Genomic DNA, 263928 nt, shown 5'->3' on the forward strand with positions numbered 1-263928 from the left:
GCTTTCTAGTCATTAATTCAAATATATTTAATATTTTTTGACAAAATTTTTCAAGTTGTAATTTTGATTGATACACAAGGTAATTTGGATGCATATATATTATTATTTTTTTAAAGAAGTCGTTTTTATTTATATCAGTTGGATGACGTGGAATAAGTATGGAAAAGTCATGTAACTGATTATTTAATCTACTGTTATTTATAAAAAAGGCAAGTAGAACTTAAATGCAACAAATTTCAAAACTCTTAACAATGAGTGCATAAGGCTTAATAAATATTCATTCATATGTTCCAATTATAAAAGAAACTATTATTTCCAAAATTAAAAAACTCCAAAATTACCTTAAGAAATATTAACAAAGCAAATATTCTAGTTTGAATTATTATTATGAAAAGCCATAAAGTAAAAGCGGGGTCCTTCTTTTATGAAATAATTCTATAATTTCAAACTATTACTAACATATTGAAAATGGTTTCTAACTTCCTAAATGTTTTACTATTATTAAAAAAACATTGAATAATAGTTACTTCTATTAGACGGAGAAAAAGTTATATTAGAAATACAGTACTGTTTAATTAAGACATTTCTGGTAAGAAAACTAAAATATATGAATGGTATTTAAACCATTCATATGGTAACGGTTTTCGTTCTTATGAAAACAGTTTACCAGAAATTCTGGTTTTTAAAATTACAGTTCTTATTGTCACACATTTAGTAAAAATACAAAACTGAAAAGTAAATTTAACCGAATATATGTTTTTTATGCCTTTCTCGAAAGTATCATGAAAAAAATTACCAATTTTTAATGAATATTTTAAAATAATACTTTATTATAAAATTTGTTAAAATTATTACAAAAGCACTTCGGTAAATATTACCGTGCTTTTTGATGCTCCCATAGAACTAGAAGCACAGCAAATTTTATCATATTCTGGTAATTTTGGTCAAACTATTTTTTCAATTTATAAACCTTTACGATACTAAAACCGAAATATATGGTAATTAAACCATTCATATGGTAACGGTTTTCTAGAAATTCTGGATTTTAAAATTCTAATTCCATTTGCAACAAATTTAGTAAAAATAGAAAACAGAAAAGCAAATTTACCAAAGTAATGGTTTTTATGCCATAACTTAAAGTAATATGATAAAATTATGACATTTTAATTCATATTTTAAAGCAATATTTTGTTGTAAGTTGTACCAAATCCTTACAGAAGCACTTCAGTAAAAATTACCGTGCTTTTTTGAGTTCCCATAGAGCCAGAAATACTGTAATCCTTAACATATTCTAGTAAGCCGACCAGGTGGCTTAGTGGTTAGCGTGCCTGACTGTGGAGTCGATGGTTGCTGGTTCGAATCCTGCTCAGGGCATGGATATTTCTTTCTCTCTGTGTTCTATGTCCTTTCTCCTTTGTGTGATTGTGCGAATGTGACCCGCCCTATAAACGGGTTTGTGGTCGTGTGACGTGTGCGACGGTGCTCCACCGCCGTGGCTTCGCCACAGGTGCCCACCATTAAAAAAAAAAAATTTAATATATATATATATATATATATATATATATATATATATATATATATATATATATATATATTCTGGTAACTTTGGCCATTCTTTATTTCAGTGTAAGTTTTATATAAAACTGTGTGTAGTAAACATAGGTAATTAAAGTGATGAATACAAGGTTGTATACAAAATTGAATACAAAATTAAATTTGGAAGTTGCGTTTGTAACCATCAAAATAATTAGGTTTAAGTTTGATCTGAATCTTTGAAACCACATCTGTGTTAACAAAATAATACAGTTTGTTTTCCAAACCTTTTTAATTTTAATGTAACAATCTGTCTATAGTCAAGGATCAAAAAATGATTGCATATCAACTAAGGGTTTGGAGAGCAAAGCAAACATGGTACAGACTCCCCTGGTATTAAAATTAAAACAATTCAGACCTGAATTAAATAAACTCAAGTTCAACTATTTATGCAATTTCTTGAAAGCTGTATAGGTTTCTGTCAACTTCACAATTCAGCGTTGTCAACTCTTAAAATCATAATTACTCACAATTCTCAACTGAAAATTAATGAAAATATATTTGCAGTAAAAACTTCCAAAGCAAATTAAGTACTATAAAAAGTATCAGCAATTAAGATGCCGGTACTTTTTACACGTAAATCTTAAAATTTTACGGAACAAAAAATCGGATATCTGATTTCACAGTAATATTTACTATAAAATCACTAAATCTCTGCAATTAAATAAATGCTACTATAAAAATTACGGTATAAAATGTTATGGTTAAAATAGATTTTACGACGAAAGTCCATTTTACGCACTCAGGGAGCCAGTACATTGTACTGGAATTTCTTACAATGCAGTTATTGTCATCTTTCGATACAAATAAGTGATTCTGAACATTGTTGCTGAGTCATATGGGTCGAGTAATATGACACAATGCCACTACTGTATTTATGGAATAAGAGTGCTTCATTATCCGAAACAAATATTTAATCCTCAAAAATCATTGATATCATTTGGAAGTACAGCTCGAATACGTTCAAAAGGTAAAAAGTGGAGACAAAATTAATTTTTTCCACATTCAGCATATAGCAATTAAAACATTCGTATTTATTCTAAATTATAATAATTAAAGTGCATTTAGTTTAAAATAAACGATGTCATGATATTTCTTAAGCTGAAGGAGGGTTTACTTTATTATAATTCAAACGATAGATAGAAGTATTAAAAATCAATACATTTTATAAAAAAAGTTGTTACAAGTTGTCTATATTAGATCATATTAAATTAAAAATTATTAAATTAAAAATCTCAATTTTTATTTATTAATTCTTTTTTTTTAAACTCAGTTTTGGAATATCTCCTGATTCTATTGCGATAAAGTTTAAACAGTTGAAATAAAAATTAAATCATTTTCCTGGGTTACCATAGCAACTTCATCAAACAAATGTTCTTTTTTTCTTAATTCGTATTTAATTTTTAGTTACAATCAAAAAACGGTTTAAAAAAATTTTTCGAAATACATTATGTAGTATTATTGCAGATGTTTATTCCTGTTAATGCTTCTCAACTTCGCATGCATTATTTAAATTACAAACGTTGACTGGGCATAGTCTCATATAAAATGTATTATAAACGTAAACATAATTACTGTTACTGTTACTGTACTGTGCATAATTACTGTTCAGTTACTGTTTCAAAATTGCAAAATTGTTTAAAAAATTGCTCACCGTTTTTAATACGTTTACTGTAAAAAGTTACTTGATAAGGTAATACCGTAGAATTTTTTTATAACTAGTAAGCAAAACAGTTTTTTTGTTTTAAGCCATTAATTTTGAATGAAAATAAAATTAAATACGTGATAATAACAAAAAATAATGCGGAAAAAGGATGGTAAATAAATATTAAAAATTTATAAAGCTAAATAAGAGATAAAGAAATATTTTACGAGTAAAAATTCCTATATAAATTTTAATGTTTTTATGTCGATGACAGGCAAAGAAATCTGGATGTTCTTTCTTAATTAGGGATCCTATTTTTATCCAATAAAAATGCCAACGACAACAATAACGAACAATTTTATATCATTATCTTTTTGCATTACTTAGAGATACGATACTTGTTTTGTTTTTTTCGATTTATTTTGACCTTAGAATATCGTTACTGTATTTTTCGTCAAAGGACATCATTTTACAGCCTTGATTGATCCTGTGCACTTTTACATAATTTATTTATTTAGTACCTCATGAAAAGAATTTATTTTTTAATATAAATATTTTTATACAGATTTATTCGATTATGTTTCGAAAAATATAAAAAACAAACAAAAACATTCAACACGTATCTCAAATTTATTTTTTTATAACTCTTTTATCTTGAATTATAATATATCATGCAAAGAGATCTTTTGTATGAATGCACATTACTCGTAACAGGATAAAACGTGACTGAATATATTAATAACACATGATGTGACTTTTTTTAAAACACCTTGAACAGGAAAATCGCTTGATTTGTAACTCACTCGTTAAAAATAACAAGTCAAATTATTTGTAGAAAATCGAAGAAAATAATGTTACATTTCATTCCTGTCTTGAATGAACATATTTAAATCATTAAAATTAATTAAAATAGTAAATATTGTTGTCTCTCATTGCAAGGAAGTCTCCGTACTGCGAATATTTTCTTATTAGGTCATATAAGTAAGCATGAAAATATTTTCTATAGAACGAAGTAAAATGTCTCCCAATAACAATTTTTTCCAGACGTTTATCTTTTGGAATTTTTTTTTTTTTTTTTTTTTCATTGTTGGGAATTTTTCAGACGTCTATCTTTTCCATTTTCGTTACTTTTGGGGAGTTTCCTTTATCTTCTTAATTTTCGTCATTTTGGAGCATTTTTCAGAAGTTTATTTTATTTATTTTTTTAAATTTATTTATTATTATTTTTTATTATTATTTTGGTCATTTTTGAAGAACGTTGCGATTAAAAGATGGAATGTTTCAATTTTCTCTCTCGTATGCTTCTATACCTGTATCTGGAACTACTCTTACTATTTATTTCATTGTTTATCTACTATTTACTATTTATTGCAATGTTTATCTACTATTTTCTATTTATTCCATTGTTTATCTACTATTTACTATTTATTCCATTACTATTTATTCCATACTCTTACTATTTATTCCATTTGTTCACTCTTAAAATTTTAACATCATGAAAAGCAAAGCAATGTGAAGTAAACGTAAAATAAACGTAAATACAATCCTGGGGTCTGTTTAGAAGAAATTTGGGTCCGTTAACGGACCCTTCACAAAATATCTTTTCATGAAAACGGACCCTTCACAAAATATTTTAACTTAGAAACGGACCCTTCACAAAATAATTTATCTTTTAATCGGACCCTTCACAAATTTGTTTATCTCCATTATTGTTTTGTTAATCGAATAAACCCTTCCCAGGAAGGAGGGAGGGGGGAAGAAAGACAGATGTAAACGAACTAAATTTTGTCTTCGGCAGATGCTTCTTCCTTTATTCGTCGCTCAGCAGTATAGGCTAAATACCAAATATTTGTATGTTGCATCGCTAATTTAGTAGCTGCAATTGCTGTTTATTTTTTAAAATTTAATTTTTTTAATTATAATTTTGCAGTGTTGAGCATAATCTTGTATGTCTTTACAATATAGAAACTCCTTGAAAAAGTTTTTTTGCAATAACGGACCCTATTTGCACAAGTTCACAAAAGAGGACCCTGGTTGAAAGAATGCGATTTAACGTTTATTTTATATTCACAAATAACGAGTATTTTTTTACAATTTTACAAAAAACGAACTTTTTACAAAATGTCTGGACAGAACCCTGCAATCTAGTACATGCTTGTCTTTGCACATCTGCAATTTTGAGCATTTTGTTTATACAATAAAAATAAATTGTTTTGATAAATTAATAATAGATGTTACTTCACTTTTAATTTAAAGTCAGAATTATTTTTAAACTCATCCTATCGACTAAATTTTTTTAACATTTACTGAATTAACAGTAGACTTTCATGTATCGAAATTTTGTTAGCGAGTTTTTCAACGAGATCCACTCCTTTTCGTTATAGAGAGTCTCCATGGTATCAAGTATGTATCTTGAAATGCCTTATTTGTATTTTGAATCCTAGCTGAATGTTTCAGGTTTTCTGGAATTTGGAGTTCTGGTATCATAAATATATCCAATTAAGCAAATATTGATGATAATGAATGTTTCATTATAATTTGGCTAAATAGAAAATAGAAAGAAAAAAAAAAGTAATTTACATTTTCGAGGAAAATAGAATGTAATCAAAGCCTTTCTGGAATTAAATCCGTATGTTTTCTCGGAAAATTCTGAAATAATAACATTAAAAATTTAAGTGCAATTAAATTTAAATCAAATATTTCTTACAATTCTACGTATGAGCATAAAATCATCAAAAACAAAATTACTATTCAGAGCAAATGCAAAATCATTCCACGCATTTACAATAATTTTTTTTTTTTTAGAATTCCTTTAAAATTCTTTTTAAAAAGTTAAAACAACGATATATAGAGTCCCATTAGACATGAAAGGGATAATAAAATGTTTTATTGTTATTTTGTGTTTAACATTCGTTTAAAAGACTAAGATGAAGGAAAAAGAAATTTATTCATAAATAAATCGCTGTGCAAATAATAATAATAAGTATTCAGAGAAAAGGCTTTTCATAAAATTTTCAGACAATGTTGCAAAATTTAATGATAAATTAGTTAGTTTGCATAATAAATTAAAATTAAATCTGATCTCAAAACGGTTAATTCGCAGAAGTATATACATTCTTACACGTAAAAAAAATTCTGGTACAGTTACTTTTCTCTATGGTATAGACATTTCTGGTAAAAAAAAAAGTCATAATTCTGGTTAATCAAACCAAAATATACAGTATACAGTTACTCCTTCTGTAATGATTCACTGGAAATTCTGGTTTTGAAAATAATGTTCTTATTACCACACATTTAGTAAAATATACGAAACTGAAGTATAAATTTTACCGAAAAAATTATTTTTATGCCACGCTCTAAGGTATCATGATAAAATTACCAAATTGTTCAACATCTTCCAAATTTTATCACTTATTATAGGACTATATTTTATTGTTAATTTTACCAAAATCATTATAAAGTGCTTCAGAAAATATTACCAAGATTTTTGTTGATCCCATATAGCCAGAAACATGTTAAATTTTACCATATTCTGGTAACTTTAACTGCAATTTTTTTTCAATGTAAGCTTTACATTAAAACTGTGCGTAGTAAGCATAGGCAATTAAAGTAATGAAACCAAGGTTGCTCGAAATTGAATACAAAATTAAATTTGGAAGTTTTAATTGTAATCAAGCAAAATAATTAGGTTTAAGTTTGATCTCAATGGACTGAAAGATTAAATTTGTAAAACCACATCTGTGTTAACGAAATAATCATACTTTTCCTCAGTGTATCGTTCTAGCTCATGGTTCTTTCCAAGAAATAGGTTTTTACAGTTCACATCCAATTTCATGTTATCAATGGAAATGATATAAATTTCACTCTTCGAATGGAAACCTTATTTAAATACCTTTTTGAATCCCAGAAGAAAAAAAACATTGAAAAATAGGTTGGAAAAGAGTATATATTTGCACAAAACAATAACGGAAATTCTCATTTTAAATTTCACAGGCTAAAATAACACGTTTTATAATCATGTAAATGTTTATATACCTTGCGAAGCTGAACTTGTTGACTGTTAATAAACAACATTATGAAAAGTAACAAATCAATGCATAAAATATTATTTTTTACATTTTCGGTTCTACGACACGGAGCTTTTGGAGCCCACTCCAAACTGTTTTACCGATCCCGTTCGAAAACTAAGAAACTTTTATATTCTATTTTCCGAAGCTACATCGTCCATTTTTTTGTCACTTTTCAACGAAGTAAAAATTTATATAAAATGTGCATTAGAAATCGAGAATTTGATTAGTGTATTTAAAGTAGAACAATTAAACCACAATCATTAGAAATGTACCCCAAGTTTGTAAAAATCGTGAATAGTATTTTGTATTTTTAAGAGTTTAACCTTTTTTAATTGTAGTTTACCTTTCTGAAAGAAATATTCAGGATATATATAAAGAATTATTATCAAATAAGGAATAATGACTTCACATGAAAATTATGAATTGGATCAATCGAAAATTTAACAGTAATCAACAATCGTTAAACGATGCACTTCCCAAAAGTTGAAGAAATTTGAAGTAGGCTCCCAAAGCTCAGAGTCGTGGAACAGACCCTTTGAATTAACTTAGGACTAACGAATTTTATAATAGTGAGTATGCAATAGTAGCTTCATTTAGAAAGTTATTTATCTTTTTCATTTCTTTCTTGAAAGCAAAAAGATATTTTCAAGATTGTAGCATATTTTGCTTTAAAAAATACGTTTATTAAAAAAAAGTTTGTTTTGTGACGGATTTCGCAATTTAACCCTTTTGAAGGCCGTGGTAAGTATACTTACCACCACGTTTTACCACTTTTAATTTAGGTTTCCATTTTTCAATAACTTCAGCTTTCTTGAAGTGAGTTTGAATAAAATTGGTAACCATTTGTCACTTTTAAAAAACGTATAAAAGTTATAAAATACATAATTCCTTTTGAAGTTCGTAGCATTTAAGGAATTTATTTTATAAATAAAGAAAAATAAAAGTCAGTAAGTTCCTAATAGGTCATGTTAAATATATTTACCACCAAAAAATGGCATTTTTATAAACTAAATGAGTTTTTTTTTCTTACATCAATTACTGTTCTTAAAACAATTTCAATTCCAAAAATACTTGAATTTACCTTTACTAGAAATAAAGGGCCCGTTAAAGGGTTAAAGTAACGTCTGCAGAAAAAAAATTTAGATTAAAGGTCTTTATTTAAAACCATTATTATTATTTTTTTAATTATTATCATTATTATTATGTTGCATGCTGTGCGGCATTAAGTTATTATACATTATAACTGCAATTTCAATTTTCACACTAATAGTAACATGGTACCCGAATGCACACTGTGTGTCTGTGTGCGCACTGTAAAAAATTATTCCGAATCGCATTGCGGTATAAAGTACAGACATTTTGGTTGCATCATCAGTGAAATCCATTTTTACCATAAAGTATTACACCGTAATTTTCATAGTAAAATTTATTGAATTAAAGTGATTATGTGATTGTACGGTAATTTCTACGGTAAAAATTAAGGTGTATCAGATTTTTTGTTCCGTAACATGCTCTGGAGAAAATGAATTCTACATTAAAAAGTACCGCTACCCTAAATGCCGTTATTTTTTACCGTGATTTGATCTAGAATTTTTTATGTTGGAAGCACTTTTTACTATTTTCTTGTTCCGTATTTGAAACTAATGTCACTTTTTTTAAAAAATAAATTTATTTTTCACAAAAAAAAAATTCTACATTCAAAATAATAGTGTGGTCAAAACCACCAGAAAATGGAAAAATTTAAAGTGTTTCTGATTCTATTGGAACACCAAAAAACTCTGTAATTTTTTTCCGAAGAGCTTTGGAAATGAGTTTGGTAAAATTAATAATTAAAATATGATATTTTAATGATCGGTAAAATTTCATGGCACTTAATAGCATGCCATAAAAATCAAATTTACTTCTGAGGTTTTTTTTTTTTTTTTTGCTAAATGTGTGGAAATAAGAACTATAATTTTAAAATCCAGAATTTACGGTAAGTCTTTGTAATAAGAGCGGAAAAATTACCAAATGAATGGTTAAATACCGTATATTTAGGTTTTTATTACCAGAAATACGCTTTTTTTACAAGAAATATTATTACCAGAACTTTTTTTTTATACGTGTACTATGATTTTAAAAAAAAGCCACTAAAAAATAGGTGTTTTCAATTTATTTTCTAGCGCTGAGGTTGTTTCAAGAAGTCGAAAATTTTGAATACAAATGATACAATGTGACATATTCTTTACACTTCTTCTTTTATCCTAATATTTTTTTCTGAATATTTCACAACAGAGGCTTCCTAACCAGTAAAAATTAGCAATTCGTTGAGTTCCCTCCTGGTAACCTTGACATTGAATGCAGTCCTTTGGAGCAACAAAAACAAAAATATTGTCTACATGTTGAACGAGATTCAGACAAATATACAATATAAAGACCATTGAAGCTATAGAAGTAATGAATAAGCTTCATAACGAGGTTTTGAAATTGATGTTTTTTATCAGGTGTAATAAACATGTGGCCTACACGTCACTATTGTCCCCCTTCCATTGCAACTTATAAGCATTTTAATAAAAATAATATAAATTTAGCATTTACTTTGCTTGGCAACATTTTTTAATTGTTAAAAAAAATAAAGCACTCTTGCAACAGATGATTTGTAGCCCAGGGGTGCCATGATGATGAAGGCTCCATAATTTCAATAACAATGGCACCGACACTACTTCCCAGACAAGCGGATGGTACCCATTCAATATCCTCAGCGATAGACGGATTACGAGTTAGAATCCCCTTTTCCGTCTCCGAGAAGTTTCCATGATTTTTCTCTCTATGTAACGCAAAAACGGGTAAGTTACATCAAAAAGTCCTACGGGAAGGGCTAGTTTGCCCCAATGATTGATCCAGAAACTTCCTGCCTCCTGAGTTAGGTTCTACAAAGATACGGAATTGAGCGTTGATAGTCGTAAACTCAAAAATGGGTCGGCAACTCAACTCCAGTTACAGTACATCATAACTATTTTGAAGTAATACCAAATATTTTATCTCAACTTGCAAATACACTGATGTAGACTGTACTTAAAGTGTCGAGTGACACTTTACGTACGCTGCGAAAGAAAACGATATTACTCTGAATAACTTTTCTAATGATCGGATTTTCATAAACTGTGAGTCATAATGGTTTAAAGGGGAGACCTCAAATGTGGTAGTGCAGACCATATAAGTTACGATATTCATTAAAATTCATGTGTGAGTACAACTAAAAGCATAGAAAAAATTAACATTGTATTTTAATATAGTTCAAGGAGAAAGGTAGAAAGAAGCAGATCTAAGTTGAGAGATTGGGACGAAGTACTTATGCAGCAAAAAGCAGAAAAAATCAAAAAGTGGATTAAAATTAAAACAGGAGGAAATGTTGGATTTGAAAAAGTTCCCTTTAAAAATATTGTTCACTTGTTCCCCTTAAAAAGGTGCGATTTGAAGTACAAAACCTGTATTCGATGATCTGATCAAAAACATCACTCGCTTCAAAAATATACAAATGGGAAATAAAAGTCGACGTGTTTCAAGCGCTTCAAAAATACTCGCCCAATTACAAGACTTGCCAGATGTGAACGAGAAAAAGCAAGTGATTTAAAAAAGAAAAAAAGAAGAAGAAGAAAGCGTAAAGTTGCTAACGAAAAATAAAAAAAATAAAGATGAGATATTCGATGAGTTCATCTTCATAGTTGGGCAGACAGCCCAATGTGAGCCAATGCCTTCCTCTGAAGATTTCTCCATGACGACTTCCGATTTATCTTCGATCTCCAATTCTTTTCATTAATTGCGAGAAAATCAGACTCCACTGAGTCAGCCCATCTCAAACGCTGCCTTCACAGCTTTCTTTTTTCAGTGGGTCTAAACAGTATCTTTTTTATTGTATTCGATGAGTTAAACTTGTAAATTAATTGTACAGTGCCCCCCCCCCCAAAAAAAACGGACCGCCCTGAATAACTTTTGATCTAATGATCCGATCTTCACTTTTTAGGACTCAATTTTAATGGCTCGAGAGGGTGACCTCATAATATGCTAATTAATAAATGCAGACGATATTTTAAGTTACGAAATCAGACACAAAAACGTACTTTCTCTGAATAAACATACCTTTTTTTCCGCACGGATTCTGATTTATAACCCCCAGATTATGGGGAGGCCGCAATGTGGGAAATATAGTCCAATAGTTCGGTCAGGAGAGCACTCCAAAGTAAGGACCCCTTTAATTTTACGTTTTGCTGTTTCGCTATATCTCGAGAACTTTTAATTCGAATTGAAAAATTTTTGCAGTCAATTATAAAATTCATTTATCCAAAGATAATTCCATGTAAAAATAGCTTTTATTAAACATTTATTATTTTTTATTATTTCATTCGAAAAAATTTTGAATAGTAAGGAACACAAATTTTTGCATCATTTTAAAGAATATAATTTTACATGGCAAAATACAAAATTAGAGCATAATCGATCGATTAGTTTCTGAGAAATCGAATTTTAAATATTTGACTTTTTTAAAATTCAATTAGTTTGCGCTTATTAATTAGTATATTTTAATTTTTTTTGCACCCTGAACATTGAGTCAAAAAAATATACCACCCAGAATGACTTTTGCTCTAATGGCTGAATTTCTACATACTAAATTGCCAATTCCAATGGTACAAAGGGCTGCATTCTGGAAAATATGGTGCCAATAGCTTAGTCAAGAGATCAATAAGTTAATTTCATTTCTGTTTACTTTGAAAACTTTTTTAGCTAACAGAAAAAAATTTGCACGCAATATTAACTTATTCGAGCTTAATTCGGGCAAACAATATATTTAATAACTCTTTATAATTTTATTTAATAATAAATTATTTTATTTAATACAAATTTTGTAATACAAGGAAAATAAATTTTTGCAATTTTAAATTATGTAATTTTAAGACAAAATCCAAAATTTGAAGGATATAAGCCGAATTAAAATATTAAATTTCAAAAAAAAGTCTTATTTTTAAATTTTAATTTCTCAAAAATTATTCATTCGTTTTTGTACAAATTTTGATTACTGTTATTTAAAATTGTGAAATTTAAAATTGTTTAATTTAAAATTGCATAATTTAAAATGATGCGAAAACTTGTGTATCTTACAATTCAAAATTTCTACGACACTTTAAAAAATAAGAATAAATGAGCATTAAAACTATTTTTATAATTATATATATTTAAGCAGCAAATGACTAAAAAATCGGTTTGTAATGTTCCATTTTGCGAACTCTCATTTGAACAACAAATTACTCAGATTGAGTACATGATGTGTCTTTTTTGAAACTATGATTTTCGCTCAAAAATGAGTATAGTATTGCTATTTCTTTTTTGAGCATAACACTATACTCAATAATAGTTAAAAGATTTGTATTAATTAAAGGGATTATTTATTTAACGGGACATTTTATCAAAGTTCCAAGAGTTCAGTCTAACGTTCGAAGTTCAAATGGAGCTATTTTGGATTCAATCAAAAACAATACATTTTTGCTCAATTTTGAGAAACTTTCTTTTTACGTGTACTTCCATTTCTTGTAAAGCATAATGAGAGAACGAATTGAAATCTGATGTTATGCCGTAAGAGATAAGCCTGCCATTACTAAATTTTGGCATAGCTTTTAGCTATGCCAAAATTAGCCCCGCAGTGGACTGATCGTTAAGAGACGGTTCCCAGCAGATCACCGAAATCAAGCATCACTGACTGCGGTCAGTGTGCGGGTGGGTGACCACTTGGATCAGTCTGCGTAGGGACCGAGGTTGTGCGGTATCGGTCCTCGTTGAACTGTTCTACCGTAAAGTGCTCGACTTCGGGTGCAGGTCGTCGAGCTACCGAAGCGGGGGTGCCATCCCCTCTGCAGAGGATCAAAATTGTGATGGCATGTCTTCGGATCATCCTCAGGGATGTTTTTCAGACCGTCGCCAATATCCCATTGTACAGCTCTAGTGCGACGTAAATTCCTACAACAACCCAGAACGAGTAATTAATAATTTTTTGGAGATTTATCCTTTTTCTGAGTCAAAACTCTTGGATCTGGTATTCTTGTTTCGATAAATATTTTAAATCAAGAAAATGCATATCAGTTAAAGTAGTTTCTATCAATATAATGAAATTTAATGATCTAGAAGTTAATTTTTAAACAAAAATCAACTAAGTACAATTCAAAGCTGCTCTAACAACCTCAATTTCATTCTCCTAAAAATAGATAAAGATATTCAATGACAAATTTTTACAATTAAAAGAAATCATATGCTTAGTTTCGTATTTTTATTTATAGTTGGCGATTCAAATTAGTTTGAATTCGAGTTACAGACAATAGATCACCTGGACAGTTTCTAACAATAGTATAATTTTCTTCTGAACTTTTAGTCATGTTCTTCTAATTTTTACGTTTGTAAATTATCTTACCTGATTACTTAAAGACCCCCATCTTTATTTTGACTATAAAGAGAGCTTCAGAACGCATACGTAAAATCATTCTTTATCGCCAAGCTTCAAGGAACGAACAGCTTAGTCAGTAAGCAGATCCAAAGGCATAATTACTTCAAAATAAACGAAATCTCGTAGACAAAAATATTTAGAGGATAGAGTGGCAAGCCAGACCTCCAGGCTTGAGTCTCATCGAGCATATGCTGGAGGTTCTTTGCAGAGCAGTTCCAGCTTTCCATCTCCCTCCCAAAACCCTTCCGGACCTAAAAGTTATGGTCCAGAGCCGTGAGATTTGTTGTCCAAAGACCATAGATGTACAGTCCAAAAACATTTGGAAGCAATATGAAAGTTCCTTGGTTACCCACATTGCCATCTGGGGACCGTAACCCGCATTAAACTCTCCGCAGCTACAATTTGGCTACATCGTTTTTTGACCATCTACTCGTAATCTTGAATTCATGTCATTACCTTTCCGTTACCTTTATTTTTGTCAAACTTTGAAGCATTTTTATTTAAAAAGATCAAAGGATTTGGTGCAAAAAATTTATTTTTAGATTTATAAATATTTAAAATTGCCTCAAACTTCAGCATTACATTTGTTTGAAGATTTTATTTCTGCCTACCTAAAATACTTTGCCAAATATTTACTTAATAAAAAAATGAAGTTCATAATAAAATTATTCTAATGAATTTAAGGTTTAAGTGTCGATGATTGATAGACACTTAAACTTTAAATTCTTTGTCCCTAAACGCCATTGTGCTAAATTCTGTAAAACATGAAAGTAGAGTTCAAACGAGTTGAAGGTAGCGGGTTCGATCTTGACGTAAATCTAGCTATGTTTCGGTAATGTCTTTCAATTTATTTTGCTGTGTGTTCCATTTAAAAGGCTTACAAGATTTAATTTGATCCAAGCAAATAATCAAATTTATACTTGCTACTACCTAATTAAATTTATACGAGCAAGAATTATATATTTTTAGTTTGATACCTATAATGTGCCATTAATTACCTGAATAGTGTATCGATTTATACATGTTTTTTTTACTTAGTAATTATATTTTAAAAACCAGAATTTGTTATACAATTGAAAAAGCGTATTATAAGTAAACAAATTTTGTTCAAACTTGTAAAACATTATAACTTTTTCAGCTTGTTCACTATTTTTCTTTCCACTTTTACTTTGTATTCTACTACATATAGCTCAAAATCTGTCACATTAAATAGAATATGAACGTTCTTGTCATTCTTCGAAACAAATCCATTCGCTGAATCCACTATTATATAAAGAACTATCACATTTAAACTTTTATTATGAACATTTTTTTTTCGAACGGAAGTTTTCTATATCGGTGAAACGTGTTTAAAAATACGCTATAATGACACGACTTAATTCGATACGCTTCTCAGTATCTTCTCTCACGCTGTCCAAAGCCTAACGGGATTGAACTGAATGAATACACCTTTCAAATCGTCTCTGCGAACTGAGATTCAAAAGGTGTTCTGTTTCAAGGATTACTTAACAATCATGAAGATGAGAATTCTGCGCTTCCGGGAAACCGCTTTGTTCCATGTAATGGACATGGTTTGTCGTTTTCTTTTTCTGTCCATTTGTTTTGAGAGCTTCGTGTAAAAACAAAGGAGAAGTGACAAGTGTGTATTTTAAAAATACCATTCAGCTATTGCTATAAGAATCGGTTTCAGTTCAAATACTTTGAAATCATTGGAATATCATAGAGAACTTTAAGAACATCTGATCAAATTATCGTTTGCAAGCAATTTCAAAAGTAATGTTCCCAAAATCAAATTTTATAGATCATTGAAATTTTATAAGCATTATTATGATACGGATCCAGCTTTCTATTTTTAAAAGGAGTTGTGAATGTCTGAAAATGTTCTTCACAAAGAATATAATTTTTTAATAATTAAAAAAAAATTTCATACAAGCTCTTAGAACAAAACCGAAAAGATGTCAAACCGAAATTATGTGAAGCCGAAATGATGTGAAAACCAACAAGATTTCAAACCTGAAAGAGGAATTAGAGTTCCTTTTTTCCAAAAATTATGCTACTTTGAAAATAAATAGTTTGCAATGAAGGACGAAATACTTTACATTGTAGCCATTTTATCGAAATTATAGTTGTTTCGAAAGCGAAATTTTTTCTCTTTTTAGTCAAGTTTCAGATATTAAAATTAATAGCGCGAGTTTTATAGCGATTTTGCAAAAAATAGAATACAAATTGGAAAAAGAGTAGAATGTTTTTAGATTAGATTTGAAAACTATTAAGGCACATTATTTCCTTCCCGTTTTTTTTTCTTTTTTAAACTTTGTTAACTTTAAAAGTTATATAACATGTATCGCTTTTCTTAGCTATAAAGAAAATATGCTTATATTTTTCTTTAATTAAACAACAGGAGAAATAAAATAAAACAGTTTTTGAAATTATAAGTAAACTATTGTATTGCTTTGAGTATGAGTACCAGCTATTATATCAAATTGCGGTCTAAGGATTGTTTTGCTTGAGAGGAAATAAGTAAAAAGCGGTTTCCTACTTAATTTTAAAAAATAAAATTACGTTGAAAAGCGCTTCTCGAGAAGAAAAAAAAACAAGGAATTGCCTTTCACCACTTGCTCTTAAGATAATTATGTGTTAAGCATCATTCTTCCAGACCATTATCGTATGACGCATTTCTTGCTTTATTCAATTGGTATTTAAGAAATCTATCTAAATAACCTTTAATATATTCTTTCCCATTTTAATGCGTAAAATTATCAAATAAGAAGGGAAATAATAAATATATTTCTTTGTAATAACAGGGTAAGCCCAAGTGAATGACTGGATTTTAAATTTTTATTTTTTTCGAAATTATTTCACACCATACAATAAATGATACGTAAAAAACACCAAGTTCTTTTTAATTTACAATTTTTTGATGCATGACCTTTTAATTACAGATCCACATCTAAACTTTAATCAATTTCATTCGATACATTTTGTAGTTTTCACACTGTCAATAATTCCCAATTCCGCACAAATTCATTCTTTGAGCTCCTACAGTGTTTTTGGTTTCGGTGGTTCATCTTGTGAGTGTGGGAAATAAATGATTCATCCTCAATCACGTGGCCACCAAGATTTCCGGACCCTACATCGTGCTATTTTTTTTTTTGTTTGTGAGAATCTTGTGAGTGCAGATGACAAATGACTCATCCTCAATCACATGGCCACCAAGATCTTCGGACGCTACATTGTGCTATTTTTTCTTGTTTGTGAGTATCTTGTGTGTGCAGATGACAAATGACTCATCCTCAATCACATGGCCACCAAGATCTTCGGACCCTACATCGTGCTATTTTTTCTTGTTTGTGAGTATCTTGTGAGTGCAGATGACAAATGACTCATCCTCAATCACATGGCCACCAAGATCTCCGGACCCTACATCGTGCTATTTTTTCCAGTTTGGGATTCAACAAACACATTGTTTATCGATGTGAAAAACACTACCCCATGGAAACCCATAACAATGTGAAACTACAGAATGTGTGAAATAAACTTGATTTGATGGTTTTGTCGAATAAACATATATGCACACTAGTTATATAGTTCTGAATAGCAATAGTTCTGAAAGGATAGGCATTTTAAGTTCGGTTATTTATTTGTACTAATCATGAATTAAATTTTTCATGAACTTATCTAACAGAATCTTACATGATACACTTTCTTTATAACCATATAACAGGGTTTCTTAAACTTTCATTTACGAAAACTTTTGGGGACCCCATAAGCATTGCGCAAATCCGACAAACACTGATAAGCATTTTCAGTTTCTTCACTTGTACTATAACTACTATGCTGTAATATAACTACTGCAGTTTGAGGGTTTTAAGGTGAAACTTTTAATTAAATAACAAACTTAAAAATGTAATACAATAATAAAAATGCGTCGAAACGTTTTCGTTTTTTCTTTGTCTGTTTTGCCTTATCTTTATCTATTTTCAGACACAATGTGATAAAATATTTGAAATTATAAAATTATTATAATATTTTAAGGAACTATCAAAAATGCTAAAATTCGGAACCCACTATTTAAGAAACTCTGCGAGGCGTATTTTTAACCATCTAAATAGATTTAAAATTATTAGTTGCTGATTTACACAATTTCATGACTAGAAATTTAAAATTTAATTACTAGTTCAACTTTTTACAGCAAATTCATTCTAAGTTCATTCACTCTAAGTCACTGATAAATTTTGCTGATCACCATTTATAAACAATTCATATAGTCTTATAAATACTTATTATTTCATTTATTTATGTCTTGTAAAATCGCTCTGTTATTATTTTGAACACAGATTATTATAAAATGCAACTTTTCTGATATAGATCAATATTCTAACATATCACTGTAATGAATATTCATTAAAGAATGAATATTCATTAATAAATATTCATTCAAGTTAACTGAATTTTTTAAAAAAAATTTTCAAATCTGTTGCTTATAGGGGTATAAATAATAAATTTTAAAAAATTTCTTCCTTTCTTTACATTCAATTTAGAGACTATATTCGTTTTAAATATGTTGCTGGTGCTGATAATAATATCAATATTGGTGTCGATAACAATTTTAAAAGTAAATTTAAAAATTTTCTTGCTTTTCTTGTAAATTCCTTTTTAGAGACGAAACCCACGTTAATTTTAATATAATACAACTCACTGTAATGTACTATTTTAATAAAATTTACTCCAATTGAAATCTGAAATACGATAATAAGTCGTTATTGTAATTTCTTTCAGGTTTCAAGTTTGAAATATGTAACTATATAACTTATGTTTATTTGAAAGAACAAAAACTTGCAACAATTTGGAAGCATTGCTTAATTGAGTTAACTGCAATTTCAAGACAAGAATAAAAGAAAGAATAAATAAATAAATAATAATAAATAAAAACCAAACACATTTCGTATGAAAAGTGGGAGGACACGAAAAGCATCCCTTTCTATGCGTAAATGATACCTAAGGACATATGCATGGCATTTCCTGTTATATGCACACTATAATTATAAAATGACTTATACATGTCACGCCGTGGCTTAATTATCGTGTGTTATCTTCAATTTGCACAGTTTTTTTGCTCGACATTAATTCATTATCATTGGTACTTAAAAACTACGCAGCATTTTGCTTTTACTTATACAACTTAATCAAAGAAGTGTATTATTTAAATATTAGTATTAAATCAATTTTTAAAAAGTACTACACAATCCTTGTTTTAGCTCAGCTTAAGAAAAAAATGTACCACTTATCAATTATGTTTTTTTCCCTTCCTTCTTTATTAAATAAACATAGAATCTTGCACTAACCCTCCATAAAAATTCTATATATCCGTTCATGCATCTGTATAGCATAAACGATATATCGAAACCGTTTATAATTTTTTTAGCTCATTATTACAGGACACTAAACCACATGTTACGATTTCTTAATGAAAAAAAGAAGATTCAAATTTCTTTGGTTGTCCTCTGCATGAAATTAGCAAAAGTTATGAAAGTATTTTTATCAATAAATTCTTATTTATTTAGCAGTATTCTCGTATTATGTTTCTCATCAATTCGTAGTATTATTCTCTGTTAATATTACGTTTTTTATTTAGATTATTATTTCGAATGGAAGGCTTAAAACTAAAAGCGGGGTTTCTTTAAAGAAATTCAATGATGTCACCTTAATACTCAATATTCTATGATAAACATATTTAGAACAGGAAATAACTTAGTAACAATTTTATAATTGTTAAACAAAAAATGTGTAATATTTACTTTTATAATAAGCTTTATAAAAAAAACTGTTCCCAGTTAACAATAGCGAATTTAAAATTATAAAACGTTATTAAGAATTAACTTTTCACACTATTACTAAATTATCTTTTCGGCGAAAAAACATTTCATGGATTTTTATAGCAAACAAAAATTAAGTAAAAATTGAAAACGAGAAAAAAAATTGTAGATGAAGTTTTATTTTTGATTTGACGATATGTATGTTGTTGCGAAATAAAAATGACACCGGAGGAATGATTGTAAGGGAAGTTGAGCGAAGCGAGTCGAGGGAGGAGCCCTCGATTATTACATAAGTTATTGCATCAAATCATATCCATAATAACTACTATAACATAATGAATCAAACGTGCAACTTGTGAAATATCACAAACCTGAACTGAGAAAAAAATTTGGTCCTAACTATCAGAATATGGTACAATTGTCAGTATTTATTGCTCTATGGGAACACCAAAAGGCTCGGTAATTTTTACCGAAGAAGCTTTGATTAGGATTTATCTAAAATTAATCATTAAATACAGTGTTGTAATATGTCAAAAAATTAGGTAAATGTGGCAAAATTTGGTAATTTTATCACGATACCATAGAAAATGGCATAAAAACCATTTATTCGGTAAAACTAACTTTTCAATTTGTATTTTTTACTAAATATTTGGTAATAAGAATTATAATTTTGAAAACTAAAATTTTGGTAAATAGTTATCATATGAATGGAAAAATTACCAAATGAATGGTTTAGTTCGGTTTAATTACCACAATAATGATTTTTTTGTTCACAAGGAATGTCATTACTATACCGCATAGTAATTTTTCCAGAATTTTTTCCTCTGTGTGAAATTCCTATAAAATGAAGACAGCATAAGGAACAATGTAACTATATTTACATATTTTACAAAACGAAAAGTAAAAAGTTTGAAAAAAATAGATGATTTTAAGTGTTTTTCGCATTATTTAATACTTTGGGTAGAAAAATAGCCAGAAATAATGTTTATTTTAAAAAAATTTATATATTTTTATTTAAAATTTATTTATTTAAAATTTATATTTATAGTTTAAAATTTATAGTTTCTTAAATTTATAGCTATTTAAAATAAATAGCTTTAAATATAATTTTTATTAGTTTCAAATGTAATTTTTATTTTTAAATATAACTAGTGGGCTGCGCCCCCTGCTCGCTAACGCTCGCCAACCCCCAAAAATTGCTACGCAATCTTATATGGTTTGCTTCGCAAAAATCAAGCTCGCTTCGCTCTCTACTAACTTAGGTACATTGCAAATGCACAAAATTCTAAGAATTCAAAACAGTCATTCAAATCCATATAACAACTTTTTTTAAAAAACAAATTACATCTTTTAAGTAAATACTAAGTCATTAAAATAAATTTTAATTCAAATAAATGACATGCAATTCGTTAAACCAATTAGAAATGTGCTATAGTATAAAATCTTAAGGTAAAATTTCTAAAACTGATATCTCTTTAAAAAGGTTAAAATTTTGGCTATAATTTAGTCTATTAAAAATTGAAATAAGTGAATTGCAATGGAAAAACCTGCATAAACAAATAAATTCTAGTAAAACAAATAAATTCGTGACATAAATCAAAAATCGTCAAATAAATTCGTAATATATAAATTCGTGAAAAAAAAGCGCTTTCGACAAAATACTAAAATAGTGATCTATCGACAAAGACTACCCACTTCTGCCTAGCTTATGCTCTCTCTGGTTATTTCAGTTTCCGGTTTTAAAAGCGCTATATGTTGAGCCATCTCAGCTAGATTTGGCATGTGACATTTTTAGCGGCAATCATTGGTCGATTTTCTATCGTTGCCATTCGGGGAGTTGTAATGAGGCTTTTTTTGTCGCCCTGTAAGAGAAATATATATATACGTATATAGATTGAGATTTTTCCGTCATTAACATTTAATAGAATATGAAGCAAATAAATGTACCTTTTATCCTCTGGTGTGCCCAATGAGATGTATACAGTTTCTTTTAATTTTTTTTATTTTTTATCTTTAGGTACTAACCTTCGCAATTAAAGTTCCTAAAGAATAAATAAGACTATGTGGTAATAATTTAATTTTCACATTTTATAATTCAATGAAGCAATTTTTATTCTAAGTATTAATTTTTGTTGTTGTATTGTCCAGATAAGTATTAATTCCCCCCCCCCATTGATAAAAATTACTTATCGATTAAATATCGTTACCATGTTTCCCGTTCTTTACTCAAGCACCAGCCTTCATTCATTACAATTTTTAAGCTGTGAGTTATATAAATGATTTTCTTACATAACTTATTATCTTATAACTTATTAAAAAATTTTGTTATTATATTCAACATTTAGCTGAAGAAATTTTAAAATGATATATGACTATGACACGCTCTTTAAATTATACATTCAAAGAAAAATGTCAGTGATAAATATTGAATAAATAAACAAATTTGTCATTAAAATTGTTCTTTGTTCATTGCATGGATTCGCTGAATTTAGGAAATTTTCTTATTTTCCTTTATTTCACAAAAATAAGTTTATGTTGCCTTAAAAAATAATAATAAAAGTATTTACATTTAAATTCCAATGATTACAACTGCAAAAAAACATGTATACTAAGAAACTGTACATTTTATTGATGTGAAACCGACAATCAAAAAATTCCCAACATTTTTAAAGGAAAGTAGTTTATTTAATTTTTTCATAATATCCCCAAGATAACTGTCCTCTTTTAATAACTTTGAGTTTCAAGTAAAAATTACCGAGTATTCTACATAATTTCTTCGAAGAACGGCGGCTGTTTCGAAACATTTTTCAATGCTTTCTGAAAGGCAAAAACAAATTGGAGACATTGACACCTTTTAGCGTGAAATCGTGAATTCTTAAATATGCTCTTATTGTTTGAAAGTAATATTTTCAAACAAGAAAGAAAAAGACGTTTAATAATAAGCAAAAACACATAGAAAATAAGATTGTTTTCTGTTAAAACTATCAATGCAGAACAAAAATTGTTGAACTTTCCGATGACTTCTGTGAAGCTTTCATCTAAAGTCAATTTTATGTTTTAGAAATCAACATCAACAAACATTCCTGAACTTAATATATAAAAAAATCTGTAAATATAATTGATTGTTTTAGTCGTCTACAATAATACTTTTCACCACCTATTGAAAGAGTATTGCCCTATCATATTTCTAAACAAAAACTATAAAATTAATCAATTCTTTTCATTTGACAATAGAAAATTTATTTTAAACTGACTTAATGATTGATTGACATAAGGACAATGACCAAGCGAAACATTCCCAGCAAATAATTTGCAAATGCTTGATTGGGAAGAAAGTATTTAATAATAAAACAATTTTTTGTTATTAAAATGCCTTTCTCCCCTAGACTGAACTCTACTGACAAAGGGGTGAAGACGGGGAGGGAAAACTCTAAATATGTTTTTAATCCTTCTCATTTAACACGTTGAATGCCACGCTAATTTTACATGGCTTGCCCGTCTGGCCAAACGGTAAATAACTGCAAACTAAGTTTGTAAATATTAGACAGATTTTGCTAGTTTTTTAAAAGGTTTAGCATGACATATCTGAAAAAAAAGTGGTGAATTATATAAGCCTACGAATTGTTTAGAAATAGTGGAGGATAAAAATCTACTAAATTGAATTTATGAAACCAAGAATCGCAATAAATAAGCTACCACTTGAAAATATTTATTCGCTGTCTGGAAAAAGTTGGCATCTTTGTGTATGTAAATAAAACTATTTTTGTGTGTTCTATATTGCATTAATTTCTTCAAACCATTTTAGTAACGATAATAATATTTAAAAAAATTGAAAGCATTAAAAATTTACCTTAATTATGTGTTTCTAATAATCTTGGCTTCGCCGGTCACCGTTGACCCCCGTGGCGCTACGAACAAACTCAGTGCCGGTCACCAGTGACCCCCATGGCATCCAACGTGTTAATTTCCACAAATGAACTAATGGTGGATAGATACTTTATTTAGCAGTATCGTGCGATGCATGTAAAATACAGGCCACTCCTAATCAGAACTTGAGTTATAAAGCGAGCGGTAATTTAGATACTCTTTTAATTTCTAATGACAATATTATATCAATTTAGTTTTAAAATCAGTAGTTTTTGAAAAGAACTTAAATAGTATACATTTACCTGCCTTAAATTGTTTTCTAATATATTTGATTTTGTGCAATTTACGTTGTTCATTACGTTGTTAATTAAGAATCAACCAAATCGGTTTTCATTAGTTTAAACTGTAATAAAATTAAATTTCAATTAAAAAAGCAGACAAATGTATAGTTTTAAATTGCTGATTCAGAACCACAAATTGCAGATTTTCACTGCTTTAAAGTTTTGAGGAACATTTCATAGAATTTCTAAAAATTATCAAATTCTATTACTCCTAATCTAAGAAAGCGACCCCTTTATTTTCCAATTTTTTTTCTTCCTTTTTTTTGAAAGAACTTGCGCTGCTGAAAAATACTATACCATCAAAAGTTTGCTTACAAATAAAAATATGAATTTACAAAAAACAAAAATTTAACCTTTATTCCAAGATGGCGCGGGGAGAAGCCTCTTATTAGTTAAAATTCACCTGCTATAATCATTGGACTTCACGCTATAATCATTCGAAATCTAATCATTTTAATTAAATTCATTCATTCAACTTTAAAGTTATGTTCGAACCTTACTCATTGTCTGTACCCTTTAATTGAGTAATTTTAGCTTTGAAAAGTACCAGCTGTTTTACGTCCAAAAACAAAAATCGTTATGTAGTCAATCATGGCTTAGGTGGAATGAAGATAGAACGTAGCCACCTGAATTTACTTTAAAACATTGAAATTTCAAAAAACTATTTTTATTTCATTCATTTCTAAGGATGGCACGCTTTCAGTTTCATAATCATGCATTTGGGTACTGTACTTCAAGAAATAGAAGATCACGGATACCCACACAAGTGACCTATGAAGTCAGCGCCAGCTGATCACTTATAAGTAAAATGGCGTGTTAAAGTTGAGCTAAGTTTCTCCACATAAGTTAGAATGTTAATTATTGTGAAGTTAATTAAATATAGCGCCTTATCGCACATCGAATTTGTTGAAATGTAATTCTTTCTCTTCTACGTCTTATACTAAGATTACGTCAACTTAGATTTATTATTTGTTTATGTATTTTATTGTAACCATGATATATTTTTATTTTGTGTGAATTGAAATCTTTGTGAAAGAATATAGAATGTGTCATTTGAGAGAATTGATACTTGACGGGCTTAGCTTACTCGAAATAGAATGGAATGACCAGTTTCCAACATAAACAAATGCTACGCTTGAACAACCTATCGGAATCGAGATACCCTCTTTACGTCACTCGCAGGTTTCCCATTATAAAACTATCGACCATCTGATTTTAACTTATGCATTACGCAAAAGCTAATAATTGTATTTATAGAATTTATTGAAGTGGTGAATTAAAGAAAGATGTTGGGGATAAATTGAAGGGGAAGATACAACGGTCATAACCTGCCTTCGAAAAATTAAAAAACTCAACTTAATATGCATTAATAGAATAATAGATTATGCAATAATAGAATTTGCATTAAATAGAATGAAAGTTTTGTATATGTTTGCTTTCAATGTGTTTCCCAAAAAAATAGATTTTTCTTTTCTTTTTGTTTTTATGATTAAGGTATTAAAAATTGCCTCGTTTAAGATTTCCTCAAATAAGGGAGAAATTTTAAAGTCTCATTTCAGCCATTGTGAATTACAAAATATGTACATTTTGCTGTTCTTTTTACAGTGGTTTTTGAAGTAATGAAACGTTTATCACATAAAATATTGATTGATTGGGACTATTTGTTACATTTTTACAGTCTTGCGCCGTTTTTTTCCTTCCAAATTTTCGGAACACATAGTAAATTAAATAATGCTTTAGAAAAATAAATTACCTACTTGTATTAAAAATAAGGTTCGGATAGTTGATTTTTACAGCTACTGCAATTATTGTATCGTCTAAGTGAACTATCAGCGATATGCTTCCAATACTCCACGGGAAAGATATACATCTAACGTGAAATGTCACGTAAAACAAAGATTTTAAAATTTGAAAAAGAACACAATTTTTTAATCAAACGATTTTACAGAAAGCGAATTTTCTTAAATCGTTTTCTAATGTTCAATTTAAAACTAGAGCTTTTGAATAAAATATAAAGCATGAATACATTGTTTGAGTAATAAATTATTCCTCAATCATAGATAATAGTTTTTAAAAGATTGAATGCAAAAAAAAAAAAAAAAAAAAAAAATTACCATATTTTTAAGGAAAATAGGAATGTAGAGTTTCCTTCCACCGCAAAGAAAAAACAGTTTTCGTGTCCAATCATCACCATAGCAACCAAGTCAAGACTGAAACGAAAAGCAGACGAACCTTTGGAGGAACAGAATTTGTTTGAATATTTAAGAAAATGGACTCAAACTCAAATGTATCTTTAGAACTGACAAGTTCTCAGTTTGAAAAGTGTAAATTTAAGATATTTCATAAGAATTATAAAATATTTGAAGATAGTGAATTAAAGGATTTACTCGCAAAATGGTTAGCTAAACATTACAAAAGCTATTCATCGAAAATAACTCAAATCATTATTTATTTGAGATAAGTATTGTAAATAAAAGAGTTATTTATATTTTTTAGGGACATGTATGATGGTTTGAAAATATTAACTTTCTCCTTCTATGGTGAAGTAGAAGAGATGGATACCTACTCTTTCATTCAGGTAAATTCCATGAAACGACAATTCATGTTTGAAAATATTAAATTATAAAACCATTTGCATTAAATAGTTTAATTTTAAAGTGATATTTTTGTAAAAATGTCATGCTATTTTGATTGATTCTAAAAGTATATAAACTTTAACCAATTTTATAAAAATTAACTTATGTTAATTATTAATACGTACCATAGGTTATAGTATTTTTATTTTTTATTTTAAAGCGTTTATTTGTACATTTATTGTTATTATAATCTTTCATTTGGGTTTTAAATAATTAATAAGATATTGATTTAAATGATTAATATGACATAAAGTTATAAATAAAATGCGTTAATTATATCTTTTTTTTCCATCTTGCTTTAATATATATATACACACACGGGAGTGGGCAAAATAATGAAAACACTTCTATACTACTTTTTCATATTTCTTCAGAAAGACTTAACGAATTATTTTATAACTTCAAAAGTGTTTAGAACATGCGATTTCTCATACATATCAATGAAGTTTAAAGATTTGAGGGACAGATAATAAATTACAAACGGAAAATAATGCGTTTAAACACCTTATGCCAAAAAATGTAACAATAGATTTGTAACTTGTGACAATTAGTTTGGTTATTATATGCAATGATTACACAAAATTTCGTAAACCAAGTTTAAATATTTATGGAAGTATAGACATTTTTATAAATAAAAAATTTTTTGTCTTACGTTTTTTTAGCTATAACTTTAAAAATATTCCATAAAATTTTTAAAAAAAATTGGTCTGAAAGGGAAAACTTAATGAAAAAAGTATCTGTTATATAAATGTAGAAATACTTACAGAATGGATGTAAATTGAATCTCTGAGGACGCAAATAAATTGTAAAAATTGTATTTCAAAAAAATATTAAAATGCCTTAAAGCTAGTCGTTTCTGAATTTTCAACTGTGTAAGAATTAATGCAATTTAATGAGCAAAATTTGGAAATAATTGTAAAAAATTTATGCTGTAGAATCCCATTTAGAGAATGAATGTTCTAATACGTGATTTGTTAGTCAAACCACATTATTATCACAGAAAGCTTGATATTGGCATGCTGGTGACTGTTGTAACGGTTTTCGAAAGTTTAAAATATTCTTACTGTTCATATATTTCATTTCAATTTTCAAACTAGTTGTTAACTTATAGCAGCTGCAGGTTGTTAACAATAGAGCAAAAATCTTATACAAATTTTACCACAAAACATATTTATAATGAAACTACATGAATTATTTATGCTAGGCCTTTATTAGTGTGATTGCTTTCTTTCGGCTTTTATTGAAAAGATTTAAAATAATCTCATCAATCTTTAGTAATTTGTTCCTACAAAGTAATGATCTGGTTTTTAAGTTTTTTGATAATTCGTACATCGTATCCTTTCTCAAAGGTTAGGAAAGGAAAAGAAAGCTTCAATTAAAAAAAATTAGAGAAATTTTTTGTGGTGGTGCCATCTATAGAAATGTTAACAAAATATTTTAATTTCGAAAATGTTGTGTACTCCCTTCAATAAATTTGTAACTGAATGCATTGAATTAGGGAAAAGAATGCAAACAGAATCAAACAATTTTCAAACAATTCGAATTAGCTAATTTCATGCAAAAAATTCCTTCCTTTTGTTAATGAATTTAATCAAGTCTTCTCATTAACGATAAAAATATGGGCTTAAATTTTTTTTAAAGCTTTTTAAATTCGTCACTTTGTGATGAGCTCAAACCTCCCTCAAATATGACGAAACATTTACCTACACTGAATAAATAATAGAGTTTTATAAATAATAGATAAATTTGTAAGTGAATGCATTCAATTACGGAAAAGAATTCAAAAAGAATATGTTTCAAACAATATGAATAATGTTAGTTAATTTCCTGCAAAAAATTCTTTCCTTTTGTTAATGAATTTAATCAAGTCTTCTCATTAAAGATAAAAATATTGGCTTAAAACTTTTTTAAAGTTTTTTGAATTCGCCACTTTGTGATGAGCTCAAACCTCCCTCAAATATGACTGAAAATTTACTTACACTCAATAAATAATAGAGCCTGAAATCTTATATTCTTGCTTAAACTAATTTAGCCACATGCTTTATATTTTCCACATTTATTGTTTTCATGAAATATTTCTTATGTATTTTTCATTAAGTAATTCTGTGAACACTTTATTGAATGAAAAATGAGTGAAAAAAATCTTGTTGTTGTTGTAGTTAATTTACGTCGCACTAGAGCTGCACGATGGGCTATTGGCGACGGTCTGGGAAACACCCCTGAGGATGATCCGAAGACATGCCATCACAATTTTGCAGAGGGGATGGCACCCCCGCTTCGGTAGCCTGGCGACCTGCACGCGAAGTCGAACACTTTACTGTAGAACAGTTTAACGAGGACCAATACCGCACAGCCTCGGTCCCTACGCAGACTGATCCAAGTGATCAACCACCCGCACACTTACCGCAAACAGTGATGCTTGACTTCGGTGGTCCGTCGCCAATTCCACCTGCAATCGCCACGTTTATAATCTATGGTATGGTTTGGCAATTCGCATACTGTGCGTGCTTGAAAACGTGCCTCGAAAGGGGATCTTGTTTTCTATAGGAACATTTATTTTATTTTATTTTATTTTATTTTATTTTATTATCATTATATTGAAAGGTCTTCTTCAGGCAAGAAAGAGATCATCCATATTAACGTACGGAGAATAATATGATTTTAATTTACTAAGAAACTAAATAATATATTTTATTTCATTTTATTCATTAAACCTTGTTACTAAATTTTAATTTCCGAGGTTGTAAGCAGTTTCAAAACTTTTTCCAAATTTAAAGTTTTAGAAATATTTACAAACTTAAGATTTGAAATTTGTCGACTAGGTGCAATAGAACATATTTATTTCAACGAATAAATAGGGAAAAAAAGTGTTCGAAAATATTGACTACTTAATTAATAATTTGAGGAAATAGAGGCTACAAGCTTTTTCAGTTATCCTTTGATTTCCTGTTTAAATATTTATGACAACAAGATTTTTCAATACGATATTCAATACAAATTCATTTTCTGCTAATGTTTTACTTTTCACCACTTTATTAATTCAGTTTCCCTTTAAAAAGTACTTAAAATATAGCTCATATTGATTGCGTTATGCAAAAAATCTGAAGAAATTTATAACCTTATAATCTAAATATATAAAGAACAATCCAGATAAATTATGTAATACAGGTAAATACAGGTATTTTAAAGTAACTTAATGAAATTCAAGTACATAAATACTGTTAAGATTGCTTTCTGAACAAGAAAACAGAATTTTGAAACATTTTAAGTCCCTTCCATTTGTTTCAATCGTGCCGTTTAACACACTTGTTTAAAATGTTAGATATTAAGCGTCGTAAAAAAAGTGTCTTAAAATACATAAAATAACAAATTTTAAAAATAAAATCTCTTTATTTTTCAGTGTTTTTTCCAGTCACCAATTGTAAGAGAGTCTCTTAATTGTAGTTCATTGCCAGAGGATTTCTCAAAAGACAACTCAATGAAAATTGATGTGAAAGCTTTGCCTTGTACTGTTTTGAGTATGGATTTCTTTGACAAAATATTCATGGCAAATATTGCTATTTCCGATGGCACAATAAGAAAGAGCTATGAAGAATATGTAGATGGCATTGCCATAGCTGATGAACTGAGATCGATGTTATTACTTCAAGAATCTGAGCATTACTCCTTGTATTCTGAAGAGGAAAGAAATGAATTCATTTTTCGAATATTTAAGCATTTATGCATCGGGGGCAATATGAATCAGTATGAAGATAATGTAGAACAATACATAAAGATGACTAAAATGTTATACAAAGATCTCATTTGGTATGATCATTATTCTGATAATTAATACTATTAATACTATAATCATTATTCTGATTATTAGTATTCATCACAAAATTTTGAAAAGTGAAAAAAAAATGTTTTGTTCGGAAGGTAGCCATTTTTTTATTGTTTACGTTTCCCAATGTTAATTATATAGTTTAAATAATGACGTTTTCCACGCAGACGCAGTTTACTAAAGGTTTAATTAGAAAATAACAAAAAAATATTTATACTTTATTTTTAGCCTGTTAGCTTGCATTCTTCATCTTCAATTTCTAACTGCATTTTTCAAATGTTAGTTCGAGTTTATAATCATTCAAAAGTAGGCTTAAGACAAGTAAATTTTAATGCATTTGACAAAGTTTTCTCTAACTTTTCAAACTAAATTTTTTATACTTAAATTTTATTTCCTAGCCATGCAAGCAATTGTGCGTAAAAACTGACGATCTATTTCCCAAAATTAGTATTGGAATTTTTTTTAAAAGTCGTATCATTTTCATTTGCATTTTTGTTACTTGCTCAGTTTTTTAATCAGAATAAACAACAGTTCCATAAACTCACATATTCTGAAAAAATAGATAAATAAAGATGAAATGTGATAGTGAAATTCCGATTACTAAATCTTTTAAATTTATACGAATATAATAAATGATTTAAATTCTAACGAAATATTAGGTTTCTCGTCAAAAAGGAAACTCAAAAGCTCATCTCTAATGGCGAATAATTTTTTCGCCTTTGTATAGTTATTGAAAAATTTGACTTTCATTGTTATTATTAATTTTTATATCTTTTAACACAACAGTCAACTGCATCAATAACATAAAATCATAAGAATGAGTTTTTCGTTATTTACAGTGTTCGAAAATGTGGAACACAGAAGAAGATATCGATAAAGTCAGAGGTTTTTGAAATTACATGCACAGTAGGTATTTAGTTTATTCATTATTATTAGTAGTAATAGTAATAGAAGTTGTATTAACGGCGAGTACTGAACTTTCGCACTTCGCCTCACAAGATGCCGGAAATGTTGCTCATTTAACGTTACCCAGTGGGCACCTGTGCACCTTAAGTCACAGAGGCGAGCTACATTACCCAAGCCACAATGTCACATATATCCGTCCATAGAGTGTGCCACATTCACATATGACTCACAACAGAAGACAACACACAGAGAGAAACATCCATGCCCTAAGCGGGATTCGAACTCTTCATTATTATAAATTTTACAATATTAGTATCATTATTACTGTAATTATTATTAAATACTTTTTTTTATTCTTCCATCTTCAGATGGATTGGCACCAGCTTGCCTGGGAATTGAAGGGCGGCCGGTGCGCAATGCTACTTACAATTTTTCAAAAATTTAAATTAATGATGCTATGTGTTGTACTTCAATATGATTACATATTGAAGTAGTTGAATACTAGGTAAAAGGAACCAGTTCTAGGAAACTTTCAATAAATAAGTAAATTAATAAATAAATAAAATAATTCCAAGAAACTGAAGTGGTAAGATATTACTTGATTAAAAAACTTCATTCGTTTCAAAAATATACGACGTATTTCAAGCGCTCAAAAATAGGTGGCTATTTTCAAGACTTGCCAGATGTGAATGAGAAGAAACAAAAGTGATTTGAAATCACTTTTATTTCTTTTGATTAAGTGATTTACAAAATTACTTTCAAATAATTTTTGTTTCTTCTCATTCACATCTGGCAAGTCTTGAAAATGAGCACCAGTTTTTCAGCGCTTGAAACATACTGTTATTTCCAATCTGTGTTGTATCAAAAGAAGTTTTTAAATCGAGTAAATAATTTACAAATTTTTATAAATTGACACTACATTTTCCTAAAAATACTATAAGCTGAAACTAATGTAAGAAAAAAATATTAAAAAAATGGAGGAAATTTTTTTATTGGAAAAAAAAAACGCTTATAAAAACTATATAAATCAGCATTTCTGAAGCTAACGTCAGCTTAATAACTTGAATTTTCACCCAATAAAATTCCAGGTTTTCTTAAAATTTCTTTGAATTCTTTTATAGTTTTTGATTAATTAAATAATTCTACCAGAATTTCAAAGCATCTTTTTCCAATATGTCGTCATGTTGTAACAATTATTAGTACACCATTTTAGAGCAGAGCATACAAAAACAAATCTGTTTTTAAACAACTAATTAAAAATATAATTTATTGATTATTAATGTAATGACTATAGAGTGAACGGAAAAATATTTTTTTTATTCCTTTTACTTTTCGCAATCTTTAAAATAAAAATATTTGAATGAAAAATCTCCCGAACAGTGATAGAAAAAAAAATATAACTGTATAATCAATCATACAGTATACTAAACTTCAAATTATTTGAACTCGATTTTTCGACAAAAACAATGATCATCACAATTAAGAATCAAATCGTTTTAAAATCAAAACGTTTAAACTTTTACTTACGCAACAGCAAACTTTTTTTATTTTTTTTTCTTATGACCGGTTTTTAACATCCGACTAAATTTTGAGTTTACTTCTATTACTGTTCAACTCCGTAGCCTTGTAATTTCGAGCCCAACCCACAAAAACCTGCCACGGGTAGATAGAAAGCATGGGGATTCTAACCCATGTTCCGTCTACCGTAGGATATTTTACATCAGCACGGTAGATGATGCGTCCGGGAATAAACTTCGTATCAACCAGCCACAGCTGGAATTTGAACCTATGTTGCCTAAGTGGGAGGCGAACCCTCAATCCCTGAGCCACCGTGTCTCTTAAAAGCCCGTTTGTAGGCTAATGTTTGAGTAGGCTGATTGTTAAGGCCAAAATTTCAAGACAAATGGCATAGGTGGCAATGTGAACCAGCATTGTGCGCCAGTCGACTTTACTTATCATACAGACGCTGGATAGGCTTCAAGCCGTGGGAAGAGAATACTGGTTTTTCAAAATGAGAACTCATGGTCACTGCGCCTGATATCCCAAGTCAAAATTTTTGATGGTTTTCCATTAATGGACCAACATAATCTTGATGGTAACGATCAATAATTCCATCATATTATCAAACCATCAACCCAAAGTAGGAATTCGGATTGATTTATAATGGTCCAAAATAAAAATAGCAACTCGTTGCTATGGTTTTTTCATGTTAAACCATCAGAAATTTCCATCATAGTTTCTTAGAAATCAAGTGTTGGAACGATCATGAACAACCATCATCCCAATGTAGAAATTCGAACTGATTTATGATGGTCCAATATAAAAAATAAAAAAATAAAAAATTTTTTTGATGGTATATTCCTGATAACCAACAAGAATTCCCATTAAATCATCATGGTAATGTATAGCTGGAACCATCATGGATTGTTGGTCCATGAGAATCAAACTTCTCTTGATGGTTAACTATTACACTGAAGAGCCAAAAATACTGGTACAGCCATGAGTATGCAAATAAAGGGGTATGCAGCCAATCAAAGTACAGCGCTGCAATCGGCAACGCGTATATAAGACAACGAGTGTCTAGCACAGTTCTTAGATCGGTTACTGCTGCTACAATGCCAGGTTATACAGATTTAAGTGAGTTTGAACGTGGTGTTATAGTCGGCGCACGGGAGATGGGACATAGCATCTCCGAGATAGCAATGAAATTTGGATTTTCACGTACGACCATATCACGAGTATACCGTGAGTAACGGAAATCCGGTAAAACATCAAATCTACGATATCTCTGTGGTCGGAAAAAAATCATGCAAGAACGAGATCAACGACGATTGACGAGAATCATTAAAAGTGACAGACGTGCAACCCTTCCACAAATTGCAACAGATTTCAATGCTGGGCCATCAACAAGTGTCAGCGTGCGAACCATTCAACGAAACATCATCGATATGGGCTTTCCATACGGGCTTCCCTACACGATATTAGGCAGGTATACCAGTTTTTTTGGCTCTTCAGTGCATAACATTAAAGTATCATTTTCAATCATGGAATGATGGAAGTTTGTTGGCATATCAAAAACCATACACACATAATGGGAAATGTTGGATAATGGTGACCATCAAACGACGTTGGACCATCATGAATCGCTCTGAAATCAATATAAACCATCAAAATGTTTTGCTGGGACCATCAAGAATTTTGACTTGGGATACCACAGTAAGTGAGTTAATAGTTAAACTATTGCATACTTTCATTAATATTGAGTGCGTAAAATTTTGTCTTTCAAACAGCATGTGTTTTTATTAGGTTCTGCGGAGAAAAAAGTTGAAAATAAAGGGAAATAATAAAAATAATAGTAATAAAACAATCGATAATTAAAATTTTGTCCGATCAGTATCAAATATTTTACTCTAGTTATTCTGACTATCCTATGTTTTAACATAATTCAATTATTTATTTATTTATTTTCTATTTCAGAAAAATGGCTGTCCTGTTTTTCCAAATAAGAAACTTCATGAACAAGATTTTGCCTACTTAGTCATTAATAATATCGAAAAATACACTGTACTTTTATATCACTCGTGGTAAAATTAATAAATATCTTGAATTTTTGAAATCTTACGAAAGTGTAAATATTCTACTACTAAAAAAAAAAAATACTTCATTGCTGAAATTATCTTGGAGTGTTAGTTTGTTCCAAAAATCAATATACCTTTTGCTTAACGAACTGAGTTTCTCGTAGACCAATAATCATAAAGAAACTGAAGCATAGATTGGAAATCGATGTGAAATTATCTCTAGAGTCAACAATTTTCACACATTTTTAAATTTGACAAAATAATAATGATAATATTAGCCTATTTTCTGATGTACAAGTTGACCTAAGTTCCCTTTCTTTTTGAATTAATTGTAAAAGCAAATGCTAGTTTTAACGTCTGTGGAAATAAATAGAAAGCCCTTAGTAAAATTTTTTTAGCTTTATATACTGATGAATCAAAACATAATAAAAACACCGATATTTTTCAATTAACACGTCTAAATGACGTGAGGGCACGTGATTAAGTTGGTACTTAACTGTTGTTGGAGATCGTTATTTCCAACAAGCAACTACATGATCATCTCATGGACTTAACACTTATTGCTCCAACTGAACCGACTTATTTTCCCTTTATTCCCATAAGCAACCGAATCTCTTGGACTAATATTTGATAATAAACGACAACACTCTAATGGGTTGTCATACTATCACTGAGTTTTCTAGTGATCACGTTCCAGTTATTGCTACACTTGGTGATGTTATACAAGATACGCAACCATCCACTAAACGCAATAGATGATATTGACAATGCCATTAACACCCTAACGAAGGAAATCTAAGATGCACACTCTGAAGCTACAAAAACTAAGTTAAATAAAAACAACTATATGACTTTCCCACAAGAACTACGAGAATTAATGGGCTATAAAAACCATGTTTGAAAGAAATGGCAAGAGTGTAGAAATCCCAACCATAAGACAGGGCTGAACAGACTTATATAAGATGTTAAGAAAGATATTAAGAAAAAATACCAACAACAAATATATGGACAATGGCACGACTAAGTCACCGAACTTTGCTCTACAGATCACTCTGTCTACAGAGTAGATATCTACAGAGTAAAGATCTACAGAGATGAAAAAAAATTAAATAATTTTGCTGATACTATTCAAAATCAATTTCAACTAAGTCCGACCCCTTCTAATAAAGAAGAAGACCTAATCATGGATGAAACCTATGGTGAATTTTGTTAAAAAATAACCAAATGTTTAATATACTAGACGAAGTTGATCAAACTAAACCTATTAATATCACCAAAAGATTAAACAACGAACAGAAAGACACCCAGTATAGAACAGTTTAACGAGGACCAATACCGCTCACCCTCGGTCCCTACGTAGACTGATCCAAGTGGTCACCCACCAGCACACTGACCGCAACCAGTAATGCTTGTCTTCGGTGATCTGCTAGGAACCGCTTCTTAACGATCAGTCCACTGCGGGACCGACCCGATCTTGGATATACGACTACTAGTGCTCAACTTCATAGCCTTGTAATATTGAACCCGATCCAGAAGACAAAGGAATTCCTGGATCAAGTTTTGGGAGATATTTGCCCTCGTTGAAGACTTTTTGAGGGAACTAACCCGTAATTGCGTTACATGGAGAAAAAACTAAGAAAACCTCCCATAGTTAGCCTGACGGGAAGAGGACTCTAACTTATGATCCGTGTACCACTGAGGATATTTTACGTCAGCACTAAGGTCGGTGCGAGTCGAGTGCGAAATTCGTATCTACCAGCCATTGCTGGGATTCGAGCCCAGTTCACCTCATTGGAAGGAAAACGCTCTATCCCCTGAGCCACAAAAATTTTAAAACATCATTTCTAAATCATTCCCTACTCCATTGGATAACCAGAGGCCACTGGAATAGGATTTGCTTGGTCCTCCTTGTCTCTTGTTCTAAACATTTCTGACTTATTTTAGTGAGGATAAATTAAAGACAAAATCTGTACAAATTATCTCGAAAAACCTTACAGAATTCAAAAATGCCATCTAAGAGATCATTGCTCTTTTGACACTACAGAATTTTGGTATTTTTCAGAGCGAAAATTTTTTGAACTAAACAGTTTTTGTGAAAATTTTCTTTTATTTTTCATGTAGCTCAATAAATTTCACACTGTGCAGTGAAGAACAAATAATAAATTATGATGAGTAACAAAATATAACACGAATATCTGATAAAGTATATCGCATTGTAACAAATATTTATCCAAGAACAAAAAGTTAACAATGAATCCAAAATTGTTCTTACTTAAATTAATAAATTCAAAATTTCTGTATGAATGAAAAATTAACTAATTCTCACTTGATGACAGTATGTTAAAAACAATCTGTTAAGGCAGTTATATGCATTAATTTAAAAGTGTAGAATTTTTTTTTTTTTAATACATTTATTTACATTTTCAAGACAGGAAAAGATTTTTACTATTTTATTAGAAATATAAGCTAATTTGTATGAAAATAATCACTATCTGTTAATTATTAAAAATTACTTGCTAAAATTTCTAAGATTTTTTGTCAAAATTTCTAATTTTTTGCTAAAATTTCTAAGATTTTTAAGGGGGAAGTATGGCTATATATCTCTTTTGAAGTATAGATTAGATTTCTGATCATTAATTAAATAAGGAAAACATCGTTTAAGGGATGAGATTCTCTTAATTGACAATTTCAGTGATATTTATAAGATCCCTTTGGTCCCACAATTTAAGACTGAACTCGCCAAAAAAATATCAATGCAAAATGAACTTAAAATGAAAAAAGAATTCTAATAATTCAACATGAATGAAAAAAGAATTCAACATGGCAGCGCGTGCGATGACGACGCTTGCACATTGTTTGCTCTTGAACATACTCCCAGCATTGAAACCTTAAAAGTTTGAACACAAATACAAGTATTTAAAATTTAAGACAATAATATTTACTCGATACATACAAAAAGCATATTTAAAATAATCTTAATGTTAAAAATTGAATGACATGTATACACGCATTACAATATCTAATTACTATCGATATCTCTAACATTTCGTTTCAATATTTTACCATTTGGAAGCAGGATATTTATTACTCGTACTTTACTATCCTTACCACAACTATTTCAGTAATTCTCTTTCTTTGCCATTTTGTACAGGGTATATGATCATCTTTGATTAACACAAGTGAACCACAACCAACTTAAACATTATTCTTTTTGAATATCCACTTAGAACGTTGTTGTAAATTATTTAAATAGTTCCTCTTCCATAGCTTCCAAATTTGTTGACTATATGTACTTTGTTATTTTTTGCCATTTAGTAAGTTAGTTCTCTTGTAATTCAACAATTAAAGTCAAGGGTCTCCCTATTTTTTATTTATTTATTTTCACTCAAATAAATGCATCGTTAAAAGGATTACTGCTGCTGCAGCTCTCGATCCCGTATCGCGGAAATTGCCCACATGAAATGAGATTGTTAAAAGTGTCGAGAATGGTTTGATGTTGTGGAAATTCGAAAGATCAGTTAATTAAATTTAACAATATTTATTAAAACAATAACGAAACATATATATTGGAAACGCAGAGAGAATAGCGTCCTTGAGTGAGTCTTTGGTTTATGAAAAAAGTGTGAGGAAAATAGGAGATGCAGCCTATTAAGATGTTTTCAAATGCATAAAAGTGTTCAATTGCGAGTATATCCTCCGTTATTTACTCATCGTTTTCATTACTATTATCTGGAGCGCAGATTAAATTTGAAAAGTAATGAACTATGTGTTGCAGTTGATATACGCGTCATCGAGTTCGGAAACTTTTCTGAAGGGCTTTCACGTTAGATACAGAACTCTGCTTTATTAAACCTATTTGTAATGCATAAGTCAGCTCTTTGCAAGGACCGCTTGTAAGCAGATCTTATCCGGCCAAGATAAGACACAATTGGCAAAAATTGAAATTGGAGTTGAAAGAGCACTCTCAACAATCGTAGTTCTCAGCTGTACGCTAATGTTTTTGTTTTGTTTTCGGGATAGAATTAATCAAGTTTAATTTGGATGCAGCACTTCGTAGTTTTAAAGAAGCGGATCTGCGGAAATTTTGCGAATATTTCTACTTAAAATGGTGGGGGGGAAATGCAATTCCGTTCTTCAATTTGTTCATACAATGATATGCGCGTTGGAGTTGACACATTTAGCGTGAATACCTACACATCATATGGATTTCCTGTAAATCTCATCCAAATGAGACTAGAAAACTTCTTTGCAAGGGCGTGTTCTTTAACTGTACTGCATTGTTAAAATTCACGTTTGAACAACTTGTTAAAAAGATTGTGCGTCAGTATAAAAGTCATTATAAAAGGTGTTGTTCTTAGAAAAATTAAAGACTGTATGTTCATATGATCATTAAGCTATATCAAATTCATCCACAAAAATCAGAGATAAATTTGTGTAGGTAAATTATTATTAATTTATTCCTTATTTTTGATTTAATGTTTAATGCTGCCTTAAATAAAATATGAAGCGTATAAAATAATAACTGAAGGTTAATTTAGGTACAGAATTTAAAAGAGATACGATTATGCCACATTAATTATTTTTTGCTCATAATCGACATAATTGCTGTTAGCTACATTGTGTTTATATGCGTTTTGTGTTCTGTTCATGAAAATGCTCAGATGATTTTTTAAAATTTAAAAAAAAAAATATATATATATATAATATATATATATATATATATATATATATATATATATATATATATATATATATATATATATATATATATATATATATATATATATATATATATATATATATATATATATATATATATATATATATATATATATATATATATATATATATATATATATATATATATATATATATATATATATATATATATATATATAATTCGCATTAGCAAATTTTTTGCTAATGCGAATGCAAAAATAGGGAGAGTGAGAACAGTCCCTATGTTTATGAGAACGGGTCTTCGGCTGCCTGTAACGCCGGGTAGGCTTCTAAGTTAAGTGAGGTAATGAGTCGGACAGAAATAAGCTGAGAAGTCAATCAACAATCAAAATTTCAAATTATTCTACGGTCGGATATTTAAAAAAAAATCTTTAAAAATTCTCATGTTTTCATTCCACGTTTTTATTTAAAATGCCTAAAAAAACGAAGTTTAAAATTAATGATTTTGTGTGGGCGAAAATGAAGGGATATCCTCCATGGCCAGGAAAAATAATAGGCGCTAAAAAACACAGATTCTATGTTTACTTTTTTGGTACAGAAAATTACGGCTGGGTGCAAGTGAAGGATTTATATCCATATGAAGAATTTGTGGAAGTATTTTCCTTTGGTATAAAGTTGCCAGCCCTCAAAAGAGCTGTAGCAGATATTATTAAATGTTATGATGAAGAAAGGACTAGTAGTGACGAAATTGATGACGATATACCGCTGAGCCAAGTCGTGTCATCTGTCTCAGATGAAGATGTACCATTAAGTTCTTTTGTCCAAAATGAAACTGATAACTTTCAAAGTAATTCTAAAGTCCAGCAGTCTGATGAAATGCGATATGTGCTAGATAGGGGTACGGGTACCTGTAAACTGGCACGTGTAAAACACACCAAAAGAGTCTCGTACGAAAATGAAGATCATAGATATATAATCTCTGTTTCAATTAATGATGAGGTCGCCATTAAGAGTTTGATTCCTAAAGAATTGATAGTTTGTCTCGATCGTTGTGATAAATGATTGTGTAGTCTACTAGCACACCAAAATCAACTGCCATCAGTTTTCAAGTATTTGATGTATTTCCAATTTTATAGCAACAAATTTGGTTTACTGTTAATTTGTGATAGAGATTGGGGAAGACATTTTTGCTGAAATATTTGATATCTAATAATTAGATTTCTTGAGCTTATTTTCTTAAAAGAACATCCCTATTTTAATGTTTTCACTTGAAAATGAACTCTTTATTTAATCAAGGAATAACTCATTAATTGAATTGTTTATTTTATATATTGTATATAGTTTATGGAAAATCATAATTTTTCATGAAGGTTTTTTTTTTTTAAATCATGTTCACAATTTATCTCACAGTACTTTGGCAATCAAGGTAGGAGAAAATCATTTATTTTTGGTCTGTACTTTACTTTTCCTAGTATGGTGAAAAAAGATGATGAGCCATTTTATTAGGTTTGTTAATTTTGTATTGTTTATTTATTTTTTTAACTGCTAAGTTGTTAGACATAACTATGTGTGAAGACAATAAGTATTTTTTGCACTCCAAATGTTGAGATATATTAGTTTGACTCATTGATTAATATTAGGAAAATCAGTTTTTTTAAGACAAAAAAAGTCAAAATCAAAAGTTTCTTTTGAACAAATCTAAAAGTTCTGCAACAAACAGCTTCTCCCATTATTAAGGTATACTATTTCCATTTTTTTATCCACAGAGACATTATGTTACCGGGTAATTAAGGTAAAAAAAAAGTTACATACAATTTCATAAGTCTGTCCACATCAACCTATCTCTTTATTTTAAATCAAAGAAAGTTGGATACAATGGAAAAGGTAAAGCCATGACATCTGTAATTGTATCAGAAATAAAAATTATATGTGATAAAAAGAAAACTTGTATAACAAGATTCCTTGTTTTACAAGAAGCATATTATGTGGTCCTATGGCAAATGTCATGAATAAATAAACATATTTCATATCTGTTGTCAATTTTAAGGAACTAGTACAGTAGGGAACCGATTATTCGGGACCATCGCTATTCCGGATAACTGATTTTTCCGGTTTTCTGAATCGCTACAAAAAGCCGTTTGTTTATTGTTAAACCCAACAAAAAAAATATTAATTTTTGGAAATAATCTTAAAAAGAAGAAAAAACGATAAAGGAATACACTAATGACTATTTCCAAAATGATGGTCAGGTAAACATCTTTCAAAAAAGAAAAAAAAATCCTAAAATCTTATGAGGAAAAAAAAAAATTTTTTTTTAAATGGCGCAAAAATTTATCAAATTTCGTTCTGGTTTTCTGATTTCCGGATAACGGGTTCTGTACTGTAATACTATAAATATGTGCAAATATTTTTGAAATTTAAAGACAATTACATTTTATAATATTTCAGTATATATCTTAAAACAGTATATCAAAAATGTAACTAACTAACAATTTCAGCTTTTCAAATGCAACCTGAATAGTTTTTTAAACTTTTTTTATGACAAGAAAAATTTTGATAATAATCACTGCTTCTTAAGATGCATTTTAGTATATCACTGACCATATCAATATTGTACATTATGTATATTAATATGCTTGCCTGTAAGCATCATTCATATAAACACAACAATGGATGTCAAATCATTTGAGAACTGGTACAGCTTGTCTAAAAATAATTTCAAACTATGATAAAAAAATAATTGTAGTAGTATTTGTTTATTTCAGCATTTTATTTAAATTTTTTAAAACTTATTTAACATTTTAAAAATAGTTTTAGATCACTTTTAATATTATGTATAAAAGTTTTAATTTTTAGAGCTGGTATCTATGTGCTAGTGCATATTGTTCAAATCTCATAATTTTCTTACATTTTTTTTTATTATTTGTATTAGCATACGTTTAAGGTTAAGGCATAGTGGACAACTATATCTCAGGTAACGGAAGATTGATTTGTGGTGTTTATGCTTAATACCTATAAATCATAACTCAACTCATGATAATTACTTCTCTTTATTACCTCTATGGGTCAGTCTCCTGACATGGAGTTTATGGAGCTTGCGCCAACATATTTTAGCAATCATGGTTGGCATGGTTTAAACCATGGTTTTTTCCCAAGAAACTGGTTGGTTTTTGGGGAAATAACAAAAAATGGTTTTTTCCCAAAAAACCTGGTTTTTTGCCAATCCTGTTAGCAATAGCGTACAGAAGCAGGCAAAGAAGTTTTATCGGTTTCAATCTTGAGAAGAGTTGATTTATTCCATATAACCTTATCTTTTTGTTATAAGCGAACAATTTTGTGTTGAATTAAAAACAGCCTTTTCATTTTAATACAAAATATTTTCTAACACTGTACCGACAGTATTTGTTATTGTAAATTTTTCATCAAAATAAAAATTTATGTAAAGCATGTGTTTAGAAATTGAAAATTTGATTGGTGCATTTTAAGCAGAATGATCAAACCAGATGCAGTAAAAATGTAAGTTTAAAAAAAAATCATGAAATGTATTTTATTATTCTTTAATGTTTGAACATTTTTTTATTGTTCCTTGTTTTTTCTGATGAAATTATTTAATGAAATAATGCCTAAAGAATTATTATTAAGTAAAGAAGAATCAAGTGAAATCTTTGAATGGGATCTTTTTTAAAAGTCGACCGTTAAATGACTGTTGATTTTTCAGATATTGAAAGAATTAGGAGCGAACTCCAAAATTCCCATGTGGTGGAATGGACCCTCCATCTCTTTACTAACTACTTTTTACTGTATGATAACTACAAAAACTTTCATTTCATTGAAACGGCATATAATGCTTTTGATATTTGCGTGAGTTTGTTTACTTTGATACACTAATCAAATTGCCTAATATTAACATTTTCTCCATCACAGCCTGGAAAATTCTTCATTCTCCTTTTCATCACACATTCACATCATCTTTAACTTATTGAATTTTTAGATATATCAATTTCATTTCATAAAGGATGCAAGTAAACTGAATTGTTTATACCTTTTTTTCATGAATTCAAACTGTATCAGTTGTATGTCCTACCATGATCAAATGTGATATCTGGTAACTATAAATAACTTTTTTCTTTATATTTAAAGGTTCTGATATTTAAGAAAAAAAATTAAATATTTTGTAGAGTGTATAAACGTTTACATCAATATTGTTAATCATTTGTCTAGGAAACTAGTTAAGTTTATTTTTAAAATATGATTCAATTTTAAATAATGCAATGCTTGATAATTTTGTACATATAATTGTTACCATGAATTCGAATAAGGATGTATTTAAGCCAGGTAATTTAGATTTAATTTTAAAAAATGAAATCCTTGATTTAAATCTATTTACGATAAATTATTGTTTTTTGTTTTAATTGAGAAAAATATTTAACTCAAGTTTAGAATTTTTTTAACTTTAATGTTTAATTAAACTTTACATGTTATTGTTTGATGTTATAAAAGTGTCACTATTAATATGTTTATGCAATGTGCATTATTGATTTGCTTCAAACTAAATGTTATTTGTATTTCAACCAATTCACTAGCTTGATTTAACTTTTAGACTTGAATAATTATTGCATTAGCTTTGTTTTGCAATAATATTGATAATTTCTAATAGTATATGCAATAATTAAAACTAACATTATTATTTTTTGAAAAAATAATGTTTTATAATTTGAAGATAAAATTTGAGATGTGCCTCTCTTTAGTATTTGAACAATAAATATTTTCATCATTTTTTTTTTTCACTCAAAGATAATGCATTTTAAGAAAAAAAAATATCCTCTTTTTTTTTAGCTTTTTGATAAATCAAAAAAGGGTGATAACAGTAGAAAACATTTCATATAAATATTTAATAGTTTTCACTTTATTTTGATAATATTTCTTGAAAATGAGTAATTTATAAATTAAGTACAAATTTTGATTGTAGAGATGTTCAAGTTTTAAAAATACACATTTTTAAAGTTTGTATAAATTTTTTTCTAAACTAACTGCTTTTATTGAAGCTCTCTTGTGCTCATAAACACTTGCTTTAGAATATCATGTTAAATTGATAGAATAATCTACATCAGGTGAGTTGCAATACAACTTGTTAATATACAGTCATTAAATCTTCCTCATTTTCATGGAATTTTCTAAATTTGAAGGTAAATGTCTAATAAATCTAATCTTTCCGATAATTTATTTTTAATTAAATTCATTTTGAAAAGAAAAATATTTAAATCCATTAAATCAATTTTAAGTCCATTTAATTAGTAACTTTATTTTTACAAGAATAATTTAAGTAAATATAAATATTGTGTGATACTCTTTTAAAACGTTATTAGTTACACCAATTAGTTATAAAAGTTTTAATGTAGGACCTTATCTTTTATAATGTTGTAATATAGGGGTGCGCAACCTGCGGCCCGCGGAACAAGTGCGGCCCGCGAGAGCTTCTAAACACAATAAAAAAAAAATTTTAAAATGGCAATTTTTAATCGCATTTTTAAGTCATCACGTTTTGACACAATCAATTTTAACAGATTCTTTAGTAAATGTACTTTTAACGCGCTTTCTTTAAGCCGATTTTATCCTAAATAAAAATAAAAAAATTTAACAGTTATTTCCGCTTTTCTACGTGATTTCGAAAATCCCGAATTTTTATTACGACACGAGTTTCTGATCACAAATTTAAATAATCACTTTTTGTGCACTTTATTTGTGACGATTTCATCTTAAATCTAAGTGATTTTTAATCTTTTTTTTGCAATTCTTTCTTTTTTTTTTTTTAACAATTTTTTTCGGCTGTTATTGCTATGCGTTCCCACATATTATAAAAAATGCCAGTTGTTCTATTACGACATACAAATTTTAAATCATGCATTTGACATGCTTTATTCATGCTGAGTTCAGCATAAATATATTTTTTATTTCTGTACTTTTCCACATGATTTTGACGATCCCGTTATTTAACTGTGATGTTATTACGACACGTGATTGTTAATCATGCAATTAAATAATCCCTTTTAGATACTGTATTTCGGTACAGTTTTATATTAAATCCTAGTTATTTTTCCTTCGTTTTTATTTCCGCACCGAATATGATTTGGTCGAATATGGTAATGAAATGTGATTTGATCAAATATTCGGCAAAAAAAAGAAGAAAAAATCGACTGAACGCCGTACACTTGGGGCCAAATAGCAAAATCTTTTAGCAGCATAGCAACACTGAAACTAAAATTTCAATTTTCAGAATAATATTTCCTGGAAAAACGAATTCATAAATTAACTCTAAAAATTAAGGCCAATCAAGAACGTTTTTAAAAATGTTGAAAAGCGAAACAAAAAACATATAAATCAATCTTAATTTTTGAAAAAAAATTTTAAAGCTGAACATCTTAGTTTTTCAATTACCAGAAAAAGCCAAGAAAAAAGAATTAAGAAAGAAATGCTATTAAAAATTACTATGTTATAATGAAAACGTCTAAAAAAAGTTTTTTTTTTATTTAAAGAAAATAAAAAAGTAGAAAAAAAGCGTTCTTAATTTTTTAAATGAAAATCTTATGCCGAAAATCTCAATTTAAATTTTTCTCATTGCCATAATTTTAGAAGAAAAAAAATTGCTATAAAATAAATTTTATTAGTAACTTTATTTTTAAAAAAAAATGCTGAGTCATAATAAAAATGCCTAAAAAAAGAAAAAACAAATTTTTCTTAGTTCCTGAAACAAAACTTTAATACTGAAAATCAAACTTTTCTATGTTACTGGTTATTTATATTACAGTACAGGGAAAGAGTTATAATAAACTCAATTCTCAAAGTATTGAAAAAATTACAAAATTGTCTTGTCTGATTATAATTAAAAAAACAAAAAAGTAATATCCATAAAAATTCAAAAATAAAAAAAGCTTGGAAAAATACATTTCTAAAAAATGTTCTGCCGAATATTTGACTGATCATTCAACCAACTGAATTTTTCACAGAAGGGCCAAATACTCGTTACATCCCTCCCTAATTTAAATGCAATGTTATTGCAACTTGAGGAATTCATAAAATGACAGAAAATGTGAATTTTTAAACTGCTCACTGTTTGTAGTTTAGGTTTCAATTTTTTGTTGCTTAAGTGATCTTTTTCGATAAAAAAAAGGAAACTGTTTACGATATAAAAAATCTAATAATTAATAAAATGAAATAATAAAGCACATTACAAAATAAGCATTGAATTTTATTTTGAACTATCACAGTTTTGTTTTTATTTTAGGCTTTTGTTTAAAACCTATAAATTTTCTTCAATTAAAATATTTAATTTGAATTTATATTGCTTAATTATGACTAAACTTTTTCCTACTTTCATTCTGTGGGCATTGCAGTTTTTTTTATTTATTTATTAGAATTTAATTCTAAAATGAATTTTCGTATTGCATGATATGATTAAAAAAAAACATTTCTTTTCTTCAATGTTTATTTATTTTGATAAATCTATTGTTCATATGATAAAAATAGCAAGTTTTTTTTTTTGTAAAAAAAAAGTATAAGTTTTTTTATTTTTAAATGAATTCTAATAATGGAACACTACTAAGTTATTGATATTACTAAGTTTATTGATAAAAAAAGTGGAACGCTAATGTTTAAATAAACATTACTGCATTTGTCATTAACATCTGCGGCCCTTCGTTAGCCAACCTGCTGTGCAAGTGGCCCTTCACTCAAAAAGGTTGTTCACCCCTATTGTAACATAATAATTTCTCTTGGTCTATTATAAATATTTAGTTAAAATGAGTCAGGTTTTTGCTAAAACAGCATAAGTTGATTAATACTTTAAGGGAACCTACTAAAAAATATAATTTACATATCTGAAATTTTTACACACAGTTAAAAAAACTTGTTTATTCAAAGATAATTCCGTGCAAAAAATAACTTTTAGTAAACATTTATTATTTTATTTAAAAATAGTGGAAAATTTTTTTATTGTAAATTATAAAAAATTTAATAGATAATTCCGTGCAAAAAATAACTTTTAGTAAACATTTATTATTTTATTTAAAAATAGTGGAAAATTTTTTTATTGTAAATTATAAAAAATTTTTACATCATTTTGAAGAAAGTAATTTTACATAGCAAAGTACAAAATTAGGGCGAAATCAGTCGAATAGTTCCCGAGAAGTCAAATGTTAAATATACTTTTATTAAATTTTTATTTATTAGGAATTATTCGAGTCTTCTAAGTATCAACAATTTATTTTGAAGTAAAAATAATATAAAACCTGTTGCCTTGCCTCTTGGAAGAACTTTTAAAAAACCAATCCGCCAGACGTGACTCACTCCACATAGAAAAATATTCTTTTTTTTTTAACCCATTTTATGCCTAGCATAGAAATTTTATAAAATGTATTATTTTCATTGAAATTGCTTAAATTACAGTCGTTTAGACACAAAAAAAATGTTTCCTGAATGAAAAATACTTTAAAGAAATTAAATTGTGCCTATATGCACTAATGACCAAATCATTTAGTTGAACGCTAGTTTTTTTTTTATATCATTTGTTTTATTTTATTTACTGAACTTGTAACTTTAATCCATCATAGAAACATATATGGTTTTATAATAATGTTTATGTTTTTTTTATTCTTGTTATGTTTGCTTTTTGTTCATGTAATGTTTATGTTTTTTATAATCATATATAATTAATCTCAAGTGAAATAATTGTGCAGCTTCAAAAAGTTTAGTTTGTCAGTAACTGTCTGTTTTGGTGATTAAAAAAACTAGCCTCATTTGAAACTTTCTCATCAGGAAGTCTTTATTCCGATTGAATTACTGATATTTTATAAATGTCTTCAGAACTCTTTAAAAATAGTAGAAAAATAAAATTAGTGAATGTATGTCACAGTGATAATAAATAAATATTTATTGGAATGGTGCGTTTACGCACCTTTAGCTGAAAATGGGTTACTCTGTCTCAAACTAATAATATGCACAGTTTAATAAAAATTATCACATCATATTTCCAGAACAAAAAATAAAATAAGTAACCTACAAAATTCTGTTGATAAATCTTAATTATTATAAATTAACCTAGTTGATTAAGTAAATTGAGTTTATAACGGCATCGGTGGTTAATGAATGTATTAATTTCTTAGTATTTTTTTTATGTATTGTAGAAAATATATTTAATTAGTAATATATATGAACTTTTTTTAAATGGAATAATTTATTTAATCTTATTTCAGTACAAGTACTTACTTTATGTTATTTTAATTTTAACAATTCAAAATCAATGTTTTCTTTGGAACCTAATTGTTGATTTTGTTTCAAAATAATTTTTACATTCTTGTTAGATGTGATAATAACTACAAAATAATTGAAGGAAATTTAGTTTATTGAAATAAGTTTATTTTCTCTGATTATGTAGTTTTTTTTAATGACCGTTTAAAAAAATATGAACTAAAACCTTTAAATTTAGTATTAAACATATTAAAAATTTAATTTAATGACAATTATGAATTTAAAAACAATACGATAATGCATCAAATGCTTTAAATTTACCTATATACATTATTTATAACTAATATTACAATATCAAAATAATTCTTTCTAGTAAGGAATTAGAATTTTTAAACTCTTTATTTTCTTTTGTTTCTCTAAGCTATTGTATTTTTTTTTATTTAAAAGAAATCAATCTAACAAGGAAATATAATCTCTGCTGTGATGCTAATTTTGGTTTGACTTTATTCTCAATTTTCTGGTTTATTTGAATCATTAACATTTGTTGATTCTATAAAAGAGTCTGAACACATTTTTGAAACTAAAAAATAATTACACGCAGTTTTGAAACTTTTTTTAAAAAATGCGTTTAATTTTTTTATGCTGTTGTACCACACAAAAAGTGCTTGCAAATTTCCCTATAGTCTCACTTTAAAAAAATTATGTTTTCAATTTTTGTTGCTAAGAAAAATATTATGCTTCAACATACATCTTTGGTTTATTTTGAATAAAAATTTCCATACTTTAATTAGACTTAATTTATTTTTTGCTATTAGTCTTTTTATATTAAAATACAATCTTAAAAGGCCGCTGCTGTGTGGTAAAATGGTGCTAATTTGTTTAAGAAGAAGGTAAGAAATCAAACTATTATGGACGCCAATGATGCTTAATTAGTTGTGGAAGTAAGTACTAACTGAATTGGGAAAAAAAATATATGCTATGTACTATAAAGCAAAGTTATAGAGAATTGATACTAAATCGTTTCAAAAAAGTAAAAAATTGCTGTATTAATACAGTGAATTCGCGATAACTCGAATCTGATAGGACTGACGAAAAACTTCGACATATCGGAAGTTCGACTTACCGTTAGTTTCGGTTTTGGACTTTCAAAATATTATTGTCGAATTATTTAATTAATGCTTATTAATTACAAATATATATATATATATATATATATATATATTTGTAATAGCTTCTAATATACTTGTAAATGCTTACAATATTTAAGATCATTTTTCTGACAAGCCATTTACGATAAGACTGTTTGAAGCACGTTATGATACCCTGGTCCATCGGCTGCAACTTTGCTGTTGTGTTTGGCGGGAGAAATTGCAAGTTTACTGCTTTCAAATTAGGTAGATCACTATGTGCTGTGCATTTATCCATAAAGAGTATCACTTTTCTTTTTTTAGCGAAGAATTTCCGATCCAATTTTCTTACATAGTCTTCAAATAAAACTGACGTCATCTAAAACTTTTTGTTAGACTTGTAATCCAATGGATACGTTTTTACATTCTTGAAACATCGGGGATTTCGGTATTTTCCGATAACAAGTAAGGGCATTTCCTCCAACTAGGACAGTCAAACGGTCCTTGCTCATTTCACCCCCTGAGCAGTTTTCATCCTTAACATAGTCTTATTTGGAAGACATGTAAAAAATAAGCCCATTTCATCAATATTGAAAACATCATTTTAACTGTATCCTTGAAGTAAATTTGGTAACGTTTCATTTAACCACTGTTCACATACTTCAAGAGGGACAGCTTTAGCTCCTCCATGAAGATTGCGAAAGACATTGTGTGTTGCAAAGGAAGGGGCATGGGGAAGGGGCTCCTAAGGTTTTTTTCTTGTTTTAAAAGATCCCAAAAAAATTCGAGTTAAAGGGAGTAAAATTCGAGTAATCGAATCGAATCGAGTAATCGAAAGGGTCGGGACCTCATAAAAAAATCGAGTTATAGTAATATTCGAGTTATCGTACTTCGAGTTATAGCGAATTGACTGTATTGACGCCCTTGATTCTTAAGTTTGGTAATAATTACTAATTGAAACTAAAAATAAGCTACGTTAAAAGCAATTTTAATGGAGAAATGATGCTATTTCATTAAAGAGAAGCGTAAAAAATCACTAAACTATTATTGACGCCTATGATGTGCTTAATTAATTTTGGTAATAAGTACTAACTGAAATAAAAAATAGATTTTTTACGGTCCCGCTTAAGTGATAAGTAACCAGCAAAAATTGCTTGATGGTAAATTTGGACTACATCATCACGCCGAAAGATTTTTAATACAGTTAATCTTTATTTTGATAGGATGAACTACTGAAAATGTGCTTTGTTTAATTTAATAACATAAAGCCACCGGGAAGAACAAAAATGGAATTATTTTTGCTTTATTAAGTGTGTTGGAATATGTCTTCCAGTTTTGAGCTGGATTTAATAGTGATGTTCAGTACTGATGTATTGATTCCTTACTTTTTTCCAACACTTACGAAGAACGAAAACTCAGCTAGTTGAAAATATTATTAAAAAATCGAAAATCAGACTTCGTAAATTGTTTACAATTATACTGATTTAGCTTTATGTTCAATGTCGTATTTTTAGAGCCTACGGCTATATACAGCCACGCACACAAACTCTATTTTATTACTTGCTGAATGCCTGTTCTCCGTTCAATTTGAGAAAATAAACATCAAGATATCAGTACTGAACTACATTACGAAATCGTATAGAAAACGGAAATACCGACACAAATAATAAATGTAAAATAATTCCAATTTTTTTTAATTTTAATTGTTTGCTGCCTTTCTTAGTGGCTTTACGTTATTTGATTAAGCAAAGCGTGTATTTAGTAGTTCATCCCATAAAAATAAATATTAACTGCATTCAGTATCATTTGGCATAATGCTGTTGCATTTATGATATTTAAAATTTACCACAATCAGGATACTTTGTCCTGTTCTTATATCTTCGAGAGTAGTAAAAAATTCATCATAAAAATTTTATAGTATTGGTGCTGCTGCAATTGTCATCAAATTTGCTCATAAATCACTTTGTACCTTTATTATTGGTACTTATTAAAACTGCACCAATTACCATGATGACAGTAGGGCATAATACCAAAATTAAGCATCATTGGTGTCAATAATTGTACGGCTACCTTTTACGGTTCTCCATAACAAGTAAGTACATTTTCTCCATTAATTTTGTTTTTTAGTTCATAAATTATTTTTATTTCGGATTTATTGCCAAAATTAATTAAGCCTCATTTACGTCAATTGCAATATTCTGAATTTTTACAATCTCATAATCAAATCAGTAACGTTTCTCCATTAATTTTACCTTATAGTACATAGCTTATTATTTTACTTCAATTAGTAACTATTACTAAAAGTAATTATTTGTATCCATAATAATGTTTTTTTTTTTTAACGAATTAGTTCCGTTTCTCCACTAATTATGCTTTTCAGTATCAAACTTATATCAATTATTTCATTTTATATCAATGTATTCATGTCAATTATCAACTTATTTCAATTACTGTTGATTTTAAATTATTTTGATTTATAGTAACACGTTTTAAAAACAAAATAAACATGTCGTTTCAGGCAACCTAGCATGATGAATGAATAATAACTACGCATTATAGAACGCTCAATAAACAACTTTTTTGATTAGAGTTATAAGCTAGCAAACATCACTGATGTTATCTTCAAAATATTTGAAAAAACCCAAATCGGTAATAGTTTATTTTATAGCAGCGGCTTTCTCTAAGCTAATGTGAAAATTATGAATGCGAATAAATTATGGAGGTTGGCTAGCAAAGCTTTCCAGAGTTTAAAAAAATAAAAATAAGGTTTTATACTATTTTTGTTTTATTGTTTTTTTTTCTTTAATTATAAAATAAAGAGTTTTCTGAAAACTAAATAAATGTAAAATAACTAAAATACATCACACAAGAATAATTTCATATTTATTGCTATTATCTGTAATTGGGTATATAGTCGAACTCGTTTATAACGAGCACAAAGGGACCGTAACATGTACTCGTTAAATCCGAGTGCTCGTAATAAACGGGTCCTTAAGGCAGGCGTGCAACCAGAAGAGGGGGGGGGGGGCTTGGGAGGTCAAATGATTGAGTTTACTTAAAATTTAATTAATACTTACTTACTTTAACTACATTAATTAATTTAATTTAATACTTTTCTTAATTTAATGACAACTAACCCCCTTCCCTCGCATTTCTTTATCATTTTGAAAAAAAGATAAGACAGAAAGATGAGAAAGAAGATTGCAAGACAGAAAAATATTGCTCGCTAAAACCGGGTCTTGCTCGTTAAAAGCGACTTCTGTTCCATAGACTTAACATTGATCCAACCAAAAATTCTCATTTCCCTCGGTAAATCCGAGCTCGTTATAAACGAGTTCGACTGTAATATGAAAAAAACACAACTACTTCGATTTAGTAGGAACAACATATGACGCAATGCTAAACGAATGGAATTTAGTTGCTGTTTATTTAGTTATTGTTATTAGTAGTTGTTGTTGTTTATTTAGTTGTATTTAGTTTCAATAACTTTTCTTTATAATGCAATAAAATCTGGCGAGCAGCTATTTAAACGATCGAACACTTCGTTTGTTTATTTGTGGCTTGAAGTTAGGCTCGCAGAAAATGCCGTTCATGGGTTAAATTTAGTAGGAACAACACAACCTGTGACGTAGGCTATATTATACCCGATTGGGAGAAAAGAGCATTTTTTGGAGATGAAACCAAGTCTTATTTTACGTTCTGATGGAGATAGAAACACTATTTTTTGTTCACATTTTCAAAGATAATTTTTTGTAATTAGTGAAAAATGCTTGTTTTAAAATGTTTGTCTATTGGACTCCCATAAATTGAATCTGTAACTGATTCTATTTTTAAAGGAAGAAATTTTTGCATCAAATTTCAAAGCAAATGTAATACTTATTTGTGCATCACAAAACAAACTAGAAAATCATTTAGTAACTTCGCTGAAGAGATTAGTAAAGCCTCATATGTGAAAAATCATCTCATCATTGTTGTTGATTTGCTTAAATTAATAGTATAGATTTTGTTATTGAGTCTAATAATCATTAATACTTTTCCAAGCAACATGCCATATTTGTACTCATGTTTTTTATGTACTGTAAATCTTATAAGCTGTAAATAAAAAGTAAACCATTTAAATGTGTTTGTGTTCTGTACAAGTAATAAGAAAAAACTGTTTCAATAATTTGTTATTATTTTTAAATATTAGTTATAGTTTTTTCGGGGGAGGGGGGTGAGCGGTATGGAATCGTTATTTTTTCTTCATTAAAAAATTATTTTTGCCTTTATTGATTTTTTTTTTGTAATTTTTCGTTTAAAGTTTCCTTTGGATTGTAAGAAAAGGGTTGATAGTGTTTAAAGAAATGTCTTGATAAAGTACTTTTAAGAAATGAGTTTTTATGTTTTGCACAGTTCAAAAGATTTCCTATACGAAATTTTTTATTTAAAATATTTATTTTTAAATGTCGTAAACTTTTTTGGTGTATTTAATTTTTTAATTGCCGAGTGTTTATATGTTTTAATTTAGGTTGGCCGCGAGCAATAACATTATGTCAAATTATAACTGAACATAGTTAATCTTTATTTTGATGAGTTGATCTTTAAAAAATGTGTCAATTTTATATAGTGAAATTACAAGAAGATCCAAACGATAATAATGAATAAAGAACATTGGAATTATTCTTTTAGCCTTTTTAATTTTGTCGGTATATGCCTTTCAGCTTTGAGCATGATTTCGTAGGGTTGAAAAACATTTATTTACAGATTTTTTTCACCCCATACGAAGAATATGTAATAAAAGAGTAGAGGACATTTTAAGTTAGGAAATCAGACACCAAAATGTACTTTCTCTGAATGAATGTAGATTTTTTCAACGGATTCCGATTTCTAACCCCCAAAATAGCTGCAATCTGGGAAATGTGGTCCCCATTCCCCATAGTTTGGTCAAGAGAGCGAATATACGGCTTCTTTAAAATTTGATTTCCCAACAACAATTCAAGCGATTTGGCTCAATTTTTTTTACGTTGTCGTTTAAAGATACTTTCCTTAAAATGATGTAAAGCATTGCATACCGTACAGCTCAAAATAATTATATATATTTACTAAAATTTAATTTTTTTTTATAATTATCTTCGAATAAACGAAATTTATAATTATAAGCAAATATTTTTAAATTCACTTAAAAAGTTCTCGAGATATAGCGCAAAAGGAGTCAAATTAACTTTAAGGAAGCCCAAACTTTGGATCGCTATCCTGACCAAACTATAGGGACCGTATTTCCGAGATTGCGGCTATCCACTATATTTTGGAATCCTCTGGAAGAAAAAGTAAGTTTATTTAGAGAAAGTACGTTTTGGTGTCTAATTTCGTAACTTAAAATATCGTCATGCACTAATTAATCTGCATATTTGAGGTCACCCCCTCGAACCATTAAGACTGTTCATTTATTTTGCAATGTACACTGCGGATTTTTTAAACTTTTTGCAATGCGTAAATCATGTATAATACCGACTTATTTGTTAAACGGTTTATTTGCTTTGATGGATTTAATTTACTAAATAATACCGACTTATGAAGAAAATTTTCAAATTTTAAAGAAAGGCTTGTTTAATTCTTAACATGCTAATTTATGAGATGTTTTGATAATTTTTTTTTGTAATGCGTTAATTATTTGAAGCTTGTTTCATATTAAAAAGTGTGTGTCAATTTGAAAATACCCATATGTATATTCAGAAATACTTATAGAAAATTTAAAAGAAAAGCTATTTATTCTGAAACATGCAATTCCAGAGAATATATCGCCTACGTAAAGTATGCTGTGCAAATTGTTTATAATTTTTTGGAATCATTTAAAACTTATTTTATATGAAAATGCGGTCGTCAATTTGATTTAAAATAGTCATTATGTCAAGAAATATCGATAAACATTTTTAAGGAAAAGCTCGTTCATTCTGCAACAAGCTAATTTCAGAATATAAATCGCTATTGTTAAGGCAATTTGCTAATTTTTTTATAATTTTTTATGATGTGGAGATCATCTGTAAGTTTTTTCATACTAAAAAATGAGCTTCAATTTATTAGAAAATTCCCGTATATGCTAAGAAATATTTATGGAAAATTTTAAAGAAAACCTTGTTTAGTCTGAAGCATGCAAAGTTCTAAAAATATATCGTTGACAGAAGCTATGACACTTTGTTAATTTTATAAAATTTTCGTAATGCAGAATTAATTTGAAACTTGTTTCATATTAACAGTAATAAAACGGAATTTGGGCCCCTCTCGTTTTTTGTTGCCCTGTAATTAAAAATAATAACTTATAATAAAAAGCAACTAAAACTATTGAGTATTTCTGACTTTTCGTAATTTGATCCAATTTAAGAGCTTATTTATTAATTTACGTGTTAGCTTTATAAAACTTTGTACCTAGAATGACGAAGGTGAACCGAGTGAAACTTGTTTCATATTAACAGTAATAAAACGGAACTCTTTAAAAAAAGAAGCAAGAGTATTTTAACGCAGCTTTAATTATTATTTATAGAGAAAAGGAAACTCAATTATCTATGAGTATAAGTATAATGGAAAAGTCAGTGTTCTAAACAGAACACTGACTTTTCTATTATACTTATACTCATAGATAATTGAGTTTCCTTTTCTCTATAATAATAATTAAAGCTCAATCAAATATTTTCGTTAACCGAATCGAATAAAATACCATAGAATTTAATGGATCAAGTCTATAATAGAATTTCATTAAATTAATTATTATTATATTTTAAGAATTCGGTTGTCAAATTGATCTATGCACAAACATTCTGGGAGGGGCCCCTTCAGTCTTACTAGGTATACAACAGTATTCATCATTTTTAGCCCCTGTTTGTTATAAAATACCTTTATGTATCAAGATATATTTATAGAAATGGTTTTTGAAAAATTGCTATTTAATCTGAAACTTGCTAAGTTTGGCGAATAGACCGCAATTTTAAGAGAAAACATTTTGCGAATTTTTCATAATTTTTTGTGAGGCGGAAGTCATTTGAAACTTTTTTTATCCAAAAGTAAGTGTCAATTTGTTTTAAAATTACCATACATGTAAAAAAATATCGATATAAAATTTTTAAGAAAAGCTTGTTTAGTCCATAAAAGCAAATTTCAAAAAAAAATAAAATCTATCACTAACATTAGACAGATTATTTTGCGAAGTTTTTATATTTTTTGAAATTTATATTTAATTAAATTTATAATTTTCAATATTATTTTAGGGTTAATAAAAGTAAGAATTGAGTAAAGCTAATCAAAATTTAATTTATTTAGAAAATTTCTCAAAATTTTTAAGTTAAAAGATGATAAACGAATTCCGTCGAGACGATTCAAAAACGAATTCCTTTCTCTACAGTAAATAATTATTTTCATAAGATCTTTTATTTAACTTTAGTACTCATCTCTGGTGAGATCGACTCGAGAGGACAACATAACACAGTAATACTGGCCCTGTTTCGTAATAGGTCATATATTTCAGCAATATTTGTGATAGGATTTGATTTATTGAAATTACATACATTTGCTGACTTGTGTGCTCAATATATAGGCTTATATATTGAGCCAGGGAGGCCCCTTGTGATAGGAGTATTGAGTATAGTAAAGTGCGGCGTGCTCTCTGCTTTCGCTTATAGCACTGCGTTTCAATAGGAAAGGCTTAATTTAGCCTAATAAGATTTATTTGAGCTCTGAGGCTCTTCTTCAAATTCCTCAATTACATTATCTCTTGTGATAGGAGGACCTGTTTATCTCTTAACTATAAAAATGTTGGGTTAGACACAGTGGCGTAGCGAGCTTAACTCGCGCCCGGGGCACAATACCCTTTTAGCGCCCCCCCCCCCATTCGAAAACCATATAATATTATATGTAAAATATACTCGCAAATTAATAAATAAAGTAAAATAAATAAAGTCATAGACTCAAGCTAGGCTTTAAATTTGAGACAAAAAATGTAGTTGAGAGAACAAGACTAGATTTTGAAACGTATATCATCATCTAGAATTAGTTCAAAAGGTACCTATTATTTATTTTACATATTTATAAAGAAATATTTTAAAAACATGCAGTTTTAAAACAATAAAAAAGTAAATATTTATTATCTCTAAGGAGATATATATATTTAATAATCATATGATTATAATACATTAATAAAATTAATTACTATGTCTAAATTTTCCGTGCTTTTGATGAGGCAAATGTATCAATAATATCATCAAAATTGATCATTTAAAATTTTTCTCTTTTCACACTTAAAAATGCTAGGTCACTTAAGCGATCTATCAAAATTAATTTTAATTTGCTGAATGAACGTTCGCAGCTAGCAATTGATACTGAGATAGTCTGGAGTATTTGAAGTGCCGCTCTCAGATTTGGAAAAACATCTTCTCCATTCGAGATTGATTATAAAAGTAAGAAATTCTAATGGAGTTTTAGGTTCAATTTCTTTTCTACTGCGGAGTAACATTTTGCTGTCACATATTTTGATAAAAAGTTCTATTACATTGAAATCTGTATTGTAAAATTCACCCAAATTTTTACAATTTTTTTTCAAGGTCGTTATCAACATTATCCGTGTTTAATAAATTTTCAACGTCTAGTAGAAATCCAAATTTGAAATTAAGGTCACTTAATCTTGTAAATCGTGTACACATTTCTTGTTGGAGACGATCAAGAGTGCTTTTCATAACGCGAGAAATTTCACTTTCTGCGGAAAGACCACCATAGCCAATTCTCCAGGCACGTATTGCTGTATCCATATCCCATTTTTCACAAAGAGACTCTGCTTTTTCTATTGCCTATTTACAGAGCTTGTCTCAAATTTCGGCTAGTTTAGTCGCTAATGATTCAAGATCATGGAACACTTCTTTAAAATTCATTCCAGGATCTTGTAATCTGAGCTGCACACGATCAATCCTTCTTAAGATTTCATACCAGAAATGAGCTAAAGTTATAAAACTATAGGTTAGTATATTTTGCAACAGAATTGTAGCTTCACTTCTGTTGTCACTTGTAGTGGTAGTGTACTCTGCTAATTTTTCTAATAGTTCTTTTATATTCTCTAGCCCATAGATGATAACCGCTTGCATTCTGGCGCTCCATCGCGTTTCAGATGTGTGACCTGCCATCACGGCAGCATTATCGCAACATTGTGATCTGCAGTTTGATTAATGAAATTTAATCGTAATTTAATTTCTCTAAAATTGTATTTTCGATCGAGGCTGCATCTTTAGCATGTATTTCAATAAAACCCAAAAAAGATTCTTTGATGGAAATTTTTTTATTGATAAAATCAGCATCTACGTACGACTTGGGACATTTGCTCTCGAGAGATATTAGGAGTTGAATCAAACAAAAGTCCATAATATTTATTTCTTTTGATATCGTTTATTAGCTGATTTCGATATGTAGATGCCAGAAGATGAATGAATTCATTTTGAATCTGTGGTGACAAATATGAGAACAACAAATTTTTCTGTTAACAAATTTTTTCATACTCTATTCACTTAATAATAGAATCGTCGAGTAGATGTAGTAAGTAATCTTATTTGATTTATTACTTACCAAGAATGCCTTGAACTTGATAGGTAGTAACATAGTGAAACATACAATATAATTTATGCTGACATTAAACTTATATATAACATTTAATATTTAATAACATTTCATTTTTATTCTAATCAGAGCGCGATGACAAGGACACAAAACTGAAAAATGCACGCCCAAAATAACTTAAAAGTTACTATTTCGGGTATTTCACTAATTTGTTGCGGGCTTCCACAACCTGTCGCAAATGTCACGGATATGTACTGTCACTGAAAAAAGTATCCGGAAAGTAACAAATAATCTTTTTTTAAAAAAACAGATAATTCTCAGGCACACAACAAATACGGCGTTGTTTGTGTCCTTTCCTAGAAACGACAAAACGCTGTATTTGTTGTGTGTCTGAGAAGTATCTATATTAAAAAATAGACGATCCTTTAGTTGTTATTTTCCGGACACTTTTTTTCCATGACTGTACATATAAGTACGTTAGAGCGTTATTGTTATCGTTTTAAAATAACATGCGTAAGCTACATTGCGTTTATACAAATAAAAATCAATAGTGTTCTGAAAGAAAGAATGTTTGTACTTTGTGCACTGCAAATATTTATTATTACATATTATGAGATAATTTATGTAACCACACAGCGTAGATGCCATAAGGAAGTGCTGACAGACACAGGTCGAGTTGGACAGACACAGGTCTGCCAGTAGAAAAGACGTGCCATTTCTATTATGAATTTTACTTATTACAGTTTGATTTAGACTATTAAAGTGACATTATGAATTAAATATTATAAATAATATTTATGAACTAACATTTATTGTATTACACTGGCACTAAATTTAAAATATATTTTCCAGAAATCAATTATAATAAAAAAAAATTATTCTGCAATTTTTTGTTTTGCGGACCATTTGGCGCCCCTTTGTGAGTAGCGCCCGGGGCATGATGCCCCCCCTTTCCCACCCCTCGCTACGCCACTGGTAGACACTGTAGAACTTGGAGCTCTTACTAGCTATAAAATCTTCCATATTGTTATTATTTTTTTCGTGAATTTCTATTATTAAAAAGCCTTTTTGTTATTTTCCCATTTTTCTGCTCAAATATACAATATTGCCAAAACAGGAGGGACATTAGGAAATTTATTCCGAATGTGGATTACCAGTTTCAATTTCCGAAGTCATCTTTGAAAGAAACTTTTATCTGATAAAAACTGATTTATGATAATTTTAATTTACTTTAACGTTTCATACTTTGATTGATATCAATAATGTGCTTAAGTTTTTATGATTCAATTTCTTTTTAAGAATTCTAAAAATATGTATTAAGTGTGATGATTACATTACGGTAGATCCCGTTAACAAGCAATGCACGTAAATAATAATTACAAAAAATCAAACAGTTTAATGTTCATGTTTTTTTTAACTGGTAGAGATATGCCTCATTTAACAGTGCAAAAAAAGCAAAAAGAAAATTGTTTAGCGCGGATCTTTTCGTTTTATAATTTTGGTTTCGTTATACGATCAATGTATTCAGGTAATGGGGACATATGTAGTTTACATCGGACAGTCCGGCTGAACTGTCCGTACGTAGTCGTTCGCGAATAAAAAGTTAACAAAGATTTGTGGATCGGATCGAACTCAAAAAGTTGGAAAGACTTGATATATAACTTTCCAGTTTTATTTACGAACTTAAACTACATTTCCGGGAGACCGGTTTAGACTGTAACCGTAAAATAACTTTATTTACAAATAAAATACAAATATGGCTGTCACAGGAGTGTTACCTTTCGTCAGAGGAATTGATTTTACTGGAAATGATTTTCAGGTATGAATATAAATACGATTTAATAAGCGCTTTTAATACTATGATTTACTATCCTATATTAGCTTCTATCTTTATCTTTTAATAGTAAAGTGCGATTGATTAATTTAACTTGCAGACGTCATCATAGTGTTATTTATATGAAAAACTACGTTTTTTTAGCAAATTACTTCAAGTTTATAAATAAAGGAAGCCTCTGCTTACCTCAAATTTTAAAATATGGGCTATTCAACGTTGAATCATGCATTGATTCCTTTATTGTTGCATATACATTAAACCCCTTCCAAGTATGGATCATATATTAATCCCCTTTTACGTTCCTCCCTTTAAGAGCTTTATTATAATTAATATGTAAGATTTTTTAAAGATTTGTATCAATTAATTATATTGACAATAAAATAACTTAATTATTAATGTTTGTCAAAATAAATACGAAGGGGCAATCTTGATTATTTGCTTCATCAATCTTTTCTAATAGATGTTTATTGTTTATTGACTGGACTGTTATATTTTTAACTTTATCAAAAAGATCATTCTTGAACAAGTTATATGGCTTTTACTACTGTATTTTTATATTGATTAAAGAATTAAAATTAAATAATCTTTAATTTCTTTCATCCTTAATGTTACTTGTTTTTAAAAAAGATCTGAGCTTAAGTATTGTTATTGTGGTTCAAATTGCATACACAATCAAAATTATTATTCATTGGAATTATTTGCTTATGTTTTCTTAAAACTAACTGTAAGCGTTGTTGATAAATTTTGAAGAATAAATAAAAAAATTTTACTAAATTTTGAATTTTAATTTTTAAAACTTTTATTAAGATTTATATACCTATTTATATTAATTTTAGATGGATTAATATTTGTTATAAATTTCAGCTGATAGAAATTCTTACTAATTTTAGAATGACCTTCCTATCATATGTTAATTTTTTTTTTTTTAAATTATCAATGAAACTATTAATTTCAAAAATTTGTCGGCAATAGTTTGTTTTCTACGTAACTACTCAATATGTCAATTCTGTCAAAAACCTTAGCAATGCAATAACTTGAATAAAGTTACTTAAAAAAGTGACAAACAGAGATAAGCATAACTATTATCTTATAGTTTTTATCTCTTTAATTTTTATATTTTTATATCTGTTGTTGAGCAACCAACCCAATTTTGGGTTTACGACTACTAATGTTCAACTTCATAGCCTTGTAATTTTGAACCAATCCTGAACACAAGGAAACTCCTGGATCAGTACCACCAGAGGTATTTATTAGTTATGGGAACATGGAGGACTTTGCGACGTGACAGATTTAACATGTACCAGTCACCATTTACTACATGGGGAGTCTTCGGCCGGTATCCAGTATCTCTTTAATTGTCATTATTGTTAATTATTAGCCCTAGTAGCAGTGTTTTAGATAGGTCTGTCATTTAGATATTTTGTGTAAAGTTTTTAGGCTAGGCTGGACAAAGATTTTCCAAAAACTGAAGACAAAATTCCTGGCTCTCTTCCTCAAAAAAAATTAATGAAATTTAAAACATTTTTAAAAAGTTATTTTTTTTTCTAAACAGTTATTTGCACTTGAGAAATTTTTTTTCTAATTCTTCAGATGAGCTTTTTGTAACAAATTTCTTTATATAATTTTTTTTCTTCCTTATTATATTTAGTAGTGAGGCATAAAGGTTATTTTTCTTTGTGCTACGCAGCTAAATCTAGCCTGTGTTATATAGTTGTCTAAACATAAAAACAAAAAGATGAATAAAAGTACTACCTCTTTTTCATCATTTGAGTAACGTTCTGTATGTAGGCTAATTTTAAATTATTGTAATGGTCTACCTGTTTGACTGTAATGTATTATGTGTTCAAATACAAAAGAGTCATTGCAAAAGAGATCAGGATTAATAAGTTGCTGGCCAATACTCAATTATTTCATGTTTTTGGACTTGGTCAAATATCCTAGTATAATTTTAACTGTTTTGCATTTTGAACCATAACACACTAGGTATGATGAGGCGCTAAAACTAACTCTAATAATTTCGTTTTAGCCTACCAAATGTATGGATAATTTTTATGAAAAATTCTAAAATCACTTACTTTATTTTTTAGAAGCATTGTACATTTATTCTTGTTGATACTTTTATTATTTATGTTGTTATATCATAATCTTTGTAATTTCTGTAAACAGTGCATAGTTTGTGTCATTTACATAATCTTAGTAATCATTTTAAAATGAAATAAATATAATAGTTTAAATAGTAAGGACAAGTGAGAAGTGTGAATTTGTATATTAGTACAGGGAAACCTGTCCAGTTGAGTCAACCTCTTATATGGGGTACCAAATTTATCCCATATAATAAAAATAACCAAAACCATTTTAACCTGACCACCGATCAATGCATCAATCTTGTATGTTGACCACAAATATAAGTTAAATTTGTCTTAGGTTGCTATTGAATGCTATTTTATAAACCTTTATAAGTTGAATGAAGAAAAAAGTTTTCCTCAGAAAATTTGCTGTATTTTAACTGTTAAAATTTTATTGAATGAGTAAAATTTTATTAAAAACTAGTTTACAATATGAGAAATTAATAAAAGATTTTGTAACAAAATGATTTGTAAATATAACTAAATAAATTTTATTATTAAACTGGCATGAACTAACTGAATATCCATATTTATTTTTTTTTAACCAATCAGTTCATCAAATCAAAGTGGAAAACTGTAATTCATTCTTAATTTTATCTCATTTCCCTAGGCATTTGAAGTATTTACTAAATAAAATTTTAAAATCATCTTAAAAAAGGTTTAATTAAATTTATTTTCATTTGTAAATGTATGAGAAAGTTTAACAATATGATTTAACAAAATAACATGATACACGAAACAATAATAAAAAATGCTGACTCAAAATCCTCTTATAAGTTGACTAACCTGTTTAAGTTGACACTAAAGTAAAGAACTGTACCTGGTCAACTTACACAGATTTATAAACTTATTTAACCATTGGTCTTTTCAGCATTAAGTTAAAATTCAAAATGAAAGTTTACCTTTCTATATATACTTGTTTATTTTTCAGGAAGATTATTTTCCTAAAGCTGTGTCTGAGATGACTGGTCTAAGATGGCTTAAATTGAATAAAACAAAAGTTGATTGGATTCCTGATGAATTATGCAACTTACAAAAACTCGTAATTATATATTATTATCCCTTTCATTTTCTTGTATTGAAACAATGGTGTTTAGAAGAAGGGATATTTATCATTCTTATTTATTTACATTTTTAAAATTTTTTTAGGAAGTATTGTCTTTAGTTCGTAATAATTTGGTCACCATTCATGGAGAAGTTTCAACTTTACCCTGTCTTCGTTATGTCAACTGCCGTTTTAATAAACTGAAGAACTCTGGAATTCCATCTGATTTATTTGAACTTGAAGATTTAGCTGTTGTTGTAAGTTTTTGCTTATTAATTGTAAATTTGATTTATCAATATAGATATCCTTTTTTTGATTTACTAATTATAATTTTGTTCTAATTATTCTTCTGTTCTTTGATAGGATTTCAGTCATAATTGTTTAAAAGAAGTTCCTAGAGATTTAGATCATGCAAAAAGCCTACTTGTTCTTAATTTAAGTCATAATGCGTAAGTAACCTTTTTAATGGCTCTGTTGTTTAATTTATTTATGTACTTAATAATAATTTATAGGTTACATTTTTTTTTATTTAATTAAAGAATCTTTATTTTTTAAAATTAAATAGTTATTATTTTCTCTATTTATACAGTTAAGCTGTATTTTTTATTTTTTTTTTCATTTATATTACTAGGACTAAAACAAAGGTTGTATTCAGTTTTGCACATTTGTAAACATGGTGCTGATTAGAAAATCACTCTGTCTGTGACCTTGTTATTGAATTTATATGTTAATATTTACTTGTATGTATAATGTAGTAATTTAAAGAAAAAATGAATCCAATTCTTATTTTTTTTTCAAGCAACAAAATAATTATCGTAATTTTATTTCATAATTTGTTGTATTTTTACCTAAAAGTAGACCAACATTAATATGCAATTTCAAATACTCAACAAGATTTTTTTTTTTATTCTTCCTATAGAATTGAAAATGTACCTAACCAATTATTTGTAAACCTCACAGATCTACTGCATTTGGATTTAAGTAATAACAAATTAGGTAAGATTTTTATATGGAATATATCTTGGAATATTTTTGGTATATATCATGGAATATATTTTTAAACAATATAAATAAATTTATTTTTGCTTAATTGTCTTATATTTTTGCATTTCAAGCTAATTTAAAAGTGTCATCAATAGCATTGAGATATTTTTTAAAATAAACTTTTATTTATTTTATTTTTATTTACTTTGCTTTTTTAAATCGGTGCAACTAACTCACTAAAAAATAGCAACAAAGAAAATAAGCATTTCATAGCATTGTTAAAAATAGAACATCTTTTTGAAAGTGAATATCCCTTATTTTTGCTTTGAACTTGATTTATAATTAATTTTAAGCATTACTTATGATATGGCTGTTTAAATTTTCCTCTTTTACTGAACTATTGCAAAAGTGATTAAAATATTGGGGAAGTAAAGAAATTGTTGATAGAATGTTGCTGTTTTTTCTGGATAATATAGCAATTTTAAACACCAGATAGTATTGCTCAGTAATTTTAATGTAAACTGAAATTAAATAAGAATTTAAAAAATTGGAAAATTGTGAAATTAAGGAAGCATAACATGCTTAAACTTTTTTAAATTTTAAAAATTGCCTCTCCACAAATCACTTATATTTTATCAAATGTATTGCTTTGGTTTTGTTTGTTAATGTCACCCTAGAGCTACACTTATATCAGATGTATAGCATTAGGCTGATTATTTTGTCATTAGTAGAGTTGTGTGCGTGGACCATAGAATAGTCTTTTTTTTTAGTGTTGTGAATGATTTACATATTGACCAATTTATGTTCTCTAAACTGTATTTCTGAAATACTACTTGCATTTTGTGACTTTTTTATTTAAAAATTAAATTCCCATTGATCATCAAATATTGCTTATAAACTAAATTTTTTCTTTTAATTCTTGTGAACATTTTAGGCTATATTTGTTTAAAAATATTCAAATATATTTTTCCAATAAATTAGTTCAATATTATTTAAAAATCTTTTAGAGATATGAGGTTAGGTTTGCAATAAATATTTATTGACACAAAATAAATTTATGAAAATGTCTATTTAGTAAATAACAGGAGTAAGTAAGAGTACAAAATATATTTGAAGATATAATAAGAGCAATATTTTTAAAATTCCTTTAAAACTACTTTTATATTTTAAGATTTATGTTCATTTTAAATTGAGTTGTCATTTGAAACTTTTTCTAGATTAAATTCTGTTAATTTGGATGTTTATATTATATAGGTGTTTTAAGTTCAACAAGACTAGTTTTTAATTTTTAGTGACCTTTTTTCCTTCCTTGTTTTAATTTTATATTTCTTTCTTTTTTTTCCTCTTTTTTTTTCAGAATCTCTCCCTCCTCAAATGCGCAGACTTGTTAATTTACAGACTTTAAACTTAAATAATAATCCATTAGGTCATAATCAATTTAGGTTTGTATCAATATTAATTTTTTTAAATAGAAAAATTTTGTTAATAAATTTTTTTTTTTACTTTATAATTTGGTGTTATGTCTTTTAGGCAATTACCAGCTCTAGTTGCTCTGCAAACTCTACACTTAGCAAACACACAAAGGAGTTTATCAAATATACCCACTTCCTTGGATGGCTTAACTAATCTACAAGGTATTTCACTTCCACAAATTATTATTATGAATCGAACACTGTTTACCCAGATATTGAGTAACCTAACTGTCCAATTAATTGGATTGACATTTATTTTCTGCCTTGTTCAAAAAAAATTTTTTTCTTTGAAAACTAAAAATTTTCAGATTTGTTGAAAGAGTTCAGAAAATTGCTTATACTATCTGTATGTTCTAAGAAGATCTGCCTGCGTTCAAAGAGGGTGGGTCATACTGGGAACCAATTTTACCAACAAAGAAACGAATATTTTCTTTTTCCAAGAAGTTGCTCCCCCAGTTGCATTTGCTTTAAAAACACAGAGAATACACATACTATTTTTTTAGTAATTTTAGTTGTAATTTAATTATAATTTTGTTGTTGAAATAATTTTTGTTCGGAGCTGTTTTTAAGCTTTCTGGACTTGTTTTGTTTTAAAAAATGTCGGAAAAATAGAAAAGGGTCATGTAATCCGTACATCCAGGAATTGTTATTTTCAAAAGATTGAAGAAAAATGGAAATAGAAATAACATAGCACTTGAATAGGACATAAGCCTATCAATTGTATAAAATATTTTTTAAAAAAAACCAGTTATTGAAATTTAAACTTAGTTTCAATTCTGAATAAAGAAGCAATATAATGCTAAAATATGCACTACTATAGTTTCCAGTCCTGGAAACAGTTTTCCCTGGAAAAAATAGGAAGGGAAGTTACCAAAATAAATTTGCTTTAGCCATTTTTTAAATTGTCTGATTATCTGTTGACCTGATGGTCTTTTTTCCAAATGATCCACTCTTAATTGTATTTTCATTTTAAAACAAAATTATTATTTTAGACTGATTAACAACATAACAGAATTTCTTTAATAATATTGCTGATTGTTATTCCAGTGACATAAACAAATTTAACATTTATTTCTTTAGAATCTTTTCTAATAAAAGAGTTAATACATCTTGTCAATAGCAGTATCTCTTATCTGCATGGGAGAAAAAACAATGAAATGTTAAGGCAATTTGAACTTTCAATTTAAAGTTGAAACTGTAAATTATTTTGCATTAAAGTTTGATGCAGTTGGTAAAATTTTATTTACACAAAAACAAGCTTCTTTCAAGACAAAAGATAAAAATGTTGTATTCTAAGTAAAAGTATTTTCAAATAAAAAGTAATGAAATTAATATTTTGTTTTAAAGGGTAAAAAATATTTTTTATTAAATGTTATATCTATTAAAATTAATTCTAAAAGATGGTTATCTATAAAAAAAAAATTAGCTTTTATTAAAAAATGCTTTATATTTCAGTTAAAGTTAATCTTTTAGAATATAATTTTAATAGCTTTTAATTAGATCTAATATAATTTTAATTAGATCTAATAATTTTAATAGCTTTTTTTTCTTCTTTCTAACCATTGTTAGATTTTGGAGTTGAATACAAATTAGTTACTTAAAGTTTGAGTGAGGTAAAAGACTATTGTAACTAAAACCTATAATTCTTTTATTTTTTCGAATTTTCATTATTCTTAAAAATGTCTGTTTTATGAGTTCACTAAAGAGGTGACAACTACTAAAATACAAATAAAATTGGAAATTTTTGAGCAAAAAATTTGAAGTTAATTTATACAATACACATGCCGAAATAGTAACCAGATAATATTTGAATTTAAATTGCACATATTTTTAATATGTATGCTTTAGATGTTGACAAAATAATGATTCTAGATAAGATATATTCAAGCTGTTTTGTGAAATAGGTTTTACTCAATTATAGCCAAAAGTAACTATAATAATTTATTTTTTTTAATCTTAATACAGATACAAGGCACTCTTAGCTAAATATTTCTTACTTTTAATTTTGTAATTAATGTTTTGTAGTTGAATCTAAGTATTGTAACATGACTAATTTCAATTTTTTCAAATTTTAGATGTTGATTTATCACAAAATAGTTTACCTAGAGTTCCAGATGCTTTATACACTCTTCCAAATTTGAAGCGTTTGAATTTAAGTGAAAATTGCCTCATAGATATTTCACCTGATGTTGGAGGTAATATATTCTCATCTTTATGCTTATATTTTTCTAATATGGTATAACTTCTAAAATGTGGACTTTTTAAATCGGAAAATCTCTTTAACCTTGACAATCTTTTTTCAACTTGGGCCTGGAAGAAGAGATTTGCATGTCATAATAATATTGCCTCAAATAAAGTGATTTTAAAACTACATGGAAATTCATAGCCATAACTGGTGAAAAAGCAATCAAGAAAATTATCTACCTAAATTTGCAACAGAATTATCCCAGATCAAGGTTGGCATTTTATCTGGTAAAAACCTATTCCTTCCAGGACACTGTCAATAAAGAGTAAAAAACTTTATTGAATGGAAAGAACTAAAATTGATCAATGCAACTGTTTAAGAATAACATATAAATTAATAGTTCAAATTTAAAACAAATAAAATTTAGTATGGTACAAAAGAGAAAAAAGTGCACTTATAATATTTTTAATTTACTGAATATTCTTTTTAAAGATTCAATTATATAAAATAAAAATACTACTTGGTAAAATATTAATTCAAAAATCATTACTTTATAAAGAAAATTTTATTTGTTAATTTTTTATTGCTTTTTTTCAAGCCTATGTATTTTATAGTACTTTTAAATATTAATTTTATTTAAAACTTTTCGTCTTTCTAAAAATAAAAAAAACTGATTTACGATTTACTTAACTGTAAAAATAGAACTAGTTTTTCTCCACTGTAAAGTTTTAAAAATGTTAGGAAAATTTTTTTTTGGTTTAGCATTCATAATTGAAAACTTACAATTTATTTTTTAAAATAAAACTATTTCTTGCATAACAGCATTTTTTAAATTAAATTATTTCCTACTCAATAGTATTTTCAAAATAAAACTAGTAAGTTTTGACAAGATTTTCAGCTTAAATATAAAAAAGCCGTTAATCCGTAGCAAGAACTGCTGAGAAAATAGCTAAAAAACCACTTCAATTTACCATGAAATTTGAATGCATTAAAAAAATTACTCAAAAACATGATTCCAAGTTCTTGTGCTGTAGTAGTTTTCAATTGGATTTTAGTTAGGATAACCTAATAATTTTTAATTAGGATTTTAAAATCTATTTGGAAATCTGTTTTAATAACCATCAAAAAAGTAAATGAAAAACTGTGAATTAATCAGCATGACTTCACAAATCAAACTCATCAACAAAGGAAATGGTGTGTCCAAAATTTGTGTGCATCATATTAAAATATTGAAATTTTAAAGAATCTGCTGAAAGTAAATTTAAAAGTTGACTTTGCCTGAGGTCCTGCAAGGTCTAGTGATGACCCTGTCTGTTTCTAGCATTTTTATTAAATGTTTATGTCCCAAAAATGATGTAAATATATATTTTTCAAACTAATAGTTTAGTTGCAATGAAATTTAATTTATTTATTTTAGATTTATGGAAAAATTTAGAAACATTGAATCTTTCCAGAAACAAGCTAAAAGCTTTACCTGTAAGTTTTTAATTTTTTTATTAGCTTTAAAGTAAACCTGTATCAATAAAATAATTAGTTTTTACACTTACAATAAGATCTCTTGCTTTCTTATTTTTTTAGATTTTTCTCTAAAGTTGTTCCCTTCTTTTATATTAAGTTTTGTTTTCAAAATATAATATTGTTTGAACATGATACATAGAACAATCACCAATTTAATTCATAATTGATTAATTTACTTTTTTAAAAAACAATAATGAAAGCAAAGAAATTAACTCCAAATGTTTACCATTGAGTTTGCTGTTTTAGTTTTTTTCTTCATATTTTCATAAATTAATTTGGTAGTAATTTAATTAAATTATTAATTCAGAAACTGTTATATCTTGATATAACACTTGAAATGGTCATTTTCAGATCAACAATTTTTTTAAAAAAATTTTGTTTTATTTATTCATATATTTCATTTCTTATTCAGTTTATTTATTATATATATTTCTAATTTTAAGAAAAAAATTGATTACAAAAATCTAAGTAAGAGCTTCTGTTCAATTGATCGATATAATCAAACTTTCTCTAACTATCTATGCTTCGTAACAAATCTCCTGTATGATTTTTCTTCTGAACTCATTAAAAGTATAATTTTTAAGTCGCAATTACTTGGCTAATGACATACTAATTACATAATTATATATTTAATTTTATAAGTAACACTTGAAATGAATACATTTTCTGCATTTTACTATTCGATGCACTTTTTTCTTATTACATCTTTCTCATTACTTTACTATGTCTTCAGTTTTCTGATATTTCTGTAAATAAGTAAATGATAGTTATATAATTTCATATTATAAATTTAGTTCTTTTTATGGAGTAAAGCATTTTACCTACTACATGCTTACTTTTTATCTTATTTAACTTTGAATGATATTATTTAAAAAATGGAATTAAATACTATTTTTTTATCGGAATTTTATTCCAAAAACAAATATTGTTATATTGATTTCAGGCTACCATTTGTAAACTTTCAAAATTAAGAAGATTATATATAAATGACAATCAATTTGATTTTGATGGAATACCAGCTGGAATTGGAAAGCTGTATAGCTTAGAAGTTTTTATGGCTTCTAACAATCAACTTGAAATGATACCTGAAGGAGTTGTACGGTAAGGCATCTTACAAAAAATTCCAAATTATGCTCTAAGTATGTATTTCTCATAATCATCAGGAGTTGTTATAAATGCGTAATTATATAGTTATTTACTATTCTTTAAAAAATCTAATCAACTTAAGACATGTTTTTTTAACAACGTGCAATAAAAATTATTACAATCTAGGGTTTTTAAAATATTATTTCTTTCGAAAATTTACTCCATGAATACAAAAATATAATAACCACTTTTCTTCTAATTAAATTGTTGCTTATAAAACTTATAATAATTCTTTATTATTTTTCTTTTGGAAAAGTGTTAATTTTGATATCTTATTTACTAATAAATTTAGAGTAATATGGTACTTTTTTCCCTAATACTGAAGTCATGAAAATTTTCAGTTACTTTTACTTAAATTTTACCTCCTTTCTTCATCCTTAGTTTTATAAAAAGTCTTAACCTTGAGTGCAGAACTAATTATATAAACAAAGTTAAAGTTATAATGGAGTTTGAGATATGTATGCAATATAATATTATACATATTTGAAATTAAATTTTCGTTTTAACATTTTTTAGTTAAATATAATAAGGAAAAGACAATACGGAGTTTATAATAATAAAAATTCTGCTTTCATATGATAGGTGGTTGAGTTCTTTTACTTTCCTTAAAATGTAAGATATACTAAACTGCTAAATGCATTTTTTAATTTAAATTTTATCAGTTGCTAAAATTTTTATATTGTATAGTATGGTTGCATAAAGCTTCACGACCAATTACTCTATATTCCTTAAGATAAAGCTGTAACAGAGTTGGAAATATGTATGCAGTATAATATGCATGTTTGAAATTAAATTTTGTGTTAACTTTTAAACTATAATAAGGCAAAGACAATAAGAAATAAATAGTAAAAAAAAAACTACATTTTTGCTATTATAGGATAGGTGACTGAGTTATTACTTTCATTAAAATGGAAGATACACTAAATTCTTTAACATTATATAGTATGGTTACATAAAACTTCAGACCAAATAATTATTCTTCATTCCTTAGTATTTATAGTATGTGATATTTTACATACTTCATTTCTTATGCTATATTCAAAACAATATGTTTAAAAACTTTGTAAAAGGTCTAGCCCTGTCAAAAGCTCCCTTGTTCTGACATTACATTGAGTAATGAAGTGTCAATTACTATATTAGATAAAAGGGTATTTGATGTGATTTCTTTTTCTTTTTATCACTGTAAATATAAAAGTTTACATTCTTTGAGATAGAACTGGTTTGTAATAATTTTCATTGATGTTTTACCCTACAGTTGTGGCCGATTGAAGAAGCTTGTGCTATCCAATAATCGACTTATCACTCTGCCTGAAGCAATTCATCTTTTGACTGACAATGTAGTTTTAGATTTGCATGGAAATCCTGATCTTATCATGCCACCTAAGCCTGATGAACTAATTTTGGGCAGTGGATCAGAATATTATAATATTGATTTTTCACTGGCAACTCAATTGAGATTAGCTGGAGCGACATCCAATAATCCAGTTACTGCTCCTGGTAATAATGATTTGTTAAATTTTAACTCGCAAAGAAGGTACTAGAAGTGTCACCCTCAAATCAAGCTGAATTTTATATTTTTTTAAAAAAATGTTTATAAAAATTTTATTTTTAGTTGCAGAAACATTAATTATTGAAAATGTAAATTTGGGAGGAAATGATTGTTCAGAATTGTAAAAATTTCTTCAAATTACAAATACAGTTAGGGGAATCATTTACAAGATACATTAAAGTTTAAAAATAAAATACAAAGGATTTCTTGTTAGTACTCTACTAAGCAAATAATTTCAATTTATTTACTTCATTTTATTGTTAGTTAAAAAAGAAATAATGAAGATTAAAGAGTAATGTAAAATGAAGAGTTATGCCAAAACTTTAATGTATTATTAAAAACAATAGAATTTAAATAAATTTTTTAAAATTTGATCTTTTAGTGATTACGGGGTTGAACTTTGACTGTTACTTTTAGATTTTAAGCTTGTAGTTTTCAAATTTTTAGAATAACATTTTCCATTTGTCTAATTATCTTTATAAAATATAATATATTCTGATACTTTAGCATTCTTTCCCAGTGAAGTTTCCCAATGACTCTCGTAAGTGTTATAGGAAAAACAAAAATTCACAGTTATATTTTTCATATCCCACCAGCACAGGATAATTCAGGACTTCTTACAAGGATTCTGTTTTTGGAATTTTGTGGAATTTTGGAAAAAAAAATTTTTCCAAATCTAAACATAATAAAAATATATAATTTTAAAGAAAATTACATTTAGAAAGTATGAAATTTTAAAAAAATACAAACAAATTAAGAGAGTAAGCACTCTTGAAATTGAGAAATGAATACTTTGAAATCTTATTACAAATCAAATCTTTCAATGTGTGTTAGTCAGTAATTCGCTTGAAATATATATTTGCTTACATATGAAAATTTCCTTCTGTATGTAAGAATGCATACAGAATAGAATAGAAATCGTACAGTTTTTAAAAACTTTTATTTTACAAGTCTAGATTTTGCGTTTTATTATTATTATTGGAATTTTTGTGAAGTGTCCTTTTTAGAAGATTGTTTTTTTGTGAAGGATTCCTTTTTATACCTTGAGTTTTTGTAAAGGGTTCCTAAATGGGCTTAATTTCCTTCTAAATTAACCAACGGCAAGTTTAGTGAGTGCATTGGCATAATGTAAAATAAAATTAAATAACTCTTAAAAATGTAATGCTATAATACAGTCATATAATTCTGTGACAAATAAAGAAGTTCAGATCAATGCTTTGGTTTTGTACAATTCTGTTACTGACGTATTTTATGAGTGCTAAAATTTATCAATCATAATTTACTATTTTTAAACTTAAAACTTCTGCTTAACTTTCAAATATGTAAAATATGCAAGTGAATTTCTTTATTTATATTTTTAAAGCACATAGCAAGGATCCTATTGCCCGAAAGCAGAGATTACGAAGAAAGAAAGAAGATGAAGTTGATAGTGATCAAGCTAAAGTCTTAAAGGGAATGAGTGATCTAGCTAAAGACAAAAATAAAGACATGGCTTTGGATGATAAAAATGTTTCTTTGAAGTAAGATATTTACACAAACTTAGATACATAAAAATGCATGTAAGAAATTTTTTTCCCCACCAAAGCAAATGTGTTAAATTTATTTTTTGTTTGTTGGAATGAATATTTAGCAGTGAAAAATAAACTTAGGTTTTCATTTTTAAATTTCCATTCTTCTCTTTTTAGGTTATTAATCTTAAATAGCATTTTTATGCATTCCTTCTAAAAATTGAACTCTGTATACATATCATTGGTACTATGCCAAATCATGAATCTACATATTTGACAATTTTATTTAAATGAATTTTTTATAACTTGTCTCCTGTTTAACAACCCTATGTCAAAGACATATGATGCATGTCACATCAAGTTGCTCATAAAATGATTTTTTTTTTGTTTTGTACTTATAATTTTTAAATCTTGTAATACATTTGTCTCAAAAGAACTTTTTACACTTTCTTAATGGCATTTGCATAATCTATTATGTCGCCAAAATAATGTTATTCAATATCTGAATTGTGTTTGATAATTAATTTTCGTTAAGGTAAAAACTATAAAACAGAAATTTATAATTTTTGTAAGTTGTGAAGTAAGTTTTCATTTGCAATTAGTATTTAATTAAATAATAAAAATTTTTTTCAATATGAAAATTGTTTTGTTGTTTCACTTTTTTTAGAGGTTAATATGTTTTTATTTAGATTAGGAAAATTTTGTATTGTAATGCAATTTTGTATTGTAATGCAAAATTTTATTACTATAATTTTTGCATTAAATAAAACAATTACTTTAAAGAAGTTTCTACATACAATCTTTCAGACCTAAAAGATGGGATGAAGCTCTAGAAAAACCTCCTCTTGATTATAGTGATTTCTTTGATGATGAAGTTGGCCATATACCTGGTATAATAATAATTTTTTTTTCTGGTTGATGTTTCAAATTTTAAAATAAAAATTGCTAGTTTCCTCATATTTTTATTTTTTAAAAACATTTTTAAATAACTAAAGTAAAAGTAAAAGAATGTATTCTATAACAATACTAAATTACTTAGTATTATCTAATGTATGCTTTTAAATTTTTGTGTCTCATTGTGTTATTTAAAAATATTGTTAATGTTTAAATGTTTGCTTTGATAAATTATTCAAAAATGATTTTTAATTGCTTAAAAATTTAGTTGTTCATTCTTTAGAAAAATGTTGATTGATAGTAACAAATTGATGATATTTTTCAGTTTAAAAAGAAAATATCTTATGTCTATATTTAGCTCAGTTTTTTTTCCTTCTTTTTTTTAACATTAAACAGAAGAGCTTAATTTAAGTTAAGCAGTCATTACACATATAAATTGTATGATAAATCAACTCATTTTCTAATCAAGTTCTTATTTTTACCTCTGCAATAGATTTCAAATTTTTTGAAAAATTATAGTTTTTTCATTCTCTATTTAAATAATTAAAATGTGTGCCATTTTGAATTATAATCACTATTAATTTTTTTATCAATAGTTAAGATAATTTAAGTTTTTCCTCCTCTACTATATGAATTTTCTTGTTCGATTTATTTTAATTCAATGTATCGTTTTCTTTTAGGCTTATCTTGTTGGGAAATAGAAAACTTTGTTCCAAATCAAGTAGATGAAGGTACTCCTTGATTTTATGCCATTAAATAATTTTATTTTATGTTAATTTAGAATGAACTCTTATGAATGTTTCTTTATGAATTTTTTTCCGTAGCATTAATTGGAAAGTTTTATGAGGGAGACTGCTATATTATTTTAAAAACATTCCTTGATGAAAATCAGAGTTTAGATTGGCAAATTTTTTACTGGATTGGATCGCACGCAACTGTAAGAATTAAATAACATATTTTTTCTTAATTGTAATAAGGTAATTCCTCATATTTATTTATGTTTTGATTTTTCACAGTTGGACAAAAAAGCATGTGCTGCAATTCATGCTGTAAATTTACGTAATTTTTTGGGTGCTCAGTGTCGCACAATTCGTGAAGAGCAAGGAGATGAAAGTGATGAATTTTTAGATTTGTTTGGCACTGAAATTATATATATTGAAGGTGGGAGAACAGCTAGTGGCTTTTTTACTATTGAAGAAGTGGTAGGTATTAAACTTTATTGGATGAGTTATTGAGTATATCTTTCCTCATTACTTGTTATTACATGAGAAAAATATTAACATTGTGTATTTTTATATATTAAGCAATTATTTTTTATTTATATACTAAGCAAGCAAATGCATTGATACAATCAAAATAGCTTGAATATGTTTACAAAATCAGATGTTTAAGTAACATTATAAAAGATTTCTTGAACTAGTTTGAATTAGGTAGTTGTAAAATTATGATGTTTACATTTTAGACTTTTAAAATCCGGAAGAAATGATTTGTTATTGTCTACTGCAATTCACATGTGAAATTAAGGTTTAAAATACTTTTTTTTATATTTTTTTTTATAAAATTCAATCAGTTTACTTCACATGTATCTCTATGTTAAAGTAAAATTTTAATTTTGGTTTGATAACTATTAAAATCAGGTTTGATAACTATTATATTATTTGAAATTAATAAATAATTAAATGTTTGGTATATGACAATCAAGGAATAAAAATTTTGGTAGTTTAAAAATTAATTAATTATAAATTTGAATTCAAGAATCTAAAGAAAGAAAACTACTATTTTTCATAACTTAAAAAACTGATTTTTGTTTAAATTATTTATTTAAGTTGAATTGAAGTTCATTTCTAGATTACAATTAAAACAATTCATAAACAGGAAAAACCCATTTAAGGAAAATTTGGTATATTTTGACTCAAATTAATAAAGTAATATTCATTCTTTGCTTCTAAAATATCAGTGAAATAAAGTTTTGTGAGGCTAATAAATTCTTAGATTTATTTTAATATTTTTAAGGATTCTATCTGGAAGAAGAACAGAAATCTCTATAATGAAATATCTATAAATTTTCAAATCAATTGACTTATTGGTTATTATATCCTTGATATTTCATCAATTATTTTTCTGTGTTTTGAATTAAAAACATTTATATTTGCAGGAATATATATCACGTTTATATCGATTGGAGACACATAACCGCATTTTGCATATTGAATCAGTGAGTTTACAATCATTTCTTTTAATTTTTATGAACTTTTTTACTATTACTAATGCAATGGTTTTGTTTTAAGTTTCCTCTTTGCTATGATTCTTTGGATCCTCGCTATGTCTTCCTTCTTGATGGTGGAAAAAAGATTTATATTTGGTATGGAAGAAAATCAAAGAATACAGTTCAATCAAAAGCGAGGTAATTTTTATTATGAAATTTTTGCTATTTCAAGAACTATGTCATGGTTGGTGTTATTTTAAAATACTTCTACATGCTTTTAAAATCCAACCTTAATATGACCTCATATTAGGCCAGTCTTATTTATATTAATATACTTCATCTATTTATTCAAAACTACATGTACAAATGTATAAAAAGTATCGAAAAGGACAAATATCGTGAGGAATTTTATTAAATAAAAAAATCTAAAATATTTATGTGAAATATTTTATATAAGAATCATTTAATGATACAGAACTTAATCTCCAGCCACACCCCAAGGGGTTGGGGCGATGAACTGATATAAAATCTTAAATCGAAACTTCTTTTTTTTTTTAAATTTAGATACTTCAGGAAAAAGTAATCAATTTTGATTCACAGATGGTGTTAAAATCACAAATCATTTAAAAGAAAGATATCTTGAGAAATACAAATGAGATAATGTATATTGATATTTTAAAAAAATTATCTAGGGACATCAACTTTGACCTTTAGCCTAAGCCGGCTAAGGCTATGGTGACTCCCTGGGGGTGGGGGCAGACTTTATTATCATTGAGTGTATTTTTAAACTCTGTTAATTTTAAACACTTATCGTGGTTGTCCTTTTCCCCCCTCTCTCTTAGACTTTTAGCTGAAAAAATGAACAAAAATGAAAGAAAAAATCTCTCAGAGATATTTACTTTTTGTCAAGACCAAGAAGTACCTGAATTTTTTAAAGCTTTAGGAGTGGAAGGAGATAGTGTGCCCGATTCACCTAGTGAAAATTCTGATGATACATTTTCTTTATTTCATCCTAAACTCTACCAAGTTGGCCTTGGTATGGGCTACCTGGAGTTACCTCAAGGTAAATGTCTTTAAATTATTAATAGTGTTCTCAATTGTTCCTAAAATGGATTACATGATGATCAGATAACATAATAATTTCTTTAAAGTTGTATTATACATTTCTTATTGTATTATCTAGATTTCATCATTAAATTTCTCTAAGCTTATAGATATTGACTTGAATGTAATCTCTACATAAAATAAACAAACTAACATTATGAAATATATTATAGTATTTTTTTAATGAGAAATAGTAACTAGAATGAAAATGTAAATTTATCAAGGATGCAAAACTGAACTTTTGCTGTATTAATTATATTATAAAACTTTAAAAAAAAAAAAAAAAAAAAAAAAAAATTGATGCAAATTGAATAACTGAAAAAAATTTGAAGAAAAATATATATAATTCCACTTTTTTCAAATGTTTTTATTTTATATTAGATTTAATCAAGCCACTTGCTTAATAGATATAATCAAGCTGATTAAAAAGAGGCATTTTACTTTGCTTTTAGGTATAGTTGCTGCCTGCTTGCTTGTGTATTTTTTTAATATGCATTGTGAATATGATTGCATTTTGTGCAACAAATCAATGATTACTTAATTTTTATGTTAGTCAAATGTTCTGTTGAAAATAAGTTTTCTTTATTTTTTGTTATAATTGATATTGATGATGTGTTTAATAGTATTATGTAAAAAGAAAACAGTTATAGTACAGCCATGGTACTGACATATATATCACAATCAAAATATTTTTGCTGCATGCTTAAACAATACATTTCATTTATTTCTCCTGGTACTAAATTACCCTGTGAATATTTTTAACCATTAAAAGGATTTTTGTAAATTTCTTGTACATTTGACTTCACTAAGTCAAACTCTTTTTAATAATTATATTAGTTTCTCTTAAAGTTTGTATACCATTTTTTTCAATTAAAGTTACTAACTAACTTAAAAATATTTTAGTGGAAATCAAGCAAAATAGATTGGAGAAAACTATTTTGGAGACCAAAAATGTGTATATTCTTGATTGTTCTTCAGATGTATTTGTTTGGTAAATATTCTTATTTCTTTTATTTATGCTTAATTATCAAAATTTTATCATTTCTTTATTTCAATTATATCGTGTGTCTGGTAATAAAATAAATGCTGTAGATAAGCTTTGTCTGTAATCTAAAAGTGAAGATTTTATTATAGTTAAAATCAGGATATGGAATTTCAGTTCTAAAGATTAACGAAATTGACTTAATTTTGTACTTAAATTTTTGCTTGTCGCTATTTTAATTTCATGAAAAAAATAAACATTTTTCAAAATATATGAAGTAAATAATATGAAGAACATTTTGATGACTGAATGTAGAACAAAAAATATTTAATGCAATAATAATAATTATAATCTTAAAGTTGCTATGTTGCCAGAAGCAATGGTTTCAAAAGTGAATGACTCAGCATTATTTATATTTTTTAAGTAGGAAAAAAAATTTGGTCGCTTCATTTCAAAACACTTCTTTGTCCCTTTTTAATGATACAGGATCATCTTAGCATGCATAATTTAATTAAAACTCAACATTTTAAAAGATGAAAACCAGCCTTAAGTATGTTATCTTCAATGGCAAGCTAATGAGTGGAAATTATGTGTCCTGGTTGAACATTGTAAAATTTGCTTTAATTTTTTACTGATTAAAACTATCTACATTTTTAAAATAGTGTGTGGGTTCGCTTCACTATCTTTTTCTTTTATATTCTCAACAAATAACAATATAAACTTTTGTACACCTTTCATATTATTTCAATTGGTCCATAATAATATGATAAAATTTGTTAGTACATAATTAATTATTCTAAATATTTGAATTAAATTTATTTAAAATTATGTTCTCTAAGTTCCTTCAAAAATGACAGTTGAAGTTTTATTTTGAGCATGTTTTCAGGTTAGGACAGAAATCAACTCGTCTTGTTCGAGCTGCTGCCTTGAAGCTGTCTCAAGAATTGTGTAGTATGTTAAAAAGACCAAAGCATGCTATTGTCAGTAGAGTTTTAGAGGGGTAAATATTGTCATTGTTATATAGATTTTATAAATATTAATATGTATTGTGAATTCAGAAATTGCAAATAATAATGCGGAATAAATTCACACATAAATGAATGAGAATTGTTCTTATGTATAATGTATGTCTTTTGTATATGTATAATGTTCAATGTATGAGAATTGTTTTTTAGAAACTCAAACTTATGATCCTTTTCAGAATGTCACTTAGCTCCTTCTTTCGCAAGCTCTTAAATTATCTAATGGACTGATTCATATAGTTTTTATTGATCATCTATCACTTGGTTATCCTGCATCTTCCAAATTCCATATAAACGTATTTGAAAATTGTGCTTTTAACTTAATTTAAAATTTCTAAAAAATAAAAATTTAATACTATTGAATTTATTAAATATTATTAAATTTAAACCTTTTTAAAAATATAGTACAACACTCCTTTATTAGGTTAATGTACCTCTTCTGTATGTGTTAAATTATGATTTTCCATATTGAACAGTCATTTTGATTTAAATTGTGTAATTTTTTAACTGATTATTGCAATAAAAAAAAGCATTACATTTGTTTTTGCATATCTTGTGATTAAAGAATTTCTGTAAGTCTATTAAAATCTATGACTAACTGAAGCAACTTGCTTGAATATATTATTATAATATAGCATCTGAGAAGCAATTATTTTAAGCTTAATCTTTTTTAAATATTTTATTTCATTCTTTGCTATGCTGTATTATTTTGTTGCCCTTCGGAAGATAAGAGGAATTACTGTACTACTTTTATGTTTGTACACTTAGAGCACCTGCAAATGTCCCTTGATTATACAATAATTTCTGATATATGTGAGTGTCCACTGAAAAAGTCTTGCTGCGTTTCAAAGCACTTTAAACAAATTACATAATTTTCTTTTATATAATATTTCCGTGTTTTGTTAATGATCTAATTTTTTTCAGAACTGAACCTCAAATTTTTAAATCTAAATTTTATGGTTGGGATGATGTGATAGCTGTTGATTTTACAAGAACAGCTCAATCTGTTGCTAGAACTGGTCCAGACTTAAAAGTGAGTATTTTTATGATTACATTTTATTATCAACATTTAATAAAACTAAATAGATATCAAATTGTTCTATATTATAAAGCAGACTGGATAGCTATGTATTTTATGTATGATATACAGGGATCTGTCCAGGTCAAATTTACTGCCGTTGAGCGGTAGCTTCACAAATTCAATTTTAGGAAAAACGGTAGTTTCACAAATTCAATTTAAAGAAAAACGGTAGTTTCACAAAATACTTTTGACATATTTTTGAAAAATATTTAAATATTTTCTTATTTTACCATATATTTGTGTTGATTTTTTAATAAAATTTTTAAATTTCACAAATTATGTCTAAATTTTCACAAAATAGGTATCTCTAAAAAAGACCTAGACAGACCCCTGATATATATATATATAATACTACAATACAAACGCAAGGAACTATGTATCCATCGAAAGAAGTTCAGTCGCTTTTTCACACTACTTCATAGCAGCCTTATGTCTGAGATTGTTTTGTACTTGGTTTTATTTTTTGAAAATTTGTTTTAATTTCATTTAAGCTTCATGCAATGCCTGTCAAAAGATATTTTGATATGCTTTATTATCTACATATTTTTATTAAATCTTAATAGAAAACTGACCTTTTTGATACTATCTTTGCTATTGATGTATTAAATAATAATTTAGCTGGGTGCCAGGCGAAGCAAGGCAAAAATCACCATCATTAATGTCTTATCTGGTTTTTATTTCATTCTGATTGATATTTATTTTTATTATTTTAAATTCACTCAATCATTGTATTATGTAGCCCATCTTAGTATTTTAATAAATAAATAAATTTTTTTAAAAACTAAACATATTTTTATAAAATTCTTTAAAGGTTTTCACTGACAGGTTTGAGATAGTTAACTACAGTACAGAACCCGTTATCCGGAAATCAGAAAACCGGAAAACCAAAAAACCGGAACGAAATTCGAGGAATTTTCCTGCCATTTTTTAAAAAAAAAATTTTTTTTTCCTCATAAGATTTTTTTTTTTTTTTTTTTTTTGAAAGATTTTTACCCTACCCTCATTTTGGAAATAATCATTATTAACCATTCATATTATTCAATCATTTGGAATAATATTACTTCATCGTTTTTTTTCTTCTTTTTAAGATTATTTCCAAAATTTTTTTTTTAGTTGGGTTTAACAATAAAAAAGAAACGACTTTTTGTAGCAATTCAGAAAACCGGAAAAATCAGTTATCCGGAATAGTGATGGTCCCGCTGGTTCCGGATAATCGGTTCCCTACTGTATATTTATTTGTAACTATGCTTCTTCTTTATGCTTAGAAACTTGGTGATCATTTTGGTGCTTGGATTTTTTTTTTGTTTGTTTGATACTCAGCTAATGGTTAAATACCCTTAGCTGTTATTCTGAAAATCTCAATTAGTGATTCCTTTAAATACAATATTCATTTGTGAATCAGTGTTGCTTGAATAAAGAGTTTTTTAAAACAATATTTTTTTATATTATCTTTTAAAAGCAGTATTTAAATGTAATAATTATTCACTCAGACACTATTGAAGAGTAATAATTTTTCAATCAAACAGTATTTTTATGTAGTACAAATTAATTCCTGTTAAAATGATTTAAAAGTTTGTTTGTTGTTGATTATAATTTGTAATTTTACTTTATATTTTAGTCTTTTAAGAAAAGTGAACAATTTGACTTTACAGTCAACAGTTTTGATCATAAAACAAATGTTCTCTTAAAAATAGTGTCTGACAATTTATATTTTTATTACACATGTAAGTAAAGTTTAGTAGCTCTCTAAATTCCTTGATTTAAAAACTGTGCTTATTTTTAGAAATGGATGAGTAAGCAGGAGACAAAAGCTGACCTTTCGGCCCTCTTTATGAACAGGCAACCTCCTATGAGTAAAGAAGAAGCTGTGAGTATACTTCATATTTTTAAAATTTCTCCAAGTAATTCATAAATAGCTTTTCTTCCTTATATTATAACATAAAAATGTTTTATTCTTTTATGCTCCTTCTTAGAAAACTCTAATGGAAGAGTGGAATGAAGATTTAGAGGCCATGGAATCTTTTGTTCTAGAAGGAAAGAAATTTGTTAGATTGCCAGAAGAAGAAATCGGTATGTTACAATGAAGTTTGCAATTCTGTTAACATAAAATATCCTCAGTATTAGACAGATCAGGAGTTAGAATCTCCTTGCCATCGGGCTAACCATGGGAGGTTTTCGTGGTTTTTCTAATGCAAATGTAGATTAATTCGATCAACAAGTCCTCTATGAAGGTTAGTTTGTCTCAATATTTGATCCGGGAGTTCCCATTGTCTTCTGGGTTGCATAGAAATTACCAGGCTACGGAGTTGAACATTGGTAGTCGTATTAGTAGTATTGGCTTATAAGATTGATAATTCTCAAAATATAATTTAGAAAATAAGATTTTAAATAAAAATATTTTTAACTTTTTAATAACATTGATTGTTTATGTTTTAAAAGATAGTGGTAAATATTTTTTCAAATCAATCTATATTTCGTGTACAAATTGAAATCCCTTGCAGATCTTTTTAAAGGGAATTTCTTTAGCTTTTCAAATATGAACTGTTATGAATTGATACAATTGAACAAAAACTCAATTAGTAAATTATGAGCTAGAAACAATGCTTATAGAGCCTCAAGTCCTGATAAAAGAAAAAAAACACTCTTTATGTTTATTTAATGCTAGTATAAGTCAGATAAAGTTTAACGAAATCTCAAAGCAATTAAGATTCCGATAATATGTGCCTATTTTTTGTTTCCTTATACTCAGTTTTATTTATTTATTTAAATTGTTCTATGTTTATCTCAGATTTATTTCTTTATCCTAGGTCATTTTCACAGTGAAGATTGTTATGTATTTTTGTGTCGGTATTGGGTTCCACTTGAAGTACCTGAAACAGAAGAAGGAACGGAAGAGGAAGAAGTTCAAGAAGATGGATTTCAATGTGTTGTATATTTTTGGCAGGGAAGAGATGCTGGAAATATGGGATGGCTTACATTTACTTTTAGGTAATTAAATTTCATTTTTAATTGATTATTTTTGAATAACTTAATATCAATACAATACAGTTCAATGTGTTTAGTTGAAACTTAGTTAAGTTGAAAATTCTGTAATATTTTTACTTAGACCTTGAAGTCTGTGGACAATTTGGATCATGGAGTAAATCTTATTTTTTATGTTTGAGAGAATATATGTAATTTAGATATCTGGGCCCTTCTATTTCTAACTATCCGAATTTGTCTTTATTAGTTTATTATTTTACAGTTTTATAAATTATTTGTGCACAATTTAAATTATCAAAGTCGAAAGTCACATATTCTGATAAACATTTCGATTATATCTCAATGAAATAAAAGCATTCAAAGAAGTTAATCAGTTGTTGTGGAAGTTTGAATCATCTTGAATTGGTTCTTTTGAATTTATTCAACGTTCTTTCAAAACAAATGATTGTAGTTTATCATGTAAATTTTTCTACTCAACCATCTATTATCTTATTGAGGATTTCTCTGTTTCCTTAGATTGGATAAAACTTTTGCATTTTTTCTATTAAAACTTAAAAAATTTTTACTAATTGCAGTATCATGTTATCTTTTCTGTACATACAATTAATGCCATGGATTGCCTTTTTAGCTTGCAGAAAAAATTTGAATCTCTGTTTGGTGATAAACTTGAAGTTGTGCGAACCTATCAAGTAAGTTGATCTTAAAAAAACTTTTTTTTTTATTATTTTATGTTTGTAAAATATTTTGTTCTTGAATTAAAGCAAAATATTTTAAGAAAATAGTGAAGTTTTTTATTTTTATTTTAATTATTGATTATTTTTGATTTCTTAACACCATAATTGTCGCTCACAGCAAAATGACGGAGTGAAGTTTCACTCATTATTTCTTGTGCCCATGATATTTCTGGACAGAAGTGTTCAAAAGTAATGCAAATAAGTCCTTATTGTCATATAATCTAGATTTTAGTAAAATGCACGCAGTGGCTTACTTATATTCTAATTAGGTGACTCAAAAATCCTAAAATTATTATTTTTTAAATTTTTTTTATAATTTTCTTATTATTTAATATTAATTTTCTAATATTAATTTTGCAACTTTTTATAATCCTCCAATATTTTTTATAAGTTTTTTTTCTCATTTTAATTATTTTAAAAAACTGAACTCAGAGAAGTTTTCTTTCTAAAATTTCCTCTAAAATTTAAATTTTTGATTAAATTGTGCAGTGATGTTTTTACTTGAAGAGTATTTATTTTTTAATATGTGTTCTTGCATGTTTCAATCATTTGAATCACATAAAAAACTGGGTTCAAATCTCAGTGATGTTTGTTTCCTAAATTTCGATGAAAATCATACTTTTTGTTAAAATTGCGTAGTTATGCTTAGATTTTTTTTTTTAAAAAAAAAAGCCCATTAGATACATTAAACCTTTACTAAGAAAATTCCTGTGTATTCTTTTACGGATCATTCTTTTATGTCTCAAAAGTGTTTCACGTGTGTATGTTTTTGTTAACTTAAAGACAGTAACTTTTACTTAAACAAAAAACAATTAAGTATTACTAAATAATCTATGCAGTGCTAAAAAGCATTACTACAGTTGCGTTAAATCAAGTTTTACTCAATATTAGTTTAGGGTTCTATTGGTTGTTTTTATATGAATCGAATAACTTTATTGATGTTATTTAATCTGGAAATAATGCTAATCTCAATTTTGTTACAGTTGTTGGTTTAATAAATGCGACAAAGATTAAATTCAATAAAATAAAGTTAAGTTTTGCCATATACTTTTCCTCATATTCATATTTATTAGTTTTTTCTATTTTAAGTAACATAACTTGTCAGGGACATTCAAAATGTTCTCTCAGAAATATTAATCTTAATGCTCACTTTACGGAGAGAAAAAAATTAATTTCTAATATTCTTAAAAAGAATAATTTCTAATTAAATTCTATTATTAATTTCTAACATAATTTAAGAAAAAATATTAATATCTTTAAAAACCACAAATCTTGATAAATTCCCATTATCTCTTCTAGTTTTTGTATCACTGTTGATAATTGTGAAGAAGTTCAAAATAATCTTAAACCTTTCTTGTTTTAAAATTTACTCAAAATATACCCCAATAGGGTTGGAACCTATTTAATTCATACAGTTTGTTGAAATAATGCTTATTATGAGTAGAAATGTAGCTCTTGATATCTGTCTATATATTGACTAGTTAATATCTGAAAATGCTGGTTTTGTTATCAACTGAATAGATTTAAACTGTTTGTATTTCAAGCTACTGCAATATTTTTTACTATTTTAAATTTTATGTGAAAGCCTGGTACTGTTTCATTTAGTTTTCGAATAGAACATGCTTGATTGAAACTTGTACTTGTTAAATTTTCTTTTGAATTCCTTATAACTTTCTCTTTCAAAGTCTAATTTTGTCTTTTTTATAATTTTTCTTAATAATAATATAGATAAATGTAATAAAGAGCATTTTCCCCCTTTAATTTGCAGCAACAAGAAAATTTGAAATTCCTTTCTCACTTTAAACAAAATTTCATCATTCATAATGGTAGGAGGAAAGATTCAAAGAAAAGCAATGCTGTTGAGATGTTTCATATTCGATCAAATGGAAGCCCAATTTGCACACGTTGCGTTCAAGTAATTATATTTTTATTTATTATTATTTAAATGAAACTGAAATTCTATATTAAATATTTTTAACAATTACTTTTTTTTTACCATTTTTAACTAAGTTGAAGAATGTAAATTAAATCCTATTCAGTATATAAATGGAATAAATTGGAAATAAAACATAAGGCTGTGGTCAGGTATATTGCCATGAGCTAATGAAAAAGCCACAATGGGAAAATGGAAATACTATATTCATATATAGTATAGAAAAAACTCAATGACCTTCTACCGTCCTGGTGTAAACCATAATAAATTAGGAGTCTTTGACTTTTTGCCACTTATTTGTACTCACACTAGAATTAATTTCAGTTTGAAGAAAGCTTGTCAGAAGTGTATATTACTTAATTTAAGTTTAGTGAATAAGTTAATTCAATAAATGATGTAATCATGAAGGCATAAATAATTCATTTACCCAATCAAAAGTTGTGTATGCCCAGGGGTGATCCAGGACTTCATGCGGCACCCTGCTTTACACCCAAAATTTGGTGGGGAAAAACCAACATAACAAGTGTAAGGAATTTTCCAACTAATTTTAGTAAGCAATTCTTAAATTTAGTGGTACAGTAGAGAACCAATTATCCGGGATGCTCGGGACCATCGCTATCCCGGATATCTGAATTTCCCGGTTTTCTGGATCGACCAAAAAGTGTCGTTAATCGATGTTTTATCGAACCCGAAGTACAAGGAAAAAGTGTAATGCATAAAGTAAGAGAAAAAAGAAAGGTACTCCTAACTTTAAAAAGAAAAAAAAATGGTAGAAATATAACATTTAAAAGAACAAAAAAATTTGCAAGTTTAGACAAGAAAATCAAGTTTAAAAAATACAAAATTCTCATATTTATTTTTTAAAAATAATTACAATTCCTAAATTAAATAATATAAACAAAACCAATGATTAAATAACGCAATATATTTCATACCTAATTATACGGGGGAAAAGATAAAATAAAAGGAAAACTTATTAATCTAAATAAAAACACTTGAAAATTATCGAACCGAAACGATAATTAAAAAAGGCACCAGCATAAATATTAAAACCCGAAACAAGGCAAGATCAACGGAATTCAAAAAAAAAAAAAAAACCTAATGATAAAATTTATGAATAAAAAGAATTAATTTATTGAGTGCGAAATTTATCGTGAAAAGAAAAAAAATCAAACGTAGTGGAATCAGAAAAACAAAACTGCAATCTGCTTCATAAAATAATCCTATGTTTAAAATAATAAACAATTCTCCTTTTATTTTATTTTTTTGTGGATAAAAACAAGATTTTTAATTACAGCAGATGTGATTCCACACCAAGAAAAACTTGTAATTGATACCGCACTTCCAAAGAATAAGAATTTATTCAAAAGAAAAAGATTTTATTTTTATTAGTCGATGTCAAATAAATATATTTTTCTCTTTTCTTTTTCTGTTCACTGATACGCATGCAATGCATTTTCCCCACCCCCCTCGTAAATCAGCATGCCACACCCTTGAGTTTGATTGACGGCCTAAAGGAAAAAATAAAACATTCCTCCCTTGCCTGCCTTCAAGGTCACGGAGGAAATGACGTTTCTCTGGGTAAACGGGGAAAAAAATCTTTCCCTTCCTTACATTTTCCTCTACTCAACTTCAAGGATGAGTCCAATTTCCGCTTTTTTCGTTCTAGTTTAAAATGGCGGGAAATTCGAGCAAAATTTTTCCCGGTTTTCTGGTTTCCCGGTTATCTGGATACCGGATAAATGGTTCTCTACTGTACTAATTAAAGGTGTCAAAAGAGTTGAATCTTTCCACTTTTTCTAGGGATATTTTCTTTGACCAAAATATGTTTAAAACAATTGTAATTCAAAGATTTATTAGAAAATAAAATATATTATTAATTTTTTTACAAAGAAAATTTTTGAAAAAACTTCTGCAATTTAACTTTTTTTGAAGAAGTTGAAATGTATAAAACTTTTATTTATAATATTCTGTATTTTTTTCTTTTTTTAATTAAGATAAACTGATGTTGTTTGTATTATACAGAATAATTAAGTTAACATAAATTAGTATTAAAAAAGATTTCTTTACTATACCCTTTTTTTTGCCGTTTTCTTTCGAAAGAGGTTTTGTACACCCTAGTGTAATGCATATGATAGAAATGGACCTTTTAAAATATTTCTTAGTTTCTTAAAATGTTTAATGTTTGTTTCTTGTTATTTTGCAGATTACACCTGATGCATCTATGCTAAATTCTGCATTTTGGTTAGTAGAGTTACTTTGTTTATTTAAATTCAATACTTAAAAGTGTAAATAATTTTATTCATTTCTCATAAGCTAAATAATTTATATATATTTTTTCTAGCTACATTTTGAAAGTTCCCTTTGACAAACAAAACAATTCTGGTATTGTTTATGTGTGGATTGGTTCTAAAAGTGATGGAGATGAAGCCAAATTAACAGAAGATTTGGCAAACAAATTATATAGTACAGTAAGTGTTTTAAGTTGTTAGTTTTTTGCATCTATTATATCTTGCTTAAAATTACAATTATTATTAGATCATGATCATAAAATATTTTTTTCTGTTAAATAAGTTAATATATAAAGGAAATTTAAAGAAATATTTTTTATCTAAATGCTAAATATTTCTTCTAACTTTTGAATTAGTTAAAACAACTGTAAAAGCTTCTCATTATTCTATGTTTGGTTATTCTGTAAATTCAGTAATTTATAGAGATTTTATGTTAATTGTCTGATTTACAGTATTAAATAAGTACTATTTCTTCATATTTTAATATTTAGATAATGATTTACTGTTGTATTTCTGGAAAAAAAATATTTATTGTAAATTACTAACAATAGCATATTTTAGCAAATAGACAACTAAATAGATTTCACGAAAAACTTTTTACCTAAATTCTAAAATGTGTGAAAAACTCTGTAAGTTGTTTTGTTTTAAATTTTAAAAACTTTACATTTTGCAACTTTACAATTTGCAATTTTGGGTGCAATGATTAATTGTATATTTAACTAAAAAAAATCTTATTTCATTCCTGTCAATCTTCTATAAAGCAATATTTAACCTTATGAAATAATTAATAAAATTATTATAAAAATTCTGTAGAAACTGATCACAGATAATTTAAAACTTATTCTATATTCATATTTATTGTGTATAATGTTGTTGGTGTATCCTTTTTATGAGAAATCAAATCAGATATTTCATATTGTACACAGATATAGAGTATTAGTGTTTCAAATATATTCTTATGTATATTTTATGTTTCTTTAAATAATACTTTTGAATAATTTTGTAGGAAACTCATAGTATTCAAGTCTTGAATGAAGGAGAAGAACCAGAAAATTTCTTTTGGGTTGCTATCGGGGGACGCAAACCATACGATAAGGTAAATAATATATTGTGTTTTATTACATTTTTAAAAATAACTCTTATTGCTTTTACTTTATTTTGACAGTTTAGTGCATAATTAAACCAATATTAATGTTTGTTTTTTAACAGGATGCTGAATTTATGAATCATACTCGCCTGTTTCGCTGCTCAAATGAAAAGGGCTATTTCTCCATTTCTGAAAAATGTGCTGATTTTTGTCAAGATGATCTTGCCGATGATGATATTATGATACTAGATAACGGAACAGCAGTTTTTATCTGGGTTGGTGCTAAGTGCAGTGAAGTTGAAATTAAACTTGCCTACAAAAGTGCACAGGTTAGAAATTATTTAAAATAATATTTCACCTCATAATTTCTTATTTTACATTTTGTTTCTCTGATTATTATTATCTAAAAAATATCTTAATGCATATCAATTTTGATTGAGGCCGATAAAAATTATATAAAGATTTTATATAAGTACCTGTCTGCATATGTCTGTAAGTAGGCTGTCTGCATATCTGTAAAAACTGGAATATTTGAAATTCCTTAAAAAAAGTTTTCTAAACTTAAGTTATTTCATGGATTGCTTTGCTTTGTTTCATTCAATTCTTAATTTCTGTGTTTTATTCTAACAACTGTTTTGAATATTTGTAGTATATATGAGTTTTTAATTATTTCTGTTTGAAAATAATTATTTGTTTTCATTTGCAGCTCATGTTACGACTTTGAGTTCAAACAAAGGGTTGTTTAAGTTATTAAACTATGTTTGAATTATTTATGCTTTCTGTCCTTTTTAGATTACAGTCATTTTTATTTTGCAGCAATTGAATTACAAACAGAAGTAAAAATTTAATTTCCTTTTACTTGTAAAACTAGACATAATTTCTTTTTGTATTATTAGTTAATCATCTTATTACCTAACAAATACCTGAGGAAAAAAAGTCTGAGCATTGCAATGTAAAAAGTATATCTAGAAATATGCTTTGAGTGTTATTGTTTAAAAATTTCTAGAATAATTTTGATTAAAAAAAAATACTGTTATTTTATTAAGGTAATAATACTTACTTTAAAAACAATAAGAATTTGCCATTATTGATCTGTCACAGATATTTAAAAGCTAATGTAATACTTACTGACAGATAAAACCAAAATTTTTAACGAAAAGCATCATTTCCACACTGCAATAAACTTTTGTTATACCATAACTTATATGCCATAAAGTGTTTTATTTTATTCATGTTTATATTCAAACCAACATTCAAATTTTGGTAATAAAAATATTAAACAAAATTTGTTATAGATTTTAAAGCGGAAATTTATAAGAGAATGGTGAAAATATTCCATTAATCTTATTATTAATTCTTAAAAATGTGTGCAATGATTATTAATTGTATGGAATATGTGAATTGACGTCATTGAAATGTTTTACACTATTCAAAATCTTTAGTTAACATTTTAATGCAATTTTGGTATTTTTAGTAAAAGTTTCTTGCTTTTTAATATCTGATTTACATTTCCCCCATTTATTATAGGTCTATGTGCAGAGTTTAAGAGCAAAACAACCTGATAAGCCTCGAAAACTAATGCTCACATTAAAAGGCAAAGAGTCCAAAAGGTTTACCAAATGCTTTCATGGCTGGGGAAAGCATAAGACAGTTGTAGAATAAAAATGTATAGATTATACAAGTGCATTTATTTTTAATTATATTTATAGAGTGCCAAACCGAGTGAGAAGATCTAAAACATATACAAATTTGTATTTTAAATACACGTATATTTTTTCATTCAAAACTTTAGCAATGATTATAGTTTTTTGGGAATAAATTTAAGTGATTTATCACAGTATTTGCTCTCTAAATTACCAAACTGTGCAATGTGATACTCATGTTTTACTTAATTGGTTGGTGCTTACCTCTCCATCCATTTTGAATGTGTGTTCGTGTCAATACATAGGCTCTAAAATGTTATGTATTATTTATTTGTATTCATAAAAAGTTTTTGTAAATAAATTTGTTGTATTTGTTATTTTATAAAACAACAAACAAAGCATTTAAAGCCGTGGGGACTCAGGAAATAGAGCCAGTGAATCCCAACAGAGGCTAGTCAGTACGAATTGTGCTCCTGGCTCACACCGACCCTATTGCTCTGTGCAATATTGTAAAATGTCCCTACTATATAATAAAATATCCTTAGTGGTAGGCATATAATGGCCTAGGGCCCCCTTGCCGTCAAGCTAACCTTGGTAGGTTTTTGTGGTTTTTTCTCTCCATGTAACATAAGTGCGTTTTAGTTCAATCAAAAAGTACTCCATGAGGGCAAATTTCTCCCATTACCTGATCCAGGAGTTTCCTTGTCTTCTGGATTGGGTTCAAAATTACAAGGCTAAAGGGTTGAACACTGGGTTGTCGTAAACTCAATATTGGGTCGGATGTGTGGCTTAACTACCACTACAAATAAATACCAATTCACTAGTATATAAGACATGCTGACTGGATTCTATCTTGAGGTACCTTTTGATAGATGAAGGTTGACATGGTCGATGAACAATTCCCAACAATGGTGACCTGCGGACGCGACATGAACTCACTAACATGATGGATGATCCACATTAAGCAGATGATTTGCTTTTAAAAAAAATATACTGCTCAAAGAAAACTAAAAAAAATGAAAAATCCGGTGAAGTGAATAAAGTCTCCTAGTTAATAAACAAAGATTAAGAAGAAAAAAATATAAAAAAAATTAAGAAGGAAAAAAAAAAGGAAATGCTATAAAAAAATGAAAGAAAAAAAATAATGAGCGAAATGCTTCGAAAATGAAGAAAAAATATAAAAATTGGTATAAATAAATAGCATGAATCAACTAGTGGTATTCGTTAATCGAATTCTATCACAGATAAAATTCTGGTGGGGGAGTAATGTGGCGTAACTACCACTACAAATATTAAATACCAATTCACTAGTATATAACACATGCTAACTAGATTCTGACTTGAGGTACCTTTAGATAGATGAAGGTTGACATTGTTAATAAATAAAGTCTCGACAAATGTTAAACGATTGTTATTTAAAAAAAAAAACATTTATTTTTCCTGGATAAAAAAAATTATGTAATAAAAATAATACATAGAAAGCATAATGTTGTCGGTGAGCTTTTTACTTTGGACATAGCTCAAAATGTGTGTTGAAGAAAATGGATTTGTCTCAAAATGCATACAGTTACAAATTTAAAAAAATGGATACAGTTTGAAATGTGCCTCTGCGATGTTAAACACAAATTTTTGCAACTTAACCAGTTTTCGCTTACTTTTTTTAAATACTATATAAACATACTCATTATGGAGCATAGACATGGACGTCAAGGTGGCGAAGTACATTTAGTACAACATTGCAACTTTTTAGATGATCTTCTTGTATTCACATCTCTAAATGATAAACTGGCATTAAAAATTTGAATTTCTGTGAATATTTTGTTATTATGCATTTAAAAGACCTGTGTTAACCATTTAAAAAGTACACAAATAGTTATCTTTGAGAAAAGAGAAAATTATAAAAAATGTACTAAGCAATTTGTGCAAATGAATGACTTTGCTTTTGTAATTATTTTGATTTATTAATCAATTATTAAAAAAATGATACTCATAAGAGTAGTTTGAAAAATGGTATCAAACATTATGTCCATTTTCTTAAATACACATTTCGTGTTGTATTAATTTTCATTAATATGCACTTCAAGCTATGTCTATTTTCTTAAACAGACTGAGCTATGACTAAAATCAAAACGTCGAAATAATTTTCATGGATCAGCTTCTAAATATCAAATGTAACTTATTTTTAAGTGATTTTCTTTTATGCTTTGAAAACATCTAAACCACATCGCCTGTTGTTAAAATTTCATTTTCTACAAGCCAATTAATTAATGGTACATGTTGTAATTTATGCAGTTTTATGTCCATTAAAAATATCAAGCCTAACCTTGTCCTCTAATATTTTTTTAACTACCTTTTACAAACTATTATTCAACAAAATATACTACTGTTTGTTATAACTGAAGAATCAATTGAACGGTTAAGAGTATTTTTCCTGTCTTATCAATAAATCTTAACTACTATTTCTATAACTTGGAACGTGTATATACTACTATAACCTACACATTATTAATTACTTAATGAAGTTCGGTAAAAAACAAAGATATAAGAAACTATAAAAGAATTATGAAAATAAATATATCTAAAACCGAGTATAAATATTTCGTAAAATCATTTAGAATCATTAAATGTTGAGCTGACTGGAAAGAATTATTTTTAAATAAGCATGCATTAGAACATTTCTGACAACAAACAAAAAATTTGTTTGTAAAACAGAAACGATTTTTGCTCTAATAAGATAGTTCTGTATTTTTGAATATAGTTATTTTCTTTTGAATTGGGAAATATTAAGGCAAATGTTTATAAATGCATTTTCTTTGCACAGTCAGTTCAATTATCTGAAAATAACTATATTTTTTAAAAAAAATTCTGACATTTTACTCAAATAAAATTTTGCAACAATAATATAAATACTAAATGACTAATGGATTTTTGCTTAGATAAAATTTAATAGAGAATTCAAAAATTGTTACCAGTTTAAAAATAAAAAAAATTTAACTCTAGGAACCCCTGATAAACTTAAAGTTCCATTCTACGGTACACATTTTTGGGAACTGCTGTTCTATACTATAAAATACAGCAAGTAATCTCCAAAGTTTAAACACTTGCGTATAGTTTGTCTATCTAAAGAACTCCCCTAGCCATTCGTCTGAAATAGTGGCGGTGACTATGGTTACGTGGTTTAACTATTTCAAGTAGAGGTGTTAAGTCATTATTTAAGACAATTTTTGACTCAAGTCGAAGAAGGAAAGGGAAAAAGAAGCCCCCCTCTTTGAAACTCGCTACTTCTTGTTTCCATGGCAACAGATGGCCTTAGACTTCATGGCAGGGTCGGATTGACAGTACTTTGTCGTAATTTGTTTTATTATTGGCATTATGAATAAAATATTTATTTAGAATTTTATTGAATGAATTAGTCTGAAGCTACGTAAGTGCTTCACTATTTAAATAACTATAGGGAACTGCATCTTCAACTTGATGCAGTTTGTGTATGCATACTTTTGATTATACATACTTTTGAGTGCACATGATTTTGAGGATGCATACTTTTGATAACAAACCTGGGTCTCATCTGCAAAAGACCAAAGGGCCCCTTACAAATCAGCTCTAAAAATAATACTTCAATTTCGTAATGATGAATAATGAAACAAAAGCATACTTACTATTTCGGCAATAATATTTATTTCTATTTCGCATTTGAATGGCCATTTCTATTTTACATTTTAATATTAAACAGAAAAAAGTTAAATATATTATAAAATTTATGCATCTTTATGAACTCTAACTTAAAAAAAATCTATAAGTTTAAACTCCGTGAAACAAATTACATCATTCACAGCGAATTTTGCTTAATTAATTGGGGTACGTGCAGATCGGATACCTCCCCTTATTCCCCAATGTATTTAAAAAAATATAAAGTTAACAGATTTTATAATCTTTAATCAAAGTTAGTTAAAATCCGTAAAAGTCAAAGCAATAAATTATTTTGTATTTCTTCCTATTTAAATCTTTCTTCACTTGTTCGTTTTGGTCAAGGTAATTAACACCTTTTCAAAGAGAAAGGGAAATAGAGTTCTTACCGTGTTTCTCGGAAATCAGGACCCCCTATGCCCTAAAAGAATTGCTTAACTGATCAGATCAAATTTCCAAAAAGTTTAGGTCAAACTTGAATGGTACAATGTTTTACAACTGTTTTAGAATTTTCTCACACATATCGACGTGTGGGCAGTTATTTTGAAGACAGTTTGTATAGTATACTTTGGGGTCTCAACATTCTTTTAATTCCACATTTTTCATCTTTTTTCCTGGACTTATTTATTGGCCATGATTATGACTCCTGAGCAGCTAAATATTGTACTTGAGTTGAAAACAGTTTTTAAGCTGTTTTCATTGAAAATGCTTTTAATGTTTTTATTTTTGTCTTTCTTAAATACTTATTTGGTTTTTTGACGAAATATCCCCCTCCCCACCATTTAAGCAATTAGAGACCCCTATAATGTGTAACTGTATATTTTATTACGGGTGTGAACCATTATGCAACATACAATTCTTGCCAGACTACATTTTACATAATATTTTTCACGTACGTACGTACGTAAGGGAGAGTTGGATAAAACGGGATAGTCGGACAAAACGGGATACGTCACCTAGGGACCAGACTATTGCAGCTATCGAGTGGACAACGACAGAAACGTGTTATTCGACCGTTATTATATCATTCTCGGTGCGTCCCGCCTCGAGATCACTATTTGATAGAAAGTTGTAAGTCTCAGAACTTTTTTACTCTATTTTTTTGCCATTTTTTACATTTACGTGCGTTGTTTTTTACATTGTACTGCCTACATATATGGGAATAAAATTCCGGTGAGTATTAAATTTAATTAACCATTTATTTACCAATATTTTTATGTGCAGTCTATCTAGTTTTCTTTTCACATTTAGGCAGCAGCCATGTTTGTTTCAAAAAGTGTCGGAGTCGGACAAAACGGGATACTTATTGTGAGTTGGATAAAACGGGATAGAGTTTTTATGTCCCGTTTTATCCACCTATTTATTTGTTGGATTATTACATTTTAAAATAGCCAAATATAAATGTAGGCCTATTAATGTAGGCCAACTTATTTATATTAGCTTTGAAAAATTTAGTCTCTTTATATAGTAATGCAAAATTTGTTTATTAACGTTCATTATTAAGCATTTTATTTTCGACTCTAGGATTTTGTATCTTTCTTTAGAACTAATTGTAATGTATTTCTCTGATGATGACTTGAGCTTTTTTTTTTATATATAAAGAACATTATTTATATATTTGCATTATTTATAATTTTATATTTATATATATGCAAAAAATTAAACATTGTAAACCCTATCCCGTTTTATCCAACCCAGGTATGCTAAGACGGGATATGTAAGAGTTTGGAAATTAATTTTTTTTTCTATTTCACAGTCATTAAAATTAGTTTAAAATATGTTTTTTGTGTGCTTCAATAAATGTTGTAGCTACAAAAAAAAATAATGTATGGTTTTCCTTAACAGATATTCCGTAGTAAATAAAAACAATAATGGTATCCCGTTTTATCCAACTCTTCCCTACATAATATTTTACAGTTCTGTTAAATCACGCAGTGAAGATGGTAAGAAGCAACGTCTTTCACATGCGAAAGGCTAACAATTATAAAATATATTTCATTTGCAATTATTTTGGAATAAATAAATTTTTAGAAATTTTTTGAGAAGAATAAAATTTGTATTAATTAAATAAATAATTGCTTTTATGTTATTGTGAAATTAAGATTAAACATTTTAAATTCAAACATATTGAAACAGAAAATATTTAAATATGAAGTTTTCATATTTAAAAATGTTTAGATTTTTTATTGCTCGAATGAGATTTTACCTAAGCACTTTACTTAGAGTGATTTTAATAAAAATAAAATAAAAAATAAGTAGAAAAGATATTTTGCTGAGACGAAACAAATGTAAACCAATTTTAAAAAATTTTTTGAACAGTTAAAATTTTGAAAATGTCTTATGCCGTATATATTAATCCCTCTCTTCTCAGTTGTATGGGAATATATTGCGATGTTTTCCCCCTCCATAATACTTTTCGCATTTTAGTCAAAAACGCTTCTTAAAATTTCCACAATGCTTTCTTTAGAGGAAGCATAGTTCTTAATTAAGAACTATGCTTTCTTTAGAGAAAGCATAGGTCTTAATTAAGAACTATGCTTAATGCAGTCTTGAGCTATATATTTTCCTAACTTAAATTTTTTTTATCTGATTAAAACTCAAGACAGAAACTACTTTATTACCTCATCCTATGCATCCAATTCAAGCATGTAGAGTATTGCCATAGGTAGAGACTTCTGTCTTGCGCCTCCCGTAGTCCATTTCTTTCGCCATTAGGCTACGTAGGAACAACAGCGCTATCTGTACTTAGTTCAAAATATGAATCGTCAATTGATAACGAATCGTTTATTCTTTCATTTTCTTAGCGCCATCTGTGTGTAGTTTCTTTCTGGAATTTTTACTTTAAACTGTGAAAGTTTATGCAATAAATTTTAATTTAATCTTTGTTATGATTGATGTAGGAAAACGAAAACAAATACTTGAGTCTATGTATACGTGACATATTTATGACCATATTGTTTTAAGCTAATTACTTCTTGCATCCTTTTTTATGTTTATTTTATAATTTTGAACTAATATACTGAATATCTCCAAAAAGCATGAAAATGGGAGAAGATACTCCTGTTTCAGCCCTTGTGCTGCCTATACTCGTTGGGCCTATATTAGAGAAGGTATTAAATTGGCAAAAACTTGTCGTTTTCAAATATACTCTTAATTAAATCATAGAAATTTATGAGAAATACTTTTGGAAACCTGTATTAAATGTCGTAAAGCTAGAAGCTTTTTATGTCGCGAAATCGCCAAGTTACGTGTACCATTCAGCAAGGGATGAACATGCTTCTTATACAATTTAAGAATTAAAGTGATCATATATGTTATTATTATTTATACCATTTATATCTACAAAAGTTATACAAATAAAAAACAGCAATTTACATCTCTAGTTCTGAAGCTAATCAAAATTTTAAACATCCAACTGTGTTTTGTAATACTAAATTAAAATCTGCATTACGATTAATCTATAGACTACCTTGTATAAGTTAAGCTAACCTTATGGAATATCTTGTTTAAGTTAAGAAACTTTGTATGCGTTAATTTATTTGCGAACTGAAAGTTGAGCTGTAATTTAAAAAGATATTATACTCCACTTAAATATTAAAATGAGAATCAGATATTTCATTCTAATAAATCTTGCAATATCACTGTTTATTTTATTCTAATTTTAAAATTTCTTATTAAAATTAATTGAAAAATTTGGGTATTCGAGTAGGTTTTAAAATTTATTTTTATTGTTACTTACATTTTATGGAAGTTTACTGACTCTCAAATAATTTTTGCTTAACCAATTATAAGACAATATATCCTAAATATACGGTGTACACTTAGACTAAGAAATGCTTAGATGTGATGCTTAGACGAACATAAAAAATTATTTTCTTAATTATAAATATTATATCAATTTCATTGAAATCTTAATTTTTTAAGATATCTATCTTATTAACATATCAATCAATAAACCAATTAAAATTTTTTTTGCATCAAATTGTTTTGTTATTCCTTGCTGATTTCTTTTAGAAACTTATTTAGAAATTGAAAATAAATATAATTTAATAATTTTCTTAATTTAAGAATATAATTTATAGGTAAACCTATAGGTTTACTTGAATAGAATGTAAATGATTTTCGTTATGTGTTAAAAAACTATGTGCAAAAGCAATTGTTTGATTTCTTTTTAATTTTTCAGCTTGAGAGAAAAGATATTTCTGCTGCACAGACTTTAAAAGCTGCTGTTTCAAAGGTATTTTTCATTTTATTTAACAAACATTTTCCTTTGGTACTTAATCATTAATATATTTCGGAGATGCTTTGAATGTATTTGTTATAGTTATTAGGATTCAAAATATTTATGCTTTTTATTTTTAAAATTTTTTTTAAGCTAATTATATTGCTTAATGTATACAACACATCAACAACTGTGCCGTAACTTTGTAACTCGGGGCCCCGGGGCATAAATTTTTATGGGCTCCTTTAGTTTAAATATCAATTATAACCATTGTTTTGAAAAACAACAAAAGTAATTATTAATTAAAAACATATTTTAATTGCAAAAATATTTTAATAGATTTAGTATTTAATATTTTTAACTATCCAATATCATTTAATATAATTATTACAAAGGTTATTTTTTGAAGTGTGTACTGAAACTGTTTGTGTGAAGCATGAATTTTGAAAAAATGTATTTCCCTTATTTGGGGGCCCCCTGGATCATAGGGGATTAAGGGCATCGCTTGAACTGTTCCGGCATTGTTAGCCCTGATCAACAATAATTGTTTTCTTTTTTAAAATTGTTTTCAAATTATGTTAATGATCAGTGAGTTTTTCCATTTTCTCTATTTCAAAATCACAATTTAAAGTTTCTGTTTAATCTTTTCATAAAATTTTTCTTTATGATTTTATATTATCATTTGAATTTTGTTTTATTTCCTATTAACTTTGTTCTTCTGAAAGAAATAGTCTATTATTTTTCATTTCTTATGCACGACAATGCCTATGATTTGTAGATTCTTGACTGCTAATTGTAATTTACTTTAACACTCTTTTAATGATATAAAATTCCTTGTTAAATTAAATGGAGTGGGTTATGATTTCATTTCAACATGATATTGATAAGAAGGAATGTGTTTTTATTCAAATATTGAGATATAGCAATATGAATGTTATCTTTTAATACTTATATAGTTAAATAAATAAAATGAACTTTTTTTTTTGTACTGATATTCTCTATTTTTTATATTTTGTTTTTTAATGTTTGTATAAAGCTTTTTCTTTTTAAAATATGCAGGTAGAAAATGTTCATCCTGGATTTTTATATGATTTAGTCATGGGTTTAGTGAAACAAGCTGATCTTTCCGTTAATATGGCAGAAAGTCTTCTAAAACTTCAAGGTTCGGTTCCTGATTGTGAAGGTATGCTATGAAGCAGGTTGTGATAATTATGCATATGCTTTAAGTAGATTTTATAATGATACCTGTTTTCAGGGTTTTATTAATATTTTTGTTATACTGAAATATGCATTTATATAATTTTTTGGTGTTTATTTTAATTGAATTTTAAATTTTATTTTATAACCGTTGCTGAACAGCCTACCCAATTTTTTGAGTTTATGGCTACTAATGTTAAACTCTGTAGCCTTGTTATTTTGAACTGAATCCAAAAGACAAGGAACTCCGGGGTTAAGTATTGTCTTTGTGAAGGACTTCTTGATAGAACTAACCCGCATTTTGCGTTACATGGAGAGGAAAACCACTTACGGTTAGACTGGCAGCAAGAAGACTCTAACCATGATCCGTCTACCACTGAGGATATTTTACGTCAGCACTGTGGTCAGTCCAAGCTGAATGTGGAATTCGTACGAACCAGCCATTGCTGGGACTCAAACACAGTTCACCTTATTGGAAGGTGAACGCTTTATTCCCTAAGCCATCACGGCTCTGAATTTTAAATTGTCATTTCTGATTTAGACAGATCTATGTAAAAGAAAAAGAAAAAAATGCTTTATTAAATATGTATTATATTTCTGAATCTAAGCCCACTTGTATATATGCCAGGAGTAGGACTGGGTGATATAGGAAATTTTATATCGTGATGCATCGTCAGTTTTGCATCGCGATATAGTATTTTTGAAATTCATTTACTTGTAAGGTGCAGAAAGTCGGATTTCTATCAAAACTTCATACTCAGATTGATTTAAATCAATTTATGAATTTGATGTATATGTTTTGCTTAAGAAAGATATTGTTATATTTTCTAAAAATGATTGCGCAAATAACGAAAGATTTCCTAGTTTAAAAATAAATAATAAAAAAAATTTACCTAACAATATAGAAAGAAAATTTAAAAAATAAGTTTGTTAAAAATTATTTGTATGCTTAAAACAAAGTGCTAAATAAATTAAACAAAAAAAAAAAAACACTTTTAAAACAACACTATTTTTTATCATTATTATTTCACATAAATAGTAAAGTTAAATTGAATAATTACCGAATTCTGAACGAAAAAACAAAGTAAGGTTTAGTTTCTTAAAAATAAAAACAAATTATGATATTCGCTAATATATTCAACTGACAATATTGAAAGAAAATTAAAAAACTACTCTTAATAAAACGAATTCATAATACTCTTTAATAAAACGAAGTGCTAAATGATTTTAAAAAAAGAAGTTGCAATCGCAAGAATTACTAATTTTTTTGAATAAACAAAGTTGATTGACTTATGTCCAAATCCAAAAGAGAAAAATAAGTTTTGTTATAATTTTATTTATAAAAATGAAAACAACTAAGGATTTATAAATTTAAAATCAGTAATAAAAACCCATTAAATTATTATTTTACTAAAAAAGTTTTTAATAAATTAAAATAAAGTAAAAAATAGCCTAACAAATTTAATTACCTTTTAATTTAATTCTTTATGGGCACCTTAAATTAGATTTCCGTTTGTAATAAATTCAATAATGTAAAATAATACTTAAACATATACAGTAGAGAACCAATTATCCGGGATGCTCGGGACCATCGCTATCCCGGATATCTGAATTTCCCGGTTTTCTGGATCGACCAAAAAGTGTCGTTAATCGATGTTTTATCGAACCCGAAGTACAAGGAAAAAGTGTAATGCATAAAGTAAGAGAAAAAAGAAAGGTACTCCTAACTTTAAAAAGAAAAAAAAATGGTAGAAATACAACATTTAAAAGAATAAAAAAATTTGCAAGTTTAGACAAGAAAATCAAGTTTAAAAAATACAAAATTCTAATTTTTATTTTTTAAAAATAATTACAATTCCTAAATTAAATAATATAAACAAAACCAATGATTAAATAACGCAATATATTTCATACCTAATTATACGGGGGGAAACGATAAAATAAAAGGAAAACTTATTAATCCAAATAAAAACACTTGAAAATTATCGAACCGAAACGATAGTTAAAAAAGGGACTAGCATAAATATTAAAACCCGGAACAAGGCAAGATCAACGGAATTAAAAAAAAAAACCTAATGATAAAATTTATGAATAAAAAGAATTAATTTATTGAGTGCGAAATTTATCGCGAAAAGAAAAAAAAAATCAAACGTAGTGGAATCAGAAAAACAAAACTGCAATCTGCTTCATAAAATAATCCTATGTTTAAATTAATAAACAATTCTCCTTTTTATTATTTTTTTTGTTGATAAAAACAAGATCTTTAATTACAGCAGATGTGATTCCACACCAAGAAAAACTTGCAATTGATACCGCACTTCCAAAGAATGAGAATTTATTCAAAAGAAAAAGATTTTATTTTTATTAGTCGATGTCAAATAAATATATTTTTCTCTTTTCTTTTTCTGTTCACTGATATGCATGCAATGCATTTTCCCCACCCCCTCGTAAATCAAGCAGAAAACGAAATCAGCATGCCACACCCTTGAGTTTGATTGACGGCCTAAAGGAAAAAATAAAACATTCCTCCCTTCCCTGCCTTCAAGGTCACGGAGGAAATGACGTTTCTCTGGGTAAACGGGAAAAAAAAATTTCCCCTTCCTTACATTTTCCTCTACTCAACTTCAAGGATGAGTACAATTTCCGCTTTTTTCGTTCTAGTTTAAAATGGCGGGAAAATCGAGCAAAATTTTTCCCGGTTTTCTGGTTTCCCGGTTATCTGGATACCGGATAAATGGTTCTCTACTGTAATATCAAAATTAATTTTCAAATTAAAAAATAAAAAAGTTTTGTTTCAAGAAAAAATTTACCTAATTAATTAAGAAACACTTCTTTATATATTCTTTTCAATAATGGATTACGTTTAGAACAAGGTAACGATGGCGATCACAAAGTCAGTCCCATTGAAAATAATCTACAAGAAACGAATCAAGTCGCGACAAAGAAAAAAAAAACTAAGAGGTGCGGAAACGAACATGCGAGATCACGATATATGTTCTCAAAACTGATTCTGATTCTACCGCTCATCAATCAAGGCCGTTTCAATATAACGTTAGGAACATCGTCTTCCCCAGCTCGAGTTGACATCGGAGCGTAAGAGATCCTTGCGTGTCTTGTATCGCTATGTCGTATATCGCTATATCCTTCGTCTTCTTTACTCGACGGCTTAAATCAGATTTCTAATGCATCGCCTGGAACAAAAGTCGCTGTATCAGCCTGCCGATACAGGCGTTGAATCGATATGTCGCGATATATCGATTTATAGCCCAGTCCTAGCCAGGAGTAGGCTTTTTCTTTGAAAAGATATCTGAAATTCAAAATCTGTATCTAAGCTGATGTGAAGAAAAAAAATATTTGCAATCTTTTTTTGCAATTTTCGACTTTTCTTTTGGACTAACCATCCATCTAAGTTTATTTGTTTACATTTCTTAAGAAATAAAAACCTATTGAATGCTTGTTTCACTGATTTTTTGTTGTTGCTTACTTTAGTTTCTCCTATACTTCTCAATATACCAGTTTGGATCAGATCAACTATCTAAAAACAGAAGTAAATCAGACATTAACAATGAGAACTGTCTAAAGCTGAGGCATGTTTAACTTTTTCTCTTTGTTTGCTGTCTTATGAGAAAATTTTAGTGGCAAGAGAACATTTATGAAAATATATTCCTTTCTTATTTTTGATATTTTTTGGCAGTTTATTTTAAACTATAACTTTGTGTTTTGTATGTGCTGTTCTAAAATATTTAGCGATTTTATTATTTATGCTCCACCAACAGAAAATTTTTTGTTGGTTATGTTCCTTTGAAATTTTGTTAAGTTAACAGTTTGAAAAGTTATGATCTAAGCAAAGTTAAGCTTTTGAAAATTTTTTAAAAATTCTTGGCCTATGTTTTTAAATAAACTCTCTCTATATATGTGTTTATATAGCTCTATATAATTAAATTTTATATTAAACTATCATCACTAAAAAATTTGCTATAATGACAATTCATAATAGCAAGTAGAATTGTTGTGGCAAGCATATATACATATTTAATATTAAAATAGCCAATAATTAGATAATTCAATTTTTTTTAATTAGACTTTTAATTTTCTTTCTCTTTGGCATTCTAAATTTCAATTACCTTTGAAACTAAAATTACTTAGCTATGACAAGTTTCTATAATGTAACAAATTTATATTATATATTTTGATAACACTGAATGTTGATTTTAATAATAAGTTTTCATGATGGGAAATAATGGTGTTATCAGAAATGAATTTTTGGAGATTTTTTTCAATCCTCTATTAATTTTGAGGAGTAAAATTCAAAATGGTGTACTACTTTAAAATCGATATCACGCTTTTAAATTATTGCATTTTAAGTACACAGTATGCTCTTCATATTGATTTGGAAAGAGAACGTATTAATTATGCAAAGTAAATATAATAACTAAAATCATTGAATGAATAGTCAAAATCTTTATTTAGCATTATTTTAATTTTTTTTTTTTGCACAATAGAATAATTAGAGCAAAGTCTCTTAAAAAAAGACACGAGCGAAAAATAATAATAAAAAAAAATTTATGACGAAGATTTTAATTTCGGGTAAAATTTTTTAAAGCCGGAAACTCGAATAAGATGTTTGAAATCTGCGACTAGATGCGTATTGGCCAGATCTGAGTGAAGTCATCAACTGTAGGCTCATTCATTTGAAGTATGCAATAGGATTCCTAAAAACAACAGAAGAATCTCTTCTATAAGGAGGAAGATATCCTGGCTGGCCGGCCATGTGGCAAATGCTTTTCTTGCGCATGGGAGTGAAAAAAAAAAAATGCTGGAGATTTTTTGGTTCTCATTTGAGAATAATGAAGTAATGAAGTAAAAAGTTTTTTTTTTTCTGCAGAAAGTTTCTTTCTATTTTTATGCAATTATTACTATTGATTTACGCATAGTTTTTAAAATCAAATATTTTTAATACTGTATTATTACAACAACTGAATCTCAAAATGAAAACAGGCATTTAGTAACCTCTTTTTGATGGGTCTGATTTGCGTGATTTTGCTGTCTATCTTTTTTGGTAGTTACTACAACGGATCTCACGTTTTTTTATTTTTTTTACTGTTATGATGATTTACAAAAAAGAAAAAAATTAATTAGTGTCTTATCCCCCTACATAAATGCAAAAATATCGATATATTATTAGAATGAAAAAAAAGTTACATATTCGATTAAAAAAGTTTTCTTTTTCTTTGAAGTTGATGCTTCTGTTACTTTAAATTAGTAACATGTATGTTTGTTATTTTCAAAGCTATCTTGCAGAAAGATATTAGTATTAAAGAGGTACATCGCAGAAAGCCCGAAAAAATTCTACCACAGGGTTGGCCGGTGATCGTCCACGCATTTGATTTTTAAACATATGGCGTTAAGCTGGTAAACAGGCAATGAAATAAAAGATGCCCATTTAATTAAAATGTCTTTCAATTTGCCTTTTTTTAAAAAAAAATTTAATATTGCTCATTTATGTAGCAGATTTATTACTCCTTAAAAAAACAATTGTTAAAATAGCAGAATACTAGTAGTTTTTAAATCATTCAATTGCTGTCTGTACAGAAATGTGACATAACAGTTGATGTTTTTGTTTCAGATTATAAATCAACTCGCCATGAAGATGCATTTCAAGAGCTGAATAAAAAATCCTCTTCTTTGAAAAGAATATTAAGTCGCATACCAGATGAAATTAATGATCGAAAGACATTTTTAGAAACAATAAAGTAAGTATAATTCATTTATCTGAAAATGTTTATATTTTTATAGTTATTTAAATACAAATAATTATTTTGTAAATTAAAATATTTAAATTTTTTTTTGCTGTTGTATTGAGTTTACAAACCACAAATACACAAACTACATGGAATTTTTATTTTAATAATTTATCACTTACAAATAATCTCTTAATTTCTTAGTTGGGGTTAGTCAGGTGAAAAAATCCTCCTCTTATTACGACGTTTTCTTGCTGAAATTCATCCCCCACATAGCAAGTGAGAGGTAACTGCTTTAACCAGTTATGAGTAGGAAAATGTTGTTGGAATTGGTATGTCAAGTTTTTTGGAGGGAACGGTAGCAGGGTTGTAGAATGCGTCGTAATTTGCACATATTTTGGCATATTTTATTAGTAATGTCTAACACGTTATGAGAAAAAGTTATAACTTTTTTTAGCTGATTTCTGTAAATTTGTACTGAGCCAGAAAAAGATCAATCTCAAATTCAGTTGGTAGATTTAGGTTTAGATTAGACGTAGGATTTGTTTTGGGAATGTGGATGACTTTGTGACCCAACTGGTCGAGCATGCACCAGTCACCATTTACCGCACAGGGAATCTGCGGCTGATGGGGATCAAACTTAGGACCACTTGGACATGGGTCCAATGCCCTACCAACCCAGACTATCCCAGCCCTGCAGGAGATTCTTGAAGAAATGACAAGTTCGAAAGCAGTCATTGAATATAAGGGGAAGAGAATTACTGGCACAAATGCTGATCCAGCGCTGCAATGAGAGTAGTTTTTTGATCGGTACCTAAGCTGTACCGGCCACAAGCAAAGGGTTAGTTTTTCCTGCTATTATATTTCTTTGAAGAGTACAATTTACTAAGGTATGGAAGGATAAAAATTGTAATTTTATTTAGTATTATTTTAGTTTATTATTGATTAGACTTTTTCTTCTGTTGCCACAAATATTTTACATGATTGAATTATCACACAATAATTTTTTTTTTCTTCATGCTTTTGTATTTCTCTCTTAAAAAATTTATGAAGCACTTATCAGGAAAAAAGTTTGTGTTTGAAAATATAAATTTGACAAAAGTTTAGTAAAGGAACTTATATTTTATTAATTATATTTTCTTTGCTTTTATCAGGTATAAAAATTTTTAAACTTTATTCCATCTAAAAAACTTTTATCTGTGGTCTAATTATTTTTTAAAATTATTTTCAAGTAAATTTACCTTTTTCATGCAGAAAGACACAACTCAAGGGACACGGAAGATCTTTGTTTTGTTGTTCATTTCTTATCCTCAGAACATCATATAATTTGTATTTTTATTTGGAGTTTGTTTCAGTTCAATCTTATTTTGTTGCAAAACTCATTTAGCTATTAAACCTAAACCAAGCAACCAATTTCCATTAATTTTGTAAGGCCTAAAAGGAATCAGTCCTAAGTGATGAAACCATCATAAAATATTGAATTACTGCCCTCTTCAGACTTATAGGATTTTTTAATATGGCAGACATAATAGCTTTTAAAATTGGTAATGAAGTGATTTATAATGCACTCACTTTATTTGTCTTTTCCATAATTATTTTTTAAATGACATTTTATTTAGTGTTTTGTTAACAGATACTTTTTTATTTTTTCTTGTAGAGAAATTGCAAGTGCCATAAAAAAACTACTTGATGCTGTTAATGAAGTTTCGGGATATATTCCATCACAGACTGGAAAACAAGTAATTTGCCTGTTTTTTTTAAAAAACTTTTTATTTGGTAATATTTTTCTACATGTCTTAATATTCGTGGGTAATTTTAGGTTATTAATGCAATCCTGATGTTTTGTTGAAAGTTCTAAGAGTTAGTATTTGGCATATTTAAAAAGTTTCCTTCCACCATTAGTGCATTCTAGATGACTTCAAAGTTTTTTTTTTTTTTGTGCAGAAACAAGACAGCTTGAATTTTACATGCTTAACTTACTTTATTTATTTTATGTGCTGAAATCAAAATAAAGTATAACAGATTCTCCATTGTTCAACTTTTCAATAAACCCATTTTTCCTGTATGAAAAGAAAAAAAAAAGAAATCAATGTACTTAAATAGCAATGACCAATAAAATACACAACCCATGAAAAAATAATTGCATCTACCTTGCAAAGCCCCTTAACAATAAATAACTCTGGTTCACTAAATTTGGATGCGATCCATACAATTGTTTACTGCCTAACATAAGTTTAATTCAGAAAGGGCCAAAAAATGCTTAAGAACGTAATGTCATGTCACAGATTGCACTCATAAGATAAAAAATCCATTCTAGGAGGTAGTTGTGTATTAGAAAGCTGTGTGGGTGATTGAGCATTTTTCATTTAAATATATTGCATTTAAATTTAAAAGTTGCTTCTATTTATTCATTAAATAGCACGCTTTTGAAATTAATTCAAATTTTCTATAGTGCAGTTTAGGTTCAGTCTAGATTAGTTAATTATGGAAACTCTATTATAATTGAATATTTAGAAATACTTAATAGCCTAGCTACATATGCTCTAAGTGGATTGGCTGTTTATTGATTTACAAAACAGTGATTTGAAAAATGCAATATCCATATTGTAATTGTGAGTTTGGTGACATATTATTTAGGAAATGATATGAAAGTTTCTTTTTGTCTTAGTTTTAGTACTTTTCAGTAAAATGCGGCTTTGGTTTATGGTATGCGGCTAATGTTTAATGCTAAAAGGGAGAAAATGAGAACAATATTAAAAGGATTGCATCTCATGCAACCTATAACTTAAAAAAGTGTGAAAAAAGAACCCAACTATTATTTTACACTAACTAATAGGTCATGTAAACTATAAGTTAACATAAACAATATAGTTTATGGGGAAACTTTAGATATAAATTTATATTACAAATATCTCAAAAAGTGGTACTTAGTTTTATAAACTGTTTTGTTTGATTTAGTGGACAATGAGTAGTTGACTTATTTTAGTAATGAAATTTTTTTCATTAAACCTTATAGTTTTAATTTTATGTTAATAATATTAATTCTTTAAATAAAAACAACCCACTCTTTATAAGATTTTAGTAAAATAAAATATAAAATATTAAGTAAAATTTCTTCACAATCTCTCCATTATTTACTGAGACTTTTATTGCAGAGAAATCAAAATATTAAGTGGAAATTGGTATTCAAGCAAAAAAAAAAAAAAAAAAAAAAAACAATTTGTAGTATTAAGATTTCTAAAAAAAGGTTTGCCTATATTTTTCTGAAAATAAATCACTTCAACTTTCTCAAAATTTTTATTAAATGGCAAGTTTTTTGTTTTAAATAGTTGATTTTTTTTCTTAAATTTCAGCTTATTTTTATATGCAGCAACCTTCCATATTTTTCATGATTTCTAAACACTTTAATTTTTTTCTTATTTTTATATCTTTTAAAGTTTTAGCTTGAAAACACTTTTTTTTTTTGTAAAATTTCAAAAATAATAGAATGCTGTTTAACTGCTTAAAAAGGCAAAAAAATTTGGACATGGAATCTTATCATTAAATTGTCATAAAATTTTTTGAAAGAATTCTAATCCCTAAACTGTTATTAATACAATTAATTTATGCAAAGTGTTTATTATATTTAAAATTATTTCTTTTTTTTGTGTCATTTAACTTAAAATATATTAATTTATACTATTTTATTCACAAATAATACATTAACATAGTTTTATATTTGAAAACAAAAAGAGATAGTTTTATTTGAATTACAATTGCGGCATTGTGTTTATATTATTAATTTTTGTTTTATTCAAACAGGATACATTTTTCTAGTTTTATATTTAAATGCAAAAACAAATAGTAAAATATAACAATGGACAAATCAAGTATATATTTTTAAATATATTAAATTTGTCAATGATTTGTACAATATGAAATATTATTAATTCAGATGCATTATTTAAAGTAAGAAAGATTTGTTTTTTAATTAATGTACCACATTTTATAGGCTTTGGATCAGAGGAAGAGAGAATTTGTCAAATATTCAAAACGCTTCAGTAATACATTGAAAGATTTCTTTAGAGAAGGACAGTAAGTTTGATTTATTTTTCCTGCTATGTAAATTTTTAATGCTATGTTTTTTGTAATTAACTGTTATGTGAGGGGCCATTCCAATATTACATTAGTATGTTTTGGGTGATTTTTGATTCACCTTGTCAAAGATTTAAGCAAAACAACAAAACTCTTCCCGTGGTTACTTAAACAGGGTTCGTAGTGTTTTTAAAAAATGCTTATTTTCGATTTTTAAAAGCCCTTAAAGGTGTTTTTAAAAAGCGCTCAATTTTCCCTTTTCGAAAATGAGATTTTTCCTTTACTATGTTGATTTTTGCTTCTAATTATGCAAAAAGACACAGTTCACATTGTTCTATACAACGTTTTCACAATTAATTCAACCCCAATCTATTTCGTCGCATTGTCAGTCCGTAGCGTATGAAAACTCCATCCGTTTCACATGACTCAAAATTTCATGATTTTTGACAATTGTCAAAAACAATACAAAAGGTTTTTTTTTTTCCTTTGACATGAATGTTAAAACAAGATAAAACCGTCAAATGTCAAAAACTTTCCAACCCTTCCTAATTATGATATTTTTTTAAAATTCTTGAAAATATTTTTTGAGTGCTTGAAAAGTGCTTATTTTTTGTTGAATAATTTGGCTATGCACCCTGTTAAAAAGTTGCAATACTTCCCCTTGTTTTTTGCTCTAATTTGTACTTTTACTGTAATAATCTAACGCTGTAATAATAATAAAAAAATAAGTGTCAATTCGTTTTATAAAATTTTAAGTGGGATAAAATAAAAAAAGTGGGATATAAAAAATCTTTTGTCTTTCCTCTTGTGGTTACAATTCTCGACCTCCGAAACTTTTCAAATAAATTTTTGTCTAATTTTTTCTTACTCCAGACTTTTACTTCAAATTTTACCAAATGTAATTTTTTTCCTCATTTGCATTTAAAAAAAAATATGACAATGTGGTTTTTATGTCTTACATAATTTATTGCTCATACCCTCCCTTCAACTTTTCAGCAAAGACAAGCAAATCTCAAACCCTTCCTGTCTGTTGGATGCTTTATGTAATATTTGAATGATCCCATGTAAAAATATGCAATATTTTATGGGTTTATTAACGTTTTTAATGTTCTTTTTTTCCATCTTAGATCACAGGCTGTTTTTCTCAGTGCCATTTGTTTAATTCATCAAACCAACCTGATCATGATCACTGTCAAGCATAAGTGTGATTGATTTTCATTGTGCTAGCTTTAATTCTTCCTTCATTAAGTATATTTAGAAAGTTTTTCATTTTATCTCACACTTATTTGTGAGGCTCTCATTTGTATAAAGGAATATTTTAAATCTTTTATGGATACTAGTTTCTTAATTTTTCTTACCTATGACTGGTTAAATAATATATAGGTAAAAGATTTAACTATTATTATAATGTTATACAAGTCAGAATGTTTGGTGTAATATAAGTCTCTGTTGTTTCATTATAAAATATTTATAGAGTTCTGTTACTTTTATTGGTGCTTTGAAAAGCCCCTGTGTATAACATTTTATTTGTAAAAACTAACGTTAAAATAATTATATTTTGATTTTTGAAAACAATGTATAACAATTAACGTCCAAGGTTTCTGTAAAGGTTTTTCTATCAATTATTAAAATTTCTTGTGCCATAAAGATAAAACAAGTGTTTATTGCTCTCCATACTAATTATAAAATGTTTTAAATCAATTTCTAATTTTTAGTGTAGTTTTGTCCAATAGATTAATAATGCATGGAAAACTTTTTTTTAAACGAGTTTACATAAAATTATAAATCTGAATAATGATTTATATTTTATTATCCTATATAATGTTAATAAAGTTAGCAATAGATAATAAAAATAGTTTTATTGGTAGAGATAAAAACAGGTGGTTTTTATTCCTTATAATAAAAACTTTAGTATAATTTAATATTCTCTTATGGTTCTAAATCTTATTATTTTGATTTGCTTTTTAACCTCTATTTATTAGGATTGCAACATAACATTAAAATTTTGGCCAGATTTATAAGAAGTATGTTTTAAGCAAATAAAAAACATTAGCTGGAAAAGGTTTTACACTCATAAATTATATCAAAGAGAAAATCTAAAAATGCTTGATAAAAAAATATTGTTTTTGCGTCTTTAACAGAACTGCGTAAGTTTTGTGAGATGCTGCTAGAATCTTGACTATATCATACTAATAAAATAGCTTATACAGCGATTTCCTAATATTTTCTATTGGTGACTTTTTTTTAATTTTTTAGTTGATTGTTCAATGCATTCTAAATTAGTTCTAGTAAGAACAATTTGCAAGTTAGTTACAAATGTTTTTGCATGCCCTGTTGGGGTAGTTAGGGCAAACTTGGGACCATTGACTTAACATATTCTTCCAGAACATATTGCATAATTGGTTAAAAGGTAATCTTTTCTCTCAATGTTATTAAAGGCACCAAAAATGGTTCTCTTGCCCAAGAATTTGTTTTTTATCTTAGGGAGAGTGGAAAATTTAAACTTCTAATCAAGTTTAAATGTACCTTTGTGTTAAAATTTTCATATGCATTAGAATTATTTTTTGACATTCGTTATACATGATTAACATCAAGAGCAGCATCTTTTTCTGCTGATATTAAGAGCGGAAATGGGTATCCATCTTGTCTACTAAATTATAATCATTAATGTATTTATTTTTGGCAGAATTTTTTTAAAATGATTTCTTAAGAAAAATACTAATTTACATTAAGCTATAACTAATTTTGTAATTAGTTTCTTCCTAATTTTTAAATTTATGATGATTAAATAAACTATGACATATAATTTTCATTGTATTATTTTAAAATGGTATCTCTAAAGTAATGATAGAGAAAACTGGTTGATTCAAACTATTTTTTTGAAAAAATATTTTGTTTATTATTCACTGTGATGAATTTTTATTTTACCTAACATATTGAATGTATCCAAATCATTAAAACTTCATCACTTAATATTGTTTGATTTAACATATGTCAGTATGTTCCAAATAAAATGTTTATGCATAGACATTTGTACAAATTATATATATAATTTTTTATTTAACTGATACTGGTTTGATGGTAAATACTTTGGCAATTTCTTTTTTATAGTAAACTGTTGTGTATTTACTATATCAAAAATATATTAACAAATTTTGAATTATTTGAAAATGTCTATTGCTGTCCATTTAAATAAATTATTTAAAGGTATATATTAAGTTTTGCATCTTTGTATATAAAGAAGCTAAAGCATATTTTGTTATTTGATTCCAGTATTTGCTAAAGTATGTACAAGGTGCTGGATATTTTACTGTAATGTGTTTTATGGGATTACCTGTGATAATAAATCATAATTTTAGAATTGCCGTTTTTAATTTCAAGTATTCAGTATAAGCATCATTCACATAGTTTTAAGAACAGTCCACATATATTTAACCTTAAATAACTGATGAAGGAGCCATAAACCGCAATATTTAATAGGTTTCGTGACATAATTATAAATTAATATTATTTAGTTATAAAATAAAAAATTGTACTCTCAAAAATAATGCAAAACTTTTTTTTTTGAGGCCTCAATGAATTCACTTTTTGTGTCATTAATAAAAAATTTCCTTAGTTTAATAAGAACAATATCTGTTTTAAAAATTAAAAGACAAGTAGAACAAATTGTTAAGAACTATAAGTTATGAGTAGACTATTTTCTAAGCAAAAAAAACAAATCAGTATTGTTATTATAAATGTAAATAAATTAGAATTTTTTTTTTCTGTGTATAAACTAGTACCCTCTTTAATTTTAAAATTAATCATTTTGCTAACTGTTGGTTAAAAAAATTCAAAAGAGCAAAAGCATTATATTATATTTTGGAGTTTTATAGCTATAATCTTTTTTTATTCATGGTAATAACTACATTATTAATTTTTTCAGTTGTGTATTTTTATATATTTTTTTAGCTAGAAGTTGGGAATATTGACGGCTGTGCAGTTCTACAATAAGCGGTAGTCTATTTGCTCAATATTGGTTAATGTAAAACAAGTATTTTTCAAAAAAATAAAATGAATTTTTTTTTTTTTTTAAAAGCTTCAACATTTTCTTATGGAAAAAAAAATTATAAGCACCAGAAAGTACATATAGGTGTAGGAAAATTGGAGTTATGCTTCAGTACTTTCTTTTTCTCAAATAGTAATATCTATTTTGAAGTACCACCATAAACTCTGCTGAATTCTGTTTTATGAACTTTTATTCCAATGGTGGGGAATACAAATACATGCAACAAAGAAAGAAAAATAAACATCTAAACACAAAGTAGAAGAAAGACAAGTCCTTGTTCCAGAAGCTCTTTCACATGCTAATATCTTGTAGTCTTGTGACAGTTAAGTCTGAGGAGTGTTTTGCGGCAATGGAGGTGCTTTTGATTCATAGGTTATTTTGAGTTAAATAGGACACAGTGAGGGTGATCGTATATCGGTAAATGATATATGGTATAAGTGTTCTACCAGCCAGTCAGAAAAGGGCTACTGCAATTCTGACTGGCAGCACTGCAAGCTAACAACTAAACTTAATATATCAAAGTTTTTCGTCAATTTTTTTAAGAATCAAAATAAGAATATTGTGGTTTTTATTGAAATATATTTTATACAGATGATTGCTTTAAATGCTCGACTAACTACTTTACAGAATATTTTTTCTGTGATGTGCATGCCAAACTTATTGGTTAAATGACTTTGAAAATTGGGTGGGGTTAAATTACTAGAAGGGGAAAATAAACGATTTTAATAAAAATCGAATCTTTTTAATGTGTGAAAAAACACACAATAAGATATATTAATCAAAATCTTATTTCATATTTTAGATTCATTTTTCAAGTAAATTCAAAAGTAATTATTCTATGGTAAAAATTATTTAATATCCTAAAACTTCATTGTAAAATTTGTTATTTATAAAATCATAGTTAATTTTCACTAAATTTCCATTTAAAAAATCTAATTTTATAATCAAAATATTTGCAAGTTTTTAATTTTTAGTAAATAAATTACAGCTTTGAAGTTGCAAGCATGCTGTTTACTATATAAAAAAAAGTAAATGCTCAAATTAAATTATACACTGTTTTGTGCATAGAGTAACATTACATTAGAAGTTTGAAAATGCAAAACAGATATTTAAAGGTGTCAACAATTTCACTACAACTAAAATAATTAAACTTATGGAAATATTTATTGATGAAAATTAATGTAATAACTAAGTAAACAGTAGACATTTTAAAGGAAATTTAAAATAATTTATTAAGAGTATGTAGGGAGAATGGTGCCAATATACTTCAGAAATTAAAATCTGTATAAGAGTCTAATTCTTACAGGATAAAGTGACAAGGATTAATATTTTATCTTATTTCAGTCTTCGTTATTGGAAGTGGAATAAATCCATTTGGAGCTATAAAGTCGTTTAATTCTTATGATCTTAATAATCATTGTTTGAATTTTCATGTTTTATCAAATTATGTGTAAAATAAGTTGATCAACATTCACAATAATTTAAATTTATTGAAACACTAACTTAAAAGCCTCAGATTTATTTAACCATAGATATAGAAGTATGTGCAATTAAAGTGCTAGAAAAATGGAAGAAAAAGTCAAAAATTTATTCAAGACATGCTTGATTACAAGGTGTTATAAAACTATAATTTTAATAGTAATTTTTTTTCTAAGAAAAATGTAAGAAATGTTTTTTTTTTTTTTTTTTTTACAAGAACTCTGTGTACATCAATTTGTAGTGGAAAAATATCAAATTTTTTTTTTAAACAGAATTAAAACCCTCTACAAATTTGTTTTGACTAGATTTATTTAATTTTTTTTTTTTTTTTAAGATTTAAAATAGAGGAAAATATCAGATCTTGGGAAAGGAAATTTTTAAAATGGGAGAAAATAGAGTAACCATCTTTTACATGCACTTTAAAATTGTATGAAGTTAGTAAAAATCAAAATTTTAAATAAGTTCAGAAGTTGAAAATGATGTACATTAAATTTTTACAAAATTCAGACCAAAAATAAGTAATCACTTTTAACGAATATGAAACAATATGTATACTGAGATTGATGACAAACAAGTTTTTTTAGAAAATTTTTTATTATTATACTTGCAAGGTGCTCCAAGGAACACTATAGATAGTAGCTCAGATTTTATACTCAACAGGAATATGGTACAAGCGTGACTTTAAAAGTCAGAGTCGAAAATACAGAGTTATATTTAACGACCAACTTTACCAAGTCGAGTATCAGTCTTGGGATTAGCTGTAACATTCTGAACACTTACAATAATTTCATTTATTTTGGTTTGCAATTCTCTAAGATCATGTACAAAACATAATCTCAATATTTTTGCAGCCTTGTTAAGAACTGGATCACTGCTTTCAAACTCTAATGAACTGTCCAATACAGAGGTAGATTTTCCACTTTTTTTGCTTTGTCTAGATTCAAGTGCTGTTTTCGAGTAAGAACTTTTAATGACAGAACAAACAGCACTTAAAGTTTCTAGATGATCAGGATGCTGAGCAATGTTTAGGGTGTTTGCGAGAGATTTCACTAAACCTTTGAATTCAGCACTTTCAAAATCTAGATTATCTAAAGGATTCTTTGCACTAATCTAAAATAACAATGAGAACAATTAATAAAACAGAACAAATAAAAATTAAACTTGAACAGAATTTGAAAATGATCCAAATTATAAGAACAATGAGTTTTATATTTCATTGAGGTAATTTACACGATTTTTAGCATATTACACTACTTTCTTTTCAGATTACAACATGTATTGTGAACACAGTGAATCTAGTGTTACAATGAATCAGCAGTTGCAATAGCAGAGTTGTCACCTGAAACTGATTAAACCTAACTTAAACCCCCAAAATTTGGTGTCTTTTTTGTCACAGATATCGACAAAGAAATCTTCTCACACTTAGCATAAATTAAATAGCTTTTTTTGGAGATATTTCTGTATCGTGATTTTTCACACCAACTACAATCGCCAAGTAGGTTTTAAAATTGCAAATTAGTTTAAAAAAAATAATGTATATGATTGCCCAGGGGTTCTACCTTTTGAGTTAGTCCCTTTCTGTGATGTTTTTTCTTAGTTTCTTGTGGGCTGCTTCCAGAAGTTACCAATTATTCTGCCACAGATCATGATCCGGAAATCTCCGTTTATTTGGAAGATTTTTGTATTATGATCTGTAGCAGAAAAAAATCCAATTTTCCAGCAGCGGTTTGTGAGAAACTAAAAAAAAAAAAAAAACAACAAAAACAAACAGCAAGAAACTCCATGGGTGTAACTAGCACCATCCTCATGTAAACATTTACAAGTTTTATTAAAAAGATATGAAAGTTATAAATCCATTTGGCGTCATGGCAGTTGAGTTGTAGTTGGCGCAACAGATCACGATACGGAAATATTTTAAGCGCTATATTTCTGATGCTAAACTAAGCAAATAAACTCTCAATAGAAGACATTTTAATTTAGCAAATCTGCTATTGCATCAGCATTTCATAAAATACAAAGATATTTCAGAGTTTCTAAGCAAATATAAATTTCATTGCTACTATTATTACGTGAAAGTAGTCTGAACTATAGACCTTACCTGTGGGTTAGCAGATTTGACATCCGAATTTTTAGTGTTGATGCTTTTAAATTTATCTACATTATCCCCATATTCTAATCTTACAGCCAAACCTAAGAGCCAATCACAAATTTCTTCTTTTTCGGTAAAAGGGCATGCTAAATCTGCTAAATACACTTTGAATGCATCTTCCCATGCGGCATTCGTGATGTTACGAAGAGGTGATCTGTCTTCTATAGGATACTGACGTATAACCTGATCTTCTAACCAAACAACAAGACTTCGAAAATCATCATCAGAAAATACATTAAATTCATTGAATTGCTTGTATCCTAATGCTTCTAATTTTCGGCGATAAGCCATAATTAATTGTTTTTTTATTTTAATCAAAAAATTCTAAACAAATAAAAGAACATTTCGACTTCTGCTTCGCTGTCTGCGAAAAATGCGAAAAACGAAAATTAATGCAGTTGCCAATCCAATAAATTCATCCTTAGAAAAATGAATTATTCGGAAAATGATTTCAAAAACTTAACAAGTATATAAATTTTGAGATTTAAATAAATAAGGTTTTCAAGATTCAATTATTTGTAATACATTTTCAAGCTTAGCTACAAATTTTTTTTCTTCTAAATGTCAACAAATAGTTCAATTAACTGCAACCGGTGGTTTTAATTGTTTTCACTTTGCAAATTTCTTTTTTTTGTAAACAAAGAAATGATTTCGGAAGTGCGTTTGTCAAATATGATAAATTGAGTTTAATTTGAGTGGTAATTCCTATATTTCCTGTTAATTTTTTAAATATTTAATGCAACTGCAAGAAAAAGCTTTTCTGTTCTCGTTTTCTCTGATTTCCTTAGAAATGAAAATTAGTTATTCAACTTGCATTTCAATTTAAAGTGTATTATTTTTTAAATCTTATTAGTGTTTTGTATTAGTTAAAATTTTTCTTATTAAAAACCATCTGATTCATTTTGAGTATTTAATACTTGATTTTTGTGAATATCATATTTGGATGTGATTTTAAATTTCTAAGTATTTTTTACCTCCATCTCTATCTTAGTCCCATACGACTGATAAAGTATTTTTAAAGTAAAAATACTTTATCAGTCGTATTTTTTGGTTGCTTAATTGAAAGAAGTGCTTTAAATTCAATGTTAATCTTTCTTTCTGATGCTAATCATTTAGTGAAGCAAACGTAGATTTTCAATATTTTCTCATCAGTCTTTCAGAACAATATTTAATCATGCATGCAATTTTCTGCATTCTTTCACTTTCGGATTATTATTATTATTTTTTTTTCAGTGTCTGAATTTTTATTTTTTTGTATTTCAGGAGAAGTTTGAAGTTCTAAATGTTATTACCGGAAGCAAAAGTTGTTATTCTTGGTGCCCAAGGTAAGACTTATTTTGATTTTGTTAATTTTAAAATTTTAATTTAGGGCTATTATTGTTTTTCTTACCGAGTATTACGTTATTGCCTTGTACTTAAATACATTTACATTTTATAAGTGATGTTTAGGTATTATTAATTTTCAATACATTAATCTTAGTACTTGATTGATATTATTTGAATGATTGATTATTTTTACTAAGTTATTTATGGGGAAATTAGTTTACAACAAATATAAATGAACATGAAGTATATGATAAAAATGCATTGATTAGTTGACTCAACTTTTAGGCAGTTAGAGTCTTGGCAATTAGGACTATGTTTAACTGTTTTTATTTTGAACTTTTTAATGTCTTAAAAAATAAAGTTTATGAGTTAATGGTGGCTGTTTGTTTCTTTAAGACTAGAAAAAAATAATCAATATTCTTAGCTACTTACTTAGTCTGTTTTAAAGGTGATTATAATTACTATACTAATTATCACAGAACGAAAATTTGGAGTTACTCTGTTCTGACCATATGTGTTGGAATTCTGACCTTCTTACATATGTCTTTGGTATTTTTCTACAATAAAACAGTGCAATCCCTCCCATTTTGGTAAAGAAAAAAAGATAACTATGATTATATACATTTAGATACTAATTTGTAGTATAGACAGAAAATAATTATCAAGAGTTGGAAAAAAAAATGAGTTTCAAACCAATTTGTCCCTACCATGAAAATTTTCCCAACTATAACTGTTAGATTACAGCCTACTGTTACATTGAATTATCTTTATAAAGAAATATCTTTACTGCAATTATAATTGTTTTTTACATTGCAGGAGTGGGGAAGACAAGTTTTATAAATCGATATATTGGTCAAATATTTGAACAGCACACCTCACCTACTATTGGAGCTTCCTTTTTCTCTTGTACCACGTATGTTTTTTTTTAAAATCTTCTTTTGTGTTAAAAATACTATTTAAGTATTATACTTTACTAAATAAAGATAACTTATTAACCCCTTATTCTATCATTTGTCTATTTCCGTAGAAGATATAAAAACTTCTTTACTAATTTAAACACAAACTTTATTTTCTATAGAATTTTGTGTTATCATTTGATGTATCATTAAACTTACCTACTATGTGTATGGAACAAATCAATATTAGTGCTTTAAAATATTTGCTAAATAAAAAATACTTAAAAACACAAAAATATGCACTTAATTATTTATTATTTATAGAAAAAAACTTAAATTATCAAAAGCTAGAAACAAATGCCAGCAAATTCAGAGATTCTAAGTTAATGCAGTTTATATGGAGAATTGCATTTCATAGACCTTCTACTGTATTACTGTTATGTTGAAGGTCTGTGAGTTTATATTAGCTTTTATATTGTGACTGTAATTTATGAAATACAGTTAAAAATTATACAGATATTTTAATATATTTTTAAAATAGTAAAATAAGTTGGGAAATATTTGGTGTTTTTCAAATTTTATTGATGGCTTCTCTTGCCTTAAAAGTATGAATTAAATAGACTTTATTGTTAATTAATAAGTTTAAAAAATACCATTCCTTAATTCTTTTGACTAATTATATGATTATTGAAGATTTTTTATTTGTTAAACTTTTTGTCTACATTTCACAAAGGTTAAGATATAAGCAGAAATTAATAGATATCATTGCTGTACTTGTTCAAATAAAAAAAAATATTTTCGAACTCTTTTTTCCCCCCTCCTCAAGTGAATAGTTAACTAAAAAGGAAAAATAAAATAAATAAATGGTAAAATTTTATTCTTGCTTAGGAAAGTTTTTAGAAAAATTTGTCTGATCTGAAATTTACATTATATTTTGTAATAACTATTTGTTCAAGAACATAATATTTTGTTTTTATTTATTTATATTTTGCTATAAAACTAAACACAACAGCAATAAGAAACAACTAAAAAAAGGATAATTTATTAAACAGAGGGATTTCTTGTTTATTTTGTAGCAGTTTAAGAAGGTTAGTTTTGGAAAAAATGAACGGCAATTATAATACTTATAACATTGCTGTAATTAGCTGAATTAATTTGTATTTATCCAATTGCTGATCTGTATTTTATTTACCAATCTTTTTTTAATTTTATTTTTATGCACGTTTTAAAAATAGTCACTCAATCACTTTTTTTTCTAAGTGAGGAAAATAATTCCAATAATTTTTTTCTCTTTTACTGTTTAATTAAAAAATTACTTAATAAATAAATTTCTTTTAGGAAAGTTGATGATAATGAAATAAAACTTCTGATATGGGACACTGCTGGCCAGGAAAGGTTTAGATCAATGGTAATATACATATATATAAATTTCATAATGTTTCATGATTTGTACTAGAATTGTAACAATGAAATATGAATATCTTGATAAAATTTTCCTACACACTTTTCTCATTATTTAGAAAGTACATTGTAAAATATGAACTTCAAATAATAAAGCAATGAAGGTCAATGTAAAAGTATCAAATGTGATGATAAATGAATAAAAAAAATATCTGTAAATTGCATTTCATTTTTGTTAATTTATGTTATTTTCCCAAAACTTTATCTGGAAGAAATTATATAATTTTCTCTCGGATTTCTACAGATTAAAAAAAATATATACTGAGACATGTATTTTATAAATATAGGTGTTAGTTACGAAAGCTATCACATTATTAAGACCAAAAAGAGAGATATTAACATAATATTCTACAATTTTGGTTATGCTTCTTCTTCTAAGACTTTATTTTTTCTTTCAAAAATTCATTTGCAATTAAAAGTTTTTTTTATTAGATAACATGCCATGGTTTTTGAAATAAGATGACCCATGTACTTGCTAAAGAGTAAAGCTTTTCATGATTTTCTTTAAATATGATATGCTTTATATTCAGCCATTAAAGAATTTGTTTGCAAAATATGTTTCTAAATTCTACATATAGACTTAAATTTGGTCATAGAATGCAACTTGACAAGTGCAAAACTCTCCCCATTCAAAAGCCGTAGATCATAATTTATTTGTGTATGTTTCAGGGATGAGATTCTTCCGCGGATTCGCGGATTTCCGCTTTTTCTCAGATTTTTCCATTTTTCCCGCTAATTTCCGCCGAAATTTTTTTTGGCGCAAGTTAAAATATTTTATGAGGAATTTAATTTTCCGCGGAGCGAAATTATTGAAGTCCTCATTCCTCCCTCTGAAGTTTCTCTAAAAATCATTTCCTTGGGATAAAACTGGTTGATCTTTATGCAGGGATGAGATTTTCTTCGGTTTTTTCTCTCGAATTTCAGCCTTTTTATCAAAAACTCAGATTCTCTAAAAGTTTCGTTTTATTTATTTATAAATATCCCGTTTTTTTTAAAAAAAATTCAGTCGTTGAAGTCAAATTATTATATTTATTTACGATTTTCAAAGAAAAACAGACAATTCAAACTACGTCCTAGCTGCTAATCCTTCCGCATGTTTACTTATATTAGCTATTTTCTCCGATTTCACGCACAGAAAATAAGATTTTCCGTATTTTTTATCCGTCGGCCGGATAGCTCGTATTTTTGTAATTTAGACGTCGCTGCTTCTTGTATTGTCGAGAGAAAGCAAACAAAAAAAGCGAAAAAAAATAGAGGTGGAATTGTGGTGAAAATATTTATTTGCTCATTCAATTAATCTTGTAAATTTTTATTTATTGTGTAAACAAAAAACAATTCAAACAATCCTTTTAGAAATCCCAAGTCCCGACTCTGCAAATATCTCGATTTTTATTCACGCGATTTTAATATCAATCATCGATTTTCGTATTTACCTGATTTAAAAGTTGCGCATTGCAATTCTTATTTACGCTTTTTAAATATCGTACATTATGACTCGTATTTACGAGATTTAAAAATCTAATATGTTGCAACCCGAGCTTAAAATCCAATGTCGTGATTCGTTTTTGCGGTTGTAATATCGCGCGATTTTAAAATTATGCATCTTGATCTGAAAATTACGCATCATGATTTGTATTTTCGCATTTTTTAAATCCGATGTAGAGTTTTATATGCACGTGATTTAAAAGCCTCATATCGGGATTTGTAATCACATGGATTACAAGTTTTTAAAAAAAATTAGACAAAAAAAGTGCGATTTATATATATATATATATATATATATATATATATATATATATATATATATATATATATATTCTTGGATTTCCTCTTTTTTACTTTCTGACTACTCTCATCCCTGATGTTTTGATATATTTATTGATGTTTTATTCTGTTTTGATTTTTTGTGAGTCCAAATCTAATGACCAAGGTCTAAAATAGTTTGAAGTCATTTAATCCAGGTTAATGAAATGGCCAATTTTAAGCTATAAATTTTACATATGATAAAATTTTGGGTCAAATGACTGATAAAAAATATTTTGGAATCATATGGCAGGTATTTTTTTCATGATAAAACAGAGATTTGACTTAGATAACTTTAATATTTTTAAATGCTCCATTTTCATTTGAATACTGGTTTTTAATGCTTTCCACACTTAAAAATAATGGAAAAAAGTAGCTGAATGGAAATAAATTGGTATACTTTTATCTAATTACTAGGTTATAAAGAAATTTGCTTTAATGTCAACAAATCCTTGTCCTTAAGGTGGATAAAAAGTTATATCTGGCACTTAAGAATTTAATAAAATTTAACATATAAGCAAACAGTTGTTGCATTTTCCTTTCAATAGCATGCTGACTCCTAAAAATTTGTACAACCTTTACAGACTTAAAAGTTTTGTATTTTTGCACAACAATTTTGCTTTAATATAGTTTTGATTACAAAAAATAAATTGGCAGTTTGAAGGAAATATATCTCAATGTAAATGTTTTGTAATATACTATTTTTAGATTTTTTTTTTTTATCTTATCTTTGTTTACAGGTTTAACAAACTTATCACTGTAAAATCTCGTTATCGATTAATGTATTTAAATAAATATTCTTAAAATTTTAATTTCACTTTATTTTGCAATTTTGTTTTGTTGTTAAATTAGTTCACTGGTTTTTTATTGTCATGTCTTTAATTTTAAATTTTTTGTTTTAGGCACCTATGTATTACCGAAATGCAAATGCTGCTATTTTAATGTTTGATTTGACCTGTTATGATAGTTATGAATCAATGAAAGAATGGGTGTCAGGTAACTATATTGTCTTTGTTTTATTGTTTTTTTAATAGGCTTAATTTTGTAGAAAATTCAGAACTGGCAATTCATGCTTCTGAGATTCATTAAAAACATGAATATTATTCCTAAACTATTGATTATGATTGAAGTTAAACTGAATATTTTTTATTTAACTAATAACAAAATTAATTATACGTTAAAATTGTGTTATTTTAATTTTATTGATAGCTAACTCAAATATGATTTAAATTTTTTAGCATCCATTTTTAGTTATTATTAAATAAAAAATATTTCATTATGTAATTTATTTTTAAATATGGTTTAGTAACCAATTCAGAACTGGCAAGTTAGCACAGATTTTATGCTTCAAATATTCAGATTTTATGCTTATAATTTAAAAGTATGTGAAGTATTAAATACTTTTTATATAAAAATTAAACCTTTTTTTTATGTTTCAATAGTTTTATACACTGTACAACACACTGCGGGATAATTTAAATGAATTCAAGAGGTGGTAAGAATTTTATTTTGCTAGATGAGTTTTTTTTGTTGCTATTCACAACGTTGTAAATGATTGAGAAATACAGATTTTTTTGGTGTGATATTGGAAATTTTTTGTTATTGAAATTCGTGACATTGAGCTTAGAGTGTTATGATCTGTTTGTTCAGATCTTCATAAAACTGAAAATTAAATATTGATTAGTAAAAGACATAGTTGATACATTTATGTCCTAGTATGAGCAAAATACTTTTATTCTAATTATCATTTAACTGAATAGTTTCAATTTATATTTATTGTTAAAAACTGTTTGTTTAATTTTTTATTGTAGAGTTGAACATGCGATTGGAGGATTCCATAATTCTTTGTGTGGTTGGCAATAAATGCGACATGAACAGTATTCGTCAAGTAGGATTCCGGGAGGCATCAGAGTATGCCATTTCAATCGGTGCTCTTTATCATGAAGCTTCAGCCTTGAATAGTGAAGGTAAATAGCTAAATACCTTATTTTTAAATATTGTGTAACTGATTAAAAGGCATAATTTAAGCTGTCCATGGGGTCTACACTTAGTCTTACACTGCATTAAGAGGACGCCTTACCCAGATAAAAAACCGGAATTGGCAAAATCAGAGTTGTAATAGTCACACTTTGGGGGCGTCGCTTTGAGGGAGCAGTGAATTGGTACAGTGACAGTGATATATGATAGAGGGTCAGTTAAACTATCCCATCCTTCCTTAGCAAAACTGAACAATATAAGCATTAGTTTCGAAAAGTAATTCCGGGTACGCGGTCTTTTATTTTTAAACCCATTCTTAGTTTCGTTGTGAAATATCCAGAATAGACATTCTAACTATTTATTTGTATGTAAATAGGTGTTTACAAGATAATGGAGATTACTTATATCTTACAATTAATTCGTTTCAAATTAAAACACCAAGAAGAATATAAATTTTTATTAATGTGTGTGGAATTAATTAAAGTAACTTAGTTTTAATAATCGGAGCTAGAACTGCTAATTATATTGAGCTGTAAATATATGAAGAAATATAATTATAAAAATTCTGAAAAATACATAATTTCTTAAAACGTAGGCAATTTATTAAGTCATAATACAGAATTAAAGAAATTATTAAAACTTATACTAATATAATAAAAAGTTTTAAAAATAAAAAAATAAGAATTAATTATAAAATATGATAAAAGAAAAATCAAACGCTTTTTAGGTTGCATCAAAGAAAATTTTTGTTTTGATGTATCTTTTTTAAACTTACATTCACCATCCGGGAAAATTTTATTTTCTGTAAATAAGTATTATAATTTCTCAATAAATTTTATAATTTATTTATATTGCTTTGTAATTTTGCTGAAGTTTATGTTTTGTATTTGTCTGAGAATTTTTCTCCTTTCATTTTTAATAGTTTAAGACACATACGTATATTGGAATATGGGTGTGTGTTTGTGCAAAGGAAAAAGAAAATTTAAAAAAAAATATTTTTACACAAAAATAATTTTTTATTTTTTTCCGTTTCAATAATTTTATATTCTTTTCTGTTTCATACATTTCAATCTCCATTTGAATTATTAAAATTTCTGTTTGAGTATTACTTATTTTTGTATTCTAGTATTATTTATTTGCTCTCCTTTTTTTAAGTGAATTTTCACCACATGTTCCATATTACTTCAGCCTCAGAAAGATGGAATTCAGATGAAACATCTGTTAGCGTGTAGTTTGATAATCAACGAATTAAAAAAAATTTTCCCCTAGATTTTTTTTTCTGTGATTCTACTTTGTTCTCTACAGTTTTTAAATTTTGTGTTGATCACACCTTGAATTCTTTACTTTCATTTTAATTGTGTATCTATGAGCACACACCTGTTCATACAGATACATATAAAAGCTAAGAGACACTATATTTTAAAAAAAAAATGGTCATTGTGTTATTTTGGGGGTTTAAATTTAGTGAAAAAAAATTTCTCGAACTACTTTTTTGATGTATTTCTTACTTACGTAATGAAATATAAACTTATTTATAACGCAGATAAGTTTGTAGACATATGTCAGAACTTCGCAAACACAAACATAAATAATAAATCAAAAATAGAGAAAAAGACTGTAATATTACAAAAAATTCCAATTTTGTGGGCAAAGTATGCAATTAAAAAAACTCTCTAATTAAAAGCATAAAAAATCTTTATTTATAACCATCCCGATCTTCTACTTCCGTATAATCAAAATAAAAACATAAAAAGGAAAAAATAAAAAATATAAATTACAAAATAGAGCAAATATAAATAGTTTACATGTGTATGCGCATTACAAACAGTATAACTTGAGTCACAAGAAATGTATAATTGCAATATATTTATTATGTTTACATATGGTGACAAAATGAGGGCTAAAAACAAGAGCACAACTCTTACTTTATCACAGATGGAAAAAAGGAATGTAATATCAAAAAGTTAATTAAAGGTAAAATTGGCATAGTAAATAATACAATGCTAATTATGGGCATTTTGTAGTAGTTAAAAGTTGAAGCAAACATTTATTTTCTTAACCCACTGGCGGTTAAGGAAATGGGCAAAATTGGGAGAATGTTTCTCCCCAACACACAGTTCCCCTATCAGTTAACATGGGAAAACCAGTTTTGCTATGCAGAGAAGACTGCAGGTTAAAATGCGACTTTTTACGTGCAGAACCGTCAGTGGGTTAAAGTGAACATTTTCCTGTCAATTTTAAATCATCGAAATATACTAAAAAATAATTAGAATTTGCAAATGTGGAAGTATTACAAGAATCATAAAATTTATTGACACAGTCAAGAAGTATCTTTTCGAATAAACACATAATGCTAAATAGTGGCAGAGATTTGAAAATGGGAAAATAAAACGTGAATAAAACAAATTATACAGGGAAAAAAAATTTCCTTTTCAAAAATATACGTGACGCTGCACAGTAATAAAAATTAGATTTGAAAATACTAAAATAAAATATGACGTATTTCAGACGTATATATGACGTATAAAATGAAACGTATTTTCAGAAAAACTCATTATTATTGAACAGTTAGGAAAATTTACGAAATGGAAAAATATAATATTCATATTTAAAACTAGCAATCTATATTTACGAACATAAGAACCTGAGTAACATTATATGATGCTTAGAAATAGTTAGCATTTGCTAGTGAAGAAATTAAAATATAAATCACATATTGGTTATTATATCGGATTATTTAAGAAATAAATAAAACAGAAAAGAGAGAGAGAAGGAAATATGAATTGCCTGTTATGCACATAATTTCAGCCAAGGAATTGCCCGAAATGGATTTGCACACGGTAAAAATTGTATAAATTAACGAAGAAGTTTTTTAGTAAATTTATTCACAATAACATACAATTGACTTAATGTTTTTATATAGAATTTAATTACTTTATTTGGGTAACCATTGTTTTTTTTTTTATCAAATTTTGTCTATTTGTTTTTTGGATAACTAAACATTACTACATAATCTTTTAATTCTACACATTTGATTAAAAATGGTATTAAAATAGATATTTTTAAGAACGTTAGAATTCCAAATAATTTATTTACATTAAAATAAAAATAATTTCTTTTATAAAATAGACCAACAAAGCAGATATTTTCTTCTTTTATAATACCAAGATAGTACCCAAAGATAATACCCAAATCCAAAAAATTAAAGCTATCATTATGATTACGAAGCGAGGTTAATTCCTAGGGGTAAATATCATTAAATAAAAGAGTATATTCATGAAAATTGAAGATAATTAAATCATCAATAAATCTAAAAACAAATTTAATATTAAGAGTACAATTTCTCTTTTTTAGTGCGAAAAAAAATTAGCTAAGAGAGATGAAACGTTAGGTCCTTCCGGTATTCCATTAACTAGGAAAAAAAATATCTTTTCCATTTTAAAGATAATTATTGAAAAGACAAAAATTAATTGGAATTTCCCAATAATCAAAATCGCAATGAAAGATTTTTTCAAAACATAGTAATAATTCAAAAGAGCATCTTTTAGTTTAGAAAGGGGAATGCTATTGAAAAGATCTTGGAAATCATAAGTGGCAATAGAATTAATTTTATGTTTAATAAATTCTAAAATCGGTGGATTATTAGTGATAATCCAAAAAAATCCTCTTTTATAATATTGTTGATAATTTTATTTAAGTAGTTAAAGAAAAAGGTGCCAAGTTTAATTAGGAAAGTATTAAACCCACATGTGACTGTTCTGAAATTTATAGTAATTTTATGAAATTTAGGACTGATATTTAAGTAAAGAAATTTCATATTGCTAGTTTCAATTTTTAACCTCTTATATAAAGCTAAAAAAAATTTAATGAAAATATTATAATTTAAATTACGAAGTTTAAAATTTTTACTATTTTTTAACTCCGTATTTAAAAGTGCTACATAAAATTTTTTACAGAAGATTGCATAATTATTGTTAGCTTAATTGATATATATAATTAACTAATTAAATATATTTATCCTACAATGTTTTGATAAGTTGTTATTGCCAAAATTAAGAAGAAAAAATAATAATAAAAAACATAAGAAAATTCGAAAGAAAGTCTTCCATCCTAACTCATTTTAAAGAAAGAGAATGAAATAAAAACTGTTTTCAACCACAACAGAAGACCCCAAGGCTATTTAACCCCTCAACTATTCAAACAAAGTAAAGAGGCTTTTCTCCTAACCCCCCAAAAAATCCCACCCCACTAGAACTTTTACTCGTATTGGTAAATGAAGGGAGGACAGATGGGAGGCGTGGTTTAGGCTCTTTTCCCAATTTTTTAAAGAATTTTTTCATCTTTCTTTCCTAATAACACATTTCATAATTGAAGAAAATAATTACTAGTTATTTCTTCTGGTAGCTTGAAATGTATAGTTCGAGTAAGTGAACTCAAAAATAAGGATTTACTGAATGAATTTTGATAAAAAAACGGATTTCTTGAAGATGTCTCTATTACCGATATTTAAACTCCATTAATAATTTAAAATTTATGGTAAAACAAAAAGTGATTTCATAAAAGCTTAGAGTAAACTATGAAGTTTCAAATGCTGAAAGAATTTTTCCAAAATATCAAAATGCGAAAAAGTTATTAACAAATGAAGCTCCCATAGAGAAAGCATTAGCAGCTGGTATTGAGAGGGTAGGTATTGCGTCCTCTTAAAATCAAATGACATTTAATGCAATATATTCTCCATTATAATTTACAATTATTGTCAGAATAAATGATGTAAGGGTCCACAACCTACGGCCCACAGACTGTTGATGTGCAGCTCACAAGAGCTTCTGAACGCAATAAAAAATATCTTTAATTTGGTTTTTATTTGGTTTTTCGTTAATTAATTTATTTAATTCAAATTTATATTACTCTATAAAATGCATATTTTTTTGCAATTTCATTCTGTAAGCTTTTTGGTTAAAATTTATATCCCCTCCTAATATTTTTGTGTATATATTTATATATATTTGATAAATTATTGTGAGAAGGGGAAAAAAAAATTATCAGTTTCTTTATTTTTAAATATATTCAAATAATTAAAAGTATTTAATTTTCTGAAAATATGTTATTTTTATTGATAAAAATATTTAGTGCTTAGAACACTAATGTTTATATAAAAATTATCATATTTGCCGCTAACATGTCTAAATATGCATGTGGCCCCTCGTTAATCTACCTGCTGTGCAAGTGGCACGTCTCTGAAAAAGGTTGTGCACCCCTAAAATAATGGAAAAGTTTTTTTTTTCTTTTTTGACAATATGTATGAAAATATGATATTTTTGAACTTAAAATTATTAATGTTACGAATTACCTAAGATAATTTTTATTTTACTAATTAATATGTCACAATTTTTTTCGTGCTCTTATTTATTGAATTGTTCAAAAAAGTTCAAAAGAAAATATGAGTAAATTTTATCTTTTTTTTTACTAGTGACTCAATAAATAGTTATTTAAATTTGAACTTAAATAAGGATAAATAATTTTTCTAAATATAGACTCATAGTGAATTAATAACTTAACCACAATATATAAAAAGAAATATGATTTTTTTTTATTAACACTAATTATTAGGAAAAAATTATAGATTATAATCCTATTTGCATTGTGAAGTAATCCAAAAGATTGTTGATAGTTAATTATGTGTAGACTAGAAATAAAACTGTGAAGAAGTTTTTACATTCTGCAGTGTTCTTTGGAAGTTCTAAATTATTTTTTTAGTGAAAAAGTTACGGTGGCCCGCTTCACCTGCCCTTTGATTACTATAAACTGATATTTGATTACTTGAAACTACCCTCTGTTAAAACTCTTTTTGGTTCAGTTGATGTGTGTAAAATATATGTATATTTTATATAAATGATCTTCTAATTTTAAAGACAGTTTCTATTTGTTTTATGTTACACATGAAACAAATGCTATTACAGTAGAACTTTGATTGATTATTTTTCATGAGACCATTTGTTGTGAATGATAGATATGAGGAAAAGATGAATAGGGATCAAAGTAAAATAATGACTTCAAAAAATATGTAAAGTAATACAGAAGTAAGAGAGTTGAAAATTAATTAATTTAAATATAAAAAAAATTATGTGCTTATTGTAGAAGTATTTATGATGCTCATGAGAAAAATCACATTTATTTGTTTGAAAATATCAGTTTGAACGCACTCTTTTTTTTTATTGAACACAAACAATACATTTTTAACATCTGTAACAGATTTTTCTCGATAAGTTTGTGTAAATACCAGAAGTTCCTCATTGTTTTAAAGGGTTTGAGGCCTACCTCAAATGTTGGCACTGCTTGTGGTTCCATTTCATCAGTGTTATTTTACCCTTTCTTCAGGATCCATTTTTTAATCAAGATGACATCGCAAGTTTCAATATTTTCAACAAATAATGCATAAACATCAAATATTATGTTCGGGGCATTTGCATTAAACTGTAATTAATGATTTTATTTTTTGCTCTTAGCATCAAAAGTTATTGTTTTTCTTTGCTAATCAAAATTATTTAAATTTTTTATCAAATGTCAGTTAAATTTTCAAACCATAGACGTGGAAATCCGTTAGTTTCAAAAACAAACTAAACAGGTCTTTTTAAAATTAGTAGAGTACGTTTATACAGCAGGAACGCTAGAACAAGTTGATACTTATCAAGGGTCTGTATAGGCCAGATTTACTACCGTTTAAAGATACCTTCACAAATTCAATTTAAGGAAAAACGGTAGTTTTACGAAATACTTTTTCTTAAAATTTTATTTTTGTATCCTGTAAGAAACGATAAATCCATGTTTTTATGCTGATATTTTAATATAATTTTTAATTTTCACAACTTATGTCTGAAGTTTTCACAAAATAGGTACCTCTCAGAAAAACCTTGACAATCCCCTGCTTAAGGGAAAACAGAAAATGGGGGATCGGTGGATTTAGTTTAACTGTATCAAATCAGGGGTCTGTCCAGACCGAATTTACTACCGTTTAGCGGTACCTTCACAAATTCAACTTTAGGAAAAATGGTAGTTTCACAAATTTAATTTTATTAAAAACGGTAGTTTCACGAAATACTTTTTCTTAAGATTTTATTTTTGTATTCCTTAAGAAATGATAAATCCATATTCTTGTGTTGGATTTTTAAATATAATTTTTAATTTTTCACAAATTATGTCTAAATTTTCACAAAATTGGTACCTCTCAGAAAAACAAAGACAGACCCCTGCAAATATTCACTAAGCAAAATTTTGTACTTTAGACAAAGTCATTCTTTTTGAAGTAATTTTTTGCATGTTCTAGGAGTGGAAACTGTTTTCTTGGACATTTCTCAGGAATTGGTAAAGCAATATGAAAAGAATTCCAATGCCATTTATCGTAAAGAACGGTTTCAAGATGGTAAAGTTATTCGGGTATCTTCTAAAACGCACAAAGCACTAGAAGTATCAGAGGAAGAGAGGTCTTTCTTATGCTGTTAATTCTTACAATTTAATATTTGTATGGAAACATTTACAATTGATTTTATCTGTTTTTTTTAAATCAAGGAGCTTGTACATTTTAAACAGATTCACTGAGCTTAGCAACTTTTGGTGCTGTGACATTAGCATGTTACAAAACTACTATTTTTCTTTTTAACTAGCGTATGGTAAGGGTATTAATGTAAATCTGATGTTTCAAATGTCTTGTTTTTTTCCCCAATTTTACAGTTCACAGTGATGTATATATCTATCAGTTTTTAGTTCCTTTTCTTATTAAGAAAAAAAAACATGCTCATTCTTCTGAAGTGTAAATGTTCATTTGTTTGCTCTTTTTTGTGCGGTTAATTTTTTGCTAGAATATTATAAACATCCTGGTTATATTCTGGTCTTTTACAAATGACATATTTCTGATAAAGTTCCTTCGTATACACTAGGGGCGTATAACCTTCCGCCCTCAAATGGTTAATCTACAATCCCTCTTTCTAGCCCAAAAATAACTAGAAAGATTATAATTGTTTTAAAACAATTTTAATATATTTTTTTAAATGGCAATAAAAATTTTCACCATGAAGTGCTGAGGTAAGTTTTTTTAAAAATGCTTTCTAACTAAAATACATAAAAAACATACATATTTTAAGAAATTTTTTTAAAATTAAAAGTTGTATTATTTCCTTCAGGAAAATGTTAACTTGTTATGTATGTTTATTTATAGTTCAAATTTTACCAAATTTCATTAAAACTTAATTTATTACGCCCTTTGAAAGCACAAAAATTTTTTTCCTGCGTCAACTATACTTAATATTTCAAAAAAAAAAAAAAAAAACTTAGCAAGAAAACACTTACAGCAGATTTTACTGCCCACAACTTTTCTATTAATTAATTATAAAGAAAAATAAATTAAAGAGTCGTTACATATTGGATAAATTTTATAATTTGATTTGCTAAACTATTGCAATTTTTTGTTGGCTTTTAAATTTTTAATCGTCATTTTCATGTTTTTTTTCTTAAGTTTATTTATTGTAAAGCTCTGTATATTTTATTTACTGTTAAGTATGGTTTTACTGCTATGATTGTGATTCTTTGGTATTTAAGCTGAGAATTTTTGCTTATTTTAACGTTCTTCTCTTGGCTTTCATTTTTTTATTCATAAGTAGTAGTTAAATCAAGAAAACTATTAAAAGGCTACAAATTCAGTTATTGGTAATTTATTCACATTTACATAACTTTTCTTTTTGATTTAATGGAAAAAACCTTATTTCTAAATATTTATTGGAGTTTGGAACAGTTGTTCAAAACAATTGAATACATATTGCTCCCATATGAAGTTATGAGTGCAATGGACAATTAAAATTTTTTGCAGTATTAAAATTGAAAAAAAATCTTCATTGATCAACACAGCTTCCTTCATTGAGATAAGATTATTGAATTAAATTATTATATGCACAATAATTTTCAAAGCAACTTACCTATTAAAATGTTGATCCGTCTACATCTACGATTGGGTTTATTGCTTCATGTGATACTATTAAAATGAGTTAAATAAAAGTAATAAGTTTAAATATTGCTTTTTAATCAATATTCTTGTTCAATTGAGAAATCAAAATATTTTATGAATTCTTTTTAAAAGTTCCACAAAACTAAAAGTATGATTTCATTTACAAAAAAAAAAATTTAATAATTGCGTGGAATAAATTTTCAATTCGATTTGTATGTAAAATTTTTTTTTTTAAACGGAACTTGGCATGCATGTCTAATTATTATGCCTTATTATTTGTAATTGTGATAAGTATGTAGTTTTATGTATACATGTATGAATGTGTTACAAAAAAGGGAAATATTTTATAATGAATTTTTTAACTAAATAGATTTTATTTATCAGAGGAAAAAAATGTCTATGCTTATGGTGCTAACACCTTGTTTTTATCTAGTTATACAAATATAGAAAATATATATTTATTGATGCTCAAATTATATGATTAAAGTGACTTCCAGAAACTTGAATGCTATTTTATAAAGAACATTATTTCTCTTGGATCAGTTTTAAATATTTGTATAGATTTATTTATCAAGCAAATAAAATTATATGATTGTTTTTGTGTAATATTTACGATTAAGTTTTCTTTTAGTTACTTTATTGTTGCTTATCTATGCATAGAATCAAAATATCTTTACCATCTGAAATTAATTTTTATGCCAAACATATTAATTACTTGGTAATTTTGGAACCTAGAATTAAAATGAAATATTTGATTTTTTTAAATATAGTATATTTTATTTTAAGTTAAAATGATGGATTTGTAATTGTTAGTGGTTAATTATGCAGTAAAATTGAAGAAATGCATCTATTTTAAATCTCCCGTAAACATCGTAGTTTAGTGCCTTTTGGGTAGAATTTTGATTCTATTTTACTATCTATATATGCCTGTATTTTTCTTGAATAGTATCAATTATACAAGTTGCATGCTACATGTGTAAGAGCTTCTTATATGACATTTTAAGACAGCATATAGTCATTTTATTATCTATTCATATCAAGCAGGTTATTAATATTTTTGTTGATATTGTGCATATTATAGACTAATTAATGGGACCATTTGTATTTTATCTGAACTGTATTTTTTTAACGCTGTGAATAAAGCTATAAAGATATGTTAGTCACTCTCCTGTAATGCTTTAAAATTGCTTACAAACATAAAAAATATATATATTAGAAGAAAATAACACTTATACACATGAACTTTATATTAAAATACTGATAAACCTTCCTGTTTTAGGGTTTGTAGATAATATGCAACCAAAAAAAAATATATTTACTCATAAAATTGTTGCTGTACTAAAATATAATTTGTGCTTAATGAACAGTTGACCCAAATTTGAGTTCATGGCTAGTAATGTTCAACTCCATAGCCTATAATTTCCAGAAGACAACGGAACTCCTGAATCAGTACCTCAAGAGGTATTGATTTGTTATGGGAACTTAGAGGACTTTGTGAGCTTAACATATTTAACAAGCACCGGTCATCATTTAATACACGGGTATTCTTCGACTGACCGGATTCAAACTGCCATTCTTAGAAACCAGAGTCCAACGCCCTACCAACGAGGCTATCCTGGTACAACTCTATACTTTATTGCAAGTTAAGAAAAAGAGAATTGCAGTATAGGATTTATATCCACGACTTCCCATACTTTTAATTCAATAGCAAAACGCACATGTTTCATTGTTAAAATATGTGACACTAACATTCAATTTTTGTTACTATTTAAGAAAAATAATTTAGAACTTTTGAAAAAAAGCATATTTTTAAATTTAATAAAATCTAGTTTGGCAAGTATCTCCATCAAAAAAGAAAGCATCATGCATTGAAAAACAAAAGTAACCATGTAATATTAATTTTGATAGGTATGATTGGAACATGTGGCTGTGTGGCTTGTCGTCCGCCTTCTGAGCCCAAGTCTGTGGCTTCGATCCCTGGCCCAGACATCGGATTTTCAGGATGCAGAAAATCTTCAGTGGCCATGTCGTATGATATTGCCGCATGTAAAAGATCCCTGGAGTGCCTCATTGGCTCTTGGCATTTCCGGCAAAATTAAATTCCTAGTGCACTTTAGCATCCAAATAGTCTCGGTGCTGCCATCTAGTGTCGCAGAAACTAGACGTCCAAATTAACATGACCAATGGTATCTCACCCATTGTGGTGGTCCTGAAAGAGTGGATACCACCTCTGGAGAACGCACTAGGTCTGCTCATCAGCAAGACCGATTGTGGAGCTCATTGGAAATAAAAAAAATGATTGGAACAGTAAAAATGGTGCGTTTTTTACTGATTTGCAAGATGAATTTTTGCTTTTACTGTTTTTTTTCACTGGTAGAACATTGTTAGAAATGAGTAATTATTTTTTCTATTCTTTTATCAGTTTTTTTAAGCAATCAAATAGTTTGGTCTTTTATTTGGATTTTCAGAACAAATTTTTTGGAAAAAATGGAGTATTAATAATTTTTTTATTAGAAATTGATTTTACAACTGTAATTGTATCTTGTTTGGATATGCAAAAAAAAAAGTCCCTTTTTTACGTTGTTTAAGTTGACAAAATAAATGGCCTAAAAATATATTAAATATTCATTTGAAATATATTAAATTTTCATCATCAATATTCTAGTTGACAGCTTTTAATAACTAAAAATCGCAATTCTGAAGATAGGAAAACAAAGTGTTCGAATTTCACACAATAGTTTCTGTGACAGAAAAATCATGAATGATTTTATAAAAGTTATGTGTGATATTAAAATATACTATTTGAAAAAATTTTATGCTTGCACTTTGAAGTAAAAAAAAAAAAAAAAACTATGTTAATGTCAATTATTCTATCAGTTTCATAATTGTTTTTAATATATGGCATGTTTTTCTCAAAATAAGTCCAGCATTTCTGAATCACAGGTAAGACACAAAGCTCCTAGTTTTATGTCTCCATGATATAGTGACTTCACGTTATAACGCCTGTTGTCATATCAAAATTCAAATATATTAATTTCATAAACTTTGACTATAATAAAGTCCTCCCATTTTATAATTAAAAAAAAGTTTTTACGTTTGATTTCAAATACAAACAATATCATGTAGAGAAAGAGAATAATTGTATGTTAGCAATGTTGATATTTTTACTTTGAGAATTTAACATTGAATTATAAGTAAGCTCTTTATATAAGGAGTAAGCTCTTTATATTTGAGTCTTTTGTAACTTTTCAAATTATAGCACATTACACTAAATAAACTAAAAAGGATTTAAAATTAAAACAAACATCAAGTTGGATTTAGAAGAACTTGCAGTTAGGGAGATGAGTTATAACTGGTAAAATAAATTTGTGTTCCAGACTTCATGACTTTAAATTATTGATAGATTTTTTAAAAAAATAGAACTGAAGTAATTAGCCTTTTCTTTTAGGTTAGAAGAATCTTTGAGTAGAAAATATATCTAAATGGCAATGTAATGATGCAAAATAGTAATAAATTGCCCTTTATTTCAGATTTAAAGACATTTTTTGCTTATCTGATAAAAAGTCAGTAATTAATTTTTAATTTATAATTTTTTTAAATTTACATAATAAAAATTTAATAAAATAAATTGATATGCTTTTAGTATTTAAAATTTCTGTAAACTAAATTAACACAAAGAAAAAGTTTTTGCACACATCAATTATATCTTAGTACTATTTTTTTTTTTAAATTTTGATTTCCTTTTTCTGTTTATTATTAAATATTTATTTAGGATGCAATGTTGGGAGTTTCCAAAAAAAAGAATATACTTATATATTAAATATTTAGTGAAGTTTAAATCTCAATTCAAAATAAAAGGTAGATGTCAAAATACAGAAATATTTTATAAATTATTGTTTTATATATTGAAAAATATTTGATTGTTAACCAAACTTTCAGAAAACCACAAAAGTAAATACTCTTTATTTTCAATACAACAATCAATTTTCATCTGTACCTTGTATCACTGTATAACAAGCAAAAATAGTGCCAGCACTAACAAACAATAAATAGCAATCTTTATAAATAATACCAATAAAATACCAAACAAATAAATGCTACACACAAAAAAAAAAATTGATCAGTTTTTGGTTTGTTTCATTAGACAATTTCCATAACAGATTTTAATTCTTCTTCTCCTTCATTGATATCTGTTGGAAGCTGGTATGTCGTAGCATGCAGCATTATAAAAAAGAAGGAAGCTCCTAAAAAAATTTTCTCGTCACTTTAATTTTAATAAATATTCAGCACATTTACAAATTTGACTAAATGACTATGCGTACAGTGGAAAATAAATAATGCCAAAGAGAGTTGATATAAATAAATTAATAATCATAGCAATAATTTATACAGGAGCCATTTGAAGATCAAAGGTATCTTCATCTTTTGGACTTTGTTCTATTGAATATAATGTTGCATGAAGCATGATAACGAAAAAGGAAGCTCCTGAAAAATATATTTTATTTTTTAAATCTAAGTTAATTGTTTTAGTTTACAATTTAAAACAATGAATATTATATTAAGATATAAGATAGACTTTCATATCCATTAATTATATTTTATATATAAGTTTAAGTTAATATTTTAAAACTCTATTTATAAAAGTTGAAAACAAACTTTGAGCCTACTTAATATGTAACAATTAATATAGTATTTTCACTTTTATTCTCATGCCCAAATGAAGGGCAACACAAGACGTAAATTCCATCTCTGGATCTAAATTCCATTATATTTTAATCTCAGTCAATTTTTTTTTGTACTTTGATTTTTATAAAAAATATCTATCAGATGCTTGGTTTGGTGGTCATCACATTTCCACATGGAAATTCTATTTGAACAGCAAATTTTATTGGACAAGCAACAAATATAGTTAAGTTGTAATATTTATCAAAAAATTTATTCAGATGTTAGTCTATCACACAAAAGAATTTTCTGTTTTCTTTTATTTAAAGTGAGAAGATTGCAGGAATTGAATATTAAGTAAGCAGTAATATTTCTGAATTATCATTAAATAAAATACAATTAAATATGCCCCACTTAAGTAAGACACTTATATATATATATATATATATATATATATAAAAGGAATTCCTATTTATCTGTTACAACGGCATCTTTCCTAATATAATTACTTACAGAATTTTTTTTTTCCTTATATATAAATACATTTGCATGGATTTTAAATCTAATTACCAGTTGTAACCTGGTTAAATTAATTTTTTGTGCATTTTTAAAAAAATTCAATTTAAAAAAAAAGAATCAACTGTTAGTCTTTTACATTGCATTTGCACATCTGTTCATTCTTACATGTCCAAAGAAGTTAGCGCCTTCAAAATTTGACGTTCCCGTTAATTTATTTACATAACAATCATGACACACATTAATTTTTTTAAAAAAATAAACATGAAGTTTTTATAATTGTGCCACAGATGGTATACTTTTAGATCATTGCCTTCTTTATTGAGTTTGTAAAAGTATTCTCAGGTCTCACAAGAGGGTTAAATTACTAGGCTTTGATGACTTATTGATTGCATTTCTATAACTTAAGATTAAATATCAAAATTTTGAGAGATTAAATTAAACATTTAAAAATAAAAAACAGACATTTATTTAAGAAAACAGCAAATCATTTAACTATACAATACCTAAAATCCAGAAGACTACTTGACCAGCACCAGCAAGGTAAAACAATGGGAAGGATATGAGTGATACTAAAGCATACTGATGAGCAAGTGTCATCTTTTGCCCTGCAAGATCAAGATGAGTATTATGTTCTAGAAAAATATATGCTTTTAGGTAGCCAGAATAAGAAAACACTTGTAACTGTACATAACTAAAACATAAAAGTGACTTTCATCGCAAGAGAAATTTGTGGTAACAAGTTCAAACTATCCATTTTAAGATCTTATTATATTAAGATGTCAGATTATACATGATAAAGTGGTTACAGAGCCTACAAAGGTACAAGCACTTGGTTACCTAAAAATCCCATCTCTCGGGGCATAAGTTTCTCGAATGTAATGCTTTTATTTTCTATGCAACTTCTGGTTTAGTAATCTTGTGTACACATTCATAAGGATACAAATGTCTTTTTATTTTTATTAGCAATTTATTTTATTATTAATATTTTCATTATTAATAATTTAATTTTTTTTTGCAACATTCAACTATCAGTTAATAACCTTAACAAGTATTTTTTAATACATTTAAATGACAAAAAAAAAAGATTAAAACACTTAAATAAGATAGATGTTACCAAATAAAACCATTAAAAATTTTTACAAAATAGTTTTGTATAAACAATAGAAAAAAAATTGTTTAAACACTTTTTCTTTGTACATGTATTAAAAAATAAAAAAAGTAGCTTTTTTTTAAATAAATTTTATTTTTTACAAGATAGAAATTAGTTTTAAAATATTTTATAAATTGGAATTTATCAACAAAAATTCATCAAAGTATCAACAAATAAATAAAACATATTTTCAAGAGTTACATTAATAGAGAAATTACATTGTTAATCTAGTAAAATATCATTAGTATTACAAATAAATGTTACCAAATAAAACAATTTCTCTTGAATCATTTTTCAACTTGATAATGTAGCAAGATCCAAGGAATGCGGCAATAGCTATTAACAGTAAGGGAGATGTTAAGCTGAAAGCAAAAACATTTACTCAATTACTGTGTTCATAGAATAAAAAGTTATTAATACATACATTTTGGTATTAAAAAAAAGAACCAATAATCACACAATTTAAGTCTATTTTATCGACATTAACATAGCAAAATAGAGTTGAAAAAGAACAAAATTATTTTAGTAACAGAATGTTCAAACATAAATTTTATTTTATTTTCAACAATACCTGTACTGATTTCTAACAGGGACAAATTAAAACAAGTAGTATTGAACAATAGCTACAAACCCTGAAAATTCAAAAATTTATTTGCTTTGTTTTGTTAAAAAATATAATATTTTTAAAAATGTCTTAAAATGCTTATGGTTAAGAATAACATTTTAAGAATAAATGGGATCTTGTATGAACGATTTTCATTTACAAATAGTATTGAATATGATATTTCTTATAGCAAATAAAACTATTTTTGTTATTAGAATTATATACTTGATAATAACTTACATGCAATAGACAATTAGTCCAATAAAAATGATAATATAATTGCTCTGGAAATATTCAACGTTCTTAACAACTCTGCTAGTACATCTAGGAAAAGAGTTGGGAATATGGAACATTTTGAAGTCCAAAAATTGACTCCATGGTCGTATTCTGTCTTTCCTTGTTAACAACCATTCTTTTGCAGCAGGGCTACTGAGATTAATAGGAACCACACTCATGTTTCCTTCTAGATAAAGTACCAAATCTGAAATGATATACATAAAATAAAAGCATTATTAGCATCTTTTAATCATAATATTAAAACTTTCACTACCTAATAAAGTAATAATTGTAAAATTAAATAATAATAGTAAAAAAATATGATGTTCACTGATTGAATACTAAATTTAAAACACAGTAGAAGAATTGGTGCATATTCGTTTTAGAGGATCATGAAAAAAAAGAGCCAAAAGTATAAACAGATTTGTAATTAATTGTAGTAATAGGTGCTGTGGCCGGCTTGACAGCCCAGTGTGGGCCACAGATTTCTTCATAAGAACTCTTGAGGCATCTCTTTTTGACACAATAGTCCTCTGATTTTTTAACACATAGAGTAAGGAAGTCATATTCAACATCATCAACTAGTCTAGGTCCTCTTCTTTATCAGGTCACTTTATCACTTGCAATATGTCACTTTAATCAAACCCTGCAGACATGTATGATGACATCTAATGTTGGTTTGGGGTTCATCTTAAAATACCACAAGTAGGGGAAAGTAGGGTAAAACTGGGTAGCTAAGAATCGAATCCCTGCTGGTGTTAAATTGTTCATTTAGTTCTAGTTGTCTTAGTTTCCTAGGGCCACCAGTGCATTTAGCAATTTAAAAACACTAGAACTTCAGCGAAAAAGTAGTAGACATTTCTATTTAATATGACAATTTAAGAAAACTATAAACAATGATTAATGATGAACTAGTGGAGGAAAAAGGGACAGTTGCATATTTGCAAACATAAGAGAAATAAAATAACGAAGATTTTACTAGCAAAATTTTTTAGGCTATGAGTTAAGTTTTGATTCATCAAAAAGAGAAATGCAAAATTACGAATAATATAAGCACTTACATTTAGCGAAGTAAAAAATATGTACATAATTCTTAACTTAAAGAAGATATTTACATACTGCAGCACTGGCGATAGCATTATCTGTTGAGGAATAAGAGAAGTATTGTTGCCCTCAACAGATATTTTAACACCAGTTTTTTTACTTCTTTGAAATTTCTTCAACAAAAATGGAGAAATTTGAGAATATACAGACTTTTACAAGAGTCTTCATTGAAAAACAGGATACTTGGCAGGTATGCAATTATCCCGGGGTTATAGTGTTTATTAATTAGTATTTTAGTAAAAAAATTTCAGAGAACTTTTATACATCTATATAAAATTTCAGATATTTTAAAATTCTAAAAATAAGTATTCGTGTGCTTTGAGAAAAAGCCCTACAACAAACTTTGCTTATGGGATCCGTAACAGATTTTTTCAGCCTTAGATATAGCGATTTTCTTCCTCCACTGCAGTACAGTCTTTGCCAGCTCATCATAGACTCATATCAAGTGGGTAGGAGCAAAACCGGGAAGTACCCGGTCTTACCCCGAGAGCAGAGGTTATTGAAAAGTAACAGAACAGTGCTATTTGTGCACTAAATTCTTATTGGTTGTTAAGGTATGAATTTTCAGTAACGTACAAGAAATAATAATAATTTTTCTAACAGTAATGACCAATATATAAAGTTTTCTTAAAAACAAAAAATACGAGAGCTGTTACATAGTAGAACAAACTCATTTTCACAGACAAAGTCTTTCTGACTAAGCAAGAAATTTTGTATGCAAGAAAACAGAACTAATTTCGACCCAATCAGGTAATAAATATCACAACACTGCTTATCCCACTCTCCCCAATGTAATTTAATTCATATGCATAATTTATTTATATTAAATGCATAAATATGAATAAAATAAAAATATTTACAAAATAAACAGAACATGTTTTGCAATACTGGAGGGGAAAACTGCCAAACATTATGTTTGCTCTGCACAGAAGTCAAAAAGATGCAAAAAGAAATCAAGCCTAAGTTGGAATCAAATATAGGGACCGCCAAATATAGTTAGATATTTTCTTTTTTTTTCAATATAAAATATGTATAGCTGCTCATTGTCAAAATTATAATAAAAAAATATACCGCATTTATCAAATTACGTTGCGAAAAGATAAAAAATAATTTTGTACAATTTTATGGTTTTATACATATTAGCAGACCTGCTACGTTGTCAGCAAATATTAATGCAATTTCCCCATGCAATTTATTAAATAAGGGCTTAGATAAAAATTTAAACTATAATATCAGACCAGAGTACTAGTAGAATGTAAGATCTATATCAATCATTTCATGAGAACGTATAATCCAACAATTCGACGTACGGTTATTAGAAAAGTAAATAAATAATCAAACTCTGGTCCTGTTACGGTTACAAATTAATTAATTATTTATTAAATTAATTCTTAAGTTTGTATTACTTGAATTGAAAAATCTTCAGTTTGTTTCTTTAAAAAAAACTATCAAAATAACTTTAATCAATGAAAAATCTTCATTTTTCCATACTTTAAAAAATGTACTAAATTTTAACCGCAATAGGATTTGTTAAAATCGTACAGAATTTGTTGACGTCTGTTGTTCATAAATCCAATCCGGAAGTTCGCGGCTCAAGTCTTTCTTTTTTTAAAAATTATTTTCATAGCTGTCATTATTTCTCTTTCCCATCTGTTTATTCCTCTCTGGGACACATCTTATAGTCGGTAGTGTCAGTTCGTACTTAACTCTTCGAGGAAATGCGGACATGATCGAATATTTTCGATCTAATCAAACTGCATTAGTTTCCGAATTTTGTTTTTCTAATATTTACTGGAGATGGAAACAACGAAGATGATACTTTTCGCTATATTTTTATATTCCAGCTTATGCCAGATTGGATCATGTTATACTACAGAAGATATGGAACTTTTTGATTTGGTTGAAAACACACCTCAAAATTTTTATGATCTGATGGGGGTACATGAGGTAGGTTCATAAAAATTGGAACATCTTTAAGAAAATACACGCATTTTAAATTTTTAATATAAGCCTCGAAATTTGAATATACAGCACGTGTATTTATTTAATGAATCTATATAAATTTGAAATAAGTATACATTTGAATAAAGTATTATAATTTAAGATACTAAAATGAGAACAGAATGAACAAGTGCAACGAAACTAAATCACTCAACTGCCTTTTCCTTATTGATTCTTTTAAAAAGTATTTAGCCGTTCCTTTTCTTACAACATCATTTGACATCAATTTTGTATCAGTTAATAAATATGTGAAATCAATTATATGTATAATTTATTAACATATTGTATTAGTCTTATGGTGCAATTATTTTTATAATCAACAAACTAATAAAGATTAAAAGATTTGTAGAATTGAATTGGTTATTTAATATCTATTTAGTGAAATTTGTTGCTTAGCATTGCTTATATAATTATTTTTCATTAAATATAATTTTAATTTGAAAACTCTTAAATTTATATATTTTTTAATCTATTATTATGAGAACTTTTCTGTGGTGTTTGTTATTTATACTTAAAGTGATATCCAGTAAAGAATGTAACAGTGAATTTATTTATGTATAAATCAAAGGATTGAAAGCAAGAAACAGTATTTGTATTATACCATTCATCTAAAACACCATAATTTAGATTGATTCCTATTCCTTCAACTCTTTATCTCAAACATAATTTGAGGTAATGGTCTGCCCTAGTTGCCAGCATGTTTGATAGCAAGTTAGCCATATTCAATAGTAGCCACCTTTTTGTGTGTATAAGTTGCTCTGTATAGAAGTTATTTTTTTATTCATTATTTATATAAATAGTTTGAATATTAATATAACCAAATAAAAAAAAATTAAATTTTCATAAAATGTTCAATTTCTGAGTATTTCACTTATTTCTTTAAATAAACACAAATATATAATTTTTAGATGTTATAGCTTTCCTGTAAAAATATCTATAAAAATTAAAAATAATATTTTTTTAAAAAAAAAAGACATATTCTGTTTGTTACAATCAAAAGCATAAATGGAGATGATGTGCTTATCTAAGTTTATTCTTTACTTTTTGGTTTATGTGTAGAGTTTTTTCTGTTATCAGTGTAAATTAATTTGTATTGTCTTAGATTTTATTCCCATTTTTTAATGTTTTCAAAATGCATTTTTTGTATTACCAAAATAATTCGAACAATAAATATGCAGAATTCATTATATTTTATTTTATTGAATACTGCGTTATGTTAATCTAATTTCAGTCCTCTTTGTAAGCTAAAGAAAAAAAACAAGCATATTTTTTGGTACAGTATTCATGTACCAGACTTCTTTTAAAAAGGACAAACAACAAACTGAAAGTATAATTTTCCCTACTTAAATACAATAAAGACAAATTTTATTGCAAAAAAGTAATAAAATATACTATTTTCAATTCCAGAGTTACTTTATTCTGAAAAAAAAAAAGATATAATAATTTCTCCAGTAAAATTCATGGAGTACCTACTATTGTTCGATAGAGCACTGAAAACTCATAAGAAATGAGATCAATATTTGAAAATTTTTAATTCATTAAAATAAAATCAGCATCAATTAGTTAATATTCCTTCATATTAATATTTATCTGAAATTTGTAATTGAGTTTATGACTTTTTTTAATCAAATATTTTAAAGTGGGATTTCAATAATTTAGAAATGAAAATGTAGTGAATATAGGTCTTAGCATTTGTGTTCAAAAGTAATTTTCTGGATTAACTATTGATTAAAATATAGAGATATTAAATCAAAAATCCATATCTTTCGATTATTCAAACCAATTATTTTAAAAACTGCAGAGTTCTGCCTAAGAATAAAAAAGGACAGTACACTGCCTCCCCAAAAAGGGCACATAAGTTTTGAAAGGGCACTGATACAACACCATAAAAATTTATCAAAATGAGTAATATTATTTAATTATGAATTTTATTTTCAATAATTTTTAAATTAACCACTTATGCTATTTGATGTGTGTATTTTAAAATGATTATCTCTCATTATCAGAATACGAGAAATATTTGTGGTTTATAAAAATAAATAAAGGCATGCTCTAAAGTAATCTCTGGACATAATTTTTTTAAAAAAAAAATTTAAACAAAAAAAAATTATTAATTGATAAATAACTTTAAAGATTTTTTTTATGTAAAACTGAAAATTATGAGAAAAAGAATATTCAAAGTTGCATATTTTTTTGGTAAAAAAGGTATTTATTTAAAAAAATAATTTTAAAAATTAAAACTCTTAAAAAGTCAGCAGCTTAAGAATAATCCTAACAAAGTAAATATATTTGAAATAGTTATCAGAATTAAGCCTATAAACACAGATAATTTTACCAGTGTGTAATTATTATTTAAACAGTGAATTTTATTAAAAATGGAATATGAATAAAAAGGCAGTGTTTTTAAGGGTTAGGCGGCTTATTTTTACAAAAAGGACAAAGAAGGCTCATTTATAAGGATCAAAGGGCAAGCAGGGCAGACTGCCCTTTTAAAAACGCTTTAGGAGATCATTGTGTCAGAACAAAGTAATTTTAACTAACTAAAGTAATTCTGAAATTAAATATAGCACTTTTTGTTATTCTCTTGTGATAAACTTTATCTTTATTATACTTAAGTACACAAATTATATCTTTTTCTAGTTTATTTGAATATAGTCAAGTATATGTAAAAATGTCTTGATTTTTTTTGAAAATTTTTCTGAGTTTTTCTTTTGCTAACTAAGAGGCCTCATATGTTATTATTTTGTCAATTATATTAATACATTTAAATTAGAATTTTTTATTTTATTTATTGCCCTTTTTTTCTACTTATAAGCTCAAATTTCCCCTGAGTTATTTGTTCTAGTGAAAAAATAATGTAAAAAAAATATTTAAGAATGATTTTTAAAATCAAGACAAAATGTATATCAATAATGTATATGATTAGAAATTAAAATAAATATGTTATATACAATTCATTTGTAATCATCAAGCCATAAGACCTGATAATAACTTATGTTTTATTTTAGGTAAATTTATTCTGCTGTATATGATACCGGACAAAATATGACAAAAGTTCTTAGAATATTAGTTTTTAAAATGATATTGCACTTCAAAGTTAATAAGAAAATTATAAAAATGTTTCAAGTTCTGGTTTAACAATATTGCCTTAATTTTTATTTTTTTAAAGATGATTACAGAAATGGAAAAAACAGGAATTCTTCTTTTATTTTATAGGAAATAAGAATTTTTCTTTTATTTTTTCATGTTAAAAATCAATAAAAAGCATGTTTTTTAAAGACACTAGAAACCATGAAAAAAAAACAGGTTTTTCTTAGGGTGGTAAAAATCATGGTTAAATCTGGTAAAAACTACATATGTTAAATACTGTGCCAGCCCTGGAATTAGGTCAGATATTAGTTAACTTGTACAGTGGTAATTGACTGATAATTTATTAATTAAAATATATAAAAAAGTTTGCATCTCATAAATCTAAAAGTTTATTCAATCTAAAGTTACTGTTTTGAAAAAAATGGTTTTAATTTTTTATTTTCATTAAAATTTTAAAATCTTGTATAAAATGATTATTTATTGAATTAATTAATTGTGTTAATGGAATGTTTGGGTTGCAGCATTAAAATTGAGCTTTGTAATTTAATTTAGCTGTAAAATATTTAAATGTTATTTTTTCCGATAACTAAGTTAAAGGAATTATTCTTTTTAAAATATTTGTATAGCATAAAAGCAAAGCATTCCCACAACAGCCCATTATAGACCAGGGGGTTATGGAGGTTTAGGCTTCACAGTTTTGTAACCAATGCCATGATTGTGGCAGTGGGGTCAGCATTGCGCACAGGCTGCCTTTACTTCCTAGGCAGGCTTCTACGCATCAATATGAAGCTTGGTGGGCTTCAAGTCACCCCTGGGGATTGAACTCCACTTCTTTAAATTCAGCCTTGTTAAGCTCAATATTCATATAAAAATATTTTTCCCATAATTAAATTGATATTAAAAAGTTAAATATTTTTTCTTATAATTTCTTTAGTATAAAAGTAAAGCATTTTCACTACAGTCTGTTGTTGGCCAGGGAGCTCATGTCAGTTAAGGCTCCACAATTTTCTTTCTATTTGCCTGATTGTGGCATTGCGCACAGGCTGTCTTTACTTCGAAGGCAGGTTGGTGCCTATCAATATATGAAGTTGGGTGGGCTTCACTAGGGATTTAACCCCCAGTTCTTCATAATGACAATTCAGTGAGGTGTGGTGGTTCAGGGGGTGGAGTGCTAGCCTACCAATGAGGTGACCTGAGTTTGTATCCCAACGGTGGCTGGCCGATACAAATTTCGCAGTGGGCTGGTCAGACCTAATGCCAACTTAAAATATCCACAGTGGTAGACAGATCATGAGTTAAAGCCCCCTTGTCATCATACTAACCATCAGAGGTTTTCATAGTTTTCCTCTCCATGTAATTGAACCAGGAGTTCCCTTGTCTGCTGGATAGGATTCTAAATTACAAGTTGAAAGTTGTTAGTCGAAAACTCAGAATTAGGTCGGCTGTTCAACCCTGGTTATAAAATATGAAAATGGCAGTTCAGTGTCTTAAAAACTGAGCCATCACATCTCATATATATAGTATATTTATATAGTACATCTCATTTATTTTAATATTCTGAATTCAAGAAATTAAGTTTTACATTATGTTTACTGATGGTTTGATAATGATATTTTTTATCATATAAAAGTGATAATTGCTGCCAAAGATTGGATAATGATGTTTTTTCTTCTTTGGTAGGAAAAGTAATGAGTGAGCTTTAATGAGTGAGCTTTAGCAAATAAAACTTCCAATCTGTGTAAACATAACCAAGAAAAGGAACTTAAATTATATTTCAGTTTGTTGACTCAACTGTTTTCACTTTGTTTTTTCGATCATTTAGAAAGAATTTTCAGCTTTTGTTATTTTTTGATCAGAAGATAAACTGTAATTGCAAGTAAAAAAGTAGACATTTTTATCCTTGGCTCGTTAGCTTTATATTTTAATTTTTAATAATTTATTTTGTACTATATTTTGTTTTATTCTTTATAAGCATCTTTTGTTTTAAATGCAATTTTATGAAAGCCTAGCTTTTACAATGTTTAAATCATTTTAGTTAAATTTAAATTGTCCAAGAATGTCTAAAAATCATACTTATTATATATTTTTTAAAATTTTTATTATCATTGAAAAGTTAAAAAAAGTTATGAATATTTTTTATTGACTTTTCTTATTGTTCGTTGTATAAATAATCTTAAATGTTTTTAAGGTTTTTAATAACAGTATTAGTTCAGTAAGTAACAGTATTATGTTTGATATGAAATTGAGGAAAGCAAACAAATATTTTAAATAAATAAATACATAACGTTAGTTGCCACACTTTCTTTTTGTCTAATATGATCTAATTTAAAAGTATCTAATTTTTTCTTGTTTTTTATTCCCTTTTTTTGCAAGCCTTGGAAAACTTTTTTATATTTTACAATTTAATTTATCTATTTTATGTATTTTTGTTTTATTTATGTTTGATTTTTATTTTAAATAGAAAGCTTCAGCGAGTGACATTCGCAAGGCGTATAGAAAATTATCAACCCTTTATCACCCTGATAAAAATAAAGATTCAAATGCAGAGGAAAGATTTAGATCGGTAATGTTTTATTTTTATTATAATTTTTTATAATGTTTTATTATATTATACTCTATCTCTCAGTGTGTATATATATGCATTTATGTATAGTACACACTCTCTCCATTACATAAATTTAAAATATATCAGAAATATGATTTTTTAGCGTCCTGTTGAAATATCATTTCACAATTAAAAAAATTAACAAAATTTTTGATTTATATTTTAGTTTTATAATAAAATAAACTATTCAATGAAAAACATGCCTAATAGTTATTTATTTTCTACTTTTTTACCTTATTATTGAAATTTTGTTATTTCCGACTAAAATTATGTAGTATAAAGCAGTATGTAAATAAATTTAAATTTTAATAAATTTCTTAAAAGACGATCTTAATAAAATTTTTTGTTTCAAACTTGTTAAAAGAAATTATAAATTGTATTACTTTTTTTTTCTTCCAGATTTTTTTATTAAGTTAAATGGGAATAATCAGGCCACTATATTTTTATAGTAAATTTTAAAATTATTTTTGCTATGTTAAAAGAAATTCTATCTCCATGTTGTTTCATGTTTAAAAGTTCATAACTACTGTTGCCTAAAATTGTAATTTGTTTTGCTATTTTTACTATTTTTATTTATTTATATTGTAATGTGTATTACAAATTTTGCGTGGTACTTCTTGAGAAAATGGTTCTGGTACTGTAATATTTCCAACTTTTATTTGGTTGTGCTATTTGTATTATGAATAATATAAGATAGCAAAGCTAGAAATATTTATGGCAAAGATAGGTTATCTATATGTATCTTGTCTATCGATTTGCAAATATAAGAATAACATATATGTCATTAATTTAAAACATTTTTATGCTTTTTTATTATTCCTCGCAATGAATGAACTAGTTTTTGGAAATTGCAACATGTGTGCATATTGAATTTGATCAAAAAATTTGAATGAAAGTTTTTTTTATATATATTTTCTTATCTGATAGGTCTGACTTTAACTGTGCAAATTTATTACACTCATTTTAGTATAAATAAAAATGTCAACTAACTTTTCACAGTTAATTAGCATGATCATAATAAATTTCTTATAATATTTGATGATATGATTGAAGATAGATGATGATGATATGAAGATGATGATATGATAGATTTGATGATGATATGACTTCTGATTTTATATTTTCTTTTTAGATTTATTTAAAAATTTTTTATTAGGGTTACAGTGTTACAATTTTAAAATATATTTAAAAAATATACTAAATGAAAGCTGACGTAATTTATACACCTGTTATAAAATGATATTCCATTTTATACTTTATATACATACAAAGTATGCAAAACGCTGACCAAGTCATCAGTAAATTTTATGGAAAAAAATAAAAAACCTTTCTGCAGATTTACACTAAACTTTAACAATGTTTGCTGCCTAAGTACTAAGTATTTTCAAAAGTTGAAGAAAAAATTGGAGTTAATGAAGGTTTTAGGTGTCTGCAGACTTCGATAAAATGACTACCTTTCTGTGAATACAAAATCGTAATTAAAAAACTTTCTGCACACATTGAATAACTCTTGAGACTAGTTTCTACCTTTTTGTCGCTGCCTCATTTTGGTGAAATTTGTTTGAAAAGCACATATTTTTTTAGAAATGTTTAATTTTTATAGAACTCTATGTTGGTTCATGCCACAGGGATGAGTTTTGTAAAAAACCAAAAAAACTGAAAATAGAAATCAAAAATGTTTTAAACAAAAACACTTTTTAAGTAATTGAAAAAATACCTTATATTTGAGCAAGAAAAAAGTATGTAGGAAGCATTTATCCATAGATTGTTATCCGCGTTTTAATAAAAATATCGATGTGAGTACTTTATTTATTTATTAAAATTGTGTGTATGTGAATCTCAATGTGTGGTGATTTTAAATTAACATTAATACAAATCTCAATGTTTGTCTTTAAATTAGCCTTAATTTGAATCTTTATGTTTGACTTTAAATTAGCATTAATTCAAATCTCTATGATTTCTATGTTCTCTATGGTGTCTATATTTTCAGTTAATTTTAATGTAAAATGCTCTTGTTTTTAGATGGCTGCTGTGGCTGAAGTTCTACGGAATGAAGAAAGGAGAAAAATGTAAGCATATTATATAAAAAAAAATTATTTTTTCCTTCTTTTTTTTGCAGAGTATACTTTTTTCTGCTTAATGTATTTTCATTTATCTTACAATTTTTTAAATATGTAATTTGAAAATAAATTAATTTAGTTAAGTGTGTGTCAAAAATTTAAATTTGTTATAAATACTACACTTTATACAAAATTTTGGTACTAAAAATTGTTTCATCAATTTAAAAGGGGAAATTTTCACTTCAATCTTGGTTTTTAAATTAATTTTATCAGAATTTTGAATTTGGGCATACAATCCAAACACTTATAACTAACAATGATGAATTTGAGATTGATTTAAATGATTTATTTAATTATTTTATTTAAAATTAATGTACATTGTATTAATTTTAAAGCTATAAACTTTGCTATAGATAAAAAGTATAGGTTTTAAATGAAACTGTCTCGAGCTGTAATTACGTTGCATTTGCATCCCTCTGAGTCTAATCTTGAAAAAGATGAAAGAAGAGTTTTTAAATCAAATTTTAAACTTTTAAATACCACATTTCTTTCTTAACAATAATTTTTATTTTTCATTGTTTATTTGATAACAAAATTCTAGTTCTACTTTAACTTTTTGGTTGGATGAGCTGTAGAAAACTGACATTCATATTCAACAGAAACTGATATTTATATTCATGTGACTTTTGTTTAATGTTTACTTTAAATTTTATTTATGTGTTACAAAGTGAACGAGTTTTTGTATTTTTCCTTTTCAACAAGGTATGACCTTATACTTAAAACCGGATTACCAGATTGGAGAGCTCCTATTTATTATTATCGACGTGTTAGAAATATGGGTCTTCTTGAAATGTGCATTTTTCTTGTATGCCTCTGTACTTTCGGGCAATATCTTTTTGCATGGTCATCCTACCTGGAGAAGAAATATGAAATAGTAAGTAATAAATATATAATTTTATTATTTTCAAATTCATTTTTTATGTATCCTCCTTGCAGGATTAAATTAAACAGCTATAATTTTTATTAATAATTTTAATAATAAAATAATATGAATAATTTTATTAATTTATAATAAAATGAATTCATAATAAAATAATTTCAATATTTGTGAACAACCCCTTACTTGTTCACAAATATTGAAATCTTAGATTTTCACATAATATTTTAGCCAACTGTATAAAATTTGCATTTATGACTTGGCCTAAGAATATGCAACAAAATAAGAATTGTGTGTGCTAGAGTATTTCTGAATTTTCTTGGTTAAAATCAAACTCCCACTAACAGACCAGATAAATTTATCTAAAATATGCCAATTTAAATTTAATTTTATCTAAAATATGCCAATTTGAATTTAAATCAATCTAAAATATGCCAATTTAAGCTAAATTTATCTAGTTTGTTAATGAGAATCTGGTATTTAGTCTGGTAATGAGAGTCTTATCAAAGTCTGAATGGCCTCAACTTTTCACTCAATCTGTAATTTGCTTTTAGATGAATTATTTAAATTATCTTTTGAAGTAAGCAATAAAATTCAACACAACAAACTCTTTTTTTTTGCACTTTGGCTTCAATGTGATGGAATGGTTGGATTTTTGATTTATAATTAAAATAAAAATAAAAGGGGGAGGATGAAAGTTAGTTAAAAAAAGAGAAAAAATATATAATCTGTAGATTTTTAAAGAATTATTTAAAATTTTCCTTGAAATCAACATTTTATTTAAAATTTTAATAATAAAGGCTGAGAGTTTTTACTAATAACCATTTAAAAACTAATCCATTATTAAGCAACCTCTATAAAAATTTAAAGGAATAAATTGGCTCGATGTACAATATAATTTGTATGCGGTTTGCTGAAATAAAGTTGAAGATACTTTAATAATTTGAAAGTGCTTTCAATATTTGCATTCAAAATAAAATTTATGTATTTTACTCTTGGAAGGAAGAGCTAAAAGTGGTAATAACATTTAACATACATAATATTTTGTGACACTATGTAAATTTTTTAGAAAGTTGGAAACACAAATCAAGCAAAAAAAGAATTTTTAAAGATATGGATTTTAGCAAAACCAGCTTATCATCAGGGGACACACTGTCTGCTAACACACAGGAACTTTTCTGTTTACAGTGGTAATACCAAAAACTGACTGTGACCCGAGCCCCCTAATGGATAAACTAAATAAGAAAAAGCAATTAAAAATTCAAAAATTCAAATGTAGATGCAATGAAAAATTAATGATACACAAACACAAGTCAAAAGTACACAGAGAAAAAACTAATAATGAAAAACCCACTTATAAGAAAAATAAATAAAGATAAAGTAACAGTTGGAAAAACCAGATCAAAATAAATAAAAATTGTCAAATCTTTAAAAAAATTGCTTTGCAAAACTTGGCAATACATTGTAAAACTTGAAAGAACTATGTCTAAGCATGAAATCTTTTTGGTCTTGTTTTTGAATTCTAGATTTGAATTGCCCTTTTCTTCAAAATAATAAAATAAAAAAAAATTTAATTAAGTATTTGTATTTTCAATTTTTTTTTTTAATTTTTTGTGTTTTTAAATTGACTAATTTTTTTAAAAATTGGCCTATTTGTATATTTTTTACCATTGCTATATTTCTAAAGAAGTTTCTACATTTTCTCAGCATTTATTGATTTAATTGAAATGTCTGCAAAATTTTGTTATAATTAAAGTTAATTAAAAAATCATTTTAGAGTTTTTTTTTATTAAATTCAGCTTATTGTTTGTCTTTATAACTGAAATTATTTCATTTATAAAATGTGACTGGAATAGAATATAATAATGTTATTGCTACTACAGTCGAACCTATAGTGAACCGTCTGCGGACTCAATAATGTGTCCACTATAGCCGATGGTTCACTATATCCAAATTTTTTGAAGAATATTTTTTGCATAAGAGAGTTGAATGATTGAAAATTGGCTTTTTAATTTTACATAAATTATTTATAAAATTATTAACTAATTAACTGATAATAAAGCAAAAATTGATGGAAAAAGTAATTACGTCGCTAAATATTAGTTTTATTTTCACTTTTTATGAAAAAAAATGTTTGATTTTTGATTGAACATAATTTGATTTTAAATAGAGTTCATCAATTTTCTTATCTACAATGTGCAAAGAATGCAAGATTTTTACATTTTGAACAAGATTTCGAACCATCTTAACAAAGCATCTTCTACGTTTTCTCTTTCAGCTCCACGCAGTTTTTCCGATGAAACCATGTTTTTGTTGTCGTATGCCGCAAGAATTGCACTTCGATTTTTCAAAATGTTTTAAACTGTAGATTTTGACAAGGAAAATTCCTTATACAGTGCCGATTGATTGGTTCCATCTTCAATCCGTTTTACAATTTTAACTTTGTCCTCTATCGAAAACGCCTTTCTCTTTGGAGAATTTGCCACTTTCACTGCTTTTGAAATAAAAATCTTGTCTCAAATAGATAATGTTAAAATATGAAGAGAGTAGCTGTAGTTAGAATGAGTTAAATTGTTCCCCTTCTTGATTGTCAAAGGGTGATTTGTAAAGAATATGGTTTGAACAGATAAGAAAATTCCAAAAATTCAGCAGGTGGCCAAGTTAGCTAGTTGTAGAGCAAGCTTGAGGAAAAGAGACAAAGCGAGGCTTGTCAGGGAGGGGGGAGTATAAGATAAATGATCTGTTTGACATTTATTACAGTATAGTTAAAAGTGATAAGCATAAAGGAATGAAATATGACACATTTTATAGGAATGCATTTATTTTCAGTCCCAACACCTACAAGTTTAAAGATGGAGGACTGAAAAAGATATTTAAAGAAATAAAATTAGAGTCCACTATAACTGAGTTACCAAGCTCTAAGCTGTTCACTATAAGCGTTAAAAATAACATTATTTAAATAGGAATACGGACGGGACCACTGAAAAAGTTCACTACATCCGAGTGTTCACTATATCCCAGGTTCACTATGGCAGGGTTCGACTGTATTTTGCAATATTGTGAAACCTACAGGAAACACCCTCTCTCTGTGGCTACCTCCTCTATTTAGGACCACTTTTGGGAGGCATGCAGTTTTTCCCATAAAATTTGCGTTTAAAGAAAACCTTTGGGTGGTGGGACCATCAAAACCTCTCCCAGCAATCAAGAAAACCTCCACACCAAATGTGGAAAAGTTCAAATAAGGAAACGCAAAAAAATATCAGAACAAAAAATATTAACAAAACAAATTAGTAGATTCAAATATATTAAAAATATTGGTAAATGCATGGCTCTAATTTAGAGAGCACTTTTGAGAATCTCTGAAAGAAATTGTCAACCTCATGTTCAGTCAGAGTGCACTGAAGACAAGAATTTCAAGAATTTATAATTTACAACTCTAAATATAATAACAACTCTAAATATAATCAGGAATTTATATTTAGAGTTGAAAGTTAAAATTAGAAAAAAAAAAAACTATTAGCATCTTAAGCAAACAAACCTCTTCACTAAGTGGAAGCTAACTAATGCTTCTAAAATTAAAGCTAACTGATTTTTATGATATAAAATTAAATGCAAACTTAAACAAAAAATATAATTGTTTATATATTTAAACTAGTTCTATCTTCCATAATACGAATTTTTTTTTTTTGAACACCCAATTATATCATTAGGGGTCATTTTTATTGAACACGCTAAGTTTTATTAATCAATCCCGTTTTCATGATGCCAACACAAGTGGTATTTCCTCACCAAGGAAATGACACTGAGAAAAATTAAAATCACTTGCGAAAAATCATGCACTTTTGATAACATTTTGAAGTCAATGGAGGTAACCCCAAGAATGACCAACTTCTATTTATGACCATTTTACTGTGAATCAAAGAGTGGTCATCCCTGAGAGGTTTCACTGTATTTGTGTTTTTACTTCAATAAAACTTTATTTTGCTTTAAGTTGCTTTATTTCCCTTTCCTTAAAAATCTAGATGCTTAAAAATCTGGACTCCTGAAGCTTTCTGATTCCTTTCTATGAATTTGTTTGATATTATTCATGTCGAATTTCCTAAAATATAAAAATAAAAACAGTTTAGTAAAATATAATGTTGTGTAAATCAGTTAACTCTGATATAATTTTTTAGATTTCTGAACATTTTGTTTACAATTAAAGTTTACTGCATTTTGTTCATAGGAAGAAGTTGTTCTATCAAAAATCAGAAGAAAAGCAAAACATCAAAGAAAAGGGAAGAATGCCAAAATTGAAGAAGAAGCTCTTGTATCTGAAGTTATGTCTGATCTTCACAAACCTAGGTTTGACAAAACTAACTTAATAGTCATAATTTACATATCAACCCTCATTTTTGTGTAAAAAAGAAATAAAAAAAATAATGAATGATATAAATTATTAAATTACTTTTTTTAATGAAATATTAAGTTTAGAGTACAGCAAAAAATATTAATTTTTGTAAAATACTTTTTTTTTTTAATTCTTATAAAAATGTAAAGAGATTTACGAATGGATTTAAAACTTAAAACTAATAAGCTTTCATTTTTATGTAGTAAAGGAGAGAGCAAAGTTCTTTAAATGAATGATATGAATGGTTTACCGTAAACCGGGGCGAGTCTACCCATCCAGGGGCGAGTCTACCCATTTTAGTTTTATTTAATTTTCTCTATTTTAAATTGCAAATAAAATTTTTTTTACCGACGGAGGACTTAGTTCAGACTCTAAGGAAGATGGCGCTGTAGTAGTTTGATCCGTTTTTACTTATTTGGTGTCTTTTTAACCGACCTGTTCAAACGTCTTTTGAGAGATTTGTATTGAAAATCAGCAAACTTTTAGTTGGTGATCCGTAAGTATATTATTATTATTACTATTTTCACTTTGGTTAAGTGATAAACTTATCTAAGACTAAGATTACATTAATTTTATATGAAAAAAAACCCCCAAAAAGAATGTAAGTTTTGCTGTTGTAAACAAAAAGCCAGAATTCGCGGGGGGAGTCTACCCATTCATATTTAGTTTTAATAAAGCATAATAATATAATTTAGAACTTTGTTTATATTAAAATTAAGTCATTTTAAATGAATTTGAGTATATTATTTTAATTCTGCATTGATAAATTTATCATTAATAAGAAAATTTATAGGTTAAATATAAATGTAAATATAAAATATGTTTATTTTACCTATTTTTTCAATTTTTATATTACAAAATTAACTTTTTTTATTTAATGCAAGTTAAATAAATTATTATTTATAAATTATTATTATCTCCCAAAAGAATGGGAAAAGGATTTTTCATGATTCCCAATGTTTGAATTTCGATTTTGTTAATAATCTTTAATTATTATTATTTATTAATTAGTTAATTGTAAATTTATATTAATTTTAATTTATTTTTATCAACAATAATCAGAAAAAAATGTTATTTTATAATGTTAATGATTATAAAAGCAAAACTGTGATCAAAATGTGATAATCGATCAAATACTCAATTTGTGTTATTTTATGAATAAAAAAATGGAATATATAATAAAGTTATGAATTTTACTTCATAAATATCCTATATAGTAACTAAAGCAATTTAATAGTAAAATTTGATTATTTACAATGTTAACATTCATTTTAGTAGAATGGGTAGACTTGCCCCATACGAGAGATTTGTCAGCAGTTCTATAAAAATATACAGTAACAGCGTAACTGTTAATATTTTCTAAAATCAATTTCACAGCTTTAAAGAGGGATAAATAGCCATTCCGAAACACCTATTAAAAGCCTTTTTTCTTTAATATTTACAAAAGTTTGACCACTTGAAAGTTGACAAACTGAAAAAATGGGTACACTCGCCCTGGTTTACGGTACTTACTTTTTTTTAAAAAAGGAAATATAACCATAAACTTTTGTGTCTTGTAAAAAATCTTAATTTAAAAAGAAAAAAAAAAAATTGTCTAATGTTTTTGTTAGTTCTCAAAAATATAAAGGGACTCATAAAAGCTTTTTTGTCTAGTGAAAAAAAATCCTAGTTACAGTTAGTTTTTGTAAAATATCTTTGTTAGTTCTTATAAAAATGTAAAGAAACAACAGTTTAAAAGTTTAATTAAAAAAACAGGTTGTGAAATATTTTCTGATGCAGCTGCATAATATTTTTATTTTATTTGTTGTGTTGGTTATGGTTCAATTAAAGCTAAAAATTGTTACAAGTAAATTCAAACAAAATAAATCAGTATATATGTACTGAATCTATTTAACGTCGTAGTTCAATGCATTGTACTGAATATATTGAACATTTATGTACTGAATGTATTGATCTGCATGTAGGTATCCTTTATTGTAATGAAAAGAAATTTTTAATTTATTAGTTCTAAAAGCTGTTTTTAAAATAGTTTTTAACTTTGGGCCATTATAATGCATCTTTAGATTTTTAATAAACGTTGTCTTTAAGTTTAAATTACATATTGAGGAATTTTTCTGTAGTTTATTAAATGTTTAATAATCAGTTTTATAAATATTGTTTTAGTTCAGTTACATAGCTAAAGTTTTAATGTTTTTGTAATAATTATTTTTGCTAAATAAAGACACATATTACATACACACCTGGAATTACCAAATTCTATATTAGTTTATAGGTTTTTCTCCCCCCTCCCTTTCTTCTAAGATTGAGAGCTGCCATTAAGTTTTAGGATCGCTAAAAATGGTTTCATTTTCAATTTAATCTTTCCAAACATATTAATATTTATTGTTTTAGAGAAAACAAAGTTGTTTAGAGTTTAAGTAATTTCATTAAATTAGTTTTATAGTTTTTCCATATCTAGCTGCAAGCCTGATTTGCTTTTATTCTTAATTGATTGGTCGCTACGTTATTTATCTATGTTTTAAGTTTTTGTGATTGTGCATTTGCTATCTAACTTTTAAGTGTTTTGTAATAATGTTTATAACATGTTTCTGAAAATATTTGATCCAACATTTATTGCAATATTTCAGGTGCCAAGATTTATTTCCTGTGCTTTTGTTTTATTTCATTATCAATTTAATAAAATCCTCACCATCATATGTTGCTTCATGTAAAGAATTTCTGAAATCTCGCAAGATAGAAGAGGAAGAAGAAGAGGAAAGTGAACCAATTCCTAGTAAGATACTTAGATAACTTTATAATGTAAAATAAAAATAGAATGTTTTGCTGTTTATTATTGAAGTGATTAAGTATTTCTTCGGACACTAGTATTTTCTTATTCCTCAGCCTAACTGTAGGTAATTGCAAACTGTGCTTTTATGAAAGAATTCAGAGTTTAGAAGGAACTGAAAGAAGTCTTCTTTATTTTAAAAATTATTTTTCCTTCATTCGAAAAATTTTAATTCAATTCTATTTTTAATTTTATGAAGATTATTAACAGACTTAAGATTTATAAACAAGGATTTATAAACAAATGAACTCGTTTTTAATGTCTTTTTTACTTTGCATTAGATTTATCTTAACCCTCTTAAACATATATTTTTCTGAGGATTAATGATCTTTTTTTCATAGAGCCTACAGAATTTACATTGAGCATATTGCTAAGATAAATTATTAAAATTTTATTCACTATCTAAAGCATTGTGATATTTTTTGAAGTCTATGGTAGACCGTGGTGTATAGTCCAGTTTTAAAAGAAAATGGTCTACAGACTGGAATCAGATTGTAAGAAAGCATAAGTTTGTAAGAATTAAACTTAAAGGTATTATACTAGTATCTATTTCTGCCAAATAATACCTTTGTTAGAGTGTGTTAGTTTTTCTAAAATGATACTCGAGTCATTAAGCATTTTAAATTTTTTTATTATTTATTAACAATAAAAAGTAAAATTTTGCGATTATAAACTCGACAGAATTTACTTTGATAAATCAGAAGTAATTTGAAAAAGGTCTTTATTTTAAAAGCTTTGATTATTAACAGAGATTCAAAACTAAGGCTGTTTACAATTGATTTAAGTATAGAAATCTTTGTGTGAAAACAAAACTAATTGATTATTTTATAATTAATAAGAAGAGTCAGTTTAACTCAAAATTTTATATTTTTTGCAGTTTAAGCGCCGCATAAGAAAGCTGTTTCTTTTTATCTTAGGATTCTGTAATTGATATGTTTTGTTTTAACATGATGCTTATTTTTAAATTTGATAAATTTTAATCACTGCATTTAGATCAACGTGTGAAAGTACGCAAATCTGTTAAACCTAAGATTCCAGACTTTGCTGATATTCCTTCTTATGAAATAACTTCTAATGGCTCTACACCTACAACATTAAATGGAAATGTTGTTGAAGAAAAGAAAGTTAGTATCTTTTCAAGTCTTCAGTTTGCTTGTGTTTAACAATATTTAGTGAATTTTATGATTTCTTGTTAAGTAGAACCAGTGTTGTTATTTTGGGTACTGTTCCATTTTGGGGTAGGGCATTAAAACATTATTTGGGAACCTGAAATCTGAAATTACCCCTGAAATTTTGAACCCAACTCAGAATACAAGGGAACTACTATATAAAGCATTGGAGCAAATTAGCCTTTGTGGAGGACTTTATGATACAACTAACCTGCATTTGTGTTACATAGAGAGGAAAAATATGGAAATCTTCCACGGTTAGCCCAACAACAAGAAAATCCTAACTCGTGAGCAGTCTACCTTTCAAACACCAGAGGGAGAAAGAAAAAGAGTAGGACCTAAAACAAGATTGGTAGATAGAGAAATGATTAAAGGACTTAGGAGTTAATAGATGGAGAAATATAGTATCCAATACATCTAGATGGGGTAAACTGACTGAGACTGCCTTGGCCGGTAACTAGCTGTAGTGCTTAAGAAGAAGAAGAGAAAAAACATGAAAATTTCCGACGGTTAGCCTAATGACAAGGGGACTCTAATCCATGATCAGTCTACCACTTAGGATATTTTACATCAGCACTATGGTTAGTGCGAGCCAGGAGCAGAATTCATATCAACTAGCCTTCGCTGGGATTCAAACCTGGGTTCACCTTGTAAGGCGAACGCTCTATCACCAGGTGCTGAAGGTGCTAGTTCAAGGTGCTGAAGTTTCAAGAAATCATCTATCACATTTATGTATAAAAATTCTTGTATATTTTATTCAAAAATATTTGAACTATAATTTATACTTGGCATCTCTTTCATTTGTAATCTGGTAGAATAATAAATTTGATTAGATGTAAGAGTAAACTTATACACAATTATTCGTTTAAATTATGCTGCATATAATTTATTTAGAATTTCACGTTCTGAAAATATCAATGATTTAAATTTATAAAGACATTAATTTTTTGAAATGCGTCATTAGTTAATTTACTCTTGAAATTTTCAGGATTTTTGAGTTGGGCTCACAATCACCCCTGTTTATGTGACAATATAATATATTTATATTTTTCTATCTGTTTTTGAAACTGTTTTTGATATATTTATTTGAAAAAGTATATTAATTTTAGATTCAGAAATGGAATTATGAAACATTGACAGAACATCAGATGGGAGAATTTAAGAAAGCTTTGAAAAAATTTCCTAATGGCACCCTGCAGAGGTGGGAGAAAGTTGCAGCTTTTCTAGGTTGCACTGTTAATGAGGTAAATTAATTACCAAAAAGTTCTTTTAAAATAGTTAATTGCTTGTTATTGTACAAACATGGTTGAAAGAAATTTTCAGATACTACTTGAAGTTTACTATGTTTCTAACTTCTAAGTTGTATTATTTTTATATTATAAGTTTGTATTATTGTCTTTATTCATATCTTAAACAATTCAAGTTTTTATTTATATACTATTCATCGTTTTAATTAAAACTATTTCTATTAGGAATATTTGTTGCCCTATTAAAATTTTTTTAATGATTTTTATGTGTTTTGTTATAATGCCTTTTAGGTTGTCTCAATGGTTAAGTTATATAAGAACCAACAATTTACAAATGGAGTTCCAGCTTCATTGCAAGGTATGCATAATATATGTATAATATCAATCAGTGTTGTATTTTCTTATTCAAAAATAATGGTTTAGTTTTTTAGCTTTTATTATTTAATTATAATTAAATAAGTTTTTGACCCCCCCCCCCAAAAAAAAATGAAATAAAAATCTTAATGATAAAAAATAGTTTAATTTCCTTGTACAATATGGCTAACTAAATTATTTAACATTAAATAAAAGGTAAGCCTTAAGTTTTGTGTTTTACCTTTTAATGGAAAATTTGACTACCTATGACTGTTGTTTGTATGACTTATATACTTTTGTTGTAGCAGTGTCACACAGCATAAAAAATATTTAAAAAATGTTTGCTACTTCTTTTAGTACTTCAGAAAAGAGAAATGATGCTGTACTAAATAAAGAAAGCGTCACAGTATTTTTAAAATGTATTTCTGCTGAATTATTTCTTTCTTCAAATTTTTTTTTCTTATGACTGATAATATAATTTTAGAAGATAGGGCAAAAAAGTTTGATTGGAGAAACTGAGAACAGTTGCTTATTTTGTATTTTATAATAATGTAATAATACTGCTGATTAAATACAGTCTATTTTAGTTACTCTATGAAAGAATTTATACGATTGATTTGTTTTGAAAAATTTAAATAGTTTTCTGTAGAGCCTGTATGAAATTTTTTGAAAATAAATAATAATATTTTTAATAAAAAGTTATATTTTCTACAGTCAATTAATAAATTGAATATTTTATTTTAAAGCAATTAAATATTTTTTAAAATTGAAGATTTTTTTTTAAAATAAAATTTTTTATTTTAAAGCATTGTTAATTTTTTTCTTGAATTCCAAGAGGCAGTTAATGTCTAGTTGGTCATTTTGTTCATTTCAATAATCTTTAATTGTAATTTGTGAATACCATAAAATATTTATTCCTTATATTTTTTTAAAATTATTTTATTTGTACCGGGTATTGTTCATTTCAATAATCTTTAATTGTAATTTGTAAATACCATAAAATATTTATTCCTTATAATTTTTTAAAATTATTTTATTTGTACCGGGTACTACACTTTATAATTATCAAGGAAAAAGAAGGTAGCAAGAATGCTGCTTTTAAATGTTGTATTTACTCTGTATTTTTTTCTTGCTGTATTTTTTTTACTATTTTTGTTACTTGCTGTATTTTTTTCTTCTTTAATTAGTTCATTATCTAGTAAATTGTTTTTACTAAGTTACTTAACATTATTATGAGAGCAATGTCACATTGCTAGGAAGCCTTCTGACTTTTTAATTTTTTATTTATTTATTTTTTTTTGTGCAGAAAAATTAATTATCTTTAAGGCAAATTTCTATTATGAATCATACAAAATTTGTTTTTGAAAAAATATATGCTTATGAAAGTAATATTTTTTCTTGGTTTTGTAGGAATAAAATTTTATTATTTAAAATTATTTCTGTGTAGGAGTGACTGGAACTGAGAAAGAGAACTTTGGTTCTGAAATGTACGAAGAAAAAGATTCCACACGCAAAGAAAGTGAGAATCTAGCAAAAGAACGAATGCCAAACGCACAGAATGGTCACAAAGTAAATGGACATGCTAGCGATCAACAGAAAAGTAATGCAGCTTTGGAGTCTGATAAATTCTGGAAGCAAGAAGAACAAAGGTCTCTAGAAATAGCTCTACAAAAGTTTCCTAAAGACACTCCTTCTCGTTGGGAGAAGATTTCCGACTTTGTTTCTACTAAAACCAAGGTATGTGGTATTTGACTCTGATGGATTTATTTTCAGTTTTTGTTTTGATAAATAATGATTACATTAGACTTTTTTATCAAGGACAAAAAAAGTCTGTAGTTTAAGTGTCTTATACTTGAAACAAAGCTTTAATTTGAAAGTATATATACTGTCTTACTGAAAAGAACAATATGTATTTAAAAGCTTATAATCAAAAAAATTATCTAGCTTTTTAAAAATTTCTTACTTGATTAAATTTTTTGCCTAGATGAAAAATATTAAATTTAGCGAATAATTTTCAGTTTTTGTACATTTTTAACAACAACCCAAACAGTGCAGCATTGGTGTAATTTTTCAAACATGAAAAAATAAAATCACAAACACTTTTCATTGTCACTAAACTATGGCTTTTTAGCAATTCCAATTTTTTGTAATTAGTTCAAAGGGCATTGGTTAAAAATGGACAAAACTTAACCAAACAGTGATGAATAACTTTCACTCACAAAATTTCTAGAAATAGCAAAGCTATTAAGAATTATTTCATAAGATGAGAAAAATTAAAATAGGCAGTCTTAATGTCATATCTTATGATATAAGTTTTCATCTAGATGAAAAGAATTAAAATTAGTGAATAATTCTCAGTTTTTTTGTATATATTTTTTATGAGCTAAAACAGTACAGCTTAGGTGTAATTTTTCAAAAATGAAAAAATCAAGACACAAACTTTTTTCCTTATCACTAAGCTATGGCTTTTTATAATTTCTTACTTTAATTAGCTCAAAAGGCACTAGGTAAAAAGGGATAAAACTCGACTCAACAGTGATGAATAACAGTTACAAATTTCAGGGATGAGATTCTTCCGCGGATTCGCGGATTTCCGCTTTTTTTAAGATTTTTCCATTTTTCCCGCTAATTTCCGCTGAAATTTTTTTTTGCCCAAGTTAAAATGTTTTATGAGGAATTTAATTTTCCGCGGAGGGAAATTGTTGAAGTCCCTTTTCCTCCCTCTGAAGTTTCTCTAAGAATCATTTCCTTGGGATAAAACTGGTTGACCTTTATACAGGGATGAGATTTTTTTTGTTTTTCGAATTTCAGCCTTTTTATCAAAAACTCCAATTCTCTAAAAGTTTCGTTTTTTTAAATAAATATCCCGTTTTTTTTAAGTTCAGTCATTGAAGTAAAATAATTATATTTATTTACGATTTTCAAAGATAAACCGAAAATTCAATCTACGCCCTAGCTGCTAACCCTTCCGCATTTTTACTTATTTTAGCTATTTTCTCCGATTTCACGCACAGAAAATAAGATTTTCCGTATTTTTTATCCGTCGGCTGGATAGCTCGTATTTTCGTAATTCAGATCTCGATTTTTATTCACGCGATTTTAATATCAATCATCGATTTTCGTATTTACCTGATTTAAAAGTTGCACATTGCGATTCTTATTTACGCTATTTAAATATCGTATATTATGATTCTTATTTACGACATTTAAAAATCTAATATCGTGTTTTGTATTTATGCATTTTTAAAATCTCGATTTTTATTATCAAATCTCGATTTTCGTATTTACCTGATTTAAAAGTTGAACGTTGCGATTCTTATTCAGGCGGTTTAAATATTGTACAGTGCGATTCTTACTTACGAGATTTAAAAAATTAATATCGCGATTTGTATTTACGAGCTTTTAAAGCCCTATGTAGCAATTCGTATTCACGTGAGCTTAAAATCCAATATCGTGATTCGTTTTTGTGGTTGTAATATCGCGCGAGTTAAAAATTATGCATCGTGATCAAAAAATTCAAAAATCATGATTTGTATTTTCGCATTTTTTAAATTCGGTGTAGAGTTTCATATTTACGTGATTTAAAAGTCTCATATCGGGATTTATATTCACATGGTTTACAAGTTTAAAAATCGCACTTTTTTGACAAATTTTTGTTTATATATATATATATTTTTTTTCCTTCTTTTTTTTGTTTTTTGGATTTCCTCTTTTTTACTTTCTGACTACTCTCATCCCTGAAATTTACTAAAGTTCAAGTAATAGCATATTATTTGCTAGAAAGAGTTATTTCCTAAGATGACACAAATTAAAAAGGACAGTCCTAGTCTCATATATCATCTTATAGATATTTCACTTAATACTCTCAAATTTTCACTATGGAGATTTTTCTGAAAATATTTGACCCATATATTCGGTTTATATAAAATCACTTGAATAACTGGTTTACTTACATGGTGTTCATGATAGACACAGAGCTGATAAAGGGTCCATTTTACTTATCTGGTATTAAATTAATACAATTAAACCTTGATCTATTGTTTCTCACGAGACCTTTTATTGCGAACGATGGGAAAAAGATGAAAACATGTCAACATAGAATGTGAAATAATGAGTTAAAAATCTATGAAAATTATTTATAAAGCATTATCCAATTAATGGAAAAATATTTACCATGCTAAAAAAAGATAAATGAACACATATTTTTATTTAAATTATTTGAAAAGTTTGGTTTGGCAAACATTAAATTTTCATCATTTGTTACCGATTTTTGTTCATTTTCTGTAAGTTTGCATAAATGCAGAAAGCTCATTATTGTTTCAAAGGGTTTGTGGTTGAATGTTAGTTACTGGTTGTGATTTGTTTTAGCCGTCATCATCACTTTTCAGTTTCTGCCATCATTTTTTGAACCAACAATATCACAAGTTTCAACATTTTCATCAACTGATGCATAAACCAATGCAATGTTTGAAGTGTTTTTTCCAAACTGAACTGTAACAAATCCTTAGCCTTCTAAACAAATCATTATTTTTCCCCCTCTAAACAAAATGTATTTAATTGTTTTAAATGTCAGTACAATTTTTGAACAATAGACAGGGGAATTTGATAGTTATAAAGATGAGTAAAACGGATATCATGAAATTATAAGAACAGCATTTGTGACTGGACTATTGAAACAAAATGATACAAACGGGAAAACAAATGATGTGGGAATAATGGTTTGAGGTTCGACTGTATCGCAGTTTTAATTATCACCCATGATTTGTTTTTCAATTTTTGCATGTTTTAAATTTTTAATTGTTGAATTGTTGATTTGATTATTTGTTGATTTGTGCTGTTAAAAAGGCATTTTAGGTAGTTAAAGAAACCAACGAAAGAAATTTTTTTCTAACAGAAAATATTTTTTAAAATTGAAAATTAGTATTCATCGATAAAAATCATTTTCCTTTCCATGTAATGAATAATTTGTTCTGTATTCTGCATTATATTGTATACTGGATTATGGAGGTTTATAAAATCTTGGTCAATGATGCAATTTTTTTAGTACAGTAGAGCGCCGATTATCCTAACCCTTATTATCCGAACGTCCAATTATCCGAATTATGTCCGAATTCTTCTTTTCTTTCTTTCCCCCCCTTTTTTTTGAAGTTTAGAATATTTTTTAACTTATCGGCAATTTTTCTACATTTAGAAGAATAAATAATATCCACTACACTTGAAGACCATATTTAATTTACAACCTTTTTTAGCAGTTTTCTTATAGTAGCCATACATACATGTATTGTTATACAGTTAAGCCTACATAACCCTTTAGCCCTCTTCAACTAAAAATTATCTTCCAAGAATAAGCTTCATTTTGACAGTCTACAATAGTTGGGATGCAGAAGGAGTTTATGAATAGATAAGTGCTGAAGTTCTGCAATTGGGGAATGGGTAATTGTCACTTATGGTTAATGATTAGTGATTATAGTGCTTGGAATCTTAAATCTTGGAATAAAATTCTTAACAGAAAAACAAACCAAACTGAAGTTTCTGAACCAGTAGATCTTCCGAATGAAAAGATGCCAGGTTATACAGCAGAAGAAATAGATGACTGGTGTCGAGACACTGAAAACGACCCAGGATTTAAAATTTTAAATGATGATGAAAATGTTGCTGAAATTTTGAAAGAAAATCGGAAATCCGCAGACGAAGAGGAAGAAGTAGGTGATCAAGTTCAAGATAGTGGACCTTCTCATATAGAAGCATGCAATTCATTAGATATTGCAATGAATTGGCTAGAACGTCAAAATAATGTTGATCCCGTTCAGTTGATTTATTTAAAAAGAATAATAAGGGATATATCTGCTCAAAAAAGAGCATCTTCTTTGAAACAAAACAAAAGGTCTTTGAAACAGAAGTCTTTGCTGGATCTCTTTTGTAATGGAAAATAAAGGAAAATGTAGTGAAATCAGTAATTGACAAAAAAATTATAAGCTGAAATATGACAAAAATGATTCAAAATGAAAAAAAAGTTTTAAAAAAATAATTAAATAGAAAATATTTAAAAATTGAAAAGAAAAAAAACTTTTAAACACTCCAGAGCTATTTTAGATAGTATTGTCAGTTCTAAGCCCAGAAAAAGTGTGAATGGAAGTTAGTGCATAAATAATAATCATCTAAACTAAATTTTAAGCAACTTTCCAACTATCCGAACTTTTCATTATCCGAACAACGTTCGGTCCCGAGCAGTTCGGATAATCGGCGCTCTACTGTATATGAAAAATTTCTAACTCTCCCATATCTTCAGATTTATAATTTATATATAATTGTTATTTTCTTTAAATTACATTTTGAAGTTTGATTTTGTATACATTTAATTTATTATTTTAGGAGGAGTGTGTTGAGCGATTTAAAATTTTAGCGCAACAAGTTAGAATGAAGAAAACCAAAGGACTTTGATGTTCGCTTTTACCCCTAGCTATTATTTGAATCAAAAGGTTAATTATGTATATATGACTATTTATTGACTATTTTTATTGTAAAGAAAATCTTCCATTTGTATTATATAACAATTAAAATCTATGCAATAAATGATCTCTTGCTTTTAATGCCATTGACTGAAATTCCTTTTAAATATTTAGTAAGTTGAAGCTTGTTCTTTCTACTATAGTGCTGCTTTGAGGAGAGCTCTTCCAAACTAAAAGTTTGGGACTGTCTACTGCTATAGTAACAAGCAAGAGCGCATTTCTAATGGGGTTCAAAGGAAGAATGATGGCGTTGATTGGTTTACTCACACCGATCTTTGCCAAGATTAAGACAAAACTATTCACCCCACACCCCTATTCAAAGTGACTTTCCCATATAACCATAGTACCCGTCACTCCGTGAAACTGATGTCTGGTGAAGTTCTCCTGAAAGCTGCGCTATATATTTAGTGCTATTCATCCTGTTTATTTTATTGTATAAAATTTAAACTTGTTAAGATATTTTTTTAAAATCGAAATCACTTATTTAATTTTTCATGATTGTGATTTTGTTAATTTAAAAGCATTTGTCTAATGGTTTTTCAATCAAAATTAGAAATCAATTTTTTTTATTTGTAATAATTCTCACAAAAAAAAACCCATTTCCAAAGGATAATTTTGAGTTGCAAAGATACTCTTTTTCATTTAAGATTAACTTTTGAGAACTATTTCGACAATTTTCTAAAATAATTTTACAGTTCTACTTTAAAAAAAAAAAATTATATTAACCTAAAATACTTCTTAATAGACTAACTAAATTATCAATGTAAATTTTAATATACTTTCCAAAATTGTGGTGAATATCACTTGTTTATCTTTTTTAATAACAACAATAAAACAAAATGTTGAGTATATCCTTTTTTTTTTAACTTCTCAGAATTTTATTAAAATTGTTACAAATGTTCACTTAAAATAATAATTTATTCAATTTATCCTGATTATGAAAAAAATATGGATGCTCACTATTTGTTTTAATTCAAAGATAATCCTTTTTTTTTTGTTATTTTGTTAGTAACAGTTTAACTGCGGAATGAGCTGATGAGCTCTATCATAAGAAATATTATCATATCATAAGAAATATTATTATATCATAAGAATTGCTTAAATTTTGACTAATTTCATTATTGAATAAGGGAAGCAACTATTAAAATAAATTTAGGATGTTCTTATAGTGGTACAATTTTCAATATTTATTAATATATAATATTTTAAAGAACATATATCTCTTTAGTACTAAAGTAGAATTGTTTTAATCTGATATGTAGACAGTTAAACACCAAGTTCTTTGTACATTTTCGTTACAATTCAGCTATTTGAACAAATAAAATGTAATAATATTGTAAATCATGTAATTTTTTGAGATGTCATGCTCTCAATAAATTGTATGAAAATTTATATAAATCCAAGTTTTAATTGTGTTATATATTTTTATTCGAAAACATGTTTATTAAGCTAATTATTGATTTGTGTATTAGGACTTTTACATGATGCTTTCTATCATAGCAAAAACATAGCCATCAAAAAGTGGAAGGATTTGCTTATCATCTGTCAGTTCTTCATACACAATTCTTGTTTCAAATTCGTTGCAGTATCTTTTAAAGTAATATCTGCAAATATAAAAACAAATATATATTGTTAAAAAAAAATAAAAATCTAAAAGAGAGGTAGCAAGTTTAAGCAGCATTTTCTTAACATGTTTTTTCCCCAAAAAGATTAGGATATACTTTGCGCAAAGGAAGCGAAAAGCAATTAAAATAGAAAAAAGTATTAAAGTATTATATAAGTACTAAAGTATAGAATTTGACATACTATAATTTTGGTTCTCTGAACAAGAACCTCCCACAATGTCTAAATGCCCAAAACTTTTCTTACAGTTTACTTCCACCCCCCAGATTGTTTATATATTATGAGTATAAACATTTAGTGATATATCAGCTACTGGCGAATCATTCACAGGAGAATATTATGTATAAAAAAGAACTTTGTGACAAGGTGCATTTTTTTAACTTTAATGTGCAGGAAAATATTAGAACAACATAGTTATTAATTTAGTAATAGCACATGTGTATTAGTTTTCGCAGAAAGAGATCAAACTTAATATGTATGTTAATTGTTTTACCTAGAAAGATTTAAATTTAAATTTTGTTATTTTTTGTTATGTGATAATTCATATCATTAATTATAATTAATATCATTTGTTATTATTAACTGTTTATTGATATTCATTTTAATAATTGCTGTGACACATTTGTTAGATTAAATAAAGTTACACAATGATTTGGTAATTTAGTAATGGTCTCCTCCAGACAGGAAAAGGATTCTGCTTTCTCCATCTTAACCTATGAGGAAATATATGTTTGGAATTTCCTTATTTATTCAGTAACTAATCAATATTTTTGAATAAAATCTGTTTTATTTTATTCATGCCATTATATGCCCTCTCAAACTTAACCCGGATTTACCCTTATGACTGGATTAAAAATTTTGGGATAGTAACTATTTATAAAACTTCTTTAAAATTCTTCATAGTTCAAGTTTTGGAAATTGTTATCACATTTAAAATTTTTTAACCAAGATTTTTGATGAATAAAATAAAAATCATTCAAAAATATGAATTAGTTACTTTATAAATAAGGAAATTTCGGGCAGATAATTTTCTTAGTTATCATGGAGTAAACAAAATCCTTTTGTTTGTGAGAAGAGACCCTTAGAACCTAACAATCTATTTTAAAATTTATATATTTTTATGATAAATTTTTCAAAATTATCTTCACGGTTGTTTAGTGCTGTATAGGAGCATAACTCAATAGAAAGTATATTAATTTCTCCTATCACACCATCTTGGATTCCTGTGGTTTTTTTTCCCATGAAAGTATTAGTAGTTAACTATCTTTAAGTAGCAAATTGTTTTATGAAGCAGAGAAAATAATAAAATCAGTCTATTGAATTGTGAACAATATTTTAGTTTTGTTTAAATTTTTTCTCAACTATTCAATAAAAAAATATTTTTGAATTTAGTGCTTCTGTCTGATAGAGTTTATAAAAAAATAATTTAAAGATGTAGTTCCTTAATATGCCTTTAGATTTTTTACATCATGGCAAAATTTTTTTTTAACAAACATTTAAAACTGAAAGGAAAGTATTTTTTTTAATCTTTTCTTAAGTATTAATCACACAACATTGTTCTAATTTTGAAAGAAAATGTAAATTTTTGAAATCGTGTGTTTAATTTAAGCCATTCAGATGTTTTTATTCTCTTTTATTCTGCATATTTTATTAAATAATAATAAAATATTTATTAAAATGTTAATATAATAAATATAATTATTAGTGTATTGATAAAAACTGAATTGGGGTGAATATAAATTAATTTAATTTTCTTGCTTTTCATCATAACAGGCAAACAACGGATTCTTCTAAAATGAAGTTAAATTTAGATTATTTACATGTGTTAAATACAGAAAATATTTTATACAGTTCATATAAAACTTTAATAAAGATTAAAAAATAGATTAACGATATGAAACCACATTCCATCTCACAAAGTACTGGTACTAAAAGTCCCGCACGAATACATCGTGCCGGTAACGTTCCAGTTTCCATGGCACCCATGAGATGGTTCTAAATCATTCTATAGATAGTGATTCAGAATAATTGTTCCAAAATTAATATGTTTTTCAATAACATGTTAACACGTACGAATCATAAAGGAATATATGATCACAAACGCAATACAGGACTAGAAAACCAGAGACTGACAAATTTGAGACAAATAATGATAAGTGTGTGAAATATTTTTTTTTTGTTTACTGTTGTGTGATATTTTTTAACAGGTCTTTGATATTTTTGTATCGTTGATTTCAAATCTGCTGTTTCTCTCTCCAATCTAAAATTTTTTTTAACATGATACTTTTAGTCTTTTTGTTGAAATGTTCAAAGTTCGAAACTATATATAACAAAAGTGCTGCGACAAATTTTTAGGGGAGCTATGGCACATCTTTAGGATTAAAATTGCATAGGAACCCATGCCCGTAAGCAATTTTCTAACCCAGCGGCTTTCTCTCTTGTTTGGTATTTTCTTATATGATAAGAAAAAAAATTTAATTCTTGGTTTCGTTGAAATTTAATTGTAAATGCCGTGTCCGGCTAGGGTTGTTCCCTATTATAGCCTGTTCAGAAACACACGAAACAGTTCATAATGGGGGAAGCGCCTCTAGCCGAGTACGACGACGTTTCTGGGCATGGGTTCCTATGCATTTTTAATTCTGATAATGAACCCTAATTTCTTTGAATTTTGTCGAAATATTTGAGCGACATCCTATTATATATAGCCCCTAGTTTTTAAACTTGTACATTTTTACATAAAACAATAAAATTTCCATTTAAAAAAAAAAGAAATCTGTAGTCTTAGGGGTAAAACTAATTTCAAAATTGAAAGCCTCCACACCGGAATGAGGCAAGATCAAGTATTTGTATGAATGCAACAAAAAATTGGTTACCCGGAATAATTTATTACACAAATACAAGTTTAAACTGCAATTTTATTGAAGAACGTTTCAAAGCAGGCGTTCGAAATTGCAGGTCGACGTTCCCTTGAATGCAATTTTGAATGTAAAATTTGCGGGCTTTGCGTTTGCTACCTTGTATTCCTGTTTGCCTTATTCTTGACCAATAAGTCGATTTTTGAATACTAATTCTGAATCCCCTTGCACTAATTTCTAATTTCAAACGTTACATTTTTACAGCATGTATTACACAGTATTGTATAATATATATACGTACCTAAACACTCCTTTTCTGCATAAAATACTTTTAAATTGTCCTAACGTAATTCTTTTTCCTTTTACTTTCGTGCAGTAAGGCGCTATGTCTCCCCGAAAATAGTAGCCGACGCTTGTAAAATCGTCTTTTACTGTTTTGCTAAAAGTAACATGTTTTGTCTTACTCTGTGATTTAAAAGATCTGTAAGAAAATATAAAAGTTCAGATTTTATAGATATTCGTAAGCTTAACTTGTATAAATTTCCAAACTAGAAATTTTTGCACTTGTAATCTAAAAAATTCTTTATTTTGAAATTTATTTTTTATTTTTATATTCTAAATGCCAACTATTTATTTACTGAGAACTTTACTTATAATCACCGACTTATAATCGAGTGAAGTTAAGAGAGTTAGTTCACATTCTAATGATAATAAAAAAGAAACCTTAATATTAACTTGTTGCTAAAATATCCATTCGTAATATGGACATAAATTTTTTCCTGTTTGTATCTGATTTTTAGTTACAATCGGTTCTTGCTACTTTTTTTTATCGCTGCTTTGATGTAATGCTTTGATTTAATACACCAGCTGTAATGAAACCAAGAAAATTCTTTTATGCTATTTACCCCATCAGGTTGATGTGATTAGGTACACATAAGTAGGAGATAATGTAATTAATAATAACTTCAATTAAATCGGGAGCAGTATAACAATTACATTTAAATGGCATTATTGTGAAGTTACTGTGACTACATATTAGGAGTGATTACTTCCACCTATGGATTAAAGCAGTGGCCCCCATCCCCCCAAGCTCTTAGGCGCATTCTTGGGCAAATTCTAAATCCCCCCCCAAACTATTCGTTTTATTTAGTGTAAAAATTCCCCCCCCCAAGCTAAAAGTGGGCGCATTGTGCGCCCACCTCCTCCCCTGGTGGGGGCCCCTGGATTAAAAAAGAACACGTATTTGTGATTCTTGATGTGTTGCCATACTTATCTGAACTCATCTGTTGGCTGTCTTGAACATTGCCAAATCTCTCCTGTAATTAGAACAATGTCACAAGTTGCAGACGTTTTAACTCTCTTATTTTGGTTGTAGGAGTTGTTGCACGGTCCCTAAATTCTACCATGATCACTTCGAGAAATAACCGTTGGTTTACGCGCCGCCGTTAGTCAATGTTCGTACCTTATGAAAAATCATTTTAATTTGAAATATTTTGTTTAAATATATACTCTACTGTTGAACTGCAACTATAGAAAATTCAGCAAAACGAATATTCAATCACTTTACATTGTTGTTGCATATGCCTGTTTAGGTAAAGGGGTGCGATTTTTCTTGTTTTCCAGTGGCGCCATCTGTTTTCAAGAATTTGACTTCTGCCACACCCATTCTTCGCACCCGTTTATAGAGGGGATACATTCATTCATCCACCGATGTATTTTTGACCTGAATAAGAGAACGATCGATCTCCATCCAGCAGTACCCGCAGAGGTATTTGTTATGGGAACATGGAGGACTTTGCTACTCGACAGATTTAACGTGCATCAGTCACCATTTACTACATGGGCAATCTTTGACCGGCGGGGTTCGAACCCACGAACTCTCGGACATGGGCCCAGCGCCCTACCGACCAGACTATCCCGGCCCAATCACTTACAATGCAAAAACAAAATAAAATAGCTTATGTTAGAATACAACATTCCTAAAGTGTTCTTTTTTCTTTAGTTTAACAGAGTTCCATGATTCCGAGGGCGTCAGGCTTACTTATAACACCGTTTGGTGTCTTTATTTTGAGTACTTAATATAAAGAAGAAACTGAAACAGTTTTATAATTATCAATGCGTTTGATTTCGTTACTCTGATTACTTTATCATTTATTATAATTATTATCGATTTGGTGTTATAGACGATTTCAGCTCTTGTTCCATTATTCAAGATACTCATAATTTATATTCAATTGAATCTACCTGGCAAAGGCAAGCAGCAAACGTATAAAGCATAATTCAAAAATTTATAAATTAAAGTCTAGTAATTAATTAAGAAAGTTTAAAAAAAATGTTTTTTTTGTTAAATTTTGTTGGAAATAATACTGTCTAATTAAAAGACTCCCATTCCCAGTTGCCCAGAACAGCGGTTCCCACAACTTGTTTCGTGGAACCCTAGGGTTCCGTTCAATGCATTGTATAAAAATACGCTTTATGTATAAGAATAGATATGTATAAGAATATGCATAAGATTTGTATAAGAATATCCCCTTATAAAAATGAACTTTATTTACCATCGAAATTTTTAATTGAATAAAATATGAAATGATATTTTACAAAATATGAAAAGCATATGTATTTACATAAAATAGCATTAGAATTTTCATTGAAATTTCATGCCCATTTAAATTGTTAATTAAAAACGAAATAACTAAATTCAACAATAGAGAAATGTGTTCTCTTAATAATCGTTGTCAATGTTAACAACAGATTAAGATTTTAATTTGATTTATTAAGATTTTAAGGAGATTTATAGTAAAAAAAACTATAGTGTTAATTTTAGAATGTTCAAACTATACTCACTCCTTCGGTTGTTTAATTAGGGCTCTTTTTGTTATTGTTGGTACATTGCATTGCTGTGTTTGCTTAATTGGTTGTCCAGAATCCTGAGCTCGGCTCTTTAAAGTTCGTTGCGATTCTATGATTTCAAAGTAAAATGCCTAAAATTAAAGTAATAAAATTAAATCATGATTAAAAGAAAACTCTCATTCTCGTACTTTAATAATCTTGCAATTTTTTTGTTTATACCAAATATCAAGAAAATGATATAAAAGTTTAGTTGACAGAATTTTCGAAGTTGATTAAAATTTTATAATAATAATGATAACAATATCAAACTGTGGAACACTCGCTATTTACTATTTGGCCTAGAATTAGCATTATTTTTTTAAAAATATTTTAAGAGTTTTTATAAAAATGTTTTAAAAAATTACATTGATAAACGGCTAATAAAGAAAATAAATGACTATTTCATTTTGGTAACTATTTTTTGTGAAAAGGAATATGTTTGTAAATTTTGCTTCATCCGCTTTTTTTTTCTTCCAATTGCACGGCAGTGAGCCCTGATGGCTCAGGGAATAGAGCTTTTGCCTTCCAATGAGGTGAATCGGGTTCGAATCCCAGTCAATACGAATTCCGCATCCGGCTTGCATACACCACAGTGTTGACGTGAAATATCCTCTGTGGTAGACGGATCATGGGTTAGAGTCCCCTTGCCGCCAGGCTAACCGTAGGAAGTGTTCGTGGTTTTCCTCTCCATGTAACGCAAATGGGGGTTAGTTCCATCAAAAAGACCTCCATGAAGGCAAATTTCCCTCAATACTTGATTCAGGAGTTTCCTTGTCTTCTGGATTGGGTTCAAGATTACGAGGCTACGGAGTTGATAAGCATTAGTTGTCGTAAATCCAAAAATTGGGTCGGCTGTTCAACGATGATTATAAAATTTAAAATAAAATTGCACTGAAGTATGGGATTCAATGCAGATTTTATAACATTTTATGCTTTTGGATTGCTTATTACCTGAAATATGTATATGAAGTAAAGCACATCGCAGTACTCGTTGAAAATAAGTACAAAAGAATACACATAGAAAGTATTTATTAATTTGTCTTAATGAGAAAAGAATATAATTACCTTGAAATTTTCAAGATAAGGTCCTAGAGCTTCTCGAACTTCCTGGTCTCGTTTAATTTTGTTCAACTTTTGTATGAGCTCTGATGTAAACGGATACTTCATTTTTCACCCTGCTTGGAGTAAAAAGAAAAAATAATTTCAAATTATGCTTCTCAAATCAATAAAATCTAAATGTTTTCTTGTAATAAGATAGCAATAGCTACTTTTAATATATTAAAAAAAATTTTTTTTTTAAATTTTTCAAAAAATTCAATTTTTTTTTTTGCGCGCATAAACTCTTGAGTAGACACAAAAAATTAATTTAATTTGTTTATTGTTATTAATGAAAAAAGTGAAATCAAAACAGAACTAATTTTAACCTTAGAAGAACATACCTAGCAAAAATTGTTTTATTTTATAATATGGGGAAGATTGGGGTTAAATCGGGTACCTCTATTTTAGCAAATTAGTTCTGATTTCTAGCGAACAAACTCTGAATTTCATCCTACTGCTCAAGAAGGATCTATCCTTTTGGCGTTGATTCATTCATGGGGTCTGTGTAGATAAGTTTGTTTTACTATGTCAACTCTCCAATGTTCTCTTGTTATTAAGCTCTCCTTATTTATTGGTCGTTACAGTTATGAAAATTATTTTTAATCCTGTTTATTATTCGTTTACTAAAGTTCCATACCCTAACAAACAATAAGGATTTATCCCTATAGCAGCACTGTTCTGTTTCGTTTCTTTGTTCGCTTGGTAAGACTGGGTGCTATCCTGTCTGGTGCCGCTTACTCTTGATTTATGTCTATGATGGGCCCACGAAAGCTGCAGTGCAGCGGAGGAAGAATATACATGTATCCTTAAATGAATAAAGATTTTACGAACCCCAAGACAGAACCCCTTTACAAAGCACAAAAAGCCATTATTTCATATTTTGTAGAATTTTCGAAGACCTTTTATACTAAATTGTAGTTCTTATTTAGATATAAAGAAATTCTCTGACATTTTCTTCTAAAAAACATTAATAAACATTATATTTTTCTTAAGGAATTTCGGTCGACTCCTCAGCATTTCTGGGCCCTAGGACAATTGTCCCTCTTTATCCCTTTACCCCACTATTGGGATAAGACTGGGTGGTTTGATTTTTTATTGGAAAAAATCATTTGTAAAAAAGTAGTACATCTATGACTTTTTGAGAATGTTGTATTGTAGACAACTAAACAATAAATATCTTGGTCAAATCTAACAATTTCTAAGTCTAACTGTTTAGCTCCAAAACGCGGTCGAAGCTTAGCCTCCCTTCCCCTAAATCAGGGATGGCGAAACAATGGCACGAGACGCAATATTTTGGTCAAGCCACCAATCACAATTGTTATTACACAAATGTTATTACACTATGAAGTACATGTACCAATTAAATTAAAATTCACAAAAACAAACAAAATGATAAACAATTATTAATAAAAAAATTAACAATTAATGGTAAAAAAACAATTAATAACCATAAAAACAAGCTAACAATAAATAACTAGCAAAAAAAAATAATAACAGTCCTGCTTAAACTAACATCTTACTACTTAATATAAGTTATTTGACATCTAATCTGCAACAACAGAAGTCACACTGGTGTTACTTTAAGTTGTTTTAAGACATGGCAAAATGTTTTTTTTTTCAATGTCAATAAAGAGTTTTGAGTTGATAGTATTTAGTATTATTATTTTCCCAATAATCACGAACTCAAAATTTCTTGACGGCACAGCTATGACCTCATTAAACAATTTTTTAGAAAAATTGGCACGTTGGTGTATAAAGGTTCGCCACCCCTGCCCTAAATGTTAATTTCATATTAAGAACTGAACTATATTTAGACAATGCTAAAATATATTTCAGAGGCAACCTACCACATTAGAAGTCAATTTTAAATATTTATAAGGTGGAAAAAATATTAAATAAGTGGAATATGGCCTTATTTTGTGAAGTAACTTAGCAAATCAATATTATATGTCAGCTAACATGCCGAATTTATCAGTCATGTGCATGAAGCATTAAGAGAATTTTGGAAGGACACAATTTTAGAAAAAATAATGTAATTGCATTGGCAATCAGCATTTTGAATAATAATAGTAATAATAATAATAATAATAATGAAAAACTGAAAATATATTTAAACATTAGTCTCTCTATAAACTTTGTAAATTAAGTTTAGTACTAAAAGTCTAAAATGTTGAAACAAATTATAAAAAAAAATAACTACTTCACAAAATGAATCTAGTTTAATAAATAAATGTTCTAATATTTGAAATGTTAGAAATTAACAAACATTAGTACAGATAGCTCTATATAGATATGTTGACCTTGTCCACAACTAAGGGGCCATTATAGTCCCATATGGAATCATTCGATTATTTAAGCCTAATAGAATGATTATTAAAATATGTAATAATCATAATTATATAATATCGCATAATTTTTTAAATTGATGAATAAACGTAATCTAAAGTAGCGATTAAAAGGCAAAGCCTTGCAATTTTGAACCCAATCCAGAAGACAAGCGATTTCCTTGTTCAAGTATTGGGAGAAATTTGCCTTCGTGGAGGATTTTTTGATGGAACTAACCCGCATTTGCGTTACATGGAGAGGGAAAACGCGAAAACCTCCCACGGTTAGCCTCACGGCAAGGGGACTCTAATCCATGATCCGTCTATCACTGAGGATATTTTATGTCAGCACTGTGGTCGGTGCGAGCCGGGTGCGGAATTGGTATCGAACCCGATTCACCTGATTGGAAGGCGAACGATCTATCCACTAAGCCACCACGGGGCTCCGTCTAAGTTTTTAGAGAAATTTTGACTGATTGCTTAAATTATTATTGAAACCACCCACATTAGCACCATCTACATCCATACTGGTCTAATTGAGCAAATGATTAAAATGAAGTGTATTTTAATGTCAATGCTCAGCATGTTTATATGAAGATTATTTTAATATATGATGTTTTATGGGCTAATTTTTGAGAACTTTTCTTATATATTTATCATGAAACATTGGAAGAGAATTGCTATTTTTTAAAAAAATGAAAGGAATGTATTTTTTAAATGACTATTATTCAAAAAGGACCCGAGATTTAAATTTCAGCTTACATATTAAATCTTAGTTTTACGCAACTGAAGTCTTGACCATGCTTTAAAATTACATTAAAAATAATTAACTTATAAATTAAATTTTAGTTGAAAATATCTTTCAGATAATTGAAAAAAAAGTTAAATTTCTAAAAATTATTTTCATATTGCAGTTTTGCATTACGTAATATGATGATTTATATCTCACTCGATTAATGTGTTTCAGGTTACTTTAACTGTTTATTAAAATTAAGGCTTATTATAATAACTTAAATAAACTTTTAAAGTTAATTTATAAAGTTAAAACTTAAATTGTTAAAAAATAATTTTTATGTTCTATTTCATATGACATAATATTACGCGCCTATGATAATGCCTGTAATGACATAGGAGGGTGATTCCGAGGTTTTGTTCCGTTCATGACGCATACAATTAAAAAATATATATTCGTCAAGAAAAAAAAAGTTTCGTAAACACCTGATTCTAGATTGCAAAAATTTCGAGTCAAATTACGATAAGAAGTACTGGCACCCGAATCAGTAAAACCCAATTTATTGTAAAATCCATCCCTTACGTAAAATTTTATACCGCAATTTTTACAGCAATATTTATTTCATTACAGTTATTTAATAATTTTGCAACAAATATTACTGTAAAAATTACGGTACACATTTTATCAGATTTGTTATACCGTAAAATCTTACCATAAAAATGAATTTTATCATAAAAAGTACTGGCATCCTGATTGCCGGTATTTCTTGCCATAATTTGATCCGGAATTTTTTTTACAGTGTATGTCTCCAACATGTGAATTCATAAAAATTATTTTAATGCTGTGTTTATTCATGTGCAAATGTATGTTACTTTAAACTTATTTGTGTGGCAAAATAATACACTTATTTCAATTTTCAATAATTTTATAAGATTCATAGAATAAATAGTAAATATATGTAACGTTAAATCATTCTAACTTTTCATAAGAGACATTAAAAAAAAAAAAAAAAAAAAAGACAGGAATGAAAAACGAAACACATTTTAAGAGTTTTTGCCAATTACGGTAAAACACTAAGAGTTTTCGGAAATTTTAAACTTCTTCCTGAGCCAAAATAACATATTTTCATAATATTTCAATAAATTTGCAATATTCACAGAATAAATAGAAAATATTTCTGAAAATTAATCATTCTTACCTTTCATATTTCAAGCAGCGAAGACTACGGCTTCTGAAATATATGTTAAATCATAAATTTCCACCAGGATAATTGGCGAACTCTTTATCATAGTCCGCCATGTTTGATATCTTGATCATTCGACGACAGATTCAGAATACATACCTCATACGGATCAATAAGTCAGTGGCGAAAGCTTGGATCTCCCTTTGGGATTGGGGAGGGGGGAGTCATGTGGGTGGAAACACCCATTCCCCCTTCGCGGTCTTTTTAAAAATTCAAAACTCAAGTGCCTTTGTACAAAACAGATGGGAACTAGGGATTACATATAAAGGGTGTGTAAAAGCGTTGAGTGGAAAAAAATTATTCCTATGTAATTGTAGGTTTTGCAGGAAGAAAAGTTTATAAACTCATCTGTCGGCTTATCGTGGGCTTAAGCCTCTATGGAACAATGAACAAAAAGAGTTTTTAATCAAATAAAGTCATATTTTAATAAAGCCTTTAAGATTAGTTGGGAGGGTATTAAGGATTAATGAGGAATTTTTTAAATCTATGTGTTCTTTTGTTTTGTGAAATTGGAATTGGAATTCTAATGTTCGGATTAGTGGCTGAGATGTTTGTTTTAAATAAAAATAGAAATTTTTTTTTTGGTAATTAACAAAGAGGAGTTTTCGAAAAATTAAAGTTGATCTTTATTTGTTATTTTAGAATAACAATGTTTGTGCTGAAAAAAAGCGACTTTATTACATGAAGAACTATAGATTAAAATTTAAAAAGGGTATGCACCATAAAATATATTTAAAAATAATTAGATGTTATTACAAAAAATTAATTTTTTTGCTTGTAGCTGTTTTATCCTACACTTTTTTTATAATAATAAAAAAAAAAAAAAAAAAAAAAAAAAGGTTTCTCAAAATTGAGCAAAAATGTGTCAAAATAGTTCCGAAACGAACACTAGTCGAATTTGAAAACCCCAAAATTGAAACAGCAGATACTAATTTTTGAACAAAATGCATAATCTCAAAAGTGATGTGGATAATTGATATTGTGATACACAGTCACAAAAGTGATGTGATTACAGTACATAAACATATCTCTAAAAATATATTTTATTTTTGAAACAAAATTTATAATTCATAAATGGTTCACTGCAGGAGCTGAAATACATAAATTTATTTTGACATCTTAATTAGTTTTATATTTCTTCATAAGAAGATGAATTAATTAGTTTCAATAAATTAATAAATCATTCATTTTGTTAAAAAAAGTTTATCATGCCACAAAAAAGTGTATTTCATTTTTAATTACAATTTTTACTTCATAAAATGTCTCTATTAATTTCAAATGATTTTAATAAATTCAGCAAAATGGTCTTGAATTTTAATTATTCAGCAAAAAACGAATTTTTAACTTGAATTAACTTACCATATTAACTTATAAATTAACCAAAAATGAATTATTAATGAATGTTGTTTAAAACTAAACAGTATTCTCCCTGGAAAGCATTGTCTTGAATATATATAGGAATAAGTTAATCTATTCCGTAGGAGATAAAATAATTAAATTTTTTTCTTGAAAATCGGACAAAAATGTGTCAAAATAGAACCTATTTTGACACATTTTTGTGTCAAAATAGGTGAATAGGTGAATTTTGTGAAACAAATAATTATCAAAATTGAAACCCCAGATACTCATTTTTGAGCAAAATGCAAAGTCTCAAAAACGATGTGGAGGAAGATGTGTGTAAGAGGGAGATGTTCATTGGTTGCCTGATGGATTCGACCCGAAGATCTCCAGAATTTAGGTGAACATTTGGACTACGTATTTTGTTCAAAAATGTGTATATTGTTTTAATTTTGAATACACGGTTTTTTCAAATTTGACTATTATTTATTTCTGAGCCACAAATTTGTTAATTTTTGAGAAACTTTTTTTTTACAGTGTAGGGCAGAGGTAAAATTTTCATTAACATTTCTTTTTATGAAAAATGTGCTCAAATTAATATAAAACTGATGAGAAATATTACAACATAATGCTGCGAAATATAATCATAATTATTTCTCGCATATCATATTTTTTAAAAAACAATTAATTTAAATTTAAAATAAGAAAGCCATTTCGAAAATGAGCGAATTATAAATCGTTTTTATATAATTGGAAATAGTATATTAAAATGTGGAAAAGTTTTTTTTTCTTCTTCCACAATTTAGAATACTATTTCGATTAATGTAAGAGCAATGCATTTCTTTACTAATATTTTTTTTTCAGTAATAGTTAATTCAAATTAAAATTTGTGTTTAAGATATTGAAAATTTAAATGCATAGTTACGCCATACTTTGACATAGGGAAAACTAATCCTTATGTTTTTAAAAATCCATTTTTAAGTTTACGAGAAAAAAGATATAAAATACTTGTTTATCAATGAAGGGACATACATAAATGGGAGTAACATTAAAGGTTGGCTTGAAGTCAAGAAGAGATGCCAACATTGGAAACTATTTTCTCACGTGCGTTGTGATTTCTTTTGTTTGATCATTTCTCATCTAGTCAATTTGTAGTTTGAAACAAAAGATATACAAATTTGGTTATTTGTAAGTACAGTAACAGTAGTATAACCGCAGTAAGTACAGTAATTTGGCACAGTTTTGAATATCCCACCCATCTTTCCATGGATGCAGCTTAAGGGAGTAATGATTTAAATGCATTTCTTTTTATAAATATATTTCAAACCCAATTTTAAAGAAGCATTTTTAGAAAAAAATGACTCCATAAGAGGTTAAGATGGCATACTTTAAAACTAATTTAATATAGGAATTACATTTAGATTGTTGTTTAAAATTGTATTGATTTATCTTTAGTTTAAGAACCTTAGATTAGTCTTAATTATGAAGCAAGGAAAAAGCCCAGGAAAAATTCATGGCAATGAAAGTCATCTCACTGGACATATATTATTTAACTTACACTGTAAAAAATTCCGGATCAAATTACGGTCTGAAGTACCGGTATTTCGGCATCCGTAAAATCCATTTTACCGTAAAATATTACGCAGTGATTTTTAAAGTAATATTTATTTAGTTACAGTGATTCAGTGATTTTACCGTAATTATTACCGTAAAATTTACGGTATATCAGATTTTTTGTTCCGTAACTTGTTACGGTAAAAATGGATTTTACAGCACCCTGAATGCCGGTACTTTTTACCGTAATTTGATTCGGAATTTTTTACAATGTAGTTGGTCATAGTTTCTTACATGATATTCAAAAATCGTCATTACAAAATACATTTCCACACAGAAAATAATTAATTATAAAGTGTTGTTACAAATTAGTACTGTCTAGTTTATATGAAGTAAGTGTTCTTGTGCCCAATGTTTTAACGAAAAAGTGAAAGAGCCCATACAGTTTTTTAATGTCGTCACAAGTTTTCCACCTTCCACCTCCCTACCATTCAATTCCACCTTCAATTAATATATAAGTGGATATATTAATATCACATAGAATTAGTTTATGTATTATATCTAATCGTTCTAAAAAGTGTATAATTCCCTACATATTCAGTGACGTTTTTAGAAGCATTTACGTGGGCTTTAGTGTTGCTACTCAATTGTATTGAGTAGTAAAATTGTATTCGAGATGTCTATAATGGAACAAAACTAATTTGAAGTTATAAAATTGAAGTGAAGAATTTTTTCATTAAATATGTTTGACTACATATATCTAAAGGACATAAATCGTTGTAATCAGAAATCATAACGCGGAAGACTGAGATGTTTTGATGAATTTTCAGAACATATCCGTCCTAAAAAGTGCAATCTTCTCAAGATCAGTGGCATTTGCATGGACCTTATTGTCGCCACTGCATGTGCTCATGCTCATATATATCACTGTTCATACTAATATTACAATAAAATTCAGTAAAGAACTCAACTAGTGTTGAAGTTATAAAATTGAAGTGAAAACTTTTCCAATAAAAACAACATGGATTCCATAAATCAAAATGAATTTTAATACAAACGAATCGAAGTTATTATTTTCTCTAAAAATTCATTTATCTAAAAGAATCTCTAAAGATAGAAATGTTTTCTAAAGTATAAAAGTGATGAATAAAATAAAAGGTAAATTCTTGAACAAACTTAACCCATGGGAGTAATAAAATAAGAAACAAGACATAAAATCGCGATACATTATTTCTCTGGAATAGTTGCCTTTTGTTACTCTTGTGTCTCGCTATATTCTGAATATTACAGTCAAAACTTTACTTTAAGTCTCAAGTAAAAATTTCTTATTTTTCTCAAAGGAATTTGTTTATCGTGTAACAGTTTAAAGAATATTCTTTACTAGAAGAAACTTTCGTAACATCGTAACTATACATTAGCTTTATGATTGATGAATATGGAATTGCTAAAGAAATGTATTTTACTTGTTTTTGAACATCTGAACTTGTGAATTTTCTAATCTTTTTCTGTTGTAAGCACATGTATTTCTTACGATATATAATAATTTGAAATATAATAAACTAATAATTAACACAGTAGAAACTTGAATCTGAACTAAATGGCTTAGTTGTTTGTTTGGTTTACGGAAGTTTTCCATTTTTATGAAATTCCGGTTACAATTGATGTATCAATTGATTTTAATTGCTTGTGATTTGCTTGAAAGAAATAATTAAAAGTAATTTAAAGAACTTTTCATACTTTTTGGATGTTTATTTCAAAATATTTTAATTGAATGTCTTAAATTACTGAAATTCTTAATTACTGTCAGAATCCGATTTTTTAAAACTCGGTTTAATTAATTTCATATGTAATTTTATAATTACTACTTTCCAGCTTTCCTATTGTAATTTGATATAGTTTACGGAAACTTATCATTCTAATTAGATATGAAACACTTTATAAAAAAATAAGAAACTTTGTTATAAGAAATAGGTTTAAACACATCTTATATTATTTCTTTATAATTATTTATAATAATTATTATAAATAATAATTATTATAAATAATCATTATTTATTAATTTATAATGATTTGTAAATAATTTATAAATTATTTATAAATAATTTACAAATAATTTATAAATAATTTATAAATAATTTATAAATTATTTATAAATAATTTATAAATTATTTATAAATAATTTATAAATAATTTATAAATAAATTATATGTAATTTATAATATTATTATAAATTATTTATTCTGTTGGAGAGAGAATAATTTTCTCTTAGAATTCAATAAATTTTTAATTATTATTAAAAAGGAATTCATTATTTAAAATATTCGCAAAAATTATCCATTTCGTTAAAAAATAAACGTTTAACGTGACTTCACAAATATATTCTTTTTTAAATAAAATTTGTTATTCATATAATATTCTTTAATTTTAATTATTCATATCATATAAATCTAATATAATAATAGCATATGAATTAATCAACTAAAATAAATTTATAAATTATTCATGCTAATTCATTTTGCTAAAAAGGTTTGACATGCCACTCAAAAAGTATATATCATTTTTAATGAAATTTTAAACTCACATAATATTAAAGTATTTAATTTAAATATTCAGCCGAATTAAAACCAATATAAATGGAAAGCATTGTTTTAAATATATATAATAATATTATAAATTAATCTATTCCATAGAAACTAAATTTTTCTTTTAAAACTGAGTGAATTTTCATTTTTTGTTTTTGATTTAAATATTCAGCCAAATTAAAACGAGATGATAATCCAAATGGAAAGCATTGTTTTAAATATATATTATAACATTATTAATTAATCTATTCCTCAGGGGAAAATTATTTTAAAAAAGAAAAAAAATTGAGCATTTTTTTATTTTTTCATAAGAAGATGAATTATTTAATTAAAATAAATTTATTAACTATTCATTAATTATTCATTTTGTTGAAAAAGTTTGACAGTTCACCAAGAAAGTATAAACCATTTTTAAATGAAATTTTTAATTCATGTAATGTTAAGGTCTTTAGTTTTAATTATTCAGCCAAATTAAAACGGAACAATAATCCCAATGGAGAGAAGCATTTATCTTCATCTTATCTGTTGCTTACATTACTCATAACAGTTGAGTTTATGCATTAAGTTTTCAATTTTAAGTTACAAATTGTTCACTGACTCGCGCAATATATTTCTCACGATTGTAATAAGCTTTGTGAAATAAAGGGAAATAAATTAGGATTTTAACATCACTATTCAAGTAAGAAAACTAATTTCGATGCAAGGCGTGGGGCATTTCAGAGATAAATGTTTAGCTCTTAGCTTGCATCGATTACTGAGTTTCACCTTAGGCGAGTGAGTGCAATTCTTCTCGTGAAATTGCGTTTCTGTCGCTTTCGTTTTCCTCAAATGTTTTGGAATAGAAATTGGATATTAAATTCAATTTACTTTCAAAACCTAGAGGCTGTTTTCTACTTATGATGGAAGATTGATAATACAAAAAAAGTTTTCGTGTCAATAATTTAAACAACAAAAAAACTTTTATGCGAAGTTTGTTCAACTTGTTTGTTTTATATTCAAAGAATTGTAAATTCGAAAGGAAAATAAGAATTGAAACGAATATAAGAAGTTGTCCCGAAGTCTTTTTTAGAATTTTCTATTGGTTGACTTTTATCTTTCGAATTGTGTGTTTTTTGATTTTTATGTTTGCTTTATTTGATATTTCCCAAACCTGTTATTTTCTCTTTTCAGTAAACAGGGTGTCCAGTATCTAATAAATTCTAATTCTTCGTGATTGAATATCCAAATTTTTTTTAACATAAATATTAATTTACCGATTGCTCATTGCTTTTACACTCATTTTTTTTAATTAATATTCTATCCATATTTTCATATTAATGTAAGAGTTCGCCATAGCTGTCCATAAAAGATGCAACACTTTGATATATACATTCTTAGTACCCTTTTCTGAAAGAAAGTCCAATATACACGCACATTTCAGGGGATGCAAATTAAGTGGTGATCAAAAGTTTAAGTGTTTAAGTGGAGACCAAAAGTTCATAATGTGTTTGATTGTTGGAGAAAATTGAGCGAATGTAAAAGATGGCTATTGGATACACTTTCGATTTCTACCGGTAAGCAAACTCCCTTTGATTATTTTTGAAAATTACGCAATTTCTTGATGGTGATTCGTTAGACTTTAATATCCGTTTTTTTTAAAAATATCGTTTAAATGTTAGTCAGCAACCCCAAATGTGTCTAAAATTGTGACATAATACTGGTTATTATTAAAAATGTATACGTTAAGGGAAGTGATTATGGAACACCCTGGATTGCATCCATTGCATATAAGCATGTGTAAAAATAAGCATCTATTGTATAGAAGCATGTGCAAAAATAAGCATCTATTGTATATAAACACGTGTGTTAAGTTAAGCATGTATTCGCATGTGTGTATATGTATTTCTGTCTGTTTGTGTCCATGCATGTATGTATGTAGTTGGACATTTATCTGCTATCGAGAAAAAAGATTTATGTCTGGATTGGGTTCAAAATTACAAGGTTCCGTCGTTGAACATTGGTAGTCGTAAACCCAAAATTGGATCGACTGTTCAATAATGGTTATGAAATAAAATATTTATTATCATACCACAGTGCTGACGTAAAATATCCTCAGTGGTAGACGGATCATGGGTAAGAGTCTCCTTGCCGTCAGACTAACCATGTGAGGTTTTCGTGGTTTTCCTCTTCATGTGACGTAAATGCTGTTTAGTTACACGAAAAAAGTCCACCAGGAAGACGAATTTCTGCTGTTACTTGATCCAGGAGTTCCCTTGTCTTCTGGATAAGGTTCAAAATTGTAAGACTACGAAGTTGAACATTGGTAGACGTAAACTCAAGTTAGGGTCGGCTGTTCAATGACGATTATAAAATAAAATACATATTATCAACATTATGTAAGCATCATTGTTGTTATCTTGCATAGATTACCTAAATTAATTAAGAGTCACTTGGGTCAATATTAGAATGGTTTCTCATTGCGATATTAATTGTAACGGGAGTTTTTATCAAATCATATTATCAGTTAGTAAAAGAGTAGCCCTGTTATATATATAAATAAATGATTACGGCTTTTAAATAGTAAATAATAAATAAAAATAGTGCGTGGAGTCCCTCCGCGCGGAAGAAGTTAAACTTCGCAACCTGCGACATTAATTGTAGAAGAATCAGCAGTCGTAGAAGGATCACTAGTTCTATTCACCGACTCTTTTTCCTGCTCCACTCGCTTCCGTGCTCTGTAATCACGGTAATATTGTGCATTTTTCCCTCGTGGACCTCTTGAACCAGTGGAAGTGCTTGTGGTTGCCTCATCGTCTCGCCCTGGAAAATGTATTTGTATTAATAATGTATGTGAATGTAATTTCAAAAGAGAAAACCTAACAATCAATTGATATTCACAAGAGACGTACCTAGACATAACCTTAAATCCGTCGCATTGTCCGTGGGATTGTTTTCACTCATTTTTTACAATTGTTATCCACTAAATTTGAAAATAAAAAAATACTACCCTATTAAATTATATGTGTATCAAAACAAACTAAAAAAATATTTATAGAAAAACAATACTTTTATTATTTTTATGCTAGTGAGAACCAAAACAATATGGAAACGAATGAGGGAAAACTGGATCCTACCACGTGATTTCCCGGCCAAGAAAAATGTAGCGTTGAACGTTTAACGCAAACTTGTTGGAAGTCGCATAAGAAGTATAACTTCAATAAGTGTAAAGTTAATCAATAAAAATCTAAAAGCTAATAAATGCAAAGTTTATCATTAAAAATCTCAAATTTAATAAGCGTTAAGATTATCTATAAAAATCTGTAAGTCAATACAGGTTAAGTTTAATTAACTTTTAAAGGTATTTTCAGTTAACTATTAATGTCAATTCAGTACAAAATACTCAATAAAGATTTATAATTATTAAACAATTTATAAAAAAATATCATGATATTGTAAAAGTTCTTGCACGATCTGAGTTACATTTAAAAAAAAAAAAAAAACGCTGATGGAAAAAATGGCTGAGGAAAAAAAAAAGATTAATGAAGAATTGAAGAGATACTTTTGAAGAAGTTTACTTTACGTGGAAGCCCATTCCAAGTATCACTTGGCTAATCTAAAAGGCATTATTTTCTCACTCAGTAGACACTAAGGAATGAAGGAAGAAACTCTGCGCATTTATCCGACCTTTCAAGTAATCAATAATTAAGTCAACTCAAGTAATCATTTATGTAGCCTTTTGTTTTTGAGCTACAAGTATATTTAATAGAGAGAGTACTGGGAGATATGGTGAAGTGTGGTTCTTTATAACTAAAGGGGTCAAAAATGTTGAAAACTCTTACATTAATATGAAAATATGGATGGAATATTAATTAAAAAAATGAGTTCAAAAGCAATGGCAATCGGTAAATTAATATTTATGTTGAAAAAAATTGGGATATTCAATCACGAAGAATTAAAATTCATTAGATTATAAATTCATTTTCGATAACTAAGTTAAACGCTGCACGAAAATTGCCCTGAAATTCAATTTTGCAAATCTTTTTTTTCTCTCAATAATTTACCATATTGCGTGCACGTGCTACGCTTTTATCATTATTATGTTAGAGAAATGGTGACCATAATTGGTATTTTACGCCAGGGGTACACCAGCGATAAAAATCACAAATCATTAAATAGAAAAAATAAGTTTTACCACAATTAATGCTAATGAAACGAAAACTTTCCGCCTAATAGTTTTTATGTAATTATGACAATGAAGTTTATGGCTAATTTGTTGCGAAACAAATTATTAGCTTGATACTTATAATCACATTTAATTAATTTAGATTTTTTTTTTATCCGTTTTCTGTCTTCTATCTCGCTTGGTCTCTTGATAAAATAATTGCTTTCAGGCATGATTTTTATCTAAGTTTGTTGACTGTATTCAATTTGTTGAGCACTCTTTTGCATCGAAATATTTCATTGATTTTCATTATAATTCTTAATTGACTTTTTCACGCATTATCCAATTAATAACTGAGATAAACTTTGGAGAGATGTTAAGCACATACAATTATTCTAGACACGTTATCGATTGTCTATCATACTTCATATTATCTATTCATAATATGCTTTATGGTTGGTAGATACGGATTCTGCATCTGGCTCGCATCAACAACAGTGCTGACGTAAAGTATCAGTAGAGGTAGACGGATAATGGGTTAGAATCCCTTTGCCGTCAGGTGAACCGTTGGAGGTTTTCGTGGTTTTATTTTTCATGCAACACAACTGCGGGTTAGTTCCATTAAGTCTTCCGCGAAGGCAAATTTCTCCCAATACTTGATCCAGGAGTTGCTTTGTCTTTTGGATTGGATTCAAAATTACAAGGTTCTGGATTTGAATATTGGTAGTTATAAATTCAAAATTAGATCGGCTGTTCAACGGCGGTTAGAAAATAAAGTCTTATCAGCTAAAGCTCGAAGAATCTCCAACTTTGAACAGCTTAAAATTGGATCTAACATATCTCAGTCTATTAATTCTCGAAGCTAGTATCTAATACACACACTGTGTAACGGGAAGTGACTTTTTAACCTTGAAAAACACCATTGTTGGAAATACCGGGCAAGTGTATATCGAACGACGGCTCTTAATCTTAGAAAACATCAATGTCAGGAATATGGGGAAACATGGCCTTTACCTTTAAGAAACATCAGCATAATGAATCCTAATTAGTATAGGACGTGTTTGCACTATGCCGGATAAGAGTTAAAATTTATGTTTTATTTGCCTTTATTACGTAACTGCTGGTTTTAACTGACCATGGCTGGTTAAAATAAGTTTTTTTCAGTTAAAGTTGGACACGTTTGAAATTCTATGACATTTAACTGATTAAGATTGGAGATCACCACTTTATCTGGTTAAACCTCGGTTTTTCTTCCTTTTTTGTTTCCTTCTTAACATGCATATGCATGCATTAAAATGCTTTTTATAACCAGTAAAATTTTAATTTCATGAAGTTGAATTTTTGCGTTTAATTTCTACTTTAGTTTCAGTAATGTCACTTTAATCTGAAATTTAATTTTATGAAGTTGAAATGTTTACGTTTAATTTCCATTTTAGTTTCAGTAACATCACTTTACTCGGAAATTTAGTTTTATGAAGTTGATTAAAAGGTTTACTTTTAATTTTTCACTTTAGTAATGCCCCTTTTCTCTGAAAATTATAATCCTGAAAATTAAAATTATCCGAGATGTAATTTAAAATTGTCAGATTAAATTTTTTGTATGTAGTTAAGTATGGTTAAATTATAAATTTGGTTACTAGTTATAAAAAGAAGTGGGTTTTAAGATCCTTGATGTACCCTCGATGCTTAAAAATTTATTTTATTCCTTAAAGTTGTGTCTTGAATAAACAATTGTGAAATATTGAATTTGACGCTTTATAAGAAATAATTAAAACTAATAATGTTCAAGTTTTAATAAAAAAATTGAAATTTTCGTAAACTTAAAAAAAATAAATTTTTCAATCATAAGAAGTATCATTAAATCAAAGAAAGGTTATTTATTTAACTTTCATTTTCAGCCTCTCAATTATTTGAATAATGCTATTTCGTTTTAATATTATTTGATGCGACATCAATAGCAATGCAAAGGAAATGCACACCACAATAGTTGACATAATGCGAAATAGTTGAGAAATTCACAGAGATATTGCATACTGGCCAGAAAATTAATTCCAGCATATATCATTCTGCCCAAATACCTTTGTATGCTTCAGATTCTTCTACTCCTCCATACATTGATTTAATATTAAATCCATTTATTTGAATCTTATCTTACAACTTCAGACTGATTTGTGTCTAAAATGATCGTTTTTTTTTAAAATTTCGGATAACTAATATTATGCCTTGTCATTTACAATTATAATTATTATAAAGTGTAATATTTTTTCATTAATTCATTTATATAAACAGAATTTAATAAATTTTTTGAACGCATTTGTAGCTGTGATTATGATTTCATTTGGAATGCTTCTTCTACTCCTTTATACGTTAGTTTAATATTAAATCCGTAGCATTTATTAGAATCCTATCTTAGCAAAAAATGCAACATAAGACTCATTTGTGTCTAAAATGATTGTTTTTTTTTTAAACTTCGGATAACTAATATTATGCCTTGTCATTTATAATTATAATTATTATAATATGTAACATTTTTTCATTAATTCATTTATATAAACAGATTTTAATTAATTTTTTGAACGCATTTGTAGCTGTAATTATGATTTCATTTGGAATGCAGATTCTTCTACTGCTTTATACGCTAGTTTAATATTAAATCCGTAGCATTTATTGGAATCTTATCTTAGCAAAAAATATAACCTAAGACTCATTTGTGTCTAAAATGATTGTTTGTTTTTTTAACTTCGGATAACTAATATTATGCCTTGTCATTTATAATTATAATTATTATAATGTGTAATATTTTTTCATTAATTCATTTACATAAACAGATTTTAATTAATTTTTGAACGCATTTGTAGCTGTAATTATGATTTCATTTGGAATGCAGATTCTTCTACTCCTTTATACGCTAGTTTAATATTAAATCCGTAGCATTTATTGGAATCTTATCTTAGCAAAAAATACAACCTAAGACTCATTTGTGTCTAAAATGATTGTTTTTTTTTTTTTTAACTTCGGATAACTAATATTATGCCTTGTCATTCATAATTATAATTATTATAATGTGTAATATTTTTTCATTAATTCATTTATGTAAACAGATTTTAATTAATTTTTTGAACGCATTTGTAGCTGTAATTATGATTTCATTTGGAATGCAGATTCTTCTACTGCTTTATACGCTAGTTTAATATTAAATCCGTAGCATTTATTGGAATCTTATCTTAGCAAAAAATACAACCTAAGACTCATTTGTGTCTAAAATGATTGTTTTTTTTTTTTTTTAACTTCGGATAACTAATATTATGCCTTGTCATTTATAATTATAATTATTATAATGTGTAATATTTTTTCATTAATTCATTTACATAAACAGATTTTAATTAATTTTTTGAACGCATTTGTAGCTGTAATTATGATTTCATTTGGAATGCAGATTCTTCTACTGCTTTATACGCTAGTTTAATATTAAATCCGTAGCATTTATTGGAATCTTATCTTAGCAAAAAATACAACCTAAGACTCATTTGTGTCTAAAATGATTGTTTTTTTTTTTAACTTCGGATAACTAATATTATGCCTTGTCATTTATAATTATAATTATTATAATGTGTAATATTTTTTCATTAATTCATTTACATAAACAGATTTTAATTAATTTTTTGAACGCATTTGTAGCTGTAATTATGATTTCATTTGGAATGCAGATTCTTCTACTCCTTTATACGCTAGTTTAATATTAAATCCGTAGCATTTATTGGAATCTTATCTTAGCAAAAAATACAACCTAAGACTCATTTGTGTCTAAAATGATTGTTCTTTCAATTTCGGATAACGAACATTATGCCTGGTTATTTATAATTATCATAATGTTTAATATTTTTTTTATTAGTTCATTTGTATAAACAGATTTTAATAAATTTTTTGAATGCATTTGAAGCTGCAATTATGATTTTATTTGGAATGCAGATGCTTCTTCTTTATACATTGATTTAATATTAAATCCTTAGTATCTATTGGATTCCTGTCTTAGCAAAAAATACAACCTCAGACTGATTTGTGTTCAAAATAATTGTGTTTTTTTTAAACTTCTGATGACTGATATTCTGCCTGGTTATTTATAATTATAATTACTTTAATGTTTAATATTTATTTATTAATTCAATTATGCAAACATATTTTAAAAATTTTTTTAAGAGCATTTGAAGTTGTAATTATGATTTTATTTAAAATGCTATTCAATATTAAAAAAAGGAGAACTTTTCCAAAAAATAGGATAAAAAATAATAATAAAGCATGTTACTGCATACTAAATGTTTTTGTGTGTTAAAAATCATTTTATTTAAGACTTACAGAAGCTTAATGTTTATCTAAACAGATGAGACATGCTTATAAATACAAGATGCTATACATTTTCGGAATATCACTTTACATCTTTCCATAAGCTCTAGCACTCAAGTTAATTTTCCATCTGTGTTTCGGAATTTATTGCTGATTAGATGAAAAAAGAAGATTAATCATTACTTAGCATCGAGTAATGAAACGAGTGATCATTTCGTAGAATAATGGCAAATAATATGAAAAGATTAACGTATATTTGCATTGTCATTTTGTGAAATGTTTAACCTTTTACTTACGGCTGGTACAACATGTGTACCGAAATGACGGTAGAACATTGTATACCGTAAGCAAAGGGTTAAATATACCAGTTAAAATACTGAAGCGTATGAGTCTAGTTTACAATACATGATGTTTCAAAATTATCTCCTAAGTTTCTCAAATATAGTTCATGAATTAAATATCAACATTAATCAACATCATTTAGATATCTATTTTAGATGAGACATTATTGGACATAGAAGTTGGAAGTGTCAGTTTTTAATCACAATGTATTTTCACCCTTTCGGTCACACCGGAACATAATGTCCCGCATTGGAAAATACTACTGGGACATATGTGTCCAGTCTAAAATCTCGTTGGGACACATATGCCACGTTTCTTCAATCGTCCAAACAGTTAATTTTGTTTATTTCATTTTGGAACAATATTGTTAGTCGTAATTTATCTTTTTATTGTAAGAAAACTGGTCTTGAAAGGGCAATTTTCACATTATTTGTTTATCTGTACAATATTGAGGGTCATAATATTGAGGGCGTTGTGGAATTATCCATGTAGAATATTAAATGTGCTTGACGCTAAAAAACCTTTGAAAATGAGTTACAGAGTATATTGTTGTGAGTCTTTAAGCATAGTCTATTCAATTCTATTACAGTATTTTACTTTAACCTGAAGAAATCAAATATGATAATTTTTATTCTCCAAAAATACACTTGGTTACGAAAAGCATGAAATTAAATAAATTGTTTGAAGTTATAAATTTCCAGCATTTCTTTATTATTCTTTTTATCATTTTCGACTATATGCGTGTTATAAAATATTTGCGGTGTTTAGGATTAAAAGAATTCCGAAAATGAGTTGTAAAAGGTACTGTGAGATCAGACGTGAATTTAAACTTAAAAGTAACTGTGAGTTAATTTTAAGGAGAGAAACATTATTATTAAAATGACAAAATAAAATTGTATCTTTATCATTTGCGAAAGTATGAGTGTCGTTAAGGCAATGTTTAAAGGTTGAATCTTTGTAATGTCTTATGCAAGGATAACTGCATAAATTTTCTCAGAGGGGTGCAATCAGGAAAAAAATTATTATTAATTACTTTCATTTTATAATTACGAAGTATATTTTTATTAACGTACATCAGAAATTTTCATACACAATTCTAATAGCCTAATTAAAGTTGCGAAACTATATATTTTGACAAAAAATTTTATTTGCATTTTTAGAAGAATTAAATTTTGAAACATAAATAAAAAATAAAAATCATGCTTTACTTAAATTTTAAATTATTCATGATATGAACACAAAAGAAATATCACAGAATTCTGATTATTATATCATTTCACAATATCATATAGTATAATTTCATTATATATTTTATTTCTCAAAAATATAAATTAATTATAGCATTATTAATATATTACATTTCTACTAGAGGATGCAAGTTTACCCTCTTGACCCCCCTACATTGTGAGCAGCCAGGGCTAAAATTTTCGTGTTATAAGATGTACACGGAGAAAAATAGTCTGGTAAAATTACTGTAATGTACGGTAATGACATTTGTGGTTGAAAAAAACCCCATAATTCTCTTAAAAAACCCAAAATAAATGGCATTTATTATTCATTTGGTAACTTTTCGGTTCATATATGTTAAAGGTGTACTGGAGATTCTGGTTTTCAAAATTATAGCTTTTATTACCTCACATTTAGTAAAAAATACGAAACTGAAAAGTAAATTTAACCGAATAAATGGTTTTTACACCAAATTTCAGCATTCATTATAAAAATATATTTTATTATTAATTTTATCAAAATCATTTTAAAAAGCACTTCGGTAAGAATTGCTGAGCTTTCTGGTGTTCCCATAGAGTCAAAAACATGGTGTAAATTTTACTATATTCTCGTAGTTTTGACAATACATCTTTTCTTAGTGTGTCTATGTATAGTAATCTTTGTTTATTTATTTTAGTAATTTAAATTAAGAATGTGTAATAATATTTATTTCATCTGCGATTTATAATATAAATAAGCACATTAAGTGAGCCAAGATTTTACAGTTATTAAGTTGTTATTGTGAAGAACTAGGGGCTCGATTTCCCTTAGTGGCTTGAAGTCCACCCATCACCTTAAGTAAAGGCGGCTTCACCTCCTTGACCTGAAATTTGAGTCCGAAGTTATTATTTAGGTTACAGATTAGTTAGAGTTGGTAACTGTAACGAACAGCTTTCGTTATATTAGTCCAACCTTGGCGAACAAGGTATTCTTTGGCCAAGAGTCCAACACTATTCAATATGCATATTTCTGGTAACTGAGAATAGCTATATAGTTTAGAACCAATGAAGTTTCGTTTAAACTCTAAATTAAGTTTGTGTGTTTGTGTTTTTCTGTTCATCTTAAGCTTTCGCCTTAAATTTTATTACTGAAACTGGTTACAAAATATAATTTTATTTCATATAATGTGTAATTTAATTAAAACCATAAGAATTGTAAGTTTTCCCAGTACACTGATATTTTGTACTAAAACGAAAAGGAAAAATTGCGTCTGAATAAAAATTGATTTTCGAAATAAACGTGCCTCGCAACCCCAAATTTAACCTTTTATTGATATAAGCAATATTTTAAATATGTTGGTGAAAAAAAAGCACTGACTTCAATTGAAACATTTAAAAATTTAATAAATTTTATACATTTGTACAAAATACAACAACATCACAATTTAAATTCGGTGACGCCTCACGCGACATTTTCTAAAGATCGTGAAAACAAGACATAATGTCAAACAAACACAAACTCCTAACCCAAAACCAATAATCCACCAATAAAGTTTAAAATTGTCTCTTGGCAACATGCATAAGGTAGTATCTTCATCTGCCGTAACACCTATACCAGGACAATTGCTTACACCATTACACACTAGGTCTCTGGTTAAGCAAGCCATGGAAGTTGTGCAAAGGAAATCACAGTCTTTGCCAAGTGACATTAAACTATCAGGGCTCGTCCTAGTTGGAAGCATTTGAAGTTGCGTCCACCTGACTGTAAAGTTAGATGTCTTTTCGGACATGCGCAGACTGACGGTGACGTCTGATTCGAAGATGTCTTCTTTGTGAAGAAGGACCTCTTGAACCTCATCGCTCGGGCAGAGAACTATGCTGCTTACAATGGCATGGTCAGTACTGCAGTTGCCTTCCTCGGCTAAACTCTCCACTTTTAGAAGAACATCCATTCTGTGGAAGATCGGGATCTTCCACTGGCAGAAAATAGGACCATCTAGGCACTGTCCATCTGGACAATTTCCGATTGTTGGTATGAGTGGTGGGAAAGTGAGTATACCTTGTATATCTAGTTCCAGACGTTCGGCTCCACATCTGGATTCGGAATAGAAAATGTAACTTCCGTTGACCACATGTTTTTGTGGAAGTTTCTTATCCCACGCAGATTCAGCATGTAGTGATAGATGCATCAATGGACCGAAAGAAATCAGGGTATGACTTTTATGAGTAGAAACCTGAAAATGAAACAAAACTATAACTAGTATTAAAGTAGATAAATGCCGTGTGTGCTCGAAAATTCGCATGATAAGGAATAGGAGAAAAATTTAAAATTTATTTCAATTTTTGTACAGATCTTTCTTTTTAAATTTAACAATTATTATGAAAACTTATTGATTTAATAGTTATTTATCAAACACTCAATTTATTTTAATTTTTTTAGTTACAAATAATACAAATGAGAATTGGATATAAATTAAAAATTTGTTTTAATTTTAAAATCTAAAAAAACCCAGTAGTGTTATCCCTATTAAAAGAAAAAAACTTAATAAAAGTACAAAAAGTTTTTTATTTCTAAGTTACATTTTAAGATATTTAAAATGCATTCCAAAAAATATTTTAAGTTTAAACAATTCGTATTCTACTTATTAAATGTTTTGTTGTGATTTAACGACATGAAGGTAACTAAATTTATAGTAAGTTTAAAATCCTAATTATTATGTGTGCAGATCAGAACTAAATAATTACATTAGTTACTCGAAATGTATATAGATAATTTATTACATATTTTGACTACCTTCAGTTCATCTCAAAATTAATGAATGATATTTTTCTACAATATTTTTTTAACGTTTATGAAAAATACACTAAAGTTTTTGTCACTGCTTGCTTTTTTAACAGTTTTTTAACAGTTAAAATTTTAGGTATGAGATAGCGTTTGCATATTCTATCAGTTCTATTAATGATGCAAAAACAGAGTAATCTTAAAAGAATTTCTGCGTTTCGGAAAAATTTACATTGTGATAAAAACAACGATTTAGGCTGGTATGTAAGGAATAATCTCTCTTAATTCCAGCTTTATTTAGTTTTATTTTAGTATCTGCTTAAAGTTCATGCTTTAATAATTTACTTAAAGCAATATTAAAAAAAATATGAAATGAACGAATGTGAATACTTTCTTACTTAGAAAATTTAAAATTTAATCGTTAATCTTATTCAATTTTATATTTTTCTACAATCACTCTAATTTTTATTCAACAATTCTAATTCTTTATAAAATACTATCATTTTTTTAAGCACTATATTTTATTATCACTTGGATAAATTTATAATCCAGTTATTAATTCTTATTGAACTCTTAGTCCTATTTCAGTCTTAATCTTATTCAAATTCAATTATTGCTCAACTATTCTCATTTTTATTCAACTATTCTAATTCATCCTAAAATATTATCGTTATTCAAGTATCTTTATTTGTTCTTATTCATCACTGGAATAACGTTATAATCTAATTGCTTATTCGTATTTAAATCTTATTCTTAATCAAGCCTTATCTTCTGCAACTCTTATAATTTTTCAGCGATTCTTATTTTTACTCAACTATTCTCATTTTTATTTTTTTTAAACATATTCAACAATTCTAATACTTTATAAAATACTTTCAGTTTTTAAGCAACTTTATTTATTCTTTCTCATCACTTGGATAAATTTATAATTAAATTGTTAACTCTTACTCAATTTTTATTCTTATTCTAGTCCAAATCTTATTCAATCCATATCAATACTCAACTATTATCAATTTTATACAAACATTCTCATTTTTATTCAATGATTCTCTTTTTAATTCAATGATTCTCTTTTTATTTCAACTATTCTAATTCCTTAAGAAATACTATTTCTACACAAGTATCTCTAACTATCTCACCCATCACTTGGATGTATTTATAATCCAGTTGTTAATTCCTATTCAACTCTTATTCTTAATCAAGCTTTAATCTTTTTCAACTCTTATTATTATTTAACTATTCTTATTCAAATATTATAGCGTATATAATGATAGTTTTCCAATCTTTCTTACCTTGCAGAAACACATTTTTTCTCCAATGCCAAATAAAACTTGAAAAAACAAAGGTTCTTGTCGACATTCGGCGCAGTTGGCGGATTTCTTAAGAGAGGTGAAAATGACGAGCCTCACTCTTCCTTGAGGTAATCGTGAGGCATCAAAAGTATAGTTACAAGTAAGAGAAGAAATATTTGTCTCGCCAAAAGAATGTCCAGTTAATAGTCCTGTCATGCCCCCTTCTGGAGTGAATACTCTACTGCAGCTGTTGCCATTAAGGGTGTTTCTGCGAGCTACAACATTTACAGGCCGAACCTCAAATGCGTAACTGATAGAAGAGCCTTCTAAAGACCTGTAAAAAAGCACATAAAGTATTACAAAATTAAAAAGAGTATATAAAATTTAAAAAAATATAAATTTCGGTTCTGGTATTTATTAATTGTTTTTTATTAATGGCTGTATCGTTGGAGAAATTTGTTTAAAGCAGGTTAAGCTAATCTAGCATCAATATAGTTTTTTCTGTGTTGTGTAGTTTGTTTTGCATTTTTTGTATTAAACTGAATTAAAACATACTTATTTGTACTATATTTAAGCAATTACACTGTAAAAAATTCTGGCAAAATGTACCGACATTCAGGGTGCCGGTACTTTTTATAGTAAAATTCATTTTTACAGTAAAATTTTGCAGAATTTGATCCGGAAATTTTTAATAGTGTACTTTGTTTAGAGCAGTTGTGTAAAAAAGTAAAAATATTTTCATACTATACGTAGATTAATGCCTCAATTAAGAAATTGTTAATAAGGTATGAATATACTATAAAGGTGGTTTAAGGGAAAAGTATCTAAATGCAATCGCGTCAGAAATACAGCAACTATAGCAACACAACCATTCAGGGTTATACAGGAAGGCTAGAGAAACGTACTGCAAACTGCAACTAACTGATTAAACTGAATTTATATGAGATCATTTAAAATGAACATAAAGTTGATCTAGGAAGAATGCGTCCAGAGCAACAAGAAGTAGTATAATTTTTAGTGGCTTAAGGTTATTGTATCGTACCAATTATTTTTTCATGCCAGACAAAGCGTTGCATAAATGTTATACCTTCTCGTAACTCTTTAATCATATCGAATTATTTCATCAACATCAGTGATATATCACTGGAAATCATGGCGTTTCTTGTACTTGGTCTTGAATTTGATACTGATGTACACTCTTCACAAAAATTTTCGGGTTCTCAGTCCCAGTTTCTTTTCTCATGTATAATTTCTGTTAAGCCTATTTCTATTTCGTCTTTACATTCTTTCTGTGCAACGTGTATACAAACTAATTTTCTTTTAATAATTTGTGTTGAATTTTACTCTATATTGTAGTGTGAAAATATTTTTACTGACTCTTACGTGTATCATGTTTTACTGTAATTATAAATTTTACTGCTAATGAATGCAAAAAAAGTGGAGGCGGCTACTTTGAACCAAGAAGTGAACCACTGGCCACTGGAGTGTTACATAATTTCCTAATTTTGCTGAATAGAATGTACTTTCAAGCAAATTGATTGCTTAATTGGACGCAATCTGTGGCACACTTCAATTTCATTAATTTCTTACCCAAATGCGTAGCTCTGCTATTGCTAATATATTTTTTATTTCTCGATTTGAAATCGGTGTCAAATTTTTTTTAAGGCAACCATTACCTCATTTCAAATAACTTTAGTACTAAAAAAAAAACCTTTAAAATATTTAAATTTTTCAAATGAACCATTTTAATACGTTTTTTTAAATGTTTGAACGTTTAAAATATTCTGCTATAGTTAGTTTGGTATTTTTCAACAAAAAATATCACAATTACGATTTTAGAAAAAACTAATTGGTTTTTCCTTGTCTTACCCCATTTTGCTGGAGAATTCTACAAAAAGTCCTGGTCCTGTTGTCTCATACACAGATTTCGGTTGTTCGGTTCGTGGTTTATTGATGTCACACAATTTCGATATGATTTTGGAAGGATCGTTTAACGAACTATCGTAGAGCTTAAGAGACTCGTTGCATAATGTGACCCGCTCCATGCGGAAAAACTCAAAAGTCAATTTCAGAACCTCGTCATCTGGAGCCACGAATCTGAAAGTTAAAAAATAATTTTTTAAAACAAGTACTAAAGGTAAGGAAATATTTAAAGTCTTGAATTTCATTAATTATGTTCTAAGTATTTTTTTTTAAAAATTAAAACAAAAATGTATTAAAATAGTTGAGTTCGTTGTTACAAGGCAATCAAAATTTTCTTCAAGAAATCAGTTTATTTTTTGAGAAATTGTTAAGTGTTGTAGGTATTAGAAAAGATATTTTAGAAAATTTATATAAATTTCTGCTGCATGTAAATGAAATTAAGCAACGTGAAAAAAGTAAAAATAATGCATTAAAAGCATACAAAGGTTTGATTCTGTAAAGAAGAACTTTTTTTCGTGTTCACAAAATGAAGAAGGGAAACACGGATATGTAGAAAGAAATTACAAACAAGATACAACAAGGAAAGGAAAGCCAGTTGAACAGTAGGATAATAAGAGGTTAGTGGCTAGTGGCTGTACACTGTTGAATGATTTTAGCAGTCCTAAAAAGAGATACAGAGCAATTCAGCTAAGTAGGACTACGGAAGGTCATTTAATATCCAGATATTAAATTCAAGATACTAAAAGACAACGATACATTTTAAATTATAATATAAGGAAAAATAGGTGCAGCTTTAAAAAGATGTTAAATTGAATTAGGTTGTCATTGAAGTTGACCCCCTAGAGCTATATAGTCAATTTTAAGATGGTTTTAGCACCGTAGTATAAATGCTGCAGTTAATTTTAACGATATGGTTTTAATAAAGCCATACCGTATTACATGTCACTGGTATCAACGATATGGTTATAATATACTATATATTACGAAAAATTATTCCCAGAGATAATTACAGATTATTTTTAGTAACAAATGCACAGTAATATTTGGCAGTTAATGGTAATTATAAATTAACCATAAACTAACTTGTAAGTGCAAGTTGTGTTTACTGGATACCAAGAACGTAGATGGCCAAATGTAGCAACATCTCCCGATCTCATGTACTTTGTAATTGAGCAAGTTCCGTTGCTGTCTAACTTAGGATACTGATGTTCTGTTTCGCTTTCACCATGGATGCTTTCGGCCTTAAAGTGGAATCCTTTGTTGAGTAGTGGCCCAGCAGCGGATGTTCCGAATTCGACCAGCATTTCTGAACCTGAAGCTACAATCTGAGACTTTAGTCTGCCACGACCTGCGAAAAAAAATATAAATTTGTTTAACATGAGACAACAAATATTAGCAGGCTACGTTCACAAAAGGTTCACCATGTAATTTAGAATTAAATACATTTAAAATAGAAAAAAAGAAATGTTGCAAATTTTGTGTGTTTGTAGAAACAATGTTTTTTTTAAATTTTGGGGTAATTTGTAATTTAGAGCATATTCTTAAGAAAAATATCGTTGGTATCTATAGGAGAAAGTTTCTAGAACAGCATCCTCTTATAAACTCATGACATTATCAGAACTGTGAATGTAAATGTATACAGAAATCTTCAAATTTCGGCCACCCAGTCGCCACTGTAGTAGAAAAAGCGCAACTGACGCACATTTATTTTTATAAAATTTAAAATATAGGAAAAAGTTGTTTGCGCTAATTTTCACTCCATAACGCGTAAGCTCCAAAAATGGTCTCATCTCCTGAAAATTTTGTATTTTTGTAGACAAAACTCGATATTTGTAATTAAAAACGCTGTTTGTAACATTTTAGAGCTTACATGCTCTATATTTATTTATATCTACATAAAGGTGGTACAATTTTATAAAATTTATTTACTTCAATTTAACTATTGGAAATTTATTTATCTTATATTTGATAAATACTGATGAAAAAAACTTATCGTTTTAAAAAATATAATTTTTTTAATATAGATATCTTTCAAAATATAATATTTCAATATATTTCGTTAAGATTTCAAATAAAATTTATGCCACTTTAATAAAATGGAACTAGTATTAATAAAATAAAAACTATTATTAAAATCTTAAAAAAAAGTTTTTGTTAGTGATGTAAAAACTAGCCTTTTTGTACATAGTTTCTTTTCTGTTTCTGTACAGCAAATTAATGCATTTTAATGCATTTCATAAGTACTTAAAATAAAATTCATGCTTCTTTAAAGTAAAATTATCATAATAATCTTTAAAAACAGTTTATTGTTTTTATTTACATAGTAATGGTATAGCCTGGTCGACAGGGTACTAAACTCAAGTTTGTGTAAACTGGAGTTCAAATCCAGCCGTCCGAAGATTCCCCGTGCAGTAAGGGGTGACTGGCGCACGTTGAATCTGTCGGGTCACTAAGTCCTTCATGTTCCCATAACAAATCAATACCTCTGGGGGTACTGATTTGGAGATTAATCGTTCTCTGGTTCAGGTCAAAATTACTATCTGTGGATGAATGAATGAATATATGAATCGCACCCCTACTGCTTTAATGGCTAACGATACCAACAACATTTACATAGTAATACACACACTTTATTAAATCATTCATTTCAATTTCATTTGCAAAATAATTAGAAGACCCAGCTTCTATAGCCTGGTTAGTAGGACACTGGGCTCATGTCCAAGAATTCGTGGGTAAGATCTCCGCCGGCCGAAGAGCCCCCTTGTAGTAAATGGTGACTGATGCACGTTAAATCTGTCGAGTCGCAAAGCCATCCATGTTCCCATCACAAATCAATACCTCTGGGGGTACTGATCCAGGAGTTTCCTTGTCTTCTGGATTGGGTTAAAAATTGCAAGGCTACGGAGTTGAGCATTGGTTGTCGTAAACCCAAAAGATTAGGTCGGTTGTTCAACCACGGATAAAATAGTAAAAAAAAAATACCTAGCTTCTTCATATTACATTTTAATACGCAGTGTTTTTTCTGTAGTTAGTTATAGATATACAATATAACACACATAGCAGGAGTTATTTTTATCCATAATATTTTAAAGGGTGACATATTTTGTAAGAACTGCTTTTTTCAAAATGTTTTCTTACCACATAAAGTAACGATAAGAGGACTATCTTCTGAAGTTCCATCATATATTTTGACGTAATCAAAAGGGCATTCTGAGTTATTTTTCGTCACAGGTCTGGGAAAGCATAAAAGTAGATTGTCACATCGCAAACCATCCACATCGAAAGAGTTCATGTCCAAGGCAACAAGACTGCGTGTCACACTCAAGGTATAACGGCAGCGTAGGTTTCTAAAAAGATTAAAGAATCACACTTTAAAAAGAATTCTTCTCGTTTAAACTAAAAATATAGCGTGAGAGAAAAAATATTTGAAAGTTATGTAGCATTAAAGTATTAGTGTATAGTATTAATAAAATGCATATCATGAGAAATAAAATTTTAAAGAAATTTTAAAATTGTATAGATTGTTATCCATTTAATTTATCGATGGATAACAATCTATTGATAAATCAAGTTTGAAGTTGTATGGTATCGTTTAGTGCATAAAAATTGATTTAACGATGCTAAAAAAAGTCTAATTAATTGTTTAGTTTGACTTTTTGTTAACATCACAATAAGACTACACTAATGAAATATCAATGGGATTAATCCTTTAAGCTTAAGCTTTGTTTCTTAGGATGTATGCTTTTGCTAGACGAGAACGTTTCGATTATGTCTTATGACGAAAAAATTAGAGTGTTTAGATTTTTGTGATGGCCCTGAAAAATTACAACTCTCTCCTGATGAAATTGGGCGAGAATTCCATTATCTGAAATTTGAGTTCCATTGCTAATGTGAAAAAATAAATAAATGAAAGTTGCTATTTAAGTTCATCATGAAAATATACCTGCTGTTTTGTACTCTTTCAGATTAAGCTTCTCTTGTATTATAAGTAATATGGCAATTGAATTTACACTTGCAAAAAACATTATTTAAATTTCGTAAACACTTAATGTTTTTTAAATTGTTAAATTATAGTATTTATTAATTTTAAATAAAATAATTAATTATTTACTTTATTTATTTTATTAATTATTTACTATTATAATTATTTATTTTATTAATTATTTACTATTATAATTATTTATTTTATTAATTATTTGTTATATAATAAACTAATTATTTTATTAAATTATAATTTTATCATAATGATGAAAACTTTTGTTGAGTTCTTAGAGTGTTTAGATTTTGGTGATGCTGTTGGAAAATTACAACTCTCTCCTGATGAAATTGGGCGAGAATTCCATTATCTGAAACTTGAGTTCCATTGCTAATGTGAAAAAATAAAAGTTGCTATTTAAGTTCATCATGAAAATATACCTGCTGTTCTGTACTCTTTCTGATTAAGCTTCTTTTGTATTATAAGTAACATAGCAATTGAATTTAAACTTGCAAAAAACATTATTTAAATTTCGTAAGCACTTAATGTTTTTAAAATTGTTAAATTATAGTTTTTATTAATTATTAATAAGACGTAAATTAATTATTTTATTAAATTATAATCTTGTTATATTGATGAAAACTTTTGTTGAGTTCTTAGAGTGTTTAGATTTTGGTGATGGTATTGAAAAATTACAACTCTCTCCTGATGAAATTGGGCAAGAATTCCATTATATGAAACTTGAGTTCCATTGCTAGTGTGAAAAAATAAATAAATGAAAGTTGATATTTAAGTTCATCATGAAAATATACCTGCTATTTTGTACTCTTTCTGATTAAGCTTCTTTTGTATTATAAGTAATATAGCAATTGAATTTACACTCGCATAAATGTTATTTAAATTTTGTAAACACTTGATGCTTTTTAAATTGTTAAATTATAGTATTTTTTAATTATAAATAAAATAATTAATTATTTACTTTATTTATTTCATTAATTATTTACTATTATAATTATTTATTTCTTAATTTTTTACTATTACAATTATTTATTTTATTAATTATTTACTCTTATAATTATTTATTTTATTAATTATTTACTGTTATAATTATTTATTTTATTAATTATTTGCTATATAATAAACTAATTATTTTATTAAATTTTAATTTTGTCATATTGATGAAAACTTTTGTTGAGTTCTGAGAGTGTTTAGATTTTGGTGATGGTATTGAAAAATTACAACTCTCTCCTGATGAAATTGGGTAAGAATTTTGTAAATCTGAAACTTGAACTCCATTGCTAATGTGAACAAAAATAAATGTAAGTCGCTATTCAAATTCATCATGCAAATATACCTGCTGTTTTGTTCTCTTTCTGATTAAGCTTTTTATTGTGTTATAAGTAATATAGCAATTAAATTTACATTTACGAAAAATATTTAAATTTTGTAAACACTTATTGTTTTTAAAAATTATAATAATTTATACTTTTATTGTTAAAATTTTTATCGATTCATTTAAATCATTAATATATAGTGGTGGTAAAAACTTCTATAAATCACCTTTGTTAAAGCTAGATAAATATATTGAAACATGCGTTTTGCTAACATTTTAAAAATAGAAAGGAAATATCTCGATAAAATCTCTAAATTCAGCAGCCATCTGCATGCCAGAAGGCTTCGATTGTTTCATGACAAAAGAAAATAAGGGATTTAAAATTTTTGTTGTTTTATTTCTCTCCTTGCTTTTATAAAGAGAATGCCAGAAAAAAGTTGCAATAATTAGATTACAATAATTAGATGGGCTCCGAGATATTTTCATAATTGGATAGAGTTTTTTTTTGATTCCATCCAAATTATCAATTTCCTCCACAAGTAAATGCTTCAGTAAATGTTCGTAAATCCTATGCAAATAAATAGTATTTATAGATTCTCCATTATAACAACTTTTTCAATTTAAAAATAAATAAAACATAAGAGACTGAAAGAAAAGAAGATGTAAAGCCATTAAAAATTATCGGAATGGCTTCTTTGTATTTCATAAATTGAATTGTTTATTGTTTGTTTTATGCATAATCAACTTTTTATGAGGCTGTATAAAAATAATGTTACTTTGTTGTGTACTTTTTATTTAGAAGTACGAACGGAATCTTAAAATTTAATGGCCAATTACAAATCGTTGTTTCTTTACTCTAGATATAAGATCACTTTTCTATGTTCATCTTTAATAATTTCAATTCAGGAATGTTAACATTTATTTTATAGGATGAAATTGGAGATTTAAACTTAAAAAAGTTTTTTTTCTATGTTTGTTTATTTCCAAAAATTGAATTTAATTCTCTTATGCATATAATTTAAAATTTCGCCGAAAAGAAACACTTAAAACGCATCGTTATACTTTGTTTTCTATTAAATATTAAGATTTAAAAAATATTGCTTTTTTCTTTTATAATTAAATAAATTGCATATAGTCATTAATAGATATCTATGTCTCTAACACATAAAAAGTTTTTCGTTTAAACTTTATTACCTAAATTTCCGAAATTGTCTTTTTTTACTATTATTTTTTTGTTACTGTTTCTTGTATAAATTAATTTATTGATTTTCGTATACATATTTAGATAAGTTTATGTATTGCAATTTGACAAATTTTTCTCAAATTCTACATTTAAAAAAGCTTTTCAAAAATAAAGTGCTATTTTTGTGCTCAAAGTTATAAGAAACTGTATTGGGGAGAGTGGGGTAAGACCTAGTAGTGGGTTTATATCTGGTACTTGAATTGTGTACTTCTGTTTTCTAGAGGACAAACTGTGAATTGACAAACTATGACAAACCATGAAACTATGGGGACCGGATTTCTCAGATTTGGGCTACCCTCAGTACTTTGGGTGTCAAAAATCAAAATCCATTGAAAAAAATATGTTTATTCAGAGAAAGTGCGTTTTTGTGTCTGATTTCGTAACTTAAAATATTGTTTGCATAGCATATTTGAGGTCACCCTCTCGAACCATTGAGTTTGAGACTTGGAACGTGAAGATCAAATCATTAGATCAAAAATTATTCAAGGTGGTCCGTTTTTTAGCACTGTTCATCAATGACTTTTATTAAATGATATATTGTATTCAACTAAACAATGAATATCTTGTTCATAACTGACAGTTTCTAGGTCGAACAGTTTAGCACAAAAAGGCCTTCTAATATTAGCTGCCCGGCCTTACCGCATATTCCCCAACATACTTGTTTCATTTGAGGTTTTATCAAATACTCTGAGTTTGTCTACGCTAAGAATTCCCCCGCCACAAAGTCTGAGGCCGTCTGCTGGTATGGAAACCAGAATAGTGCATTTCAGGGAGGGTAGCTCTTCACTCTAGGGCTGACACAATAGATCGAAGAAAAATATTCAATTTCTCTCGCTAACCCGAGCCAAAACCTGTCCTAAACAGTGACCCCACATCTCTACTTGAAATAGCTATACTTCGTTACCATAGTCAGACGAATGGCTAGGGGAGTTCTTACTTTAGACAAACTATATATCTTTTCGTTATTTATATTCTGATGAAAAAGTGCCTTGCTGCATCTTTATATTAATTAATGCATCTGTATTTATTCTATTGTATCTACCATCAAGTTTTAATTTTTCAGAACTTGAACGAAATTTTATGGTTCTTTAAAAAGTAAAGTTGTGTGAAATTATTTAAAAGTTGTTGAATAATATCTAATGTATTGAAAAATGTAGAAATATAAATTTTTTTTTCATAATAAAAACGACTTTTGAATAGTATTTATATTAAAAAGTAATTTTATAAGGTGAATATCCTCTAGGATAATTTGAACCAAAAAGAAATAAAGTCAAATTAATTAGTGAAGAAATATTATTTTCCAATAAAGATGCTAGAATTTTACATAAAATAATACAAAAAGAAAAGAAATTAACCTGAGCTCACAGTATTATTTTTGACTATATTAGTGGCGTTTTCTTTTCTCTGAAAGGAGAAAAAAAACTTAGAAACTTATAATTAATCCATTAACTAGGAAAGCATTATAAATATTCATTTCATTTATTGGAGAATTCTAATGCATTCTTTTTACAGTTGCTGAAACTTATCTATTATCATAAAGAACTAAAATAGAGAAGTTCATTAGAAATTTGATTAGATTACCAAAATGAATGATGATGTTGTTTTAAAAAAAAGATAAGTCAAAAGTTTAAAAATATTTTTTTTTAAAAATTATAAGTAAAGTTGGTAGTTTAAGGAGGTAAACTTTTCAACTTTAAGAGAGGTAAAAACGTTAATAAAATCTCCAGTTCCTGATAATGATGATATGGTGTTGAAAATTAAGTAGCTGTATTATTTATTTAGAAGAAATTTCAATTTTACACGGCTGTTTATTTTCAGTAACTCATGTGTTTTGAATTGTTTCCTAATGAATATTTATATTTATTTATTTATTTGAAATTGTGACTTATGATCGATTACCTAGTTCAGTAATTTTCCGATCTTAAAATGTCTAAATATGTATTAGGGGGACCAGAAAGTAATGTCGTTTCGGCGCATTAAATAATCATGAGTCTTAAAAACCAATTCATTTTTTTCGATCCATTTTGATTCATTTTGGATCCGGCATCGAAAGATTGTTGCTAACGAGGGTGAAGACATTATTGATTAAAAATAAAATCTTGATAACAAATATCAAATGCACAGAAACGATATTACTTTCCGGTCCCCCTAATATATTTTAAAATATTATCACGCTTAAATTGTACCTTTTATAATTATTTTACAGTGCATACTTTTAATTAGAATTACTTTATTTATTATTTAGAATGTTTTTGTATTTGAAATTTCAGGTGACTACTTTTGTATGACTCGCTGATTTACGCGATTAACGAAAGATTCGGAAAAACTTTCTTTGCCATAATAAATTAAATCACACGTTAAGTTTGATAAATGAAAAGCTTGAATTTCAGAAATAGTTGTTTTTCCTTTTTTTAATAGATTTAATGAAAGAAAAAAAGATTCAATACAGTAATAATATTGCAATTCTTCGAAATATTCTGTTGTAACTATTTGCTCTTAAACTCCATACAATCTGAGTTACCATACAAGTGCGGTAAATTTACCATCATTTTTCTCCCCCGTGTTGCAGAATCCAAATATTATTTTAAAATAATTTTTTTAAAAGTCTATATTTTTTAAAACTTCATGAAATAGAATAGATTAACCTAATAAATAATGAAATTAATTTCTGTCTATTTTCATTTAAACAGTTAAAAATATTCAGATTTTATTTGAAATTTTTGTTAATCAATTCTAAAATGTAAACTTTTTAAACGTAAATTTACCAAAAGCACGAAACTTTCTTTAATTAATTTTTTCGTTTAATTAGAAGAAACATTTAAATTTCTAGTTAAAATGGAAAAACGTTTTTGAAATATTTTTTGAATTAAAATAAGCTTAGTCATTAATTAATATTTTCGCAAGAAAATTAAATAAGTTTTAGTGGAAGAAATGATAATAGTATTTTCGTGACTCAATACAACAGATTTGATTAAAGGGGAGGATTCTACGTGAAAAAAAAAACCTTTTGTGCAAATTACTTTTATCTGATGAAACGAAGAAATAAGAGCTCAGCCAACTAAAAATAAGTTTTGTAAGATCAATAAAATGCTGGTTTCCTTTAGAAATTCTTCTTCGCTTTTAAGAAGCGAGAATTTCAGTTATATTTGTTGCATATCTGTTACAAAATATTAAGGAATTTTTTTTTATCAAAAAGTTATTAACTTAATTGCAAGAAAAGAAGGAATAATGATTTATTAGTTAATATTTGCTTTTTAAAATAATCCAGTTAATGCATACAGAATACATTAACAAAAATAATGCAAGTTTTGTATTAAAAATTTTTTTTTTCGGATGACTTAACTATTTTTCGGGAAATTTTAATTTCATGATTATTTTTCCTTAGAGGACATTCTCTTGCAAACAATTTTGGTGTATGACTTTGCTAAAGGACTCATGGATTCGGATTGGAAACAACAACAATAACATATAACGAACTATATATAGTGATAATATTATATGAACTCATTAATGAATATATTTTAACTACTTAAACTTTAAGTTGTCGGCCTTAATCTAACATATGTTCGAAGTTTCTATTAAACACGAAGAAATAGTATGAAATATTGTAACCCATAAGCTCACTGTTTATTAAATAATTTTATAAAAACTGATAATTATGTTAAAGCAGCTAAATACAGTAAATAACTGAAATCTGGTTAGATGAGAGGAATGATCAAAATGTTTTCTTCTTTTTTTTATTTCCCATGAGCTGCACAATCAGTCTTGCCGATGAGCAGACCTAGTGCGTTCTCCAGAGGTGGTATCCACTCTTTCAGGACCACCACAATGGGTGAGATACCGTTGGTCATGTTGATTTGGACGTCTAGCTTCTGACTCACTAGATGGCAGCACCAAGACTCTATTTGGATGCTAAAGTGCACTATAGTCCATTCCACCTTAAGTTGGCACTGGAGAGAAAGGTAGGAAATGTAATACTCCGCCTTTGAAAAGTAGTTCTTCGCTATTTTGGAATTAATTGCAGTTTAAATGCGCGTACAAATATAAATAAATGTTGCATAGTTAGAAAAGTATATCTTGAAACATTCATTAGAAGTTTTTCATGTTTAAATGTATTTAACTTATAAATACCTTCTCAGTAAAGCGAATGTGCAAAGAAGAAGGAGGTGCTTTAGTTTGGCGCTGAATTAGCTTTCAAGGACAAGGAATTGGCTCATTGGCTATGTTTCTACACTGGTCAGTCAGCTTTTCCATTCGCCTTGGCTTTGCTTAAGTGTCCTATCTCTTGTGCAGTTTTTTTTTTTTTTTTTTTTTTTTTTTTTTTTTTTTTGTATTTGATTATTTAATTTTCTGAATATTAACCTCATCTGTACAATATTTAATGAAAAAATTTTTTCCCTCAGAATAAATGAAAAAAAAAAAAACACCCCAATAGACAGATGAATATTATTAAACTGATGACAGTTGAGCATATTTGCTGTGTTGTGTGAACAACGCAGCAAATTCAACATGTGATTTTATTATTATTTTTTTACGACAAAAGAAAAAATTGTTTTCGCTTTATTCGATCTCTGTAAAGATTCAAATCTCGCGTCTTTTGCGCCATGTTTAGTTCTGAAGTACAATTCGCTTTTTATAGGAACTTAAATAATGTAAAAATTTAAGATTTTTAGTTTGTTCAATTAAAGGGACTTTTAAATGTTATCTGAAATACAATTTCCATAATAGAAGTGTTAATCCGTTAGTTATAAACTAATAAAATGTATAGGAATTGAAATAATTTCAAAAAAGACGCAAAATTTGAATAATTAATTTTTTTTAAACATCGAAAGGTTAATTTAAACCAATCAATATTTTAATAATTACTTTTGAAATACAAAGCCCAAAAAGCTGAGAAATCCTTTCTCTTATGTAGAAAATATTAAGATATTTCAGTATCTGACAAAATATTTCGAGACTAACTAATTCTACTGTACTTAAATAACAAATTATGGGGATTTTTCTCTTAAGCCTCCTTTCACCTGCAAAGATCCTGAAAAGTAAAGGAAAGTTCTGATATTTCAAAATATGTATTTTCTTTTGAAGAAATGCGCCTACCCATCCAAGTAGAATTTCGCCTGATGAGAAATTGTGGATTGAATTCAATTCAGGGCTACCCCACAAAGAGTTTGCAGAAGGAACTGTCAACTGTTAAAATATTAAACGAATAACATGATAACCACCAGGATAGGTGGTTATCATGTTATTCAAAGAGTTCCTGTTGAGTCTAAGAGGGTGGGATATGGCAGCTGAAAACATGGGGGGGGGGGGGCGAACAAACAGTACGCCCCCCATATGGATAATACTAATTATTTTTTTTCAGGTAAGTTCTTTTGTCTCTTAGAAGCAAATATATTTCAGGAAAAAAAATTTTTGTAGTAAAAAAGAAAACTTTTCTGAAATTTTTTTTTTAATTTTTTATTTATAAAAAAAAAAAGAACAGTAAATATTAAAAAAACATAGGTATGATATTTTTCATGATCAATGATTTCCTGCCTATGTTGACTTTTTCTTCCCCAACAAAACACCAATGAGGGATAAATTAATGTACATTAATCTACAAAAAATAAGCATATAAAAATAAATATTTAAAACAAAGTATTTATGCGCATCTATGCATTTCGTTTTTTTTTTACTTAGATTTCATCAAAAAAGAATCTTTTTAAATATATTTTTCTTTAATTAAAATTAGTTTCGTTTAATTAAAAAATTATAATAAGAAAAAAAAAACAGTAAGTATTATAAGACATAAGTATGATCTTTCTCATGATCAATAATTTCCAGCCTATGCTGACTTTTCCTTCCCCAACAAATCACCAATGTGGGATAAATTAATGTACATTAATCTACAAAAAATAAGAATAAGAATATAAATATTTAAAACATAGTATTTTTGCGCATCTATGTATTTCTTTTTTTTTTTTTTTTTTTTTTTTACTTAGATTTTAGCAAAAAAGAATATTTTTAAATATATATATTTTTTTCTGTTTAAAATTAGTTTCGTTTAGTTAAAAAATCATAATAAGAAAATCTGCTCTTTAAATACTAATTAAGAAATCAGCTTACAACTAGTATCTTAAAATAATAATTATGAGAAATGCTCTAAAAAATCGTGCTCTTTTCCGTATTCTGTACAAAATTTTAGTACGATTCTTGGTTTTAAAAAAATAAAAATCGGCGTTTTGCTTTCTTAAACGCCAATACTGACCACTTTCTCTCCCTTTGTTGCTACCTCATCCCCGTACTGACTTAAAGAGTAAGCCAGTTTCCATGTAATCCGGTCTACCTACCTTTCTCTCCAATGCCAACTTAAGGTGGAATGGACTATAGGAGGAATTTATTTCTGCCGGAAATGCCAAGAGTCAATAAGGCACTCCAGGGATCTCTTAAATGCCGCATAATCATACGACATGGCAGCTGAGGATTTTCTGCATGGCGAAAATCCGGTGTCTGGGCCGGGGATCGAACTCGCAGACTTGGACTCAGAATGCCGACGACAAACCAACTGCACCACCCAGCCACTATGATCAAAATGTTAATAGCATAAAGTTGAAAAAGGTTCTTCAATTTCCCATCATTGGTATTGTACAAAAATTAGGACAGAATCTTTTTTTTAATGTTTTGTCTTCTGATAAAATATTTAAACTATATCTAAGTTTTTCCCGTAAATTTTGCTGTGTAATTAAAACTAAATTTTCTCTCATTTAAAACTGCAACTGCAAATGTTCAGATAATGTATTTAGTAGATTTTTTTCATGGAAACTTTGGTTTTGTTTATGAAGACTTAAAAGCGTTAATTGAATATTCCAAAGTAATATTATTAATCAAACATATAACGTTTTCGCACTGTTATAGTAGTAAAAACTTTGAATAACTTTGAAAAGCCTTGACTTAGAAAAAAAAGAATGATCAAAATTACCAGAATATGGTTAAATTTACCATGTTTCTGGCTTGATGGGAACACCAAAAAACTCGGTAATTTTTACCGAGGTACTTTGGTATTGATTTTGGCAAAAAAAAACTAGAATATGGATTTTTAATATGTGATAAAATTTGGTTAATGTCGTAAAATTTTTTAATTTTTATCACGATGCGTCAGAGTAAGGCCTAAAAACCACTTATTCCGTTAAATTAGCTTCTCAGGTTTGTACTTTTTAAATAAGTGATAATAAGAACTATAAGATTAAAAATTAGAATTTTCGCTAAACTGTTGCCATAAGAACGAAAAAATTACGGAATGAATGTTTTAAATACTTAGACTTTACTAAACATAATTTTTTAAAACCAGAAATGCCATTACAGTACAGTACAGTCGTTATAGTACGGTAAAGTATAGTTCAATGTCATTATAGTGTGATAATTTTACCAGAATTTTTTTCCCCGCGTAGTTTCAAAGAAGCCATTTTTGTACAGTAAACTGAAAAAATTCTAAATGCCGAAACGAAGATGAATACATAAATATTATAGAAACAGTGATTTGGAACAAGAAGTTACAGCGAAAATGTTTATCTAAAATGAAATTTACAAATCGGACAGACTACTTGTTAAAGCCATATTTTGAAGTGCACTTTAAAGAATTCTAGACCAAATTTCCTTATAAAGTATCGGTATTTTATGTCGGCACTATGTTCTTTTTTACCAGAAATATCATTACTATACAGTACGGTAAATTTACCGGAAGGTTTTTTCTCCGTGTATGAGCCAATCAGTTAGTGATGTTTTTGAGCTTAAGCTTTTAAGATATGAATTATTATTGGAGTTTATTGTGAAAAGAAATTTTGGTTTTAATACAGATTTGTATTTCGAGTTTTGAAGTTAATTGTAATTAAACGCAATTAGTTAAATATCCTTGAGTAGAACAGAGATGATGGAATACAATTCAGTTATGATCTGGCTGACCATCGGCGTTTTTTTTCTTCATTTCCTTTTTAATGTTACTTTTAATCTAAAAACCTTTCATACAACGATTTCTTTTAAATTTTTGTCCCCAAAGTCTTTTATTTTCTTAGTTTGATTCAAATTCACACAGTTATATATTTGATTATAGAAGCTCGTACATCAAAACTGTAGAGCGGTTATGATAAAAGAAACTAATAAGATAAATTAGCTAAACAAATTCCGAAGTTATTTACGTAATTAGTAATTTTCACAAGCTTCCTTCTAAACTAAACCTCAAAAGATTTTTCGAAGGAATTTTTGATTGAATAATAAAAATGTTTTCATAAACACCACATTTCCTAAACTTCCTAACAAGAGAATTGCTCACATTAAAAGTACCAAATAAATTAACATAATTATGTTACTTATTTTTCTATCAATTTTCTTTTCAACTTTATTTCCAATAATTTAATTTCAAAATTTATTCAGCTCCTATAAATGGAGTTAGAAAACCGGTTTATAAAATAATACATCATCTGACAAACATTATACTTCAACTAATTTAAAAAGAGTAACTATATTAGATATTCAGAGCCTTAAGTATAAAAGTCTTTAGTGTATTATGACAATGCATGTTTGTCTTGTGACTTTTCCGTCAATTTTAATTGAAAATGTTATTTCAAAATTAGTTAACTCTATAAAAATTCAATGATTGTTTGAACAACGCAACAATCGAATCATTGTGAATAGTGTAAAAATATTTTACTTTTCCCAAACATTCCTGACTCAAGGAAAATTGCGTTTGAATCTAAATCGAAGCGAAACACTTAAAATAACAAATTACTGAGCAAACAATGTAACTCTACCGAAACACAATTTCGTCTAATTTATTTAGTGAAATTTAACTAATTACTAATTTAATACATTATGTTTGAATTGAATGTAACTATTTTTTTGACTTGACAAAATACTTACTGGCTAATTAATAATTCGTTGATGAACATTATGTTTAAGAAAACTAATTTGCGTGAAATGTGCGTTTGAAAAACATGTTTACAGATGAAAAGATGTGTTGAAAAGAAAATGAATTAAGAAATAGATATATGCACGAGGTGTATAGATTTAGAAAATGTTTGATAGGAATTAAGAAATAACTTGATATGCGCATTTCAAAAATAGGACATAGCTCATTATGCATAGTTAAAAAAATAAAACAAATACCTTAAAATACAAGCTGGAAAAAATGTGGTTTGCTCAAAAGGGATGTTAAGAAAGTAAATTTTTCAAAAATTTAAGAATTTAAAAGAGAACTAAACGAAGCAGAGGCTAACTGTAAAGTATACACCTCAAAGTAAATGGTAAAAAGTTGCATGATCTTGCGTATTGGGTTTTGTCTAGAGCAGGGGTTTCCAGCTTACATGAGGCCGGGGGCCACAATTAAAAACACAAATCAAATGACGGGCTGTAACTTTATCATAATTTTATGTAGGACTCTTTTATGTTTGAAGGAACATTAAATATTACTGTCAGATTTTTACCAAGTTGTACAAAACAAAAGTACTGAATTACAAATTAAAATAAGAAGTAGATTTTTAAAAATATTTAATGGCATATTAAAAAATTCGGGCTGCAATAACTTTAATGTGCACCCATGTATTAAACAATTAATGTGCAACAGATATCTAATTGTTAAGATATAAAACTTTAAAAAGGTTGGTATTAAAACTTACATAGTAGCACACGAAATGTTCACTGACAAAATTGGGGTTTGTCTGCTGCAACCACCAGAGAATGCATATTTACATTTAAAATTTACAATTGTGTGTGTAAATATTTTCGTCCAAAATGAGTGGTTTCAAAAAGTTAAATTGGAGAATTTCTACGAGAAAATTTCTGATTCATACATGCTAAATTATATTCACAAAATACAGAAAAATGAAATAAAAAAAAGAGCAACATACACGATTATTTTTGTATTTGAATAAATATTTTCTTGGATGCAAAACCTGAGAAATAATTTTTTTTGCACCGTTGGTATGATAAATTTCACAGAAACGAAGAAATTAGGTTTTTACTAACGAGAAAAGTATTTTAAACCCATATAGATTTTTTGCGAAAATCGACCGCAAAAAAATGACAAATAATATACTTTAATTCGCGGGCCACAAAAAAAACTTCGCTGGCCGGATGCGGCCCCCGGGCCGCCAGTTAGAAACCACTGGTTTAGAGGATAAAAAGTGGAAAATATGGGAGGAAACTAACATACTTCTATTAAACATATGTTTGTTTCCGATGAAGTTGAATAGAATGAAGCCAATCTCGAGATGATCGTATTAATAGTTATGAAGGGTTTAATTATGAGAAGTACTACTGCGTTGTTTCTGAAATTATTCAATACAATGCAATTATTTTTTTAAAATAAAACAAACTATATTTCAACTATATTTATTAGTTTGAAAGTTTGCATTTTTTTTTAATTATAAGAGAAGTAAAGGGATTATTAAGATCAAATTACAAAAATCTGAATAGTTGCTTATTCATTGAATTAACGTTTGAATATCAAATATGCCGTATAATTATAAAACTTTTGGAAGTTTTAGCTTAATTTCATTTCCAAGTCTTTAAATTTTCGCCAGAGAGGCACTATTATGGATTTCACTTCAGCGAATGATTATAAATTTTATCATTATTATTTTGAGGTGCATGTATCGTCTGAGAAGACAGACTGGTGACGTTAAATCAATGTCTTTTTTTGAAAAACCAATGCTTTATATCAGTTTTAGAATTTCAGAAAAATAATGAGATCATTAAAAAGTTTTTCGTTGTTATTTGAATTTATAGTTAAAATAATAGGAAAACTAAAGTTTTATTGTAGCTGTTCTGTTGGGAGTTTACATTGAAGCTGAAATTGAATAATTCTTAAAGAAATAGTTATTCTCGAAAATTTAAAATAATTGAAAAAAAAATGTCCCACAGCTTTATTTCTAAGTTTAGTAGTTTAGTAAGTTTAGTAACTATTTACCAAAAGCTTAATCATTAATTTAGTAGCATGTAAAATTTATTAAATTTTAGTAAATTTCATAATTAAAATTAAATTTATAATTCAAATTTATCATTAAAGTATATTATATTTATAATTGGTTGGTTGTTGGTTGGTGTCGTATCCTCTATTGAATCATATTTCATGGTGCGCTTGAATAGTTTTTGTTATTTCTATATTATATATAATAAATATTTTTCACGTTGAATATTTATAATTTATATTTATATTTATAATTAAATTTATATTTATATTTATAATTAAATTTATATTTATATTTATAATTAAATTTATATTTATATTTATAATTAAAATTTATTAAATTTTAATTTAATTATTTTTTGTAATTCATGAATTTATTAATTATTTTAAATTATAAATTCATAATTCTTTTAATTTATAAATTTAATAATTTTTTAAATTTATGAATTTATATATTTTTTTTAATTTATAAATTCATTAATTTTTTTAATTTAAAAACTAATTAATTTAATGATAAGCATAAAATATCAGTTAATCAGTTTGTTATGATACTGGTTTAATGAATGTTATTGGTTAAATATTAGCCCCCCCCCCCAAGAAGTAAGAAATATAAAGTGAAAAAATTGAAATCTTTGCGAAAGAATATAGAAAGCGTCACTTAAGAGAAATGATACTTGATGGGCTTGTCTTACTTGAAGTATAATGGAAATAACAGTTGTTATACGTAAACAAATGTCACGTTTCAACAACCAATCAGAATCGAGATACCCACTCGACGTCACTTGCAGGTATCCCATTGTGTTGGTATATGTCTTCCAATTTTGTGCATGATTTCGTAGTGTTGTTCAGAATTGATTTATTGATAGTTAAATTTTTTCACTTTGTACGGAGAACAGGTATTCATTCAATATTAATATTGAACAATTAAAAAAAATTGTTGTTAAGTTTTGTTCAATTTGACTAAGTTGAGTTCATGGCTTTCCGAAAAATGAGTGTCTCAGTATTTTATTTATTATAAAACCAAAACAACTCACAGTTACAGTAGCGCATATTAACTACAGACAAATTATATTAACGGCAATTTTAAGAATTATTTTAACTCGTAGATTAAAATAAATTTAAAAGTTATTTTAACTCATAGATATTCTTTTCTGATTAGATTTGGATGATCTATGTACAGAAACATACTATTTTTTAACTAAAATGAAATCTGCAACTAAATAACATTGCATTTACAACCATACATGGCAACGTTACTTTTAAAAAGTAACGGGTAAAAGGGCAAGTATTTTTAAAAAAAGTAACGAGTAAAAAGTTACGAGTAAAAAGTAAAAAGTAACGAGTAAAAAGTACAAGTAAAATTACAAGTACTAAACAAAAAAAGTAACGATTTAAAAGTACATTTCTAGGAAATCGGAAATTCAAAGCAACCTAAAATTTTATTGAATAATATTCTTATGTTCATTAATGTTTTTGCAAAATTGTTGTTATTTATTTAATTTTTTTTAATTTTGAAAGTTATGGACATTAATTTATTTTTAAATTCGGAAGAATATTATAATATAATTTTATAATATAATCGTATAATATAATTTTAAAATCAAATATAATTTTAATTTATTTAAATTACCATTGATTTAAAATTGTTTTACTCTATAGAAACGCTTTTTAAAAGCACAAACATAAACAAAGCAAACACGAGGTTTCAGATAGCTTTGTGATCTTTGTGCTAGTAAAAAATAATTGAATGTGCAGATAAGTTGAAACCAGTCTACAGTTTTATTTGCAACAATGGCTAATGCTGAAGTCATGCGAGAAAATCATTTTCTGAACATTTCAGCCTAACGGAATAATTAAAATTTGTAAACGAATTTTAGTATCAGCGGCTAAATTAATACCTTCGAGTTTTCAAGAGTTAAAAGAGTAATTATAATAGTTTTCAATAGCACAAATAGTTCTGAAGTTCTTAGAGATTTGACTGGGCGTTGTTTGACAAGGTCGGGCATAAACATAATTTTAGTAAAAAATTTACTAGGTAAAAATGCTTTTAGTAAAAAATGTATTAAGACAAAAATGTATTATTAGTGAGTTCAAAAAGAAAATTAAAAAACGTAATTACAAAATCCAACATTTTTTAATTTAAAATGTATTAAATAAATGCATAAAACTCGAAAATGAATGGAAATAACTTGCCAATTAATATTTTAATTCATTTTGCAAAATAATTGCATTTCGAAAGTGGTGTCACTGAGTCTGATGCGAAAATTTCTCAGAACGTGCTTAGCCACGCTGAATAAGAGCTCCTAGGGAGGTCAAGGTATTTAAACACGAAGTTGGTTGTGAATGCATATATATTGCACATTAATTTTATAAATTGAAAAAATATAAATTTTTTTTTTAATTTAATTTTTTTTTAGAAAGCTTACCGAGTTTTAGAAAAAAGTAACTATTTCATTCGACATTTCCGTTACAAATACTTGTACTTTTTCCCTAAAAAGTAACGAAAGTACAAGTAAAAGTACTAAATTTAAAAAGTAACGAAGTACAAGTAAAAGTACGTACTTTTTACTTGTACCGGCGGTACAAGTAACGAAAGTGAAAGTACTGCCATGCATGCTTACAACTAAATTAAAAAATTCAAAATGTTTTATACTTTTCCGGACATTTTGAGATTATATTATGGAAATATTCTTCAGAGCCTTTAGAAATTTAGGAGAAGTTTACGAACGAATTTCTAAACGTAAATTCGAAATTGTGAGACATCTCTGGAAATCATCTTTGAAAATTTTGAAGGCATGATGTGCATCTTACTAATTTTATAATGTCGTGATTAAATTCTGTACTTTAACCTGCGGACAATCCCATTCTTAAATTTTAAATGTATAGGGGAGAGTGGGGTCAATTGTAACAGGGTACGACTGTAACAGAGCAAAAACTTCGAGTGTCGGATTCTAGATTTGGTACCTAGGTGGCGCACAAGGTGTATTTAATAAGTTTACATGTTACACCCCTGCTGGCAACCATTTTTATGTACTTTTGAAAGAGTTACATCACAAAAGATATTTTCACGCTACGTAAGTACTTTTTTTGGTATCAGAATATTATATTGTAGCAAAGTAATTTAGTTTAAACAAGTAAAAATTATTAACCGAATATGTAAGTGGGCACCTTAATTAACATTTCAAAAAAAAAGATTAGTTTTGTTAACTAACTAGCATTGTTTTTAATAAATGGTGCTGCAATGGCGTCTTGGGGACGATTGTGACAATAAGTAAAGGGACGATTGTAACAGCTGAAAATAAATAATCTTATGTTTACAAACCATTACTTAACTCTTTAAGAGCCACCAATAATTTCCTATATCATTTATATTATGTTGCATGTGCATTATTTAATTTGTCACCTTTCACAGCATAAATTAAAATTTTTAACTCCTTAAAGTTTAACCTTTTAGGTCTCTGCTCATTATTATTTTTACTCCTAAAATATCACTACTATTTTGATCAATAAAAAAATATACCACAGCTATTATAATATGAATAAATAACTATGTTTTAGTTGAGTTTATGAACTGTTACAATTGACCCCGTAAGTGGGGACAATTGTAACAAGTGCACGACTGTCAAAAATTGTTAATAACTAATAAAATAACACTTAAAAAAAGGTATTTTTTTTCCTAGTAGAGAATAGTCAACTTTACTCGTCTGTCAATTAATACTAATAATATATTGGATTTTTTGTTAGTTAAAAATAGTTAAGTAAAAATGTTACAATTGACCCCACTCTCCCCTACACACTGTAAATCTAATAAATCGACATCGCATGTACCATGTTATAGTACAGTCCTTATAGTATTTAGTAAAGTAAATGAGAATAGAAAAAATAAACGAGTACAGTAAAATAAACGAGTATAGTAAAGTAAACAAGAAGATTTTATTTGAAATCCAAGTTATTAATAATAATGTTTGGATCCAATAATCATTGTTAATGTGTGAGTGTCCTTATACCATTTTGTTTTACTTTTTTCGAATTACTACTGCTCTAAATAACTTTATTTCATTCCTCACGCAATTGAAAGTATGAACTAGATTAAGAACTTAAGAAAATATTTTTAAATATTTGAGAATATTTTGTTTGAAATCTAGATTTTGAGACATATAGGATGTTTCGTAAAAACCGGTCTTTATATAAAGTTTTGAAATTTTTATCAAAAATTAAGATAACAATCACTATTATGGTTGATACTTAATAGAGGAAAAAACACACAAACGAGCTCAGAAGATTCATAGTTGAGGAAGGTGGGTGTTATATAACAAAAACAGGTTTGATTGCCAGGAGAAACATAAGTTTATAATAATCATCTTTCAACTTTTCTCTTTTTCCTTCCGCAATCAATCAGATTTTTGATGTTTCTTACTCCCAAACAGTTTGTAATAAACACCAAACTAGGCTTAATTGCAGGGAGAAGATTAAAGGTGTTTCTATTAATATATTATATGTTTTAATATATTAATATGTTTTTCCCGCAATCAAAACAGGATTTACCGTTTATTACAGCCGTCATTCTCAACTGTGATTTGTCAGAGTTTGGAGAATTTTTCTTTTTCCTTGCTTAAATATTAGGTGGACCGGAAAGTAATGTCGTTTTGGCGCATTAAATCGTTAGTCTTAAAAACTAATTCCCTTTTTTTCTCCAATTCATTGCGATTCTTTTTCTATCTGGAATTGAGAGGTTATTTATTAATTATTAAAAATATTTTATTTTTAATAAATATTACATTATTTATTAAAAATAAAATCTTGATAACAAATATCAAATGCACCAAAACGACATTACCATCCGGTCCACCTAATATTAGTTACCTCCAATGTGCAAACTTTATGGTCTTCAATTCTTTATGAGGATTTCAAAAATATATATGAACGGTGATATTTACGGAAGATGTTGTTGTGCAATTTTTTTAATGAAAAATACCTTGGATATATGCCCGGAAATCCTGGAGATTGCACAAAGCAGCGTGTCGGGGCGCAACCGTGGAAGGATCTATCGCAGTATGTTCCAGGAACTGGAGTTCCACGTCTGTGTGGGTATAGCTGCGCATATTGACCATAACGAGCATGAACCTAAAAAGAGGATGGTATAAATAAGTGCAAATAAGAATGAATTAAAGTTGATATTTTAAAATCTCAAGAGTGTAATTATAATTATTTAAACAAAAGAAAAATTTGATTTTAAACTCACCCAAAGAATTATTTAGTCATGTTTTTTGTGGAAATGTGCAAGTTTAAAAGCGTTGCATATAACAGAGGTTCGCGTAAATGTTGCGACAAACTTTTTGAATAGTTAGGGCGCATCAACAGAATTAAAAGTGCACAGATATCCGTGCCCGGAAATGTTGTCATATACTGCTGAAGACACTTTCCTATTATGAACTGTTTCTTCGTGTGGTTTTGAACAAGACATAATAAGGAAGCGCCTCTAACTGCGTTCAACGACATTTTTGGGCATCGGTTCAAAGAAAAGTTTAATCCCCATGAATCTTGTCGCAACAGTTACGTGACTTCTTGATGTATATAACATTTTTGAGCTAGATTATTTCTACAAAATAGATTAAAAATGTCACTTAAAAAAGTCTGTAGCTTCAGAAGCAAAGCTAATTTTCCACTTTGAACTTTTTCTTTTCGTATGATTTCCTAATAGGGGATTTGTATTCCTAATAGGGGAAGCGTCCCTAGCCCCGTATGGCGCCATTTCAAGGCGTTGGTTCCTATGCAATTTTTTTTCTAATCCTGATGATCCTATTTCTTCTAGAGGTATGTCACAACATTTACCCGTATCCCTGTTATATATAACGTTTTTAGACTTGTATATTTATACAAAAAATAGATTGAAAATGTCACTTTAAAAGAAACCCTGTAACTTTGGGTCAAAACTAATTTTAGTTTTAAAATTCCCAAACACGAATTTTACAAGATCAATTTTTTGTTTAATTACGACAAAAAAGTATTTTTCCAATGTTATAGTTAAAATGGGTTCTATTTCAGAAGAGAAACTAAAACATTGTTTCTTAGTAGAATTAGGCGTTGCTCTTAACGTATTTTATTTCTCCAAATTGAACAAAACCAATCTCAGCTCAATTGAACTGATTGTTTAAAGTTTATTAATTCTTCCTGTATAAAAAAGCATATTTTTTAAAATTTAATTTTTCTCTTTTTTAACTTCAACCTATTTACTTGCCCAACGTTGCACTCTAGACAAGTTATTTCTTGTGCTAATTTCTTAAAGTCAATAAAACAAAATTAAGTCAATAGAATAGTTTAAAAGAAGAGTCTTATTTACAAAAATAAAAGCTTTTGATTTATATCCTTCGACATCTATGCACTTACTTGTCTAGATGGAAACGTCAGATGAGTAAATAGATATTCGAAATTATGTTTGATAAAAAATTATGTTTGATAAGTAAATAAGATAGTTTAATCACCCTATGTAACAAGACTCAACTTGATACATACTCGTATTCAAAGTGTTCTGAAATTACAACAATATCTTTTACATTCGTCGAAATAATTTACGGAAAATAAAAACATTGATTATGCTAATACTAATTGTTTTTAATCCATTAAATGTACCTCTTGTTGCTGCTCCACATTTGCATCGAACTGTAAAAATGTGTCATGGCCATAGCTGTCTACATGTAGGACAATTTTCACATGAGGTGTTTCAGACACAAAAGTTTTTGGTGAATCAATTTCTCCACAATAATATCCGGGTTCTTCTTTGTTGGTATGATTCGAATCCCTGTAACCGTCGATGATTTGGATGTAACCTCCTAGGCAGCGATGTCGATCTTCACTTGGCTCACCAACCCTCATTCTGATGAATCGCACGAAGACGACCCAATCGTTTCTGGCCGGACGTACACGGATTCGGTACGTACAGTGTAGGGGTTTGTTGCGGTTTTCATCGGTGACAGGTGGGCTGGAAACGGATTGGTAAATGTCGACTGTTCGGTTGCAATGTTCATCTTCTTCTGAAAGAAGAAAATGACATTCTTTAAAGTTTAAAATTCGAAGAGAATTAAGCGAAAATAACGTATAGACAACGTCCGTACAAGTCAGGAAGGCAAGGTACTATAAATAGATATTACTAATAGTGTAGAGACGTAGATTTTTTCTCTTCATTATTCCGTAAGGACAAAAATAAAAGACAGACAAATGAGAAAAAAAAGTAAAAGACGAAGTGAAAAAAGACAAACAGTTACTGAGACGTTCGTTTGTATTTTTAACGCCATTATTATTTTATATTATTTGAGCACAAAAATATTCCTATTTCTTTTTTTTCTTTTTTTTAATCAAAACTGCACGGCAATGTTATAATCATTTAGTATTTAAAAAATTCTCAGGAAATCTGTATTATCAAAATCATGAATTAAAACTTTACTGAAATTTTAGCCATAAAGTGTGATAAAATGCATTGTTTATTGTATACACTCTCCGGACACTTCCCAAAAGTGACAGAAGATTTGAAAAATCAATTAAAGAAAAACGGAGAAAGAAAGAAGATTTGTTGCCTTTAGGAAACTACATAATTATTCTCTTGAAGTTTTAAAGAAAATCGCGAAATTCGGCAACAGATTACTTTGTTGGATAGGAAAGTTGTAAAACAATGTTTTCTAATACTAGTGATTCGAACATTTTAATCATTCGAACTGAAATATTGTCTGCTAAATGCACGGATGTCTGCTAAATTTGCTCTCAGACTTCGGCATGTTGTTTCATGCTTTTTTAAAAGCTCTGTTCTATATTAGGGGATACCGGAAAGTAATGTAGTTTCAGCGCATTTTGATATTTGTCATTCATAAGCTTATTATGTACTTAATTCAAGTCAAAGACTTTTTTAAATTAAGAATGACTTATCTACGCAAAAATAAATAAATCTTAAGTTTTTGTTTTGCATTTTATTGAAACATCTCCTACATGCCAGAAGAGGTATATATTCAACATTGTAAGCTTTTTGAGTCTTGCGCAGTAATTGCTACCAGTAGGAGCATTAGAAGATTTAAATAAACAAAGACAGTTTTCTAAATTTAAATCTTATAATTTTGATAATTCCAAATCGTATCGAATTAGAAGATCAAACCCTGAGAAGTATTTGAATTAAAGTTGGAGGTTTTGTTTCAATCCGATTGGTACAACATGCTCTAAGAGGCAAAAGTTTTTTTTCCATCTGCCATTAAAATTTTGCCCACTAGATTGCTGATAAAAATAAAAACTTTTTAAACATTTACCTGCTTGAATTTTATGTAAAAGAGAGCGACATACATTTCTGCCCCTTTCATAAATTTCTCAACGCCATCTTCCGACGAACTTCGTAACCGATTTTAAAAAGTGTTGGAAATAAAATAACTAGTTATACAAGCAGAAATGTAAAATAAATTCATTTCCAATAATTGAGTTTTCAAATTGTCTCATATTTTAAAAACAGTTGGTGTTTCTTGTTTTCTTATAACTTCATACTTAAAATATTCAAGTTATTTGAATAACTTTACATCATCTAGTTTAAAAAAAAATAATTCATAAAAATGTGTGAACATTTTTTTAATCGATTTATATTAAAACATATTTTTACGAAAAAGAAATAGTTTAGTTAAAGACGTTGTTTGAATTTTACGAACAGAACCCAACTTTGGTAGTTTCTCACACGTAGCATGTGCGCAGAAAGTTTCGCCTAGAATTTCTTCTAATTTTAAGTAAAAAGAATTATTTTCGATTTAATCAATGCACTTAAATGGCATGTTCTTAACTTAACGCTGTAAAATGATAGCTCTCAAGCTTCGAAACTTTTCTTCATTCAAAACTTTAAGAAATGTTGTAGAAGCAGAAGTGGATGACAGAACTTCAATTAACACGCCCAGGCTTTTAAGTGAGGCATTTTAATTCGTACTTACTTCGCTTCAGTTTATTTGCTTTTCTTAGAAACTATTGAGGATGTTCTTTTTTACCATCGAATCTTATGTTTAGTTCTAAGATTCTTCAAGTGTGACGAAGCATACTTAATGAGATTTCGAAACTCACGTGCATAAGGTTTTCTCCTTTTAACGTGATTAGAAAAGTTAGTTTATGGGAGAGAGAAAAAACGAAAAATCTAAGAATTTGCAGGAACTTCGTTAAGAAAATGGCGCTATCGTATGTTTTTGTTCGTTCGATGGGAACGCACGCTGCCATTTTCGCATCAACACCTGCAAGTGCTGATAGCAACTCTCATAATAATGATTAGATTACATGACCTTTCTTTTAACCATTTCCGTGTTAAAATTGCTCGATTTCGCATGAAGGGAATTCATATTGTTTTGTTACTGTTACAGAATGTGGTGCAACGATTTACAATTATTACATATTCCTAACCATGCTGTGTTTCAGAAATTTATTTTATTTTACACTTAATCTAAAATGATTGAAGAGATAAACCATGAAATAATGTTGTTGCTGTTAGAGTGGGACACGCATTCCAGTAGCATTAAAAACTAAAATTTGAGCAATTTCTTTTGAATTTTGTGATTTTAGATAGCTTTACAAATTTTTAACGTAGCAAAATATCGAATATATTTGGCAGCAAAATAATACTATTATTATGCTATAAAAACCGAGAACAATTTTTACATTGAATTTGGTTAACTATTTGAAATACTTACTATTTATAATATTTATAATGTTTTTTAGTTAGTTAAAGTTGTACGCGTTCATATTATATATATACAGGGTGTCTCAGTTAAGCTTTTCAGAACTTCTAAGAGGGGTAGGGGGCATCATGACGACTCGAAATCATATACCAATGTGGGGTCGGAAATGCTTTCCTGAAGCGGTGACGTACACAGAAGCACCATAAAGAAGAGAGCCGTAAGTGAAAAATCGCTATAATAATACATTGAAAAAATAATATGGCCTCCTCGGTCACCCGACCTATCATGTCTTGATTTCTGGAGTCATATGAAAATACTGGTTTATAATGCTGGTTACACGAAACGCAGTAGCTGCCTGCGACATATGCCTGGAGTATTGCAGAATGTTCGAATGTCCATGAGCCGGAGATGTGAGGTGTACATTGTAGCCGGTGGCAGAAACTTCGAACACTTACTTTGGCCCATGTACCATATAATTTTTTCAATGTATTATTATAGTGATTTTTCACTTACGGTCTCTTTTCTTTATGGTGCTTCTGTGTACGTCACCGCTTCAGGAAAGCATTTCCGACCCCACATTGCCATATGATTTCGAGTCGTCAGGACGCCCCCTACCCCTCTTAGAAGTTCTGAAGCGCTTAACTGAGACACCCTGTATATATATATATATATATATATATATATATATATATATATATATATATATATATATATATATATATATATATATATATATATATATATATATATATATATATATATATATATATATATATATATATATATATATATATATATATATAAGCTAAAATATTGAGAAAAATGGAAAAAAAATAATGACAAGAGAAGGAAATTAATAAATATAAAACAAATATAATTTTTGAAATTTGAAATCTAACTTATTAATTTTCTCCGTTTTTCTCTTTGTTTTTATTCTGCTATACATATATATACATATATAATATGAACGCGTACAACTTTAACTAACTAACTATATATATATATATATATATATATATATATATATATATATATATATATATATATATATATATAAATATATATATATATATATATATATATATATATATATATATATATATATATATATATATATATATATATAGAATACAAAAAGAAAAAAAACACGAAAAAAATTAAGAAAAAGAAGAAATTTCCCGTTCAAGTAAGTTCATTTGAATTCGCTATTCGCTTTATAGATTTCATTTCATGTTTTATTCTGTTTTTACGTGATATTTTTACTTATTGTTTTCTATTTCATTTGCTGTAATTTTTTTGTATAATTGTTTGAGTGCTGCTCACCATATTGTATTGATATATTTTGCTCTGGCTGTATTGATACAGTATTAGAAAGCACTCCTTTTTGCGGATATAATCGTGTGAGATGATGAAAGGATTATATCTCTTATTTTCCTGATTTTTATTACATTCTTTCGGACTTTTTTCCCGGTTTCTTGTTATTTTTATTATTTGTCTCTTTCCCCCCTTTTTCATTGTTCTGTAATTTTTTCCATGTGTTCTCTACATTTTGAACTTAAGTGGTCAAATGCTTTCTATATATATATATATATATATATATATATATATATATATATATATATATATATATATATATATATATATATATATATATATATATATATATATATATATATATATATATATATATATATATATATATATATATATATATATATATATATATATATATATATAATAACACAGGAAAGGTAAAAGAAAAGACGGATTAACGAAGAAAATTAAGAAAAATAATGATAAGTGTTATTTACTTCGCAAGAAAATAGAATTCATAGAAAAAGTTAAAAATATAGGAAAAACATGAAGAAACATTTAAAGGGGAATAAAAGAGAATATTTAAAAGAGAATTATATTAATACTATAGCCGAAGCAAAAAAAAAAATTGATTTGGCTATATTAATACAATATTAGAAAGTACTCTTTTTTGTGTGGATATAATTGTGTGAGCTGATGATAAAATTATATCTTTTCCTAATTTTGTTTTCGAGTTTTTTTTAAAATTTTTTTGAATAAAAAATATGTACAAAAATTTTTTTTTAATAGTTTTACACTGCTCGATTTAAATGGCCCAATTTAGCGTTTCAAAATTTATTTGTAAAAAATAGCACTATTGAGGTGTAATGGTTCGAACTGCGAAACTAAATCATATTACATCACTAGACCATTAGTTCGATATTTTGTTTTTTACACAAAGAAAAAATAACGTTTAACGATGATACTTTGTTTCAACTTAAAATCGACGTGCAAAATTTCAAAATATGAATTACATCTATTAGGATAGCTAAACGTATCGAAGAATGTTATTTTTATTAAGAAATGTATAAAAGTAAGTGAGAATATTTATTTGTGTATATTTGTACTTCATACAAATCTGGAATTCTGAATTAATCCGGGTCAAATTTGCTGTACATACTCTCGAAGATACGGTGGACTTAATAGTCTACTTTAAAACTCTCTCTGACCTCCGATTTGTGGGGTGCATTCGAGAATATTCCAAAGAATTTCATATATATTTTATAACATCTGTGATTTACTAGCTTGTACCTCTAATCAATCAAAAATTTGTTTTATCGCACGTCTTGATGAATTTTTTTTATCTTTGGTTTCCTATGCTAGATTATCACAAACAAAATCAATATTAATTCGCAATTTAAGGGAATGACGTCACAGAATGAGTATTTCAAAAGGTATATGAAACTTCGTATTTCTTAGATTGATACTCTTTTATTGCGTGTTTCTATAAACTTAATTAGTAAAAACGCAACAAGAACTAATGAAATATTTTTAGTTACTCATTAAGACATGGGAAAATTACATTAAATTCGGAATTTTACATTTAACCGTTTACATTAAACCGTTTTCCATGTTATTAGATAGGGAAATAGTCTAGAGAGGAGAAACATCCTCGTTCCTATTTCGTTCCCAATTTTGCCCGTTTGCTAACCCACTTGTGGTTTAGATAGCGGGCAAAATTGGGAACCAAATAGGAGCGAGGATGTTTCTCCTCTCTAGACTATTTCCCTATCTAATAACATGGAAAAACGGTTTTGCTACGCAGAGAAGTCTGCAGGTTAAAATACGACTGCTTAGGTGCAGAAACGTCAGTGGGTTAAAGATACTATATGTATAGTTAATCTTTCTTTTAGTGAGTTGAAATTTTATGTCAGATTACGGTAAATATAAAAGTATGAAGCTACAACGGAAAATACAACAAATAATAATAATAAAAATATTAGGTGACATAAATGTGTAGGATGGTGATATTAGGGTACTTATTCGTTTCGATGGAAGGTAAAAAAATCTATATTATGCACCTTGGTATAATAGGTTCTTAATACCTTAGCACTGATAACGACAAGACTAGAGAAATATAAAATTACATTTATTTAAGCATTACTGGCGTCAATAATAGTTTGGCGATTTTTTTATGGCATTTGAAGTAAGTACCGATATTAATTCGTTTGTCAGAAATGATTATAGAAGCAATAGTGTCGTTATTAATTATTTTCGAAAAATTACATATAAATAATTTTGGTGAAAGATTGAAAGATAAAAAAATATCATATTACAATGCTAAATTAACGGAGAAAAGGTATTTCGTGTACACAAACTTTAAGAAATTTCCATATTATTATTAACGCCAATGATGCTTAATTGATTTTGGTAATAGGTTCAAATTGGAATGAGAAAAAAAAATTTGTACCGAGAAGTTTAATTAAAGAAAATGGGTGTTGCATCTAGAAAAAAAAGAATAAAAAATCGCACTATCATTATTAACACTTATGATGCTTAATTAATTTCAGTAATTGGTACTATTGGCATGATGTTTTTAATAAACTACTAAATATATTAATATTAGTACTAAGATATCAATGTAAAAATATGTTTTTTTCCTATAAAACATTTGGTTTTCATTATATAAAATTATAGTTCCAAAATGTGTGTATGTTTATTATGTTAACTGAATTAATTATATAAAAAATACGAAATTTTTATTTATCTTAAATATCACACGAAGGTCATTTAAAGCATTTTTAATTAACTTTTCTTGACAATTTCCTTTACATGTATTTTACTTTCAGAGCTTAACATAAGATTCCTTAAAATAATTTAATGTATTTTTTTTTAAAGGAACCAGAAACCGACATGGGCAATATTTGCTTTGGTAATAGGTTCAAATTGGAATAAAAAAATAAATTTTGTATTAAAAAATTTAATTAAAACAGAAAGGTGCTACATCTTGAAGAAAAAAAGAATAGAAAATCACATTATCATTATTAAAGTTTATGATGCTTAATTAATTTTAGTAATTGGTACCATTGCCATTATGTTAATTGGTGTTTTTAACGTAGACAAAAACATAGATATGAAAACATTTGGTGTGTATCTCAGATTATGGGAGCGTTGGCTATGAAAACTGCTCAAAAAGTAGATATTTATGAGACTAATAAATTTAATTTTAAGAACCAAACAAATTTTATGATTTGTATAATTTGTATTGAAAAATATACTTTGTATAATTTTATACAAAGTGAATAAAATTATATTGTAAAGGAATAATCTGTAATTCTGTGAAGAAAAAATTATAAATAGTGCTGAATAAGGTTTTAATAGGATTAAAACAACATTATTGTTTGATTTTGTATAATATTGTTTCAATCTGAAATATCACTTGTAGATTGAAAAACATTATTTATCAAGTTTTTTTTTTTTACCGAATTACATATTATGTCTCTACACTTGCATAGTTTGTACAACAAATTATGCATTGTTTATTTTTTAAATTTTTTATAGCATTATAAATGTTATAAAAGATGTAACTATGTTTAGAGAAATTATGCATTATTTAACATGAAATTCATTGAATTATTCTATAAAATCTTTAAGAAGAAAAGAATATAAAATTTAAAAAAAAATAGCTATAAAACTGACTTATGTTAAAAAAACAAACATACGATCTTATTTTAATATTAAATATAATTTACATATTAAATATAATTTACATATTAAATATAATTTACATATTAAATATAATTTACATATTATTTAAAAATATTATTTAAGGAAATATTATTTTTAAATAAAGTGTAGTTGTGCTAAGTTGTCTACTTTTACGTCAACAACTTAACACAATATTCTTTAAACTAGTTTTGTAGGTTTCTGTATGAAAAGGAAATTCAAAATTGGAGAAAATTTATTTTGATATAATAATAACTTTAAATCTACAAAGAGTACACAGATATATTCCACTAAAATGAATTCTAAAAAATAAACAAATTACGTTATACTAGTCCCAAACATCACCTGTAGATTGTTTATTAAATTTTTCTTCGGGCAGAAAAATTTTAATGCTGCACAATTTTTTTATAATTCAATATACTAATTCAAAAAGATCCCTTAAAATGCTTTTATGTATTCATGAAAAAAACAATCTTTAATGACAAACGCATTTAAAATTGAAGGAAAATAAATCGATAAACGTGAATGAAAGCGTCAGATAATACTGGAGATTCGAAATATCATTCAAGGAACATACCTGGTCTGTAGACTACTTCTGAGGAATTGATGATGCCAGTTCCAAATAGTAATAACAATAATAGGAAGATCATCGTCTGATCCGAGTTATCCGGAACAGACGACATTATCTTTATTTTGTTCTCTGACCTCCAGAAGGGGGTTGAAAAAAAATCAGGGACCGGAAGCTCCCTGGTGATTGTGAGAATCACGCAGAAGACCTGTCATGGCTGACTCGAGTGTGCGCCTGCGCAGTTGGTTTATAGAACAAATTTGTGAAGAGAAGGTGTTTTTTTTTTTTAAAGAAATTATTCATAAATAAAAATTAATGAAAAGAAATAGAGCAGGAAAACTGAAGGGAAATTATTTCAATTGAATACACAGAATAATTTTAAAAAGAAAATGATTTATAAGGCAAAAAATAATTTTAAAATATTTTCATCATGTTTACTTTCAAAAACTCTCTTTTAAGGATTTGTATAGTCAATATGTATTATTTAGTATTGTTTGAAAACAATACTTTAGAGATCTTTTGTTATTTACTGATAAAAAACAATAAAAATAAATATATATAAATGAAAATAAATTAAAAATATGTTTATAAATTGTTCAAAACATGAAAAAAAAACAACATTTTTAAGGATTCTGATTTAGTTGCTTGTAAAACGCAACACATTAGAGACAAAGAATTGTTAATAAATAAAAATAATAAAAAAAAAATTGAGCAAGAAAATAAACTAAGGAAAAATTTTTTTTGAAAATTAAATTATGTTTAACAAAAAAAAAAAAGTATGAAAAACAAATGTTGAAAAATATGATTACATTTGATTTGAAAAGGAAATTATCAAATAATTTAAATAATATAAATTAAAAATCTTAAAATGAACTTAAAATTTGTAAAATTTGTTTACCAGCAAAACAAATATGTGTTTGAAATTTTTAGGTATTTCTTAGTGCTATTATTCTAATAATTACTCCATTGCAATAAGAAAATAACTCCACTCATTATATTAATTATAATATTTCGTTAAAGTTTATAATAAATTAAAAATTAACTTTGTTTGTTAATAGTAAATACTAGAATTTTACAGACGAAATTTTTTTGGTTAGGTATACATATTTATTTTTCAATTCATTATTTAAAAATTTAATTGAATTATTTGAGTACATATTTTTAAATAAATCTCCTATTTCTAAAAATATCACTATTGTTTCTTTTATAAGCCTGGATCTTTCATCAGTTGAAAACTACGTAAAACGTTATTATGACTACTTTTTGTTATTGATGATCTTTTTCCTCATCGTTGCATTTAAACTTTAAATAAATATTGTAAATATACTATAGATTCAGACCTGTACTGAGACCATTTTTAAAGTTATAAATGAAACTAATTTAAAGTATTATTTGTAAAAGCATTATCAGTAGATATTATAAAAATATTTTTACGACATGCTGTATTTTTAAAAGAAAGTATCCACTTAAAAAAAATAGACAGATTTTAAGGAGTTTAAATTTCATCGATTTCTTCAATTTTTGTCATGTACTCTGTGCGGAATTCAATTTTTTGTATATTGGTTCTATTTGCTCTATCTGTTACATTGCAAAATAATCCTTTAGTTTTCTAAAATGTTATTTCGTACATTTAAAGCTAAAAATAAAATGGCAAAAATCTTGTGAATTACATTTTTTATTTATAATTAAAATAAGTATATTAGTAGATTAATTAACTTAAATTCTTAAATGGGTATTAATAAATATTTATACGTAAAGTATATTATAAGTAAATTGCAGCTTAAAAGTATAAAACTTCAATTTATAAATAAAACAAATTTTCAAAATGTCAATAATGTATATTAAAAAGAACAATTTGATTAAGACAAAATAGAATTTACTTCATACTATGTAAGAGCAATATACTTCATTCAATATAAGAATAATATACTTCATATTATAATGGAATGATCTTATTGAATTTTAATTGGTATAAAAACTCCAAAATTCGAAGCGTTTATTTATGAAGGACAGCAAAATAAAAACGAAGTCTAATAAGCCTCGCCAACGCTAGCAACACTTTTACACACCCACATTGCCATTTTGAGGCTAGGGGAAATACGTAGTGGAATTATCAAAAGTTTCTATATCTGTTTCTATAGTAATTTTGAAGATGAGCATAGTGATAAGTGTGTTCGTCCAGCACTAGGAAGGGGGGCAAGCAAAGAAAAGTAGAGAAGTGAAGTTTTTTTCTTGGTAACAGAGGGGACGCGGAAACGGTAAAATTTATCAACGCATGTTTGTTGTGTATAAAAAATACTTTATGCCTCTTACAAATGCGCACGAGTGGCAAAAGAGAGTGATACGCACCATATAGTCAAAGCGTCCTGGATTTTTGTGAGGTGGAATAATTCTTTCACATGATTATGCCCATCCACATACTGCTTGTCTGGTGAGGGATAAGCTTCAAGAAATTTGCTGGGAAACACTTTCACATCCTCTGTATAACTCCGATCTCTCATCTTGTGACTTATCAATTTTTCATGATCTGAAGAAAGACATTCGTATAGATAGGTTTCATTCCGATGATGAAGTGCAAGAGAGGGTGAGGCTGTGGATCTATCAGAAATCTATTCATTTCTTTCTGAAAGGTAGGAATTGATCCTCTCATCTCCCTGTGAATCTAATGTATTAGAGCTTCTGAAAATTATTTTTGAATAAGACATGACCCACTCTCATTTTTGGTGGGTGCTCAGTTTTGATTTAATTAATTATTAGTAATATATTTTTAATTTCAAAAAAATTATTTCTGGCATGTTAGTATAAGCATGAGGAGTAATAATTGTAAATTCTAATTTAAATGACATTGAAAAATGGATGCCATTGATATAAATAAAGCCTAGCTATTTTGTCTAATTTACAGTAATAAGCATACCAGACCAAAATATATGTAACAGAGATTTTCGAAGTGTTACTCGCCAACCGAGTTGATTTTTTTCTGATAGTTTTTATATAGGAAATAATGCATATAATGTATATGTAATGTAATATACGGAAATAATACATGCAAAAAATTTTAATTTGTCTAATTCTGTATGACAATGAAGTTATAAATAACTAAAATCTGCAATTTTAACCTTTTTGCAAATAGACAAGGAAAATTATTGACTGAATAAGGTTGTTTTAATTCACGATTTCCCCCCTACTTAATTAGAAACTTTTTATAAACTTTAAAAGGCTACAATTAGAAGTTAACGTATGCTTATAAACTACAACTCCATTTTGTTGTAACAAATTCCAAAGTTTCTGCAATTTATTTAATTCTTATTTTACCAGATTCAACCAAAACAATCAAATAACCATGAAATATCCAAACCATTAAATGTGACAAAAGACGTTTATTGATTGTTTTTACCTGGTTCAACAACCAGAATTCTATCCGCGCCAACTAGGTCTACCTTATGAAACCATTTTAATACGGTTTAGCAACCAGAATTCTACCCGCGCCAACTAGGTCTACCTTATGAAACCATTTTAATACGGTTTAGCAACCAGAATTCTATCCTTGCCAACTAGGTCTACCTTATGAAACCATTTTGTTCCGTGTAGCTAAGTACTTACTGTAGATGAGAGTGCTAATCGGTCGAACATGGGCTCGATTCTCAGCCTTGATACCACAATAGTTCTCCCATTACTTAAATACATGAAAAGTTTTTAGTGTCTTGTACTTTTTAATCGGTGATCCTACATTATTAGAATACAAAACTATCATTCACTTATAAATATTCGCGTATCCTCTCGGCTCCAATGTCCATTTAAGTTTCATTTTGATGGTTTAGAAACTATGTTAGTTGTAAATGGTTACATAACAATAATGGTTGAGAAATGTTCCTAACCATAAATTTTATGGTTGATAGGATGGGCAGACTGTAGCCTGTTATTTTACCGTAGAATGAACAAATAAAAATTTCAACATTGCATAACGAGAAGCATTTGAAATTTAAAAGTAATTCTTCAAATTACATTTGTTATCACACATTTTATGAAGCTTATGAAATCATTTACAAATGTTTTACTCAAATATAGGTTTCGATAGTTTAATATCGCCCTAAATAAAGCGAAATAGACCAAAAAGTTTATAGATTATTTCTTATTAAAAAGAAAAAAAAATCAGCTCGATGTGCGATTGACACTTTTTCCTTTTTATAAGAAAAAAAAAGGTATGAAATTGGTTTTTTTTTCTCTTCATTTTCTGAAAGCTGGAAGGGCATCTTTATTTTGTATTTTTTCTCTCGACAGACTACGACATATATTTTTATGACATATTCTTATTAAACCGTCAAAACCCAGTGTTTATCCAACAGAGAGATTTCACGATGTCAATCACAAAAGGACTAAATACTAGTACTGTCATTGACATTCGAGAATCATCTTATGTAAGCTTTACTAAAATACAAAGCTTAGCAAACAAACCCAAATAAAGGCGATTTAAGCTAGTTAAATTATCTTGAATGTCTATAATTAGTAAGTTTCATTTTTTCTTAGAAAAAAATTATGCTGCGTTTAAAGATGTAAAACAGGACTAGTAACAGGAAATTTTACAAATCTATGTATGAAGAGTAAAGTTTAGTTTTACATTAAATAAAAAGTAATTATTTTTATCTAATCGCTTCATCGTTCTTTTAACCAAATTCGGTTATTTTTACTGAAGCTCATTGGTGTAAAATCTAATAATCTAATAATGATTTTGATAAAAATTAACAATAAAATATGGTTTAATAATATGTTTCAAAATCTGGTAAATTTGGTTACATTTGGTAATTTTATCATGATATCTTAGATCATGGCATAAAAACAATTTTTTCGGTGGAGTTTACTTTTCAGTTTTCTATGTTTTAATAAATATATGGGAAAAATAATTTTGAAAACCAGAATTTTAGGTAAACCGTTTCCATATGAGTGGAAAAAAGAACCTATTGCATGGCATAAATACCATATATTTTGGTTAACCTGAAATGGTTTTAACATAGGGCAGGGTAATTTTACCAATATATTTTCTCCGTGTATAACCTGAAAATTTGGTTAATGAATCAATTGTTTTTTTTAAAATTTTGGGCGGAAAGGACTAAAAGATCTTCTAAAGAAAAACGCATTTAATAAATGCTTAAAAATCCATAAAATTACATTGAGTTGAATTATTTTAAACAAGCACATAAATACGTTTCATTTTTCGATAAATGGAAACAATTAAAAGTTTTCTTTTTATAAATATAAACTAAGCAATGCCTTTCAAATTGGTAATTAGTGCTAAAACTTCAAGTATACGACAGGTATATTTATTATTATTCCTTAATTAAAGTAGTTGAATATTGATAAAAATAATTTTAGTATATTTGTTAGGTTTTATTCAAGAATATTTTGAAACTAGTTATTTCTCGCGGAAAGTTTAAAAGCTTAAAAATTTATTGAGCAACTTCGTAAATCATTAAGTCACTTTTATTTTTATGACTAGTGTTATTCTTAATTTCAAGTCTTTAATATTAGTAGTTATACACTATCTGATTTTTATTTGAAAAAAAAAAAACAATGTTGATTAAAATTCTCTGAAAGCTTATTCAGCGAAGACTGAAAGTCAGACATTTAAAATAAATATTTTATTATAAAATAGAAGCAAATAATACAACACAATTATCTGAAATCATTAAAAATCATATTTAAATATTCATCAGCCGATTTTTTCTTAAATCTAGAAAACTATCCTTTCAAAAATAATACTGATTAAAATCTTCTGAAAGCTTATTCATTGAAGAATGAAAGTCAAACATTTGAAATAAATATTTTATTATAAAATAGAAGCAAATAATACGACACAATCATCTGGAAATATTAAAAATCATATTTAAATATTCACCAGTCAATTTTTTTAAATCTGGAAAACTATCCTAGCAAAAATAATTCAGTTCAATTCACAAACTCAATGCACAATTTAACATATTTTTAGAAGAAATAAAAAAAGACTTAACGTTTAATGTTCAGCCTGACTTTCTTGCCTTGATTAAGTTATTTTACTTTAAAGCGAGAGTTTTCCAGCATTGATCTATATTCACAAAGAAGTTCGAAAACTCAGTGAGAGCAAATTGAATATTGCATATGCAAACAACTGTCAGCTAAAGAAGAGTCAGGGATATCAGCGAAGGGCAAACAAAATATGGAAGGAAAAATGCCCGAAGGGTAAAAGCAACGAACGGTATAGCTGGGAAAATTATCAGCTGGGGTAATAACTTTTCCGCCTGGATCCATACTTAGAAGAATAACTTGGTACGTATCTCTCTTTTGTTCGATGTTAGTAACAATTTGATTAGTTTTGACGTCTTCCCAAGGTGTACGTCAGCTGTTTAGAGATATTCTCATCACTGTTTGTAAATAAGAGAGGTTCTCTTAAAAGACTTTTATTTGAGAAAGGTTGGAGTTATAATGATCTTCGTCAAAGAATAATGAAGATTTAAGAGGAGAAAGAGAGTTGGTTGATTATCCAGACGAATCCATTAAGTTTTGCTTGAATAAATACTAAGAAAGAATACAGTTTTTATTTTCATTTTAAAGGCGAATATGATTTCTTTAAAAATGAAGTTTGATTGAAAGTATAAATTGAACACAGTTATTGACAAGTAATTTGCTAAAGTTTTTGTTTTTTAAAAAATAAGTGAAACAAATAAAACTAAGTTATTTGTTTTAGCTAAGATTTCTTAGAAAAGAGTCCCTTAAACACTATTCGAAGATCTGTCTTGTCATACTGATATCATGACTACACATCGGTATATATCAGTAGTGCTATACTGATATACACCGAAGAGCCATTACATTATGACCACCCTCCATCTATAACAATGGGCTAGCCCAGGTTTTCATGGTTTCTCGCCCAGGAACAATGTTTTCATGGGGCACATTAGTACCCATAATCCTCATAGAACAATCCCTGACGTCTGTAACCTATTTGAACATAGTTGCAGACCAGGTTCACCCATTCATGGCAACAGTTTTTCCTATGAGGGATGGTGTTTACCAACAGGATAATATACCATGTCATAAGGGTCGAATCGTCATGGATTGGATCGAGGAACATTCCAGTGACTTTCAAGTCATGTCTTGGCCCCCAAATTTACCTGACCTTAATCCAATAGAGCATTTGTGGTCCTACTTGGAAAACCAAATTCGTGGTGCCATGCTACAACCTCGCAATGTGAGGGAAATGCAGGATCAGTCGGTGAGCGCTTGGTTCCAGATACCTCAGACTACCTATCAGCACCTTGTAGAATCAATGCCACAGCGGGTGCTAGCAGTTTTGAGGGCTAAAGGTGATCCTACATGTTATTAGCAGGTTGGTCATAATGTAATGGCTCTTCGGTGTATATATATATGTGTAGTGCCACACTGCCAAACAGATATATCGCACAAATCTGCTTGCAATTTATGGTAGCAAGTTGTATTATAATATCGATCGCCCATTTAACCATCGTAAATTTAGTTGCATGATATTCAGATACAAATTGAACCATGCTACAAATTTCAAATAATTCACTGTTTCTAAATAAGAGAGTTTTCCTGAAGGACTTTTATCGTAAATTTTATCATACAATTCTATGAGTCACCTTGAACGTATATGGCTCAGTTTAATACTTCATCAAGGTTGCAAAACATTTGTTGAAACCATAATAAGGAGTAAAATTGAACTATGTTATAAATTGTAAATAGATCAATGTTTGTAAATAAGAACGACGCTACTTTTTAAAATAATTTTATTTGAGAAATGTTGTTCTTTGTCAAAGATTAAGGAAGATTTAAAAGAGAGAGAAAGGGCTGATTAAATAGCTGAGAGAAGGAAGAAAATTATGGTAAAATTATCAGAATATGGTAAAATTTAGCGCGTTTCTTAGCTCTATGGGAACACCAAAAAGCTCGGTATTTTTTAATGACGCGTTTGGTAATGACTTTGACTAAATTTGGTAATTTTATCTAATGACCTTAGAGTGCGGCCTAAAAACCATTTATTCGGTAAAATTTACTTTTCTGTTTTGCATTTTTTACTAAATGTGTGGTAACAAGAATTGTAAAAATTGATTGAATTTTGAAAACCAGAAGTTATGGCAAATTTCTACCATAGAAGACGGAAAAATTACCAAATGAATGGTTTAAATACCATATATTTTGTTTTTATTAAGTAGAAATATGAAGTTTTATTTTTTTAACCAAAAGTAACATACCATGCGATATGATAATTTTACAAAATTTTTTTCCCCATGGTTTATGAATGTATGGAGTTTCATTTGTGTAAATATTCTGAGAAAGTAAATATTTATAATATTCTGAAAAAGTTCTGAATTCTGCTTATTAATTAATATTTTTTATTAAAAAATGAATAGGATGTTTAATATTTGAATTTTGATTAAAATTGTAAATGTATCGTTATTCTTTAATATTCTGATAACGTATCTTTAATATATATTCTGATGATCTAAAAAGCTTTGTAAAAGTAATTTAAAAAGCCTTCTTCTTTTACCTGTTATACCTTATACTTTATATATAATACACGTCTATATTGTATATATATATATATATATATATATATATATATATATATATATATATATATATATATATATATATATATATATATATATATATATATATATATATATATATATATATACTTATTATATTATGCTATAGTAATCAAGTTATATGATTTAAATTTTAAATATGTACCTATAATAAAATTGATAAGTTCCTGATATCTTTTTAAAATATCCATGATATTATGAAAACCAAATGCATAAGCATCCAGTATTGTATAAAAATATAATACCTTCCAGGACAAAACGAAAACAAAATCTGTATCTAATTAGTTTGTCTATGACATTTATAAGAAATGAAGCAATATATGGATCACAAAGTAAATATTTAATGAAATTAAGAAGTAAGTTTTACAAATTCTAACTTAGATGCCTTAATATAATATGCGCACTCAATTTAAACATTGCTGTTTCTTATGCATACAAGATTTGTTTGAAGAAATTAATAATATTTACTTTTGTAAAAAAATTAATAAGATACGTAGACTCTGATAGCTAATTTCCGAAAAGCTAAATTTCTGATCTGAGTACAAACAAATAGAAATTTTAATATTGTTTAATCGTATTAAAATCTTATGTTATGTAGAACGTTTGTTTACCGAGTTTTAAGTATTTTTAAAAATTTAAGTTAAAATTCTTTTTTTTTAAAATAAAACTATCTACTTGACGAAAAGAAATGCGATTAGAGGGATTTCAAATAATCGTAATTATAAATTAAAAGGCTTTAGGACTATTAATTTCAACGTCTTTATTTGTAAATACAATATAAACATTTTTGCTCACTTAACTATACAAAATATAAATATTTATCACTAGTGAATAGTTAGATAAATATGAATAAAACCATAAGATTTATTAATTTTTATTTCTCGCATTATATTTTATCATTTAAAGTTGTGAAACTACTGCAATATGTTTAATGAAATAAAATATTTTGAAATATTTATAAATCTATTTTCTTTGAATTGTTATGATAAATTAAAATATACCAAGGGATTTATATATGCTCAATAATTTTAAAAGTTAAATTTAATGCTTATTATATCTTAAATAACACATAAATTTAAAATTTATCGTGTTTCTGGCTTTATGGGAACATAAAAGCTCTGAAATTTGGTAGAAATTATAAATTTTTGTAAAATTTAAAAAAATAAATATACAATAATATTTCTTTTTAAAAATGAAGGAAACTTAGTTGCCAACTCAATATTACTTATTATTATTATGTAAAATAGTTTAACAAATTTATTATTTTTTTTTCAATAATTGTGATAAAATAATTAATGCTATCCCATATTTCATTGTGAGGTTGCTTTTAATGTAGCAACAACCTTTATAACAAAACACCAGCAAGGTTTGTAAATGAATAGCAAATAAACCAGGCTATCTTGAAACAATGTTATCCTGGTTTTCTTATCTTGGTTTACGCACCAAGGAGGTTTGCCTTAAGCTTGCAAAAATAATCCTTTTATATTGAGATTGAATCTAAAAACCCTACACATGATTATTGAAAAAAAATTTGCGTTTGAGAACCTTAAATTACAAGGGAAAAAGAAGTTCAAAAACAAGGTTTGCAATAAAGGCTACGAAATTATATTTCATTGTAAAGTCTTCATTCAATCTTTAAAAAAATAATATTGACATTACAACATTTCTGCTATGTAGAAATAATGATTGACCTGTCAACCTTATTATGGCAATAAAAAAACACCCTGCAAAGATGCCGATTGCCGAAAGATTGCTTGCTATTTGGGATAGAATTTACATAGGTTCAATAATTGTTTTATTAAATTTCACAATCGTCTGTAATGTTTCAGGAACAAGTAGATTCTAAATTCAAAATATAAATATGTTCTTAAAGAATGTATTAAATTATAAATACTTAAAGGACATATCAAAACTGCTAAATCAGCTGAATGAAAGTTTTTAGTACATTTATTCATTTATTTTTAGTGAATAATTATAATAAAACCAATAAAATCACAGGATGTAAATAAATTTATTAATCTCTTATAATATCATTTTTGTATCATAAATTTATTTTCCAATTTAAAAACTGAAAATAAAGAGAAATGTCAATAATATTTTAAACCTCAAAGAAGAGAACAAAGAGAAGTAAACAAAGAGCAAAAGCAAATGTAAATGAATTATTTAATAATTTTCTTTAACCTTTTATCAGAAATAATGGTTTTCGATAGATGTGGAATTTTATTTAAATAAGTTCTTGAATATTTTGTTTTTCGATAGAACGAAGATAAGAATATAAATGCTATGCTGCGCTCAATCAATTTTCTACACATTATATTCTTTATTTTTTACAGCTATAATCATCAAAGAGCATTTTGTTTGGTCATACAATAAATCGATTTCATCGTTACTTTTCTACACAATTAATTCAGTGAAGATTTGATTTGCATTTTGTCTTAAATTATTTTTCTTAAACACAAAAAAATAATACTTTTGTATGCTCTAGTTGCAAGAGTTTTATATGTGTCTTAGGTAAGTTTTATTATATTTTTTCTAATGCTAGTTAGGAATTAAGAAACTGTTGAACAACTTAACATTAAAAAAAAGTCATCTGAAGGACTTGGTTTAGAAAAATTTCAGCTTGAATACATGCGTTACTTTAATGCATTAATTATTGAATAAAAGGCCTTTTTAACTCATCGAAAAACATTCTGGAAAACTGTATGGTAATGAAATTTTTGTAAAAAATCTATATTTCTGGTTAATAAAAACAAAGTATTTTAAAATTAAGCCATTCATTTGGCAATTTTTCTGTTCCTATGGAATGCTTTTAAAATTCTAAGCCTTCTTCCTATTCAATAATAACTAATTAACCTTAAGTTTGAAAAGGCGAACGTTTAAATTAAATTCTTTTTGGGTATTATTGCTTATCTGGGCTTAAGCTGCTCAGGTCTTCCTGGAACCGTGGCCGGATTAATTGCTAACCGGACCAGGCAACCGGACACAAAGAGAATTTTGCGTGGACTTCGAAGATAGCATCGCCGCATTCATATTTCATAACTCAAGTTGGATAAACAAACTTGGAATTTTCAATTTTACGCTCTACCCGTTACCAAGAGAGAAACGTAATAATTCCGAAAAGGACTTTGACGTTTAAAACTGTAGAATTATGTGGGATATTAATTAATAATTATAATGCAAGTTTCAACTCGGGTAAGTTCCACTTTAAAATCCTCATTCACTCTAGTTTTGAATTTCAGAGCCCTTTGCATAGTCTTAATCCAGAGTTAGGTAGTCCATTATCCATTCTAAAAAGTGTAGCATACATAATAGAAATATTTATAATAAATGAAAAGCCTTATTAATGGGATGTAGAATTCTTGAAATTAAAATGTATTAGTTGAGTATTAGTATATTTGTGTAAGAAACTGTTGAAAAAAGCAAATTAAACTCAGAAGTGAAGATTTGGGGACGTTTTTGTATAAATGTCCTAAATAAGAAAAAAATAGACTTCAATTGTTTAAACAATTGATATCATACACTGAGAAAAAAATATGATCAAACCTACCTGAATAGGGTAAAATTTACCAAGTTTCTAGCTCTATGGGAGTTCCAAACTAAGGTGGGATCTATGTGTCTCTATGGGTACACCAAAGAGCTCAGTAATTTTTATCGAAGCCCTTTGGTAATGATTTTGCTAAAATTAAGAATAAAATATGATTTTATAATATGTGATTTGATAATTTTATCATGATATGAAAACTATTTATTCGTTTAAATTTTCTTTTCAGTTTTGTATTTTTTCAAAAATAAATGTGTAGTTATAAGAATTACAATTTTGAAAACCGGAATTTCCGATAAACCGTTGCCATACGAGCAGTGAAATTATCAAAATGAATGATTTAAATATTGTATATTTCAGTTTTTATTAACAAAATTCAGGCTATTTTTTGCCACAAATGTCATCACAGTGCAATATTGTAATTTTACTAGGATTCTTTCCCCGTGTAGAAGAAAGTATTTACATAGGTCATTGTAGATAGTTTGGAATTAATAAGATATAGATATTTTAAACTATAACTCAATATAAAAGACTCATTAGAGGCCTTTTATATGGCAAATATATAAAATATGATGTTAGTATAAATGGCTCAATGAATTTGTAGTTATGGTAGCGATATATTTGTCTATTTTGTTGTTTTACTACTTATAGTATATCCGTGGAGAGAGAAGTTATAGACAATGCCAACTTTCATCTATGAAAAGCTACCCCATTATAGAATCGAGTTAATATGTCTTATATACCAGTGAATTGGAATTGTATTTTTGTAGTGGTAGATACCCTACACATCTAAGTTCAGGGTCGTTTTCGCTCCTGTGTTGACTTTAGCAGTCGAGTATGTACGTTATGTGTGATTCAGTGCAACAGCGCGAGGAGGTGAATAATGTCACAGTCACAAGTAGCAAGTCAACTGTTTAATGTGTTCAATCCATCGAAGTAGGCGTGTTCAAAGTGGGAGTTTCTGTCAAGGTAGGCGTGTTGACATCACGTTCGAAGATCACCAATGTGGAGAGAGGAATTATAGACAGTGTCAACTTTCATCTATGAAAAGGTACCTCATCATAGAATCAAGTTAATATGTCTTATATACCAGTTAATTGGAATTGTATTTTTGTAGTGGTAGACAGACTACACATTTAAGTTCAGGGTCGTTTTCTCTCCTGTGTTGACTTTAGCAATCGAGTATGTACGTTGTACGTTGTGTGTGATTGAGTAGCAACAGCGCGAGAAGGTGAATAATGTCATTGTCACAAGTAGCAAGTCAACTGTTCAATGTGTTCAATCCACCGAAGTAGGCGTGTTCAAAGTGGTAGTTTCTGCCAAGGTAGACGTGTTCACATCACGTTCGAAGGTCATCAATGTGGAGAGAGAAATTATATACAATGTCAGCTTTCATCTATGAAAAGGTACCTCATTATAGAACCGAGTTAATATGTCTTATATACCAGTGAATTGGAATTGTGTTTCTGTAGTAGTAGACACACTACAAGTTTTGCAGTTTATAAAGATAAAATAAAATTCAAAATTGAAAAAAAATTAAATCGATTTCATATTCATCCGTTTGAAATCCTTTTTTCTATTTCTTTCATCCGACTGCTAATGGCAAATGAAAGAGATAATTGAAACTATACTTCCCTTTTTTTCGAGACATTTTTTTTCTCATTTTCTCTGAAGCTATAAGGAGGTAAGGTAAGAAAAAGGAAGTTTCCTCCCAATACCGCACTTGAGTTACGTTACATTTATCATAAGGCTCAGAACAATACTCTAAATTGCCTCGCGGGGACTAAAAGGGATTCCTATTTCTATTTCATCCAACACAAAACTTGTCACGGAAAAGTCAGGTTTTGCGGTTTCTGAAGGAAAAAGAGAAGTTTCAAAATAAAATAAAAAAAGCGAAGAAGAAAAATGAAATTGAAGCACGGATGAAACCGAAGTTGTCAATTTAAGTGATCGCCTTTCTACCTTTACAAATCTCCAAAGGGATTTTTGGCGATTATTCAGACCGACGTATCGCAAAGAATTCCATCTGAGAATGTTTTCGTTCTATACGTAAAAGTAAAAATCTCTTCAATCCCATGTGGAGAAGAAAGGGATATTGAGCTCAGGACAAAAACAAATGAATGACAGCTCGATGCGAAAGTTCTTCATTTCGAACAAAAAAAAGCAAAAGATATTTTTAAGAAATCGCTTGGAACTGAATTGGAAATAAGTTTTGTTTGTTTGCTTGTAAACACATTTATGTTATGGCTGTTAAGACTGCTTGCCCTTTATGAAGTAAATATATTCATTTCAAGTTTGAACATTAATAATAAAGATTCTGTAATAAAGTTTGAAATGTCTTTTCACGTTTACTGTTTTTTTAAAAATCTTTTGTGTCTTTCTCAAGCAGTTAAGGCCATAAATGTCAAAAATATATTTGGAATAACTAAAGCGGAAAGATATGAAATTGAATTTTTTATTACTAAGCATCGTATGATTAAATGAATGTTGTATTTTATGATCATTCATTTGACGTTTTAGAATTTCTTTAAACAGATTTTTTTCAATGATTTAATGTTATTCCTTTCTAGGGTTTGTGTTCTTACGGCACTTAAATTATCAAATATATGCCGCAGTTTCATTTGAAACAGCTAAATTGTAAATGAGTTATGTTTTTTTACTGAAATAAATAAATGAATATTACATTTTATCAAATTCTTTTTATTTATTTATATTTTTCTCTAACTAACCTGCTGAAATAAAAATTTATGGAAACTTAGAATGCATACATGAGAACAAAATGTAGAGTTAAATTAAAAAAAATAAATCTGTATTTTCTTTAAATTTTCGGCAATTTTTGGGATACTTGGTAAAAAGGCTATGTATGTGTCACTTACAGCATAAGCATAAAACTATTTACAAATTTACATGTGTGAATTGTGAGGTTTCAAATTTTATTTCCACTGTAACATCAATTGGAGAAGATAGCAGAATAAAATTTAGCAGCGTATGTAAATATATATTTTGTTCTATGCAGTTGTACCCACTGCATTCCTGTTCAAAGCAGTTGTACCATCAACTTGTGGTTACTCAACTTAACGTAGCTTTTTTGAATTACCACTTAGATGGTAACATAGGTAGACTTGGGTCCAGGTTCGATTCTTCTTGTTAGAAATTGGGTATCTGATTAGATTGCACTTCTTCCAATCGTGTTTTATTGGTTCGAAATCTAGTCTAATGTTATATCCTTGATGGTTACAGTATCGGAAAAGTATACATATGAATAGGCTGTTGTAAAGCATAGTGCGGAGACCGAGTAATTACTACAACCATATGCCTACCAATCAAAATTGTGTTAATGTAGTGGACGCAGGCGCTGGTATTGTCATCGAATTACCATTAAAGATTGGTCCCAAATCATCGCCAATACCACTGTATTGCTTAAATGAGTTGTTAACAACCTTACCTAACCTTCTTTAAACTATGAGAATATTGTCGTGATTGGTTTCAGAAACTTCGCAATAGAGAAATTTTTTGAAATGATTACCCTTTGAGTATTTAATTAACTATAACTAAAGTAACAGCAAAATTTCATTAAAGTTTATCAGTTACAATTATTATTCAGCTAAATAAATTTCAGCACTTTTAATTTTCTTGCAAGAAGAAAAACAGAGATCCTTAATTATCTTAAAATAGTTCTTACTATTAGAAGCCAAAACTATTTTAAATTGAACTGAGTTGAATGCGAGATTTGATTTTGATTCCTGAGGAGGAAAATTTTCCATCGGCAAACCTATGGTAACCTATGGAATCCATTGAAGTTTTTATGGTATTTATATGGCAAGACACCATAAGCCTTTGGTTCTCTAAAGGAAATGCAGCATGTACATGTGACAAACTTATATGGTAAAATTTACCATGTTTCTGGATCTATGGCAAAAAACTCGGCAAGCGCTTTAATCATGCATTTAGTAAGATTAGCAATAATAGTTCCTCTTTATTCAGATGTTATTGTCATGCTGAAAACAAGTTTGTGCTATGACTTGCCGTTTAATAATGTAGTTTTCGTAAAATTAAATTTTCTGTAAATTTTAAAATAACAATTTAATATTTATAAAAATGTAAATGCTCGTATTAAATAGGTATCCATAAAAATAAATATTTTTACTTTAAAAAATTGCAATTTAATTACAATGCAATATTATGTGCATAATATTTAGTTAGTTTTTAATATCTTCAACAATTTATTTACCGCATTTTTATTTTTATTACTTATTCTTAGAATTTGTGTAATCACTCTCGAAATATTTCTCTCTTCCTTGTCTTTGTTCTTGTCTATCCTAGAAAATAATATTATTTCCTATCAGTCCTTTTCATCTTCAATGAATATTTCTTAATATTCGATCAAGTCGGTTTGCTTTGTTATTTACAATGCCTTCTTATTGATTTTCTTATTTTTGCTAAAGATATTGGAATTCGAGAGGGTTTTCCGCCTTAAGAATTCGGTAAACGGATTTCGAAATACAAGTGGAATAAATCAATATTACTCATTACTTTATGCACCGAAATACTTATCACAGAGCAAAATGATAAGAAGAAAAATTTACATAGTTGTCATTATTCACGATAAGCAATACAACTGAAAATTGAATCTCAGTTTATGGAAAGGCGCAAATGCTTGATAATTTTTTTTTATCTCAAAGCAATTGGGAAATATTGAGAGCTATTCATTTTTTAAAGTATAAGAAATTCCTTGAAAGGAAATTAGAAATAAAAAGCTATTGATTTACATTTGGAATCTTCATTAATAAAAATATTATACTTTTATCTATAATTCTGAGTGGATTTACTAAGACTGGAATTATATAAATCTTAAAAATTTGCATTAAGCATATTTTTCAAATTTTTAAAGATCTCTGATAGTTTTTAATGTTTGATTTTTAAATTATTAACCAGTCAGATAAACGAAAATAAAAAATATTTAAATTTCGCCAAATTATTAGCTGTTCATTTATTTCAATACATCTATTGCTTTTCTAATTATTTTAAGAAAAAAAACTATGTAACATAATATTTTATAATAAAAAAGACGCATTCTATTACATAGACGTGTTTAATAGATCTTAGCTACATTGGGTAAAAGAAGCTCTTTAAAGTTAAGATTTAGGGAATATCACAGATATGCTCGTCATCGAGAACTTGACAAACTATTCAATTTGCTGTTCAATATTTGAATCTTGATTATAGATTTAACGTTGATAACACTAAAATTCTTTTATCTTTTGTCACACTAGCTCATAATGATGGTCTGGAATACTTATTTTCAAATTAATGACTTCTTTTTTGTTTCAACCCATTGTCTCCTTTGGAAATGCAACTTTTCCTGATTTGCCTCATCTAATCACTGTCACACCCATCATATACCATGGTTTTATTTATTTTTTTTCTCACCTTTTTATTTTTTCGTTAGAAACTTTGGGTTCTCATTTTTTTAAAATCTGTATTGAGAATAAGCATCTTTTTTTGAGGGTTTGAAACAAGCAAATTTTTACACCTTCGTAGTTTTGACGCAAATGAAAATTTCTCATTGAAAAATACATCTCAGCTCCTAATTTTCTTGAGATTATTCATTTCGTATTTCATCAATAATATTTGACCTGGTCTGATTTCGTCAATAATATTTGAATGGGGTTTGAATCCACCGAAAAAGTCCTCTAAAAAGGCAAATCTCTTACAATATTTGATCACGGAGTTCCTTAGTCTCTTGGATTGGGTTCAAAATTACTAACAAGGGAAACTAGGGAAGTGTGACTCGCCAATTTTGAAATAAATTAGTGGGATGTATGCCTTATGAGGAATAATTTTAGGGGGCAACATTCGTTTCGGCCCATAGAAGGTCCTATGAGAGATAAAAAATAATTCAATATATGGAAAAATCAGTATTTTATTACTTCAATGCAGACTATTAGTTTTTGTAATTGTCTCATACTCCAATTAATTTGCAATTAATTGGATAATTAATTACTTTCACGTACTATATAATGCATATTTATTGTTAAAATTGATTTTGAAATTTTATGCATCTGCCGTTTTTCAGAAAAACCTGTTAGGTTAATTTAAAAAAAAATAAATTTTGACATCAAATTTTTTTAATTTTTTTTCTTCAAAAAACTTTCCAAATTAATTGGAGTATGTAATTGCAAATCAATTAATTAATTAATAATTTCTGATTAATTTATTAATTAAAAAATAATTAATTATCCAATTAATTACAAATTAATTGGATTATGAGACAATTACAATAACTAATAGTCTGCATAGAAGCAATAAAATACCGATTTTTCCATATATTGAATTATTTTTTATCTCTCACAGGACCTTCTATGGGCCGAAACGAATGTTGCCCCCTAAAATTGTTCCTCATAAGGCATACATCCCACTAGTTTATTTCAAAATTGGCGAGTCACACTTCCCTAGTTTCCCTTGTAAGTTATGAAGTTGAAAATTGATAGTCGTAAACTCGACATCGGGTCGGCTGTTTAATGACGGTTTTAAAACAAAATAAAATCAAAGATCAGTCATAAAATCTTTTGGAAAAGACCATTATCAACCACATCTAAAGTAATTTGTTGGTTCGTTTGTACAAAAATTCAGATCTAATGTTATTTCAATGGATGTAATTGAATCTTTTCCCACACAAGTTCTTGACTTTTGATAAATATATTCATGATGCATTTGATCAAATGATACTTTATATCTCGTGATTACTCTATATCTCTTATATAGCAGGTACTATAAAGCAGTGATCAGCGGTTTCAGACAGCGAACTGAACTAATAAGATTATTTTACACAGCAAAAAGGTTTTTTTAAAAAATCAAAATTGAGGAAAAATGTGTCAAAATAGCTCTGTAGCAAATAGTTGTCGAATGTGAAATCACCCTATATTCATTATTAAAGTATAGTTGCATATTCAAAATTTAAACAATGAATATGTGCATATTCATTTTTGAAATATATGCATGTGTGCATATGAATATGTGCATATTCATTTTTGAGCAAAATGCATAGCCTTAAAAATGGTGCAGATGGAGAAATGTGTGAGAGAGATGTTCGTTGCCTGTCGTCTGGTATCGAACCAAGGACCTTTGGTCTCGTAGTGTGATGTTCAAACCAACACAGTTATAAACGTCAGTTTAGGGAGGGTTAGAAAGCTTTACATAGAAGCTGTCGCAAGGTCAATTCATGGACTAGTTTTCAGCAATTTGTTACTAAACCAAGAGTTATTTGTTATTTAACCATCTTACCCCCAGAGGTTGGAGATGGAAAATCGAGTTTGATGTCATTGGTTTGCTTTTAAAATAATATTGAATATGTCTATTTCGATCTTTTCAATTCAATGCATATTTCTCGAGGAATTTAATCATTTTCTAACTTTTTTTTACACCCTATATAATTGAGTTGAATATTTAAAATATTTATTTAAGTGTAGGCACATTTATTTTAATCATTGTAAGACAACTATCGATTTTGTAATTTTAATAAAAAAAATGCAGTTACATTTTATAAAATTAATGAAATCTTATTTGAAAGACCTTTCCTTTAAGTATGATTTTTGTAAAGGTTGTTTTAGAATTTATTTGAAAGAAATGGCGTATTTTTATTTTCATATATTTCGTAAAACTCACTTTCATTATGATGGGCGTCATTAGGAGCAAAATGATTAATTGCTTTCCTATAATAATATTGCCTTAACAAAGCTACCTTACTATACTTAACATGATTAATAATGTTGTAGATTTGATTTAAGAGATAGCGATTGTGACGAAATTCTAGGAAAAAAATGAATGGGATTTTTTTATAACATGATTCATAACACTTCATAAAAAATAAACGTTCTTTTAATGTAATGATAGAAAAAATTCTTCAAAAAAATGAAATTATGAAAGATTATATCATATGATGAATTAGATTAAGAAATTATTATTTGAAATTGAGTATAAGTTATAATAATATATGTATAATGAGTATAAGTTGTTTCACGCATTTTATTTCATTCATATTTTAATGCTATTTATTTATTTTACTTCATATAACGAAATGTTTTCAAAGAAACTTTTCAAAGGTTGATTTCTAAAAGAGTTTGTTATTCAGTCTCATTTAAATATTTAATACGTTTAAAATTTGATTTACGAGAGCTCACTAGTTTAAAACTGTTCGTACACCTTATGTCGCTCATTACTGTTTCTCAATTAGAGTTTCTATCATTAAGTGAGTTATTAAAAAGCATTCAGTTAAAACTGTTTTTCTTTTACTTGTGATATTAGCGTAATGTTATCCTAAAAAATCATTGAAAGGAAAGTTAAAGTTAAATAAAGATAATTGCTTTAGTAATGAGATATAAGCAGTGCTTTAATTCGTTTCCGTTGATTAATATATTTGAATTTTTCAAACGAACATTAACGTCATTGAAATAATGTTTGAATAAAATTTGGTAATATTTATATTTTTCTATAATTATATTTACTTTTCTTCCTATTGATATTTACATAATTGTGACTATTTGCTTTAATCAGATTTGTTAATCTAATATATATAATTCTCTTACGTGGCTCCCAAATTTTGGCTGTATTTCTTTTCCGCCGGTGGCAACGCTTGCTTTGTTTTGTTTACGTTACTATTTCTCTTACACGGCGAATCGACCAATGATTGCCGCTAAAAGTGCCGCATGCCAAATCTAACTGAGGTGGCTCAACATATAGAGCTTTTAAAAACGGAAACTGAAATAACCAGAGAGCATCAGCTGCGACAATCTCATACTATTAAGCTAGGCAGAAGTGAGTAGTCTTTGTCGATAGATCTCTATTTTAGTATTTTGTCTAAAGCGCTTTTTTCACGAATTTATATATTACGAATTTATTTGACGATTTTTGATTTATATCACGAATTATACTATAGCATACTTCTAATAGGTTTAACGAATTACATGTTATTTATTCGAATTCAAATTTATTTTAATGACTTAGTAATTACTAAAAAGAAGTTATTTTTTGAAAAAAAAAAAGTTTTTATATGGATTTGAATGATTGTTTTGAATTTTTAGAATTTTGTACCTAAGTTAGTAGCGAGTGAAGCGAGCTTGGTTTGCGAAGCAAACCATGTAAGATTGAGTAGCAATTTTCGGGGGTTGGTGAGCGTTAGCGAGCAGGGGGCGCAGCCCACTAGTATTAGAATAATATCTTACAATTTTAATGAATGGCTAGTTAATCTCAAGTGTCATTGTTGAAGTTAATAACTATTGCTGTTTCATACTGATTAGTATGTCTTTTCGACTTACATATTAAGAATATTTATATTGAAAAGATAATGCTATTTTTTTCTAATGCTCAAACAAAGTTTTTAAAATTTAAAGAAAATGTTACTCATAAATATTGATTGATTATAAATTTAAATCTTCATTTTGTGGTTGGAAACATTTAAGTTTACGATTATGAAAGTATAATAAACTATTTTATCTGTAAAAAGACTTTTTTTATGTAATTTATTATACTTATCTGACGTCATACTTTTTGCATTTCACCCCACATCATTTAATAAATTTTTCAAATCTTGTTGACATTGAATGGCAATAGTTTAGAGAAATCAATTAAGATCATAATATGAAGCAATATTGCTGCATTCTTAATTTGGTGAAAAGTTGAGCCATCATGCTGAGTAAATTATGCTATTTTAAACAGAATTTCACTATTTTAATGTCTTGAAAAAAAATATGTTGTAATATAGCAGCTTAATAAGAATGCGCAGGGAGAAAAAATTCTAGTAAAATTTCTGTGCAGTATGGCAATGACATTTCTGATAAAAAAACCAATAATTCTGGCTAATAAAATCGAAATATACGGTATTTAAACCATTCATTTGATAATGTTACTGTTCATATGCTAGCGGTTTACCGGGAAATTTGATTTTAAAATTATAGTTCTTATTACCTAATATTTAATAAAAATACAAAACTGAAAAGTAAATTTAAACAAATAAATGGTTTTTCTGCTATGATCTAAGGTCATCATGATGAAATAACCAAATTTGTTGTTAATTTTACCAAAATTATTACTAAAGCACTTCGGTAAAAATTACCGAGTCTTTTGGAGATCGAAGTTTAACTAATTCCAAACTATCTATATAAAAATTCTCTTCTACACGAAGAAAAAAATTCTGGCAAAATTGGCGACGTTTCTGGTAAAAATAACCTAAATTTAGTCAATAAAAACCATTATTTAAACTGCTTATTTTAGTAACTTTACTGCTCATATTGTCAACAGCTTTACGAAAATTCCGGTTTTTCTAAATTATAGCTCCTATTACAACACATTAATTTAAAAAATACAAAACTGAAAAAAATACTTAAGCGAATAAATGGTTTTTATGCCATATTATAAGGCATCATAATAAAATTACCAAATTTTATCACTATATTACATATTTTAATCTTAATTTTATCTGAAGTCTTCAGCAAAGAGTTTCAGTGAAAATTATTGAGCTATTTGGTGTTCCCACAGAGCCAGAAACACAGTAAATTTTGAGATATTAAGATATTTCTGATAAATTTAACAGTTTTGCCCAGACTTTTTTTTCTGAGTGTAGCAAAGTAACATGATATTGTTGTTCATCATTTAACCATTTTTTTTCCTGAGAGTATATTGCTATTACATAGTCTTAAAATTTTAATTTTTCAGCATATTAAAATCTCTATAACACTTTTCTAAAATCATTCATAAATTTCATTAATCATATACATGAATAGTATTTAAACAATCTTAAAAGAAAACACTTCATCAATTTTGTTTCTTGATAAATTTTGTATTTATTTTTCTTTCAGAAAAGCTAGTAAAATGCATCCTTCGAGAGCGGAACTAAATTGCCGATTACCTCTTGGTTAAATTCACGAGATGAATAGTTAAAAAATTTATATTTTTCACCATAATAAAATTTCTGTAATGCTTTTTTCAAAAATCATTAATGTTTCATTAAACATGTACATGAATCGTATTTAAACAATCTCAAAAGAAAACATTTCATCTGAAATCAACTTCTTTCTTTTGTTGTTGGCAAAACGTCAAGCAAATTGTTTCTTGATAAATTTTGTATTTTTTTTCTTTCAGAAAAGCTAGTAAAATGCATCCTTCGAGAGCGGAACTAAATTGCCGATTACCTCTTGGTTAAATCCACAAGATGTATAGTTCTTCCGCACATTTTACGACAGCAAAACTTGAGGGGTATTTTAGGGTGCTTTCCATTTTATTTCCAGACGAGGATGTCATTTAGGGGTGGACTGAGCGGCAGATGTCTCCTTTGGGTTTAGTTTGATGGCACTTAAACTTGTTTTTCTTGAGCAAGTTGGGATATATGATGCTTTTGTAGGTAATACGTTTCTTTTTAACTCTCTTCTTGAAATCTTGCTTGTACCTCAATTTAAAGTCTAAAAAATTGATGTCATACTATATTTTTTTAACATAAAACACTATATAAAATAACTACGAATTTTAAGACTTCATCTTTGAAAAATTAGATTTTGTTTCTATTCTTAGAAGAACAATATTTTATAAGAGCCAAAGAAATAAAATAAAATGAATAAATAGAAATAAAAAAAATGAAATGAATTCTTAAAATTATCAAATTAAATTTGATGTATATTTATTGTATGCTTAAAAATTAATTATGGACTATAGAAGTAAAAGTGCTACGTTTACTTTACTTTGTTTAAAGTTTTCATTTTTTAAAAATTATTAAAATTATGCACTTTTTAAAATCTTTAAATTGTAACAATTTTATTCATTATTCATTAAAAATTCACTCTTGGACTTAAGATAATTTTATTAATTGATTTTTTTACTCTTTAAATGAAAATAATTTCTTTAATAATTTTATGTGATGGTTAATAATTTTATAGCATAAATAATTTCGGGCAGTAAACTGCGAGGTTGGCAAAACTTTGCCTAATTTGAATTCTAGGTCATTTAATTTTTTTTTATTGAATGAACAACTTATTTTGTAAAAGCGATAATTATTAGTTATGGGCTTAGGGAGCTTTATCACGTAAAATTATTTAAAAAACATGTAAGCAAAGCAATAATAATAAAAATTATGGGAAATGGAAAAATGCAAATTTATATTGTTAAGTTTCTCAGATTGATAAATTTATATATCTGGTTAACATATCTTAAAAAATATTTTTACAGTTTCATGTATAATGGTATTAAATTATTTTAATTAAATAAAATAAAATAATAATAAATCAATATTATGTGTTTTAACAATTTTGTTTCATGTAAAACGAATAATTTTGAAAACTTTATATACATTCGGAAATTTTTATTGCTAAGTATCCACAAACTATATCAATTTTTTAGAGTGTAACAAAGGGATAAGAATAAATTAGGTGAAACTAAATTCATAATTTACTGACTTAGTTAATGTTGGGGGCCTACTTTAAGTTGAAAGCAAGTGTTGTGTGGTGTAGCATTTCTATGAAAAATCTAGAGCATTATTTTCAAGCACAACATTAATTTATCGTTTTTTCCCAATAAGATATAATGTTTCAGCCTTTGCAAGAGCCTCTTATTGTTATTTCAACTTAAAATTTGTACAAACATGCAATAAAAACTATAACTTCTAATTGTTATTTTGCATTTTATTACTCTCTTAACAATTTTCGGGAATCTTAAACATTCATGTAATATGTCTTAGGGCTATAAAAAATTCTATTTGAAGTAATTTTAAAGAAACTGTAAAAAAGTGCTCATTCCTTCACATTTGTACGATTTTAAGAAAACTCTGAAGCTGTTATTTACGATTAATATCTTCAAAAAAAAAAAGGAAACTTCGAAAGTATTAAGAAAAAACTTGTTTTCGAATAACGACGCTATCTCAGAACTCCGTAGACTCGAAAGACTATTCCTTCAAATGGAGGACCATTATTGTGAGACTGTCATAAGACTCAAGGCAGCTATTCTTGTCACAAAATAGTCCACAGAAAAAGACATTTTTGTATCCCAGGATAGTCATCCCCCCTCCCTCGATTTTAAGCTTTCCTTGTTCCTCACTGTGAGCACAAATCTAAGTTGTAGCCTTAGTTTTGTTAGATATTTGATCAGTTAGGAAAAAGTTTATTTCCTTTTTTTTTTTATAGATATATCGAATTTTATATTATTTTTGAAAAGGGAATCAAATGGAATTGCTTTCTTTTGCTGACTTAAAGTGAGCATAACATGGAATTATTTTAAAATATATACCAATAATTTTTTACTGTGTAAAGGAAATTAGTATTTTGTTTGTCATATGTTGCAATATTCGAGATTTTGCCGATGGCTGTGGAAAATGCATATTTTTCTTGGAAATATGTTTCATTGTTAACAGTAAGCTCAGCAAAGTAAACATAAAAATAGTGCGTGGAGTCCCTCCGTGAGGAAGAAGTTAAACTTCGCAACCTGCGACGTTAATTGTAGAAGAATCAGCAGTCGTAGAAGGATCACTAGTTCTATTCGACG

General features: G+C 27.5%; 9 protein-coding genes across 18 annotated transcripts; 5 read left to right on the forward strand and 4 right to left on the reverse strand.

The window, feature by feature from the left end:
• Positions 1-25901: 25901 nt before the first annotated feature.
• LOC107450858 (cilia- and flagella-associated protein 300) lies at positions 25902-34784 on the forward strand. Of its 2 annotated transcripts, none has more exons than XM_087166115.1 (5): positions 25902-26198; positions 26298-26379; positions 29838-30244; positions 31100-31170; positions 34644-34784. In XM_087166115.1, the coding sequence occupies exons 1-5, from the start codon at positions 26071-26073 to the stop codon at positions 34670-34672; spliced, it is 717 nt and encodes a 238-aa protein (XP_087022241.1). In that variant the 5' UTR covers positions 25902-26070; the 3' UTR covers positions 34673-34784. The 2 variants fall into 2 exon arrangements, with proteins under 2 accessions (XP_087022241.1, XP_071034540.2); XM_071178439.2 differs by having other exon boundaries at positions 31100-31166.
• Positions 34785-61036: 26252 nt separating this feature from the next.
• Positions 61037-93048, forward strand: fliI (FLII actin remodeling protein). The gene is made up of 32 exons (XM_043041764.3): positions 61037-61180; positions 64253-64363; positions 64471-64623; positions 64730-64815; positions 65286-65362; positions 66708-66792; positions 66881-66984; positions 68898-69017; positions 70425-70483; positions 71469-71626; positions 72927-73168; positions 74584-74740; positions 75536-75618; positions 76303-76353; positions 76447-76559; positions 76639-76824; positions 77778-77837; positions 77911-78026; positions 78671-78891; positions 79836-79923; positions 80801-80914; positions 81861-81969; positions 83801-83884; positions 83991-84087; positions 84825-85005; positions 85628-85688; positions 87502-87648; positions 89873-89910; positions 90011-90137; positions 90964-91053; positions 91167-91373; positions 92572-93048. Exons 1-32 carry the CDS (start codon positions 61118-61120, stop codon positions 92704-92706), a joined length of 3723 nt encoding a protein of 1240 aa, XP_042897698.2. The 5' UTR covers positions 61037-61117; the 3' UTR covers positions 92707-93048.
• Positions 93049-99065: 6017 nt separating this feature from the next.
• Ccm3 (programmed cell death protein 10 Ccm3) lies at positions 99066-114969 on the forward strand. Its single transcript, XM_016066784.4, has 7 exons — positions 99066-99484; positions 100558-100611; positions 101656-101779; positions 107420-107546; positions 109192-109273; positions 111526-111608; positions 112736-114969. Exons 1-7 carry the CDS (start codon positions 99413-99415, stop codon positions 112818-112820), a joined length of 627 nt encoding a protein of 208 aa, XP_015922270.1. The 5' UTR covers positions 99066-99412; the 3' UTR covers positions 112821-114969.
• A 2737-nt stretch (positions 114970-117706) lies between these two features.
• Positions 117707-119687, reverse strand: LOC107450866 (tRNA-splicing ligase complex subunit RTRAF). The gene is made up of 2 exons (XM_016066788.4): positions 119234-119687; positions 117707-118245 (listed from the first exon to the last, which is right to left on the reverse strand). Exons 1-2 carry the CDS (start codon positions 119573-119575, stop codon positions 117850-117852), a joined length of 738 nt encoding a protein of 245 aa, XP_015922274.1. The 5' UTR covers positions 119576-119687; the 3' UTR covers positions 117707-117849.
• Positions 119688-119858: 171 nt separating this feature from the next.
• On the forward strand, positions 119859-136905 carry LOC107450865 (ras-related protein Rab-31). 2 transcript variants are annotated; one of them, XM_016066785.4, is made up of 7 exons: positions 119859-119982; positions 120548-120609; positions 121427-121523; positions 122845-122914; positions 125673-125766; positions 126582-126737; positions 134072-136905. In XM_016066785.4, the coding sequence occupies exons 2-7, from the start codon at positions 120567-120569 to the stop codon at positions 134245-134247; spliced, it is 636 nt and encodes a 211-aa protein (XP_015922271.1). In that variant the 5' UTR covers positions 119859-119982; positions 120548-120566; the 3' UTR covers positions 134248-136905. The 2 variants fall into 2 exon arrangements, with proteins under 2 accessions (XP_015922271.1, XP_015922273.1); XM_016066787.4 differs by lacking the exon at positions 119859-119982 and adding an exon at positions 120006-120113.
• Positions 136906-139675: 2770 nt separating this feature from the next.
• On the reverse strand, positions 139676-145412 carry LOC107450862 (prenylated Rab acceptor protein 1). 6 transcript variants are annotated; one of them, XM_071178435.2, is made up of 5 exons: positions 145296-145412; positions 142918-143158; positions 142338-142435; positions 141427-141528; positions 139676-139986 (listed from the first exon to the last, which is right to left on the reverse strand). In XM_071178435.2, exons 2-5 carry the CDS (start codon positions 143130-143132, stop codon positions 139883-139885), a joined length of 519 nt encoding a protein of 172 aa, XP_071034536.2. In that variant the 5' UTR covers positions 143133-143158; positions 145296-145412; the 3' UTR covers positions 139676-139882. The 6 variants fall into 6 exon arrangements, with proteins under 6 accessions (XP_071034536.2, XP_071034539.1, XP_087022243.1 ...); XM_071178438.2 differs by having other exon boundaries at positions 139676-140227; XM_087166117.1 differs by having other exon boundaries at positions 145206-145394.
• Positions 145383-171327, forward strand: LOC107450861 (dnaJ homolog subfamily C member 1). Its single transcript, XM_016066777.4, has 11 exons — positions 145383-146004; positions 151610-151711; positions 153776-153822; positions 154576-154747; positions 158976-159094; positions 161768-161913; positions 162961-163091; positions 164246-164380; positions 164675-164741; positions 166185-166474; positions 171110-171327. Exons 1-11 carry the CDS (start codon positions 145855-145857, stop codon positions 171176-171178), a joined length of 1428 nt encoding a protein of 475 aa, XP_015922263.3. The 5' UTR covers positions 145383-145854; the 3' UTR covers positions 171179-171327.
• Positions 171328-172656: 1329 nt separating this feature from the next.
• LOC107450849 (axin-1) lies at positions 172657-184107 on the reverse strand. Of its 2 annotated transcripts, none has more exons than XM_043041766.3 (5): positions 183967-184107; positions 179679-179791; positions 178569-178705; positions 176026-176205; positions 172657-172850 (listed from the first exon to the last, which is right to left on the reverse strand). In XM_043041766.3, exons 2-5 carry the CDS (start codon positions 179778-179780, stop codon positions 172724-172726), a joined length of 546 nt encoding a protein of 181 aa, XP_042897700.2. In that variant the 5' UTR covers positions 179781-179791; positions 183967-184107; the 3' UTR covers positions 172657-172723. The 2 variants fall into 2 exon arrangements, with proteins under 2 accessions (XP_042897700.2, XP_015922247.3); XM_016066761.4 differs by having other exon boundaries at positions 179679-179788; positions 183967-184103.
• Positions 184108-200897: 16790 nt separating this feature from the next.
• On the reverse strand, positions 200898-238513 carry LOC107450867 (uncharacterized). Of its 2 annotated transcripts, none has more exons than XM_016066789.5 (8): positions 238279-238513; positions 229633-230033; positions 227978-228126; positions 208650-208858; positions 206595-206859; positions 205458-205685; positions 203589-203922; positions 200898-201748 (listed from the first exon to the last, which is right to left on the reverse strand). In XM_016066789.5, the coding sequence occupies exons 1-8, from the start codon at positions 238382-238384 to the stop codon at positions 200960-200962; spliced, it is 2481 nt and encodes an 826-aa protein (XP_015922275.3). In that variant the 5' UTR covers positions 238385-238513; the 3' UTR covers positions 200898-200959. The 2 variants fall into 2 exon arrangements, with proteins under 2 accessions (XP_015922275.3, XP_015922276.3); XM_016066790.4 differs by having other exon boundaries at positions 229633-230030; positions 238279-238504.
• Positions 238514-263928: the final 25415 nt, after the last annotated feature.

Source organism: Parasteatoda tepidariorum, chromosome 6 (genome assembly GCF_982258835.1).
Source record: "Parasteatoda tepidariorum strain Cologne lab strain chromosome 6, Ptep-v5.0, whole genome shotgun sequence".
Taxonomy (NCBI): Eukaryota; Metazoa; Arthropoda; class Arachnida; order Araneae; family Theridiidae; genus Parasteatoda; species Parasteatoda tepidariorum.

Coding starts and splice junctions, on each gene's coding strand:
- LOC107450858 (XM_071178439.2), top strand. CDS start 26,071: ATGGACTCAAACTCAAATGTATCTTTAGAACTGACAAGTTCTCAGTTT. Junction 26,199..26,297: donor AAGGATTTACTCGCAAAATG/GTTAGCTAAACA, acceptor TATATTTTTTAG/GGACATGTATGATGGTTTGA. Junction 26,380..29,837: donor ATACCTACTCTTTCATTCAG/GTAAATTCCATG, acceptor TTTATTTTTCAG/TGTTTTTTCCAGTCACCAAT.
- fliI (XM_043041764.3), top strand. CDS start 61,118: ATGGCTGTCACAGGAGTGTTACCTTTCGTCAGAGGAATTGATTTTACT. Junction 64,816..65,285: donor CTTAATTTAAGTCATAATGC/GTAAGTAACCTT, acceptor TTCTTCCTATAG/AATTGAAAATGTACCTAACC. Junction 66,793..66,880: donor TTAGGTCATAATCAATTTAG/GTTTGTATCAAT, acceptor TATGTCTTTTAG/GCAATTACCAGCTCTAGTTG.
- Ccm3 (XM_016066784.4), top strand. CDS start 99,413: ATGAAAATGGGAGAAGATACTCCTGTTTCAGCCCTTGTGCTGCCTATA. Junction 99,485..100,557: donor TTGGGCCTATATTAGAGAAG/GTATTAAATTGG, acceptor TTAATTTTTCAG/CTTGAGAGAAAAGATATTTC. Junction 109,274..111,525: donor CATCACAGACTGGAAAACAA/GTAATTTGCCTG, acceptor CACATTTTATAG/GCTTTGGATCAGAGGAAGAG.
- LOC107450866 (XM_016066788.4), bottom strand. CDS start 119,575: ATGGCTTATCGCCGAAAATTAGAAGCATTAGGATACAAGCAATTCAAT. Junction 118,246..119,233: donor TCAAATCTGCTAACCCACAG/GTAAGGTCTATA, acceptor TTGTTATTTTAG/ATTAGTGCAAAGAATCCTTT.
- LOC107450865 (XM_016066785.4), top strand. CDS start 120,567: ATGTTATTACCGGAAGCAAAAGTTGTTATTCTTGGTGCCCAAG. Junction 120,610..121,426: donor TGTTATTCTTGGTGCCCAAG/GTAAGACTTATT, acceptor TTTACATTGCAG/GAGTGGGGAAGACAAGTTTT. Junction 126,738..134,071: donor TTCAGCCTTGAATAGTGAAG/GTAAATAGCTAA, acceptor TGCATGTTCTAG/GAGTGGAAACTGTTTTCTTG.
- LOC107450862 (XM_071178437.2), bottom strand. Junction 142,436..142,917: donor GGACTAATTGTCTATTGCAT/GTAAGTTATTAT, acceptor TTTTGCTTTCAG/CTTAACATCTCCCTTACTGT. Junction 141,529..142,337: donor AAGAGAAATTGTTTTATTTG/GTAACATTTATT, acceptor TTGATCTTGCAG/GGCAAAAGATGACACTTGCT.
- LOC107450861 (XM_016066777.4), top strand. CDS start 145,855: ATGGAAACAACGAAGATGATACTTTTCGCTATATTTTTATATTCCAGC. Junction 151,712..153,775: donor CAGAGGAAAGATTTAGATCG/GTAATGTTTTAT, acceptor TCTTGTTTTTAG/ATGGCTGCTGTGGCTGAAGT. Junction 164,742..166,184: donor AGTTCCAGCTTCATTGCAAG/GTATGCATAATA, acceptor ATTTCTGTGTAG/GAGTGACTGGAACTGAGAAA.
- LOC107450849 (XM_043041766.3), bottom strand. CDS start 179,780: ATGAAGTATCCGTTTACATCAGAGCTCATACAAAAGTTGAACAAAATT. Junction 178,706..179,678: donor CTTATCTTGAAAATTTCAAG/GTAATTATATTC, acceptor CTTTAATTTTAG/GCATTTTACTTTGAAATCAT. Junction 176,206..178,568: donor CTAATTAAACAACCGAAGGA/GTGAGTATAGTT, acceptor ATTTTCTTACAG/ATCTTTTAAATCACAGAGTA.
- LOC107450867 (XM_016066789.5), bottom strand. CDS start 238,384: ATGTCGTCTGTTCCGGATAACTCGGATCAGACGATGATCTTCCTATTA. Junction 230,034..238,278: donor AGAAGTAGTCTACAGACCAG/GTATGTTCCTTG, acceptor TTCTTCTTTCAG/AAGAAGATGAACATTGCAAC. Junction 205,686..206,594: donor AACACAACTTGCACTTACAA/GTTAGTTTATGG, acceptor TTTAACTTTCAG/ATTCGTGGCTCCAGATGACG.